The following is a 202,301-nucleotide window of genomic DNA, read 5'->3' on the forward strand; positions in this document are numbered from 1 at the left end:
CTGGTGGGGGGCAGTGGTGGTGATGTGGCAGGCAGTGGTTTCCTGGTGGGGGTGGTGGTGTGGCAGGCAGTGGTTTCCTGGTGGGGGTGGTGGTGTGGCAGGCAGTGGTTTCCTGGTGGGAGGTGGGGGTGGTGATGTGGCAGGCAGTGGTTTCCTGGTGGGAGGTGGGGGTGGTGATGTGGCAGGCAGTGGTTTCCTGGTGGGGGGCAGTGGTGGTGATGTGGCAGGCAGTGGTTTCCTGGTGGGAGGTGGGGGTGGTGATGTGGCAGGCAGTGGTTTCCTGGTGGGGGGCAGTGGTGGTGATGTGGCAGGCAGTGGTTTCCTGGTGGGGGGCAGTGGTGGTGATGTGGCAGGCAGTGGTCTCCTGGTGGGGGGCAGTGGTGGTGATGTGGCAGGCAGTGGATTCCTGGTGGGGGTGGTGATGTGGCAGGCAGTGGATTCCTGGTGGGAGGTGGGGGTGGTGATGTGGCAGGCAGTGGTTTCCTGGTGGGGGGCGGTGGTGGTGATGTGGCAGGCAGTGGATTCCTGGTGGGAGGTGGGGGTGGTGATGTGGCAGGCAGTGGTCTCCTGGTGGGGGGCAGTGGTGGTGATGTGGCAGGCAGTGGTCTCCTGGTGGGGGGCAGTGGTGGTGATGTGGCAGGCAGTGGATTCCTGGTGGGGGCAGTGGTGGTGATGTGGCAGGCAGTGGTTTCCTGGTGGGGGTGGTGATGTGGCAGGCAGTGGTTTCCTGGTGGGGGGCAGTGGTGGTGATGTGGCAGGTGGTGGTTTCCTGGTGGGGGGCAGTGGTGGTGATGTGGCAGGCAGTGGTTACGTGGCGGAGGGTGGTTATGTGGTGGTTGGTCTGTGAGTGTGAGGGCAGCGTTGAGAAGGATGGTTCCCCTGCCTCTCCTGGCCATGAGTGTGTTCCTGGCGCTTGGCTGGCTTTGCAGTGGAGGGCACCCAACTGCAGACCCTTGCCCCACTGTGTTTCCTCCTTTGAGAGCCCACCAGGACTCAGGGAGGACTCCACCCTTCAGCACCTCGCCCCCGGCACAGATGCTTGGCAGATGCAGGGTCCAGCTGCATCCCACCAAGTGCAGCTCCCTGTAGAGTTCCATCAGTGCCATGTCTGGTGCCCTGGCACAAAACCCATGTCTTCCCATGCTGAGCAGATGGTCCAGCCCTGCCCAGAGACCATCCATGCTGTGTGACCCCAGGTCTTGGCTTGTTCTCCACCATGGTAGTGTGAGCATGGAACCATCCTGTTTGCTCTGTGGTAAAGGACTGAATCCTTCCTGGGAGCTCCTGCCCTTGGTTACTGGGAGCTCTTCAGCTGCCACCAGTGCCCACAAGCACCAAGTCCCCTGGCCAAGCTCCAGTTTCCATATGTGCTCTAAAGCCAGGAGAAGCTGGGCTGGCTACCACTGGTCCCTGTGTCACAGGGAGCGAAGACCCAGCGTGGGCATCTGCAGACAGGGTCCGAGGCACACTTTGGGACAGGTGGGCATGTGGATGCTCACATCAGACCCACATGAGTGGCACAGTGTGGTGGAGATGCTGGGGGAGGTAAGAAGGTCAGGCAGTATGGTGGCCCAAGATGGGCTGGTGCTGGAGCTTTGGTCCATGGTTTGGAAAAGCTCTTTTGCTGTCAGATGCCTCAGTGGCATCGCCTGGGGACCGCCAGCCTCTGCCAGCCTTTTCCTTTCTGTTCTGGACCTTGCTGATTGGGAACTACCTCAGTGCCCAGCCTTGGAGGGGGAGGTGACAGCACTTCAAGCCTTGTCCCACAGAGGCTGCAGGAGAGGCTGGTGGAACTTGACAGGAGCCAGTTGGCCTTGTCCAAGGGTGGGTGTTCCCCACCAGAGACCTGGGGACACTGGGCATTCAGTCTGGTGGTGACAGCAGCCAGGAGATTGCTTTGCCCAGAGAGAGTGTGGTCAGAAGAGCCTGTTCCTCAGCCCAGTGACCCTCAGCTTTACCTGGGTGACATCTGTGGGGACTGGCTGCCTGGTGCTGGGGTGTCACCTGCAGGGAAGGGTCCTGCCACCTGAGCTGCTCAGCTGAGGCTGGATTTCCCTCTGGTGCAGGCTGCTTCCCCACAGGACCTGACAGGGCTTGGGTGGGCACTGTGTCCCTCCTTGGCAGTTCTGTTTGCTTCTCATGTCCCCAGCAGCAGGTGGGTGCAGCAAGGTCCCACTGGCCCTTCCCCATGGCCAGGCACACCAGCACAGGTGCTCTGGGAGGAGAAGCTGCCCTTTTCAGCTGGGGACTTCCAGAGCCATGTGGGACTGGCCAAAGCCCCTTCCCTGTGTGCTGGCCCTCAGGGGCTGCCCCCAGACAGACACCCAAGCACTGGAGATGACCCTGGGTGCCCAGCTCCCTGCTGGCACCAGCACCACGTTGGTGGTATGTGGACAGAGGACTCAGCCCCCCACAGGAGCCATTCCCATGCCCTTTGCACCTGATTAAATTGCACTAATTATAGTGGGACCCCCAGGGACGCCCCCGGGGACCCCCCAGCCCCCCACACATGCCTCATCCCAGGGCCGAGCAGGAGGATGCAGGGAGGAGCTCACATGGCCACATCCCCAGGGTACCCCTGAGCTGGCAGTCCTGGGGGGTGGCAGCCCCCCCCAGCCACCCACCTTTTCCTCTCCTGGTTTTGCAAAAGCAAAGCTCCCCTGAGTGTGGGCAGGAGGTTGGAGAAGCAGCCCCCACCCTGCTCCCCTGTGCCCCCTGCCCAGGGGGGAGCAATCCCCCCCCACCCCGCTGTGACACACAGCAGCAGCTTCACCCTGTCCAAGCCCCCACAGGGTCACGAATGAGCACATTCCCCACAGGGGCCAGGACAGGGGTCGGGGGTGCGCCGTGGGGCTGGGTGCTGCTGCTGGCTGCCCTGCCCTGGGTGACTCCATTGTACAGACTTGGGATGCGACGGGTCCTGGTCCCCGCGGGCCCCCTCTCCCCGCTGTGACATGCCCCTCTGGGGAGGGTTGGGACCTTCCTGCTCCGGTTTGTCCCTTCTTTTGGTGGGTTGTTTTGGGTTTCTTTTGCAACTCCTTTGTTAATGTGTACATATATATATATATATATATATATAAAAATATAATATAATATAATATACCTGCTGGCCCTGGCTCTGCGTGGCACTGCGACTCGGGACACCCCTGCTCCTGGGGGGGGCGCTCTTCCGGGCAATCACAGCTCACCAGAGCTCCAGAACACAGCCCGTGGACCTCAGCACCTTCCTAAGCACCGGGTGTAGCAGTAGATCAGCAAAACGCAGAAGAAAAGGCCTTCAGACCTTGTAGCTCAGGATGGGGACCTGAAGCTGAGCCAAGCGCCTGGGGCACAGCAGGCTCTGGGGGGCAGCTCAGCAGGGGGTGCTGGGAGGGTTTGCTCACCCCGGGGATGATGCTCCATGTCACAGCTGCTCAGGAGGACCTCAGGTGTGTCCATGCAGCTGCAGGAGCTGGGAGCACAGCGTCCCATCCATCTCGTCCTGGGTGCAGCCCAGGTTTGAGAGCCTGGGTGGGTGGCAGGTCACTCAGAATGCCACAGCCCCATCAAAAGCAGTCTCTATGTGCACTCTGCACCCTGGGGAAGAGGCAGCAGCAGCAGAGGCTGGGGAGCCCAGGACCTGCCTTGCCAAGGGGAAGCAAGGACACAGAAGCCCACAGAGCATGGAGCCCATCTTGGTGAGCATAGGTGCCTGAAACGGTGACTGAGCAGCAAGCAGCGGTGCAGCCCTGCAGCTCCCACATCCTGTGCTCTGGCCCTTGGCACAGGGCTTTGCCCATGAAGCACTGCCCAACACATGGAACCTGCCCACATGGGACAAGTTGGTGGTGTTGGCATCACTGTCGAGCTCTGACAATCTGGAACAGGCTACTGACTGGGGCTGGAGGCTAATGCTCCTGCTTCTGCCAGGCAGCACCATCAGTGGGAAGACTCTGCTGAGGCAGAGCCCCACAACAAGCTCTTGCTGCAGCCCCAAGGGCTCACAGCCTGTGTCTGCCATTCCCTGACCCAGAGCTGGCAAGGCAGGACAGCCCCAGACTGTCTGCACCCCAACCCCTTTGCCCACCCTCTTGCTGCCCTGCTCCACCAGCTTCACCACCTTTGCAGGGTTTGGGCAAAGACTTCCTGCTCAGTCTCCTTTGCCAGCACCATGACAACTTCCAAATGACGGACAGGAGAAGTTCTTCAGGCTGTGACTGCTTTGTGGGCTTCGGTGCATGAAGCAACAGAGAGGCCAAGAGGTTCCAGAGGGATCCTGCGATGGAGGGAAGCCAGGGACCCTCTCAAGCGTGGATGTGGCCTGCCCCAGGGTGAGCTGCTGACGGAGGTGAGAGCTCTGGTGGGTCGGGGGGCTGGGGCTTTGCTGTGGATGAGCAGGGCATTGCCCTTTAGCCCCAGCATGAGTGCTAACCCAGATGGCTGGAGAGCTGGCAGGGCTGGGAGCTGCTGGGAAGTGCTGGTCTCAGGGGTGCTGTGAATCACACCCTCCCTGTCCTGCCGCTGCAGCCGTGAGGGGAAGCTCCACACCTCCCTCCGGAGATTGCTTGATTGTCCATGTAATGAGTGCCTTAATCAGGGAAATGAGACATGGCCAAGGCTGGAGGCAGGCTCGGGGGACTCTTGGAGGCTGTTGGCAGCTGAGCTTCCTTAGCCCAGGCCTGAACCCACCTCCCCAGGATAAACCTGAGCCTAAGGTGTGGTCCCAGGGGCATGAGGAGCAGCAGGGCATGGGGACAGCAGAGCAGGAGGCTCCTTGCTGGGGCTGAACTGTGTGCCCTGGATGACAGCTCACCTGGGGCCAGGCAGGTAATGGGAGAGACTGGGGAGGGGGATATGGGGCAGAGTAGAAGGTGAGGGCTTAGCCTGTAATGAGATGGACAGAAACATGGCTATGCCTCCCCTTGTGTCCTATGGCTGTGCACAGAGCCTCTGGAGATCTCCTGGCTTTGCTGAGTCGGCCAGGACAGCTGGCTGGGGTTGGCTCCAGGTGTGTCCCAGACCAGGAACCTCACTCAGTATAAAGGGGGAAGTTTGAAGAGAGGGGAGCCTCCTGCTTGGGCTTTTCCTCACCCTGCTCCTCCTCCTCCTTCTGCAGGCTGCCTGACCGCTGTAGGTGCTGCACCTGCTGGGCTGAGTATAAATTTGTCTCTCTGGGGTTGAGGCTAAGAGTCATTTGGCTGTTCATTAAATCCATTTTCCTTTCAACCCGTGGGTCTCCTCTCCTCTTCCTGCTCCCCCTTCTCTGCTGGGGAGGGGTCATCAGGTGACAGAGCAACTGCTGGAATCCAGCCCCAGACGTGGGCTGAACATAGGAGACCAATCATCATCACCATGGGACCTTCCTTCCTCCTGCTTTGTCCTTCATGCAGCGTCCCAGAGCAACCCCTGGGTGGGTGTGATCTGGCCCAGGATGCCCCTTTCATCCTCTTGCCCAGCTGTGCATGGGCCAGAGCTGCGTGGAAGATCAAGGCAGCTCTGCCCCATTCAAAGGATGCAGTTGGTGGCCAGAGCACCAAAGAGCTCTTTGCTCTTTCTTCTGGCTGTGCTTTGATGCCTCTCTGCACTAACCTCTGGTTTCTAGGAAACAGCAGCTCCGGGTGATGGGCACCTGTGACAGGCAATCTAAGCCTGGTGCTGACATGGCAGCTTGCTGCTTGGGGAGGAAAAGATGAGAAGATGAAATGAGCTTTGCTGCTGCTTTCCAGGAACACCTTTTTAAACACGGGAGGCTTCAATGTCACAAGTGCCACAAATCAAACAGAAATTGCTTCCTCGAGTCAGCCAGAGGGAGAAAGCAGCCAGCAGCCAGCGCGGGGAGGTGGCCACGGTCCTGTCGTCAGGGGACTCTGCCTGCCCGAGGTGTGTGCACAGCACAGAGGGTCTGGGGGTGGCAGGAGCCTGGGGCTGCAGTGGTGAGCTGCTCCTGCCTCAGGGGCCAACTGGGCTGGAGGTGAAAGCCTCCATGCTCCAGGGCTGGGGGCTCCTCTTGAGACCCTCCCAGGCTTGTGGGGTGCAGCAGAAGGATGGCTTCTGAGCCTGCTGCCTGGCTCGGGAGGGCTGGCAGCACAGTTTGGGGTGGGCTGAGGGGGAGGTTGATGTTGACTTCAGTTTTTGTATTTCCTCTGGTGTTCATGAAAGAGGAAAATCAAAAACCCTCCCTCACCAAAGCTCATCCCCCCACCCCCCACCCCACCCTGACTCCACAGGAGCCCCAGGGCTTCACCCCATCCCTGGGAAGCTGCAGATCAGAGAGAGAGAGGACAAATTGCTATTTTTGTACAGCAAGTGACATCCAGAGCCTGCCTCATCTGCTCCTGCTGCTGACAGCATTGCCTTGTGCTGAGCAGGGATAATCCTGGCCAGGGACACAGAGCTGCAGCCCCTCCATCCACCACTGCAATCCTTTAACTGCTGAATTAACTCCAGGTTGGGGGGGAGGAAAAAAGGCTAAATAACAAACTAGCAGCTTAATAAGTGGAGAGAGGACACCCTGAGAGGGGGTTAAATCATTTATCCTGCCTTTGCTCCAGTGTCTGAACTGGCCCCAAATTAGTCCTCTTTAATAGACCTCTAATTGAGATTTTAAATACTCCTCTGAAGTGGCAGCCCCTAAAATTGACTGCTCTTGATCATTAGAGACATCAAAGAGCCGCTTAGCATGCTGCAGAGAGAGGCTCAGGGTCTGCCTGTGGGATGATGGACGAGCCCTGAAATGAGAGCAGAAAGCTTTCAGTGCTGCTGGCTTTCAAAAGCAGGGGTTTGAAGCTGTCTTTGGGCGACAGCACTGCTGCCTCTCCAGGCCAGCATGACCCAGCCACTGCCAGTGGGTACCAGTGACACAGGGCTGGTGGTGATGCCACCTGGCCCCTGCTTGGGAAGGAGATCACAAGCCCCAGCTAAGCATCCAGCAAAAGGAGCCACTGTATACATATATATGGCTTTTTACCTCTTGAGGCCTCAGGGGAGTGCAAGCAGAGCATGAAGTCCCCCCAGAAGCAGCATCCTGAGAGCCAGCAGACACGGACAGGCCATGCAGGTGGCAGGAGCTGTGTGACAGGAGGGCTGGAAGCAGTCACTGGTGTGACAGAGCTGTTGAGACATGCATTGACCTCCCTGGAGAAGGGCAGCCAGGACCTGTCTTCAGTGGTGTTTGCAGACAGAGCTCCCCTGGCCTCTCTCCCAGGAGCACCATGCAGGGCCCCTCACAGCTTTCTGTAGCTCCAGAGTTGGTCCTGCAGGAGCAGCAGGAAGCCTGTGAGATGGAAACTAGTCCAGTTCTCCATGGCAACCAGGAGGAACTGGGTCAGCCACGGGATGCGAGGAGCCAAGTGCTCCCAGGAGCTTTGGGGGAACAGCCAGGGAGGCTCCCAGAGACACAGGGGCCACGGGGACCCCAAGCTCTGGGTACCTTGCACCCCCAGAGCCTGAGCCATGGCTCCCACCAAGTGTCACAGCTCAGCCCTGGCCAGGTTCTGGGGAAGGGCAGTGCCCAGAGCAGGGTGGGGGGAAGCCAGGAGACACTTCAGTGCTATCCCTCTACGGCCATGGTCTTCTGCCTGGCTGTGCCCACAGTGACATCCCTCCCTCTGCACTCAAGCACGCTCAGCCAACTGCCCTCTCCTCACGTGGCCCCCACTTCCCTGTCTCTCCTGGCTGGGATGTGGCCCTTGTTCATTCACAGAGGCAGGCAGGCTGGCACTGCCAGGGCCTGCATGTGGCAATCCTCCTTACAGCTTGGTGACAGGGACCATCCTGCCCCTGCTTGCTGCTGTCACTCAGCGTGGTGCAGCCCCTGCCCCCAGCACCTCGTGGCAGAGGCATCAGCGTTATCCATCTTCTGCCATCCTGGTGCCTTTGCCACCAGAAGCCTTCATTAATTACCTGTAATTAAGGGCCAGCTCTAAGCTGTCAGGGCAGATGGAATCAGGGAAGTGCTCTGAAGGGAGAAAGTGCTTGGATAGTGGGATGGGCAGAATGGTGTGAGGCTCTGAGCTGCCCCCTGGCCCCACCACAGGTAGGAACACTGACTGGGAACACTGGGAGCAGCATCTGGGAGCATGGAGTGGGTGCATGGAGTGGGAGCACTGACTGGGAACACTGGGAGCATTAGCTGGGAGCATGGAGTGGGTGCATGGAGTGGGAGCACTGACTGGGAATACTGGGAGCATTAGCTGGGAGCATGGAGTGGGTGCATGGAGTGGGAGCACTGACTGGGAATACTGGGAGCATTAGCTGGGAGCATAGAGTGGGTGCATGGAGTGGGAGCACTGACTGGGAACACTGGGAGCAGCATCTGGGAGCATGGAGTGGGAGCACTGACTGGGAACACTGGGAGCAGCATCTAGGAGCATGGAGTGGGAGCACTGACTGGGAACACTGGGAGCAGCATCTGGGAGCATGGAGTGGGAGCACTGACTGGGAACACTGGGAGCATTAGCTGGGAGCATGGAGTGGGAGCACTGACTGGGAACACTGGGAGCATTAGCTGGGAGCATGGAGTGGGAGCACTGAGAGCATTAGCTGGGAGCATGGAGTGGGAGCACTGACTGGGAGCATTAGCTGGGAGCATGGAGTGGGGGCACAGGCTGAGAGCACTAACTGGAAGCACCAAGGGGACTCAGTGATCTCTGAGGTCTTTTCCAACCAAAGCACTTCTATGATTCTATGAACTGGGAGCATGGAGTGGTAGCACAGGCTGGGACCACCAGCTGGGAGCACTGACTGGGCTGCACAGTGGACACCAGCTCACTCTGCAGCTTTGGTATGGTTTAATGTGTACCTGGCCAAATTCAACCTCTCCTTTGGAGCTGAGGGAGACAGCTCCTGCAGGAGCCCTCAATGCTGTCACTCAGCTGTCACTCATCACCACTTCTGGACAGTGCAGTGGTTTAGGTGACCCCTGGGGCTCTGATGGCTTGTGCACCAAAACCAGGGCAGTCCTCTGTTGATTCTTTGCCCTTCAGTCGTCATTCAGAGCTCTCTGCTCTCCTCCCAGCAGGTGACCTTGATGTGAGTAACTTCTCCTGAGTAACATCTTCATTTGCAAAATGAGCTTCTTCCTCCTGCTCCACCTGCTAATGAGCTGAACAGGCTCTTAACGAGAGAGAGCGGAGGGGGAGAGCTGCTGAGGATGAAACCACGCTGTCATTTCAGCTCAACAGTGCACAGCCACCCAGCACAGCTGCCCCTGCTCGTTCTGGCCCAGGTTTGGCCTGACACACACACACCCCTGAAAATGGGAGCTCCTTCTTGCCCATGCTGTCATCACTGGAGGTCTTTAAGAAAAGCTTGGATGTGGCACTTGGTGGCATGGTTTAGCTGATGTGGTGATGTTAGGTCACAGGCTGGACTTGATGATCTCAGAGGTCTTTTCCAGCCGCAATAATTCCGTGGTTCTGTGTCCTGGCTTTCTCCTCCATGACCTCTCGCTGCCAGTTAAATGGGAGCTGCTGCTTCAAGAGAGGCTTTGAGGAGCAGGAGATGTTTTTTCTTCTCTGAAGTCAGTGCCAGGATACCAGCAGGGCAGGGTCAGCTCTCAGGGTTGGTAGCTGTGGCCCCAGATGGAGCACAGCCCAGAGCAGACCTGGATGAAGGTCTTTGCTATCCCTTGCAGCCCCTTGCTCAGGGCTGTCACTTTGGGCTGTAAGTGGACTTGGTGGGACAGCCTGGGAGCTCCTGAGAGCTGGCTCAGCAATTCTGTGACTCCAAAACACCACCTCAGTTCAGCTGGGGCTTTATGTGGTAAGAAGACAACTGTTCATCTGAGAGCAAGCAAGGTTTGGTCTTCAGAGTAAAGCCCTGGGAGCAAAAGGTGTTCAGGAGCTAAAAGGGGTCACAGGACAGAAGCTGTGTTTGATCAGCAAGCACAAGCCCTGGAGGCTGGCAAGAGGGAGGGCTCCTCTGGGACTTGAGCACAGTGTGAGGCACTCACAAGCTGCAGGGTCAGAGGCCAGGTAACTGTTTGAAATGAAGAAGAAATGGAGCCTTCCCTGGAAGCTTTTGGAGCCAGAGGCAGAGTCTGTGAGGCACCTACATACAATTCTGCCACTGCTTCTTTGAAGCACCTCCACCTTGATGCCAGGCCAGACAAGATGTCCTCCAGAAGTGGTTCCCATGGGGAACCTTCAAGCAGCATTATTGTGACAGGTCCCTGTCCCTCTGGCCAAGCTCAGCAGCAGCCAGGCAGGAGGGAACAGCTCCTTGGACCTCCTTTCCCAAAAGCCCTCTGCTTAACCTAAGTTCCTCCATGCACAGCTCCAGCCCAAGGGTGCTAGGAAGCACTGCACTTGAACCCAGGAGGTGCCTCATCATGCCACGGACCTGAGCAAGAGGAGACAAAGGTAGTGGAGGAATTTGTGCCTCAGTTGCCATGAGATGGGTAGCAGATTGCCAGGCAGCTGACAGTGAGTGAGAACGCTCCTCCTGTCATGTTTTATCAGCATGAAAACCATTTGCAAGTGCTCTAATTACATTGCTAATTGCCAAAGTGATTAGGGACCTGCAGCTGTTCATTAAACATGTGTCACCCTCAGCCAACAATCTGCAGGAGAGAATATTTAATTAATTGGATAGCACTGGCTGAGGAGATGGACAGCCCTGGAAGCTGCGTGAGGAGCAGGGGAGCCTTGCACCGAGAGGAGCTGGGGGGTGGCCATCGCCTTCTTCCAGCTCTCAGCACTCTCCTGCCACTTCCTTCAGGAACTTAATTAGCACTGTCATAAAAAAAAAATCAGGTTCCTGTCCAGGCTGCTCCCACAGGAGCCCTTCTGGCCTGATGGGCAAGAACCAAGCCCCTCACTTCCAACGGCATTTTCAGCTCCTGGCAGGTGGGAAACTCTCCAGACCATGACACTCATCCAACAGCTGTGGTGCTGGACCTCTGCTTCTTGACAGCTCCCATCCCACACAGCAGCCACGTGGCTCCTTGAGCTGGTGGCTGTTAAGCTCCCTGCCCTTTGCCCGTGCTAAGGGGTGAGGGTGAGCAGCATCTCTAGCCAGCTGCTGATACAACCACACCAGCAGAGCTGCTGCTGTGCAGATGTGCCCTGAGGAAGCAGAAGGCAGTGCTACAGGTCTGCAGTGAAGGTTTTTCTTCCAATTCCCCTTCTAGTTTGGGGTACTGGTGTGTCACTCCAAGGATACCTTCCTCCCTTTCTGCAGGTGTGAGGCCTTTAACAGCTCCATCTCCATCACCACCAACCCTGGGTCAGAGATGGACACTTCTGGCTCATTCCCCAGAGGGTGGAAGGGGACTTCCCAAGGACAGGCAAGAAGAAATGTGGGGACTCACAGGGGAAATGTCCTTCCTCAGTGTATCCAGGGCTTCTCTTCCCATTGTAGTTCTGCTTTCCTCCCATTTCAGGTGGTGCTTGAAACACAGATGGGACACCAGGGCTCAGAGGGGGCACACATCCCAAAGGCATCTCTGCACATCCAGCTCCCTCTGCTCGCCTGAGCAGCAGGACAGAGGGAGGGGAAAGCCAGGAATGCATCCAGACCATCTCCTTTCTTCACATTTAACACAACTGAAGCCTTGAAAGATTCTTGGTCACAACAGGCAGAGTCTTGGGAGGCTTCACCTTAATCTCTGTTTAATTTCCACTTAAGAAAATGTCACTGTGGATGTTTAAAAAGAATTAATTCTGGTTCCATACAGTTACTTTCAATTAACAGTTCCCCCTGTCTCCTGACTCTCAAGCAGACACTGAAGTATGCTGGGGCCTGCTTCCCATTCACTGACTCCAGCCTCTGCTCCCCACCCCCTCGGAGGTTCCTGCAGCTGGGACGTGCCAGCATCACATCCTCACTGAACTGCTGGAGGTGACAAGCAGCCCTGGCTCCTGTCCAGGCTCTGCTCTTACTGGGGCTGGCACCTGGCTCCCCCTCAGACTAGGGATGGCTTTAGTCACCCCATCTGAGTGGGCATGAAGGGCAGGGGCATCCCCACCATGGGGTGGATGCACAAAGGAGCCTGGAAGCCTCCACCTCTGCCCAGCCCCAGCTTCTTCAGCTCTGGGACCCCATTAGAGCTGAGTGCTGTGGGCGTCTGTCCAGCAGCAGCCAATCCAACGTGACATGAGAGTGAGTGAAGCAGCAATTCCTTCCTCTAATTAGTGGCCAGATAGGAACAGGGCTGGGTTGTACCCAGTAATGGGCAAATGAGTGACTCCACGAGCATCCCCCAGCACAGGAGTGAGTCATCACCCTCCGAAGAGCTTTTGATGGAGATCTTTGAGCAAGGAGGCAATGAATTATGTGCTGGGTGTGAGACAGACACGTTCTTTACCAGACCTGCAGAAGGAAGCCTTTCCAGCCAGCTGGGGGATGAATCCCAGCAGCTGTGATTTAGATGCCAATTGCTCCTGGCACGCAGCGAGCTGCCGGCCCTGCCACCACCCAGGTGATTTACAGCTCTTTGTGGCTAGAGGGTGATGCATTATTAATCAGCCAGATTTTAGGAGACCCAGATTTCCCTTGGCTTTAATTGAACTGGTCTCTTTCTAATCTCCCAGCGTGCCCAGGACTGCTGGCAAACAGGGACATAACGCTGAAGGGTGTGCTCTGGAGCACCATCACCTTCATCTGCCTCAGAGCCACCTGAAGGGTTGGAGGTTGCCATTAAGATTCACGCCCACGATGGCACTGCCATGCAGCATCCCTCAAACCTCCCAAGCCATCAACAAGATCTCCTGGAGCTGCTTTGCAAAGGTAAAACCGAGGCTGTTAGAGAGAAGATTCTGAGCTGATTGCATTTGGAAGCAGGAGCAGCCTGCTTGGTATGCAGCAGAAGAGGGAGTGTTCCTCTGCAGGAAAATGAGTCCTGAAGGAGAAGGAGGCATTTGGAATATGTGATCAGTCCTCATCTCCACTCATGAGGAGGACTGGTCCTTACACTGTTGAGGCAGCTGGGGCTGGCATAGATAGAGGCTGCAGGAGCCTGTGTCTAGAGGAGAACAGGAGATCCACAAGCAGCTGAGCCAAGAGCACTCTGCAGAGACAGCTCCTTCCGAAACAATGATCTTCTCAGGCAGCTTCTTACCACTGGTGACTTCCTCTCTTCTCACCTTAACTCTGCCTTCAGCACCCTGAGCTGTGGCCCTGGCTGAACCCAGAGCAGGGTCATCAAGAGGGGCTGGCTGGAGTGAGGGAACAAAGAGCACTCCAAGGCCAAGGGGGTCCAAAACCAGTTCAATCCACCTCCAACACCTGCTGTCTGAGAATGTAAATGGAGTGATGCAGAAGATGACAGACAAAGGTAAAGGCCTGTAGCAGAGAATTAGGAGGGTAAATAGAGCAGGACTGGGCAAGTGGAGGCAGCCAGGGACAGTCTGTAGTACATTTTTATCTCCTTCCCTATTTAAAACCTAATGTGAGGTTCTAGCAGCACAGCACAGGGAGAAGAATCACAGAATTGTTTGGTTGGAAAAGACCTCTGAGATCAAGTCCAAGTATCAGTTTAATACCATCAGGGCCATTAAACCATCATCCCAAGTGCCATGGCCACACACTCCTTGAACACCTCCAGGGATGGAGACTCCACCACCTCCTTCAGCAGCCTGTTCCAATGCCTGACCACCCTTGCAGGAGAGAAATTTGACCTAATAGCAAACCCAAATCTCCCCTGGTGCAATTTCAGGTCATTTGCTCTCCTTCTGTCACCTGATAGTCGGGAGCTGAGACCAGCCCCTACCTCACTGCAACCTCCTTTCAGGGAGCAATGAGGTCTCCCCTCAGCTTCCTTTTCTCCAGGCTGAACAACCCCAGGTCCCCAGCTGCTCTTCACCAGCCCTGTCCTCCAGACCCTTCAGCAGCTTTGCTGCCCTTCTCTGGACACACTCCAGGAACTTGACATCTTCCCTGAGTTGGTGCCGCAGAGGAGCTGTGCAGAGGGTGGGGTGCGGGTGAGAGGAGTAGCTGCTAGTTCCTTACACCGAACCCCAGGCTTGCCACCTCTGGTTCTGTGATCACTACGTGGGAGCAGCTTCAGAGGATACTTGTGAAGAGCCAGAGCTTTGAAAACGAAGCAGCAGCAGCTGCTCTCCGGCCAGACATTAACTCCTCGCTCCAGCCCCCCAGGATGCAGCTTGGTTAATGATTTTCTGCCTGGTGAGACTCAGTGGAGCAGCACAAACCATGGTGAGCAGCAGGGAAAAAGCCAAGGCTGCTCAGTAAACAACAGGGCTCAGCCAGAGCTGCCCATGAATCATTTATCAGGGTGTATGTGTGTGTGTGTTGGGGGGGGATAATCAGAGTTAGGGTGGTGAGAAAACTCTGCTGGGATTAATGACTCGAGGAATTAGCCAGGAAGGAAATCAGGTGGCAGCTGAAATTCCTCCAGCCCTATGCTGCCAAACACATCCTCAGGGGCACAGGTTAGGGGGGTGGCAGGAGCTGTGATGTGGCACTGGGTTTATTTTACAGAAGGCAAGGAAACCTCCTTGCAGCACAAAGGTTTTCTTGCCTTCTGTAAAAATAAATCTTAGCACAGGCACTTCCCAGCGTTCCCAGCTTCGGGGCACCTCAGGATTCTTGTGCCCGCTTCCTGCTGCTGATAAAAAGGGGAGGAAGCTGCATCCTGACCCCGGGAACACCTTCCCCCATAAATAAATAAAGAAAGGGACCCAGCACAGGAGTGAAAGCCTTATTACCAAAAGCAGATGAAAAGCTGAAATCAAATGACTGCACCCAAGGCAAAAGGAGAGAAATCACATCAGGATTGTCTCTGTCTCCCTTTCCCCCCTCTCTCCCAGCTTCACAGAACTTCAAACAATTTTCCCCTCACTTGCAGCTGATTCTTGGGCTCATTTTCAAGCACTTTGCAAAATGAAAAGAAGAGGGGAACTCCTCCTCCTCCTCCTGCCACTGCCCAGCCCCAGCTCTTGCAGCAACCATCACAAACCATTTATCCACTCAGCAGCTTTTCAGAGCAGAAGGCACTGGAGCTGCACTCGAATCTGTGCTTTTAAAGCATAAAGAAGAAGTAGGGGGGGTGGGGGAACTTAATCCAGAGCTGGGAAGGGGCAGACTGGCCTTACAGGCTCTGGTAGGGCAGTTCCTTCTTCTCCTGCATCCTGAGAGGGGATCTGATCAATGCCTATCAATATCTGATGGGTGGGTGTCAAGTGGAGGGGGCCAAGCTCTTTTGGGTGGTGCACAGTAATAAGACAAGAAACAATGGGTTCAAACCTGAACAGAGAAGATTTCACCTCAACATGAGGAGAGGCTTCTCTACAGTGAGGCTGACAGAGCCCTGGAGGAGGCTGCCTAGAGGGGTTGTGGAGCCTCCTTCACTGGAAACATTCAAAACCCACCTGGCTGAGTTCCTGTGTGGACTACCCTAAGTGATCCTGCTTTGGCAGGGAAGTTGGACCCAATGATCTCTGGAGGTCTCTTCCAACCTCTGACATTCTGTGGTCCCTCCCATGTCTCTGGTGTCCTGGTGACTCCAGCCTGGAGCCTGCATCACCCCTGATTCTTGGCTCTGACACCCCTGCCCCCTTGTCCTGATTTAATCCCATGCTCTAGCTGCTGCCCAAGCCCAGTTCTGTGCAGCCTCCCCTGGCCTTCACAGGCAATGGTCCCAGATGAACCAGTTCAGTCTCAGCTTCCAGAAGCTTGGGCTTGTCTGATCTTCCCCAGTTTGCAGACTCAGGCTGGTCTCTGATGTGGGTGGGTCCTGATGCATCAAAGGATGTTGAGGCCAGGCTTTAAACATGCACCAAGATCTCTCTTCAAAGCTGAAGGTGACGTCAAAAGCAGCCCTGCTCTGCGCGAGGGGATGCAGCAGAGACTTCTCCCATCCCTCCTTGACTGTTGTGTGCCTGGGGGAGATGGATGGAAGCTGGAGGCTCCTCTGTGGAGCAGGTCCTGCTCTTGGGGCAGGTGGCTTGGCAGCAGTGTTTAGTCACCCAACAGGACATGTCTTCAAAAGGAGGTTGGTCTGTAATTAAATAAATCAGGAGATAATGAAAGGGATTTCTGATCAGTGGGGGGAAAAAAAATAACAACCCCACCAAAGACCTGATGCTCTTGAAGAGCTTCTCCAAACTATAAGATTCGACATCCCAGGACAGCCAGGCCACCACCCTTCTGTCAACAGCAGAGCCACCTCAACTGAACACAGGCCAGGAAAGCTCTGAGAAGCCTTCAAAGGGACAGGCAGGAGCACTGCCCATGCCTTACAGCTGCTGCTCCATCTCCATCCCCTCACTGCCTTCCCAGCTGGTCCCTCCAACATGTGCTTTGCCCCCAGTTCTCCTGCCTCACAGACCCCATCTAAGGGCACAGTCACTCCAAACCCCTTGGCACTCACTTTGAAGCTTGCTGCTCATTGCTGAGCTGCACCACTGTGACCCAAAGCAGGTGACACTGCTGCAACATCTGGATCCATTCACTACCCTCAAGCCTGGCAGCAGCCAGCAAGTGGCCTGAAAGAGAAGCTCACTGATGACTCCTGGAGACAAGGGAACCCTTCTGCTGGGCTCCTCCTGAACCACCACAGTTTGGGGGGGTTGCAGCCCATGAGACCATGCCATAGGCAGCCCAAACACAGCAGCAGCAGCTGCTGGGCTCCTCAGTTTAAGAAGGACATTGAGACACTTGAATGTATCCAGAGAAGGGCAATGAGGCTGGAGAGAGGTCTGGAGCACAGCCCTGTGAGGAGAGGCTGAGGGAGCTGGGGTTGGTCAGCCTGGAGAAGAGGAGGCTCAGGGGAGACCTTCTTGCTGTCTACAACTACCTGAAGGGAGGTTGTAGCCAGGAGGAGGTTGGTCTCTTCTCCAAGGCAACCAACACCAGAACAAGAGGACACAGTCTTAAGCTGCATCAGGGGAGGTTTAGGCTGGAGGTGAGGAGAAAGTTCTTCACAGAAGGAGAGACTGGCCATTGGAATGTGCTGCCCAGGGAGGTGGTGGAGTCACCATCCCTGCAGATGTTCAAGAGGGGATTGGACGTGGCACTTGGTGCCATGGTTTAGCAGTCATGAGGTCTTGGGTGACAGGTTGGACTTGATGATCTCTGAGGTCTTTTCCAACCTTATTGGTTCTTGATTTTAAGGTGCCCCTGCTCCCTGAGAGTCCTTTTGTTCTTCTAAGTGAAACCCTGGTGGGTGGTCCAGGGAGCACAGGCGATGTCAAACATACAGCATCCCTGGCACCACTGCAGGTCAGGTTGTTTGGGGCTCTGAGCAACCTGCTCTAGTTGCAGAAGTCCCTGCTGGCTGCAGGGGATTGGACTGGATGAGCTTTAAAGGTCCCTTCCCACCCACACCAGCCTGGGACTCTCTGACCCAGGTACAGCACAGCAGCCACAATGCCTGGCTCTTGGCATGGGCTCAGGTTTGGCCCTGGAGCTGGGCTGGGAGCCATATCCAGGGAGCACCATCTGCCACCACATCCAGCAGGAGGGTGTTTCTCCTCCTGTTTGCCAAAACCCATCAGGACACACAGTGAGCCTTCACAGAGCAGGAGGGATGTGTCCCATGTCCCTTGTCCCTTCCCCGGCACCGCCTCTGCGGGCTGAGGTTAATTAGTTAATTACTGACAGGCTGCCAGTGTGTTAGGCACCAGCAGCACAGAGCTGCCAACTGGGACAGCTTCAGCTGCTGGTAGCTCATGTCTGACGTGCTGTGGGAATATTTTCCTGACAGTCATGGAATTCCTGAAGCCCAGCATGGTGGGGGCTGGAAAGGACCTCTGGAGATCCTCCAGGCCAACCCCTCTGCTCATGCAGGGGCACCCACAGCAGCTTGCCCAGGGTCACAATAGCCAGGTGGGTTTGGAAGCTCTCCAGAGAAGGATAAAGAACAAAGTGGCTGCAAAATGCTGTGTTACCTCTGTTTCCAAACCAGGGCCATTCAGCACCATTCACTCCTGTGGGGCAAGTCTTCAGTGAACCAACACCCCCACAATAATTCTGTGGGTCCCACCTTACTCTCAATAAAACACAAAGTGCCATAATGAAGGTGTCCTGACCACTGTGGAGTTCTTGGGATATCCTACACAATTCCATGGGCTCTGTGGGAGAGCTCCTGGAGAGGCAGTGGATGCCAAACAGGACACTCCAGGTCACGTCAAACACACCAGAACTGCGTGTTCTGGTCCCCAGCTCCCACCATGGGTGTCTGCAGAGGCTGATGGGCTCTGGAAGGACCATCTATCCAAGACACCCATTTGAAGGCTTCAGTGAAGGTCAGGGCAAGCTGTAGTACACTGAAAAAGGACTGGGAGGCAGCACATGGCCTTTGCTGTGAAGGTTTGCATGTTCCCTGACTCCCCAACCATGGCTTAAGCGGAGTGTTTTGGCAGCCTTGTCAGGGTTGGAAGGGATCTCAAGGCTCAGCCAGTTCCAACCCCCCTGCCATGGGCAGGGACACCTCACACCGCAGCAGGTTGCTCACAGCCACATCCAGCCTGGCCTTAAAAACCTCCAGGGATGAGGCTTCCACCACCTCCCTGGGCACCCTGTGCCAGTGTCTCACTACCCTCATGGGGAAGAATTTCTTCCTAACATCCAGTCTCAATCTACCCACTTCTTGTTTTGGTCCATTCCCCCCCCCACCACCACCCAGTCCTATCACTCCCTAAAAAGCTCCTCCCCAGCTTTCTTGTAGCCCCCTTCAGATACTGGAAGGCTACAAGAAGGTCTCCTCAGAGCCTTCTCTTCTCCAGACTGAACAGCCCCAGCTCTCTCAGTCTGTCCCCATAGGAGTGGAGCTGCAGCCTTTTGATCATCCTCGTGGACACGCTCCAGCACCTCTAGATCCTTCCTGTAATCCTTCCTCATCCATGGAGACACGAGCAAGCCACTGCACAGAACGGTTCTCCACCACTGCACACCAGCAGCAGCTTCTGAAACGTCACCCCTGAGACGTCTGTGAAGCTGGGAGTGGTGCAGGAAGGACCGGCTGCGTCTGGAAGATGCTGCCCTGGAGAACAGCTCCCTGCTTGGCTGGTTTGCTGGGTCTCTCAGGCAGGGGGCGTGCACGGAGAGGGAGGGCCGGGGCTTGAAATGCAAGGCAAGGAGAGCCGTGCCCGTTGCCATGCGGCTGCGGACAGCAGCGAGCCCAGCAGGCAGTGGTGGAGTCCCCACTCCTAGAGGGGTTTCAGTGCCACAGAGATGTGGTGCTGAGGGACATGGTTTGATGGTGACCTGGCAGTGTGGGGTAACAGTTGGACTTGGATGATGGGTTGGACAGGATGATCTCAAAGGTCTCTTCCAACCTGGTCTATTCTACTCTATTCTACTCTCTGAAAGGCCTTTTCCACCCAAGACGATTCTGATTCTCACCACAAAGGAGCTGCCTGCGAAGCCATTCATTTGTCACGGCCACGCTGCACCCACCAGTGAAGGAGCTGAATGCAGAGAGAGCTCCTGCCCCAGCAGCACCAGCCAGCACAGACCAAGTAAAGGACAGGCTTCCCACTTTGTGTGAGGAAGGGACCCAAGCAGATAAAGCTCCCAAGTGCATCCCAAACCCCCACCCAAGCTCCATGCTTTGTCTGGGGGGCCTGGCGTGCGGTCCCACCCCGAGTGCTCCCTGAGATCAGCAAGGTCAGTGGCTGCACTCCTGTTCCAAGGGCTTTTTGCCGAGCAGGGCCCCTCCCTCCACCTCTCTCAGCCGTTTCCAAGGTGGTTGCTGAGCGGCAGGAGCTGCTGAGGCTTCCCCACCGTCCTGCAGCGCGAATGTGGTTTGATTGTGTTCGCGCACGTTGCTCAGCGCATCAAACAGGGACCTGATGTTCCACTGGCAGCACCACACAAACCCCCTCCTCGGCAGGAAGGTTCCCTTCCCAGGGTGTTTGTGAAGCAAGTGTCACTGCCACATGAAGACAAGAGGATGGTGACAGCTTCCTGGGGGCTGCAGAGACAACATCTGCTGCGAGGGTTTCAATCAGCAGCCCTTAATTGTCACAGCTCCAGTGCAAACATATTTATGGTAAATAACCCGCCTCAGATGGAGCCAAACCAGGTAACCTTCTCCATCTGTGCAAACAAACATTTGTTCCTGGCAGAAACTTGGCAGCTCCTTCCCTCTGCGTAGCTGAGAGCAGCCAAGGAGCCGCTCAGAGCAGCTCCATTCAGGCTCCAGGCTCATCAAAGCCCATCCCAGCCCTGGGCAGGAGACTCAGGGGTCAGGGGCTGTGGGTACTTTGTCAAAAGGTCACTCGTGTCCAGCAGTAACCCCCAGGCTACTTACAACCATCTGCTTTCAAGATGAGGAGACAAGAGACCTCTTTACTCACCCCACATCCTGCTGCTCAGCAGCTGGAGCTGCTGGCCTGAGTGTCCTGGGACAATCTGAAAGCCATCCTGGACTCAGAGGCACTCCAGAGGCAAGAAGAGATCCCACACTGCTGCCCAGACTCCAGGCTTGGGGCAGTCTGGTTTGGCCTCCTCCTCAGCTGCTGGGTTCCTCTGCCATGATCTCCCCAAGGAAGGGAGAACTCTGGGGGTGGGGAGGAGCCCCAGCAGATTCCTGCTGCCTGCTGGTGTCAAGCGGCAGCAGAGGAATTGTCTTGAGCCCCGGGGTGGTGCAGGATGATTTCATCTGTGAGCCCAAGGCAGCTCAGCCCAACCTGGAGCGCCAAAGCCCTGCACTACCTCTCCCCTGCCTCCAACCTCCCCAGAAACCAACCAAACCAGACATCACCCTGAGACACCAACCTTGCCACCAGGCCAGGGCTTGCAGGTCCTGAGCAGATTCCCACTGAAGGAGTAGCAGGAGATGATGGCTGCTGTTGCCCTGAGGAGCTCAGCAGTGCCTGAGCACGGCAGTTAAAAGGGAGAAGGGAAGGAGCAGGTGAAGAGCATCAGGGAGGAATGCAGGCTTGCTTTAGAGGGTAGCAGCTGCTTCTTGAGGTACCTAGACCACTTTCTCAGAGTCTTCTCCTCTGTGCAGCACAGAAGTCCTCTGGGTTTGATTGGCACAGGTGATTTCTTGGTTGCTGGCAAACAGCTTGTGAGGGCAGGAGCCAAATCTAAGTGGTTTCCAGGATCTGCTCACAGGTCTCCATGGACTGACCAAGTTGGGCCAAGCTCCTGTGGTCCCTCAGGCATGTGGAGTTCCCTGATACACAGCCTGAATCAGCTTCTCAGCTCAGGCAACACAGAAAATCTGCATCAGATGGGCATTTCCTGAGGTCCCCCTGCCTGTGGGCTCTTCCATCTGCTGCACCTCACATGGGTCCAGCCTTCTGCTCAGCCACCTCTTGGCAAGACCCCAGCTGAGCTCTTACCCTACACATTGAAGCTGCTGAGCCCAGGTCGTGCTGCCAGCTCCCCTTTCCAAGGTGAAGGTGCAGGATGGGGTGCTGGTCTCAGCACTGCTGTTCTGGGTGCTGAGGCAGGAGCTGCACACAATGGCCAACCCCACACACTGTGACCATCAGTGCTGTGACACTGGGCAAGGCTCCTCTGGGGCAGAATCCGGGGGTTGGGAGCATGGCAGGAGCCCTGGCAGGCATGCTAGCTGGAGGGGAGGACAGGCACATTGAGCTTTCCAACCTTCTCCAACCACCTGCACAGGATTTAGCAGCCTCCACTTGTCACCAAGGAAGCACCAGGAAGCTGAGAAGAGAATGTTTGAAGTGTCCCATCAAAACCCCACATCTTTTTGCTGCAGAACGCCCACCTTTTCACACTGCAAATGAGGTGGGAAAAGCACTAGAAGAAAGAAGATAATGCACAGCTTGAGTCCCACTGCAGAGCTGGGATTAGCCTGGTGTGGGACACCCGGTCCTAGAGGAGCTGGCAGCAGGGTGAGGTGGTGCTGGCTTGGCTCTTGGCGTTCTCTGGATGCTGCTGGAGGTGGGCTGGTCACAGGGGGATAAGCCATGGGGAGGAAAAACACCCCTGGGCTCCCCTCCCTGGGCTGGGCGTTCCTGAGCTGTGGAGCCACAGCCAGGGAGGTTCACAGGTCCAAGCACATGGGCAAGCCCGGGGTCATGTCTCTGCCAGCTCCACATGGACAGAGCAGCTCCTGTCCAGCTTTCCCTGACCCCAAAGGATTCAGCACCATTTCTTGGACAGGAATGATCCCTTTTTGAGGCTGGACCTTGAGTACTGGATTCAGATTCAGGTCCCTCACTCCAAGAAGGACATTGAGGTGCTGCAGCAGGTCCAGAGAAGAGCAACAAAGCTGGTGAAGGTTCTGAAGAGCAGAGCTGGTGAGGAGCACCTGAGGGACCTGGGGTTATTCTGCCTGGAGAAAAAGAGGCTGTGGAGAACCATTCTGGCTCCCTACAACTCCCTGAAAGGAGGCTGGAGCCAGGTGGATCTTGGTTTCTTTTGGTAGCAAATGACAGGACAAGAGGAAATGGCCTCAAGTTGCACCAGGGGAGGTTCAAGTTGGACATAAGGAACATGATTCTCCCCAGAGGTAGACCCCAGGGCAGTGACTTGCCCATAGCAGGGGCATGCAGGAGTCTGCTGCCCATGGAGGGTGAGCTGGGGCATCACTGGTGTTTGGTGGGCCAGCCCATCCTGGGCAGTGCTGAGCTGAGGGGAGGGTGGGCTTGGAGCTTGTCCTGTCAGCCACCCTTGGCCCTTTGGTTGTTGCTGCAGGTGGGTGCTGGGTTAGAAACTCTCAGGTAGGATTTGTAGGAGCCCTCAGTGAAGCCCAGTATGAAACTGGGAATGGATCAGAGCATGATGGGCCAGGCTATCTTGGTCTGTGCAGAGGGAAAGGGGGCACAAAGTAGTAAAGGGGGGGGACACAAAGTAGTAAAGGGGGGGGACACAAAGTAGTAAAGGGGGGGGGGAAACAAAGTAGTAAAGGGGGGGGACACAGCATGCAAGAGAGAGACATGTTCTTGAGACACAGAGTCTCCAGCTCCCCAGCCAAAGAGCAGAGCCCTTCAGAGCAGCCTCCCATCTCTGTAAATGCCTTGAGGGTGGCCCTTCTTGCCTTCCAAAGTCCACTCACTCCCCTCAGAGGAAGGTACCTCCATGGTGTGAGTCTGGGGATAGACACTTTGCCCAGGGGATGAGCAGCCTGTGCCCAGCTTGGACATGATGGTCTCAAAGGTCTTTTCCAACCTAACCAATCCTGTGCTTCTCAGCTAAGCTGACCCCAGTGGGTTTGCCACCACCTTACAGAAGGGTGTGGAAGCATCCAGGAGCAGCCCTCAGGTTGTGTTAACCACCCTGGAAAGTAGCCATGGAGGCTGCATGTGAGGACAGGCCCGTTGGAAAGGGCAGCTTGGGAAAGGAGTGGGAAGGAAACAAAAGCCCAGAGAGTGACTCTGCCATGTGCATCCAAGGCTCCATCCTACCCAATCTGACCTGTCTGGAGCTGTGCCCTGGCACTCAGCCTGTGCCAGGCTTCACCCCATTGTTCCTGCGATGGTTTGGTGCAGTACCAAGCTTCTCACCTTGTCTCACAGCAACTTCTCAGGTCCTAGGGAGAAGTTTCCTGCCACCTTTTGCCAATCCTTGCTTGAGCCATGCCTAGGAAATACTGCCCTCGAAGTTCTTGGGCTTGGCCAGATTGCCTGGGTGTCCAGGAGAGACAGGAGGCTGCCCCAGCCCAGGTGCCTTCAGAGTGAAGAGGACGTGTTCCTCACTGCTCCATGACACAGCATCCAGCTGCCTTTGGAGCTTGGTGTGTTTGCCTTGGCCAGAACCATCAGCACATGGAATGCTTTGGCTGTGTCTGATTGAGCAGATGCTTCTCGTCCTGCCTGCCAGTGCCAGGTTCCTGCCAAAAGACAAACTCCTCTCATCTGCAAGAAGCAGCTGCTCTGAAGGCAGCATGGTGGGGAGCAGCTCCTGGCCACAGCTCTTGCTCCTGTCTGTGAAGCCCTTTGGGCTCCCATGGGGCAGGAATGGCCATGGGCATCTCTGGGGCAGCCCCATGTGACACAGAGGGACAAGGTGCCCCAGGCTTGAGGTCAGAGCAGGACTTGGAGAGCCCTGTGGTGTTCCTGCTGCCAGGCAGGAGGCTTAGATGAGGAGAGCTGAGCTGCTGGAGGTGTGGTGAGCATGGATGGAGGTTTAAGCAAAGGGCTGAGTTTCAGAGGGGCAGGAGAGTCTCTGGAGCACTCACCTTGCTCCAGCATCTCAGAAGCTTTCTCCAGGCCCCAGGTGGGAGAGAGCTGGGCTGCAAGAGATCCTGAAGAGAATGATCCCACCACCCTGTGCATCCCTTAGGCTGCTGTTGAGGAACAATTCAGCAATATGTTTTTGGAGGCCAAGCTGGGACAGCTGAAGCCCCAGGAGAGGACTTCTTCTCCAGGGAATGAAGGACAGCCCAGGGAGCCAGCTCAGATAGGGATGCTGCCTGCATAGTACATGATGTGAGGGTGAAACCCTGCCCCCCAAGTCCCCACAGGCCCTCACCCAACATCTCAGATGGGCAGCAGGGGAGGCAGGAGGGACAAGGATGACTCAGGGCCAGACCACCAGTGTTGGGGACTCTGCATGTCCTCCCTGGAGCAGGCAGGCCACAGTGGGAGGGGAATCTGAGTGATGCTCAGCCTCTTGCCCCCGAGTTAGACTTACTCTGAAGGTCTGGGACAGTCATTGCTGCTGTGGTTCTGTGTGAGGAGGCATCACCAGGCACACGGGGAGCTGGCAGCAGACGCAGCAGCAGAGCCACATGGTGGGGAGCAACGTGCAGGTTGGAGACTCCAGCACCCTCACCTGCCTTTGGTTGTCCTTGCAGCTCCCCAGAGCCCTGCTCTTTGCCAGGAGCTTTCTGCTGGCTGCTCAGCTCTGGAAAGCTCGGCGGTTCCAGCGCCGGAGGGGACGAGGTCCAGCCGCACACTCCACAGGAGCTCTCATTTCCCTGGCGAGGCTGCAGCAGAAGCTCTGAAGGGAGAGCAGCTCATGCTCAATTTAGCTTCACATGACCTCATTTGCCACCACTTAGCCATCAAGGGTGAAGCCAGCAACGAGAAATCCTCACACGTGGACCTTGAGAGCTGCTCAGCTCCTGGGAGCTCACAGCAAGGGACGGTTCTGCTGGAGGGCTGATGCTTGCTGGTGACAAGGGGGAGACAGAGCCATGTGCCCTCAGGCAGCTGCAGGGGATGCCTGGTCCAGGCCTCTCCAAAGCTGGGCTCTGGTGCTTGAAGTCGTCACAGAATCACAGAATTGCTGTGGCTGGAAGAGATCTTTAAGATCATCAGGTTCGACCACCTACCCAACACCACCCTGGGCCACAGGATCCCAGGATGTGAGGGGTTGGAAAGGGCCTTCAAAGATCATCCAGTCCAACCCCCCTGCCAGAGCAGGACCATAGAATCCAGCACAGGGCACACAGGAACACATCCAGATGGGTCTTGAAAGTCTCCAGAGAAGGAGACTCCACAGCCTCTCTGTGCAGCCTGCTCCAGGGCTCTGTGACCCTCCCAGTGAAGAAGTTCCTCCTGATGTTGAGGTGGAACCTCCTGTGCTGGAGTTTATATCCATTACCCCTTGTCCTTAATGTCCCCTGGGCCATTAAACCATGCCTCCAAGTGCCATGTCCACACATTTCTTGAACACCTCCAGGGATGGTGACTCCACCACCTCCTTGGGCAGCCTGTGCCAATGCTCTGCTCCACACCTCCATCCATCCATCCATCCATCCATTCATCCATCCATCCATCCATCCATCCATCCATCCATCCATCCTTCACTCCCTCTTCCACACTTTCCCCCTGACAATTGGGGTACCCATGTTTCAGACCAGAGAAGAGTCTTTCTGCAGCAGGAGGTCACATTAGAATAGAATAGAATAGAATAGAATAGAATAGAATAGAATAGAATAGAATAGAATAGAATAGAATAGAATAGAATAGAATAGAATAGAATAGAATAGAATAGAATAGAATAGAATAGAATAGAACAGACCAGACCAGACCAGACCAGGTTGGAAGAGACCTTTGAGATCAAGTCCAACTTATCACCCAACACCATCTAATCAACTAACCCATGGCACCAAGCACCCCATCCAGTCTCTTCCTAAACACCTCCAGGGATGGTGACTCCACCACCTCCCTGGGCAGCACATTCCAATGGCCAATCTCTCTCTCTGTGTAGAATTTCTCCCTAACCTCCAGCCTAAACCTCCCCTGGCACAGCTTGAGACTGCATCGTCTTGTTCTGGTGCTGGTTGCCTGGGAGAAAAGACCAACCTCTGCCTGTCTACAACCTCCCTTCAGGTAGTTGTAGAGAGAACAAGGTCTCCCCTGAGCCTCCTCTTCTCCATTGCCCCATCTCCCTTCCAAAGGGCTGTTTCCAGCCCAGTGTCACTCCAATACCCAGACACAATGTTTGCACAGAAGAAGACAGGGCTGCCTGTTTGCTGGTAAACACTGCAGGGCTGGGAGCCAAGGCACAGCTCCTCCTGCTCCTCACAGGCATCACAACATCCTCCTGCTGCCAGCCCTGGTGCTGCCAAGCCCTCACCAATCCCCCCCTCTGCCATATGCCAGGCACCCCTTGAGGTGCCAGAGAAGACATGGAGAAGATTGCTCCTGCTCTGGGAACTCTCTGGCACCATGGCCTCCAGGAGCCAGGTCATGAGCAAGCCTCCACAGCTCATCCCCTGCTTTTCCAGCCCTCAGCTCTGACCACCCATCGGTCATGGCAGGGGCACTCAGCAGTCCAATGGCTCCTGCCTGCCCACAGAGCCTGGGAACTGCTTCATATGCCTGAGGAGCAGCTAACTGCTGCTGCCAACAGCAGAACTCCTCCGGGGGACTGCCCTTGGTGATGCAAAGAGGTGTCCAACAACGGCTGCTGCCGCCTCCGGGCTTCACGGCACAGAGGGCACAGGTCACATCTTCCAGGAAGCTGGGAGGGAGGTGAGACATGCCTGCAGGTTTTGACATCACAGACACAAGCTTGTCTCCAGAACAAATCCCAGATTCCTGCTGGTCTGGACAAATGCCCTGAAGTAAGAAGTGGCTAAAGCAACCCAAAGCTGCAGTTGCAGGAGAAGCCATTGCTTTCCCCAGGGCCTCAGTCTGCTGAGGAGCAGCTCTGCTGAAGCCCATTCTGATCTTCTGTTTCCTTCAAGATACAGACAAGTGAGCTGTTGCTCCTCCAGAGGATACATCTCCTGCTTCTCAACAGCTGTGACAAGGAGCAGCTCCAGAGATGCCTCCAGAAGAGCAGGAGGAGCAGAGCAGCTCCACACCTCCTCCTCCTTGGTGGCCTCCAATGGTTCTGGGCTTAGCCAAGAGGAACAACCCTGTCCCATGTCAAATTGGTCCTATAATGTCCCACCCCACAGCAGCATCGTTGCTTCTTGCCTTACCCAGAGCTTGGTTAAGCTCAGCCTGGTGACTTCCATCCCTGGTAGGCTTGGGGTGGGCAGCTGGGTTTCCAGCAGACAGGCTGGAAATGTGTCCCGGTTCTAATGGCCAGCTAAGAACACCCCCAGATGGGCTACCAGAGAGCCAGGACCAGATGGGTGAGGGTTGAGCAATGCTCTCCTTGTGCTGGGGACCCCAGGAACCAGCCCCAAGAGCAAATGAGCAGCCTGTCAACAGAGCATGAGAATGAGCAGTGATGTCTCCAGGCTCTGGAGGAGGAGGCCAGGAGGCTGGAGGAGAAGCCAAAAGGAAGAGGCTGAACTGTGCTGATGCTACTGCCTGTCAGATACTGTGCAGTCCAAGTGCTGCACTGTCATCTGCAGGAATGAAACCCACAAGTGACACATCTCTTTGCACAGCCCTGAATGGCCTCTGACACTCTGAGCTGGAGATGACATCCCTGCCCAGAGCCAGGGGAAGCTCTCACAGACAAACCCATTGCATGGAAATGTCCCCCTTGGATATGGAGCTTGTGAGATGTCTCAGAGCCCAGCGTGGGCTGGTGGACACCAGAGAGGCCTGGGGCTGAGAGTGCATCTGCAGAAAGACAGCTTGGCAAGTTCTTGCTCTGAGGCTGCAGCTTCTGAATCCAAGAGGTGAGGGCATCTGGCAGCCCCAGGATTTGAAAGGGTGTCCAGTGCAGGTGGGCACAGCTGGGGGCAAGGTCCCTGTCACCTTTAACAGGTCAAACATCTGCAAGTCGGAAAGATCTTCATCTCAAAAGTCAAACCAGCTCCAAATCCAGCCTCAGGAAAGGGTTGCCCAGTGATATCTGAAGAGCAAGAAAGTGTGGGGGGGGCCACACTGATCCAAGAGTGTTGCCCACAGCAGTTAGTGCCACCCCAGAATCTCAGACACTCACCCTGTGTTCCGCACACCACAGGAAGGGCAGCAAGCCACCACAGCACACACCCTAAGGGCTGCTGTGCCAGAAGGACCTGGCACAGCCACATGTGGCCCCTGGGGGAAGGGCAATCCAGGAGCTTTCTGAGCCTCTCTCCGTCTGAGATGCCCAGAGAGAGGTGAGCTTCTCACCCACAGGGCTGTGCAATGTGCCTGGAGATCTCCTCCCACCCCAGCCACCTGCTGCAGATGGTGCTGGAGCAGGTCATGGTGGGTGTGACATCCCCAAACAGCCTGCTTCCCACCCTGGGGGGCAGGCCCTGAGGGTGCTGCTGGAGAATAAGGACCTTGCAGAGCTTTCTTCTTTGTTGCAGCCACAAAGAGCAGCTGCACCACGGCCCGGCTGCTGTGCTGGAAAGAGCATCCCAAACAGATCGTTAATAGGCAGCAAGCTGGCAGCTGATTAATGTTAATATTAGCACAAATGCCCTCGGATGGCTTTATTACCAGCCTGACCTTCAGGAGGGAACGTCAGTGGCATCATTTCAAGAACATCTTCAGGATCAGCTGCAGCCAGGAGATGTGTCTGGGAGCCCAAGGCTGAGCTGAGACCGTCAGGGTTGTCCAAACACCTCACAGACATCGGTGCAAAGGTTTGTGTGGCCTCTGTGGAGCCCTTGGTGCTCTGAGAAGGCACCAGCTGGGCTTCCCTGCGGGATGGGGTTGTGTCTGCACCCTTCACACTCCTGGGACACGGCAGACAGAAGCCTGGTGACACCCAGGTCCCCTGGGAGGCCAGGTCCGATGCTGCTCAGCGCTGGGGGAACAATCCCTTCCCTACAGACAAAATCGCCTCTCTTTGTTTAATTGAGAGGGCACCACAAAACAAGAGAAAGAAAGGGCAAAAGCCCCCAGGCCCGGGGGCAGCCTGCAGAAGTCCTTTGTGTGTGCTGATTAACTCTGCAGAGAAGGCGCTTGGGCACACTCCGAGGGGCAGGGAGCCTGCACACACCTGCGCTGGAGGTGGCTAAGTGCTGCCCCCACGCTGAGGAACACAATGCCCGGCGGGGAGAAGGACAGAAGAGCCTTTTCTCTGCTGCTGGGCTCTGTGCTGACCGTGGCGAGCATGCTCTTGGGGACACTCCTGCTGAGCCACCGGGCGCGGCGCCTGTCCCCCCACCTGCCCTGGCTGGAGATGGAAACACAGCATGTGAGAGAACAGGGAGAGGAAAACGGGAGATGCCAGTAAGGTCTCCAGCCCATTAAATCCTGCTCATGATGAAGAGCCATGGGGCTCAGAAGCTCAAGTTCCCCAAGCCAGGCTCCAGGTCACATCTCCCAAGGGTCTCCCAGGGGCTGGTGCTGACAGAAGAACCTGCTCACGTGGAAAACCAGACTGCCCCCGCTGCCAACATGCCAGAGTGCTTTCTGCATCCCTCCTTGCTCATGGTCCCACTGGGTAAGAGCAGACCTTCAGCTGGAGTCCAGGCTGGTCTCCTCAGCACTGCTGGGGAGAAAGCTGCCCAGTGGGGTCAGGGCAGGACATCCCATTGCTATTTTCAGGTGTTTTCCAACTTCAGCAAGCCAGGCTGTGTTGCTGTCTGGCTGCAGAGCCACCAGCTCCCTCACTTCCCACCTCCTCTCAGCAGGATAACATGCCAGGAGAAGCATAAGAGCTGCTGATGGATTCATTTCTTGACAAAAAGGAAGCCCAGCTCCATCCATTCCCTGCTGTTGCCTTCAGCCCTCGCTGGCCTCTGCTGCTCCCTCCCTTCAGGAGCTGCTGCCGACAGCCTTGGGCTCCATGGGAGCATCTCCTGCCCATTTCCACCCCACTGTGGAGGCAGAGGGAGGCTTTGGAGGGTGTGCCCCATGCAGAGTACTGCCTGAGCAACACAGCATGGTCCTGTCCTGCAGGAGCTGTCACTGCAGAAACCAGGGGCTGAAGCTGTCCATGCCCAGCTTCTCCGGCCTCAGGCCCCACAGTGAGCTCCTGGAGCTCCCCTGGGAGCGTTGATCCATAAGAGAAGGTGGAAGCACTGCTGCCTGTCTGCTAGCAGTTGGAGAAGCAACCCAGCACAGCATGAAGGTCAGGAAGCTGCCCATGGCTGTGAGCAGGCTCCTCTGGCCCAGATGGCCAGCTGGAAGGCAGGGCTGGCAGCTAGCATGGCAACCCAGCAGTGACAAGATGCAAGGTCCTCCCTCCTTTCCCTCCCACCGTCCTGTGCTGGGTTTGTCACCTCCCTTGGGAGTGCAAAGCTTCTGTGATCCCTCTCCATGGCTCTGTAGTTCCTGTCCTACATGGAGCAGCCACACCTGGGCTGACTTGCCTCTGAGATCTGCAGGGCTGGATGGGGCAGCTCCAGGCTCATTCCAGGTTCTCCTCCACACACACCATCTGCACTGCCTGGCTCTGACCACTGATGGTGCCAGACACAAAACCAGAGCCTCAAACCACTGTGTTGCCAGCTGGTGATGAGGTCTGGAGCCAGCACAAACTCCAGGCCAGGAGATCTTTGGAAAGTGTGATAGGAACACTGTAAATCTGCTGAAGGGACGTGTCCTGCCAAGCTCAGTTTGCACCAGGGTGAGGAAAGTAATTCTTCACAGTCTTCTACCATCTTGGCTCTTCCTCTCCCCAGAGCCAACAGGCTCCAAGCAGAAAGCCCTGGGAAAGTCTCAGCAGGGCAATTCAGAGACAGGAAGGGTGGGAACTCACCCATCCCCACACCCTGCCATGTGGGAAGCAGTGGATGGTAGCTCTGCCCACCGTGGGGGTCTCACTGCTCTCCCAGCCCCTGGTCATTTCACAGTATCAGTCAGGGTTGGAAGGGACCACAAGGATCATCCAGCTCCAACCCCCCTGCCATGGGCAGGGACACCCCACACTAGATCAGGCTGCCCAGAGCCTCATCCAGCCTGGGCTTAAACACCTCCAGGGATGGGGCCTCAACCACCCCCCTGGACAACCCATTCCAGGGCTTCACCACTCTCATGGGGAAGAACTTCCTCCTCACATCCAGCCTGAATCTCCCCACCTGCAGCTTCATTCCATCCCCCCTAGTCCTATCACTACCTGAGATCCTGAGAAGTCCCTCCCCAGCCTTCCTGTAGGCCCCCTTCAGATAGGTCCCTGCTCTCCAAAGATGGATGCTCCACAACCAGGTCCTGGCCACCTTTCAGAGGCCTCAAAGGGATCTGTGCCAGCTGGCAGGGAAACCTCAGGGGTGTGTCAGGCTCTTTCATGACAAAGGGTGCTGTGGGCACCCATCCCACAGCTGTGAAGAGCCCCCTGGGGCCAACACTCAGCACTTCTTCCTATCTCTTCACCACTGTCCTGGGACATCTAGAGGGTCAGCCTCTGCTTGCACAGAGCAGCTCCTCCTCCAGGAATTCTCAACCTCCAGCAAACATTTTCTGGGTCACTTAACCCATGTTACATTTGAAGCCTTCTCTGCACGACCATGAGGGTTAGGGATGCCACAGAAGGGTTGGCTCCACCATAAATCCATGGTGCCAGCAGCCCACGGTGCCCACCACCCTCATCACTGCTACAGTGCAAGGAGCTGCTGATTTCAGGGTAAAAATGGACAGAGAGAAGGGAGTGGGCAAGTGCCAGGGTGTGCCAGGTACAGGGTCAGGGGCTTGGCCCCTGAGCAGTGAGAGGTTCAAGGTGGGCTTCCTGATGTCCTCTATACAATAAGCCTCCAAAGAGAGCTCTGAAGTCAGAAGTGAGATTTTCACCTGAACTGAAAGTGGAACAAGCTGCCTTTGAAGGTTGGTGAAGCTCAGAAGCAGCTGAGAGTCAGAACAAAAATGAGAAGTGGCCAGAAATAGACCTGCCCCTGCCCTGTGCTCTCTCAGCAGCAGGTCCTGACCTCCACTTCTGCTTCCCACCCCATCTCTGGGACCTTTAGGAGTTCCAGCAGCTCCTGAAAGCCCCTCCAAGGCCTGTCCTTGTGGCCTCTTGCCCTCCCTCACCCCATCCTACCCGCCCCCCCCCCCATGCTCTCTGCTGTGGAAACCTCAGCTCCTCACAGCCCAGTGTCCCAGGGAAGATGCTGGGCAGAAGCTCTTTCTCCAGGACAGAGGTACCTGGGGCACCAAGTGGGCACTGCCAGGGCAATGCTGTAAGCACCTTCTATCAGAGCAGCTCCTGGGCTGGCTTCTTCTCCCCCAGCTGCTCCTTTTCTCCAGAGGACAATGTGTTAGGGGAGAGGCAGAGGAAGGTGAAGGAACAGGACCTGTGCTCCCTTCCAAGCTCATCACAACCATCACACAGAGCAGGCACTGCTCAGAGGGGTTGGAGCAACCATGAGTGCCAAGAATAAGGAGGCATTCACAGCCTTGACTGGGACCTTCACACCAGCAAGCCATCAACTTCCACTTGGCAGCCAGTTCCCATGGACAGGGAAGCCCCAGGCTCCTGCACTCATCTCATTGATCTTTCTGCTGAAGAGAAAACTCCTCTGGGGCCAGAAGACTTCTGCAGGTTTTGTCACCTGCTGTCCCCTTCATCCCTATGAGCTATCAAAGCCCAATTCCCTCTCCCCTCCCATCTCAGTGCTGTTTGTGTGTCCCCACACATCACCAACAGAAGATCAAACTTTTCAGGACAAGCCCCAGCACAAAGCAAGAGCAGCAGAACCATTTCCATCACAATGGGACCAAAGCATCAGCTCTTCCCACCCCAGGGTCTTCCTCCTGTGTCCCAATGTCCCCAGTACTCCTCACCTGGCACAGATCAATCAGGATGGGCTGGGATGTGCCAGGGAAGGGCAATTCCCTGCACAGAGATGCCAGGAGAGCTTCACCAAGAGCAGAAGCAGCTGAAGGTCACACCAAGCACAAGCTCTTGCTCCTTAGAGGGTCCCTGGGCCCTGCTATGGTTTGGGAATGGGATCTTCTCCTCCCCACTCTTTGTGGCTGAGCTCCTCGTGTGTACAGCCTGGGCTGTCCAGCATCACCTACCTCTTACCCCATGGCTGGCTAAAGGGCCCAGCAGCCCCCATCTCCTCACTCCCCAGAGCTAAGAATGCTCCCCAGGGATCTCACTGCTGATGTGTAGCCAAAGTAACAGGCTTAATGCAGGCAGGCATCTCCACCTGCCAAGATTGGCATCTGCTGCTGGGGCTCTGCCACTCAACCAGTCTCCTCCTCCTCCCTCCCCAGGAGAACCTCATTAGATCCTATCACTGCTGACCTGTGTGCAGAGGAGAGGGCTGGGTGTCTGTGGCAGGATGCAGAGCTGGTGAGAGGACACCCTGGGGGCTCTGCTCATCTCACTGTCACTGTAATTGGGTCTGCAGTTCAAATCTCCACACTCCCTGCAGAAAACTCTCCAGAGCTGCCCACACACAAGTCCTGAGGCTGGCTGCTGGGCTGCCCAGGCCATGCTGTCCTTGGCTTGGCACTGAGGAGAAAGGGGGCAGCCAGAGATGGGGAGGACTTTTCCATCTGCATAGCACTCCTGGGCTTCCCAGCTCTGGGACCTCTGCCCACAGAGCAGCATCCATGGGGCACCAGCCATCCTCATCACTGGAGGGGACTCCAGGGCTTCTGTGGGAGCAGCATCCATGGGGCACCAGCCATCCTCATCACTGGAGGGGACTCCAGGGCTTCTGTGGGAGCAGCATCCATGGGGCACCAACCATCCTCATCACTGGAGGGGACTCCAGGGCTTCTGTGGGAGCAGCTTCCATGGGGCACCAACCATCCTCATCACTGAAGGAGACTCCAGGGCTTCTGTGGGAGCAGCATCCATGGGGCACCAGCCATCCTCATCACTGGAGGGGACTCCAGGGCTTCTGTGGGAGCAGCATCCATGGGGCACCAGCCATCCTCATCACTGGAGGGGACTCCAGGGCTTCTGTGGGAGCAGCATCCATGGGGCACCAACCATCCTCATCACTGGAGGGGACTCCAGGGCTTCTGTGGGAGCAGCATCCATGGGGCACCAACCATCCTCATCACTGAAGGAGACTCCAGGGCTTCTGTGGGAGCAGCATCCCTGGGAAGTGCATTGGGAGGAGGAGAGCAGCGCATGAGGAGTCCAGGACTCGGGCAGGAGGAGCAGGGGCATGGGGAAGAGCCCAGCAGAAAGCAATGAGCTTGGCCAGCAGCAGCGCTGGGGTCTTCGCAGGCCATGAGAAACACTCTCCTTCCCTCTCCTGAGCCAAAGCCCTTGCCAGGCAGCGATGCTCAGCCTCTCCAGAGCGGTTGCACAGTGACACCCAGAGGACAGGACCCGCCAGCTGCCACCATCCCACCCGGCCGCCACCACGGGACCGCACACCAGCGCCCTGCAGAGCCACCCAGAGGAGAAGGCTCCCTGCCTGCAGCCTGGTTTGATGCTGGACACATCTCGCTGGAGGACAATAAATAATTCATTTCTGCTCTAGAAATGTGGATTTCGGCATGGGAAAGGAGCAGGATTCACCTCCGGGGGAGGGGAAGTGTCCGTCCCCCCTCCCCCAGGCCCCACCGATGTTTATACACAGCCAGGGATAAATCTGTTGGTAGGTAGTTCCTTGTGTCCTTCAGAGATACAAAGCAGCCCCTGTTCCATTTGAGCTACTCCTGCACCATCCCAGTGCTCAGCCACAGACACCCTTAGGAGCTGGGTTAAGAGAGGACAAAAGCCACGGAATGGAGTTGGATAATGGTTGGACTTAATGATCTTAAAGGGTCTTCTCCCCCCAAAATGATTCTGTCATCCCATGACTCTGTGACTAGGAATGAAAAGCCACCCTCTGGCTGCCTTTCTGCTGAGGCACCAAGTGTCTCCTACTGTCAAGAGGCTGGCACCCAACATGCCTCTGTTCTCCCTGTGCCTCCCTCCCAGGGGACGCAGCAGGATGACCACCGGCAGCAGTCCCTCAAGACAGAGGGCTCCAGGCTTGGTGCTCATTCCTTCACCACAGGCTGAGCTCTGCTGGGGGTTTGCCAGAGGGTTGTTGTCTTGTGCTGGTTTGTTTAAGCTCTTGTTCATCAAACCATGAAGTTCTTCCCCATGAGGGTGGTGAGGCACTGGCACAGGTTGCCCAGGGAGGTGGTGGAAGCCTCATCCCTGGAGGTTTTCAAGGCCAGGCTGGATGTGGCTGTGAGCAACCTGCTGTGGTGTGAGGTGTCCCTGCCCATGGCAGGAGAGTTGGAACTGAATCATCCTTGAGGTCCCTTCCAACCCTAACAATTCTATGACTCCATGAGGTCTGTGTCCCTGGAACTCACAGAGCCACACGAGGGGCAGGGGAGGAAATAAAGCCACACTGGGAGAGGTTCTCCTTAACATCTCAGCAAGGAGAGTGGGACATTTCCCAGGCACAGCTGGTGGCACAAGGTGATTTTCACTCTTAAGGGCAACTTCATGCCTCCTTGTTAAGATCCATGAGAAATTCCTTGCATTGGAGCCACACAATATCCCATTCCTGCTGGGAACAGGAGAGGCTGGACACCCTGGGGGCTGTGCAGCAGGTACAGAACAGCCCAGCACAGGGGAAGATGGCTTCCCCTGCCTTGAGAGAGTGGCCCCAGCTTGGAGAAGGGTTTGAAGCACTGCCCTTGCTTCACACCTGGATACAGCCAGTGCTCTGCTCTCCCCTTGCTCACAGGCTGGCAGCCTCAGTGCCCCCAGCACTGAAGGAGACCTGGAGCTGCAGCTCAAGCTGCACTCTGAACAGCCTTTGCAACCCACAGGAGTCCTTCACTGAAGCAGAGTCCTTCACTGAAGCAGAGTCCTTCACCCCAGCCAGGCAGGAAGGACAGAACATCAGAGAATCACGCAGTCATGGAGGCTGGAAATCACCTCCAAGACCACTGAGTCCAGCCAGAGTCTGAGCTCGACCTTGACACGATGCCAAGAGCGTGCACACGCGTGAGGGTGCCTGCAGGAGCTGGAGTCAGGGATGTCACCAGCCTCGAGTTCAAGGACACTGGTTAGGTGGTGACAGTGACTCAAGCAGGTGTCATGAAGGGAGGAGAAAGGTTAAAAAGGAGAGATTTTGGTTGTTGAGCTGCTTTCAAAAATCCCCAGCCCTGAAGGCAGCCCCTGCTCCACCTGGCAGCAAATCCTGTACCTGGCCCCAGACACCACCCCCACAAGGGCTGGAGGGGTGACAGGGGGAGAGTGTTCTGTTTGTTCCTGGAAAAATGGCCTTAAATTGGGATTAAAAATAGTCTAATGGAGCACAGATGGGATGAGATGGATCCCATGAAGGAAAATGTGTCAGTCCCTCCAAAACGTCCCTGCTGCTGCTTCCAGTGGGAGGCTTGGCTCAACCAGGCCAGCCCACAGGATGGGTAAGGTGCAGTAGTTAGGGCAAGGAGGAGGCCAGAAGGAGGATGTTGTTGTGGAAGGAAAACAGCTCAGACAGAAAGCTAAGGGGGCAGAGTCTCCAGTTTCTGCTGCACGCTTCCACATGGAATAGCTGCATCCATTAATGCTTTCTGCAGTGATCTGGAAAGGAGACAGGGCTGGGGAGCAGAAACAGCTCCTGGATGACACAGGGGGAAGTTAATTGAATCCAGAAACACCCAAAAGCACCTCTGAGAAGCCCAAGCCAGGGAGGTGGGTGGTGGGTCTGCAGCTGAACATCCGCTCCGGTGAGCACACGCCGCAGCGCTCAGGCTTCGGCGGGGGCAGAGCTCCACGGTCCTGCAGGGAAGGGTGAGCTCATCCAAGGGGAAAAGGAGCTGCTGAATCAACTGGGGCCATGGATCCTCCTGCAATGACAAGGACCATGTGTGAGCAAGGGGATGCTGTGTCCAGGTTTGGAAGTGAATAGCAGCAATGAGAAGGTCTGGTTGCAGGAGATGGTTTTGGAGTATCTGGCTTGCCAGTTACCCCTCCAGGGACAGGAAGAGTGGTCCCTCTGCCTGGGTGGGGACATTTCATGCTGCTCTGATCTTCTGGAGACCTTGCACATAAGCAAAGGAGACTTCATGGAGGAAAATCTGACTCCAGGTGCTGTCCTCAGTGCCTGGGCTGTGGGACCACGTCTGGCCAGACTCATGGTCCCTGCAGCCTGTGTGCCTGTGCTGGGACTGCTCCAGAAATTCCATGGGGTGATTGGAGAGTGCTAGGAGGAGGTGCAGGGCGAGGAGGAGGATGCAGAAAACGCTGGATTTTGGAGCAGGAGTGGTGGCTTGGGAAGTGCAAGAGATGGCCTGGTGCCCCAGGGCCGTGGTGAGCAGCACAGCCATGCAGCATGGGCTGACAGTCTTTGCCCACAGCTGGGGCACGTGGAGTGGGCATGATCCATGGAACCAGCCACACAGAAAAGGGCTGGGAGGGCAAATCAACATGGGGTGGTGGGGAAGGGGCAAACACAGGGCAGGAGCTCGCTCTGGGGACTGCGGCTCCAGTGGGGTCCTGCCCTGTGCCCAGTGCATCCAGCACCACCTCCTCACTGGGAAGGAAGGGACTTTACCTGCAGACCTCAGTAGAACCCTCCAGCCATGTCTGATCTGCCCAGCTGTGGCACCAAGGGCTGCCTGGGAGCTCCTACAGCACAAAGCTTGGCAAAGAGCACCCTCCAGTGGGCACTGGGAGGGCAGTGGGAGCCCCGTGCCTGCTGCTGGATGCACACTGGGCACAGGAGGGACCCCAGCGTGGCAGGGACCTGGAGTGTGGGGGGGGGCTGCGAGTAGCTGGAGTGCAGCAGCTCCTGCACCAAACACATCTTGCACACTCTTGGCATCGTGTCAAGGTCGAGCTCAGACCCTGGCTGGACTCAGTGGTCTTGGAGATGTTTTCCAGCCTCCATGGGGAGCACGATTTTGAATCACCCCCATGGCCACAGGCTGTAGGTGAGTGGTCAGGGTGGAGGTTTGGTGTAGTAAGAGATCCCTGTGAAAACACAAGTTTGGGTGGTGAACCCACCCACAGATTTGGGTGCTGTTGGATGGTGAACTCCCAGGCATTGGTCCCAGCTGGTGCCCCTGCTCTGGCTTTACAGCTTCAGAGAAGGCATCTGGGGTGGGCAACTCTGTGCAGAGCTGCTGGATCCTTACTCAGATCACCAGATGAGGTGAGAAGACACAAGGCAAAGGCTCTGAGCAGCCTGCTCTAGTTGCAGATGTCCCTGCTCTCTGTGGTGGGATTGGACTGGATGACCTTCGAAGGTCCCTCCCAGCCTGAACCAGTCTGGGATTCTGTGATTCCATCACCTACTCACCTGCCCTTGTAGCATGTGCATCACTTACTGTCAAGCCCTGGCAGTCATCCCCATGAGTTACTGAGGGGGTTGGCCATGCCAGGGCAGGACCAGGCACCCCAGGGTGCCCAGCCCCGCAGGGTCTGCAGCAGGACCCAGGGCTGGGTGGCTGTACAACGCTTGCAGGAGTCCCCAGCAAGCCCAAGAGCAAAGGAAATCTGACCAGGGAGGTAGGAGACCTCTGATAAACGTGTCCCACTCTCTCCAGCTCGTCGTTATGTCAGCTCGGGGCTGGGCTCCTGGATGCGGCTCCTGCTCCCTCCCCGCTGATCCCCTAGACTGGGAGCGGAGCCCAGCACTGACCCAGCCCCTGCCCCTGGAAGGGTTTCAGAGCTGAGAGCCGCTGCCCAGTGCTCGCTGCGGTGGGAGGCCCCGGGACAAGCAGGGGAGAAGGAGGAAGGTCCTCCGCTAACCCCCGCCGAGCATCCTGCCATCCCCATCCCTGCCCCCTCACCAGCAAGTAAGGCTCAGGCAAAACCCAGCCACCCGAAACAGCCCACCCGAGGCACGACCCCCAGGACGAGCCGTGCCCCCTGCCCCAGAGGCGACGCCTGCTGGGGGGCGGAGCGAAGCCAGGGCAGAAGAATCATCTCCTGCAGCATCTGGTTGCAATCACTGTTTGCAGAACTGGCGACGCTCCTGCCCGGCCGGCAGCCAAGGGAGCTGTTTCCCACGGGATCCCGAGCTCATCGCTCCCTGTGCCGGGGTTCTACACGTCCCTTCCAGAGAGATGCATCCCTGGGTCCATCCCTGGAGTATCCCTGGAGCATCCCTGGCTCCCGGATCTGCCTACACCGAGGGCTCCAGACCTGGCACAGAGCTGAGCCCCTGTGCCAAGGGGATATATCCCAGCACGGGCACGGGGCCACGCTGCTCCCACGCTGCTGTCCCGTGGGATTGCTCCCAAGGCTCTTGTCCAGCAGGTCCAGAGCCGTGGCTGCGCATTCACAGCTTCCTGCCCTGGCCAGCCCTGCTCTTAATGCATTGATCATCACCATCATAACATGGTGACCTCATGATGGCTTACTTAACAGCTACAGGGTAGGTTTGGGTTTCTCATGCTAAATATTTGGAGAAGGCTTCAGGGAAACACCCTCCTTTAGAAAGGACAGAAAACCCAACCAAAACCAACAGGCCAACAGTTTGCAAGCAGCCAGTTTGTGACTTATTGAGGCTCTTGCACTGGGTGATGGGTTCATGAATCCCCTGGCTCCTGGAGCTGGGGGATCACCCAAGGATCTCTGCTTGCACCCAAAGAGAGGTGCTCAGTGCTCTCCCATTGCTGAGAAAGACTTGAAAATGGGGCCAAAAGCACAAAGAAAGTGGAAGAAAAAGGCACTTTCTGGGCTCACTAGGCCAGGTCCAGGACCTGGGAGTGAGCTGGGGCAAACACCCTGCACCTCACTGTGGCTGCTGTCACAAGGCAGAGCAGAAGGCAACCAGAGGAACCAGATGAAAAGGGGATGGATTCCTGTTGGGCTGGGATTCCTGAGAACCAGCAGGATGGTGCCTGGAGGTGCCCTGCAGTGGTTAGGAGGGCCAGTGCCAGCCTAGCTCCAGTCTACACCTGGCTCTTGAGCTCTCTTCTCCAAGGAAATCTTGAAATAAGCAGATCTTGGTGGGACAAGCCACAAAAATAGGCCCATTGTCCATGTTCTTTCTTCTGGCAGTGGGGGAGGTCAGAGAAGCAGAGTAGCACTCTTCTTCCCCATCAGACCTGCACCACGGATCCAGGTGGGCTCCAGATGCTCTTGTGACCCAGACAATGATCCCTGAGCAGGGCCTGACCAGGACAATCAGGCTGCCTTCACCTTCCTCACCTCTAAGTGGGATGTCAACCTTGCCTCCGTTTCCCCACCTGCCACACACAGGTCTGGCAGTAGAGATGTCTCACCAAATGCTGTGTGGTGTCATGAGTGGTACCCAGAAGGTGGCCTGTCGTGGGGGTGGTGGGGATACCCTCATCTGCCTGGGGCTAAACCAGTTCAGCCTCGTGACTTCAACAAGGATGCAGTAAATTTGCCCTCTCCAGCTTGACCCCTCATGCTGGGAGAGCCCAGGTGACAGCCCAGGTCCATGCAGGACACAGCCAACCCTCCCCTCTCCACCTCTCTGACAGCTGCTCTGCTCATCCTCAAACATCTGGGATGACCACCCTATGCCCTGCTCAACCTGGCATAGCCTCACCCCCCAGCTCTGTGTAGAGGGGGTGTGAGGAATAGGTTGGTGCCTCTTCAGTCCTCCCTATGGGCTCTGAGGGCTCCCCTGTCTCTCCTGCCCTGGCTCTGGACTCCAGACCCAGGGTACACCCCCATGGCCACAGGAAATTGCCACCAACACACATTTTTTTCTTGCAGAGGAGGAAAGAACAGATCAAAGCAGAAGATGTTAAATTTAGCCTGGCTGGGGAAGGGTAAGAGGCTGGTGGGGATCCTGCCCTCACCCCTGCCCTCATGCTGCTCTTGCCCAGGATATCAAGTTCCTGTGCTCAACTGGGGCCTCGTTGGGATCAGCCTGGCCAAAGGACTGGGAAGCCCTCTCATTGCCCTGTACCTGGCACTCTGACCCTTGCCAGGCTCATTCCTTGGGCTAAGGACACACAGCAGGGCCATGTACCCACAGCAGTGCAGCCCCAGGGGCACACACAGACTCACTGTCACCCTAAAGGCTTAGGGAGCTGGGGACATGAGGGAAGAGGGTGCCCATCTGGCAGCCACACACCTCTGCTGGACACTGCTGCAGCTGTGCCCAACTGGACGGGCACCAGGAGGGAACAGCTGGGTGCCCGTGCTCTCCCGAGTGAACACCGGGAATGCAGAGCTGGCACCGGCAGCTGTCCGTGCTCTCACGAGTGGGCACCGGGAATGCAGAGCTGGCACCGGGGGATAACCGTGCTCTCACGAATGGGCACTGGGAGTACAAAGCTGGCAGCGGGGGATGCCAGTGCCTTCTCGACGGGAGTCCCGACGGGGGCCATCCCGGGATGTTCCCGTGGCTGCTCCCCGCGCACCGCGCCGGGTCCGGTCTGTCCCTCCCGGCTGCCGAGACACGGCCCCAGGACCTGCCGCCGGCCCGAGCACCCCCGAGCGGGGCCGCTCCTCCCTCCCATTCCTCCTCCTCCTCCTCCCACCGGCCGGCCCCGAACCCCGGCGCCGCGGCCACACCAGAGCCCGAGCCGCCGCGGGGCTGGCCGGGCGGAACCGAGCCGGGCCGACCCCGAGCCCAGCCCAGCCGAGCCGGGCCTGAACGAGCCGAGTCCAGCCGAACCGAACCGAGCCGTGCCGAGCCAAGCCCAGCCGAGCCAAGCCCAGCCGAACTCAGACGAGCCGTGCCAAGCCCAGCCAAGGCCAGTGGAGCCGTGCCGAGCCCAGCCGGACCCAGCTGAGCGGTGCTGACCCGACCCATGCCGTTCTACAAGCGGAGCGTGGAGGCGCGGCGGGGCTCGGCGGTGCCCTTGGCCGAGCTGCGGGACGTCTGCAGCCGGGCGGCTCTCACCCTTCTCCGACAGCTCGCCGACCTCTGCGGACACTCGCTCGCCCTCCTGGGAGACATCGAGTGTCACGTCGTGGCCCTGGGCCGCCGCACCGGGCGGCTACACCGCCGGACCGCCCGGCTCCAGGCCCTGCTGCGGGGCCGACCGCTGCGTGGGGCCGTAGCCGGGACAGGTAAGGGGAGTCCGGACCGGGCCCGGGGTGAGTCGGGCTGCACCCTCTCCGAGGGTCCCGGCTCAGGGAGGTCCCTGCCTCTGGTCCCTCGCCGAGGTCCTGCCTGTGTGCCTCATAGCCCCTAGCTGGGATGGGTCACCCACGGTGGGCTAAGGTTTCTGCTTGGGAGTCCGGCATGGCCAGGAAACAGGCAGTATTGCCACTGGGTGGTGAGAATGGGTGGTGATGCCACTGGGATGCCCAGGGAGTGGGTGGTGACGCCACCACACCTGAGGAACAGGTGGTATGTCACCACGATGCCCAGAGAACGGGCAGCAATGTCACTGGGATGCCCAGGGAACAGGTGGTGATGCCACCATGATGCCCTGTTGGTCACAGGAGCCATGGCAGCATGTACTGGCTGTTGCATCGGGGTGACCCAGGGACAGCTCAGCGGCCGCTGGTGCCCTGTCCCGCCCGTCCTCTCTGGCACACAGCCATACTTCCCAGCCTGCCAGCCAAGCACAGGGCTCACGCTGCCTCCCCACTTACCAGGGCTGTTCCATTCCAGGCTCCCCGGGGATGCCAAGCTGGCTCCTCGGCTCCGCTCCGTGGGTGCTTCACCCTGTGCCGGGGCGGGGACCGAGGTGGCCCTCCCTCCCCTCGCCGGTCGCTGCAGGGCAGCGCGGAGCAGCTTCCCCCGGGTTTGTGTGGCTGGGGCCAGCAGCAGCAGCCGCCTGGGCATTGCGCTGCTCGGCTCTCTCCTGGTAGCCAGCGCAGTTTGTTTTTGCCAGGATGATTCCAGCATTTCGGTTTGGCGCAGGGTCCTGTGCCGGGTCAGCAGCGGGCAGCCTGTTCCGGAGGAGGTCATAACAAGCTGGCCTGGGAATTGTTTGTGGGCAGTTTGTGTGAAGGCCTGGCGGGGCAGGAGGGGGTGCTGGTGGTGCACGCATTCTCCAGCAGCGTTTCCCAGGCCCTGGCAAAGCGCTGCGTCCTGTGCTGGCTGCACAGCCCCTGCCAGCGCTGTCCCGGCTGCAGGAGCCGTGGGAAAGCCCTGCCGGGGCCTCGCAGACGGATTCCCGGAGCCGGGCGTTCAGCCTCTGTCTCCAGACCCCTGCACTGCGCATGCTGCTCCTGTAAATCAAGGTAGAGAGAGGCTGCTGCTGTCCCCTGCATCGACCAGTGGACGGTAGAAGGGACAAGGAGGTGCCAGCGTCGCTCAGGCACACAGCACCGGTGGCAGTGCCAAGCCATTCAGTGTCATTCGGCACCGTACGTGCTGGACCTGTGTCTCCCGCAGGAGGAGCTGGCTGTCACAGTGACCAGATGGTCCCTGGCCGGCAGCCTGGCAATGCTCTCGGTGGCCGTGATGGCTGTGGGAGGCAAGGGGATAGCATGGGGATGGCAGAGACGACAGGTGAGGGGCACAGGGAGGGTGGGGAAGGTGGGAAGGCACAGTGATAGCAGCATGGGGAAGGAGGAGATGGCAGGGATGATGTCAGTGTGGGGAAGGAGGAGATGGCAGGGATGGTGGCAGTGTGGGGAAGGAGGAGATGGCAGGGATGGTGGCAGTGTGGGGAAGGAAGGGATGGCAGGGATGATGGCAGCTTGGGGAAGGAGGAGATGGCAGGGATGATGGCAGTGTGGGGAAGGAGGAGATGGCAAGGATGATGGTAGTGTGGGGAAGGAGGAGATGGCAGGGATGGTGGTAGTGTGGGGAAGGAAGGGATGGCGGCACTGTGGGGAAGGAAGGGATGGCAGGGATGATGGCAGTGTGGGGAAGGAGGAGATGGCAGGGAGGATGGCAGTGTGGGAAAGGAGGGGGTGGCAGGGAGGATGGCTTGGTGGGGAGGCAGCTGCCACTGCAGACAGGTGGGGCTGGCAGCCCCTGGGTTGTGTTTTGTACTGCAGGTCAGTGCCATGCTTCAGCTTGTCCTGGAGCAACATCTCATCTGGCTGCAAATGATGTGTGACATGCAGTGGGCAAATCGTCCTCACCCCCTCCTCAGAGCTCCGTGGATGTGCATGCATGCAGATGTTGGGGGTGGCTCTGAGCTGGCAGGAGTTCAGAGACGTGGGGCTTGGCACCAAGCTGCAGGGTCTCAGGGGTGAGGAGCAATGCCCCACTCAGAGGCTGGGGGGTTTCCTCTTCATTTACATGTCTTGAAGAGGATCCCATGGCAAAAATCACTTTGCTGCTTTTAAACTGGAATTAAACCCCAATGCCTTGTCCCTGCGAGATGCAGAAGAAAGTCACCCAGGGCCAGGCATGCTCTGGGTGCTGTGTCACAGCTGACCTGAGCAGCTTGTAGGAACAGGGATGGATCAGACCTGGAGTGAGCAGGTGCCCTCCTGGAGCCAGCACCAGCCCTGCTCACTGCAATCTCTGCTGGGCCAGGCTAGTCCCTTCCTTGCTGGCACCTCACAATGGGATTTTCATTAGGGAGGGTCCCCATGCTGCTTCAGCTCACAGGTTTTGGTCAGGAGCCAGTGCCTGGCTTTGGTTGAGCAGGATGCAAAGCCGTGTGTGTCCTTTCTGGTGAGGGAAGCCCCACAGCTGGGGAGCTCAGGTCACTGCCGTGCAGCAGGACGTGTCCATCCCTCTGTCTGGAGGCTGCTGGGAGCTTCCTTGTTTTCCTCATCAGGAGGAGGAGATCCTGGTGCTGAGCCATCTGAACTAGACTGTGCTTCTCTTCTGCCAAGAAAGGTTGGACCAGATGATCCTTGAGGTTTGTTCCAACCTGGGGTCCTGTGATTCCATGATGGAGACCACAACCGATTCTGTGATTCTGTGATTGATTCCATGATTCCACAACTGATTCTCTGGCTAGCAGTGTGGCTGCAGCCAGAGGACCATCACAGCAAGGGGCCAGGAGTGGTTGTGTGGCTGATCCCAGCATGAGAGCAGAGCCAGGGCTGGCAGATTCCTCTGCTCTTATTCATTGGCTGTTGTGTGACAGCGGGGATCTGGACACATCCTGGGGCATGGAGACAAAGGGACCTGGGGTGGCACTGAACCCCTCTCTCCTGCCAGTGCTTGAGGTCCTCTTGCAGCCCAGGAAAGCCCCCAGTGTTCCCTGACTGTCAGGCTGAGCCAGGGCATAGCTCCTCGGGCACTGGCTGGGTGGCAGGAGCCAGCGCTCCCAGCTCATCCTGGTCCCACTGGGACCCAGCAGCTCTGGAAACAAATCCCAGCAAGGAAAAGGAGGATGGGGCCTGGCGCCGGGAGCTATTTCAGCTCATCCCCAAAGAGCCGTGGGGGCTGGAGCTCTGGAAGGAACCCTGAGCTCTGCTGGCAGGAGGAACTGTTGGCTGCTCTCATGATCAGCAGGCTCTGACCTTCAGCCTTGTCTCTGGAACAGGCCGTGGAATGGCATCAGCCAGCCCTCAGCTGTGTCCCTGTGGTCCTCACCCAGCTCTCTCCTCATGGCTGGGAAGGGGCTGGCACAGATATTTCCCCAGGATCCTGTCACTGGTTTCAAAGAAAGAACAAAGCCCTTGCTGGCCTGCTCAAGTGTCCTGCCAGGCTGGAGTGGCTGGGCTGACCCTCAGCTCCAGGCTAAAACCACCTCTCCCAGTCATGACTCCCCTAGCAGTGCACACATGGGAGCCTTCTGCATCCCATGGCTCCATCCTGGGGGCCCTTCTCCTTCTGGCCCTGCAGCCACCCTCACCAGCTGCTCTCCATGGGGTCAGGGTCCTTCAGGTGAGGGCAGAGGTGCCAGGAGCCAGAGCCATGGGGAAGGGGATGCCCCAAACCCAGGGGAGGAGAAGGGAGGGAGATGTGCCTTTGGTCCCTGTCTGGCTGGAAGGGATGCTTGCCACGGAGCAACTTGGCCATCAGGACAGGCTGTGGCCAGCATGGGGTGAAGACTGCTTGCCCCCATGGCAACGCTGAAGCAGTTTGTGGAGGTGCCCACCCTGCAAACCCAGCAACGTGGTGGGTTGTCAGGCTGAGCAGCCCCCCAGGAACCTCCCAGATCTCTGAGGTTCTTTCTCGGCTGCTTTCTCCTGCCAGCAGTGACCTCAGCGTGGGAGGGGAGGCCGAGCTCCCCGAAAGCCCCGGGAAGCAGGCGGGAAGCGGGAAGCCAACCAAGGCTGGCTGGCTCCAGGGCCAGAGGAGGGGGAGCGGCAGCCGCACCCTCGCTCTTAACGGGATCCGTCTGCGAGAGCGCCGGTGGGTGGCGGCGATGCGCTTTGGCGGCTGGCCGGCGGCGGTGGCGGTGGCGGCCAAGAGCTGCTCTCGAAGACACCGTCCCCACCTTGCAGCAGCGTCCCTGTGCCGCTGAAGCTGCTGCAAACGAGCATCAGCCCCGGCTGGGCTTTTGCCACCCTGCATGACGGCAGTGCCCGCTGGCACACCCTGCCCACGCGGTTCCTGGGGTGCCTGGCCCTGCTCGGGGGGACATGATGGGGTCAGCTTAGAAGCCGATGTTGAGGGTGGGATCTCCAGTTTGTTGTCACAACCCCTCCCTCCTTGCTGGGGTTTTGCTAGGGTTGGGATTCCTGCTGAGATGGACCCAAATCCTGCTTCTGCTTGGAAGGGTTTCCATCCTTGGGTCACCTTTGGGAGAGTTTTGTGTGAGAGCTGAGGCTGTGGCCTTTCCTTGGGAGCTGGGCTGTGGCCCTTGGGACAGCAGGTCCTTCAAGGCAGCAGATCTCTTGGTGCAGCAGGTATCTGGGGACAGCAGGTCCTCAGACTCCCATCACCCAGCGAGAAGTGCACAGAGCCCTAGGAGAAGGTGGCCACCAAGGGCTCCTGTGCCAGCCTTGTGCACGCTGGGAACCTGCTGCTTCACTCCTGATGGGCAGTGAGGGGACACTGGGACCCACCAGAGACCTCTCCCAACTACTCAGAGTCCAGCAGTCCCTTATCACATTGTGCTCCCTGGGTAGTCAGTGCCCAGCACCCCACAGCCATTGACATGGGCCTGGGCAGCACACTAGGGGCACAAAGCCTGAACTGAGTGAGAGCTGGCACGGTGCTGAATGGACAGAGTGCACTGGTGGGGAGAATCAGCTCTTCTGCTGCTCCCCATGCCAGCAGCTCTGCCACCTTCCTCCTGCACTCATGTCTGGCAGTGAAGACAGCTGCCCAGGAAGATGCCACTGGCAGGGGAGCAGGCTGGTGCTGTGGGTGCTGGCAGTGGTGTGCATGAGGCTCTGGGTGAGTACCCAGTGGCACGGTGGGATGGTGGATCTCAGCATGGCAGCCTGGCATGGTGCCATGGCTGGCAGGTGGGCACAGCTCTGGGAGCCTCAGTGGAGGCAGTGGGGAGAGGCTGAGTATGGTGGGCTGCCGCGATTAAGAGACAGGACTCAGCCTGATGCAGGCCTGGTGTCCACTTTGTTATGCAAAATCCTTCTTCATAAAAGCCAACACAAGACAGAAGCAGTTTACAACTGGAACCAGGGACTCTCTTATCTCAATCTGCTCTATGTGAAGTCATACACTCTCAGGTCATAATAACCATTCGTAATCAGGTGTCTGCCCTCCTCCAACTACACTGCTGCACCGTGTTCCCACAGCTGACAAGCCATCAAGGCCAACACTGTCTCCTCTTATCAGTCCAGCAGTGCTTGGAGCTCGGCTCTCCAAGATTTAACCCTTCAGTGGGCCGTGCAGGGAGCAGGAGCAGGTCGTTAGGTCCTTGAGTAAATGAGGGCAGCGCAGAGCAGCCCGGGGAAGGAGCTGATTCCCAGCAACAGCTGGCGGTGGAAATTTGCCATCTCCAGCCTGGGCCCCGCCTCAGTGTCCCCATGGCCAAGGAGGAGGGTGGGGACAGCAGGACACCCCACGCCCCTGGCACAGGGCCCACACCTTCCTCACATGTGTGCTCTGTGCTGGAGCAGGGCCAGCCACAGGGTCTGAGAGTTGGAATACCCCTGCTGGGAGACCAGGCTGAGAGAGTTGGGGTTGTCCAGCCTGAAGAAGAGAAGGCTTCAGGGAGACCTTCTAGTGGCCTTTCAGGACTTCAAGGGGCTGATCAGAAAGCTGGGGACAGACTTGAGCAGGGTCTGTTGTGACAAGACAAGGAGTGATGGTTTGAACTCAAAGAGGGAGGTTCAGACAGGAGAGAGGGGAAAAGTGTTTGACACTGAGGGTGGTGAGAGCCTGGATCAGGCTGCCCAGAGAGATGGGAGATGTCCCATCCCCAGCACCACTGCAGGTCAGGTTGTTTGTGGCTCTGAGCAACCTGCTGTAGTTGCAGATGTCCCTGCTGGCTGCAGGGGGTTGGGCTGGATGAACCAATCTGGGATCCCATGGCAGTGTCTGAGGGTGCCCACATAGGCCTGTTGCAGACAAGGGGCTCCTAGGCATATGGTGGGTGCTGGTATCTGTGCCACCAGTGCCCCACACTGGCTGCCCTGAGGACCCTCAGCTGGTCCATGGCTTCCGTGGTCTGAAATCCCAAAGGCAAGGGTTTCCTGCTCATCTCCCTGGGCAGGGCTTGCCCATCGCCACCCCAGGGATTCCCACATGGCCAGGCAGAGGGAGCAGGTCTCCCTGTGCAGATCCAGGTCCTGGTGCACCCTGGGCTGGTGCTGGGGAGGCTTCTCAGGGTGTTTCCCCTCACACAGCTGCAGCTGGCAGCCAGCAGCCTCCTAGGTGGTCTCAGCTGTCTCCGGCAGTGTGTGGGCTGCTGGGGCCACCCATGAGGGGCTGCCTGCATGGGACCAAGCCAGGTGCCCTGTCAAGGGTCTGAATGGCTGTCTCCCCCAAGGCCTTGGGGTGCCACCAGCCTCTGGGGGGCTGAGTGGCTGCTCCTCAGCAAGCCTGGGGCTGATGGCTTTGGGAAACGGCTATTGGGAGGTGGGGATCAGAACATCTGGGTTGTAAGAGACCTTTCAGATCATGAAGTTCAACAATGAACCCAGCACTGCCAGGTCACCACCAAACCATGTCCCTCAGCACCACTTCTCCATGGCTTTGAAAGCCCTCGAGGGATAGAAACTACACTACTGCCCTGGGCAGCCTGAGCCAGGCTGGACAAGTCTTATGAGGAAGAAATTGCTTCTTGTGTCCAACCTAAACCTCCCCTGGGACAGCTGGAGGCCATTGCCTCTTGTCCTGTTACTTGTTCCTTGGGAGAAGGGACTCACAGACACACCCTGGTTCAAACCACCTTTTGGGGAGCTGTAGAGAGCCAGGTGGTCTCCCCTCAGCCTCTTTTTCTCCATGCTGAACAACCCCAGTTCCCTCAGCTGCTCCTCACCAGGCCTGCTCTCCAGACCCTTCAGCAGCTTTGCTGCCCTTCTCTGGACTCACTGCAGCTCATCCCTTTAAATCTCCTTCTTTGGTGATGCTCCAGCTCATTCCATTGCCAGGAGAGAAACCTGCTGGCTGTGGGCAGCAGTGGGATGAGGCCACAAGCTGAGCTGATCAGTGGGTACCCAACAGGGCTCAGGTAGAGGGATGTCTGAGCGTCTCTGAAGCAGCTGGGATGTTGCTGCTTCAAGAGGTTGATGGGTTGTGTTCATCTGGGGAGCTTGGTGGAGGGTTAGGGTCAGAGATGATGGTGTCTGGCTGCAGGAAGTCGAGTGGTGGTGGTGGGACAGAGCTGCCTTCGCTCCCTAAGGACCTCCAGACCCTCCTGCACCATCAGGGCTGGGGGTGGCAGCTGCACCTCGTGCCACACACAGCCCCACAGACAGGCTGTTGGTGGGAGCACATCAGCTCTTTGACGCAGGGCTGCCACATGTCTCGGCTGTGGCGGGCTTGCCACGGGGCACCTTCACCCTCTGCTGCCTCACAGGCAGCTGGGCAGCATCCTGGGCACGGCAGATCCGCTCGTGCCTCGTGAGCATGCTCAGCCTTCCCAAACGTGCCCAGCTCGCTGCCCAAGCGACAGGGCTGCGTGCCCAGGAATTGTTTGGCAGAGCTGGCAGACGGGCAGGAGCTGCCAGAGCATCTCCTGAAGTGGCAGGAAAAGGCTGGCAGGGATTTTCTGCTGCAGCAAGCAGAGCGGGCACCGAGCGGGGCCAGCACACGCATGAGCTGGCAGCGGGTGCCTGGGGACAAGAGCTGGCTGTGGTGACATCTGCCTGCTGGCCCCAGGGCTCTGCACACCCCATAGCAGGCGTGGTGGGAGGTAGGGACAGGGTGGCAGGAGGCAGGGGCAGGGGGGCAGGACACCTCAGCTGCCCCACACGTCACCCTGCCACCTCGGGGGCCTCTGTGGGCTGGAGCAGGCAGGCAGGGGTGGTCTGGGCTGAGCTGCCCATCTCTGCCTCGATGATGGTCTCCTAAAGCCCCTCCTCCCCCGTGCCCATGCCTGAGCCTGGTGCTCTTGCTGCCGGTGGGGGAGTGCTGTGGGGCTCTCCCCACAGATGGGCATGGAAGGCTGCTCCAGCCTGGAGTCCAGAGCAATGCCCTTCGCTCTGCTGCCCAACCCCTGGCTGTAGCGGGAGAGGGGAGGCTGGTACTGCCCGTGGCACGGACCCAGCAGCAAGGGTGGTGGGGTGGCATCTCCTCTGCGGGGGGCACACCCTTCATGATGGCTCGCAGCCGTGCCCTGCGGGCGGGCTGGCAGAACGCTGCTCTCTGTGGCTCGCAGCGGGCCCGTCCGTGTAGCTGCGACTTTAAGAAGGGCCTGGGCTGGGTGGGAGAAGCGTTTCCATCCAGCCCTTCTCCAGCAAACCTGGAGCCAGTTAGCGGCAGCCAGCAGCGGAGTTGGCGCCGCGGCCGTTTCCCTGCTGCCTCCCGCCAGCGCGCCCCATGGGTGCCCGTGGGGGCTTGGAGAGGCTGCTGGGCACGGGGCAGCCTCCGGTCCCGGCCAGGGCAGGAAGAGGAGGAGGCAGAGCTGGGTATGTAGAAGTTTTATCCTTCTCGCCCCCGCTGGACTGCCAGCCCTGCTCTGGGGCAGGGGCTGGGAGCTTGATGGGTGCATGGCATGGGGCGAGCAGCTGTCTCCAAAGGGGGTGGGTGCTGGCTGTGGGCATCCCCAGGGTGCCCACACAGCCAGGGCTGGCTGAGCCACGATCTCAGCTCCTCCTGTGCTGGGCGATGGGGGTGGTGGGATGGGGCTGGCTGGGCACCTCGTCGCATGCCATCTGAGTGCTTATCGATGGTGGCAGCAGGTAGAGCCCGACGGGGGCATGCAGTGCCCTCTGTTCCCTGGGCAGTGCCCATGCCCAGTTCTAGGGCTGGCTGTGTCCCTTCTCTTCCCACCGCTCAGGCTGGGACAGGAGGCAGCCCCAGGGAGCCCAGCAGGGTGGGCAGAGGTGCTGGGGGACCTGATGGCCGTGTAGAGGGTGATGCCAGTGCCACGCCTGGCACCCCATGTCTCACCTGGGGGGCTCTTTAATGACACAGACTGGTGATGGTATCACACCACCTGTTGGCACAGGCGTTTTGGGGTGCAGTCAGCTTTCTTGAGCCAGGGGAAGCTCTTGGGCAGCTGGGGGTGCAGATTGTTGGGGTGACTGTGGACAGGATCCCCATGTCCCCTCGGGCTCAATCTCTGTATGGGCATCAGAGGCCTCACAGATTGTCCTGTGCTGGTGGCATGATGGCCATCAGAGGACCCCATGCTGATCCCACCCTCTGTTTTCCCTCCCCTGAGGAGCTGGGGGAAAGGGGGGGAGGGCGGGCAGAACAACCCTCTTGAGCCTGGGAAAGAACCTGGCTGTGGCACAGCCATAAGCCAGCTGGACACCATGATGCTGGGCACCGTGATGCCGAGCTCTGGGACTTGGGCACACTGATGCAGCCCCTTGCAGGGCTTACTCCCCCGGTATGCCCACCCCAAAGCTGCGGGGACACGGCTGCTTGGCGGGTGCCAGGCTGCTGGTCCCTGCAGCCGTGGGCACACCCGGAGCACGGGGGGCACTGCGGGCGATACCCTATCCTGAAGAGCACGGGTCACCCCGCTGGCACTCCCGGCACACGGGGCAAGGAAATTTGCTGCTGCGCTGAAGGAATCCGAGGAATGCAGAACCCGGAGGGGACGCGAGGTGGCATGGCAGCTCCAGCCCAGCTTTGGCAGCACTAGCCCAGCCCTGCAGGGGCTGCTGGCAGCTCGGGGGGGCAGGAGGTCACTCTCGGTGGGGCATCAGAGGGGCTGCCAGACACAGAGTTTGAGAGTCTTTCAGCTCATCTGGGACCATGTTCATGGTTGTACCCCATCTGGCTCCCCCTCACTGGGATGTGGGACTTCCTGGTCATGACAAGAGACCCCCTGGCTGGGACGTGGGACCCCCGGGAGGGATGGGGTGCTGCTGGCTCTGAGCAGTGCCTGTGTGGGGCTGACAGCCCTGGCCCCACTCTCCAGCCTTGGCCCAGCCCGGGCCGTTGTTCTCCAGTGAGCTCATCAGCCTCACTGTGCTGTGGAACGTGGTCTCTTGGCCAGAAAGTAACCAGCTGGTCCCTGCAGCGAGTGCTTGTGGTGCTCTGAAGGAGCTGCTGCCTTCTCTGCTCCTCTGGGAAGGGGGAGCTGAGCTGCCCTGCATGCTTTCAACCAGTCAGAGCTACCAGCATGGGCTTCTCCCCAGCTCTATGCTCACAGTGGATGGCCAGGACATCTTGGGGTGCTCCTGGCCACTTGTGTGCTCCTGTCTTCCCAGGCTTCATCAGTGTGGACCCTGCTGCTCAGGGTGAGGAGCCTGGGGTGATGAGTAGCTCACTGAGCTCCCCGAGACAAGGTGTGGAAAGAACCATGGTGTTGAATTGTGGACCCCACAACCCATAGCAGGGATGATGGCAGAGGTGCCACTGTGCCTGGTTGAAAAGGACCTGAGGGTGTAGGTCAACAGCAGCTGAAGATGAGTTAGAGGGTGCCCAAGTGGCCAGGAAGGCCACCAGCATCTGGGCTTGGACAGGCAGTTGTGTGGCCAGCAGGATTGTCCCCCTGTACTCAGCAGTGGTGAGACCACACTTCGAATCCTGGGTTCAGTTTTGGGCCCCTCACTCCAAGGATGTTGAAGGGTTGGAGATGGTCCAGAGGAGGGCAGCAAAGCTGGGGAAGGGTCTGGAGAACAGGGCTGGTGAGGAGCAGCTGAGGGACCTGGGGTTGTTCAGCCTGGAGAAAAGGAGGCTGAGGGGAGACCTTCTGGCTCTCTACAGCTCCCTGAAAGGAAGCTGGAGCCAGGGGGGGTTGGTCTCTTCTGCCAAGGAACAAGTGACAGAACAAGAGGAAATGGCCTCAAGTTGCCCCAGGGGAGGTTTAGATTGGACATGAAGAACAACTTCTTCCTTTTCAGGGTAGTCCAGGCCTGGCCCAGGCTTCCCAGGGCAGTGGTGGAGTCCCCATCCTTGGGGGCGTTTCAAAGCCGTGGAGATGTGGTGCTGAGGGATGTGGTTTGGTGGTGCCCTGGCAGTGCTGGGGTAACAGCTGGACTCCATGGTCTGAAAGGTCTCTTACAACCCACATGCTCTGTGGTTGCATGGCTCTGTGACACCACGTGCCTTGGCTTGGCGGGGGGCGCCTCGGAGGCAGCATTGTCTCAGTGGTGTTCCTGCAGAACCCCCCAGGCTCGCCTCCATCCCTCATCTTCCCCCAGAACATGTGGAGCCCCAGGGCGAGGTGGGCGCACGCCCACGCTGCCCACAGCCCGGGCACAGCCTGTCCCCACGAGCCCAGCCGCTGCTGCAGCCCTGCCCAGCACGGGGGCACAGCACGGGGGCACGGCACGGAGCCGGGGGCGCCAGCACGGTGCCCCCGCAGCGCTGCGGCTGTCACACCCACCCACTGCCACATCAGTCACACACCCGCTCCGAGTACTGATCCAATTTGTGGCTGTTTCCATAACAACCTCCCGGCGCTTTCTGGGCCTTTCTGTGGCTGCCTGGATCTGCTCCGGCCTGGCAGGGCTGGCTCAGGCCAGGCTGAGTGCTGCTGGGCACAGCTGGCACGGGGGGCAGGGGGCTGCTCCCTTGCTCCAGCCCAGGGCATGCTGAGCACAGTTTCTCCCATCCTGGGAGTGGTTCCTTCCCCATCAGGGGGTTATGGGGCTGGGGTAGAAGGACCCCAAGGGCAGTGGTTGACCCAAGTGTGTGGCCTTCTCTTGGGGGTCCCCCTAGGGCTACTCAGCTTTGTGTGGATGTGGCACTGCCCATGATGCACAGTGCCAGGGATGGGGTCTGGAGGTGCTGGCAGCCAGAGACCCCTCCTGTTTGTCCTGCCAGACACCTCAGCACCCCCAGGCCTGGCTCCTGCAGTGTCTCGTGGCTGTCACACAGGCTTCCCATGGGATGCCAGCCCCAAGAGCTCACCCCCCACCTCCTGTCTCCCAGCTGCTCCCTGCCTCCACCCATCCCCTGCCCACCCTCCTACCCCACAGGGCCCACCCAGGACCCCCCCCCAGCACCCATTTCCAACCTCAGAATGCTGCTTAGTCTTGGTGGCCCACAGCCCCATCACCCTGTGGGGGGTGCTCAGCCCCAGGACCCCGCATCCATCCCTGCGCCACTGCGGCTGCCCAGTCCTGGTGCCTCCCACCCCATCACTCACGCCCAGTCCCAGTGTCCCTCTCATGCACCTCCAACCCCAGTGCTCCCCACCCAGCCCCATCACCCTGGAACTTCCCGGTCTCAATGGCTCCCTCCATCCACCCACCCACAGCCCCAGGACCTCCAACCCAGTCCCGGCCCCATCACCCCACGAGGGCCGCCCAATTTCAGTGCTCCCACATTCACCTTCAGCCCCAGAGCCCCCCACCCAGCCCCATTGCCCTGGGGGGCTGCCCCGTCCCAACGCCCCCACCCCCACACCCCCGGTCACGGTGCCCCCCGATCCGATCCCCGTGCCCCGTCATCCATCCCCATTCCCGGCATCCCCCCATTCATTCCCGGTTCCCCCCATCCAGTCCCAGTGCCCCTACATCCACCTCCATTCCCAGTACCCTCCATCCACCCCCGGCCCCAGGGATTGCCCAGCCCCTCACCGCCCCCAACCCGGTTCCCTCCCCGCCGCCGCCATTGGGCTCGGGCTCGTTGGCTCCGGCGCGGCGGGCGGGCGGCTCCGAGGGGGCGGTCGGGGGCCGGTGCGGCGGGGCGGGGGCCGCCCGGTGCGGTGCGATGCGATGCGGCCCGGCTGGGCTCGGCCCGGCCCGGCCCGGCGGCTCCTCCTCCTCCCGGCTCGGCGCGGCGGGCCCGGTGGCGGGGCCGGGATGGAGCCGGCGGGGAGCGGCCCGGGGGCGGCGGCGCGGTGACCACCGGGGCCGGGCGAGCGGCGGAGGATGGGCAACGCGCAGCGGAAGGGGCCGCGCAGCCAGCGGCGGGGCAGGATGCGCTCAGCAACAGGTACCGGGCACCGGCACGGGGCGGGACGGGACCGGACCCGCTCCCGGCGCTTCCCCCGCGCCGCCCCCGCCGAGGCTCTGCCGCGGTTCCCCTCCTCCCCATCCCCCGGGCTACCCGGCCCCGTTGTTGGGTCGCTTGGAGGACACTGGAAGAGGTCACCTCCGGCAGGGGCTTGGCGGGGACGGGCGGGAATGGGGCTGGCGATGGGGGCTGGTGCGATCCTCTGGTGCGTGGGATGGCTGCTTACCCCCACCTGGGCTGCGGGGGGGCAGCCCCGACCGTGGGGAACCACCCCTGGGCTGTGGGGAGCTAGCTGCAAGCTGTGGGGGACCAGATTCTGCTATAGGGAACCAGCTCTAGCCAGTAGGGAGCCAGCCTCAAAGTGTGGGCAGGCAGCTCTGAGCACTGGGGAGCCAGCAGCAACCATGGGGAGCCAGTCCTTGGCTGTGGGGAGCCAGCTTCAACCGTGAAGAACCAGGCTCAAAGTGTGGAGAGGCAGCTCCAGCCATGGGGAGTCATCTCCAGGTAGTGGGGAGCCAGTCCCAAGGTGTGGAGATCGAGCTCCAGCCATGGGGAGCCAGTCCTGGGCTGTGGGGAGCCAGCTCCAGTCATGGGGAGCCAGTCCTGGGCTGTGGGGAGCCAGCTCCAACCATGGGGAACCATCCCTGGGCAATCCTGGCACTGGCTGGCCTGCAGCAGGTCCTGCCCTGGCAGAGACCCATGTGTTTGCAGACCCCAAGCTCCCTTCTCCCACTTGGGGGGAGAGTGGTGGGCGTCTGAGGGCCCTTGTACCATGAACGGCCCAGGGCAGGCAGGGAGCCCTGCAGACCTGTGGGGCATTTGTGGGCAGCAGGACAGACAGAGGGCTCGCTCTGAGCTGGGAGTGGGCAGCCCAGGGCAGGTGCCCTCTGCAAAGACCAGGTGGAACAAGCAGGACCTGTCTGGTCACTCCTTTGTCCCCTGGCTCACCTGGGCAGTTCAGCAACCCTTTTCCAGACACCCAGGGCTCCGGCTCTGCTCCCAGACCCAGGAGTTGCCAGCCCTGGGAGAGACCTCAGGAAAAGCACTTGGAAGCTGCAAGAAAATGGGGAGTGATTGTCAGAGCCCAAGTGACTGTCAGAGCTCGGCAGTGAGCGGGCAGAGGGGGTGGGAGTGCAGCCTGTCGCTGTGAATAGTGCTGCCTCCGCCACAGCGACCGCTGTGATGGGGCAGAGGAGCTTCGGGGTGCTCAGGGACTGGGGAGGACATGGGTCTTGGTGGATCCATAAGGATGGGTTCCCTCTCTCTGGGGCTGTTCAGGGCTGGCCAGGATGGATGGGGCCTTGAGCAACCTGGTATAATGGAAGGTGTCCCTGCCCATGGCAGGGGGGTTGGAACTAGATGGTCTTGAAGGTCCCTTTCAACCCAAATCAGTCTGTGATGTGCAGGATGGTGTGCTGGTCAGTACCCAGCACATCACCCTTGGCTCCTGTCTCGTGGGGTATGGGAGGTGGCAGTGTCTGTACTCTGAGGCAGCCATGGGATGTTGGCCTGCTCCTGCCTGCCTTTTCCACCCCTGCAGCTGTGTCTGGTGCAGCTCAGAGAGGGACAGGAGCTCATCATTATTCTGCATCGCCAAAGGGAGCTGCAGGTCACCTCCCTAGCACTGCTGGTTCAGCTCTGGCTTCTGGTTCCTCTCTGTTCTGGGGCACTGGAGATCTCCAGCAGATCTTCTGCTAGTGCCTGGCCTTCCCCAGGGAGACACAGTGCTGCACCTAGCAGCTGGGATTGGGCAGGAGCAGGGTCTGGCGCTAGACAGCCCAAAGCTCATCTTGGGCACGAAGCTGGGGCAAGCATTTGGGTGCTCCGAGGCTGTTTGGCCTTGGAGCTGCTGGGACCTCAGAGGCTTGGGCATTCCTGAGCAGCCCCACGCAGGCGTTCTTGTGGAGAGGCTCTGGCAGGTCCAGGCTGGAGCTTATCTGCGAGGGGAGGGAGCTGAAACTTGATAAGCAGCAGCCCTGCGGTGGGGCTGGGAGAGGAGAGCGGGGACCTGCAGTACCAGCTCCCTGCTCATCTCAGCCAGGATCATTCTTCCCCAGGCACATGGAGGCACATGGAGGAGGGGTCTTTGTGTGACATCTCTGATGGGTAAACTCCAGCCTTCCATGGGTCCTCACGGCTTGAAAGGCTGTGTGATTCTGGGGGGAGGTGAAACTTTGCTCTGCCCACTCAGCCAGCAGCAGCTTTGGTGGTCCTCTGAGGCTCATGGGTGTTTGGAGCCCCCCCACATTCTGTGTGTCAGAATTGCTGAGCAGGCTGCTCCCAAGCCCAGGATGGGACCTTGTGAGTGTGGTGGCTTCCCAGAGGGTCTTGCTGGAGAAGGCAGCATGCTCACAGGCTGCTGGAACCGATGCAAAGAGCTCTCAATGTGTGTGCCTCATGTGTGTCTCATCTGTGCCCAATGCTCTGGTGGGGCTGGGAGGCAGGTCCTCAGTTACTGTGTCAGGGCTGTAAGCACAGGATGGGGTCCCAGAAGCAGCAAACAGGCAAGGTGTCCTTGTCCCTGCCCCTGTCCTTTGGGACAGGTCTACTTGTCCCCCAGTCTGTGGGCCCCACCTGCAAGTGCTGCCTGGGCAGATGAGCTCTGCTGGTGTCTGCCAGCTTTTCCCACCCCACTGTGTTGGTCTGTGGTGGTGCTGGGTGCCTGGCACGGGGGTGGGTGGTACCAGCCCTGGCGAGGCACGTGCTCCCAGAGCCTCTTCCCAAAGGAAGCCAGGACTCCAGGCTGTGTTCCCATCTCTGCTGCCAGCTCCCAGGAGCCTGCATCCTCTGAGAGAAGCAGCTCAGCTCTACAGAGCCCCGGGGCACTGGGAAAGTGGTCCCTGAGGAGCTGCTGCTGGTGGCTTTTGGAAGGCGCCAAAGCAAGAGCCTCTGGGGGCTTTTGCAGCTTCCAGGGCAGGGTCAGGTGAGTCCCCAAAGAGCCCTTCGGCTGCTTTTAACCAGTAAGTGCTGGGGGGCTGAGGGAAGGGTGACTTGGTCCAGCCGGGAGCAGCGTCAGGCTCTGGGGTACTGGCTTCCCGGTGAGGACACCGCCAGCTGGGACACTCGGGGACAGCAACACCTTGCTGGCAGAGACAAGCCACCACCTGCTGGAGTCCCCCTGTATAACCTGGGGCGTTCGGGTGGTGCCGGTCGCTGCTCCAGCCATGGCTGGGGGACGTTTTAGTCCCATGGCAGCTGGGGGCAGCCCAGCCTGCCCTTGCCTCCAGGACCCCTTTCCCTTTTGGGGCGCTGCAGGAGGGGTGTCCAGTGGGAGGGACGAGCCCCCTTGGACCCATCGCCTTTGCAGGACCCTGGGTGAATACCTGCAGGGTGGGCGGGCAGAGGTTGGGCCATGCAGATTATGTCCCCTCCGCCACGTCCCCTCCAGCACGCCGGGCCGGTGGCGGGGAAGGAAGAGGGGCCGTGGCCGGACAATGGGCTGTGGCGCTGGCTCCAGCAGCCAGTTCCTGATCGCTTCCTCTTCCCGCGGGCTGGAGCTGGGAGCTCTCTGCTCTCCGCCTGGTCTGGAAGCAAACAGCGAGCTCCTGCCCCTGCGCCTGTCGCCATGGCCAAGGTGGAGTGGCTGCTGGCACCCTGGCAGCGGGGAGGTAAGGTGGGCAGTGGGCAACGTGGGCAGGGATTGGCAGCGGGCAGCAAGGGTGGTGAGGGCTGCAGGTACTGCTCACTCTGCAGGGCAAGCCCTCGGGTTGGGGTGAGCTGCGGCGACAGGCTCTCATCTCTGTAGGCTGTGCAAGAGCTGCAGGGTTGGTGCTACCTGGCAGCAAAGGTCTTGTCCTGCCTGGCCCCAGCTGTGGGGCGTCCCCATTCCTTCAAATCCTCGCTGCCATTCCCCATTCTCTTGGGGCGTCCTTGCACTGCCAGGAAAGCAGAGACCCCCACCCACGTGTCCCACTGGCCACTCCTGGGGCTGGGGCTGAGCCCTGCTGTGACAGATCCTGCCTGGCCCCATGGTGTACCCTCCTGGCAGCCCCAGCTCACTGGTGGTGGCAGTAGTGGGGACACATGGCAGCCAGCCGTGGCCCTTGCTGGGGCTGATTTCACATCTCGGGCCCCTTTGTACCGGGGCCTGGCCGCGTTCCCCTCTCAGGCCACTTCCTCGCATTGTCCCAGCTCCACAGAGTGTAAAACCAGCCGGGCACAGGGGAAATGGCCCCTTCCTGCAAGCACCCCTGCCCACAGTGAGGGGCTTCAGCCTCTGCCACGGACAGCCCATGCACCAGGGAGAGCCATGAGGCTGGCCCTGAGTGCCTGTGCCCCACTGTGCAATCCTGGCCAGGCTGGGGACAGTGCCAGGGCAAGGTTGGTAGGCAGCTGGCCTTGGCCACCTTGTCCCAGGGGTGCCCTTGGCCGTGGTGTGTGGTGATGTCGTGCCAGGGTGCTAGGGACCGGCTGGGGCTGGGGCTGGCAGGGTGCCATGCTGGGTTTCCTCAGGCTTTCGGGGAAAGGTTTTGGCTGGGAAGCACATGGGAGTGAGGGCTGTGACCTGAGGGGCAAGCTGACCTGCTGGGGAGAAGGGCTCTGAGGGTCCTATCCTGCCAGCTGTGGCTGGTGCCTGCAGGGACCCAGCTCTGGCCAGGTGCCAGGATGGCAGAAGCAGGGTAATGGGAGCACCAGGGCCAAGCCCCATGCTCATGCCCCATCTCCAGGGCAGTGTCTCTAAGACCCTCGTCAGGGAGCAGCCTGAGTTCCTCTTGGCTTGGCCAGGCCCCACGGTGAGCGTGGCTGCAGGCAGTTCCTGTCCCCGTGGCACAGGTGGATGCTGTGCCAGGCTCCTCTTGTGCCAGGCTTGCTGGCCAAGTCCTCCTCACGGCACACGCAGCAGCTCTGCCTGCCAGAGCTGCTGACAGGGTCCCAGCTTGTGTTGCCAGAGCCAAATGTCCCTGGCTCCCCCAGCCTGCCTGCGCGGGGTCTCGGCTGTCACCCTCCGTGGGCAGCACACGTGTGCCCTCTGCCCCTACCCTGCGCGGGGCACGAGGCAGAGGTGACAGATCTCTTGGCATCTGAGTGGAGGAAGGAATTTTGTCTGGTTTGTGGATCTGCCACAGGGACAGGCAGGCAGACTTCCCAGCACACAGTTAACTCTGAGCCCTGCTGAAGGGCAGTGATGCTATCAACTGTGCAGCTGCTGGTGGCTTTGACAGGAGCCTATCACATAACCCAGGGGTTCTGCTCTGGGGCTGAGAGACCCTCACAGCTGCCAAACCCACCCCTGCCAGCAGCTTCTGCAGTGCCTTTATCTCCTGTCAGTACAAAAGTCAGCTGACTGGGTGTGAAATGAAGAGTGAGGAGAGCTGGGAGCCTCCAGCAGGCTCAGTGTTAGCAGGGAGGTTCTTCTGCAGTGCCCTGTGGGCCTGCTGGGCACCTGCATGGGAGCACACAGACTTGCTGTGCAGAGCAGCATTGGGGTCCTGGTGTGGGCACCCCCTTAAAAGCCTCAGAGTCTTCCAGGCTCAGCTGCCAGCAGGTCAAATGGCTGAAGGCAGTGGTGGTGCCTTGCTGAGGACTTGGAGATGGAGATATGCCCACAAGGCAGCTCACAGGGGATGGTGCCCTGGGAGGGTCCGGATTCTGCCAGGGCACAGTGTCTGTCCCAGTGAGACTTCACCTTGGGCACACTTCAGCCTGCACACAAGCACATGCATCACGACGGGCAGCTCTGCCCGCTGAGCAAGGCTCCCCATGGCACTGGGGAGGGGAGGATGAGGGGGTGCTTGGTAGGGTGTCACGCTGGGACATCCTTCAGACCTCGGTGGGCATTCGGCACCATGCCAAGTCCCGGTGGGCAGCCAGACCGGTCGTGCCTGAGCTCAGCAGGAGCAAGCCTGGGACAGGAGGCGCGTTCCTTGGCCATGCCAGCTCCTGCTGGGTGCTCTTCTCTCTTCCTCTCCACGCCTCGCAGAGCAGCGTGCGCCTTGGCTCCGTCCCACCGGGGCCGGCACCGAGCCGCAGTGGCGGTGCCGGCAGCGGGCCGGGCGCCGCTCGCATCCGTCCGCGCACGGTACCGGGAGCGCGGCGCGCTGGCGGCGGTGGGGTCGCAGTCGTGATCCGTCTCGGGCTCCAAGCCCTCCAGTGTGCAGGGGCAGGCAGCTGGGCTGCCGCTGTGTCGGTTGCCATGGCTGCTCCGCTGCCGTTGCATCGCTCCGGTGGCACCTCTGCAGCGGCGGCGGCGAGGGCCCGGTTGGCACAATCTGCGTCTTCAGCGCTTGCCTGAGCTCGGGGTGAGCTTGAGAGAAGAAAGTTTGGCGGTGAGCTGGAGCTCAAGGCGTCGTTCCACCGAGCCGCGGCCTGAGCTGGCAGGAGCTGCAATGGCTCTGTCCAACCTCTCCCTGTGGATCCGGGATGCCTGGGCTGGAGGTAACAGGGGGTGCCGGCGCGGAGCGGGATCGCTTGGGATGCCCGTGGAGGGCAGCTGGAGGTCCTGCAGGGATGCTCTTCCACCAGGAGAGTGGGAAGCTCAGCTCCCCCGGGAGCAAACCTGCCCTGCTTCTCACCCCACGGCATCCTGGGGCTGCCCACTCACTTGCAGGCAGTGAGACCCCAAAGACTTGTCACCAGGGCAGTGGCACCCACTGTGCCTGAGGGTGCTGGCACCCACCCCTGTCTGGGTACCCTGCTGCTGTGACCCTGTCCAGGGCAAGGAGCAGAGCTCATTGTGCCAGCCGGCACCTCTGAAGGGGTACAGAGTCCCTGGGAGACACAGGCAGAGAGCAGCCTCCAGCAGCCCTGGTCTGTTGTTGGTACCTATGCCCATGCTTGCAGGCAGAGTTGGGGCTGCTGCCAGTTCCCCTGGATGCCAGCTGTGTGTGGGGTGAGACTCCTGCAGCTGTGCTTCAGTTTTCTCCCCTCAGCTAGGCTGTGTGTGTGGGATGTAGCCAGCCCTCCAGCCCTGCCATCCCCCATCACCCTCCACCTCCCTCAGGCGTATGCCACTGGGCAGGGGTCCCTCATGGGCACACTGTATTTTGAGCCTGTCCCTGATAAGTGTGGCAGGAGGGTCAGGGCTAAGGGCAGCAGGCTCTGCTCCGCTCACCCCACTCCTCCAGCTGCTGTACCCTTCTGCTGCAGCCTGCTGGGGCATCCTAAGTCCCATGGGTATGGGTGGCAGCTGTGGCTTGCATGGACATCCCAAACCTGCCCTTGTGCCACTCCAGCTGGGGCTGCTTCCCAGCACAGCCTGTGCCTGGGCAGCTGGCAGCAGCTCTGCCCTCTCACCCCTGCTGCGGGCTAGGCTCCGTCTCCTTGCACCATGTTGAGAGTTGCTGCGTGATGCCAGGCCACCAGCAGCTGGCAGGGGTGTTCCAAACCCTCTCAGCAGCTGCATAGCCAAACCCTTGGTGGCATCCTGGCACTTGTGTGCATGGTGCAACCCCAAGAGACACCAGTTTGGGGTGCCTGGGCTGCCAAAGGGGTGCTTGGTGGTTCCACCCTTTCCCAGCCCATCTGCTCCTCAGGTCCTGCTTCTGCTGGGATGATGAAACCAACCCCACCAGCACCTCAGCGATGCCCACACCAGTGCGGGCATCACTCAGGATGGTGCCAGCTTGCAGGCTTGTAAGGCAGGGACCCATTTCCTTGTGTGCCCAGCCATGCCACACTCCTCTTTGCCAGCAGCTTAGGCAAGGAAGGCTGCTGGGCTCCCCTCACCCGCTGCCAGGGCAGCTTCCGCCGCGCCCCAGGGAGGCTCCACTTTCGGTGCTGCGGTTTGCCCACGTGGTTGGAGCCCACAGGGTGGATGCCTGAGGGTGCCCCAGCAGCTGAGGCACGGAGGTGAGCTGTGCTTGGGGAGGTGGGGGGGGTGGGGGGGGTCTGCTTTAGGAGGCCCCAAATACTGGGGGGCACAGTGAGGGGTCTGTAGGGGGTGGCTGCCAAGGAATGTGTGGGCAGAAAGCAAGGAGCATGGGCACCATGAGGTTGAAGGCTGGGTCTGTGCCAGCTGGGCGGAGGGTTGCAGTGAGCTGGGGTGCAGGGTGTGCTTGGGAGTGGAGGGGGCCACAGTGGGCCACCCACCTCACCAGCTAAGGGGCTGGGGGCTGAAGAAATGAATGTTACCCCTGGGCCCCCTGGGTCCCTAACTCTTGTAGGTCAAGATACATACCCTGTTCCCGGGGGCAACCGGGCACATGGGGTGAGTCAGAGGCCAGGGCATGTGGCTCCTTCTGCCGGGACCCCCCAGTCATTGCCAGCTGGGAGGCGACAAGAGGAAGAGCCACATGCCCAAGTGGGCGAAGGGGCTGCGTTCACCCACCACAGGTGGAGCTGCGTCGCCAGGCTGCCTGGCAGCGCCCGCGGGCAGGGGCTCGGCAGCCCGGCGAAGCCTCAGCGTGGTTCACACACACGCCCGCCCCGACACCTCTGGGTTGGTATGGAAACCAGGCAAATTAGTGAAGGGAGAAAGGCAAAGGCAGAAAGCAGGCTGGCGTTGAGGCACGTCGCCATGGCAACCCACATTAGAAAAGTAACTAGGCTGGGGACCTGGCACCGCGCGCTGGGTGCTGGGCGGTGTGTGGGCTCCGGGGGAAGGCGGGCGGCATGGCACCCATGGGCAGCCTGGCACCAGCGGGTAGCAGGGGTGATGCTTGTGCTGCAGCGCCAGGTTAGCTGGGCACAGATGACCAAACATCACTGGCAGAGGCTGATGTGTCTTGTGCCAGGGAGCCCAGCTCTGTTTTGGGGCTGTTACTCCTCACCCAGGTGAGGGGGTGGCAGTGGCTCCCCTGGCTAGGGTCTGGCACCAAGCAGGGTGCCATGGCAAAGGCGGCTGCCTTTTGGCAGCTGGTGTGTTCTCCGGGGATGGGCACTTTGCAGGTGGCACAGGGGAGGTGTTTGTCACACTGGTAACAAGCACCAGGGATGGTCCCATCCATGCCCACAGCCTGCCCACCCCCCACTGCCATCTGGAAGCCTCCTGCTCCTCACTCTTCCCTGTGGAACGTGGGCCCAGCTGGGGCTGTGCCTGGCACTGGTGCTGGCTGATGAGTGGGGAAAGACCCACTGCCAGATAGGGCACAGGGATGTCACACCCTGGTCCCCAGGGGTGACGCCCACCCCAGTGGGTTTCACAGGGCATTGTACAGTGCCCAGCGCTGGCAGCAGCCATCTCTGTCCACAGTGGGGCAGCTGGAGGCTGATTAGCCCCAGCTCCCCAGGGATGAACCCAGGGCCACCCTTGACCCTCTGAAGCTTCCAAATCCACTTTGTGCCTTCACCCCCAGGTTGGGGCTCAGTGGGCAGTGTGTGTGGGAGCGGCACTGCCTGGGCACTGGCACAGCCATGCTGGGTGGCAAACCACATCTGCTGGGGACAGCTTTGGAATGTGGCGCTGGGGGCTCCCATGGCTGCTGCAGCAAAGAGAGACCCAAAACTTCTCCCAGGGACGTTTCCACCCATCTGAGGCTTTCAGAGGGTCTGGGCGAGTGCCTGGCCTGACTCCACTGTGGTTCCCTTCCCAGGAGAGCTTTTTTGAGGTGTTCATGGCCAGGGTAGGGTGAGTTAACCTCCCTGAGCAGGGTGAAACCAGCGTGGAGCAAGGCCTCACATCCCTTTCTCTCCTTCCTTTTTGGTTGCAACTTCTGCTCCTGTGCACCAGGAGGTTTCTTCACCAGCGTGTGAGGGCGTTTCCTGCGGGCAGTCACCCAGGGCAACAGGGCTCCCTGGCTTCCTTCCTTCCCCAATTTCACCCCCTGCCTCCCCGTCCTGTCCTCACAGTGCCTGGAGCAGCAGTGGTGGTGGTGACAGTCTCAGGGCTGGGTGGCTCTGCTGGAGTGGGACAGTGACACATCCCCACCACTGTGTTCCTGGAGAGACCTCAGTGTGAGCTGTGTTGTCTTCATGGAATCACACAACGTTTGGGTTGGAGGAGGCCTTTAAGCTCACCAAGTCCCACCACGAACCCAGCACTGCCAGGGCACCATTAAACCGTGGCCCTCAGTATCACATCTCCAGGGATTTGAAACCCCTTTATGGATGGGGACTCCACCACTGCCCTGGGCAGCCTGGGCCAGGCCTGGACAACCCTTATGGGGAAGAAATTGTTCCTCATGTCCAACCTAAACTTTCCCTGGGGCAACTTGAGGCTGCTTCCTCTTGTCCTGTCTCTTACTTCTTGGGAGAAGAGACCAACCTCTACCAGCACCTCATGGAGTAGGGCCCCAAAACTCAACCCCATAGTCAAGGTATGGCCTCAGCAATACCCAAGAGCATGATTCCAGCTCTGGCCACAACATCCTCTCACTCTTCTCTCTCCACTTGCAGCCACCTCTAACCTGGACCTGGAGAGCAAGAAGCCCACCCATGCCAAGCTGTCATGGCAGCAGCCAGTGAATGTCTTCCTCACGGCCGGGCGCCCGCCGGGCATGGAGCAACTGCACCAGGAGGCTCAGCACAACCTCCAGAGCTTGCTGCAAGGTAACAGGGCAAGGAGGGGCTGGGTGAGGGTGGCAGGCATAGGTGCTGCCCTGGGTGCATGATCACCATGGCAACAGCAGAGTTGTGTCCCATGTGCATGTGGCCAAGCTGCTTCTCAGACCTCTCCAAGCTCTAGAAGTCCCTGGAGGTTCCAAGCCTCCAGCAGCCCCTCTCAGCTCTGCTCCCACATCCCTGCTGCAAGTGGCAAAGCAACAGGGGCCAAGCCTGGTTGCCAGCACCACAGTGGCACAGTTCTGCCCACAAGATGCCATGGGGCCATGGCTGCAGCTCTGTCCAACCCACCTGGCCTTGCTGTGGATGTGGTTTCCTTCCAGGCTGTGGCCCAGGCTGTCACATAGCCACGGCTGGGGCACATTGCAGGCATCACGAGCTCGGTCCCCCCCCCTGCCTTGGGACCTCAATAAATCAGACCCAGCCCCCCCAGCTTCTGCCATGGCCACAGCACCAATGAGCTCAACAATCACAGGACAGGGAGACACCGCGTTCCCTCCTGGCTGTCCCGGCAGGACCCAAAGTGTCCCCAGGAATATGGGAGCAGGAGGTGTTGCTGAGTTCTCAATGCTGCCTCAACCCACACCTCACACCCCCCAGCCCTGGCATTCCTTCCTTGGGGTTTCCTTTCCCACCTGTGTGGAGCAGGGATGGTGAACCAGCCTGGGGACAGCAGCCTATGCCATTGTGTTCCTACCGCCCAGGAGCAGAGCTGCTGCCCCTGGGCACAGCTGGAGCAGGGTGCCAGCTCTGTTTCCCTTGCAGAGGAGTATGAGGAGCAGTACACAGAGAGCAGAGTCACCGGGCAGACCTTCCGTGCCTCCGGTCACCCGTCCCCAGACACCCCCCCCGAGCCATCGCCCCGACCCCCTCCTGCCAAGCGCCTCGAGTTTGTGCTTATGGTGAGTGCTGGGGGGCAGGGCAGGGTGGCACAGACCTGGCATTGCCTAGGGGAGAGGGGCTGGCATGGCTGGCTAGGCAGCAGCGCCAGGAGAGGGAGTTTGTGTCCCAGCCTTGTCCCCATGGTGGGTGACAAACCTTTTCCCCTGCAGCCCCCGAGCCGGCGAGACACCGAAGAGGAGATCACAGGCACGGCCGCGCTGGGTCCGGGGTCACCAGACACCCCCCTCAGCCTTCCCACCAGCCCGGACAAGCAGCCAGCCTGGCCCAGAGCCTTCCCCCTGCCCACAGTGGAAGAGAAGCAGTGGCACCAGTCCTGCTCCATCCAAACCAACATCGTCCCCATCAATGTCTCGGGTAGGGTGGCACCCCTGGGTACCAGGGGCAGGCCCGGCACTGGGGAGGATGCAGGGAGTGGGTGAGGAGGTGCCCCAGCAGCAGGGTGGGGGTAGGGGGCCTGGGACAGGGAATTTGTGTCCCCACAGGCCAGATGGGTGAGGGGGCAGAGCAGGGGACAGCTGGGCCATGCTGGCACCTATCTCCATCTCCTGCTATCCTCAGCTTTGTGTGTCTGACCCACCAGCCTTGCTGCCAGCCGGGCTCTTGTTTTGGTTGTGCTTCTGTTGTCACCTTGGCTCTCTCTGTGCTCCATGGCCAGTCTGTCCCACCTGTCCATCTGTCCATCCATCCACCTACCCTCTCAGGGCTGCAGCTCCCAGGTCATGCCCAGCCCTTGCAGACATGAGTGCCATGCTCTACACCAGATTGAAGTCCAGTGCCAGTGGCACCTTATGAAGGCCAAAGATGTCCTCCTGCCCTTTCCCTCCACAATGGAGAGACGTGTCAGGCCCACACTGGTCCTTCTTGCTGCCCTCATGATCCTATTGTCCATGTCCCCAGTGTGGCTCAGGACCTCTGGCCCCATTAATGCCCCAGTTGTGACAGGACAAGGGGTGATGGTGTGGACCAAAAGAGGAAGATTCAGACTGGAGAGAAGGAAGAAATATTTGACACTGGGGGTGGTGAGAGCCTGTCCCAGGTTGCCCAGAGTGGTGGGAGATACCTGGCACCATTGCAGGTCAGGTTGTTTGGGGCTCTGAGCAACCTGCTCTAGTTGGAGATGTCCCTGCTGACTGTAAGGGGGTTGGACTGGATGAGCTTCAAAGGTCTCTTCAACCCAAACCATTCCATGATTCTGTGGTTAACAACAAAGCCCAGAGGCATGTGCCTGGCTTGCCCGGCACAGACTGGAGCCTGAGCACAGAGCTGGGGTGGTCTCCACGGCTTTTCCTCCATCCCACCTCCATCCCCAGCACCTCCATTTCCATGGCCCCATCTCCCCAGGGCTCACACCATACGTCTCACCTCCCTGCTGCCATCAGCCACCATCCCAGGCTAGGGGGCACCCCAGGGATGTGCGGCGACGGCGGGCACCGAGCACCCACCCAGGCAGCCCCTGGCACTGCCTGTCTGTTTTGGCTACAGGGCAGCACTTTGCCAGGCTGGCGAGTGGCCGTCACTCCCTCTTTAACACTGAGAGCGCCATCAACCCCAAGGCCACCCTGCGCCGCAGACGGACCGTGATCGGCTTCCCCAACCTGGCCCTGCGAGACCCAGGTGACAGCAAGAACCACGCAGCCACTTCCCTGCCTTGGCAGGGCTGCCACCCACCAGAGCTCCCATGAACGTGGGCAGAGCCACCCCAGCGGCTGGCAGCCAGCCCAGGCACAGATGAGCTCCTTTCTGGGGAGGTCAAAGACACCAAGCCAGCGTGGACAGGGACAGTCCCTTCACCCTCAGGTGGGGCCTGGCACACTGACGGGGTGTGAAGGCCACCAGTATTTCTCCCAGTGACACTAATCACCCAACCTCAGCTCTGCCACCTCTTGCCCTGAGCCCACCCTGCTTTTGCTGGGGCTGGTGACCTGGCCCATGCCAAGAGCTGGGGGTGCCTGCAGCTTTCCTGGCATGGCCACAGACTGGTGCTGGACCCCATGGGGGTGGAAACCATTCCCTGTGGAAGGTCACCATGGGGACAGTACTCCCGTGGATAAAGATTCCTGCCATGGCTGCTAAGTTGCCCATGGCACATCCCAGCCACAGATGCTAGACTGGAGGGTTAACACTGACCAGGGACTGTCCTGACTTGGGTTGTGGCCCTGTAAACAGGAGGAGTAGGAGAGCATCTGGTAAGGGGGTGCCAACCTGTCCCCTCCAGTCTGCCTGGCACATTTCATGCCTGGGCAGTGGAGCAGGCCCAGAGATGGGCCACAGGGCTGGGACCTGTACTGGCTCTATGGCACATGGGGCAGGACCATGCCACAGACCCTCCAGCAGAGGAAGCAGGGTGGTGCTCACCAGGCTTTTTCTCTCCTCACAGGCAGTGCCAACGGCCCCACAGTCACCTCACACACGCCCATCTCTGAGTCCCTCTCCTGCAGCTTCATGCCCGAGACCACAAGCGGGGTGAAAGCTCCCCAGGAGGTCAGCCCCCGCCCGCCCCTCTCTGCCCCGCTGAGGAAGACTTTCAGCGACCTCGGTGCCCACTGCTGCCAGCCACCCACCACCATGGACAGTGCAGCCACCCCCTGCGCTGGCACCTGCAACGGCCCACAGGGCACCTCGTTCCCCCCACCATGGAGCGCTCTGGGCTACGTGAGCCCCCCCAGCCCTGCCACCAGCGAGGGCAAAGGGCCCATCTGCACCTCCCCAGGTGGCTCCAGCCCATCGCCCGGCCCGGGCTCCCCTACCACCACCTCCTTCTACATCTCTATGGAGGAGCGTGGGGGCAGCAATGGGCCCAGCTCCTTCTCAGGCACGGCGCCCGAGTCCCCCTCCAGCTCCGGGGGTGGCCAGAGGTGCGAGGGCCATGAAGCCAAGGGGAGCTTCTCGCCAGGAAGCCCAGAGGAGCCGGAGCCGCCGGAGCCGGCGCGGCTGGGGGTGGAGCGGGCAGGGTGCCGGTTCCGCGAGCGCTCCCTTTCAGTGCCCACCGACTCGGGGTCCCTCTGCTCCGTGGACATCGCCTACACTGAAACCCGGCGGGGCAGCGCCAACTACGCCCTGGGCTACCCCAGCGCCAGCTCCGAGGGCAGCACCAGCACCGACAACATCTCGCTCGGGCTGGAGCCGGAGGGGCAGCGCCGGCGGCGCTCCAAGAGCATCTCCCTCAAGAAGGCGAAGAAGAAGCCCTCGCCGCCCACACGCAGCGTCTCCCTCATCAAAGAAGGGCCGGACGCCCCCGTGGGGCCCAACTTGGTGCTGCCCAAGGATCAGCGCCCCAAGAGCCTGTGCATCTCGCCGGAGCTGCAGGGCCACCGCCTGGTGCACTCTGACCCACAGGGCAGCGTGGACAGGGAGCCCGAGGGCACGGCTACCCCACACCAGTGGCACCTGGCAGACTGGAAGGCCACTGATCCCTACCGGTCCCTCTCCAGCTCGAGCACAGCCACAGGCACCACAGCCATCGAGTGCGCCAAGGCTCGAGGCAGCTCGGAGTCCCTCACATCCCCCTCCACCTCCAGGACCACAACGCCCTCCCAGCTCTCCACCGAGGCAGACCTCAAGACCTCATCCCCCGGCAGGCCCACAGGGCTGATGTCCCCCTCCAGTGGCTACTCCAGCCAGTCAGAGACCCCCACCCCTACCGTCCCCACCTCTGCCATCCTTGGGCACTCACCACACCAGGTGCGGGTGAGGCCGCTGGTGCCCGAGAGGAAGTCTTCGCTGCCACCCACGTCCCCCATGGAGAGGAGCCCCAAGTCCAGGCTGTCCTTCGACCTGCCACTCACACCCCCAGCCCACCTCGACCTCTCAGGGCTGAAGATCTCCCTGAAGGGGAAGACCAAGGTGAGCCGGCACCACTCTGACTCCACTTTTGGCACCAAGTTGGGGCAGAAGCCCAGCCCCATCACGCCCATCATGCCAGTGGTCACCCAGTCCGACCTGCGCTCCGTCCGCCTGCGCTCCATCAGCCGCTCGGAGACGGAGGACACCACGGATGGCCCAGAGCACGCCGAGGAGCCACCGCCAGCTCCCTGCCCAGGGCCAGAGAGGAAAGTGAAACCACCCGTGGCCGAGAAGCCACCGCTGGCCAAGCGGCCCCCAAGCATCCTGCCCAAGCCCACGGTGCTGAGGGAGGAGGGTCCCCTGTCCCCCACGTCCCCACCAGGTGCCATAACCAAGGAGAAGGGGCTGCCACACGAAGGCTTTGTGGTGCTGCGGAAAGGGGAGCTGAGGAGAGGTCTGGGGGAGCCCCGGGCCCCGCTGGGATACCGCCGGCTCTCTCAGGGCAGCCTGGAGGATGAGCTGCAGATGGAGCGGAGCGGCGCCAGCAGGGGGGAGCGGAGGAAGGCCAAGGTGCCACCACCCGTGCCCAAAAAGCCCAGCGTGCTCTACCTGCCTCTTGCCCTGGCCCCAGCGCAGATGGGAGCCGGCCTGGGGGATCAGCCACCCACTCCCAGCCCTATCATCACGCTGGATGCCGACCCCAGCTGCTGCAACCCCGACGCCGAGGAGCCATCGTCCCCTGAGGCCCTGGGCACAGCACAAGCTGCTGACCCCACCTCAGAGCAAGGTGAGGGTCTCCCCAGTCCTGCAGTGGGCTTTACCCTGGGGCTGTTGAGTTGCTGTAGTGTCCAGAGAAGGGCAACCAAGCTGGTGAAGGGTCTAGAGAATGGGGCTGGTGAGGAGCAGCTGAAGGGACTGGGGTCATTTAGTCGGGAGAAAAGGAGGCTGAGGGGAGACCTTGTTGCTCTCTACAGCTCCCTGAAGGGAGATTGGAGTGAGTTGGGGGTCAGTCTCTTCTCCTTAGTATGAAGGTGACAGGACAAGAGGAAACAACCTGAAATTGCACCAGGGGAGGTTCAGGTTAGAGATGAGGAAACGTTTCTTTGCTGCAAGAATGGTCAGGCACTGGAACAGGCTGCCCAGGGAGGTGGTGGAGTCACCATCCGGAAGGTGTTCAAGAAACGCATGGCCACGGCACCTGGGGACACGGTTTAATGGCAGTGTTGGGTTGACAGTTGGCCTCAATGATCTTTTCTAACCAAAACAATTCTGGGGTCTCCCCTGTGCCCACCACAGATGCTTGCTCCTCCCTGCCAGCAGGCAGCTCCACGGAGGCTGGCACAGAGGAGAAGAGCTTTGCCAGTGCCAAGACAGCTGACTCCATCGTGGAGGAGGAGGATGATGTGTTTGTGACGTCCCGCACCACTGAAGACCTCTTCACCGTGATCCACAGGTAGGGCTGGGCTGTGACAGGGGTCACAGGGTTGGGCACAGTGTCCTCCCTGCCACCACACCTTGAACGTGCTACACTGGGGCCAGTGCTCACACCTGGCAACAATCTGGCTGTGGCTTCCTCAAGCACTTTGGGGTTCAGCACCCTAGGGTCTGCAGCCAGGATGGGCCACCACCAGCTTGCAGGGGTTGGGCCACAGCTCCTTCAGCTGTGGGGCAAGTTGGACCTTGCTGCCAGGAAAGTCTTTGCCAGTAGCTAGGCCCATGCTTGGATAGTCTTGCTCTTGGCACAGCAGGCACAGCCCCAGATGGGCTGGCACCATGCCCCTTGCTGTAGGATCTTGCCCCGTCCAGGCTCCTGCTGCTCTCACCACACATCTCTTTGATGCCCAGGTCAAAGAGGAAGGTCTTGGGGAGGAAGGAGCCTGCTGACACCTTTAGCAGCCGACCCAACTCCCACTCGCCTGTGAAGACCTCGGGGTCCCCGACCAGCGAGTCCCCGGCCACAGCGGGCAGCACGGGGAAGTCTTCCAGCAGGAACGAAGACTTCAAAGCCCTGCTCCAGAAGAAGGGCAGCAAAGCCAGCCCCGGGACCCGGCCGTCTGCCGCCGAACTGCTCAAGACCACAAACCCCCTGGCTCGGAGGGTGATCACCGAGTTTGCTCCCGAGCTGGACAGTGCCAACAGCCCCAAAAGCCAGCCCTGACCTCACGGTCCCTGCCAGCCACGAAGGGCTGGAGAAGGCTGCAGAGGGAGTGCTGCTGCAGAAGGGGTGTCCTGGCTGGGTCCCCATGTCCTGCTGGGCCTTTTCTTCTGCTCTTGTTTCTTCCTTGGAGACGCCAGCAGAGAGGCAGCGTTCGGAGCCCAAGGCCTCGTGTCTGCAGTAGGAGTTGGGCCCTTCCTGGGATGGGAGGAGTGGTCCTGTGGCTGGGATCACCCCCAGCTGAGCCGGCTCCCAGGACCGATGGTGCCTGCTGGGGAAGCAGAGCAGGGGGGGCGGCAGCTCCCGGCCGGCTCAGCACCCACAGCTGCGCTCGCTTGAACCTGTCTGGTCCCTCGGCATGTGGTGCTGTAAACGGCTTTCCTGACGCGCAGTGGTGATGCTCTTCTCTTCCCTCTCCTCTGACCTTGTACCTTGAGTTGCCCAGGCAGAGCCCCCAGGATTGAGCTTGGCTGGATGCACTTTGGGAAGGCCTTAAGGGGTCAGCTGGCATTGAGGTTGCATTTGGAAGAGCCACACAAGTGGTGCCCCCTCATCGTCCTGAGCGCCCTCCCCACCGCGTGGGGAGCAGGCACCCCAGCATCCACACCCAGGGCCGTGGCCTCAAGCCAAAACCCAGCCCCTTGAAAGCCCCCAAAATGCTGCATTTCAGAGCTCCTCAGCTCTTGCTCCAAAAGCATACCCCAGGGTCACCTCCACTGCCGGCCCCAGGGAGCCTCGTCCTGCCAGCTGCACCACGCACGGGGGTCCACCAGACCCCTGCTCTCTGCAGCCCCCCAGGCTGTTGACTGTGAGTGACGTGGGGTGTGGGACGAGGGCTGTGCTCAGGGCAGCACTTCCCTAGCTCTGCACAACTGCCCTGCAACAGCATCTATCAACATCTGCCACATCACCCGCTGGAGGTCCTGAGTTACTGCCAAGCTGCTGGCCAAACCTAGTCAGATGTCACCTGAGCCACCTCCTGGTGACTCCAGGGTCCCTCCAGGGTTGCTCACCACCCGCTTGTGTCTGCTGGCTGCCAGGGAGCTGTCTGAGGTGGAGGAGGATGAGTGACAGCACAATCAGGAAAGCTGCACCACACTGCTGCCAGAGTGCTGTTGGCAGTGCCACCATCCCCTGGCACAGACAAGGTCCCTGTTACACTGAGCATCTCATGGGCTGAGACATACTGCCAAGGTGCATCCCATGGTATGTGCCTGCCCATGAGGCTGCCTGGGTGGGTGCCACAAGGAGGTGGCATGTGCCACAGTTGCACTGGGGATGCAGTGCTAGCACAACTGCCTTGCCCAGGCCCGCTACAGTGGGGGTTTGCATGTCCCCACCTGCCTGCCTTTTGGGGGGCACAACAGTGGAATTTGTCCCCTTCACCTCTGGCTGCTTCTTGCTGGCTTGGCATGTTGGTGACAGAGGCCACGATGAGGGGCAGTGAGGCAGAGGCAGCTGCCAGGACCATCACAGAGCTGGGACAGGACTGGGAGGAAGTAGCAGTCCCAGCCTGTAGCCAGAGAGAATGAGCCAGCCCACAGCTGAGGAAGAAATGCAGCGTTTAGGACAAGTTCCACCTCATTTCTGTGAGCTCCAGCACGCTCCAGCCCTGCTGTGCACGGGGCAGAGAGATGTGGCTGGGTCTGGGCATCACAGCAGCCTCTGCAAGGGGCCAGAGCTGGGCTGGGTACTCCCTGCACCCCCAGGAGCTCTGCCCAGGGAGCACAGCTCTTGTGAACACACCCCCCACACACCCACCCCCATCCTCACACCCATGGGGGACTTGCCCCTAAAGGAGGCTCCATGGCTGGTTCCCTCTTTCCTCCTCCCCATTACTTGCACATTGCTCCCTTCCCTCTCCCAGGGCTGCAGATTTAAGCCTGTAATTAAGATCCAGGTTGAGAAACTCAGGAACAAAACCAAACCACACAAAAGCCCTAAGGAATTTCCATGCTTCACCCCCATCCCCTGGCATTCCTGCTGCACCAGGGCCTGACCGCTGGGCGCTGGTGGGGCAGGACAGGGCCTGGCAACAAGCTCTGGGGACAGGTACATTTTGCACATGACTGCTCAGGAAACTGGTGGTGGTTGAAGAAGTGGGCACCAGTGGGCAACTGGGGACAAGCACGGGGTGGGGACACCGGATGGGCAGTCTCTGGGGGTTCGGGTGGATCCTGGCTGCCCTGGCGGGGTTGAGATGAGGGACTGAGACCCTGGCCGGAGGAATGCGCTTTTTGCGGGCCGAGAGCTCGCCCCCGGCCCTTTGCTTTCCCCTCCCTCCTGCCGTGGATGCAGAACCGCTCCCGCGGCTGTGGGGCAGCAGCTCTCGGTCCCTGGGCAGCGCCCGGCCGGTGCCAGCCCTGGCCCTGCGGAGCTGCTGAGTCTTGTACTTGCTGATCTCGCCGGCTTGGTAAAAACTGCTCCTTGCTGACGCTGTCTCCGCATCCTGCTTCTTGCGGCTTCCCTGGGGGGCGAGGATGGGGATGGGGGGAAGAGCACACCCTGACAGCCCCCGGGTGGCTCGAGGGGACCCACCGCCGCATTGACTGGGGCCTCGTGGCGCCGGCTACCTGCTCGTGTGTCCCCCAGTGGCTCTAGGTGAGCGCACGGACACTGCAGGGTGTAGGGGGCAGGCCAGGGTGGGTGCTGGGGATGGCATGGTGGCATGGGGCGGGGCGGCTGTGGTTGGATTTGTGGCAGGGGGCAGGTGGGATGGCTGCTGGGGCAGCCCAGGGTGCCAAGAACAGGACATGGTGGGCGCTGGGGATAGCCGTGTGTGCCGGCTGGGCGCTCGACACAGCCGGGGCGGATCTCTGGGACAGGCTGCGCCGGCAGCCGAGCCCTAGGCCGCGGAAGATCGCAGCTAGTACCGAACCCGGGGAGGTGGCCGCAGGAGCAGCCGGCCTCTGTTCCGGGCCGCGGGGTCCTGAGCAGCGGGTGGGGCTGGGGTGCCCATGAGAGTGCCGGACGGAAGGGTGGAGGCAGCGCCCGTCGCAGCCCAAGCCCGGCGTGCCGCGGGCAGCCCGGGGACCTCGGCGGGACCTGCCGGCGGCAAGATGGCGCCCAAAAAGAAAGGCGGCGGAAAAGGGGGAAAGAGTGAGTGGGGCTGGGGGGAAAGGGTGCGGGGGGGGGCAGGCAACAGGGTCTGGGGAGACCTGGCCCGGTGCAGCCGGGTGGTCTGGGGGTGGCGAGGGCCGGGCTGGTCTCAGGGCGCTGCGTTCACAGGCGGCGGCGATGACAGCGGCGGCAGCGAGGGCAAAGCCCAGGGCCCGAAGGGAGGTGGCAACGCTGTAAAGGTGAGCTCAGGGGGCGGGCAGGGTCCCTGGGGGCAGTCCCCGTTCTTTCATCGGTACACGGCCAGCGAGCGGCCAGCCTGGCCCGGCCCGGCCAGTTAGCCACGGCTCCGCTTCGCTTCCCGCTCCTAGGTGCGGCACATCTTGTGTGAAAAGCACGGCAAGGCCATGGAGGCCATGGAGAAGCTGAAGTCCGGGCAGCGCTTCAGTGAGGTTGCCTCGCAGTACAGCGAGGACAAAGCCAGGCAAGGGGTACGTGCTGCACCCACCACCCCCAGGGGTCTTCGCAGGGAGGGGAGCACGGGGGTGCAGTGCTCTTCAGGAGAAGTTGGTCCCACGCTGGAAGGATGCTGCTCTTGGGGAGTCCTTCCCGTGAGCCTTTAAAACGCCTCCTGTCCATGGTTTCAAGAACAGTGTGGGGTAAAGGCACAAGGAGCACCAGCAGGAATACATAAATCACAGAATGTTTTGGTTAGGATTGAGTCAGGCTGGCATTGCCAAGCTCTGTACAGCAGGGTTGAGGCACACAAGCCCCACACAGCTGTGGGCAGCACTCAGGCAGAGCAGAACCCACTGTTGGTGTGGCTTCAGCTCAGTGCTTGCTGAGGGAAGCCCAGTGTGAGGGGCTCTTCCCTGCACTCTCCTGGGTTTGCTGTCCCACAACCACTTTGCCCATTCTCTCTTGCTGATGAAGCTGCATTGCAGTGAGATTCTCACAGCTTAACCCTGGTGGTGCCTCTTTCCAGGGAGACTTGGGCTGGATGACCAGAGGCTCCATGGTTGGACCTTTCCAGGAAGCAGCATTTGCCTTGCCTGTGAGCAGCATGGACAAGCCAGTGTACACAGACCCTCCTGTCAAAACAAAGTTTGGGTACCACATTATCATGGTGGAAGGCAGAAAATAAAGTGAGTGACTTGTTGAATGCTTGAATCACAAGAGTTTCCCAGACACCTTGGCCTAGAGAGGTAAAAGGTCCCCTAGAGAGGTGAAGTGTGCCCTGAGAAGGTGAAATGAGCCTCTCACTGTTGTTAGCAGGTTGGCCTCCTGCTTTGCCTAGTGGAGGCACTGCTCTGGCCACATAAATAAAGCATTTATCTGTGGGTGTAAATGGTCTGGTAAGGAAAGGAGACATTCACTGGTTTTAATCTTTATCCCTCTGTTCAGCAAGAGCATGCAGACAGCTCCTAGGTGACAGTTTGTGCTCCAGAGCTCAGCCTGGGGCTGGCAGGACAGTCCCTTTGCTGGAAGGTGGGTGACAGTACAACAAAGGGCTTGTCAGTGAGGGACTAAGCTTGTGGGCCTGACTGGTGGTCAGGGTGGTGCTAGGGGGACCAGGCTGGGCAGTGGTGAGGACTGGGGAGCTGGAGAAGGAGCCCTGCATACAGAAGTACCTGAAGCTGCATCTTACCCATTTGAAGCTGAGGCATAAAATTGTGTGACTTGGGCCTGAAAGAAAGACCCCCAACAACTGGGGCTTCCTGTGTGCCCTGCTGCTCAGAGCTCTGTGTGTGGCTGCACCCCAGCAGGATGTGCTGAAGGACAGCATGATGGATGGGATGAGACAGCATCTCCCCTCTCCTGCCTCTTGGAGCCTCAGCTCCTGGCAGCAAACTCCCCAGTGCAGCCAGCCCCTTCCTGCTGAAACCAGGCACTTCTCTAGCACAGGCCCTGAGAGCTGCCAGAGGGCTCAAGAATGAGGAGAAAGCACCAGCTAAAGAACAAACAGCCTTTCCTAAGAGATTCCCCAAGGAAGAGGAGACACCAAAACCAGGGCAGGTGTTTCTCTTCCCTCTCTTGCAGGGGTGTTTGGTTTGGTAAGCTCAGAGGCAAAGGATTGCAAAGCTCTAGCTCCTTCCAATCTTGTTAGGAAAGGCAGCCAGGCCCTACCCCTCTCCCAGAGCAGATGTGGCCTTGTTTAAGGGATGCTCTATTAATAAACTTCTTGTTTCCAGGCTACCAGAGCTTTGTTCTGCCTATTAGCAGAAGCACACTGGCACATCTCCAGTACCCACAGGCCTGTTGTTTGTCACATCCCCTGGTACAAAGGATTCAGATGCAGCAGACTGGTTTCCTCCCCCAGGTGTGGAAGTGTCCCTTGTGATCATGTTGTGATACAAGGAGGCAAACTTGCTGGGCACTAAATGTGCCCAAGGCAGGGGGAAGCAGCAAAATTCAGTGCCCTGATGCTGCAAGGAGAGACCATGCAGAAGATGGCCAGTGATGCCCAGAGTTTGCATGGAGCCCTGATCAACCTGCTTCTCAGAGATACTTCTACCTACTCACCAGACTGCAGTTCAGCATCACCAGTGGACTACTCCTGAGAGGACTCTTCCTCCTCTTTTCCAGGCTGCTCAGAGGCCAGGATGTCCAGGTGGAAGGACTCTTCTGCTCTCAAACATTTCTCCAGCATGTTCTTAGTCTCATTCCTCTCCATCTGCAGGGCAGCATGTGGGTCAAGCACCTGACATGACATGACCTTTCTGGGTCTCTTTGGGGTTCCTCAGCCATGCCTGAGGCATCAAAGGACCACTAGTGGTGACCTTCTTCCAGCCTGGCTTTCCTCCAAGATCATAACAGAATCATCTTCCTCCTCACTATCTGAAGCAATTCTTTGTGCACACTTCCTTCTACCAGAAGCAAAGTTAACACCGCTCGCCTCTGATGCCTCACTCCCTTCTGGGGAGCTTGGCTCTTCAGCTGGGTGATGGAGCTTTCCAGAGTCACCAGTCTCACTTGGCCAGGCTTTGGATGGAGATGTTTTGGCTGGAGAGTCAACAAAGCTTTCTGGTTTTAGGAGACCTCCTTTTCTGGGTGCTCTGGTGATCTTTCCCTCCTTGAGCCATCTTGACATTCATCTTCGGAATCTTCCAAGAACAGATTGAAGTCCACTTGATCCTGGAGAGAAAGCATGGACATACCCTCCTCCAAGCCAGCTTCTGACACTTGAGACTTCTGGAGCCCAGTGTGGATTTCTGGTGTAACATTTGATAAACTTGGCCCTGCAGGAGATAGAGCCAGCTCAGGAGCTACAGCCAGCTCAGCACCATCATCCTTCTCCACCCCCAAGGCAGCATGTGGGTCAGGCACCTCACATGACCTTTCTACATCTCTTTGGGGATCATCAGCCATACCTGACTCATCAAAGGACTGCTGGTGGTGCCCAGACAGGCTGTGGCTTGCTTCAGCCAGGCTGTCTGAATGCAGAGGGGAACACTGCTTCTGTTGCAGGTTCTGACTCTCTTGGTAAAGGGGTTGAAGGCCAGGTGATGCTGGTGTAATGCTTGAGTCAAGAATTTCCTCAGGTTCTTGGATGCTGGGTTGTTTCACTGTCCTGCTGGTGTTAACTGGCTGCGTGTCCATGCCAGACTCATCTGGTGCTGGATTCTCTTCATCCAAGTCATTGACAGTCAGATTTATCATCTCAGAAGTCACCTCCTGCTCTGTGAGGTCAATAACTCGGTTGTTTTCATCATCCCCCGGGGGGGACACAAAGCGGTTCGTGTTGCTCAGCCCTGGGGGCAGCTTCTTTGGCTCAGGTGCCGGCTTTGAGGCTCTCTGCCACATCTCCTCACACTCGCTCCTGATGGTCCCCAGCCGCTGGTCTCTCAGCTGGGACTCCATCTGGACCAGCTCGTGGGCTTTCTGCACCCGCTGCTGGATGTAGTGGTGGTGCTCCTCGTTCTCAGGCTGCTCCTTGGGAGCCGTTTCCCCGGTGTAGACGAGGTCGTGATCGGAGATGCCGAACATCTGCAGCGAGTGCAGGTAGGCGATGTGCTCGTCCAGCTGCACGTCGCTCTGTCTCTGCATGGCGTGCAGAGCCTGCAGCTGCACCTGAGTGGCAGAGGCTCGGGTGTCCTCCAGAGTGAAGAGCTCCCGCAGCTCCTGCTTGGAGAAGTACCTGAAGGGGTTCTTTTTGTCGCCGGTGCTCTGTTTGATCAGCGAGTCCTTAAACACTTGCCGCCTGTAGATCTTCTCCTCCACGGTACCGCAGGTGATCAGCCGGTAGATCACCACGTTCTCCTTCTGCCCGATCCTGTAGGCTCTGTCCACGGCCTGGGCGTCTGTGGCCGGATTCCAGCTGGGGTCAAAGATGACCACTCTGCTGGCCGCGGTCAGGGTGATGCCGACGCCGCCCACCTGGGTGGTGAGCAGGAAGACGGCGTAGTCGTGGCTGCTCTGGAAGGTGTGGATGCGCTTCTCCCGCTCGGTCAGGTGGGTCACCGTCCCGTCGATGCGCAGCAGCTTGAACTGCCGGCGGGCCAGGACGTGCTCGATGATGTCCAGCATCTTCCTCGACTGCGAGAACACCAGCGTGCGGTGCCCCTCCTCGCGCAGCCTCTCCAGCAGCCCCACCAGGAACAGCATTTTCCCGGACTCCTGAACCAGGGTCTCGTCCGAGAGGTGATCGATTTTATTGGTGGTTGAAGGCATCCCCTCGTTGCTCCCGGGCTCCTGCTCCAAGTGTTCCTGCTCTTCCAGGCCCAGCTGGATGCAGGCTCTCACCGGCAGAAGCCTGGGGTGGTCGCATAGCTTCTTCAGGACGGTCAGCTCAGCCAGAGGCGATCGTGTTGTCATCAACACTTCTTTCACGTGGTCCAGCGAGAGGAAGTTCCTGTAGATTTCTTCCTGCACCGGTGACAAGTACACCCACACCACAAGGTCGTTCTTCCTGGTGAGGGATGGCATGACAGGAGTGCTGCTGTCGCCAGGCTCCTCGGGAAGCGAAGCATCTGGCTTGTCAGCAAGATTGGTTTTGATATCTTCTTTGGTTCTCCTGAGGAAATACGGCTTTATGATGGTCATTAGGTTCTCTGACATCTTTAGCCCCAGTGCTTTCTCACCCAGTGTTGCGTCCTTCTCCCTTGCCCTGGTGATAGGATTCTCATACTCCATTTTAAAGGTCTTGGCTGTCCCCAGGAGGGATCCTTGGCAGGCAAAGTCGAACAGGGACCACATCTCTCGCAGGTTGTTCTGCACGGGGGTGCCCGTGAGGAGCAGGCGGTGCCTGGCGGGGATGGCATACGCACACTTGGTCGTCTTGTTGGACGGGCACTTGATTTTGTGGGCCTCGTCCAGGATGATGTAGTCCCACACAAACTCCTGCTCCTTGCTACTGGCCAGCTGCTTCCAGTTGTTAATGAGCATCTGGTAGCTGGTGATGACAATGCCGTTCCTCCGCTGGACCTTCTCCAGATTCCTGTTGCGCTCCGTCTTGCTGGTGCCATGAAACTCCTTGACGCGCAGGCCGGGGGTCCAGCGGGCAAACTCGGCCAGCCAGCTGCTGATCAGGGTGGTGGGCATGATGAGCAGGACGTGTCGGATGAGCTCAGCATCAAACATGCCTGAGAGGAAAGCGATCACCTGGATAGTCTTGCCCAGGCCCATGTCGTCGGCCAGGATGCCGCCGGGCCGGCCCTCCCGGTGCAGGCGGAACAGGAAGGCGACTCCTTCGCGCTGATGCTGGAAGAGCTTCTTGTGCATCTCCCCATAGACCAGCAGCCCGCTGCCGCACACATCCACGAAGCCATCCTCCTCCTCATTCTCCTCCTCCTGCTGCTGCTCCTGCTCCACTGCTGCCAGCACCTCGTCCACCCACTGTATACCCTCCTCCAAGCCAGCTTCTGACACTTGAGACTTCTGGAGCCCAGTGTGGATTTCTGGTGTAACATTTGATAAACTTGGCCCTGCAGGAGATAGAGCCAGCTCAAGAGCTACAGCCAGCTCAGGAGCTACAGCCAGCTCAGCACCATCATCCTTCTCCACCCCCAAGGCAGCATGTGGGTCAGGCACCTCACATGACCTTTCTACATCTCTTTGGGGATCATCAGCCATATCTGACTCATCAAAGGACTGCTGGTGGTGCCCAGACAGGCTGTGGCTTGCCTCATCCAGGCTGTCTGAATGCAGAGGGGAGCACTGATTCTGTTGCAGGTTCTGTCTCTCTTGGTCAAGGGGTTGAAGGCCAGGTGATGGTGGTGTAATGGTTGAGTAAAGAACTTGCTCAGATTCTTGGATGTTGGGTTGTTTTACTGCCTTGCTGCCCTCCATCAGCTCTGTGTCCATCCTGGACATACCTGGTGCCATGTTGTCAGAATCACAGAATGTTAGGTGTCTGAAGGGACCTCTAGAGATTGATCCCACCCCCCCTGCCAGAGCAGGATCACCCAGGGCAGGCCACACAGGAATGCATCCAGGCAGATTTTGAAAGTCTCCAGAGAAGTAAACTCCACAACTTCTGTGGGCAGCCCATTCCACTGCTCTGTCACCCTCACCATAAAGTGTTTCCTGGTGTGGTGGTTTCTCTTCATCCAAGTCATCAACAGTCAGAGTGGTCAGTTTGGAAGTGACCTCCTCTTCTGTGAGGTCAATAACTGTCATTTTCATCATCTTCTGTAGATGTCTTTCTGCTCTCCTGCCAAGTACACCCACACCACAGTCTTCATGGTGAGGGATGACAGGACTGGGGCACTGCTGTCACTGGGTCCTCAGGAAGAGGAACATCTGGCTTCCTCCACCAAGGCCACTCTCTCAGGCTTACAGCCATATGCTCCTCTCTTATCTGTGTTTAACTTCCATGCTAAGACAAGAGCTTTTCCAGTGTCCCTTCTTGCAGAGTGTGTGCTGGCTGTGCGCCAAGGGCTTGTTTCAGAGCTCTGGGGCCTGACCCTTCTTTTTGAAGTTAATTTTAACCCTGCACACTCTGCTTTGGGGCCTGGCTGAGTGTAGCTGAAGGTCCGATCCCTCTCTAAGTAAGTTCATTTTGCCCTTGCTCCTGGTTCCTAAAGACATGCCATGTCACCTCCAGCAATTTGCTTGGATTCCTAGAATCCTCCCCCTGCAGCTTGTGTAACTCCTGCTGGATATCTGATGCTGATTGCTCCATGAACCTCAATGCCACCAGTGCTCTATTTTCTGGCCAGTCTGTGTCAAGCCTGCTATACTGCCAGACAGCTGCCTTGAGCCTCTCCAAAAAGATTTGCAGGGGGGGACTCCTGAAGCTCTTGGCATGTCTCAGATTTCAAAAGGATCCAGTGCCTCAGGCACAGTGTACCTGAGCCCTGTATATAACCCACTTCTAGTATCTCCTTAAAGCTTCTCACTGGTTTTGATTATTTGGGTCCCACTGAGGCTCTGCCAGAGGGAATTTGGTGTCTAATGTTCCCTGTAGTGCCCTGATGCTAACAAGGCCTCCACCCCCTGCCAGGACTTCATCATTGTGTGTTTCCCCCTATTTCTCCCATCAGGCATCCCTTTCATATTATACTCTCAGTAATCCTATCCATTGCCTCGGGATTTACCCTGTAACATCCTGACACCTCCTTCCAAGCATAAGTTCAGTCACAGATAAAGGAACTTTGCCCACCCTGGGCCTGTGCAGCTTCCCTCAGCAGAGCAAGCAGCTGCTGCTGGCATGTGCATGAGTGAGCCAAGCCTCTGGTGAGACTCTGCTGCTCTTTACAACACTCTCTGCTTCTCCTCCCTCTGTTCCTTCCCTTTCACTCCCAGCCTCACATTCCCCTGCTGCTGCTTCCCCATGTGTTTCTGCCATTTCATAGATGGGGTTAGGTTGGAAGGGATCTTAAAGATCATCTAGTTCCAACCCCGCTGCTGTGGGCAGGGAACACTTTCCACTAGAGCAGGTTGCTCAAGGCCTCATCCAACCTGACCTGGAACACCTCCAGAGAGGGGGCACCCACCACCTCCCTGGGCAGTCTGTTCCAGTCTCACCACCCTCACTGGAAAGAATTTCTCCCTCATCTCCAGCCTAAATCTCCCCTCTTACAACTCAAAGCCATTGCCCCTCTGCCTAGCACTCCCAAGCCCTACAAGATGCTGGAGTTCAGTTCACCCCCTGGATGGGCTTTGTTCCCAGGTGACAGCTCCAGTTGGGTCACTCATTGATTTAATGGGGACTTCCAAGAGAAGTCCACAATTCCTCCCTGAAGGGACAGGAATAAACCTCCCTGCCCTTCTCCCAAGTGCCTACCATGTTCAGCACTGGGCTCACCAGACATTTAACTCTTTAGGCAGGGTGCCTCTGGTGGGACTCAGATCCACACTCCCCAGCCTCTGGCAGGACTCAAAGCCATGCTCCTCAGCTTCCTTCAGGCTAGCATTCACATGTAATCAAGCCTCCTTCTGATACCTTGGCTGGGACTCAGGGCCAGCCTCTTTTGGGCATTCCCAAAACACCTTTCCTTTAAGCAATTTCAGATGCAGAATTTGACACCAACTTGCTGAACAGACCTGGGCCCCACCTCCAGGTACATACCAATCCCTCTCCACACACTTCATGAGCAGAAATCCCTTGACCTTGCTTCAGCTCCTGGTCCTCTGGGGATCAAAATTTCTCCCTGAGAACTCTTAGTGCTGCAGCTGCTTGAAGGCCCTTTGATCCTGCAGATCTAGTGAGGTTCTGAAGCAGGTTCCCATCTGGGACATCAAAACTGATGCCAGAATCTAAAAGCTTCTTAGACAAGAAGCTGGAGAAGGAATCCTGCATAGAGAGGTGCCTGAAGCTGCATCTTACTCACTTAAAGCTGAGGCATAAAATTGTGTAACTTGGGCCTGAAAGAAAGACCCCCAACAACTGGGGCTTCCTGTGTGCCCTGCTGCTCAGAGCTCTGTGTGTGGCTGCACCCCAGCAGGCTGTGCTGAAGGACAGCATGATGGATGGGATGAGACAGCATCTCCCCTCTCCTGCCTCTTGGAGCCTTGGCTCCTGGCAGCAAACTCCCCAGTGCAGCCAGCCCCTTCCTGCTGAAACCAGGCACTTCTCTAGCACAGGCCCTGAGAGCTGCCAGAGGGCTCAGGAATGAGAAGCACCAACTAAAGAACAAACAGCCTTTCCTAAGAGATTCCCAGGGAAGAGGAGACACCAAAACCAGGGCAGGTGTTTCTCTTCCCTCTCTTGCAGGGGTGTTTGGTTTGGTAAGCTCAGAGGCAAAGGATTGCAAAGCTCTAGCTCCTTCCAACCTTGTTAGGAAAGGCAGCCAGGCCCTACCCCTCTCCCAGAGCAGATGTGGCCTTGTTTAAGGGATGCTCTATTAATAAACTTCTTGTTTCCAGGCTACCAGAGCTTTGTTCTGCCTATTAGCAGAAGCACACTGGCACATCTCCAGTACCCACAGGCCTGTTGTTTGTCACATCCCCTGGTACAAAGGATTCAGATGCAGCAGACTGGTTTCCTCCCCCAGGTGTGGAAGTGTCCCTTGTGATCATGTTGTGATACAAGGAGGCAAACTTGCTGGGCACTAAATGTGCCCAAGGCAGGGGGAAGCAGCAAAATTCAGTGCCCTTTCCTGGGTTTAAGCTTGTGTGTGGTTCTGAGCTACAAGTCCAGCTCATGGTGCCTGCAGCAGCAGAGGGAGACATTCAATCACTACAGCTAAAACGGGGGTGGGAAGAGGGACAGAGAACTTCTCCCCCACCAGAGGAAATGCAGCTTTAAGCTGCATTTTCTCCCTCCAGCTGCCTTTGGGCTACAGCAGGCCCCCTACTGCCTTTGTGCTGGGAAGGGAATAAATGGAGGTGAGCTCAGAATAAAGCCTTCCTTGACCCTAACAACAACACCAGAAGGCCTGGGTGCTCAGCACCTTGCAGCACTCGGGGGCTCATTTCTCTTCCAGGCCTTCCCAGCAAAAACTGGAACAGAGGAGCTTCTGCAGTGCCCCTTACACCAGGTTAGGCCAGGCAGTTGGGGTGCTGGCCTCCAGTGCTTGGAGGATTTTGAGCAGCAACCATCATCTTTTTTTCTCCTCCCCCGCAAACCCATTCTCAGCCCAGCTCCAAATCTGGTTGTGGCAGCTCAGCCACATGGAGGACGATGTTCAGGCAGAGAAATTGGCTTCCTTTGAGTCAGGGAGGGAGGAAATACAGCATGCAGAGGTCAGACTGTGTGAAGCTGTTGTGGAACTACACCTTCAGTGTCCTCCCATCAGAGAGGCAGGGATGGAAGCTGAAGGGCAGGAAGGTGACACCAGGGCCACAAGCTCAGAGACAAAAAGATGATTTTTATTAATTAAATAGTCAGAGAAGAGCATGAACTGTTTCAGCTTTGTGACCTGAGCCCACCATGAACCCCTTTGCCAACCATTACATCATTAAACTGTTCCCTCATGTGGGAGATGCTGCATCTGTTGTCCTCACCACCGATCTGTGCACTGCAACCACCACACTTTGCTAGCTCAGAAGGACCATGGTGATGTAGCTCCAACACTTCACAAGGCCAGGACAGCCTGTCAGTAACAAGAGCACCCCCACTTCATTTTGGGGCAAGCCTGTACAGGTTTAGGGTCAGAAGCATCATGTCAGGATCTCCACTTTTGATGTCCAGAGCTTGCAGGAAGCGGTTCAATGGAAAGCTGCAGCTTTCCATCACCCTGAAGTTCTTCCCACTGGCTACCAAGGAGTTTTAATCACCTACAGGAGAGGAACTCCAACCAGTCTCCTTCTCAGAGATATTTTCCTGGGTGGAGACATGTACCTAGTGACCAGACTACAGCTCATCATCACCACTGGAACCCTCCTGATAGGACTCTGCCTCCTCTTCTCCAGACTGCTCAGAGGGCAGGGTGTCCAGGTGGAAGGACTCTCCAGCTGTGTCAAGCGTTTCTCCAGCAGGTTCTTCCTCAGTCTCAGCAGATTCCCCACTACACTCCTCAGCTTCCTCTTCCACAATGTGCTCTTGCTCCTCACCACTGTCACCATCATCATCATCTTCTTCTTCATCAGTGGTTTCCATTTCTCCAATATCCTCAACCTCATCTGCCACCCTGTAGATGAGGGATCTCCTGGAAGCAGTGGATCTGCTCCCACTGTTGGTTAGTCCAGGAGAAAAGATGGCTTTTGGTGTGCTGCCATCACATTTAGGAGTGGAGGCATTGATTCTCTCTGGGAACCGGAGTGGAGGACTGCTCTGGGGAGGGTACCTTCTTCCAGCCTGGCTTTCCTCCAAGATCATAACAGAATCATCTTCCTCCTCACTATCTGAAGCAATTCTTTGTGCACGCCTCCTTCTACCAGAAGCAAAGTTAACACCGCTCGCCTCTGATGCCTCACTCCCTTCTGGGGAGCTTGGCTCTTCAGCTGGGTGATGGAGCTTTCCAGAGTCACCAGCCTCACTTGGCCAGGCTTTGGATGGAGATGTTTTGGTTGGAGAGTCAACAAAGCTTTCTGGTTTTAGTTGGGAGACCTCCTTTTCTGGGTGCTCTGGTGATCTTTCCCTCCTTGAGCCATCTTGACATTCATCTTCGGAATCTTCCAAGAACAGATTGAAGTCCACTTGATCCTGGAGAGAAAGCATGGACATACCCTCCTCCAAGCCAGCTTCTGACACTTGAGACTTCTGGAGCCCAGTGTGGATTTCTGGCCTAACATTTGATAAACTTGGCCCCGCAGGAGATAGAGCCAGCTCAGCACCATCATCCTTCTTCACCCCCAAGGCAGCATGTGGGTCAAGCTCCTCACATGACATTTCTACATCTCTTTGGGGATCATCAGCCATACCTGACTCATCAAAGGACTGCTGGTGGTGCCCAGACAGGCTGTGGCTTGCTTCAGCCAGGCTGTCTGAATGCAGAGGGGAACACTGCTTCTGTTGCAGGTTCTGACTCTCTTGGTCAAGGGGTTGAAGGCCAGGTGATGCTGGTGTAATGCTTGAGTCAAGAATTTCCTCAGATTCTTGGATGCTGGGTTGTTTCACTGTCCTGCTGGTGTTAACTGGCTGCGTGTCCATGCCAGACTCATCTGGTGCTGGATTCTCTTCATCCAAGTCATTGACAGTCAGATTTATCATCTCAGAAGTCACCTCCTGCTCTGTGAGGTCAATAACTCGGTTGTTTTCATCATCCCCCGGGGGGGACACAAAGCGGTTCGTGTTGCTCAGCCCTGGGGGCAGCTTCTTTGGCTCAGGTGCCGGCTTTGAGGCTCTCTGCCACATCTCCTCACACTCGCTCCTGATGGTCCCCAGCCGCTGGTCTCTCAGCTGGGACTCCATCTGGACCAGCTCGTGGGCTTTCTGCACCCGCTGCTGGATGTAGTGGTGGTGCTCCTCGTTCTCAGGCTGCTCCTCGGGAGCCGTTTCCCCGGTGTAGACGAGGTCGTGATCGGAGATGCCGAACATCTGCAGCGAGTGCAGGTAGGCGATGTGCTCGTCCAGCTGCACGTCGCTCTGTCTCTGCATGGCATGCAGAGCCTGCAGCTGCACCTGAGTAGCAGAGGCTCGGGTGTCCTCCAGAGTGAAGAGCTCCCGCAGCTCCTGCTTGGAGAAGTACCTGAAGGGGTTCTTTTTGTCACCGGTGCTCTGTTTGATCAGCGAGTCCTTAAACACTTGCCGCCTGTAGATCTTCTCCTCCACGGTACCGCAGGTGATCAGCCGGTAGATCACCACGTTCTCCTTCTGCCCGATCCTGTAGGCTCTGTCCACGGCCTGGGCGTCTGTGGCCGGATTCCAGCTGGGGTCAAAGATGACCACTCTGCTGGCCGCGGTCAGGGTGATGCCGACGCCGCCCACCTGGGTGGTGAGCAGGAAGACGGCGTAGTCGTGGCTGCTCTGGAAGGTGTGGATGCGCTTCTCCCGCTCGGTCAGGTGGGTCACCGTCCCGTCGATGCGCAGCAGCTTGAACTGCCGGCGGGCCAGGACGTGCTCGATGATGTCCAGCATCTTCCTCGACTGCGAGAACACCAGTGTGCGGTGCCCCTCCTCGCGCAGCCTCTCCAGCAGCCCCACCAGGAACAGCATTTTCCCGGACTCCTGAACCAGGGTCTCGTCCGAGAGGTGATCGATTTTATTGGCGGTTGAAGGCATCCCCTCGTTGCTCCCGGGCTCCTGCTCCAAGTGTTCCTGCTCTTCCAGGCCCAGCTGGATGCAGGCTCTCACCGGCAGAAGCCTGGGGTGGTCGCATAGCTTCTTCAGGACGGTCAGCTCAGCCAGAGGCGATCGTGTTGTCATCAACACTTCTTTCACGTGGTCCAGCGAGAGGAAGTTCCTGTAGATTTCTTCCTGCACCGGTGACAAGTACACCCACACCACAAGGTCGTTCTTCCTGGTGAGGGATGGCATGACAGGAGTGCTGCTGTCGCCAGGCTCCTCGGGAAGCGAAGCATCTGGCTTGTCAGCAAGATTGGTTTTGATATCTTCTTTGGTTCTCCTGAGGAAATACGGCTTTATGATGGTCATTAGGTTCTCTGACATCTTTAGCCCCAGTGCTTTCTCACCCAGTGTTGCGTCCTTCTCCCTTGCCCTGGTGATAGGATTCTCATACTCCATTTTAAAGGTCTTGGCTGTCCCCAGGAGGGATCCTTGGCAGGCAAAGTCGAACAGGGACCACATCTCTCGCAGGTTGTTCTGCACGGGGGTGCCCGTGAGGAGCAGGCGGTGCCTGGCGGGGATGGCATACGCACACTTGGTCGTCTTGTTGGACGGGCACTTGATTTTGTGGGCCTCGTCCAGGATGATGTAGTCCCACACAAACTCCTGCTCCTTGCTACTGGCCAGCTGCTTCCAGTTGTTAATGAGCATCTGGTAGCTGGTGATGACAATGCCGTTCCTCCGCTGGACCTTCTCCAGATTCCTGTTGCGCTCCGTCTTGCTGGTGCCATGAAACTCCTTGACGCGCAGGCCGGGGGTCCAGCGGGCAAACTCGGCCAGCCAGCTGCTGATCAGGGTGGTGGGCATGATGAGCAGGACGTGTCGGATGAGCTCAGCATCAAACATGCCTGAGAGGAAAGCGATCACCTGGATAGTCTTGCCCAGGCCCATGTCGTCGGCCAGGATGCCGCCGGGCCGGCCCTCCCGGTGCAGGCGGAACAGGAAGGCGACTCCTTCGCGCTGATGCTGGAAGAGCTTCTTGTGCATCTCCCCATAGACCAGCAGCCCGCTGCCGCACACATCCACGAAGCCATCCTCCTCCTCATTCTCCTCCTCCTGCTGCTGCTCCTGCTCCACTGCTGCCAGCACCTCTTCCACCCGCTGTATACGGCCCAGCAGCTTCTTGCTGGGGAGGATGGCAGCTGCCAGCCGGAACAGTCGCAGGGCCTCCTCCAGATCTCCGTTCCCCGCTGCAGCCTTTGCGTCCTTCACTAGCCTGCGGAAACCACCGTCAGCACCGGCGTCGCCCAGCCCGATCGCCTAATCCCCCGTCCCCAAGGCTTCTGTCCCCTCCTTCCCGGAGACCTTCGCCGCTTCAGTCCACCCTCAGATTCCCGCCAGGCTCCCCCCGGACCGTCTCTCTGCTTACCCCCGGTACCGCTCCGCCACCACCGGTCCGTCCTTAGTCCTCTTGAGTGGATCGTTCCCGTCCCACCTAGCCCTCAGCACCGCACCCTGTCCGGCTGCTTACCCTCGGTCCCGCTCCACCAGCCCCAGAGCCGTCTCCACCACCAGTTCGCCCTCGGTCCCTCCGTGTGGATCGTCCCCCTCAGCCCTCCGCACGGCACCCCGTCCTGCCGCTTACCCGCGGTACTGGCTCTCATCCTCCTCCGCCAGCCCCAGGGCCGCCATGGCGCCACACTTCAAACGCCGGCACTTCCCGTCATGCCCCGCGCCCCCGACTAACCAGCGCCCACTGCCGCCGGCGCCAGCCCCCGATGGAGCCCCGCCTTTTGCTGTGCTCTACCCAGTCCCTACGCCCTGCCCCCGATGGAGCCCCGCCTTTTGCTGTGCCCCGCCCCCGATGGAGCCCCGCCTTTTGTTGCGCTCTACCCAATCCCTACGCCCCGCTCTCTCGATGAGCTTTGCCCTTTCCGGTGCGTCCCCGGGGCATGGCTCTCCGGTTCAGTTCCGCCCCTCCCGGTGGCTGCCTGGAGCACCGCCCCTTCCGATGCCTTCCCAGAGCTCCGGAGCCCCCTACCTCCCGGAGCAGGCCCGCCCCCGCCCCGCCCCCTCGGTTCTCAAGCGGAGGGTGATGTAGTCCGCCCTCCGGCAGGGGGCGGTGTGATAGGGGGTAGGCTCGTCTCTGTGCCGTGTCCGTAATCAGCGCGAAGTCGCCAGGAGACACAGGCGCCGCCATGGAGCGACCCGCCGCGGCCTGCGGCCTGCTCGTATCCACCGGGACCTGCCCCGGGGAGCTGCGGAGGGAGGGGCGGGGCCGGCGGGGGGTGTGGGGGTGAAGGGCTAGGCGGTGGCGGTGCTTTCCTTAGCGGCAGTGCAGAGCGTGGCCGGCGCGGAGGTGCGGGCTGGGCGGCGGGAGCCGTGCGTGCTGAGCCTGAGCTGGCGGGGCGGCCGTTACGGGTGAGTGCCGGGACGCGCCGGCGGAAGCCCGTTTCGGTAGGGCTGGTCTGGCTCCGCTTGTCTGCCGGGACAGCCAAGTTGCTCCGGCCGCTGTGCCGGTGAGTCCGGTTGGTTGTGCCGCTGCCGGGGCTCGGGCCGTGCGGGCGCCTGGTTCCGGGGCGGTTCGTTCCTCTTCCACCGCCGCTGGGCTCCTAGTTGGCTAAGGGTGTACCACAGCTGCCGTAACTGCCCCAGGGAGCTGAGAGTCTTGAGCCGCTGCGTTGCGAGCAGGGCCGGGGCAGTGCGGGAGCGGGCGGCCGCCTCTTCCCCGCTGCTCTCCCCGCAGCGCGGGCGCCGTGTCCGGCGGGCAGAGCGGTAAGATGCGGGCTCTGGAGCTCTGCTCCTTCCCTCCGGTTCCCTGCTCCTCCGGGTTTCTCCGAGGAGCGGGAGCCGCTGCACCCTGAGGCTGAACCCGCCCCGCAGCAGGGAGAGCTGAGTGGCACTTAGTCTGGCCCCGGGCAGCCCTGTCCCGCAGGACTCGGAGCCTCTCCTCGCTTCTCCGCTCCCAGCAGCACGGTGATAGAAATCAGCGCTGCTGCGTTTCACTGTCGGCGAAACTGCACTGACGGGTGTCGGTGCACGGGTAGGGCATTGTTTGGGGGCTCTCCTCTCTCTCCAGGATAGTTATCCAGCGGCAGGAGAAGGGAAGCTCCGACCCCGATTACATCCCCATCAACAGCCGCTTCAAGTGTGTGCAAGGTACCGAGCTGAGGGGGGGGCTTTCTGCTGGAGGTGGGGACCTGCTGCTGTTTACTGGGGGAACTTAGATTTGGAGAAGTTCCTTGACCTGCCCTGTAGGTTGAATCTATCTCCATGGAACTACACCTCCTGGTCTGTGGAGCCCTGCCTCTTCCCCACCCTAGGGGCAGAAGCTGGGATGGGGCTGATGAGTTGTGGGCTCATGTAGAGCCAGCATCTTCAGCACTTGTCTGCAGCAGCTTATATTTGGTGTCTGCTGCTGTCTGTCTGCTCCATAAGATCAGGAGTTGGGAGCTTTACTCCAATTCCATCTTCAGATCTAAACTTCTTTAAGGTCTGACAAGCTGTCAAGTCCCAGCAGCTATGGAATGGGAAAAAGCTTCAGTCCTTGTCTTGGGGTAACCCAAACAGCAGCCTGTGTTCCTGGGGCAAGGGTTGGTTGGGGACTGAAAGCACCTTTCTCTGGACCAACTCATCCCCTTCTGTGCAGTTCAGGGTGGTTTTGCTGTGTGGAAAACTCTTTAGTTCATTGTCAGCTTGGTCCTTCCTAGAGACTGATGTGGGGCAAACCATTCAGGTGTAGGAAAACTCTGGATATTGGGAATCTCCCAAGTCAGACATGGGTTGTGGGAAGTGGCCACCCAGGCTGTCCAGGCATGACCCTTCTTTCTCCTGGCACTGTTATTGGCAGGTCAGGTGTAAATTGAAGCTATTTCTTCCTTTGCTAGGACTCTCTTTTGCAGGCAGGATGCTTTTTGGAGTTCTCAATTCCTGCAGCACTCAGTGTGAGCTCTCCTGATCCTGTTTTTCTCCTTTGCAGAGGCAGAAGAGACTCTGCTGATTGATATCGCCACCAACAGTAAGTTCTGCCCCTGCAGCCACGTGGCCAAAGCTTCTCCACGCTTGGGGGCTGATACTTCCCCTGATGGTGTTGTCTGGCTCTTCTACACAGTCAGTTGCCATGACAAACATGGTCTGAAATGCCCAGGTTGGGTTACTGGCCATTGGTCAATCTTGAGCTTCTTGAATCTGTCCTGTAGGCGCTGCCCTGTAGACCCTGCCCTGTGCCCCACACCGTCATTGGCCTTCTGCTTCTCTGTCCCCTGCTCAAGCTGAGGGGACAGTTGGCCTTTTTCAGTGCTGACAACACTCAGTCTCATCCCCAGTTCTGCTGTCCCTCTCAGGAAACATTTCTTACTGCTTTCAGAGCTCTTCTCTGAGGTTGCAGTAGGGAGAGACATTCCTAAAGGCAGGAAAACGTGGCTGATGCCACCCTAGGTGGGGTGGGGGATCTCGGGAGCAGAGGAGGGGTAGCTTAGGTTCAGATTTGTGTTGGAAACAGCAGCTGGACCTTGGCTGTCATTGATGAGCTGGGAGCACAGCCAGAAAGCTTGGTCTCAGCTGCATGAAGCAGCCCTGTCTGACCCTGTGTCTGTGCCTGAAGCAGGCTGCAAGGTCCGCATCCAAGGGGACAAGACAGCAGAGCGCCTCTTTGAGATCCCTGATGAGGAGCAGTGCCTCAGGTTCCTCTCGGAAGTGCAGAGCATCCAGGATGGTGAGCAGAGCTGTCAGTGAGTTTGTGACACCTCCTGACCACCAGCAGTTACTGATGGGGCTGATCTCTTTCCAGCCCACATGAAAACTTCTGTTCCCGAACCTAAGGACTCAGCCAGCTGGCATCAGGTGGAGAAGAACCTCCCGACTCTGTCACACACCTCCTCTTCAGGTGCTGGACTATCACCTTGGTGTACTCTCTGCAGTGGTGGGGCCTCTGGGTAGGGACCTGTGTCCAACCCTGCACTCATTTCCCTGTGCAAAAGAAAACATCTCAGGCCTCAGGTCCTGTTGCCCTGGACTGTTGATTCCCTCTTGCTTGCTGCCTTCTGCCTCCTGCCTTGGTTTGGGTCTTCACCACCCTGTGCCCCTCTCTCACATTCCCCTGTCACCAGCATCGATATATTGTTGTCAGATTAGCTTTGTCCCTTGCTGTGGAGTTATTTTTGTCCCTTGGAGCTGTTTGATGCCATTTCTCAGGGCACATTGCTCTTTTTTGTTTGTTTTTTCCCCATGACAGGAGCCCTGGGGTTTGAGGATGACTTCAACACTCTAAGCCTGGAAGAGAAGAGGAACATGCAGAACCAGCCAGGGTCTCGCCGGGAACCCCCACGGCCGCCTCCTGTGCCTCAGAACAGGCAGTAAGGGAGGGAGTGAAGCTGTTCACTGTTGTCCTTCTCTGCCTAGGCAGCAGAGCCAGTTTCACTCTGCTCTGGCTTCCTTCCTAGAGTGCACCGAGAGAGGGAAGGTGCCTCCAGAGACCAGCCCGAGGTGACCAACACCATGCGCAAGATGTTCCTGCCCAGCACGCAGCTGGGGCAGAGGGAAGGGCTGATCAAGCACGTGCTTGCCAAGAGGGAGAAGGACTATGTCAACCTTCACAACTTCAGGTGAGGGACAGGCAGAGCTGCTTGGTTCCTTCTGGGAGCTCACATCTTGCCTGGGTTTGAAAGCTGGCTGCTCTGAGGTGTGGCCAGGTGTGGGTGGCTGAAGGAGGATCAGTGCAGCCTGCAAGTCAGCAAGTGCCTGTGGTGCAGCTTCTCCTTCTGCATCTGTGCCTCTCACATCTCTTGGCCCTGAAGTGAGGCTGAAACCATTGTGCAGAGAGGCCCAAGGCAGCTGCAGTGCTGCCTCATGTGACAGGGTGTTAAAGGAGCCAGATGTTTGCTGCTCCCACTGAAATGTCATAGAACCATAGAACAGACTCAGGATAATTTGGCTTGGGAGGGACCTTCAAGATCATTTCTCTCCTGTCCAGCCTGGACACTGCTGTGGCTGTGCTGTTGTGCTTGTTGCTGCATTCTCTCTAACAGTTCAGCTGCTTCTCTGCTGTAGGTTTTTTGTGGGGACATGGAATGTGAATGGGCAGTCTCCAGACAGCAGCCTGCAGCCCTGGCTGGTGTGTGACACGGAGCCTCCAGACTTCTACTGCATTGGGTGAGTGGCAGTGGCCTCATGTTGACTCCTTGTAGCTCTGGCTTGGATACTGGTGGGCTGTGCTTGGTTTGAGTTCTTGGTGTGCTCTCAGAGGTGCCACAGGCCTGAGCTGTCTCAGAAGAGCTGTGTGAGGGCACAGAGCTGTTTGGATGGTCAGTGGTGGCCTCGGGGAGGATGGGGTGACAGAACAAAGTGGATGTCCCCCCTGAGGCATGGCCAGAGCTCCCTGTCCATTACCCAAGGCAGAGCTCCAGGGGTGGTTGCTGAGGGGCATTGGAGGAGGGTCCCAGGGGAGCTGTGGTGGAATTCTGCTGCTGTATGCAAGTGGGAGTAAGGAGCTGCTCTTCCAAGAAAAGCTGTTGCTAGAGGCTTCCTGTGGCCCTTACTGAGACCTGAGACTTCAGGGGGGTCATCAGAAAGCTGGGGACAGATTTTCATCATGGCCTGTTGTGAGAGGACAAGGGCTGATGGCTTGAGAGAGGGAGATTCAGACTGGAGAGCAGGAAGAAATCTTTGACACTGAGGGTGGTGAGAGCCTGGCCCAGGGAGGTGGGAGATGTCCCATCCCTGGCACCACTGCAGGTCAGGTTGCTTGGGGCTCTGAGCAACCTGCTCTGGTTGCAGAGGTCCCTGCTGGCTGCAGGGGGGTTGGACTGGATGACCTGTGGAGATCCTTTCAATCCAAACCACTCAGTGATTCTGTGACCTTCCTGTAGCAGGAGGGTGATCTGTGGGGAGATGGGTGTCCTAATTCAGCTGGTTTTTCAGGTTCCAGGAGCTGGACCTCAGCACAGAAGCTTTTTTCTACTTTGATTCTTCAAAGGAGCAGGAATGGCTGTTGGCTGTGGAGAAGTCCCTGCACCCTAGGGCCAAATATAAGAAAGTGAGTTCTGCTTGGTGGTGTGGGGTCTTGGAAGGAGAAATCTGGGCCAGGTTACATCTGGAGAGTCTCTGTGCCCACAGCTGTAGAGGACCTTGTACTTGGAAGTGGAAATTTACAAAGTTAGGGATCAAAATGATTGTGTAAAGCACAGGGCTGGGGCTCAGGGAAGTGGAGTGGGTTTGGATTCTTTATCTCTGTCACCATCTCAGCCTTGCAGTGGAGAAGCAAGGTGTGTCTTGAGCTGGTGAGTGGAATCAATAGCTTTTCCTGGAAGGAAAGGGTTAATTCGTGGGGTGGACTCTTCCAGAGGCTTCTGCCTTGAATTGCTTCAGTTGTGGCAGCAGGACTTTATTTGTTCTGGCTGGTTTAAAGCCAGCTGCTGTTTTCTGCCTGAGCTACAGCAAACCTTTCTGCTGTGGGTTCCAGCCCAGAGCAGGTTAAGCAGCTTCACCTTCCTCCTCAGCCTGTGTCCCTTGTCACTGGGTGACCTGTTACAGGTTGTCACAGCAGGGAAATGGCATCTCACTGACCAGAGATGCCTCAAGAAGGGAGCCCAGGGTCATGACCTGAGCTGCCAGGAGGCTTCATTGCTGTGCTTGAGTTTGGGGTGAAGTTCTCCCTCCCTGGTGGAAGGGAGAGGGCAGGGTATGGCTGTGAGCAGGGGGAAGTGACTGAAGCTTGTAGATAAGCCTTGTGGTTTCATGTGGGTTCCACTGCTGCTAAGTGGGATGGGGGCTCAGGCTCTTCCTGCTGCACAAGAAGGACAGGGACCTGCTGGAGTGGGTCCAGAGGAGGCCACCAAGATGATTGGAAGGATGCAGCACCTTCCCTGTGGGGATATGCAGTGTGCCCAGGTGGCCAAGAAGGCCAATGGCATCCTGGCCTGCATCAGGAACAGTGTGGCCAGCAGGAGCAGGGAGGTCATTCTGCCCTGTACTCAGCACTGGTTAGGCCACACCTTGAGTCCTGTGTCCAGTTCTGGGCCCCTCAGTTTAAGAAGGACATTGAGACACTTGAAGGTGTCCAGAGAAGGGCAATGAGGCTGGGTAGAGGTCTGGAGCACAGCCCTGTGAGGAGAGGCTGAGGGAGCTGGGGTTGCTTAGCCTGGAGAAGAGGAGGCTCAGGGCAGACCTCATTGCTCTCTATAACTCCCTGAAGGGAGGTTGTAGCCAGGAGGGGATTGGTCTCTTCTCCCAGGCAGTCAGCACCAGAACAAGAGGACACAGTCTCAAGCTGTGCCAGGGGAGGTTTAGGCTGGAGGTGAGGAGAAAATTCTACACAGAGAAATTGGCCACTGGAATGGGCTGCCCAGGGAGGTGGTGGAGTCCCCATCCCTGGAGGTGTTCAAGAGGGGATTGGATGTGGCACTTGGTGCCATGGTTTAGTCCTCAGGTGTTGGGTGACAGGTTGGACTTGATGATCTCTGAGGTCTTTTGCAACCTTACTTGCTCTATGATTCTATGCTAAGAGACATGCAGTTCAACCTGGAAAAGAAAAGGCTCCAGGGAGAGCTTTAAAGCATCCTTCCAGTACCTGAAGGAGAGCTGGGGAGAGAGTTTTCACAAGGGCTTGTAGTGGTAGGACAAGGGGCGGCGGCTTTGAGCTGGAATAGAGGAGATGTGGGCTGGAGATTAGGAAGAAGTTATTGACAGTGAGGGTGGAGACACTGGAACAGGTTGTTCATGGAAGGTTGTGGTTGCCCCCTGCTTGGAGGTGTTCAGGACCAGGCTAGATGAGGCCTTGAGCAACCTGCTCCAGTGGGAGGTGTCCCTGCTGACGGCAGGGGGTTGGAACTAGCTGAGCTTTAAGGTCTCTTCCAACCCAGACCATTCTATGAATCTATGAATGAATTCTGCAATTCCAGCCTCCCCCCTCACTTGATCCCAACACATCCAATACCTCTGCAGCCAGCATGCAGCCCAGTGCTTGAGATCAGGCCTTGTTGCCCCTCTTTTGGAGGCACAGGAAGGTGGTGGGCTGGGAGTTGTGTTGGCTTGGCAGATGTAGGAGAAGATCAGATCCCTGCTGGGACAGCCCATGGCAGTGCTGTGCTAGCACCCACAGGCTGGGCTCTGCAGCTGAGAACCTCTGAGCTCCAGAGACTCCTGGCCTTGGAGGACAAATGTGTTCTGAGGACCAAGTAGGTTGTGAGGCTCAGGGACAGCTGCCTTTGAAATCCCACGGGTTGGGCACGTTTGCCTCAGGAGATAAGAGCTGCTCTGCCTGGTCCCCTCTAGCACAGCTCCCAGCCAGAGGCTCTCCATGATGTGCCTCACCAGAGCCCTCAGAGTCTTCTCTGCTGGTTTTGCTGGTTAGAGCACAAGGCTGAGGCTTCCCAAACAGGTCTGTTGTGTGCTTGGCAAGTTTCTGTGCCCTCCCAGGACAGCCCTGTTTGCAGGGGACCCCCAGTGTGGGGAATGCTGCAGGCTCAGCACAGCTACTAAGGAGTGAGGGATTCTCTTCCAGAGCCTTGCACTGGGCCTGGAGGTCGTTTGGGTGGTTGCAAGCAGGGGTAGATTCCAAAACATGGTGAGGAACAGCAGAACATCAGGCAGAGCAGAGCTGCCTTCCCACTGCCTGCCTGGGAACTCAGGAGCCCTTTTGGTGCTGCAGGTGCAGATGGTCAGGCTGGTGGGGATGATGCTGCTCATATATGCTAAGAAGGATCACCTGAGCCACATCCAGAAGATTGTGACAGAGACTGTGGGCACAGGGATCATGGGAAAGATGGTGAGTCACCAACCACTGTTTCCCTGTGTCCCTGCAAGGCACAGCACAGCCTGGTTTTGTCCACTGGCCCATCCCTGGTGCCTCCCTATTACTTTCTCCAGCCAACCGCCTTCTCCTTCAGCCAACCACCTCCCTTCTGCAGCCAACCAACCCACCCACCCCCTCTCTTCTCCAGCCAACCATTTCCCTTCTCCTGCCCACCACCTCCCTTCTCCAGCCACCCAACCTGCCCACTACCTCCTTTCTCCAGGCAACCATTTCCCTTCTCCAGCTCACTACCTCCCTGCTCCAGCCACCCAACCTGCCCACTACCTCCTTTCTCCAGTCAACCATTTCCTTTCTCCTGCCCACCACCTCCCTTCTCCAGCCATCCAACCAGCCATTTCCCTTCTCCAGCCACCCAACCTGCCCACTACCTCCTTTCTCCAGCCAACCATTTCCCTTCTCCAGCTCACTACCTCCCTGCTCCAGCCACCCAACCTGCCCACCGCCTCCCTGCTCCAGCCCTCCACCCACCACCTCCTCCTCCCCCTTCTCCAAGCCCCCATGCCCCTTCTCCAGCCAACCCACCACCTTCTCTCTCCAGGGCAACAAGGGTGGGGTGGCAGTGAGGTTTGTGTTCCACAACACCACCTTCTGCATTGTCAACTCGCACCTGGCGGCTCACGTGGAGGACTTTGAGCGGCGGAACCAGGACTATAAGGACATCTGTGCTCGGATGAGTTTTGAGATCCCTGCTGATGGGCTGCCTCAGCTCAACATCATGAAACATGAGTGAGTTTGGTTTGCTCTCCTCCCTTTTTGGAAGTGCTGCTGAATGATCCAACTCACATGTGGAGAGCAGCACAGAGGTGAAGGTTGTTTCAAACCTGGTGCAAAGGATTCAGGATCCTGTAGCAAATGGAATAGAATTAACCAGGTTGGAAGAGACCTTGGAGATCATTGAGTCCAACCTATCACCCAGCACCATCTAATCAACTCAACCATGGCACCAAGCACCCATCCAGGCTCCTCCTAAACACCTCCAGGGATGGTGACTCCACCACCTCCCCAGGCAGCACATTCCAATGGCCAGTTACTCTCTCTATGAAGAATTTCTTCCTCACCTCCAGCCTAAACCTCCCCTGGCACAGCTTGAGACTGTCCTCTTGTTCTGGTGCTGCTTGCCTGGGAGAAGAGACCAATCCCCACCTGGCTACAACCTCCCTTCAGGTAGTTGTAGAGAGCAATAAGGTCTCCCCTGAGCCTCCACATTGAAACCATTTAAAAACTGAGAAGAAAATGTAGAGTGGATTAGTGCAGGGAAAAAAGCTTCAGAAGGGAGATGATCCTTCATAATCCACTCATGGGAATGTTGAGGCTTGACTGTAAACAGGAAGAGCTTTGATAGCAGAGAGGGGGTTAGATTTTAATCTTTAAATGAAACCTTTATGGAGTAAAGAGTGGAAAAAGCACAAGGGTGTCTTTCTCTGGGGCCTGAGGGGCTGTGGGAGAGCCCAGTGAGGAGCAGGGGAAGAGAGGATGCTGATAGGGAATGCCTGGTGGGTGAGATAGGACAGGAATGTTCTGGAGACCACAGCCTCCCCAGGAACGTTCTGGAGACCAGAGGAATCTTACTCTGCTTCTACCAGTTCAGCACCAGTCAGTCTTTGCAGTGGAGCTGGCACAGTGGTGGTCTGATCTGGTTGAAGGAAAGGCAGTGAAAAACAAAAGAGGCAAACCCCATGGTCTCACAGGAGGTGTGAGCACAGACCAGCCTGCCTGGCTGACAAAACCTGCTCTGCTTCAGCAGCTCTCTCATTGCCATCTTCTGTGCATGAGAAGCCCCTGAATGCTAGATGGACTCTGCAGCTAGAGAGCTTGTGAAGGTTGGTGAGGCCCACTGCTCTCACTTCGTTAGAGAGTTGGGGCAGGGGTTGGGCTCTTCTCCCAAGGAGCAAGTGCCAGGACAAAGGGAAATAGCCTCAGGTTGCCCCAGAGGAGGTCTAGGTTGGACAAGGGGAACAATGTCTTCCTCTCAAAGGTTGTCAAGGCCTGGCCCAGGCTGCCCAGGGCAGTGGTGGAGTCCTCAGCCCTGGGTTAGGGTTTCAAAGCCATGGAGATGTGGTGCTGAGGGCCATGGTTTAGTGGTGCCCTGGCAGTGCTGGGTTCATCGTTGGACTCCATGGGCTTAAAGGTCTTTTCCAACCTAACCCATTCTATCTTCCTGTGAGTCTGTGGTGTTCTTGGTCTTTTTCCAGACTGAGGCAAGCTCAGGTATGTCCATTAATCTAAGTCTTCACTCCCCTGTGAGATTCAAAGGAGGAAGTCTTGGTAGTACAGTATCTGCTGCCCTCGGAGAGTTCTGCTGTTGGGCTCAATCTTTTGCGTCTCCTTTTGCCTTCCACATGCCTCGGCCTTACTCACCACCAACCACCCAGCTCTTCCCCTTTGCCAGCTCTTGCTCTGTGTGTGCCACACAGCACTAACTCCTGGCTCTCCTCTCCCACGCTTGTGTTTGGTTTCAGTGTTGTCATCTGGCTCGGGGACTTGAACTACCGGCTCTGTCTGCCCGATGCCAGCGAGGTGAAAAGTCTCATCAGCAGGAACGAGCTGCAGAAGCTGCTGACGTACGACCAGGTCAGTCACCTCCACTCGCCCCTGCCCCAGACATCTCAAGTCACCTTGGTTTGAGATGTGCCTGTGCTTGGGAGGGGCTGGCAGGCACTCTGACTTAGACCCTGGGCAGAGCTCTGATGTCCTGGCACCAAAAGTAGATGGTATCTTGTACTGGGGTTAACTGCTAGCAGTGCAGGCAGTGACTGCAGAGGTGTCTGCATCTCACTGAGGTTCTCTCTTACATGCAACCCACGAGCTGGAGCATGGGGATTTGTGCCAGCCACCAAAGCTGCTGTGATCAGTGTTTTGCAGGAGGTATTGATCTGGAACCAGCACTTCCCTGCTGTTTGACCTCGATTCTATGCTCTGCTCTTCCCTGCTCAGCATCTCATTGAGTGCTGCAAACTGAGGCAGCACCACATGTGCCTTCAGGATGAGCACAGGTCGGGTGAGGAGCAGCTGAGGGAACTGGGGCTGTTTAATCTGGAGAAAAGGAGACTAAGGGGAGACCTCATTGTTCTCTTCAGCTCCCTGAAAGGAGGTTGGAGTGAGGTGGGGGTTGGTCTCTTCTCCCTAGTATCAGGTGACAGACTGAGAGAAAATTGCCTGGAATTGTGCCCGGGGAGGTTTAGGTTGGAGATTAGGAACAATTTCTTCCCTGCAGGCGTGGTCAGGCACTGGAACAGGCTGCCCAGGGAGTTGGTGGAGTCCCCATCCCTGGAGGTGTTCAAGGAACCTGTGGAAATGGCCCTCTGGGACATGGTTTAATGGCCATGGTGGTGTTGGGCTGGTGCTTGGACTGGGTGACCTTAGAGGGTTTTCCCAACCCAAACAATTCTTTGATTCTGTGAAGGGTTGTGCCTGTGAGACAGGGATGGGAATGGTGCCACATCACCTGACAGGCAGCTGAGCAGCGAGGGGGAGAGATCCTGTCCTAGAGCTCATGCCTGCAGTGAGCAGATGTGTGTCAGGAGAGCAGCTCAGGTGTTTCTCAGACTAAGAAATGAGCAAAGGGGAGGCTGTGTCAGGTGTCAGCCAAGAGCAACCCTGCAGGCTGCTGCTACAGGGGATTGGCAGTGAAATATTGATGATGAGCCCGGGAGCTAAGGAGGGCTTTTAGCACCCCTGCAGCAATTCAGATTTCCCCTAACTGCTCTTCTGTGCTGCCTGCAGGGCCTGGTGAGCAGCGCTGGGCCAGCTGCTGTTCAGCCTGTCCAGGAAACATTCCTCTGCTCTTGAATTTCTACCTCTGTTGAAAGCTGCAGGTGTGAGGAGCAGTTTGGAGGGTGTCTGCTGAGTCCCTTGGCTGCAGGTGGCAGTGGCCTCTGGCTGTAGCTCTGCTCCCTGGTGCTCTGCTGTGTGTGGGGGGGGGGTGGTTTGCTGGGTTTTGGGGTGTTTTCAAGTGCTCTCTTTCTGCTGCAGCTGAACATCCAGCGCACCCAGAAGAAAGCCTTTGCAGATTTCATCGAGGGAGAGATTAAATTCATCCCCACCTACAAATATGACTCCAAAACAGACCGCTGGGACTCCAGGTGAGGCAAGCTGCCAAGCCATGGCCTCACCTATGACACACAAGCCATTTTCTCCCAGAGCTTGATTTCCTGCTTCCTAGAGCTGGAAACACCTCTCATTGTTACAGCGAGGCAGGTTTGGACTCCCTGTCCCCTCCTCTTTGAAACAGACAGAGACTTTACAATCAGATCCTGGGCTGCATCAGGAGAAGTGTGGCTAGCAGGTCGAGGGAGGTGATCCTCCCCCTCTGCTCAGCCCTGGTGAGACCCCACCTGGAGTACTGTGTCCAGTTCTGGAGCCCCTATTACAAGAGGGATGTGGAGGTGCTGGAACGTGTCCAGAGAAGGGCCACAAGGATGATCAGAGGGCTGGAGCACCTCTCCTGTGAGGACAGACTGAAGGAGTTGGGGCTGTTCAGTCTGCAGAAGAGAAGGCTCTGAGGTGACCTAATTGTGGCCTTCCAGTATCTGAAGGGGGCCTACAGGAAGGCTGGGGAAGGACTTCTCAGGATCTCAGGTAGTGATAGGACTAGGGGGAATGGAATGAAGCTGGAGGTGGGGAGATTCAGGCTAGATGTGAGGAGGAGGTTCTTCACCATGAGAGTGGTGAGACCCTGGAATGGGTTGTCCAGGGAGGTGGTTGAGGCCCCAGCCCTGGGGGTGTTTAAGCCCAGGCTGGATGAGGCTCTGGGCAGCCTGATCTAGTGTGGGGTGTCCCTGCCCATGGCAGGGGGGTTGGAACTAGATGATCATTGTGGTCCCTTCCAACCCTGAATGAAACTATGAAACTGTATGCATTGACCAGGCCCTAAGCCTCCTTTGCTGCTGCTTGCAGGAGAAGGAAGGTGAAGAGGGAGCTCACAGGTAGCCCTGCACAGGAAGGAGTTGCTGCTGCCAGGGGCAGAGATTCATAGGTTCATAGAATAGTTTGAGTTGGAAGAAACATTCAACACCATCTAGTTCCAACCCCCCTGCCATGGGCAGGGACACCTCCCACTAGACCAGGTTGCTCAAGGCCCCATCCAGCCTGGCCTTGAACACCTCCAGGGAGGGATCATAATTGCAGAGAAGAAAACTCTCTCTCTGCCTGGATAATAGGAAGAAATTCTTTACAAGTGAGGGTGGTGAAACAGTGGGACAGGTTGCCATGGGTGGTTGTGGGTGCCCCCACCCTAAAGGCATTCAAGGCCAAGGTGGATGAGGCCTTGAGTAACCTGGTCTAGTGGAAGGTGCCCCTACCCATGGTAGGGAGCTGGAACTAGGTGATCTTTAAGGTCCCTTCCAACCCAAACCATTCAGTGATTCTCTGACTCATCCTGCCCCCTGACTAGCTCACCCCCTGGGGTGGCTGCACTGTGGCAGCAGCAGCAGCAGCTCCTGTCTGCAGCTGCCCTCTACCTCCCACAGCCCTGTGTGCATCTGCTGCAGAAGTTTACTCTAAATGGACACACTCCTAAGTGGGAGCTTCCAGCCAGAGAGCAGTTGGCTCTTCCTCTGCCCATGTTTATGAATCAGCACAGTAGTTCATCTGGAGAAGGACAAGCTGGGATTCAGACTTCATAACATCATAGTAATCTCTGAGTAGACTTTCCACTGTGGAAACAGCAAGTGAAGAAAGATCTGGCAGCAGGAGCAAGCAGTGCAGCTTGGGTCACAGCACACATGGCTTCAGGCCATGGCAACAGCCTTGTCTGGGGTTATTTTGTTTCCTGATGCTGGAAAGGATGGGAATTTTAGCTCCTCTATAGGGCAAGGTGGAGAAGAGGAGGCTGAGGGGCAACTTCATTGCTCTCTACAGCTCCCTGAAAGGAGGTTGGAGTGAGGTGGGTGTCAGTCTCTTCCCCCTAGTATCAGGTGATAGAGTGAGAGGGAATGGCCTGAAACTGTGCCAGGGGAGGGTTAGGTTGGAGATTAGGAACAATTTCTTTGCTGCAAGAGCAGTCAGGCACTGGAACAGGCTGCCCAGGGAGGTGGTGGAGTCCCCATCCCTGGAGATGTTCAAGAAAGGTGTGGCCATGGCACTTGGGTCCATGGTTTAATGGCCATGGTGGTGTTGGGCTCGATGGTCTTGGAGGTCTATTCCAACTCAAACTGTTCTGTGCAGTATTCGAGCGGAGGGAGGTGGCAGGAGCTGATCCCTAATGCAGCTGGTGGGGTGGGGGTGGAGGGAGCTGGCTGGCTGGCTGGGGAGAGGAACAGCTTGGGTGGCTTTGTGGGGCTGCTGGGTCACCCTGGCAAGCTGCTCTCGGCAGTGGGAAGTGCCGCGTGCCGGCCTGGTGCGACCGGATCCTGTGGAGAGGGAGCAACATCGCCCAGATGCGCTACTGCAGCCACATGGACCTCAAGACCAGCGACCACAAGCCTGTCAGTGCCCTCTTCCGCATCGGGGTGAGCTGCCTGCTGGGCTGGGCTGGGCTGGGGGCTTGGCCACACCCCCCTCTGGGACGTGGTGTGGTCACAGCACCTCTGCAGAGGCTGTTGAAAGAGCACAGAGTAAAGAACTGTGAGGTGTGTCCTGTGTGTGGGTGTGCTGCTGCTTGGCACTCAGCACCTCTGCTGTGAGCACAGGCTGAGAGAGCCTGCACCGGAGGACTCTCCAGGGAGACCTTAGAACAGCCTTCCAGGATTTGAAGGGGGCAGGAGGAGAGCTGGAGAGGGACTTCTGACAAAGGCATGGAGTGACAGGACAAGGGGTGATGGCATCTGGCTGGAAGAAGCTGGATGGAGATGGGACTTTGGGGATAAACTCTTCCCCAGGAGGGCAGTGAGGCACTGGAACAGGTTGCCCAGAGAGGTTGTGGAGGCTCCAAGCCTGGTAGTGTTCAAAACCAAGCTGGATGGGGCTTGAGCAGCTTGGTCATGGGGAAGCTGTCTTTTCCCATGGCAAGAGAGCACTGGAACCAGATGACCTGTAAGGTCCCTTCCAACCCAAACCATTCTATGAGTGTCCTGCTGTTTTCTGTCCTCCACAAGCAGACACAATCTGTGAGTGGCTGTACCTGCTGTTGCAGTCTTCCTCTGATGTGTTCAGAGTGTGTCCCCAGGTTCACAGCTGAATCCCTTCAGAAGTGATTGCCTGGTGGCAGATTTGGGTTTCCTGGGTTGGCAGAGACAGTCCACATCCATTTCTACTACCTCCTGCTCCTTGGGTAGCTCAAGCCTTAAAGGAGAGCTGCTCTCCTCTTTCTCTGGAGAATCATGAATAGTGTTCAGATGCCAGTTCTGTCCCACAGGTCACCCCCAGTATCTCCCAGCAGGGGGATCAGTGACCACAGGGACCCCGGTAACCTCTGGCGGGGTGTGTGAGGTTGTACGTGCAGCTCGGAGGTGCACCACACCTGCAGGTTCCCTCAGCCTTCTGGCTGCACAGAGCAAGTGCTTAGGGAAGGATCCCCCTTCTGCCCTTGCCTTAGGATCAGCAGGTGCTGTGAAGCTGCTCAGAAGCTGTGCTGAGTGTTTCCTGGTCTGCCCCAGGTCAAGGTTGTGGATGAGCAGAAGTGTCGGAAGACGTTCGAAGACATCGTTCGTATGATGGACAGGATGGAGAACGACTTTCTGCCCTCGCTGGAGCTGAGCAGGAGAGAAGTGAGCAGGAAACCCCAGGCCCTGTCCACCTCCCAAACACTGCAGTGCTACAACTGCTTCTAAAGCCCTGGGTTCAGTGAAGTGCATGATAGGAAGCTGCACTTCCCCCATAATCATGGGATCAGGGGCTGGATCAGAAGGGCCGCTCGCCTTGGCCCCTTGGCAGGTCTTCTGCGGGGAGCCGTGTGGCTGCTCCTCTGAACTGGGTCACCACAGCGGGGTCTGGGTGTCCCATGGTGGCCAGGAAGGTGATCTGTCTTTTCTCTTTGCTTGCAGTTTGAGTTTGAGAACGTGAAGTTCCGTCAGCTGCAGAAGCAGAAGTTCCAGATCACCAATGATGGGCAGGTCACCTGTCACTTCTCCTTCATCCCAAAGCTCAACGACACCCACTACTGCAAGCCATGGCTTCGGGCAGAGCCCTGTGAGGGCTACTTGGAGCCAGGTGAGTGCTCCCCCAGCTCCCCCTTCATGTGCTGGTGCAGACTGCCAGCCATCTCCTCAGTCCTTCCTGCCCCTCACGTGCCACCTCTCTCGCTGTCGTCCTTGTGTCTCTGCTCAGTGTTGTGACCTTTGTCCCTGCCGCTGCCTGTTTGTCTTGCTCCCCCCTTTTGGGTGTCTCTGTGTTCTTGAGAGCTCCTGTCTGTTGCAGATGAGAGCACAGAGATCTCCCTGGACGTGTATGTCAGTAAGGACTCGGTCACCCTGCTCAACTCTGGCGAGGACAAGATCGAGGACATTCTTGTCCTTCACCTGGACCGGGGCAAGGACTATTTCCTCACCATCAGTGGCACCTACCTGCCCAGCTGCTTTGGCACCTCCCTGGAGGCCTTGTGCCGAATGAAGCGACCCATCCGAGAGGTTCCAGTCACCAAGCTCATTGACCTGGTGAGTAGCAGCCTCCTGGAGCAGCTCTGGTAGTGGGGAGAGGGCACTGTCCCCCCTGCTGCCCCCTGGGAGCAGGAGCAGTGCTTTACACCTGGGCCTGCTCTGCTGGCCTGGACCCAGTTTACTTCCTGCAGAGCTTTAGGTGCTGTTATTTCCCTCCATCACACCCAGTGGCTCTTGACAGCCTGTGCTTGTCCCCTGTTGCACTGTCCCCTTGTGCACTGTCCCTCCTGCTGCCCCTGGGAGCAGGAGCGGTGCTTTACACCTGGGCCTCCTCTGCCTGCTTGGACCCAGTTTACTTCCTGCAGAGCTTTAGGTGCTGTTATTTCCCTCTGTCATACCCAGTAGCTCTTGACAGCCTGTGCTTGTCCCCTGTTTCTGAAGAGGCTCTAAATGTTGTCTGGCGGGACACAAAAGTGATCCTAGCACCCTGTGTTTTCTGTTGGGTTGGTGCTGGCAGCTCAGCTGGGTGGCACTGGTGTGTTGTAAGGGGGGATGACAAAACACTTCCTGAGCTGCCTGGGCTGCTTCTGCAGGCATGAGGGCTCCAGAGTCCATTTGCTTCTGGATCCTTGTGTCATTCACTCTGCTCAGGGGAAGAAGAAACAAGCAGAAACAGGAGGACTGAGGAAAGGGCTTTGGTGCTGTTAGGTGCACTGATGAGCAGAGCACAGCAGAGGACCAGCCTTGCAGCCTCTCTGTCCACTTCCTCTCTTGCCAGCCACAGTGAGCAAGCTGCTGTGCAGAGCAGAGATAACTGCTCCTCTCCCCAAGCTCCACCAGCCCCCACATCAATATTTATCCTTCTGAGGGCACTTTTGCATGCAAGGCAGGGGAACTGTGCCCTGGTCACCTCTTATCTGGTGGTGTCTCATGGCTGGTTCTGAAACTAAGCCCCAGTTTGGGGATCTTCATTCTTGTTTCCAGCCTGGGTTTGTTCCTCTCCTCTGGCTTTTCCTGGCCTTGCCTCGGTGGGGTCCAGCAGTTGATGAGGTTTAGTCCATTCTGGTTCAGCCAGGAAAGCTCTTCCCTTTTTGCTCATCTCAGCCCAGTTCTTTTAGTCTCTCTGACATGTGACACCTCTCCTCTCTCCTCATCTGTTGTACCTCATCCTTCCATGCAGTTTTTTTTTGTCCAGGAGCTGCTGCCTTTTCACATCTGTAGATTGGCAGCTTCCACTCCATCTGATTACCCTTCTCTCTTTTCCCTCTGGCAGCTGCACCATGCCTCTTCCAGTCCTTTTGTTGTAGGTGACAGCTTTTCTCACAGCCCCAGCACTCAGGCAGGCATTTTTCATACCAGAATTCTGATTTTGTAACTACAGGATCAGGCTCTGCAGAATCCAGGTGGGAAGATCCAACACTTGCCTCCTCACTTCAAGGAACTGCTCCAGGCCTCAGGCTCCTCATGCTTTCCAGGCTTTGACTGAAAGCATGTTCTGGAAGTGTGCTGAGCTTGGGCTGGAGGATTTCATCCATCTTGGAGGCTTTTCCAGCTGCTTTCTCCAGCTCACTGCTCAGCACTTTGTGCTCCACAGACAGGACCTGAGGCCTGGACTCAGCTTCAGCCCTCACTGATGCACACTGTTGCTTTGCTAGAAGTTCCTCTGCTTCCTTCACCTCTGTCTGCTTCCTCCTGCTGTTCAGTGAAACACACAGAAATACAGAGGGCCAAACAGTGGGAGGAGAACACCCTGTCCCAGTATGCCCAGCAAAGGAGCAGGCTCTGGTGGGCTTGGTGTCACTGCAGTGTTTCACTCAGAACATGCTGAGCCACCTCAAGGAACACAATGTGCAGCAGCCCAAAGCAAAATGCAGTCACTTGGATTTTAAAGCTGCTGTCACCTTGGAGCTATTTTAGGCCCTTTGGGCTTGATCCTACCTCTTGAGTGGGGAAATTCTTAGAGACAAGACAAGCTGAGCTCTTCCTGCCACATGTGCTCACCACTCTGCAGCCCAGATGTGTTCTGGGACAGTGAGGTGTGTGTAGAGGATGCTCAGAATGTGAGGAAGGTGCTGGGTTTGTGTGTGAAGAACCTTTTCTTTATTCTCCAGTACCTGAAGGGGGCTACAAGAAACTAGGAAGGGACTTTTTACAAGGGTCTGTAGTGCTAGGATGGGGGGCAGTGGCTTTGAGCTGGAAGGGGGAGATTGAGACTGGAGATTAGGAAGAAATTCTTTACAGTGAGGGTGGGGAGACACTGGAGCAGGTTGCCCAGGGAGGTTGTGGATGCCTTCTCCTTGGAGGTGTTCAGGGCCAGGTTGGATGAGGCCTTGAGCAGCCTGCTCCAGTGGAAGGTGTCCCTGCTGATGGTGGAGGGTTGGCATTGGATAATCTTTAAGGTTCCTTCCAAGCCAAACCATTCTGGGATTCTATGACTTTTCCCTCCTGCAGTGATGCTGTGCTGGGGCTTGTCACTCCCTGCCCTGAGCATTCCTGCCAGCCTGGCTAAGCCAGGCTTGTCTGCAGCAGCAGCAGACCTTGGGGAGCACAGGTCCCCATGGGTCTGAGAATCCAGCTTGATGTGGAATGGCACAGGGGAGGGGTGCTGGGAGCAGCTCTGCTGGTTCTGCTGGGAGCAGCTGCTGACACCTGAACACCACACCTCTGGGATTTCAGTCCTAGTGTGTCTCATCCTGGTCAAGAGGCTTTGAGGAGCCTCTTGAGGACTCCTTGTCAGGAGGGGGCTGGCCTGGCGGAGCTGCTGGCGCTGGGGGCTGCAGGAGCAGAGGAAGAGCAGGGCAGGCCCGGGGAGGTGCAGTGAGGCTGGAGATGACTCACCCCGTTACGAAACAGCCTCTCTCTGCCATCCCCAACCTGCCACTGCCGTCCCTGCGCCGGGGAAGGGCGACCTGTGCCAGCTCCTGCTGGGAGCAAGCTGTTGTGGGCAAGAGGCCGGGCCCCCGGGGCTGTCTTCTCAGTGAGCCTCCAGAGGAAGCTGAGGTCACCACGGAGCTGAGACGCTGCTCCCCGCAGCGTGCTCCGTGCCGTGGTGGCTGCGGTTCTTCAGCCTTTGGATGAGCTTTGGCTGCTCTCAGCCAGAAAAGTCAATCTGCTTGACCACCCTGCTCCTCTCCCCTCCTGTGGGCACCACTGCAGAGTGTCTTCTGCTGGTGCTGTGTTTGAGGGTGGCCGGAGGGCTCAGGCTGGCAGCCCCCGGTGGGGGTGGGGGCTTTGCCGTGCCCCTCCTGCAGTGGGTTAATGCTCTTAGGTGGGGCCAGAGGAGCAGCCCGGGGCACAAACGCTCATTTCCCTGACTGCACACAAAGCTGCTTAGGGGGCCCGTTGGCTCCACAGCTGCCACTCGCTCAGGGACACAGATTTAGCCTGGGGAATGCTTTATCTCTGGCCTGTTCACCAGGGCAGATGGCTGGAGTCACACTGGGATGTTTATTCCCAACCAGGGAGATCCAAGGAGGGCAAGCTTCTTCCCGGTGGCCACCTCGCGTCTGCCCGCGGCCTGGCTGCTCGCTGGGCACCCACGGTGCCGCTGGAGGCCCCTGCGAGGAGCTTGTGGGGATCCCGAGCAGGTTGTGCATCATGTGAGCAGGATTTTTGCTAATGGGCAGGCAAATCTCTCCCTTGCAGGTTTAGCTCCGTGGCCGTGTCAGCAAAATGTGCGAAGGGCCTGGCAGTCGTTGGGGTCTTGTCATGCAAATGAGGTTGCTGCGGGATCTGGAGGCGCGTTTCCCTCTCTTAACCACGCTTTTCCCTCTTCTCTCTTTCCCACTGCTCTCAGGGAGAAGACAGCTTCTCAGAAAAGGTAACACAAGCAACCCCTCTGCTTCTCAGTGCCTTGTTTGTAAAGGAAAGAAAGGAAGAAAACCAGCCAGAGTTTTCCCTTGCTCTGTGCTGCAGAGGGGGAGGGGGTGGGTGCAGAGGGAGCCTTGCTCCAGCAAAGCCTCTTAGTGCAGCTGTGGGTTGGATGGGAACAGGCTGGAGCACACGGTGACCCCGCAGCCAAGGTGGGGCCAGCCCCACTGAGCTGTTTAAAGCTCACCACATTTGCTCTAGGTGGGAGGGGGCAGGGGGGAAACCTCCTGATCTTGGCAGCAGTGGTAGGGACTTCCAGAAGGGATTGGAGACCTTTGATACATCAGCTTTAGCTCCAGCCGTGCTCGTGGTGTGGGGTTCACCACAGCACCCTCTGCAGACGTGTGTGGAGAGAGAGGAATGAGTTGGAAAACTGAAGTCTTTTGCCTCTGCTGGGCTTTTTGTGTCCTTGTGGAGGCCAAGGAAGGCTTTGCACAGCAGACAGATGTTCCTCTGCCTCCTGGAGCAGCAGAGCCTGGGCTGCCAGCTCATGCAGCCACCGGTGCCAGAGCAGGGTCCCTGCTTGGCTTCACATTGGAGACCAAGCAAGTCACATCTGTCACTGGAAGAGCAACTGGGAGATCCTGGGAGGGTAGCAGTGTTGTTCCTGCTGTCTGCAGCTTCCTGGACTGGTGTACATGTCCCATCTCCAGGCTGTCAAGGTTTAAACAGGAGAGGGGATGGCTGTCTCCTCCCCAGGAACCCGGAGGCTGAAGCAGATAAGGCTCCCAGCCCCCTTCCTAGCAGAAGGGAAGGGAGGAGGTTGGTGCCTGCCTCAGGGAACACCCTTCTGCAGATCTCCGGGGAGGACACGGACCTTCCCTTCCCCGCTCCCGGCAGCAGAGGGCGCTCCGGGCCCGGCTCAAGGGAAACCCAGGGACCAGCTCCTCCTCCTCCTTCTCCTCCTCCCCCTCCTCCTCCCCCTTCTCCTTCTCCTCTCCTAAGCAGCTGAACGCTCCTGCCTTGGGGCTCTCCTGCCTTGGGGTCTCTGCAGCTCTGCCAAGCAGCCTGGCAGAGCCGGGCACGGCCCTGCCCTGGTCTCTGTGCTGCCCCGATGTGGGGATTCCCTGCTGAGAGCTCTGAGCCTTCAGGGGGTCACCAGGTCTTGGCTTTTCCTTCTTGGTGGAAGCTCTAACACACTGCTTCTGAGCCTGCCCTGTGTGCTTGTGTGACTGAGGCAGATGTGTGGCCACAGCTCAGCCTCTGCTATCTGGGGAAACCATGGAATTGTGGAATACTTCGGGTTGGAAGAGCCCTTTCAGCTCATGGAGTTCAACCAGTAACCCAACACTGCCAGGTCACCACCAAACCACAGCCCTCAGCACCACATCTCCATGGCTTTGAAACCCCTACAGGGATGGGGGCTCCACCACTGCTCTGGGCAGCCTGGGCCAGGTCTTGACAACCCTCAAAGGGGGAAAAGTAGTTCCTCATGTCCAACTGAACCCTCCCCTGTGGCAATTTGAGGCCCTTTCCTCTGGTTCTATCAAGAAAATTCATCAGTGTGTGGGGCAAAGCTGTGCTGTGTGGCTGGTGTGGCTACTGCCTGTGCTGGTGGGGCTCATGCCAGGCAGAGGTGTCTCTGGGTGCACTGGGAGAAGCAGGACCCAGCCCCAGCTGCTGAGGGTGGTTGTGTGCGCTGCAGAGGGACAGTGACCGCAGCTGGCACCGTGCTCATGGCTGAAACAAAGCTCTGCATTGGGTTGTGGTGCTCCTCTGCTGGTGTCTTGGGTTGTGTTCCTGCTGGTGCTCTCCTTGGCTGGGTGCTTCTGCTGGGGGTGCTTCAGGAGAGCTGGGCATGGCTCCCTCCTTGGGAGCAGGAGGGGTGGTACAATCGAGCTAACCACTCATCCCGTCAAACGATGTGACGGAGGTGTCCGAGCAGCTGGGCTCCTTGGCTGCTTTGAGAAAGGGGGAGAGTGTGACAGTGGTGTCAGGGTAGCTGTGTTCAGACCTCAGCCTTGGAGAGGAGGAGGGAAGCTTCACCCAGCTGGGCTGACTTAGCCCCAGAGAGCAGCCAGGGTGAGAGCTCACAGGGGTGAGGACAGGCAGGTCCTGCACTCTGCATCCAGAGAGCAGCTGGAGGAGCTTGGGCTGGGGCTGGAGGAGCTTCACAGGTGGAAGCTGATGCAGCAGGGCTTGTTGGGCTCCTCCAGTGTCAGCAGCAGGGTGGGAGCTGTGATTGGGCCAGCAAGGGCCCCATCCTGTGGGAAATGGTGTGGCTGGGCTCGTGCCTTGGAGCTGTGGCTGAGACTCTTGGGCAGCTCCAGGAAGGAGCAGGGAGGTTCTGGGGGGCAGCAGGAGGAGCGATGGCTCTGTGCTGGAAGGTCCAGGAAAGGGCCAGAGGAGTCCTGGGTCCTGCTGCTTCCCTTCTCCAGGATGTCTCTGCTGGGAGCCTTCCAGTGGAGCTGATGTTTCCCTGAACCCTCATCTGCTCTTTGCCACCAGGAGAAATCCATTCTGCAGATGGACTCCCTGGAGAGCGAGGAGGCTGGGGAGACACCACTGCAGGTGCCAAAGGAGATCTGGCTCTTGGTGGACCACTTGTTCAAGAATGCCTGCCACCAGGTGAGGCCTCTGGAGAGCCTGGGGACCAGCTTCAGCACTAGCTCCTGGAGATCAGCTCCAGGCTTGAGGCCCTGGCTGGGAGTACCAGCCTCTCCCTCCATCACTGCATGCTTCAGCCATTGTGAGGAAGCTGACCCTCTGTCCCTGTGCTGTCTTTGGCAGGAGGACCTCTTCCAGACCCCCGGCATGCAGGAGGAGTTGGAGCAGATCATCGACTGCCTGGACACCAGCATCCCCGAGACAATCCGTATCCTTGCTGTGCCTGAGGTCCCAGGAGCTCTGCTGGGAGAGCTTCCTCTCAGGAGAGCTTGATATGACCTTTAGCTGGCCAGGTCCCTCCTAGGCTGCCTCCCCTCTGTGCCCACCAAGGTAACCTCTCTTGGAGCTGAACCTGTGCTGGTAACAGGGCAGAGCCGTGGGAGCTTCTGCCAGGCTGAGCCAAGCAGTAGAGCTGATGAGGGGGACGTGGGGGAGCATGATCTGGGGAAGGGACTAATGGAGCAGAGGGCTTCTGTGGGGCTGGAAGGTGGGGGAAGGCAGCACAGAGCGGGTGAAGCAGCACCTTCCATGGGTGGGGGACCACAGAGGAGGAGGAGAAGAGAGGCTTTGGTGTCAGGGACTTTGCTTCCTCCTCGTAGGCCTTGCAGAGATGAGGCAGCTGGGGGGGAGGAGAGGCAGGGGGCAGGCTGGAGGAGCAGTGCCCATCTGCCAAGCGTTGTGCCTTGATTCCTGCTGCCACAGCAGGCAGCAACCACTCGGTGGCTGAAGCTCTCCTGATCTTCCTGGAGGCCCTGCCAGAGCCAGTGATCTGCTATGAGCTGTATCAGCGCTGCCTCGACTGGTCCCACAGCAGCAGGCTCTGCCGACAGGTACTGCCCCCGGGCCACAGCTGGCCCTCTGTCCCTGCTGCCCCCAGGCCACAGCTGCCCCTCCACCCCTGTGTCCATCTGTGTGCTGCTGCTGCAGGGCTGCCAGCTCTGCCCTGGCCCTGGCACCTGCTCCCTTCCCTGAGCTGGTGAGGACCTTTGGGAGCAGACCAAAGGGGTGGGCAGGGTGATCTGGGATGCTCGGACAGTGCTCTTCTGCCCCAAGGTAGGTACTCTAGTGTCTCCTAGCAGTGCTGGTGGCTTCCAAAGGGACCCCAAGTGTGCCTTGACCCTGGATGCAATGGGGGACAACAGCCCTGGGGAGGGGAAGAGCCTCAGCTGGTCCCAAGGGCTCAAGCTCCTGCTCAGAGCTGCAGTTCCTCTGCTTGCCCTAAGGGCTGAGGGGCTCTGGTGGGCAGCAGGTGAGGCCCAACACATCCTTGGGCAGAGGAGGTGGTTTTGGAACGTGTTTTCAGCCCTGGCATCAGGAAGTCTCTCACTCAGGTCCTCACACTGCTGCTGTGCATCCCGAGGGGATGCTGGGAGCGAGCAGGAAGCAGCCCCAGGGCAGTGGTGGTGTTTGGCTGGTGCCAGGGCTGTCCTGGGGCGCAGGTACCAGAGCCGAACCCCACGAGTCCCACCGGCACTGGGCTGCAGCCGGGGGCTCGCTGCTGTCTCCCTGGGCCTGCAGCTCACACCAGTGGTCACACAGCAGCCTCGAGGCCACAGAATGGTCCAGGCCAGAAGGGACCTCCAAAGGTCATCTCGTCCAACCTCCCTGCAGTCAGCAGGGACATCCCCAGCTAGACCAGGCTGCCCAGGGCCTCCTGGGGCGGGAAGGCAGCCCATCAAAGCCAGCGTGCTGCAGCCATGTGAGCTGGGAGAGCTTCCTGTCCCTGTTGCTCCCACAGGTGATCTTCCAGCTGCCGCGCTGCCACCGCAGCGTCTTCCGGTACCTGATGTCCTTCCTCCGCGAGCTGCTCCGCTACTCGGAAGACAACAACGTCACCGCCCCCATGATCGGTACGGCCTTCCCCCCTGCTGCTGCCCCCTCCAGCAGGCCCTGACACCTTTCACACCCTGTTCCTGGCACGGTGGGGGGGTTGGAAGGGACCCCTGGAGATCATCCAGTCCAATCCCCCTAGTTAAAGCAGAGCCCCCACAGCAGCTTGCCCAGGATCACAATGGCCAGCTGGCTTTGGAAGCTCTGCAGACAGGGAGACTCCACAACCTCTCTGGGCAGCCTGCTCCAGGGCTCCAGCAGCCTCACACCAAAGAAGTTTCTCCTCCTGCTCAGGTGGAACCTCCTGGGCTCCAGTTTGTGCCCATTGCCTCTTGTTCTGTTGCTGGGCACCACTGACAAGAGTCTGGCCCCATCCCCTTGCCCCTCACCCTCCAGGTCTTGCTGAGCATAGATCAGATCCCCTCTGGGGCTGCTCTTCTCCAGGCTCAACACCCCCAGGGCTCTCAGCCTTTGCTCTTCACAGAGATACTCCAAGCCCCCTCCACATCTTTGGAGCCTCCCCTGAACTCTCTCCAATACTTCCCTGTCTCCCTTGACCTGGGGAGCACAGTAGTGCAGTTGTGCAGCTGTGTCCTCACCAGAGCAGGGTGGAGGAGGAGATCCTCCCTCCTCCAGTGAGCCCTGAGCAGACCCCCTCTCAGCTGCTCTGCAGGCTGCACAGCCCCAGGTCCCGCAGCCTTTCCTGACTCTTTGCCCTCCCCTCCACAGCCGCCCTGTTCTCCAGCCTGCTGCTGCGCCCCCCGCCCAACCTGCAGGCCAAGCAAGCTCCGCAGGAGCGCCAGCGAGCCATCAACTTCCTCTACAGCTTCCTGCTGGCCGGGGACGAGGAGTGACAGCTGCCGAGTGCCAAAGCCGGGCGCCCAGCTCTCCCCGGGGGCGCCCAGCCCTCCCGGGGGCGCCCAGCCCTCCCGGGGCCGTGTTTACAGATGGAAGGGAGCGTCCTGCCCGCCCCTGCGCCCCCGCAGGACCCACGCTCGCCGCACTGCCATCCGCCACAGAAGCCTCCTGCCGCCTCCCGCCGGCTGGGTGCGCCCCTGGGTACCCACCCAAGCGCCGTGCCGTGGCCCGCTCCTCCCACAGCAGTGTCACCGGCTCCCTGCGTCACGCTCCTCCCTCCTCCTCACCCCCATCTCCCCGGAGCTTGGCCGGGATGGGTGGAGGCTGCCGATGCTCCCGGAGGGCCCTGGCATGCCCGGTGCCCAGCCGTGCCTCTGGTGTTCACTGTCTGTACTGGTGAGAGCCCCGTGCTGGTGGGCGGCATGTGCCACCCTCTGCCACCCATCACACCCCATCACTGTGCCATGAAAGCTGGACTGTGGCTGTCCCGGGAGGGTTCCTCTGGACGTGTGGCCCCTTCCCCTTGGCAGCCTGCTACCCTCTCCCCTCCTTCCTGGGCTCTGTCCCTGCACTTTCACCCTTCTGCTGCTGTCACCTGGGCCTTGCTCTGTTCTTCCCTCTTCCCTGTGTCCCACTTTTCTTCTGGGACATGAGATGGTAGGTACCATTGGGGCAGGGCTGTCCCTGTGTGTGGTATGGAGCAGGACACAGCTCCTGTCCCCCTGAGCCACAGGGGCTAGAACTGGAGCTGAGTGACCAAGGGTGACAGTGGATGCTGTCCTTCCAGGACAGCTAGGTGTAGAGGGGGAGTTGAGGAAGGACCTGTAGTGGCAGGGTGGCACTCAGCTTGGGAGAGGACACCCCTGGGGCCCAGCACTGATGGGTCCCACTGCAACACTAAGCAGGGTCCTGCCTGCTGGGGCTGTGTGGCTTCACCTCCAGAGACAGGAAAAGGGGGAGGGGGGAGAGGTCTGCAGTCCCAGAGCTCTCCCAACCCTGGGTGCCTGTGGGGCTCCATGGTCCCCCTGTATGATGGGGGGGGGGAGAGAGGTTTGCCCCCTACCCTGTGGCTCTTTTTTTTTTGGTTACAATTTTTAAATTACATAATTTATTGGAAATGGTTCGTTACAAATAAACCTCCACTCCACAAGGGCCTCTTGCTCCCATGCTGCTGGCCCCCACGGAGCTGCTGGGCCAGGGCTGGAGCCTTCCTGGGGGCTGGAGCCTTCCAGCTTCAGCCCAGTCCTGCCTGGGGCCTTCCAGCTTCAGCCCAGTCCTTCCTGGGGGCTGGAGCCTTCCAGCTGCATCCCAGTCCTTCCTGGGGGCTGGAGCCTTCCAGCTTCAGCCCAGTCCTTCCTGGGGGCTGGGGCCTTCCAGCTTCAGCCCAGTCCTTCCTGGGGGCTGGAGCCTTCCAGCTTCAGCCCAGTCCTTCCTGGGGGCTGGAGCCTTCCAGCTTCAGCCCAGTCCTTCCTGGGGGCTGGAGCCTTCCAGCAGCAACCCAGTCCTTCCTGGGGGCTGGGGCCTTCCAGCACCAACCCAGTCCTTCCTGGGGGCTGGAGCCTTCCAGCTTCAGCCCAGTCCTTCCTGGGGGCTGGAGCCTTCCAGTCCCACCACTGCCAGGCAGAGCCATGGGACCATGGCAGGGTTTCCAGTTGTCCCAGTGCATGCTTGTCTTGCTCCTGGGCAGCAGCTTGCAGCCCCCCGGCACAGCAGCACCATGCAGCCCAGCGCTAGCTGCCCCATCCACAGTGTCCTGGCACGTGTCATGCCAAGGAGGGAGCTGGCACAGGGCAGGGCCCGGGGCAGGTGGGCAGAGCAGGGGGCCAGTGCTGTGTGGCACGGGGCTTTTGCAGGCCCCGGAGCAAGGGTCCCTCCTTCCTGCGCCTTGGCAGGCTGAGCAGCTCTGCAGCAAAGCCCCACGTCCTGCGGCAGGAAGCGGCCGCCGGTGTCATCTCCATCTGCTTCCTGCCGGCTCCTTGAGAGCAGGGCCGTGCCCGGGCAGCTGCTGCGGCTCCGTCACGCAGGGGACCGGCGCAAGGTGCCGGCATTGTTCCCGCGGCCACCGCATTCCTGCCACTGCCGGCGGAAATGCCGCAGCCAGCGCCAAGCCCTGATGCTCCTCAGGGATGAGGATGGAGGCTGCCCGGGCTCCCCCAGGGGCGTGAGGGTGTAGGGGGAGCTTTGGGGGCTGTTGGCACACGATGCTTTGTGCCCCGTGTGGAAGTGAGAGGCTGGTGGTTGCCCGTCAGCCCACCCTGGGCATTGGGGTCTGAGGGGTGGTGGTGGTGCCTGGAGGGTAGGGCTGGTGTAACTGGTGCCATCCCATGCGTGGGCACTTGGGCTCTGCCTGTGGCTTTGGCACAGCTGGTGTCCCATGCTCACCCTGCATGTCCATGGGGCTGGTCCCCAGACTGCAAAGAGAGGTTCCCCAGGGCCAGCCCATTCCCATCCACTCTCCCATCACACCCAGCATCTTTCTTACCCCACTCAGCAGGTGGGTACCCAGCAGAGCTCCCCCATCCTCACTAGGCCAGGACCAGCACCTGCATGACACCCTGGCACAGCAGCCAGCCAGCTGCCTGGGGTGAGGGCTGCCTGTGTGCCCTCCCCATCTGCCCCTGGCTCTGGACACCTCACTGCCCTTTGCCTCCAACCCCCCTGGCAGCTCTTGCAGCAGCCACCACGATGGAGATGTGGCTCCAGCAGCCACCTCTTCCTGCCTGCCCACCTCTGCCCCCTTCTCTGTGAGCAGCTCTGTCCTTGCATCCCACCCCTGGCTGTGCTGGGGCACTGGCAGGGGGGAGCTGCCCTGGCACACGGTGCATGGGGAAGACAGCAGAGCCCAGCAGCCTCCCACCTGCCCGTGGGCAGCCGGCCAGGCCAGGAAGAGCCAGAGATTCCTCAGGGCTCCCGGCCCAGGAGCCTTTTCCTCCAGCACTCACTGGCCACGGCCCAACCGGGGGGGTCCTCCCTGGCCTCCTCCTTCCAGGCTGGTGCAGGAGCAATGGGGTCAGGGCTCATCTGTGCGCCCCCTGGCCACAGCCCAAGCTCACCCGCTCTGGGATAGGACAGGGGGCATCGCCGCTTTGCCTGGCACCGGGTACAGTGAGCTGCTCCAGGAAGGCTGCCAGGACACACCCTGCTGCCAGCCCCTGTGCCAGGGCTCTGGGTGGGGTGCTGCTGCCTGTGGGTGGTGGGTTGGAGGGTGAACCGTCGGTGCTGAGGGGGTGGTTGCAGTCTTCTGAGCCTGGAGAAGAACAGCCTGAGAGATCTTAAAGCTCAGCAAGAGCTAAAGTGTGTGGGGCAAGGGGATGGGACCAGCTTCCTGGCTGAAGGGCCAGGGTGGTGCTGGGTTGGTGGTTGGAGTCGATGACCTTGAAGGGCTTTCCCAACCAAAACAATGCTACAGTTCTCTGATTCTTTTAAGTGGTGCCCAGTGACAGGGCAAGGGGCAGTGGGCACAAACTGGAACCCAGGAGGTTCCACCTGAACAGGAGGAGAAGCTTTTTCAGTGTGAGGGTGCTGGAGCCCTGGAGCAGGCTGCCCAAGAGGTTGTGGATTCTCCTTCTCTGTAGATCTTCCAACCCCAGCTGGCCATTGTGATCCTGGGCAAGCTTCTGTGGGTTCCCTCCTTGAGCAGGGGGGGAGGATTGGATGATCTCCAGAGGCCACTTCCAACCTCCACCATGCTGACATTCTGTGGGAGAGCCCTCCCAGTTCAAACAGCAGCAGCTCTGTAGGGTGGCACTGGCCCAGGCTGCCCAGAGAGGTGGGAGATGCCCCATCCCTGGCACCACTGCAGGTCAGGTTGGTTGTGGCTCTGTTGCAGATGTCCCTGCTGACTGCAGGGGGCTTGGACTGGACGAGCTTGAAAGATCCCTTCCCCCCCATTCCGTGATTTACTCAAGCACTACTACCCCTCCAGGACCACCCCAGGCTGCCCAGAGCTAGGGGTCAGCCACATGGCTCTGTGGCCCTGGCACCACATCCTGCCCCCACCACAGCGCTGGTGGCCACCAGTCCCGGGAGGCTGATGGGGGGGGAACCACAACACAAGGACAGGGACGAGGCTGGCACCCCCGGCAGGACCGCGGCCGCGGCTCGGGGTGTCCGTCCCTGCCGCGTGGCCGGGAGCACATCCCTGCCGATCCCGCAGGATGAGCTCATGGAGGCCAGCTGGGCCCAGCCCCGAAGCTTCCCTCGGGCTCGGGCTCGGGCTCCGCTCCCAGCCCCGCAGCTGCAGCTTTCCCGCTCCTGGGGGCCCCCTTAACCCCGTCCCCGCCAGTGCTGCAACCCCCAGCTTGTGTCCCCCTGCCCCAGTCACTGAACCCCTTGCCCGCAGCCCGGGATGCTGCTCCAGGGAGGCTCCTGCGGACAGCATGGGGCTGGGGGAGGATCCACATGGGCACTACCTGGCTTGGCCATCCGGGCACAGGGAGGGTCCCATCCCCTTGCAGAGCTCAGCCCCCAGCTGCCTGCAAGGTTCCTGCTGGGACCTTCAGTCTACTGCATCCTGACCCACTGCCCCCCTGCAAGGGTTCTGTGGGGACAGGCACATCAGGGAGGGGGATGCCAGGAGCAATGACACCGGGCATGGCAGGGACATCAAAGAAGGGAATAACAGAGACAATTTCACCAGGGTGGGGACACTAAGGATGGGGAAGCACCAGGGAGGTGCCAGGTACCAAGCATCCAGAGCAGCTCCTGTGTGGAACTGTGGGTACAGCTGCCCAGGGCTGGTGGAGACACGCTGGAGGAAAAGGCAGCCTCTGGCAGCCACTGAAAGCAGCAGAGTGAAACAGAACCACAAAGAGCCATGTCTGGGTCTGGGCCACCACCCCTCAGCACTGGGGCACAGCTGTCAGCCCTTCACTGGGCACCAGAGCTTCCAGTGGGGTGCTGGCCAGAGTGCAGAGACAGCTTCAGCAGCTGCCATGCCAATCCTGACAGCCACAAACCCTCCTCCCTGTCCTGGCACCACACTGCCAGACAGGTGCTGCACCCTTAGCTTCACTCAGCATCCAGGGGTGCTGCTGGGCACCAGTAACCATGACCACAGCAGCATGGTGGTCATTGGGGAGGTGCCCCCACATGCCCTTGCACAAACCATTACCCCAGCAAAGACTTTGGCTGATGAGCTGCTGGAGCACCCAAGGCAGGGCACCCTGGGTGCTCAGGGGGACAACAGGCAGGGTTAGCCCATCCGTGTCCCCTTCTCTGGGCACGATGGGTCCCTGCATGCCCCCCTCCCCGTGGTTATGCCTACTCAGCCCTTCATCCTGCAGCTGGTGCCCATCTTGGGGTGGATTCAGGTGAGCAGAAAAACAAACCCCAGGCAGGGCTAACGGTGGGAGGCTCAGGACAGCATTTCCAGCCAGGGCTTTGCTCCACAGCCCGAGGGTCCACCAGTTCCTTGCCTCCTGCTGCCCCAGCACTCCTGTGCCCTCCCCCCCCCCAGTGCCCCCTCCTTCAGCCCCTAGCCCCTGTGCAAGCACTGCCTTCCTGGCTTTTCCCTCTTCTCCCGAGTTTTCCAGGCTGCAGCTCTTCTTGCTGGACATCTTTCTCTGCCAGGAATAGGCAGGGGAAGGGGCTGCCTTGACCCCCCGGGGCCCTTCCCAGCGCCCACACCCCCAAAAGAAGGGCTGCTGTCACCAGAACTCTTTGTTATAAAGTTATATTTACATGGAATAAATCTCTACAGACACAAAAGGCACAGGACCCGGTGGCACTCGGAGTAAGAGCCCCCACTTTGGGATGTGCAAGTGTTTGACATCGACATCCCAGTGCCCCCCCCACAGCCTCCCACTGCCCCACAGTGTGGAGTGGGCAGAGGGGCCCCACGCTGTGCCCTGGGTTGGGCATCTCATGCCTCAGGGGTCCCCAGAAAGTGAATTTGCAGCTGGGGAGGGCTGCGCCATGGATTAGCACCAAGGGAATAAATAGACCCCTCAGGACAAGCTGCGTGCCCACCCTGGCATGGGGGTGACTGGCAGAGACGGGGCAGGAGGCCCAGCGAGCTTGCAGACCCCTGCAGAGAAGGTCCTCTGCCTGACAAAGTGCTTTGGAAAAAACCCATGGGTCCTGGCAAGCTGATGCCCAGGGCACCCACGGGGACAGGCACCACGGCAGCGCCTGGCCCCACCACGAGCTACATGGGTGACCCACTCCCAGCCAGCCCCAGGAGGTGATGAGGGAGGTGGGAGGAACCCACAGCGCCAGGCATGGCGCCAGGGCCACCAGAGACGGGTGCAGAGGCGAGGAGGTGATGCCAGCTGCGGACTCACAGGTGGGGCACCACGCTCGAGTCCAGTGGAGCGGAGCAGGCTAAGGCACGGCGCAGGCGGTGGCAGCTGCATCGCTACACGGCTGGTGCCAACCCTGCAACAAGAGCAGAACCGGTTTGAGATCCCTCCTGCCAACCTCCCCCGAGTCCCAGCGTCCCACGTCCCGCTGCTCCTCACCTGCCTCAGAAGGGCATCGGGCCCTTGTGCGAGAGCCGGGGCCGGGGCCGGGGTCGGGGCCGGGGCCGCCGGAACCGCCGTGTGGCCGTCGGCCGCTGCAGAGCCCCGCGCCGCGCACCCCGCGGCCGCACCAGGGTCCGGATGAGGCCATTCTGGGCATCGCTGCCGTCTGGCGCCTGGCACACTGGCCCTGGGGGTACAGTAAGAGCGTTAGCTAGGTCTCTCCCATCCTGGATGAGGGCTGGGGATGTCATGGGGGTTGCCCACCCCTCCCACCGCCCGGCCCAAGGCGGGCACCCTGCCCGCTTCCTGAATTGCTCCCAACAGGAGCCATTCGCGGCTGAGTGCTTCCTGCGCCGAGGCGGCCAGGCCACCTGCACCGACTGTGGCCACCCCAGGCTGAGCGTGACCACCCGGTACTGAGCGGGGCCAGCAGCCTCACCGAGGGGCACAGAGCAGCCCAGCAACAACCTTTGGGCCCCAGCCTTTCCCAAAGTCCTTCTCCTTTGGGACACTCCATGCCAGTGATGGGCAATGTCCCCCAGGCCCCTTGCCCCTCTCCCTGGACAGTGCCCTTGCCCTGCCAGCCATCTCCTGTCCGGTCCCCTTGGTCTCCTGGTAGAGATGCTCCGGTGCCAGCACTGCTCCCAGGACGACCAGCACTGCTCCCAGCAGCGATGTGTCGAGCCGGACCTGGGGCAAGGACCGAGCCCGGCCATGGGCAGCATGTCGTGCCCGTGGCATGCCAGCGCTGCCCTGGGCTGTCACCCCTAGAGCCAGGTGGGTTGTGCCCGGCTGCCAGTGGCAGTGACTGCTCCCCGATCCCCGGTCTCGATGGGGACGGGGGGGTTGTTGGCGCCATAAAAAGCGCTTTGTCCTTCCCAGCCCCGCGGCAGAAGCTCCGGGTGCCGGTCCCCCTGCAGCCCTACTCAGCACCCCCGGGCAGGGTCCCCTCCACGGTACCCGCTGCCAGCCAAGCACCAGGAGGTGCGGGGCCAAAGACAGGGCACCAGGAAAAGGAGAGGAACGGTGTGGGCTCGGGCGGGGGGATCCCCAGCACGGTCTTCCCCGTCCAGGGGTCCCGACACTCACCGGCGGCGGCTAGGGCGAGCCAGAGCAGCAGCAGCAGGGCCAGGAGCCAGCGCGTCGCAGCCATACCGGGGGCGGCGGGGGGGCGGCAGCGGTGGCCCCGCGCCGGGGAAGCCTCATTTGTAGGCGGTGAGAGCCCGGCCCGGCCCCCGCCCGCCCCGTCATGTGGCTGCCGGGCCCCTGGGGGGGATCCGCCCCCGCCCCGCCCCGGGCCACCTCCCCAGAAGGACCCCTCAGCTGGCATCCCTTCTCCCGGGCATCCCCCATCTCCCTCCATGCACGGACCCAGCACCACGGCTCTGGGACCCCCCACCCAGATGGTGATCCTGGGACCCTCTACCCAGCCTGGATCCAGGCTCTACTCCCAGCGTGGATCCTGGATACTCCCCTTCGCAGCCTGGCCCAAGGGCCCCCCCATCTAGGCTGGCTCTGGGATCCCCACACCCAGCCTGGCCCCCAGATCCCAGCACTGCAGCCAGCCTGGCCCTGGAACCCCCCTCCCAGCCAGGACCCCCGTTCCCATCCTGGCACTGGAATCCCTCCATCCTAGCCTGACTCTGGGACTTCACTCTTATTCAAGCTCCAATGCCTCCTCCCAGCCCAGCTCCAAGACCCTGGGACCCTCCACCCTGCTTGGCCCAGGCTCCCCACTTCCAGCCCACCCCTCCTTTCCCTGGCACCAAAGGGGGCAGGAGGCTCTCCTGGCACCCCCCCTTGCCCACTGCCTGTGGCAGCCTCTTCCCCTCCACCCCCCCCCAAGCCAGGTAGTGCCTGCAGAAGGGTTGCCCACCCACCCTGCTGCCCCCTAGGTCATCCAGCCATTGCGGGGGGGTGGGGGCACAAAAGCCCCTTTGTCCCTCACAGCCTGGGGATCTCTGTGCTGGGGAGGCCACAGGGCCCCTGAACTTTGCCAGGACATCACCCTTCAGCCTCTGCAGATGTCAGGGTGGGGAGGGGGGTGGGTTGGGGATTGAACCATGTTTATAACATTCCCCCATCGTGGGAGGTGCCAGGACCCCCACCAGTCCTCCATATCCAGCACAGGTGTCCCCTGTGTGGGCAGACAAGGTGGGGGGGGTGTAGGTGCAGGTGCAGGTCTGCTTGGGGTTTGTGTGGCCAGGTTTTGGTAGTGGGGGGTGCTGCAGGAGTGGCTTCTGTGAGAAGCTGCCAGAAGCTTCCCCCCATGTCCATCAAGCAAATGCCACCAGCTCCAAGACAGACCCCCCTACACACACTGGTCAAGGACGAGCCTGTCAGTGATGGTGGCAGCTCCTCTGGGATGATATTGTGGGAGAAAGAGAAAAAAAACAGCAAGCTGAGCAACTGCAGCTGGAAAGAGGAGTGGGAGTGTGAGAGGAACAGCTCTTCAAGCACCAAAACAGTGATGGAAGGGAGGAGGTGCTCCAGGCACTGGAGCAGAGATTCCTATGCAGCCAGTCGTGAAGACCATGGTGAGGCAGGCTGCCCCCGTGGAGGTCTGTGGTGGAGCAGATACTCACCTGCAGCCCATTGGGGTCCGTGGTGGAGCAGATACTCACCTGCAGCCCATTGGGGTCCGTGGTGGAGCAGATACTCACCTGCAGCCCATTGGGGTCCGTGGTGGAGCAGATGCTCCCCTGCAGCCCATTGGGGTCCGTGGTGGAGCAGATGCTCCCCTGCAGCCCATTGGGGTCCGTGGTGGAGCAGATGCTCCCCTGCAGCCCATTGGGGTCCGTGGTGGAGCAGATGCTCCCCTGCAGCCCATTGGGGTCCGTGGTGGAGCAGATGCTCACCTGCAGCCCATTGGGGTCCGTGGTGGAGCAGATGCTCTCCTGCAGCCCATTGGGGTCCACGGTGGAGCAGATGCTCCCCTGCAGCCCATTGGGGTCCGTGGTGGAGCAGATGCTCCCCTGCAGCCCATTGGGGTCCACGGTGGAGCAGATGCTCCCCTGCAGCCCATTGGGGTCTGTGGTGGAGCAGATGCTCCCCTGCAGCCCATTGGGGTCCGTGGTGGAGCAGATGCTCCCCTGCAGCCCATTGGGGTCCGTGGTGGAGCAGATGCTCCCCTGCAGCCCATTGGGGTCCACGGTGGAGCAGATGCTCCCCTGCAGCCCATTGGGGTCCGTGGTGGAGCAGATGCTCCCCTGCAGCCCATTGGGGTCCACGGTGGAGCAGATGCTCCCCTGCAGCCCATTGGGGTCTGTGGTGGAGCAGATGCTCCCCTGCAGCCCATTGGGGTCCGTGGTGGAGCAGATGCTCCCCTGCAGCCCATTGGGGTCCACGGTGGAGCAGATGCTCCCCTGCAGCCCATTGGGGTCTGTGGTGGAGCAGATGCTCACCTGCAGCCCATTGGGGTCTGTGGTGGAGCAGATGCTCTCCTGCAGCCCATTGGGGTCCACGGTGGAGCAGATGCTCACCTGCAGCCCACTGGGGTCCACGGTGGGGCAGGTGGATAAGTCCAAAGGAGGCCGTGGTTCCATGGGAAGGTTATACTGCAGCAGGTTCCTGGCAGGACCTGTGGCTCCATGGAGAAAGGAGCCCCTGCTGGAGCAGGTTTGCTGGCAGGACTTGTGGTCCCACAGGGGACCCATGCTGGAGCAGCTGGAGAAGAGCTGGAGCCCACGGGGAGGACTCTCTGGAGAAGGCCATGGAGCAGTGTCTGCCATGGGAGTGACCCCAATATGGAGCAGGGGAAGAGGAGGTGAGGAGCTGCAGAGACAGCATGTGATGGAGGAACCACAGCTCAGAGGGGGTGATGGTGTCTTGGGCCATGAGGATGAGCTCTGGGGTCCATCAGGGGGCTCCAGGGTTGAGATGGGGTGCAGGGTGTGTGAGATGAGGCTGTTAGGGGGGTGGGGGGAGTGAGTTTGGGCTGTACTGGGGATGAGGACTATGAGTTGGGGCTACAGGCAACGTGTGGGGGCCGTGTCACAACGTTGCACATGAGTGTGGGCACTATGGTGGGAGGACACCCTGTGCCCATGTGCCAGCCCTCCTGTCTGTGCCCCCTTGGCACAGTGCAGCATAACCCCACCAGTTCTGTGCACCCCGAAGTGGGGTGCTCCTTTTGGGGAGGGTCCAGGAGCTTGAGAAACACACACCCCCCCATCCCTGCAGGCAGCTGGCAGGTTCTGGGGAGCTCTGAGCTGCCCACCCCTCCAGGGCACCCCCCACCTGCTGGGCACCGAGGCTTTGCCTTGGCACAGGACGGCAGCCACGTCCCCGTGTCACGGCTCCCTTCCGCATTCCTGCGGCCGCGTCACCCCCGGCCTGAGTCACCCTGCAGCCCTCGCAGGTGACGGAAGGCCAACAATAGCCCACAAAAGGAGGATGTCCCCCGCCAGAGCCTTCCTCCCCCCCGTCTTCGAGGAAACCTCCCGCGGGAGGGCCGGGCCCCACCGGACGCGCCGGTGGCCGATGAGCTTCGTCCTGTTGATGCTGGCCCGAGCGGCACGCGGCCCCGCGGGCCCCCGGGGACGGCTGCTGTCACCCCCCCACCGCTGCCGGGCGAGGAGGAGCAGCAGCAGCAGCCAGGACGGTGCGGGACCCGCAGAAGGAGGGAGGCAGCCCCGTGGCGCGGGGGGGTGGCATTGAAGATGGCCCCGCAGCGCTGAGCTCAGAGCTGGGGATAAGGGAGCGTGGGGGCAGCCTTGTCACTGTGTGGTGTGGGGGAACCAGGGGACAGGGCTGTCCTGGGCACTGCCGGGGCACATTCCCTGCACTGGCATCAGGAAGGTGTCTGACTAAAGTGCAGGATGGCAGCAAAGTGCCACCGCAGCGACCGCATCGCACAGCCCTGGGCTGCCACAGCAGTGCCAGGCAGCTGCGGTGTCACTCAGTGTGTGCCCTGCCTCCTGTCACCTGCTGGAGCAGGGGTTCCCCCACTGCCCCCTTCGAGCAGATGACCAGGAGGTGACGCCAGGCACAGGCAGCTTAAGGAGCATCCGTGACGCGAGTGTGCCAGGCCTCAGCTTGCCCGCTGGCAGGAACGGGGTGGTGGAAGTGCCACCAATTATTGCTGCTGCTGCTGCGTGTGGGCAGGGGACAGGGACCAGAACAGAGGGACAGAGGGGTGCGTGCGGCTGCAGAGCGTGGCCCTGGTGCCACCTCGTGGTGAGCAGGATCCTGGTGACAGCCAACAGCTGGACAGTCACAGCTGGACGGCGCTGCGCTGGCACTGCGGCTGCTCACGGCAGCCCAGGCAGGGGCTGGCGGGGGCGGGGACGCAGTGGGGACAAGAGGGTGGCCAAGGGGCTGCAGCAGATGCCCAGGTGCCAGCTACAGGCCTATAGCTGGTCTTTGCTGTGATGGCACACCGACTTCTCCAGGCTCAGGAACAAGACCAAGAGCAGCCAGCCTGAAACCCGGCGCCAGTGCCATGAGCTGGGACGGGATGGAGGAGTCAGGGGCTGGCCGTGGGCAGGGGCTGCAGGAGCCGAAGGTGGGGTCGGGGGGATTGTGGGGGCACATCAGGGCCCCAGCCAAGGGCCACGTCCCAGCTGGCTCCTGCAGGTGAGGTCCCATGGAAGGTAGGAGATTTCCCCAGGGGAATGAAGGACGTTTGCCTACAGGAAGGAAGGACACTTCCTTGTGGAAGGAAGGACACTTCCTCATGGGAAGGAGGAATATTTCCCAATGGAAGGAAGGATATTTCTGCCTCCCTGTGACAGCTGTGAACTCCAGCAGTCCCTATGGGGTCCCTCCTTTCCCTACCACTGCTCTCTGCCAGCCCTGGCCTCAGGGTGCCCCTGGGCACTGGTTGGGGACCACCCCAGCCGTGCCCAGGAGGATGCTCTGCATGGCTTTTTGTCCCCGTGGGGGAGGGTGGTTGGGTGGCCCCAGCAGTGTAACCCACTGGGCACCCTCACTCCGGGGACCCCACATCGGGTCAGCCCTCAGTGGCTCCGGGGGGACACCCCACACCCCTAGGAGCTGGCAGACACCAGGCTGAGCTGGCACGGCCCCACCTCGGCTCCGGGGGAGGATCTTTGGACTTTGTGCTGGCTTTGCTGTTTGATCTCATGGAGGACAACAACCCCGTCCCTGCTGGGAACAACACCCCTATCATCCCTCTGCCCCTGGGGCAAAGGCACAGGAGCAGGGATCTGTCACCCCGGTGCTGGGGAGCTGTCCCCTCAGCTCCTGCAGGCACACCCAGCGCAGCCATGTCCCCCCTCCAGTGGGTCACAGCCTGGCTGCTCCTGTTCCACGGTATGTCGGAGGGGGTTGGGATGTGGGTGGGCTTGCTGGGGACCTGCTGGGATGCCCCAGAACCAGGCTGGCCTGCACAGGGCATTTGGGCACAGTCTGAGCCCCAGCATTGGGTGAAGCAAGGGTGGGTTTGCTCACTGGGTGCCAGCCCTGCTATTCTTAGTGGTGGGAGATAATCCTCAACCCCAGGATGAGCTCTAGGGGTGTGGCAGGTGAGGAGCATCTCCCAGGGGCACAGGGACCAAGTGCCCAAGGCCACACCGTGCCAAGGGTGACCCATTGCCATGCAGACCCCAGCCTGGTGTGCTTGGCCCCAGCTGAAGAACCATGTCCCAGCCCACAGGCTGGTGATGGGGAGCTTGAGGGCAGGTGCTGCTGGCAATGGAGAGCTCAGGGAAAGGCAGTGCCTGCGGTGGCACCAGATGCAGCCCTGGGAAGAGGCCAAGTCCCTCTGGGGTGCATCTCTGCCTGCCAGCCAGGTCCTCCCACAGCCCCAGGGATGCTCAGGGCTGCCTTTTGCCAACCCTGCAGGCACTGGCTGCACCTTGTGGCGATGCCACCAGAGCCCTGGAACCCATCCCTCACCATGCCATGGGCGCTGGCTCTGCCCAAGTGCCTTTACTTCCTCCTGAGCTGGGTGATGGGTTGGGCTCCACTCACTGCTCCTGGGGCTAGAAGCAGTGGTTTTGGTGAAAAGGCCCAAAGGTGGGCTGACTCCGTGGCTGGAGATGAGAGTCACAGCTGCCCCTACACCTGGCTGGAGCGAGGAGCCAGCAGGACCCCAACATCACGGTGTCCCCATGTCCCCAGGCTTTGCCATGGGCCAGCCATCCCAGGCTGCCTCTGCCAGGACCGACATCAGGGACTGCTCCACGGACCCACCGGTGAGCCTGCCCGTGCCACCCTCCCTGCTCCTGGCACATCCTGCCTGGGATCAGCTCTCAGCCCCACTGCCGCGGCCGGTACCCCCCTAACCCACGTCCCCCTGTGCCACCAGTACCTGCCCCCTACGGCCACCAACACCACGGCACGGCTGGCTGCTCTGCGTGCCACCATGGGAGCCCACAGAGTTGATGCCTACATCGTGCCCTCCACAGATGCCCACATGGTAAGGCAGCAGCCTGCCGGTGGTCCCAGGGACCAGCTCCAGCAGTCGGTGCCCGTGGCCACCTCTCAGGGCTCTGTCCCCGCTGCAGAGTGAGTACATCGCCGAGCGGGACGCGCGGCTGGGCTGGCTCACCGGCTTCACCGGCTCGGCAGGTGGGGCCATCCTCATCACCCTGCGGGCCCTGCTCGGGGGCACAGCTCCTGGCTGCCCACTGCTCCTCACCACCGGGGATCCTCGGGACAGGGCACAGTCCTGCTTCACATAGCTCGGGCTGGGGGTCCCTTCTAGTGGGAGGTGTCCCTGCCCATGGCAGGGATTGGAGACAGATGATCTTTAAGGTCCCTCCCAACCCATGAATCTCTGGGGATCCCCATCGCTGCTTGCAGAGTGGGTGAGGTGACGGCTGGGCCCCAATCTTGTCCCAGGCACCGTGGTGGTGACACAGGACAAGGCTGCGCTGTGGACTGACAGCCGCTACTGGACCCAGGCAGAGAGGCAGCTGGACTGCAACTGGGAGCTGCAGAGGACAAGTCAGTGGGCGGGGGGGGGGAGGAGGAATGGGGGGCTGCCGTGTCCCCCCAGGACTCCCCAGCCTCAGCTTGGGTTGGGATGTGGCTTGTCCCTGTGGTGTCACACAGATCTCTCCTGCAGCCTGGATTGAGTCCATCGGGCTGTGGATCGTGGAGGCAATTCCCGAGGGGGGCATCGTCAGCCTGGACCCCTTCCTCTTCTCCATCGGTAGGGTTGGTCAGCAGGTGGGCAGCTCCCGGGGTGCTGGATTTACCAGGTGCCCCTACTCATGGGCTGCTTCCCCCTGCAGACACCTGGGACAGCTACAGCCAGGCTCTGCAGGGCTCAGGCAGGACTCTGATGGCCCTGGAGACCAACCTCGTGGACGAGGTGTGGGGTGACCAGAGACCCCCCGTAGCCTCCAGCGAGATTTACAGCCTGCCGGCAGCCTTCACAGGTACGACCACCCTCCTGCCCCTCGGCAGCCCCCAGCCCTGGGGCCGTGGGGGAGCCCGAGCTGAGCTGGCCACTCGTTGCCCTCCCAGGGAGCAGCTGGCAGGAGAAGGTGGCAGGGATCAGGCAGCAGATGGAGCAGCACAGTCGGCGCCCCACGGCCGTGCTGCTGTCGGGGCTGGAGGAAACGGCCTGTGAGTAGCCGTGGTACCAGGATGGGTGCTTTGGTGGGTGCTGTGGTGGGTGCCATGGGCTGTGAGCCCTGGAGGTGGGAGGGCAGCCGGTGGGCACAGGCTCGGAGGTCTCATTCCTGACAGGGCTCTTCAACCTCCGTGGAGATGACATCCCCTACAACCCTGTCTTCTACTCCTACACCCTGCTGACCCACACCAACATAAGGTGGGGAGCATCTCCCTGTGGCCCCGGGGCATGGATGTGGTTCAGCACCCACCTGCCCTTCCAGCACCCATGAGACCCTCCCCTGGCCCAGCTGCCCCCTTACCCTGAGCTCACCACATCCTGCAGTGCCCAGTCCCCCAGTCTGTGTCCTCCAAGCCCTACATCTTTCTCAGGTCCAGCATCCCCTCCCCCAGCCCACCATGGGGTGCAGCCCCCTCCCTCCAGCACTACCTGAGGCTGACTCCCATTCCCAGCCCAGTCTCCACACTGCCAGCCACCAGCACCCTCCTCTGCACAGCAGGGCTGGGGGGGGGGGGGGGTACTATGCCGATGCCACGGCTGTGCCCACCCAATGCCACCCCCTCCCACAGCCTGTTCGTGGACGAGGCACGGCTGTCAGCGTCGGCAAGGGAGTCCCTGCAGGCAGAGTGCCCGGGGAGCCTCTGTGTGGAGCTGCTGGGGTACGGGCAGGCGCGTGCCCACCTCCACCGCTATGCCCAGGGCACCGTCACCATCTGGCTGGGCACCGAATACACCAACTATGGCCTCTATGGTGTCATCCCTGAGGTTGGGCACCCGCTGGCACCCCTGTTGCTGAGCCTGGCTGTGGGTGACGTGGGTCCTGCCAGGTTCGGGGGTGGCCCCACGCCGCCGAGCTGTGGAGGTACGAGGGGTGGGTGGCCATGCCCAGCCATGCCACCCACCTTGTGCCCTTGCAGGAGAAGCTGCTGGAAGAGAGCTACTCGCCTGTCATGCTGGCTAAGGCTGTGAAGAACACCAAGGAGCAGGACCTGCTGCGAGCTGCCCACGTAAGGGCTGGCCCCACCCCCACAGTCCTGAGCCGGAGCGGGGGGCAGGCAGAGGAAGTGGAGCGGCGCTGATGTCCTCTCCTTGGTGCCACCAGGTTCGGGACGCGGTGGCTGTCATCCAGTACCTGCTGTGGCTGGAGAAGATGGTCCCACAGGGGCTGGTGGACGAGTTTTCAGGGGCACAGCACGTCGATGCGCTCCGCGGGTCAGTGCTGCCACTGTGCCCCCCCAGCTCTGCCTGGCACCGGGCGGCTGGGCCCCTCCCTAGCATCTCTCTCCCTGCTGCCTTGCAGGGCACAGCAGCACAGCCGTGGACCCAGCTTCCAGTCCATCTCTGCCAGCGGGCTCAACGCAGCACTGGCACACTACAGGTATGCCCAGGACAGGTCTGGGGGTGATAGAGGGGTAGGGAGTGGACAGCTCTGACCTCCCCATGCCCTTGCAGCCCCTCCAACGGGAGCAGCAGGAAGCTGTCTGTGGATGAGATGTACCTGGCAGACACAGGGGGACAATATCTGTGAGTAGCCCTTAACGTGCCCCTGCCTTGTCCCCCTTGGCACTGTGCAGCCCCCTTCAGCACTGTGCAGCCTCCTAGTCCTTCCTCATGCCCCCAGTAAAGGAGGTGCCCAAAGGCGGTGCCAGGGTTGCATCATGCCTCCTCACATCCCCTTTGTAGGGACGGAACAACCGACATCACCCGGACAGTGCACTGGGGTGTGCCCACCCCGCTCCAGAAGGTACCAGCCCACCCCACACCGTGCCAGCCAGGACCCCACTGTGGTGCCTAAAACCCTTCTGTAGTGCCCAGCACCAAGGGCGCAGCCAGGGCTGGATGTGCTGGGGAGGGGATGCACAGGGCACCACTACACTCAGCTCTGCCATGCCCCCGGGCAGGAAGCCTACACCCGTGTGCTGATGGGCAACATCGACCTGTACCGCCTGGTCTTCCCACCCAGCACGGCAGGTGGGTGCAGAGCCTGGCACGGGGTAGCTCAGCCCTTCCCACGGCAAGGAGGATGGCAGGAGGCTTTCACTGGCTCACCAGCCCACCCCATCTGCTCGCTCCCCAGGGAGAAACGTGGAGTCCTTTGCCCGCCGGGCGCTCTGGGAGGTGGGGCTCAACTACGGGCACGGGACCGGCCACGGCATCGGCAACTTCCTCTCTGTCCATGAGTGTAGGTGCTGGGCACCAGCGCTGGGGACATGGCTGAGCCACGGGGCACAGAGACAAGGACAGGGGCTCGTCTGGGGCTTCTCACAGCCCAGAGAAGCCTCTTGCTACCTGCAGGGTGCTGTGGTCCTTGCTGGGGTGGCCCCGCAGTCCTTGCTAGGATAATCCAACGGCCCTTGCCAGGGTGACACCTCAGTCCTTACTGGGGTGCCCACCTGGCCCACGCTGTCCCCAGGAGCTGTAAACCACTTCGTGTCTCTCACAGGGCCTGTGGGCTTCCAGTCCAACAACGTGCCACTGACCGCTGGCATGTTCACCTCCATTGGTAGGTGCCCACTGCTGCAGCATTCAGCACTCAGCCCCACCCAGGGGCCAGATCCAGCCCCTCTGGGGTGGGGTGGGATGGTCTGGTCTGGGGGGTTGCTGGGGCTTGGGGCTCACCAGACACTCTCCTGTCCCCCAGAGCCCGGGTACTACCAGGATGGCGAGTTTGGGATCCGCATTGAGGACATTGCCCTCGTGGTGGAAGCGCAAACCAAGGTAGCACCATGGGGTTGGGCTGAGGGTGGCACAGGGCTGGGGTGGGGAGCATCCCCTGGGCAGAGCTGGGGCACTCAAGGCCACCTCTCTGTGGCAGCACCAGACCGGGGAGAAGCCCTTCCTGACCTTTGAGGTGGTGTCCCTGGTGCCCTATGACCGCAACCTCATCGACCTCAGCCTCCTGTCACCGGAGCAGGTACTGGGTGGGTGCTTGGGACAGGGTGGCAGAGCAGGGGCATGGGGCCAGGACGTGTGGCTGGGATACAGGGAGAGAACAGGGGGCTGGGGAGGTGGAAATGGGGTGGTAGCAGGAAACCAGGGCTGTGGCATGAGGTCAGGGTGGGTAAATGAGGCTGGAGCAGGGTTGGATGTGTGGATGGAGAGGGTCTGCAGATGGGGCCAGTCCTGAGGCCAGACCCATCTGAGTCTGCAGATGAGGACAGTGATGGGGGTGTGGGGTAGCTGGATGGGGAGGGCCAACAGGGGCAATGGGGATGCAGGCAGTGATGGGGGCAGGTGTCAGGGCAGCCCCCCACAGCTCCCCACGGTGCCTGGCTGCAGATCCAGTACCTAAATGCCTACTATGAGACCATCCGGGCACGAGTGGGGCTGGAGCTGCTGCGGCAGCAGCTGGACGAGGAGCACGAGTGGCTGTGGAGGAACACTGAGCCCTTCCCCCTGGGCACTGGCACCACCAATGCTGCCACCACCACGGCGGGCACGCTGGCCCTGGCCTCCCTGCTTGGGGTGCTGCTGCCCGCGCTGCAGGCCTGAGCCCGCGCCAGCCCCCGCCCTGCCACCGCCATCTCTGCTCCCCGCTGCTTGCTTCCTCTTTCTTGGTTTCTCTTTGCTCCTTTGTGATTAAACATCAACAGCATAGGCAGGTGCCTGTGGTATGCTCTGTCCAGTGTCACCAGTCTGCCCACAGATGGTGTGGGGCTGGGATCCAGCCTCATGTGGCCCCCACCACCACAACTGTCACCACATTATGTCCTTGGGCAGGCAAGTCAACACAAAGGCTGGGGGAGGATCTCAGTTCCTAGAATCATGGAGTTGTTTGGGTTAGATCATCAAGTCCAAACATTGGACCTGTTTGCCTTCAGACAAGAGCTGTCCAGCCAGGAGGACCTGTAGGGGACATGAGACATCCTGGACCAAGGGGCAGGGCGAAGAAGCAGGCACAGAGAGCAGGCAGGGCAGAAGGATGGGGGTGTATGAAGAAGAGCAGCCAGCAAGTCTGGGGATGCTCTCCTCCCCCTCTACTCTGTCTGGTGAGGCCACAGATGGAGCACTGGCTCCAAGCCTGGGCTTTCCAGTTCCAGAGAGACAGGGAACTGCTGGGGAAAGTCCAGGGGAGGCTCCAAAGATGCTGAGGGGCCTGCAGCACCTCTGTGAAGAGCAAAGGCTGAGAGCCCTGGGGCTGTTGAGCCTGGAGAAGGGCAGCCCCAGAGGGGATCTGAGCAACGCTCAGCAACTGTTGGGGAGCAAGAGGATGGGGCTGGACTCTTAGTGGTGCCCAGTGACAGGAGCAGGGGCAATAGGTACAAACTGGAATCCAGCTATCACTTGATCATGAGGAGAAACTTTTGTGGGATGGTGCTGGAGCCCTGGAGCAGGCTGTCCAGAGAGGTTGTGGGGTCTTCCCTGGAGAGCTTCCAACCCCAGCTGGTCATTGTGATCCTGGGCAAGCTGCTGTGGGTGCCCTGCTTGAACAGGTTTGGACTGGATGATCTCCAGAGGCGGCTCCTAATCCCACCATGCTGGGGTTGGGTGACCATCAGCCTTGGCATGGTCAAGACACGATGCCCACTGGCATCATGGCCAGGCAGGGGTGGCAGGGCAGGGGCAGCCATGGCCATGCCGGGGGCCCTGCTTCGCAGCGGGTTTCCTTCCTCCCGGCGGAGCCCCTGCCCCCGGTCGCCCCAAGCCGAGCCGCTGCCACCTCCCCTCATGTGACCCACGGCTTCCTGTGCGCCTCCCGGCCTCCGTGCCGGTGCTTCTCTTCGTGCCTTGCCAGCCTCTGCCCCGACACCGTACCCGTGGCACCATGCTGCGCCGCAAGCCCTCCAACGCCGGGGACAAGGAGCCGGGACACAGGAAGGTGAGCGCTGCTGGCACCTGGCTGCCCTTGGCACCCGCTCCGCTCATCTACCACAGGCTGCCCGCAGGATGCTGAGCAGGGAGCGCTGGTATCAGGGGGCTGGGGTGGTCGTGGGGCAGAGCCAAAGGGCGGCTGGGGGCGGCTCTGCTGCCTGCCGGTCTCTGTCGCCACCGGCCGCCGTGGCCTCGCCGTGGCGTGGTGCTGGCCGTGTCCCGCTGTGCCCTGCTTGCCACCCTGGTTTGTAGCCAGGCGGGTGGGTGGCCGGGATGCACGACCCTGGGGTCACCGCGGCCGTGAGGCTCTGCTGGGGGGTGACCCCGGCCCAAGGGGCTCCCTGCAGCACGGGCGGCCGCTCGCTGTTTCCTGCCCGGGAGTGGGGACGGGCACGGCTGCGGTTCACACCCCCAGCCCCGCCGAGCTGCCGGGAGCCTGCGGTCGAGGCTGTGCGAGGCTCCGCTACCTGCTTTGGCCACTTCCTCTGGCAGCACCGCGCTGGGTGCTGAGAACCACCGGCAGCACCGGTTACCAGCACCGGGGCCGATCTAGAGCCACCGGTTACCAGCACCGGGGTGTTTCCAGAGCCCACCAGAACCGTGGGCCACCCCACTGGAGGCACCAGTGAGAGCCACTACTGGCCACTCGGTGGGCTGGCTTTGGCGACAAGGAGCCAGCATGGGGACATTTGGTGCTGTAGGACGTCCTGGCACAGAGGTGCCCCCTCCATGCTGGGAATTTGGGTGAAGCTCTCCCATCCCTGTGATAGTGGTGGCCCTGTAAGCCTGGCAGTGCCCAGTGGGCATCCCCTGCTCCTGCCCAGCCGCAGCTTTCACTTCTCTCTGGCTGCTCCCCTGGGGCTGCCCTGGCTGCACAGTCCCGGCTGCCAGGCTTCCTTGCACCCCATGCTCTTACATCCCCGGGGAGGGCACAAGGGAAGCAGGGGAGGACCTGAGGGGTTCGTGCCAGCCAGGGTTCAGGGGTGCTGGGGTGGGAGTGGGGCAAAACACTGGCACCTCCACACCAGCTGGGCTGGTCCTGCACAGACGGAGCTGGGTGTCTCTCATCCCAGCCAGATATGGAGGATGCTCAGGAGAGAGGATGAAGAGGAGGAGGGGAAGGCTCAGGGCTGCGCCAGAGCAGGGCCCCAGGCAGCAGCAGCAGAAGCCCGGGGGCGGGCTGAGAAGAAAGGAAATCGCTGCGTTTGTGGTCGAGCAGAAGTGAGCAGCACGGTGGGAGCTCCGGGGAGCCATCAGCCCAGAGCTGAGCTCAGCTACTGCGGCGTGGGAACCAGGGCCCACAGCAGCACTGGCACTGGGCAGCAGCACTGTGTGCCCGTGCAGGGATCCCAGCTGGCACCGAGGGTGCTCCTGGCATGGGGAACCCCCTTCTCATGCAGGACAGGAACCCACAGACACAGAGAGGAGGAAGCAGAGCCAGGGAGGAAGGCAGAGGCAGCGACGAAGGTGCCACCAGCACTGAGGCCCAAGAGTCCTTGGTGGCTTTGGCACAAAGGCAGGGCCCAGCTGGTAATGCTTGCAGGGGAGGAGCTCTCCAGGCTGCAGGGTGAAGCTGGCAGGAGGAAATGTGGGCAATGTATGACTCTGGAGCTGAAAGTGAGGGCAGCACATGGGCACAGCAGCACAGGGGCACAGCAGCACCAGGCTGTGAAAGCAGCCTTTGGCTGCCAGCCATGGAGGGGAGGGAGGGAGTGACTCATGGCATGGCCACCACCAGAGCAGTACCATGGGGTGTAGCCCCTCCCTGGGCACATGGTAACAAGGGGCTGGATACAGCCAGAGCAATGCCAGCTCTCTGCACTCCAGGTGCCAAGGGGCTCACAGCACAGTGGCTCTCAGCAGGGGCAGGACAAGGCAAAGGTGCACCAGTCAGAGAGCTCCAAGCACCAGCAATACCCAGGGGCTGCGCAGGCTTGGTGCCAGCTGCTGGAGGGGAGGGTGGGAGCCGGCATGAGGGCCTGGGCAGAAGCACCTCACACCTTTCCACCTCCCCCAGCTCTCCCTTCAGCGCTCCAGCAGCTTCAAGGACTTTGCCAAGGCCAAGGTCAGCTCCCCTGTGCCAAGTGAGAAGGAGTTCAACCTGGAGGAGAACGTGAGTGCCATGTCCCCCTAATCCTGGGACCACCTTCCTGGCAGGCACAGCCCCCACCAGAGCCTGGTCCCCCAAACTCCTGACCATACCAGCGGCCCAAATGCCACGGGGCAGCCCCAGGACTTCCAGAACTGGGGGGGGATCTGGGGGAGTCTTGGCCACCACAGAGTCTTGCAGAGGTTTGCCCTGAGTGTGTGTGTGGGGGCTCTGCCTTCACTCTCCACCCCTCTGCCAGATCCCCGAGGATGCGTCCAGCAGTGCCCTCCCCGAGGACACCACACGGAGCAGCGGGATGAAGCTGAGCAAGAAGTGGCGAGCGGTCATCTCCCGCACCATGAACCGCAGGATGGGCAGGGCGGCCGTGAAGGCCCTGGCTGAGGGGAAGGTGAGTGAGAGGCTTGGGCAGCTGGGGAGCAGCACCCCCCCCTACACCCTCCCTTGGCCTGACCCTGGTCTCCCCAGCAGGGAGAAGTGGAGGAGGAGGAGCTGCCATGCCCCCCATCCCCGCTGGGCAGCGTGGAGGAGCCGAGCCACGAGAAGCTGCCTCTGTCTTACCTGGAGATGGAGGAAGATGGACACCCAGCCCCCATCAGCCGCCAGCTGTCCGACGGTGAGCGGTGCCTGGGGACGCCGAGCTTGGTGACACCATCCCCTCTCCCCCCATAGCTGCCTGCTTCCTGACCTCCCTCCCCTCCGCAGGCAGCGAGGCGCCTAGCCCCGGCCCGGGGAGCAGCCCAGGGCTGGAGGGGAGCAGCCCAGCCTACAGCGGCCCCTTCTGCGGCCGCGCCCGCGTCCACACCGACTTCACCCCCAGCCCCTACGACAGGGACTCGCTGAAGCTGCGGGTGAGCCGCGGCCACGGGGAGAAGGGCAGGAGCGGGAGGGAGGAGGGAGGGTGGCTGGGGACCCTCTCACACCGAGGGCTTACACCCACCTCCACCCCTCCCCCCTCGCTTGGGCCAGAAAGGGGACATCATCGGCATCATCGAGAAGCCACCCGTGGGCACCTGGACCGGGCTGCTCCACAACAGGGTGGGCTCCTTCAAGTTCATCTACGTGGACGTCCTCCCCGAGGAGACAGCCCCTGCCCGCCGGAGCCGGGGCTCTGGCAAGAGCAAGAGGCTCAAGCCCAAGACCCTCCATGAGCTGCTGGAGCGCATCAACCTGCAGGTGAGGATGGGCACCCCCGGGGGCACAAGCCCACAGTGCCAGACGCAGTACAGCCTTCACCTCAGCAGCCTGCTGCTGCCCCGCCTCCCCGTGGGCTCCCCCACCTCCCACTGGGGGAATGCAGAGGACACACAAGGCTTTTCCAGAGGCATACCTAATTACATGGAAGTGTTGATCTGCTGGAAGGTTGGAGGCTCTACAGAGGGACCTGGCCAGGCTCGATTGATGGGCTAAGGCCAGTGGGATGAGCTTCAACAAGGCCAAGTGTCTGCTCCTGCACTTGGACCACAACAAACCCATGAACACTTCAGGCTTGGGGCAGAGTGAGTGGCTGGAAACTGCCCAGTGGAAAAGGAACCGGGGGGGTTGACAGCAACTGCAAATGAGCCAGAGTGTGCCCAGGTGGGAAAGAAAGCCACCAGCATCCTGGCTTAGCTCAACAATAGTGACAGCAGGAGCAGGGCAGGGATTGTCCTCCTGCACTCAGCATGGGTGAGGCCACATCTTGAGTCCTAGGTTCTGTTTTCGGCCACTCACTCCAAGAAGGACATTGAGGGGAGGGGGCAGGTCCAGAGAAGGGCAATGAAGTTGGTGAAGGGTCTGGAGAACAGGTGAGGAGCAGCCAAGAGACCTGGGGTTGTTGAGCCTGGAGAAAAAGAGGCTGAGGGGAGACCTTCTGGGTCTCTCTAGCTCCCTGCAAGGAGGCTGGAGCCAGGTGGGGGTTGGTCTTTTCTCACAAGGAACAAGTGACAGGACAAGAGGAAACAGCCTCCAGTGGCCCCAGCAGAAGCTGAGGTTGGACATGAGGAACAATTTCTTCCCAGAAAGGGTTGTCAAGGCCTGGCTCAGGCCTCCCAGGTGTTTCAAAGCTGTGGGGCTGTGGTGCTGTGGATGTGGGTGAGTGGTGACCTGGCAGTGCTGGGTTCACAGTTGGACTCCGTGAGCTCATAGGTCTCTCCCAACCACAACGATTCTGGGGGCGAGTGTCTGCCATGGGCCTGTGCCCAGGCAGTAGCCAGAGGGGCAGCACCACGGGAAGGCAGGAGGCCAGGGCAGCCACGCCACGCTGCTGTCACATTGCCTCCAGGAGCACACCTCCACCCTGCTGCTCAACGGCTACCAGACCCTGGAGGACTTCAAGGAGCTGCGGGAGACGCACCTCAGCGAGCTGAACATCACAGACCCCCAGCACCGCGCCAAGCTGCTCACGGCCGCCGAGCTGCTCCTGGACTACGACAGTAAGTGCTGCCCCCGTGCTGCCCCTGTGCCTCAGGGGAGCCCCCTGCCCACTCATGCCCCGTCCCTTCTCTCCCAGCCGCCAGCGAGCCGGAGGAAGGCGCCAGCTCCGACGCGCAGCCCTCGCCCTCGGCGCCCAGAGGGGACATCCCCCGGGACTCAGGCTGCTTCGAGGGGGCCGAGAGCCTCGACGGCAGCCGCGATGAGGCCGAGCTGCCGGCTCCTGAGGGGCAGCTGCAGGCTCTCTCCCTGGCAGAGTCCTCCTGAGCCCACCCTGGCAGCAGCTCTGGCCTGAAGGGGACAACTGTTTGTGGGGTGAGCAGATGAGCCCCAGGCCCCTGTGTCCCCAGCACCCCTGGCTGCAGCAAGTCAGGCCTCAGCCCCCCTAGGCTGCCCTCTTGGCTGCTCCCAGGATACCCTGCACTGTTCCACCCTGACTCGGGGTGCCACCTTCCCCACTGAGGTGCCACAGGTCTGGGCTGTGTCTCCTGGGCTCACCCCACTTCGTCCACAGCTATAGGAGCTCCTCCTGGAGCTCTGGGCTGAGGAGAGTGAGGTCCATGGCAGGGTGGGATGGGGCAAGCCCAGTGCTGAGCAGGCAGGTGCAAGAATGAAGAGGTGCCACCAAGCTCAGAGGGCCCATCAAGCCCAGCTCATGACCATCTAGCAACCTGCCTTCCTCCAGCAACTTCCTCACAGCCAAGGAAAGGTTTGCTGGACAGATTGGGTGGTGGGGGAAGAGGTTCAGCTGAGCTGAACAGCCCAGCAAGGGCACCATGAGCCACCTCCATTACTCAAGGGGGGGTCCCAAATGTTGCCCCCAACTCGCCACCAAGCCTGGTCCAGGGAGGGCTACAAGAACCTGGAGTGACCATCCTGATGATGGACTTGGTGAGGTGAGAAGAACCGCCCCCCAGACACCCCTAAGGAAGGGGTAGGGGTGTGCAGCCCAGCCAGACCATCCCTGGTGGGGCAGGAGCAGGGAAGGGATCCAGGGGGGAGTAGGGGCAGCCATGAACACATACAGCAGCTGGTGCCCAGTTGGGGCTACCTGCCCCAGCCTCCTCCTGCCCAGCCTCACCAGCTCCAGCCCCAATGCTGCCATAGCATCAACCTCCAGGCACCCATGTGGGTCCCTCCTGCTCCACCCCAATAAAAGTTTGTGATGCCATCTGGCTCCAGCCTCCATCCTGCTGCCAAGGGCTCCTGGAGGGGGCTGAGGAGAGGAGCAGGGGCTGCAGGTGCCACAATGGTGCCATTGGTGACAGGGTCATACCCAGGGTGCAAGTGACACAATCCTGCCCAGGATGCTGCAACCATCATGGGTGGACAGTGACTCCCTGCAAGGGGGAGATGTTGAGGCCCAGGGAAGGGGGAAGGCAAGCAAGCTGGGGAGGCACAGAGAGAGGCAGGGGCACAGCTCAGCCATTTTTCAAACCAATTTGAGTTTCCTTCATTGTTTGAAAATTAAAAAAGGGGAAAAAAAAGAAAGAAAAAAACAAACCCAAAACAACAAACCAAACCCAGAACTGCAGAAAGCCCAACCCTTGCCCTGCCCCCACTTCCTCCACAGCCCAACCTGAGCCCAGCTGAGAGGAACCGCAGGCAGCAGCCAGCCCTTGACGCTCACCCGAGGACCCCAACCCCAACTCCTCACCCGGGCTGGGGGCAGCTGGTACTGGGGGGGCAGCTCTCACTACCTGGGGGGGGAAGGGGTGTCCATGTGGGGCCAGACACAGCACAACCCCAGGGCTTGTGGTCCCAGGATCCTCCCAGTCCTGGGCTGAGCTGGCTGCAGGGTGGCAGCGGGAGGCCAGGGCAGCCAGAGCCCAGGGTGGCAGCAGTGCCCTCTCACCTAGGAGCAGAGAGCCTGGTGCTACAGGAGAGGGGGCAGCACCAGCCACCACATTAATGCCACATTAGTGCCATGTCATCTGCTGCCAGGCACAGGCCAGGTGACCACTTTGAGGGGCCAGGGAAGAGGAGGGTGGTGGTGGGCACACATCAGACCCCCCCACTCTGCCCCATGCTGAAAGGAGAGGGGCACAGGAGGCCAGGGAAGGAGCAGCAGCAACTTCCCCCTGCCAGGCAGGAGCATTGTGGAGAAACAAGCAGGATGCCCCTAGTGGGTCACCATCCACCTGCCACCCACTCAGGGAGGCACAGGGGTGCCCAGCAGTGGTGGCACAGGCTGTTGCTGCCAGGCACCCCCTGGCCCTCCCTCCCTCGCTGCCCTGCGGACACCCAGAGCTCTTCCCAGCCGCTGCCAGGTGTGGGGCAGGGAGCATGGCAGGGCAGAGCAGCCTGGCCATTGCCTCTCCTCCCTCCTGTGGCAGGGCTAGCCAACACCACGCAGCCAGTGCCAGGAGAGCTGGCAAAGCCCGGGGAGAAGAGCAGAGGCTCCAAAAGCCAGTGGAGAATGGCTGAGAAGCGCAGGGCAAGGCAGGGGGCACACGGGGACACGACGACACGACACAGAACTGGGGGGAGAGGGTCTGCAGAGCAGCAGCTGAGCAGTGCCATAGCCTGGGGGGGCACGGGGAGGGCATGCCTGTGCTCGGTGCCTGTGCCCAGAGCAAAGACAGCGCCAGCATGAGCCAGAGAGCCAGCGGCACAGGCAGGACCCCCCCGGCTCAAACACCCCTTGCACAACCGCTCTGCGGCCAGCCTGGGGTGGAGAGAGGCAGCAGGAGGTGGGTTGGGGCCCCTGCTCCTTCCCTGAGCCCCCCCAGTTTGGTGAGCCCCGGGAAGGGGCCAGAAGGAGCCCGTGTCCCCACCTCCTGCCACCCCTGCGCTGGCACTGCCCGTGCCACGTGAGGAGCAGGAGCGCTGCTTCAAAGACCTACTGCCAGCAGAACACCCCCCCAGTGGGTTTGGCCCTTTTGGATCCCAAAACGTCTCCTGCCACCCCCTGCTGCCACCTTACCCCACAAAACAACAGCACAGGGGAGGGGAAGGAGGGAGGAGGGGAGAGGGGACACTGCTGCCACCGACTGCTGTGTCCCATCCCACCAGGATTCCTCAGCAGGAGGGAGCAGGGCCAGCCCTAACCTCATGTCTGAGCTGCTCCACCATGAGTTTTCTCATCAAGAAAGCCAGGACCAGAGGGAGGGAGGGAGGGAGGGACACCCCTGGCCACTAAGCCCCTGCTGAGCACCTGGGACAGTGAGGGACATCCCCGGCCACCCAGCTGGTGCCGAGGACCCAGGACAACGAGGGTGGAGCCCGGTCACCGAGCCCGTGCCGAGGTCCCGGGGCAGAGCGAGAGGTCCTGCCTCGGCCCGCAGGCAGAGTGGCCTCGGTGGCAGCAGGTGGCCCCCGGGGACCAGGGCAGGCCACCGCCCGCTCCCAATCCGTCCTACCGGGCCCGCGCCCAGCCCGCGCCCCGCCGAACAAAGACTAAAGCAAAACGGCCGTGAGGAATCCTTTGCCTGCCATCCAGCCCTTCTCCTCCTCTCCTCCATCTCCTCCAGCTTCCATCAGACAACACGAGAAAGTTCTCCCTTCCGAGCAGCTGCTACTGCTCTGCTTGCCCAGCGTCCCGGGGCGGGACCAGGAGCTCCCCAGGCGTCTGCTGCTTCTCCTCCGACATCTCCGCGGCGCTCAGGGGTGGTGCAGGGACCTGGGGGGAGAAGGCAGCAGTGACCTGCCTGAAGACACCCCAAGGCACCCGGCCCTGCCACCCTCCTCCTTTCTCCAGCTCACCCAGGGCAGAGCTGGTGGCTGTGCTTGAGCAAACCAGGGGCCACCAAACAGGCAAACCTGCAGCCTCGTGAGGAGCTGAGGCACTGCGCCGCTCCAGCAGACCCAGGCTGGGCTGTTCCCACCAGGGAAGCAGCAGCTTGTGCCCAAGCAGGGGCAGGCCCAACCACTTCCCACCACGCTCACAGGGTCATGTAAGTGGGAAGGGCACTCTGGAGGTCTGCTGTCCAACCACATCCTCAGAGCAGAGCTGATTGCAGAGGCAGGGCAGGCTGCTTGGGGTCATGGCGAGGGGACCAGTGGCTGTCTCCAAAGACGGAGATCCCACAGCTGCCCTGCCACAGGAGATTCATCAGCTGGCACTCACTGCCCAAACAAGATGTCTGCCACCACCCACCCTTTCCAGCCTCCACAGTGCCAGGTCCTGGGTGTCTCACAGCAGGACCAGCATCTCCACCACCACAGCCAGTTCCTCCAAGGGAACCAAAGGAGAGCAGCAGCTTTGCGCTACCAGAGCACCCCAGGCTCTCCAGCAGCAGCCCCTCAGCGAGGGCCCCAGCTCTGCTTTGCTCCTGCTCACCCACACCATCAGCTTCCTCTCAGCTGGCCCAAAGCACCAGCAGCTCCCAGCAGCCCTCACCCTGAGGGCACCACTCACAGCAGTAGGGTGAGGAGGGCTGGCACCCTTCTGCTGCGCCCGGCTCTCCTCCGCCTGCCCCGCGGCGGGCTCCGCAGCGCTGGGCCCCCGTGGGCAGGGCTCCTGAGCTGTGCTCTCCTCCTGCTGCAGGATGCCCCTGCGGTCCAGGACGCTGTGAGGGCAGAAAGGCACCATCAGAGAGCCACACCTCACAGAAACACCCCCAGTCCCAGCATGGTGGGAGGTGGAAGGGACCTCTGGAGGTCATCCATTCCAACCCTCCAGCTCAAGCAGGGCACCCACGGCAGCTTGCCCAGGACCACAATAGCCAGAGACCGGATGAGGCACTTGGTGCCATGGTTTAGTTGATTAGATGGTGCTGGGTGATAGGTTGGACTTGATGATCTCAAAGGTCTTTCCCAACTTGATTAATTCTGTATACAGCTGGGTGTGGAAGCTCTCCAGAGGAGACTCCACAACCTCTCTGGGCAGCCTGCTCCAGGGCTCCAGCACCCTCACACCAAAGGAGTTTCTCCTCATCTCCAGATGGAACCTCCTGGGTTCCAGTTTGTGCCCACTGCCCCTTGTCCTGTCACTGGGCACCACTGAGAGATGCCTGGCACCATCCTCTTGCCCCCAATCCTTTAGCTCTTGCTGAGTACTGATCAGATCCCCTCTGGGACTGCTCTTCTCCAGGCTCAACAGCCCCAGGGCTCTCAGCCTTTGTTCCTCACAGAGATGCTCCAGGCCCCTCAGCATCTTTGGAGCCTCCCCTGGACACTCTCCAGTAGTCCCTTGTCTGCCTCCCCTGAATCCAACTTCTTTTCCTGGCAGGAAAAGTGCTGGTGGAAGACAAAGCTGCTAGGAAGGGGGTTCTCTCCAAAACAGGCCATGCACCATCCAAACCTCATTTACAGGGTCTGTGCAACTCCTGTGAAAGCCAAGCCCCTTGGAGAAGAGCCCAGTTCAGAGGGTGGGAACCCACTGGAATGAGCCTCTGCTCACATGCAGCCCCAGGGAAGGGGAGCTCTCCTCAAACCAGCCTGAATCACTGAAGATATGCAAGGAAGGTAACACAAGAAGACCTTCCTCCCTCCTCTAGCCCTGTCCCAGTGACCTCCAGACACCCTCAACACACGCAGTGCTGACAGAAGAGCAGCCAGGCCTTGTACCCAAGCAAGGAAAGCTCCTCAGGGTCCTTCTCTGGAGGCAAAAAGAGCAGAGCTGCCCCTCAAGAGCTTACCTGGGGGGCAGAGGCCCACAGAGCACCTCGCAGCAGTTCTTCACTATGTTGCCATGGCTGTAGGGGTTCTGCACGCGGTTCTTCCCAGTCCAGGACCCCTTAATCTGCAACAGGCAGGGCACAAGCTCAGGTCTGCTCCACCAACAGCCACCTCCAGCCCACGGGGCCCCGAGGGGCACATTGGCAAGGTGGACACAGCAAGGGAGCAATGGGAAACAGGAGATGGCTCAGAGGAACAGGCTCTACTTACGTCTTCGTTGGTTGTCTGGTTCAGTGCCACCAGGAAGGTGTGGAACCCAGTTAACCCCACCACTGACCACAGGGTGAAGAAGCAGATGAGCACCTCCAGTACAGTGAGAAGAGTTAAGGAGTGGGAGCAGCCTGGGAACGGTCCCAGCCCAGCTGTGTCACCACCCCAGGCAGGCTGACTTCTTCTCTCAAGACATGGTTTTCTGTTTTACCCTTCTCCCAACAGCCACCAAATTGCTCCTCACCTCGGAGTCATGGGGGAAGAGGCCCTGAAAACTCACAGAATGGTGGGGGTTGGAAGGGACCTCTGAAGACCATCGAGTCCAACCCCCCTGCCAAGGAAGGATCCCCTAGGGTAGGTCACACAGGAACATGTCCAGATGGGCCTTGAAAGTCTCCAGAGAAGGAGACTCCACAACCTCTCTGGACAGCCTGCTCCAGTGCTCTGCCACTCTCAAAGCAAAAAGCTCCTCCTCATGTTTAGATGGAACTTTCAATGTTCAAGTTTGTGCCCATCACCCCCTGTCCTGTCACTGGGGACCACTGAGAAGAGCCTGGCCCCATCCTCCCGACACTCACCCCTTAGAGTTTTGTAGCATGAGAAGACCCTCCCTCAGCCTCCTCTTCCCCAAACCCCCTAGAGAAGCCTGGGCATCAAGACTCCAGTCCCTCCATAACACAGCTCCCACTGACCACCTGCTTTGGAGAAGCACCATGGAAGGATATGTCCCTGGGGTTTCCTTCAACGTGTTCAGAAACCCGATCTTCAGAGATTCTGGTGATACCAAGAGAGAGAAGTTTTGCCTCAGGATCATCAGGGCAAGCCCAGGTCACTTCCCCCGGCCACCGCTTCTGCGCTCACACCACCGCCTGCCCGCCCTCTGCTCCCTTCCCCAGCCCAGCCACCACCCAGGTCTCCACAGCCAGACTCACTCAGTGCTACGTAGACTATGTTGAAGGTGAAGATGTAGATGGTGAGGAGTGAGAGCGAGAGGATGAAGAGGTAGAAGTAGCGATAGTTCCTCTTCCCCACGCAGTTGCCCACCCAGGGGCAGTGATGGTCGAAGCGCTCTGTGAAAGCCAAGGTGGAGATCAGTGCTGCTCTAGCGTGGTCCTGCCTGCAGAAGCTTGCACCTGGGCCTCACATTCAAACATGGCCAAGCTGTGGTGTCCCATCCTCTGCTAACTCAGGGTCCCACATCTCAGCCCCTTGCCCAGAGGAGGTGAGAAAGTGCAAAACCATTTTACTGAGGAGCTGCTCTTGCACGTTAAGGTGGAGATGGAGAGCTCCTGCTAAAGCCCCACACAGGTTGGGTAAGGTCAGGAGGGTTCTCCAGAAGAAGAACCTGCTCCTGTCTAACCCATGTGCCACTTCACTCCCACAGCAATATTTTGGAGAGGGTCCAAGGCACTGCACAACCACTCAGAGGGCTGGGAACCTGCAGAGGAAAGGGATCCAGAAGGATGGGATGTCTGCCATGAGGAGGGATGCTGGGCAGGAGCCAGGTGGGCACCCAGACAGCTAGAGGAGGGGACAAAACCCAGGGGCTCAAGGCAACAGAAGGACCTCCATAGATTCATAGAATGGTTTGGGTTGGAAGGCACCTCAAAGGTCATTCAGTTCCAACCCCCCTGCCATGGTCAGGGCCCCCTCCCACTAGCCCAGGTTGCTCAAGGCCTAATCCAACCTGGCCTGGAACACCTCCAGAGAGGGGGTACCCACAGCCTCCCTGGGAAACCTGTTCCAGTGGTGCAAGGAGCTGCCTTCACACAAGCTCTCTGCTGGAAGCCTCCAGCCCAGCAGGGCCAGCACTTCAGCAAAGCTGAACCATGGGCCGTGCACTCACATGGACACTTAGGCTCGGGCGAGACTAGTGACTGCCAGACAAGCACTGGCAGAGATGAGCCGCCTGGCTACGGCTTCCCAGCCCAGCTCCAGCTCCCTGAGCTTAAGCTGAGGCCACCCGTCCCGGTTTGCCCACACCTCACCCCTCTGGACTCGCTTGGCAGGCGAGAGCCGGCAGGGAGCGGGCCCAGGCACGGCGCCTGGAGCCCCGCCGTGGCCCGGAGCGGCAGGAGCAGCAGCAGGCCCCCACTCACCCACGCAGTTGTCACAGATGCTGCAGTGGGAGGCGCGGGGCGGGCGGAAGATCTTGCAGGTGTAGCAGTACTTGAGCTTCACGATCTGGTTGTTGATCTGGAAGTTCTTGATGCGTGGCGGCGGGCGCTGGCCCTGCGGCACCGTCCCGTTGGTGGCCTCTGCAGGAGGGAGCCCAGCAGCGGTCACAGGACGCGTCGGGTTGGAAGGGACCCGAGAGGCCATCTCGTTCGCAGCCCCGTGCCACGGGCAGGGACACCTTCCGCTAGACCAGGCTGCTCAAGGCCCCATCCGGCCTGGCCTTCAACTCCCCTGCTGTGACACCACAGGCCTAGGACAGTCACTCATCTCCCTGCTTTGCCTCCGACCCAGTGGGATCAGGGCTGTCTGGGCCTGGAGTCAGCGGCTGCAGCTCTGCTGATATGGGCCAGAGCCAACCTGGCAGCTTGGAGGCAGGAAAAGGGATGCCAGGAGGCAGGAAAAGGGATGCCAGCGCTTTCATGGGCATGGTGAGAGGGGCCAGGGCAGTGTCACTGTTCAGACCCACATCCACCAAGCCTCCTCTGTACCTGAAGGCTCGGGGTGCCCACACCAAGCCCCTGCGCCCCCTCCCCAGAGCCAGCTGGGTTTGCACCTGCGCAGCCACAGGAGAAACCAGCACGTCAAAGGAGCCTGGAGGGGGAAGCAGGAACATCACAGCATCTTTTTGAGCCCCAGCCAAGCAGAACCGGGCAGGAGGTGGCAAGATGCCCCATTCGGGACAGCTCTCGGAGGGCCAGCAGGAAGCGAGGCTCTGCAGCCCGGGCAGGAGGCTCGGCAGCCCGGGCAGGGGGCTCGGCAGATCCAGCAGGGGGCTCGGCAGCCCGGGCAGGGGGCTCGGCAGCCCGGGCCGGCCCCGCACTCACCGATCTCCATCTCGATGAAGGCAGCCTCGTCGGGCAGGGCCCGGGGGATGACGCCGGGGTCGCTGAAGCTGGTGCGCAGCAGCGTGGCCATGGCAAAGAGGAAGAGGACTGCGGCAAACACCGGGATGGCCGGGGACAGCTGCACCGCCAGGTACCGGCACCTGCCGAGAGACCGCCCGAGGCCACGGCTCAGAGCCCGCCCGGCCCCGCAGCCCGGCACAGCCTGGCACGGCACGGAGCCCTCTGGGGGGCATCTGGAGAAGAGAAGCTGTTCAGCACTTCCTCCTGATGCCACCGCCGCCACCGAGAAACCCCTCTGAGGAGCAGCCACGATCAAAGCACCGCTGCGTTTCCCACCAGCCAGGCACAGGATGTGTTCCAGCACTCGTGTGTGGCCTGCCCGAGGGGACCCTGGAGTCACGCACAGAATCCTGGAGCGGTTTGGGTCGGAAGGGACTTTAGAGATCGTCTGGTTCTAACCCCTCTGCCGTGGGGCAGGGACATCTTCCACTAGCCCAGGTTGCTCGAGGCCCCATCCAAGCTGGCCTTGAATCCACCATCTCCCTGGGCAACCTGTTCCAGAGCCTCACCACCCTCACTGTAAAGAATTTCTTCCTCATCTCCAGTCTAAATCTCCCCACCTCAAGCTTCAATCCATCCCCCCTATCACAACAAGCCTTTGTAAAAAGCCCCTCCCCAGCTTTCTTGGAGGCACCTTCAGGTACAGGATAATCTTCAGGGGTCCCTTCTAACCCCTACCACTCTGTGATTTTGTTTGGTTTCCCACTCCTGTTTTGCTCAGTCATGAGCAACACCAGAAACAGAACTAGGCAGGGAGAAGGACTTTGCCCAGAGGACGTCTGCTGCTGCAGCCATCTGCTGAGGGATGGACTGTGCCTCCTGCAGAAGCACCCAAGGGGGCTGGTCTGAGAGCCCACAACAGGAAGGAGCTGGGAAGCATGGGGCTGGATTGGAACGATGGGAATCTCTGGTTGTGCCCTAAATGGTGCCACAGAGATGAGTTTCCAGGGATTAACTGTGTGCTGTGCTTCTCAGGAAGGGGTTCAGGGGGAAGTGCCACAGTGCCCTGCTACAGCACATCTCCTTCCTTCAACTTCTCTGAGGCAAGGACCTGGAAGCTCCAAGCCAAGTGGGAAGTCTCCCACTCCAGGACAGCCCCAGCTCAAGAGAAGAAACCCAGCACAAGGGCTGTTTGCTTTCCAAGCACTGGCAGGTCCAGCGAGGAATTCAGTTGCTAATCCTGCTGATGGAGGCAAAAGCAGCAAGGAGATCAATCAGCTGTGGCCATGTCACTTCTGGACACCCAAAGACAGCTCCACAGGCACTGCAGCACAGGCCCTGCAGAAGGCTGGGCAGAAGTTGTGGATTAGAGACGAGGTGGTCTGAAAGAAAAACCTGTTTTAACCCAAATTCCTTCAGAACCCCTCCAGTGGCATGGGGGTGAAGCTCCCTTGGAGCTTTCCCATGGATTAAGGGAAACCTCACCCAAATCCCAATGCTCATGCAAGATTTCACCTCTCCTGGCATGCCCTGCTCCCCCCTGCCCCCAGCTCTCCCAGTGAAACTGGGCAACCCCTTACCAGCCTGACTGAGCCCTGACTCCACACTGCTGCAGCCAAGCCAGATGCCTGCTCTCTGGAAAAGCCTAAGGCTCCTGTGGTGACAGGTGTGGGATGATCCTCCACCACCCTAAGCAAGGTGACATCCACAGCCTTAACACTTTCATTCTGGAGCCTTCCCACCCAGAGCTCCTCTGAACACAAAGCAGCTCCCAGCTCCAGCTGGTTCCCTCCCAGCACCCAATTCTGCCAGCCCACCACCCGCTGCAGGAAGCCTCACTGGGCCTTCAGTTGCCACCACTTGGCCCCAGCAAGTGTCCCCTGCGTGTGACAGGGTACAGAGAGGGCTCTACACTGAAGCTACAGCTTGCTTTGGCCACAGCCACGAGACACAGTGTCCACACAGCCCCCAGACCATCCTTAACTTGAGGCACCACACACTGCAGTAACTCAAAGAAAACACAGCCCTGGGAGCGGTCCATCTGCAGGGTCCTGCCTGCACCTGAAGAGCCAGGCTGAGCAGCCAGAGCTCACCATCCTTGGGCAGCCCAAGGTACCTTTGCTTTCCCTTTGCAAGGGCAAAGTCTAGGAAGAGCTGAAAGCCAGCCAGAGATTAACCAGCAACCTTGGCTCCCATCTTGGGCAGGAATCTGGCTTTCTTCTTCCAAAAGCTGGGCATGCTCTGCTGCAGTGACCCTTGCCCAGCTGCCCTGACAGCTTCTGTAGCTGTCATATGATGGACTTCAAACACTGCTCTGTGCCCTGTGTTAAAGCTGAACCTGTGCCAGAGCCCCCAGCCTGGGCACACCCCAGCGGCTCGAAGGTTTGTCAGGGCACTGCCAGCAGAGTCATTACCTGCAAGCACATGGCCAGGCCTGGCAGCAGGACACAGCAGTGCTCAGAACACACAGGATCAGTCCCAAGCCCTGCTCAGCCCATGGAGCAGCAGGAGCAGGAGTGTAGGCTGTGACTCACTCCCTGCTGACCATTTCCTAGGCAGCTTTGTGTGGCTGGAAACCTGCCCTTGGGGGCTGCAGCGAGTCCTGCCCACCCCCAGCACTGCCAGAGACAGAAGCTCAGGGCTGAGGTTAGCACAGCACAGAGCCTGGCACAAGGATGGGAAGCAGCCTGTGATTCCAGGAGATGAAAGGGATGAGTGTGAGACTATCCTCCCTGCTGTGGTGGCGAAGGAAGCTCCAGCCAGCCGGCAACAAACCCTTCCAGCCAGCTCCCAGCGTGGGAGGGTCAAGAGAGAAGTGACCCCAGCCAGACTGCACATCTGCCCAGAGGTGGGCAGAGGGGAGGACAGGGACAAGGCCCCAGGAAACATCATCTGCCTGCTCTCTGACACCTAGAAACTGACCCCAGGAGACAGCACCACCACTTCCTTCAGCCACCACTCACTGAAGCACAAGATGTCTGCTCAGCAAAGCAGCTGTCCTGCCAACACCGTCCCTCTGCCACAGAACACACACCCAGGTGCTGTGATGGACACTCAATCCCATCACCTGGGCATGCCCTGGCAGCACAGGGGCTGAGCAGAACCCTCCAGGAGGTGTGTCCCCTTGCTGCTGCTGCATCCACTCAGCATGAAGGGGAGGTCAGAGGTGCCTGACAAACCCCCACCACATGGCCACTGCCCCCCAGGACCTGACACTGAGCCCACTGTGTGCCTCCCACCACATTCCTTGCTTCCAGGAAGGTGTGCTTCAGGGCACATGCCCAGTGCAGCTGTCCAGGATGGCTAAGCCACCAGGGAGGTCTTGACTGATGGTCACTGGGCAGTCTCCAGGGTGATCCTGCTCAGCCAGTGGTTCCCAGAGCTGCACAAGAGACATCTTAAAGATCTTTTGTTTGGGAAAGCTGAGAGCCAACAGAGCCACAGTGTTGGCATGCAGGGATGTGGCTCCTCCTCCACTCCTGCTCCTGAGCATGTTGTCACCCAGCAGTGGACAATAACAGCACTATCACAACTCATCACCACGGGAGGGTGAGGAAGGCTTCAACAAAGAGATCATTGCAATGTGGGGGCGTGGGGGGAGCAGGGAGAAGCAGCAGCTGGGAGGTGCCACGACTTGAGGGCTCAACTGGTTATTTTGCAACCACTTGGGAAGGTCTGCTGTGAGGAGCAGGTTAAGCAGAGCTCTGGAGGAAGGGGAGAAGAAACACACCAGCCCTGATGGAAGTGGCCTGCAGCCAGGGCCCTCAGGCAGCACATCTCGTGGTCAGGCTCTCCAGGGCTGGATCATTCATCACCATCTCACTTGCAAATCCTCCCTTTAGCTCCCCTAAACCAGCCCATGACCACAACATGGCCCTGTCCCAAGCTCCAGCCAAGCAGAGTCCTCACCAAGGGTCTGCCTCTCAGCAGAGCTCCTGCAGTCCTCTGCATCTCCCAGCCCTGGGACCATTTCCAGGAGCTGATGCACTTGCGGGAAGGGTGGAAGCAGCTGCTCCAAGGAGCTGGGCACTACCATGCTGCAATGCCACAGCCCAGAGCCTGCTCCTGGAGGTGCCCAGGCACAGCTGGGGCTGCTCACAGCAGCTCTGCCTGCCCCAGTGACGCCAAAATGCTCCTGAGGGACCTGCTCCACACAGCACAGCTTTGCTGCATAGAGCAAGAGGAAACAGCCTCAAGTTGCCCCAGGGGAGGTTTAGCTTGGACATGAGGAACAATTTCCATCCCTTGAGGGTTGTCAAGGCCTGGCCCAGGCTGCCCAGGGTAGTGGTGGAGTCCCCATCCCTGGAGGGGTTTCAAAGCTGTGGAGATGTGGGGCTGAGGGCTGTGGTTTCATGGTGACCTGGCAGTGATGGGTTAATGGTTGGACTCCATCAGCTTAAAGGTCTCCTCCAGCCTCAATGATTCTAGGAGAGTGAAGGTGTCTGCTGAACAGGAGTCCACACACAAGGAAAAGGGCAGGAAAACAAACCCCAAGAGCAGCAGAAACATCTCCACAAGCAAGATGAACTGAGCTCTGGACACCAAGCTCAGCTCTCCTGAGAGAAGCTACAACTACCCAAAACGACCAGCTGAGTGGTCTGCAAGCTCTGGCAGTGCCTGACACAGACCCAGCCAGAGCTAGAAGCCACTTCAGTGCACAGCTTGGGATCTTTGGGGCTTGGAAAAATACAATGAAGTCCCAGGCAGGGTCAGTGCAGGGTTTCTCAGCTTGTCAGAAAACAAGGACATTTTAGTCTCTGCTGAGCTAAGAGAACAGCCAAAACCAAAGTGACAAAACTCAGAGCTGGAAAAGCAAAGAGCAGCCCCACTGCATGCCCAGAGCCTGGCATCGCTGGCACCACCATGCCCAGAACGTTTATGGAAGTCCAGCACCCACGCTGCAAAGCTGGGGACAAAAGAGACCCAGTTCCCTCCCAGCTGCTCTGGAGAGCTGCAGGCAGAGTCCTGGCTCTGGAAGGCAGTGAGGAACTACCAGCAGCCAGGCACAGGGTGCTCCATCCCATCACTTCAGTTCCCGAGGGATCGCACTCGAGTGCTTTACCTGGGCTTCTCCTCCTGCTCTGAGTACCACAAGCACAGGCAGACAACTGCAGGCCCTCCCTCAGAGGCTGACAGAGCCATTAAGCCTCTGAGATAAGGCCAAGAGGACATCAACCAGATTTTCTGTGACACCTTATGGTCAGAGCAGACCCGGTTAATACAGCTCCGGGACCCTGCAGGGCCCAGCCTGGGCCCCGGAGCAGCCGGAGCTGTTGCCTGCCAAGGTGGTGCTGAGAGGTGCCCTTGGTGAGTCGCTGCAGAGCTCTGCCCCAGCAGCCAGGCCAGCTCCACAGCCCTCTGCTTTATCTGGGGGGGGAGGAGCTGCAGCTCCAGGTACGGCACCGACAGCTCTGCTCGCTCCTCCGCGAAAAGAACTTCTCCAGCTCTGAGCTCTAGGGGGATAAAAACACAGCAACGCCCAGCCAGGGGGCTGGGGGGGCTCAGACTGCACAGCTGGGGACACCACGGAGGAGCTGCTGGCATCACAGCTACTTGACAAGGAAGAGAAAAGGAGCCTCAGCAGCAGCCCGAGCAGGGCTGGCATTTCCTGGCTGGGAAGGACTCTCCTGGGCAAGGAGCGCGGCAGCAGCTTATCTCTGACGTGTGATGCCAGTCAGCACCCGCTCACCAGCACCAGGGCTGTGGGCAGAGCCAAGTCCCAGCAGCATGGAGGGCGAGGAGTGAGCCTGGGCTGGCTCCCAGCAAGGTGTTTCTGGCTCCTCCAGACCAGGGGTGACTGCGCAAGAGCCTCAGCTGTGCCGGCCCTCCCGGCACTGTCCTGCAGTCAGCTGAGGACTCCTCCACCCACCCTGCTGCTGCTCCTGTCCAAAACCAGAGCCCAGCAGCCCCAGGTGCTCCTCTGCAGCACAAACTTCAAGAGGGAAAGAGCGAATTTTTCTGCACAAACACCAAAGAATCTGCCAGCAGCTACAAGGAAGGGACAACACAGCAACCAGACCAAGGCGAGGCCCTGACACCAAAGCACCCCGGTGCCCACAGGAGGCACTCAGGGCAAGAAGGGCTCTTGGGCAGCCCAGCTGCTGGGCTTGGCCAGGGAAACAGAGACACAGGGGAGTGCTCCTGGCTGGGAAGGTGACATCTCATCGCTGTCTCACACTCAGAAATCCCCAGCCAGCCTGAAAACAACCCCCCCTCCTCCCAACAGAGCACACCAAGGTGCTGTGCAGCCAGAGAATCACATGGAGAGCTTGGATTCTCCCAAACATTTCCTCATCTCCACAGCCCAAGCCCACCAAATGATTTCATTACAGTTCAGAGATGATTCTGCACCCAACAAAACTTCCCCCCCCCCCCCCCCCCCGAGCTACCCTCCAGCCCAACAGCAAGGACATGTCCTGGGCACCTCCTGGAGGTCTCAGCACAAGCAACCCCTCCCCGGGCCTCCACCTCCCAGAGGATGGGAGAGGGCTTCTCCAGGAATTTCCAGTCATGTACCTGCTTGTGCCCACAGCCAACCACTGCAGCACCAGCTCTGCCAACACAGCCTGGGCTGGGCTGGGCAGCCTTGGGTGGCTCTGCCCCATGCAGCCATAGCAGAGGGGGATGTGGCTTCACTCCTCTGCTGAGGACGGACTCTGCAGGGAGCCAGAGCAATTATCCCATGGGATACATGTTTCTGGAGCAGGAATAGCTGTTTCTGGAGCACTAGCATTAGTCCTTCCTGCAAGACAGGAACTCCTAGCCCCATTTTTCAGATGGCAGCAAAACCAAACAGCCAAACAAGCAGTGGTGTCATCTCCTATCTCTGATTTCTGAGTCAGGGATAATTTGGCCTTTCCTCACCCATGAACCCCACCAACAGCTCCTTGCACAGCACAGCCTCCAAAGCTACATGACAACTAAGCAGGAAAACCAGTCCCATACCAGCCCAAGCCCAACATCAGCCCTTCCATGGCTGCAGCCCTGGCAGACTGTTCCAGAAAGCCCTTTCCAAGGCAGCCAGTGATGTCCAGCAGTGAAGAAGAGCAAAGTCAGGATAAGGGGAGGTTGAGATAAGCTCTCCAGGCTGGGGAAGACGTCCAGGAGGCTAGCATCTGGGCCAAGAGCTTTATGGATGTGGGGTAACAGCCAGGGCTTAAGCAGTGAGCAGTTTCTTCCGCTTGCTTTCCTGCCCTAAAGAGCTTTTGTGTTACCCAACAGCCTGCAGGACCTCGCCTCCCTCCCAGCAACGTCAACACGCGGACGGAGGCAGCGGGAGGAAAGTTTCGTGGCTGTTTGCTGACCCAAACTCATTCTCAGAGCAGCAAGAGGGGCAGCTCTGCCCCCTCCCCATGCCCCCTGGGCAAATTCTGTCTTTTTTTCTCCCTTCTGGGCAAAGAGCTGCGGGGAAGGGGCAGGTCCTGCTCTGCTGGCAGTGCTTCAGCTGCAGCTCAGGCAGCTGAGATGGACTCAAAGGGTGGCTAGATCCTCTCCAAAGACCAAGGTTTTAGCCTGTTAATTCTCCAGCTGGGTCACCCCCACTATCTGGCCAGAGCTGGTGGCTGCAGAGATGCAGGCTTGGCCAATGCTGGCCTCGGCTGCTGCAGAAGCAGTGCCCTTGGGTAAGGAGGATGCACCCCAAAATCCCATGTGTCCCCAGACTGCAGGGCCCAACCAGGCAGCAGCACAGCCACGGAGCTGGGGAAAAGCCCCAGAAAGTGAATCCTCCCCCCGAAGCTCCAGGGTCAGTCTGCTGGGGGTGAACAGGCAGATCGCAAAGAGCCGCACCGCACCACACCGGGCCCTCGGCCACCACGCTCCCCTCCCACTCCCGGGGACACCGGGCGGCCAAGCCCCGAACAAGCCCCGACCCCGGGGTCACTCACTCAAAGGCGAAGAAGAGGGCGCAGGTGCCAAGGATGAGGAAGAGCGTCAGGTAAAAGATGCCCTTCTGCCGGGCCATCATGATGCGGCCGTCGCAGCAGAAGGTGTTCCTGCCCGGCAGCTTCTCCCATTTCCGAACCACCTTCTTCCTCGCCACCATAACCGACATGGCGGGGCCGTCACTGGGGCGGCAACGGCCGCCACACGTCCAAGCGCTGCTCCTCCGCCGCCCGCGCCCCCGGCATCATCGGGGGCCCCGCTGGGCTCGGCTGGGCTGCGGGCAAGAGGAAAGGCAAGAGGCGCTTCAGCACCGGGGCGGCGGCTGGGACCGGCGGGGCCACGGCGGGGCTCGGAGCGCGGGAGGGGCGGCGGCTGTCGCTATGGAAACCCCCGCGCCCCGGGAGGGGGGTCGCCATGGAAACCCACCGAGAAGGGGAGAGGCGGGTAGGGCGCGGCTAGGGGAACCAGAGGATTAAGGGGGTAGGGTCTTGAGGACCGGTGGGCGGCGGGATAGCCCCGCTGAGGCCTCACCGGGATGGGATGGGAGGGAACGGGGCGGGGCAGGGCAGGGCAGTCCCCACCTCGCCGTCGTGCCGGGAACGGGACCCGTGGGAAGGAATGGGAGGGAGAGGGGAAAGAAGGGCAGGGCAGGGCCCGCGCTGCCGCCCGCCACAGCGGCTCACCCGGTGCCGGTGCCGGTGCAGCAGAGCCGGGCGGGCCGGGCCAGGCCCTCGCTCCCTCCCTTAGCGCCGCGGGAGGGGCCGCCACACCCCCCGCGCCACGGGAGAGGCGGAGACACGCTGACCATTGGTCCGGCCGAACCCTTCTCCCCGCCTCTCCGCTCTCTGCTATCCCATTGGTTCTGCGCGACGTCATTCTGTGGAGGTTCCACCCCCCCCACTGTGAGGACAAGGGGCTGCGGGCCGCGGGGCGGAGCTCGGCACGTGGCCGGGGGCGGGGCGCGGTTCCCTTTCTCCCCTCCCTTCGCCCGCATTTGGGGTCCGCACACCCGTGTCCGCTCAGTTTTGCACTCCGGGAGCCCGGCTGCGGGTGCAGGGACTCCACTCCGCTGCACGGCCCGTTCGGGCAGCCCCGACGCTCTCCTGCTGCTGGGCCGGGGCGCCGCCCATCCTCCGCCCTCCCGGCCCCGCTGCCACGGCAACCGTGACGTCATGCGGGGCGGGCGGAAGCGCGGCGGCAGGCAGGGCGGAAGCGACGCGCTTTACGGCACGCTGCGCGAGGGGGGCGGCGCCGATTGGTGCTCTTCGCGCACCCAGCGTGTGCGGCGCGATGGCGGAGGACTGGTTGGGCGTGGAGGCGGCCGTGAGTGCCAGTGAGGGCGAGGATGAGGTGAGCTGAGCTAGGCAGGGCTTCCCTGGCTGTCCCCGCCGCTGCAGGCAGAGCTCTGGGCGCTCTCCCGGCCCGTGCGTCCCGGACCGGCAGCGGTGGAAGGCGGTCGGTCTGCCCGGGGGATACTGGGGCCTGGCCGGCGGACGCCTGAGCAGGTGTGGGCCATGGCTCGGTGCGAGGCCAGGCGGTGCCGGAGAACTGAGGAGCAAGCACCGGTTCTGATATTCGTTGGTGGATGTACCCGCGCCCGTGCGTTTCACCTGCTCGGCTTCTCAGTCCCATCCGAGCCGCACTCAGTAACCGTGTATTCGTGTGCCAGGGGCAGGAGGACGATGAGCGGAGGCATCAGCGGCTCCTGGAGGCGGTCAGCTCCCTCTCGGGACGGCGGCGGTAAGTGTGGGGGGGGTGACTGAGGGGCTTCTGTGGCTCATTCCTGGAGCTCCTGCAGCAGCCACGCTGCGATTCCTCCCCGTTCCCCGGGAGTCCTTTGAAAAGGGGTGGGTGGGAGGCTGCTCGGTTCTCTGCCCAGGAGCTCCAGCTTTTCTTCCTCTGTTGTGGCAGAGGCAGGTTGGGAGAGAAGCAAACTAGGGAAGACACGAGAACCCTTTTGGTTTGTTTTCTTCTTTCTCAGGCGGAAGCTGGCAGAGCGCACAGAGGCGAGCGTGCAGGTGTCCGAGTTCAATGTCAGCTGCAAAGGTGAGGTCCTGGGCAGACCCTCTGCTCTCTGACAGATCAGGATATGCAGTGCCTGTGGGCTGAATGGGGCTGTTCTGATGTGTGGCACCTTGCTTAGGTGCTGGTGAGAAGCTGGTTCTGTCTGAGCTCCTGAAGCCCATCAAACCCAAATCCGCCCTGGGCAGTGTGAAGAAAGAGCTGAGCAGAGTAAAGCAGAAGAAGGCAGTGGAGCTGCCCCTCAGTAAAGAGGAGGCGAAAAGGGTGAGTGGCTATGAGCAAGCCACAGAGCTGAGTCTCTGGGTGCCCCTTGACTCTTCTTTGAGCCTTTCTCTGCTCATCCCTCTCCTGTCTCGCTCCTGCCTGCAGGTTGTGAGGGAAGCTGCCTACGTCACGACCTCGAAAGACGTGGGCAAGTGGCAGGAGGTGGTTCTGCAGAACCGGCGGGCAGAGCAGCTGGTGTTCCCCCTGAAGCAGGAGATTGCTACCGTCATGCCCCTGGAGCAGGTGGCATCAGCGTGGAAGGTGCGTGTGCCAGGGGCATTGGAACGTTCTGGGGGAGCAGCTCGTACCCTAGTCCTCGCAGCTCTCATGCTCATCATGCTCTTGCCGTGTTCCTCCTCTCCCACCAGGCCCGCACTCCCCTGGAGCAGGAGATCTTTGGCTTGCTCCACAGGACGAAGCAGCCCATCACAGACCCGCTCCTGACGCCAGAAGAGACTGCCTCGCTGCAGGCAATGAGCCTGGAGGAGGTGAGCTCTTCCCCCTGGCCGTGCCCTGCCCCTGGTGGCCTCTTCCTTAGCAGCTGCCCTCACCCAGCTCTCCCTGGCAGGCTCGGCAGCGGCGGGCGGAGCTGCAGAAGGCTCGGGCTTTGCAGTCCTACTATGAAGCCAAGGCTCGTCGGGAGAAGAGGATCAAGAGCAAGAAGTAAGGCTGTGCTGTGGTGGTGGGAAGGGCTGAGTCCCATCTTTGGCATCCCCAAAGGCCTCCCCAGCACCACAAGGTCCCCCTCACTGACTCTGCCCTGTGGCTGTAGGTACCATCGTGTGCTGAAGAAAAGCAAGAGGCGCAAAGCCTTGAAGGAGTTTGAGCAGCTGCACAAGTCAGACCCCAAGGCTGCCTTGGCCAAGCTGGAGGAGCTGGAGCAGCTTAGGATGCAGGTGCTCCTCTTGTGCCTCTCCTCCTCCCTGGGAAGGCCCCACGGGTGAAGGTGTCTTTCCTGATGCTTCTCTTCCTTTCACCCCCAGGAGCGGATGAGTCTCAAGCACCAAAACAAGGGGAAATGGGCACGTTCCAGGGCCATCATCGCCAAGTATGACATGGAGGTGAGATCCCAGGGTCACAGCAGGGTCTGGGTGGGGAGGGACCTCTAACAGTCATCTAGTCCATCCCCTCTGCAGTCAGCAGCAACATCTGCAACTTGAGCAGGTTGCTCAGAGCCTTTGCCTTGTGTCTTCTCACTTCTCTGGGCAACCTGGGCCAGTCTCTCAGCACCCTCAGTGTCAAGCATTTTTCCCTTCTCTCCAGTCTGAATCTCCCTCTGAGTGCAAACCATCACACCTTGTCCTGTCACAGTAGGTCTGGGTACAGAGACCCCAGCTATCTCAGGAACCCCACTGATAGATGGAAAGGCCACTAGAGGGTCTCCAGTCTGGGTTGTGGAAGCTGAGGTGGGGCAGGGAAGATGGAAGTGTTGTTTCTGACATCTGGATTCCCCCAGGCCCGTAAGGCCATGCAGGAGCAGCTGGCCAAGAACAAGGAGCTGATGCAGAAGGTGCAGGTGGAGCTGCCTGAGGAGGAGCCAGCAGATGTCCCTGAGGACCTCCCATCCCTGCCCATTCCCACTAGTACCAGCGGAGCCAATCCTTGGATGCTGGGTAAGCCCAGCAACCCAGCCCAGGAGCCTGAGGTGCAGGAGGGGCCTGGAGACATGGAGGTGTCTGGTGCTGTGGAGCACAAGGAGGAGATGGAGGAAGAGGAGGAGGAGGAGATGTCAGAGGAAGAAGCTCTGCTGCAGGACTTCGAGCAGAAGCGGCAGGCACGGCAGCAGCGGGCAGGGAGCCCTGAGGAGCAAGGTGAGGAGGCTGCTGCCTGGTTTCATGCAGCTCTGCTCTGTCCCTGCTCCTGGGTGACTTTATTGCTTTTTCTCTCAACACGTAGGTGCTGATGAGACAGAGGCAGTTCTTGAACAGCCAGGGGCCAGCCCTGTCCACCCTGTCTGTGCTGAGGGGGAGCAGGTGAGCACTGCAGGAGGTGAGGAGCAGGCCCAGGAGGAGGAGATCTTGCTGTCAGAGCAGCTAGAACGGGTGCAGACCCTGGAGGATGTGGAGGCTTTGGCCTCCAAGGAGCATGTGGAAGAGCAGGAGATGCTGGTGGCCCCAAGGATGGAGAAGCCAGCAGCCACCAGAGCAAAGAAGCGAGTGCAGCAGCAGGAGGACAGCCGAGCTGGGGACAAACATGCCAAGAACCCACCAGCCAAGAAGAAGAAGAAGAAGAAGAAGATGATCAGCCTGCAGGCTGTGCTGTCAGGGAAGGCCCAGGACGTCCAGTGCCCCACTATGCCGGTGGTCGTGGAGGAGGAGGTGAGCAGGACAGGCCTGTCCTTGGTCCTGGGGTGGGCTTCAGGACAGGGTGATGACTCACTTTCCCTTCCAGGATGGTGGCACAGACCAAAGAAGGGTGATCACAGAGGCCTTTGCCGGGGACGATGTGGTCGCCGACTTCCGTCGGGAGAAGCGCAAGGCAGAGGAGGAGGCGAAGCCGCAGCCGCTCAGCCTGGTGCTGCCGGGCTGGGGCGAGTGGGGAGGCACCGGGCTGAGGCCCAGCGCCAAGAAAACCAAGAAGTGAGTGCAGGAAAGCTGTGGCAGTGCCCCTCAGTCTGGCTGTGGTAGGTTGAAATTTCCCCCCCCCCCCGACTGCCCCCTGAGCACCCATCTGTCCCGCAGGTTCCTGCTGAAGCCACCGCCAGCACCTCCCAGGAAGGACCAGCACTTGCCCCACGTCATCCTGAGTGAGAAGCGCAACATCCATGCAGCAGCACATCAGGTGGGTGCCCTGTGGGCTCTGCCAGCGCTCCAGCGCCCAGGCTGGCCTACACCCTGCCCCAGATTCCTGCCCCTGCTGCCTGCCTGTTACCCCTACCCAAAGCGTCCCCCTTGGGCAGCCCAGAGGCCAGCAGAGAGGAGGAGGAGGACTTGGCAGGGGTGCTCCCCTCATGGCTGATGCCACTGTGCCAGGCTCGGGCTCTGCCAGGAGCAGGGATGGAGTGAGGTGCTGGGCAGGGGCTGGAATCAGTGGGAGTGTGGGATGAGGGCAGGGCCTCACCACCAGGCTGCTGTGTGCCCCCAGGTGAGCGAGCTGCCCTTCCCCTTCGAGAGGCACCAGCAGTTCGAGCAGAGCATCCGCACGCCGCTGGGCTCCACCTGGAACACCCAGCGAGCCTTCCAGAAGCTGACAGCCCCCCGGGTCATCACCCGGGCAGGACACATCATCCAGCCCATCTCTGCTGAGGATCTGCCCAGCACACCCACCACAGCGGGCACCGGGGCCAAGCCAGGGCTGGAGGCGGTGCCCAGGGAGCCACAGCAGCCTTTCAACCACCTGCGCAAGTGAGCGCAGGAGCTCTGTGTCCCAGGGCATTGGACTGGAGGAACTGGGAGGAGCTTCTGGTTCTGGCTCCTACCTTCCACTACTTCCTTCCCCCAATAAAACTCCAGGGCTGCCCTGTCTCCATGGCTGCCCAGGGACGAGGCAGGCCTAGGAGGGTGGCACTGGGCTGGAGCAGCTGCTGGTGCTCCCTCAGGGCTGTTTCACCTGCCTCAGGGCTTTCACTTTCACCTTCCCTTTTTGATGTGCAACACTCGGGAACATTGGGCGCTGGTGAGGCCACACCTTGGGTACTGGGGTTGGTTCTGCGCCAGTCACTCCAAGGAGGATGTTGAGGGGCTGGAGAGGGCCCAGAGAAGGGCAGGGAAGCTGGTGAAGGGGCGGGAGAGCAGGGCTGGTGAGGAGCAGCTGAAGGAACTGGGGTTGTTCAGCCTGGAGAAAAGGAGGCTCAGGGGAGACCTTCTGACTCTCTACAACTCTCTGAAAGGACAAGGAATGGCGTCCAGTTGCTCCAGAGGAGGTTTAGGTTGGGCAGGAGGAACACTTTCTTCCTCTTGAGGAGTGTCAAGGCCTGGCCCAGGCTGCCCAGGGAAGTGGTGGAGCCTCCATTCCTGGAGGGATTTCAAAGCCATGGAGCTGTGGTACTGAGGGACATGGTTTGGTGGTGACCTGGCACTGCTGGGTCAGTGGTCAGACTCCATGATCTCAGAGGTCTCTTCCACTCCCACCTATTCCATGATTCTATACCTTACCTAAATACCTTTGATCTTGGCTGAAGGAGTTTTCTCATAGCTTCACCATGGGGTGTTGCTTCTCAGGTCCACCACCAGCTCCCACTAACTTCTGCCCTAACTCTCATACCCCCTAGGAGCTGGAAAAGGGCTCTGAGGGTGCCAGGTCTGCAGTGGGTGCTGCTGTTCTCCCCACAGTGGGAGCTGGCTCTGCCCCTTTGCACCCTCACTGCCCTCTTCCTGCTGCTACCCCCTGCCCCCAGTCCCTGAAGTGGGTGAGGTGCCAGAGCCTGAGGAGAAGCAGGAGTGGGCACTGCCTCTCGCCCCCTGGGTACTCTGTTCCTGCCAGACAGAGGGAAGGAGCTGGAGCCAGATCCCTTGGGCCAGGGCTGCCTCCTCCCACATTGGCACCGCACCCACTCTCACCCCAAACCCAGATAGGGCCCTTCTGCTCAGGGTGCTGGCACCTTTCCCAGGGAGGTGGGAGCTGTGTGCCCTGCCCATGCCAGGGCCCCGCCTGGGGGTGTCGCAGGCTCTTCATCTGCTCCCCGGGCACCCCAAGCTGTGCTCACTCCCAGCCTAGGGGTTACGGGGGGGGAGGGGCTGCGGGCGGGGCCGTGGGGGCTTTGAGAGAAACAACAACGAAAAAGCAGAGGAAGCGGCAGCGTTTCCGAGCCGAGACCAGCCCCTCGCTGGGCTGGTGGCCCCCGCTCATGGCCCAGCCTCCGACCGCCCCTGCCTGCCCTGGAGCCGTGGGAAACCTTCGCCCCCGGCCCCCGGCGCTGTCCCGGGAGGGGTCTTGTTTGTTTTGGTCTCAGCCCTAGTGCCCCCGGCGCTGGGGATATGCGCAGCCCCTCTGCCCACACCTCCACCTGCCCTCTGACGGCCCTGGGCACAGCCGGTTCCCCACGGCACCGCTGTCCTTGTCCCTCTCTGAGCGGGGGGGCCTCCCTCGTCTGCCAAACCCTGGGCTCTGCCTGTCTGCTTCAGCCCTGGGGCGGTGCCTGACTGGGTGCAATGGGGCGTCCTGGCACCCAGACCAGCTCGCCCAGCTCCCAGCCCTGGGCTGGGAAGGGTGTTGGGCTGAAGACCCACCATAAGTCAGAGCAGAGCTGGCCTCGGGCTGTTTGTCTGCAAGAAGGGGGAGCCCCGCGCACCCCTGTGCTCTCTCTTCCTATGTTTGACTCACCCCGCGGCAAAGAATTGTCTTACGCTGCCCCAGATGCTCCCTACCAAGGCTGGGGTGATGATGGCACCAGGGCAGATCGTTCACGGGGTGCAGATCCTGCAGAGGACCGAGGCCACCAGATCCTGAAGCAGCTGAGGTCTCGCTGGAGCCAGTGGGTTTGCAGCTGTCACAGGCGGGGACCACCTGAAGCAGTGGGTGTGACCTGCTGTATTGTGTCCCCTCGGTCTGCAGGCTGCCCCACGCTAAGTTTGGGCTGGTGGGTGGCATTGCATGCAGCTGATGCTCGCCAGCTGGGAGAACTGGATGTGCCTCATCCTGTGAGCAAGGGCAGTGCTGGGCTGGGCTTGAACTGGGGCTCCCAGTAGCTAGAGATGCTTCAAAAATAAACACAAAAAGCATCGGTGTGGGCTGCTAAGGGCGAGCTGGGCGGGGGGCAGACCCAGGGGGGTCACTGGTGGTGCTGGGCTGGCCCCTCCAGGCTGCCGGACCAGCTGCTCTAGAGCTGCTGTTGTCCCTCGGAGTTGCCTGCAGGACCAAAATTGCTGGGCGTGGGGACGTCAGCGCTCGGAGGTTTCATTAAAAACCAGTTCCAGGTCTGCGAAGCCCTGCAGGAATGGGGTATGCTGCCCGGGGTGGGGGGGAAACGAGGAGCTGTGGCTGGGGGGGGGCCCTGGCAGAAGGGTTTGTTGCTGTTTAGTGGAGCAGGAATGGTCTGGGGATACCCTGGCGCGGAGCGAGCATCGCCTCGGGCTGGAGACCAGCTCCCCATGGGGACTGATCCGAGCCTGATCCGTGCCCTCCCCGTGGCATGCTCCAGCCTGGCAGCGCAGCAGCTTGGCCGCACAAGGTGTGAGTCGGTGGGCAGCGGGTGCTGCAGTGCCAGGAGAAGACCCCCCCCCCCGCCCCCCAGGCAAGCAGCGGTGGGAGCGCGCACGGCTTCCCACGGCCGCGCCAGCCACGCGTCCCTGGAGAGAGCGGCGAGCGGCTGCAGTTTGCTCTTACTGGCCTACTTTCCGGGCTACGTCAAAGCCCGGCTTACAGAGCCGGCAGCCGCGGCGAGGGCGGCCGAGCTGCTCCCGGTGCCAGCAGGGAACGATGGTTAATCCCAGCCCAGAGCTCCCACCGTCAGCAGAGCCCAGCCTGGGCAGCACCCACGAGTGGCACACCCCGGAGGAGCTGGCAGCGGTTGTGGCGGGGCTGTGCCTCTCCCCATGCGGTGTGGCTGGGCTTGGTGCTGTTCCAAGAAGGTGGCACAGCCATTGGTGGTGTCCCTTAGAGCCACCCCAGAGCGGGGACCTGGCTGAGGAGAGCTGATGGCTGAGCCCACGGAGCTGCTGGTGCGGCAGGAGTCCTGCACCCACTGTCCTGGAGAGCAGCAGGAGCTGAATGAAGGAAAAAGGCAGATTTAAAACCAACAAACAAAGCCTTTTGCTGTTGAGGTTGGGGCGGGGGGGTGGGGAGAAGCTGCTTGGAGTTTTTTTTTGTTTGTTTGTCTGTTGTGGGGTTGTTGGTTTTTTTCCTATGCAGGCTATAAATAACCTGTGAAATATTTCGTCTGGGCTTTTTCTGAGGGTGAGACCTCAGCCCTCCAGCTTCCCATGCTGCAGGACCTGAGTGTGGACACCAGGGACATCCTAGGGCCCCCCAGCTGTCAGCGGGGTCCTGCACCCTCGGTCAGTGGCACTGGAGGTTGTTGGTAACCCTAAATACCTCTGGCCCCTACGGCACAGGAAATGCACGCCCTAGAATGGACCGGGCTGAGTCCTCGGTTGGGAGAGGGGGTGAGCCCCGCAGACCCACCCGTGGCACCGTGCAGAGAGGATGGGGCAGGGGAGGCAAGCTTTGTGATGGTATTTTGGGCACAGAACTGTCCCCAGTTCCCTGTCCTTCCTGTGCCTGTGCCAGGGATAGAGGTGGCTACGCTCTGTCCCTTGTTCCTCTGGCAGCCTTTGGCCTCGGGGTGGATCCATCTCCCTTCCATCACCCCGCAGCCAGGGGTGCCCCAGGCACACCCAACCCTCCCGCCGTGGGCAGCCGGTGCCCGGCCGGCGCATCCCGGCCTGCCCAGCCGCGTTTCCGTGGAGATGGCATCTCCCGAGCCCGCACAGCCTGAGCGGGAGGGTTTCCATGGAGATGCCGGATCCAGCACGGCACAACCTGAGCAGATCTCCGCCGAGATGCCGTAGCCGGGACCCTCGCACCCGCAGTGGGGCTATTCCCCGGGTATTGGGTGGTCAGGGCCCATGGTGGCTCCCAGGGTGGCAGATGGTGGCACTCAACTGTTTCCCACTCCGAGCAGGGTGGTGGGTGCTGAGATATGAGCAGCTGCCAGCTTTGAAGAGTTGCTGGAGCTGGAACAGATGCCAGCCTTGTCACCCGTCTGGGGTGGGCACCCGTTTGGGTCATGCTGTTATATTCTGGGTCTCCTGGAGGTGACAGGTCGCTGTCTGTCCCCAGCTGCCTGAGGAGAAGAGGAAGAACCCATGGCCCTCTGACGACTTTGTCCTAGCTGCCACCTTGCAGCTGCTGGGCACATTTGGGCCACGGAAAGATGCCAGGGTCATCAGGCAGGGAGGGGGCACAGGCAGGGAGGGGGCACAGGGAAGGATTCCAGAGGCACCAGGCAGGGAGTGGGGCACAGAGAAGGGTGCCAAGGACACCAGGCAGGGAGGGGGGCACTGCACCGGATCCCTACACTGGGACAAACACCTCAGCCAAGCCCCAAACCAGCAGTACCCCAGGGCAGAGAGCCCCTGGCAGGACTGTCAGATTCGCAGCACCGAAAGCTCCCGGGGGGCCCCAGAGGGGCAGGTCTGGGGCGGTGCCGGAGGTGAACGGAGGTAGGACAGACAAACAGGCACGGGCAGGGTGCGTGTTCCCGGGCCGCTGCTCAGGAGCAGTCCCGACCGTTGGCAGCGGCGGCGGAGCTCGCAGCGGATACTCACCGGGGGCCGGCGGACGCGGATCGGGAAGCGCCGCTGGGATACGCTCGGTGCCCGCGGGGGACACGGGGACGACCCAGCCCCCGCCGTCCTTCCCCGCCTCCGCCCCCTCTGTGCCCCGCAACCCCGCCGCCTCCGCTCCCGGCCCGACCTTCCCCCGCTGCCCCGAGCCAAGGCCGGCCCCGAGCTGCCGCCGCTTGTCCCCGCGTCCACCTCGGCCCGGCGTGGAAGGGGTTGCGACTGGAGGCCGGGGGCGATGCCCGCGGCTGGACACCAGTGGCCGCTTCAGCCTTCTGCTCCCGGGGGCTGCAGGGGCCCCCCCGCCCCCAGCTCGGTCGCCCCCAGCTCTGTCGCCCCCGGGGCTTTCAGCGTCTCCCAGCTCGGGCCGGCAGCGGCGGCGGACGCCGCGCTGACACCGTCTCTTTGTCTCCGGTCACAACCGGGAGCCCTCGGCGGCTCCGACACCGGACCTGGGGGTCGGGCCTGCAGATGGACAGGAGTGGAGCCGGGGGGGGGTGGGGTGGGATGAGGACGGACAGTAACGGAGGCGGAGGTGGGGGTGAGGATGGACAGTAATAGAGCCGGGGGAGCTGGAGACGGACGGTAACGGAGCCGGAGGGTAGCAGGCAGAGGCAGGCCCGGTTCTGCATGCCTCGAGCCGCTCCCCGGAGCCTCGGGAAAGGGCTGGAACTGAGCCAGGGCTCCCTGCGGGGACCCCTCCGACCCTGCTAGACTCCCGCTTCTTGCTCCCCTGGCACTCCAGCTCAGCTCATCCTCCTCCCCTCTATCACTGCCCGAGCTGCCAGCTTTGCCCCCAGGCACAGCAGGGTTTCCCCTCCTACTCCCTGTTCCAGTCATCCCAGCGTTCTCCCAGCCCAGGGCTTCTGCTGGAGACACTAAGGGGGAGAGCAGCAGAGCCCAAGCTGCACCCCTCACCTAGGCAATGTGTCATTTCTCCACACCTCCATCCAGTTCCAAGAACCCCTCCATGGGGAGGAAGATGCCAGCTCCCTGTGGTGCCCATGGGAGGTCCAAGGTGAAGCAGCCCAAAGCCTCAATCATGAAACCCCCTTTCCAACATAGAAGCAGCATCAGTTTTGCCCCAGTGGGCCAAAATTCAACCTCTGAGGAGGTGGGACTCCATCACATGTCCTTCCATAGTCCCTGCTGTAAGCCCCTTTGGGGAGCTGAGGGAAGAGGGGTGACACAGCAAAACGATGGGCAGCAGCCTGCCACACTGTGTCCCCAGCAGGATTTGTGGCCTTCCTCTTGTGCAGGCAGAGGAAGGCAGCTGCCTCAGCAACGTTGGCACCTTTTATCTGCACCTTTAAACATGCTGCAGAAGTGTTTGTTGTCAGGCTGTGGAGAACCCATGGAAAGTGGGGAGACAAGTTCTGCAGTTAGAGCTGACACCTCTCATCACCAGTTAAATCCCAGGGGAGGTGTTTGCCCACCATGGATGGAGTAGCACAGAGGCTCCTTCTTCAGAGCAAAAGGAAAAGCCCCAAGAAACCCAGCAAGAGTCCACCAGAGTCTGTGCCAGTGAACACCTGTCCTAAAAGGAAACCCCCTCCTTAGCCTCAGGGCCGGTTTCATGGCCACAACCCCATCTTCCCAGTGCTGGCCAAGCTCTGAAGCTGGTAAGTCCAGTGCAGGACCCCCCTGGTTCATGGTGTGGACAGTTAATCATGGCAGAGAATCAGGGAATAGTTTAGGTTGAAGGGATCTTTAAAGACCAGCTAGTCCAACTCCCCTGCAGTCAGCAGGGACATCTGCAAGCAGTGCAGGTTGCTCAGAGCCACAAACGTCCTGACCTGCATGGGTGCCAGGGATGGGGCACCTCCCACCTTTCTGAGCAACTTGGGCCAGGCTCTTACCACTCAGTGCCAACCACTTCTTCCTTCTCTTCAGCCTGAATCTCCCTCTTTTAGTTTAAGACATCACCCCTTGTCCTGTCACAAAAGGCCCTGCTCAAAACATTGTCCCCATCATCACATCAGGCATGAGATGTCACCTCCGTCACTCTTCTCATGGCTTCAGGAGCTACAGCTCTTACTGCCAACAGCTTCTACCATGCTTGTAAAGGAAGAAGGCTCTTGAAAAATCCTGCTGAACCAGAGACATCTGTTTGCATCTCCTGGCCCATCAGTGCATCTGGAGAGGGATGGGCAGAGAGACCAAAATGGTACCCAGAGGAGGTTGAGGTCTCCCCGTGGGTGAGCAGGTGGTGAGCAGAGCATGCTGTGTACCAAACCCAGCAGCAACATCAGCTGCAGGCCAGGTCAGACATGACACCTCCAGCATCAATGACCCAGGGGACCACAGCAGGCAGGGATCACACAGCCCTTTCATCCAGTGACTTCCCTGAGCACTTGGAGGGCACTTGGGTGCCGTCAGACCTGTGGAAGTTGGCAGAGTCCTGCTGCCCAGGCAAGCAGTGAGGAGCGGAACACCAAGGCAGGGCAGCAACCAGGGGCAGCCAGGTTCCCAGGAGATGTGTCCTTGGGATGGAGCCTTCAGCTCCACCCATGGCCAAGCCCTTTTCTGTTGGGAGGTCACTGGCCAGTGTCCCTAGTTGTGCTTTCACGGTGCCCGTCAATGGATGACCCATGTTGGCCTCACTGCAGGTGAGTCAATGGCTGGTGAGGTTTAATCATGCTCCTCCTTCCCCAGACTTCCCCAGAGCTGGAAGCTCAGCACCCCAGGATGTTTCAGCACCACGTTGTACACCTCTGGAAGCAAGCTGTGCTCCTGTGAAGGTGCCCAACCCTTGCTGGGGTCTGGTTAACCCAGGCGGAAGCAGAGCATGGTTGCAGGGGGTGACGGTGGGATGGAGCATTCCCAGGTGCCATTCCTGCAGGGATGGGGTGAGGCTGGCTGCAGGGTGAGGCTGGCACTCAAATTGCCTGGTTTTAATTGCACCAGGATGCAAATAAGGCAGGTCCTGATGCAGCCAGGGCAGGATATGGGCTGCTGGAGGGCCATGTCAGCCTGGCTTCCATTGCCCCAAACAGCTCTGAGCCCCGGCTGTGCCATGGGTGGGCTGCAGGCAATGGGCAGAAGGCAATTGTGGAGAAGAGTTCCCTTCTCCCAGCATGCCTGGGCTCAGTCCTTGCCCTCTGCTTTCCCCTGGCTTTTACCCTGGCATTTCACCTCTGCAGGGACCAAACATTGCTAAATCCACACATCCAGCATCATCCTGCTGCATCCCCATGCCCTGAACTGCTCCTGGAGGCCACCCCAAAGGGACAAGGAGCTGTATCCTGCCCAAGGCTGCTGCGGCCTTCTGAACAAATTCCAGAGCTTGGCCCTTTGGGAAGTGTAAGGGTTGGACCTGATGATCCCAATGGGCACCTCCAAGCCAAACCATGATTCCATGATGCCATGACTCCATGGTTCTTCATCTTTTCCCCTTCCTGGGCAGAGGGAAGGTTTGCTGCTGAGGCTGCAGAGGGTACTCCTGGCACCAGCAGGTGACACCAGGGTGCAGGTGTCACCCGGCATGTGGCAGCTGTAGGGACATCATGGTCCCACCGCTGCAGACTCCTGGACATGGCACACACTGTGCTGGGACACAGCAGGAGGGACTTTGGTATCGCATGGGCCAAGTGCAGGGGAAGAAACAGGCACCGGTCCCAGAACCACTCCCTGGGGTGGGGGTCCAGGGGCTCACGTGGCACTCACAACGGGCTTGGGGGTGGTCGTTTTGCAGCACCCACCGTGCACCCGATCCCCCGCAGCTCTCCCAGGGGTCCTGCCCCCGTGGTGGTCCCGCATTTACAGCGCAGCCCCTGGCGCCTCGCCCACCGCCAGTGCCAGTGCCAGTCCCCCTCCCGGTTGGCCCCGGGGCCTCCCTCCCGTCCCCGTTCGGTGGCACTATGACCCCTGTGCCAGCTCGGCTCGGGCAGGACGGGCCCTGCCTCGCCCCGCTGACGGGACAAGCCCATGCTGCCCGTCCTCCCCCGCGGACCCCCGGAACGGAGCGGGCAAGAGGCCGGGGCGAGAGACCGGAGCGGAGGCGGGGGCCGTGCCGGGGGCAGCGGCCGTGCCGGGGGCAGCGGCCGTGCCGGGCAGCGGGGCAGAGGCGAGGGCAGCGGGGCGGTGCCTGCGCCGGGATCGGGCAGGGCCGGGCAGCCCTGGGTGGCGTGGCAGGGCCGGGGCACCGGGAAACGGCCGCGAGGACAGGCCGGGCCGGGGACAGGCGGCGGGGCCGGCGGTCCCGAGGCCCGGTGCGGAGCCCGCTGTCGGTGCAGCACCGAGCCGGGCGAGGCTGTCAGTCGCCGGGGCGGTGCGGGGCGGGCCCGGCGAGGCGGCCGGGCCGGAGCAGGCCGGGGGCGAGGCCGGGCAACCACCGGGGCCGCCCCGCTCCGGGCATGGCGGAGGAGGGGGTGCAGCGGCCGCCGGGCCTGTGGGGCCCGGTGCCGCGGGCGGGGGCCGGTGAGAAACTTCCAGCCACCGTGCCGAGCCGTGCCGTATCGTGCCGAGGCGAGCCGTGCCCCGCATGGCGCGGAGGAAGCGCATCGACCCCCGCCCGGGGCTGCCCCCGCCCCGCAGCGCTGCCCACCCGGCGGGGCATCGGGCACCGTGTCCGGGGCTGCGGGGGGATGGTTTGTACACCCAGCGCCATCGCGGCCCCGCGTCCACCTCGACCGGGCAAGCGGTACCGTGCCCGCTCCACCGGCCTGACCCGGCCCGGCGGGGCTGTGAGCCCGGGGGTACACCGGGGCTGCGGGCACGGGGGGCTGCGGTCTCCGCGCTCGCCGCCCGTCCAGCGCTGCCCGCTGCCCAGCCGCTGTGTCCGGGCGTGGAGAGAGCGAACGAGCGCCCGCCCCCGCCTTCCTCCTCCATCCTCCTCCCCCCGGTGCGGAGCCAGCGCCTCTCCCCGGTGCGGGCTCTGGTGCCCCGGCGCGGGGTCGGTGTATATGTGTGTATGTGCGTGGGGCTCCCCCCGCTTCGCTTCGCTCCGCTCCGCTCCACGCCGAGCCGAGCCGAGCCGAGCCAAGCCAAGCCGTGCCGTCCGCCAGAGCCGTGCGGCCCCTCCCCAGGCGGGAGCGGCCTCCCCCCCGCGCCCCCTCCCGCGGGCTGTGCCGGGCGCGGAGCCCCCTCCCTCCCGTTCCCTCCCCGTTCGCTCGTTCCCTCTCCGGACTCGGCTGGCTCCGCACGGCCCCCCCGCGCGGGCAGGGCCCCCGCACGGCACGCCGGGAGCCGCAGTCCCCGGGGCCGGTCGCCGAACGGCCGGTCTGTCGTTACCGGACTACAGCTCCCGTCAGCCGCCGCGGCGGCGGCTCGCTCTCGCCCTCACACTCCGGCTGCCGCTGCCAGTGTCTCCGCCGCCGCCGCCGCCGCCGAACCGCCGCTCGCAGCGCCCAGGGTCCGACCCGCCACCCCGGGCAGGGGGGCCCGCCTCGGCCCGCCGCCCCCGCCGCCGCCCGTACGGCTCGGGAAGCAGGTGCGTGTCCGCCGGGTCTCCCCGTGATCCTCACACACACACACAACCTCCCGTCCTCCGCCCCACCGACCCGCAACCGGACGCCCGGCCCCCGCTGCCCGGACACCCCGGGCCCGCGCGGTCCCGCACTCACCGGCGGGGCGGGGGGGTTAGAGGAGAAGGCGGAGGGGAACGGGTGGCTCGACACCCCCCCACCCCTCACCCCCCCGCCTGGACGGGGTCTCCATGGAAACGGTCCCGGGACACCCCCGGGGATGGCGTCGCGGGGGGGGCGTCGGGAGAGCAGCGTCCTGCGGCGGGACAGCGGCGGGGCCGGCGGGCACTGACAGCGTCGGGTCGGCGGAACGGGCGGGCGGACGGCGGGCTCCGTTCCCTGCCCCGCGACGGCGCGGCGTGCCTGCTGCCCTGCCTGGCGCGGCGGCGGCCCCGGCACCGGCACTGGTGGCACCTGCCGCTCCCCGGGGCGGTGCGGGGGGTCCCGCGGCGGCGGGGCGAGGCGGGGCGGGGCGGCGGCCGACAGCACCGGGACTCCCCGGGACTCGCGGAGTTTAGCGGTGTGGCTCGAGCCTTGCCCCTGCGGGGCCGGCCGTCCCCGGCCGCACCGGCAGCGGCAGCAGCAGCAGCAGCAGCGCCGGGCGATGGCGGAAGAGCCCTCCCCGGGGGCAGCGCGGCCGCCGTCGTCGCCACCTCCATGTTCGAGGCTGTCCCGGTGTGGCAGCGTGGGGGCCATGGGACGAGCGGCGGCAGCAGCTCCGTTGGGGAGCGGCCCCGGGGGCAACTGTTGAGCTGGGGGTGGGTACCGGGACCGGTGGGGGTGCTGCGGGAACCGGCACCGCGGGGCCTGGCCCCGGGAGGGCTACGGAGCGCCAGGGTGAGGCACCGGAGCGGCGTGTCCCGGCGTGGTGGGGGTAGCCCGGCCCTGCCCTGCCCGGGCCGGCCGCGGTGGCCGGAGATCGGGTAGCTGGACGTGCGGTTGGGAGGGGGTTCTGGCGAGGGAACTCCCCCATCCCCCAGCGGTCCCAGCCTCACGATCGGGCCGGGCCGTTCCGAGCCCGTGGCGGGGTCGGTGGGGGCCGCCGGAACCCCCCACCCCGGTAGTGCCCAAGGTGGTGGTCGGGAAGCTGCGGGACCGGACGGGAGGCGGAGGAGGAGGCGGATCCTGCTGCCCGCACCGGGGAGGAAACCAAAACTCCTTCGGTGCAGCCTCGATGCTCGGAGGGTTCCTCGCTGGCTCCCGGCGAGCAGCCTACATCCCGGCGAGGGCATAGCTAGCCGGGAACGGCACCGGGAGAAGGGCTGCCAGGCTCTAAGGAACGGGACACGAGTTCCTCCTGCTCCTGGCCGAGGACCGCTCACTGCCCTCCCCCCGCCCCCTCCCCTCCCCCCCCCCTCCCCCTCCCAGCCCTGCCGATGTTGGGGGATCATGGCAAGGGCCGAGCCGGTGTCCTCCGTGCCCCCTGCAGCCCGGGTGGGTGTTTTGGCTGTGCCCTCCCCGCTCTGACTTGCGCATCGCCTGGTTCTGGCGGATCCTGGGGTCAGCTGCCGTTTGCCTGGCGCCTGTCGAGGGCCTGCCGCTGTCACCGGCGTCTAGGGAAGTGCTTGGGGAGGGTTTCAGGGACCAGGCTCCACCGTGGCTTGGCCTTCAGGGCGAAACTGTCCTTGGGGTCCTGGACTGTGCCCTGCCAGCGGTGCTCTGGGGCAGGGGGTGCCATATGCTTGTCGCAGGGTTGTGGGCAATGGGCACTTTCCCAGATACAGATTTTTTTACCTTATCCACCTTTAGTGGCTCCTTTTTCACCTCTTACAGATAGGTGACAGTGGCTTCCGTGGGGATTTCCTGCTTGACTGGGTGAGCAGGAGTTCAGGAACACCCAGCACCTGCCCCCTCCATCTGATTATTAAATTATGGGTACCCGTTCTGCACCAAACTTCTTTATTCCCCCCCGAAACGGGGCTGGATTTCCCCTGACTCCCTGCCAGCCCACCGAGCACTGCGGTGTTACTGTGGCTTTAAATCAGCTTAAGCAAATGCGCGGAGGCAAAGCCAGGCTCGGCTCGGCAGCGGCGGGGCTGCGGTGCCGGCAGCGGGGCACCCAGACCGAGCTCGGGTGGCATCACCCTCTGTAGGGCTCTGCTGCTGGCCTGGCATGGCCCTGCTGGGTTTTCAGCCAGCCTGCCTCGATCCTGGCCAGTTCTGCTAGTTTCTGACCTCTGCCTGAGCAGTAACACAGGATAAAACTGTTTCCTTGCCCCCCCCCTCCCGTTTTCTACTCGAATTTTCCCCCCTCCCTGCTCATCATGCCCGCTACGAGTCCTCCACGAGGGCCAGGGTGATATTCTAAGATGAGTTTTTACATCCATTTCTAATTATTTCTTTTTTTTGGGGGGAGCTTTTTTTTTTATTTATTTTTAATTTTTCTTTTTTTTTTTTTTTAAGCCTCAAAGGGGTTTTGTGGAGCAGTGCTCAGAGCCCAACCTCTACTTAGGGCACCCCCGGGCGACTCAGCCTTGGCACCCACTCTGGACCTCTGCACCTCAAATGGATGCCCGACAGCCACAGAGAGCAACAAATATAATTTCTTGCCTGTGTTACTAATGGCAACGAAGATTAAAGTGAACAAACTCTCACAGGCAAAGGAGCCCACTCCTCCCGGTGCAAGCTGTGTCCTCCTGGCCCAGCCCTGCCCTGCTGGGGTGCCACAGGGCACGTGGCGCCGCGTTCCACTGCCGTGGATGTCACCGGGGTGCGGGATGCGCTCCGAGGCCCGCTTGGCTTCCCGGCACCCGACCTAGATTTAGATTTCGTGGCCGTCCAGGAGGAACCCCACCCTGCCTTCGAGGTCTGGCTGCTCCCTGGCAGTGGTGGTTACAGGGGTGTCTGTGGCAGGGGTGTTTCCAGGGTCAAAGTGCGTCGCCCCGGCCTGCTGCAGTGCTCCTGGTTCAAGGAGCCATGTGGCACCTCGGAGGCAAGCAGCCACCTCCTCCATACCTTCTGCCACACAGGGATGCCCTGGGCTGTCTCCTTCCTGATGCCCTAAGGCTGGGAAGTCTCCCTGTCCTTCCTCCCTGCCATGGGCCCACTCCAGGTGGCAGCTGGGAATGGAAGGAGGCAGTGTTTTGCTGTGTCCCTCTGCAGCCCAGCTGAGTCCATTGGTTTGTGACCTATGGTGGGATCTCTGGAGCTGGCCACCAATGAGATCCATGCTGGGATCTCTGGAGCTGGTCAGGGCTGCTGTTTGCCACATCTGAACCCTGGTGCTGGTGCATGATGCTGCTTGTTGGGCCTTTGGTCAGTGTTCTCCTGCCTGTGTCAGGGGTGGGAACCTGGAGCCCAGGCAGAAGGAAGCCCCTCATCAGGGGGTTTCAGGATGGTGGCTGCTGGTGTTTTGGTACCCATCACCTTGTGTCTGCTCAGGCAGGGTGTGCTGGTGCAGTGGTGGTCTGTTGGTGTGTAGCTGTGGTGCTGGGATGAGGGAGAGGAATGGTGAGCATCTTGAGAGCTAAGCTGGTTTAGGACTTGGGGGTGTACAGAGCAGGAAAACACCTGAGAAGCTTCTTGTGGGGTGAGGACAGCATGATCCTAATGTGGAATGCATTTGCTTTGTGAAGAAGTGGCTGGCACAGGTGGTGTCTTTCTGTACCCCTTCCAAGCCTCCCTGCTGTACCTGTGGATCTGGGTCTCCCCAGCAGTTCCATGGGGGCGGCCAGCTGTAGAAGGTCGTGGCTCTGGACCAAAGCAGGGCAGACCAGGTGGCAACAGAAACGTGACATCTCTTAGGGCAAACACCCACAGTCCTGAACCCTCTGCTAGTAAACACTTTCCTTACCTGTGGCTGGAAATTTGGTGGCAGCCCAGAGAAGATGCATGATGTATTTTGCCAGAAGAAGAGGGAGCTGAGCATCAGGTAGAGTCAGGGAGCTCTTATTGGACTCTTAACTTGGAAGCGAGAGTGGGTTTTAGTGGGATAGCTTCCAAATCTTTATAGCTCCTGTGCCCCTCTGCTGCATCAGTGCTGGGATGGGAAGTGTGAAAGGTAGAGTTGCAGTGGAAAACTGCAGCTGAAGTAGGAAGCCTCACCTTGAGCAAGTTGACCTAGGATCCCATTGAGTTAGGATCCTGTTAAGATCCCGAGAGCCAGGGAGCAGGAGGGGATTTAACAGGGGTCAGTGTGGAGAGGACTCAAGCTTGATGCTGTTGTGCTGTGAGGGAGCAGTGGGTAAAGGTAGCAGCAGCCTTTCCTGCCACCCTCCGCTTGGCCCACGTGGAAGGAATGGTTGCTGTTGGAGTTTCTGTGCACAGAGGGATTTGTCTGGAGAGAATTATTAGAGAATATCCACTCCTGAAGAGCTCCATCTCAGGATGGAGCTGCTTTGGCAGGGGGGTCGGTCTCGATGACCTCTGGAGGTCCCTTCCAACCTCTTAATGTTCTATGACTCTATGAAACTTGTTTCCATCAGCTGTATTTCGGCAGAGTCAGTAATTTCTTGACTGAATGCAAGGGAACTTCCACGTGTAGCTACGTCATTGCTTACCTGAGTGAAAGCCTGCTTGTACTGCAGGGAAAACATCTTCTGCTTGGCTTTTCCGAGCCTGCTTTGCACAGCAGCATCCCTCCCTTGTGCAGACGATGGGAGGATTTGCCTTTATCAAGAGAAAAAAACAAAAGAGCCCTTTCTTTTAACTCTCCACATTGGCTTCCTTGCAACTCTCTCTTTCTTCTGGAGGTGAGCATGTTTGGCACCTCGCCCGTTCGCAGCTCTTGGAGCTTGAGAGGTGAGGGAGCTTTGCTACCACCCGATGAGCTTCTCCACGCCGAAGGCTGTGGCGGTGATGTTCTCCTTTCCTTCTAAAGGAGTTTTCCTTGGGAGTTAATTGGAATTGGCTGGGCACCTAGTTAGCTAAATCAAAAGAAGGCTGTGGTTTCGTACACACTTCCTTTGGCAGACGTGGTGGATTAAGCCGATTCTGTGCCAGGCTGTGCCCTCTCTCCCTCTTGGTGAACCTGCTTGAGGAGCCAGGATGGGTTAAAACTCAGCCAGCCAGGAGGGAAAAACAACCTCCCCCCCAAAAATGGGGATCAGCTCCCTGGTGAAGCTTACTCAGACACCACACAGTTGAAGAGGTGAGGGGGGGAGAAGGGCTTCAACATCTTCTACTGGAAGCAAGGCATGAAACCATGCCCTAGTTGTGTTCTCCAAGGGGCTCCTACAAGTTTAATTACATCCCTGTAAAGTGGCTTCCTGCTGCACCAGTGGAGATGGGAGATGTGCTCGGCCTCCTCGCGCCAGCCTTGCTGCAGGTGGGCTTGGAGCTGGGGGGCTATGGGTGCGCTCTCTACCTCCGCGTTGCAGCAAGAGCCTGCTCATCCTTGCAGAGCTCCATAAGCTTTCTGGGCCACTTCTTTCTAAGGATGCTGCTCCTTCACTGGTCCCTCATGTCTATTGTCTTTCCCCCCTTCTCTAAGTTGAAGTTGTGCTTCTTTTCCTCGCCTCTCCTTCGCTCCCTGTGGACTGCCTGTCTTTGGCATGTGTCCCATGTTGTCCGTGGAGGAGAGAGGCCAAGAACTGGTGAAACAGTGTCTGTTGCTGTGGCCTTCTGGCTCTCTCCTCATGGCTGCTGTGCCTCCTCTCTTGACCAGCTTTTGCCTGGGTATTAAACTGTGCCGCTTCTCCCAGCTTCTCCTGCACCCTGCTATCACTTGTCCCTTGCTAGCCCCATTCTGGGGTCATGATGGCTGTGCTGCTTTGAGGCTCCAGCTCATCTCCAGCTCCTGTGCCACATCGTGCAGCCTTACGTGTCTCCCGTCCCCTGGGGCACAGAAGGGCCCTTGTGATTCCTTCCCGACACATCTGTCCTGCCACTGTGCTCGGGGGCAGAACCTTTCTCCTCCCCTTCTTTCAGTTTGGCCTAAGATGGTGAAATCCCCGCAGATTGTTTGTTCCCCTATTTCCTTTATGTTGCATTTCACTCCAAGCATCGAAAGACTCCTCCCCTTCCTGCTCCAAGCCACCTCTCGTTCTCTTTGGGTCCGACCCTGCTCTCTGCTTTGGCATCTGCCTGGCTCACCCCCAGCACCATGCCACGTTTCTGCCATCTTCTGTGCCTTGCAGCAGGTTTCCCCCCCTTGCCCTGCCCTCTGTTTCCGTGTTCTGTTTGCTCACTCATGCCCTCGTCTGTACAGTGGCTCTGTCACTTCTCTTTTGAGAGCAAGCCACCTTGCCCTGCTTCTCCCACGTGCTTGGCCCTTCTCCTCTGCCTGGAGGATTCACAGAATTACAGAATGGTTTGGGCTGGAAGGGACTTTAAAGATCTGCTCCCACCCCACCCCACCCCCCCCCCCCCGCCATGGGCAGGGACAGCTTCTGCTAGATGAGGTTGCTCAAGGCCTCTTCCAAGTTGGCCTTGGACATCTCCAGGGATGGGGCATCCACGACCTCTCTGGATGACCTGCTCCAGTGTCTCACCACTGGCACCTTTGGGCTGAGGCTGTGCAACAGCAGCCTCTCTGCAAGCAGTCGCTCGATACCACACCTTGGCCCCTCGAGCTGCCGGCCAGCAAATCCCGGTGCGGCTCCTTGCAGCCCACACGGGCGGTGCAAGCTGCTTCTTGTCCCACTCAGAGCTTGTGTCACCAGGAGTTTGTCAGGGAGAGGAAAACCGAGGCAGATTTGGGATCACGTGTGGCTCTCAGCTCCTTCCCACTTTAGCCCGCTGCACCGCTGCCGTGGCTCTGCGCCTGCTTTCCCTCCGGGTGCTCGGCGTTCCTCTGAGCCAGGAACCTCTTTTGGTGACACCTCTCTGCCTCATGCAGTCAGTCCTGCTTAGTTCGAGTCCACTTGTTGGCAGGGTAGATCCTCTCTCCCTTCCTTGCTTGCTTTTTTTCCCTGACACGGCTGGAGCAGCAAAGCTGCCTTAATGCTCCAACAGCCAGCGCTGCACGATTGGCTGCAACCTTCTCCCTCGAAAGCTCCACCCAGCCGACGGTGCATCTTGGATGCTCACGAATCCCTGGATTCCCTCATGTTTTCCACCCGCAACTCCGCTCCATACCAGCACCTTCCTGGCAGAGGGAGGGGGTAATCACTTGATGGCATTGTCAGCAAAGCTCTGCTCCCCTCCAGCATCCCCCAGCTGCCTCCTTGTTTGAAGCTTTTCCCCCTGAACCTGCAGTGTGCTGATCGAGGAGCCTAGAGGATGTCAGCACTTTAACAGACCATCATCTGGAGATGGTCTAAAGAGTCTCCTTCTCTGGAGACTTTCAAGACCCGTCTGGATGCGTTCCTGTGTGACCTGCTCTGGCAGGGGGTCGGACTCTGATCTCTGGAGATCCCTTCCAACCCCCCATCATTCTATGATTCTGTGGTCTGGCATGAAGCTTTGGCTGGTGGCTTGCTGCCTGGTGCTAGAGGTTCTTCTGGAGGCAGAAAAGCAGAGGCATCTTTCAAAGGATGAGCTTGTGTGTGAAGACACCCATGTGAAACTCAGGGGGTAGCCCAAGAGAGGCTCTCTGGCAATAAGGTTGTGTCATAGGAGAATGAGCAGACAGAGACTTCTGTCCCAGGGTTCTGCTGATTTTCTCTAGCCCTCTTAGACCCAACCTGTGGCATCTCAGGCACTGTACCTCGCTGGCCTGGCAGGGAGGTCTCTGAAGTGTGCCAGGGAGGGTTCCTGACCCTGTTTTTCTGTTGCAGGCAGAGTGGCCCCTCGAGCCCCAGCAGGTTGGTGAGGAGCAGCTGTCATGATCTCTACAGCACCTCTCTACAGCGGGGTGCACAACTGGACCAGCACAGAGCGGATTCGCATGTGCGGCCTCAACGAGGAGAGGTGAGGTGCGTGGGCGGCGTGCGGGGCAGGAGCAAGGGAGGTCGGGGTTGGGGAGGCCATGGGCAGGAGCTGTTCCTGTCAGACTGAGGTGCGAGAGCTGCTGCAAGGGGATGGGTGTGTGGTCAAACAGTGGCATTCTGTGATGTTCCTCGCTTTGCAAGCTCCAGTGAGGGGGTCCCACATGCAAAGCAAGCTGGAGATCTCTGCAGAGGAACCATGCGAGCTGTGTTGTCCCCACGAGTGAGACAGGCTGAGGTGTCTGCACCTGCCGTGAGCTTCCCCAGACCTGTACTCTTAACTGCCAGGGGAGCAAAGGAGTGAGCCAAGCCACTATGGAGAGCTTTGGCTGACCCGGGAGGGTTAGTGCAGACCAAATGATTAGACAGGAGAGTTGTGACATGCCACCAAATAGGAGCTTAGGGAGGATTAGTGGCTGGGAGGCAGAATCGATCTGGATGAGTCCCTGGCCTGCTTCGCTTGGCCCTTTCATTCCAGCAGCTCTGGGCTCTGCTTTATGAAACTGATCAGTTGGTGGCTTCCTTGAGGTTGCTGTGTTGTTGTAGCTGGAACCAGAAGAGTTTTATGGGCAGTGCATGGCTGTCATTCCTGGCTGTGGGTCTCGCGGCTGTTGGTGCTTGTCCTCTGAGAGCCTGTCGGCAGAGTGGTGGGACAGAAAGGAGCTGGGGCTCTGGATCTGTCATTCCTGACTGTGGGTGTCAAGGCTGCTGCTGGTGGGACCTCTGAGGACCGGTCAAGAGAATGGTGGGACAGGAAAGAGCTGGGACTCTGTCATTCCTGGCTGCGGGTGCGGAGGCTGTCGGCAGAGAGCTCCGAGGACCCGCCAGGAGAGCAGGGACAGCGAAGCGCCTGTGCTCTGGCTCGGGGCAGAGGCGGGCAGAGCTCATCTGCAGCCCTCAGCAGCCTCTCGCCCGCCGTGTGTCCCTCAGATAAGGGCTGGGGATGGCGCTGCCCTCCGCCTCTCCGCAGCCGCTCGCAGCTGCTCCTGCCCAACAGACGCCGGAGTTTGGGCCGGCTGAGCAAGGCGAGCAAACCGGGCGGGCTGCGGCCGAGGGGGGCGGCTGGCGCGGGGCTGTCCCCGTCCCCTGCACGGGCTGCGTGTCGCCGGCGGGGTGCCACGGGCTGCGGAGGAGCTCCGGTCCCCGGGGCCCGCCTCGCAGGCGGACAGGCCGCACGGCCGCCGCCGGGGCTGGCCCGGGGGTTGTCCCGGCAGCTGACAGGGCCTGGGCTTGGCCGCGGCGGCGACGAGGCAGGTCCGGTAGTGGGGCCGGGGAATGGCCGGGGCTGGGCTGGGCCGGGGCGGGGCCGGGGAAGGATCGGGGTCGGGGCGGGGCTGGGGAAGGACCGGGGCAGGACGAGGACCGAGGCCGGGGCGGGGCCGTGGCAGGACCGGGACAGAACCAGGCCTGTGGCCGTGGCAGGACCGGGGCCGGGCAGTTCCGTTCCCCGCTGTCCGGATCCCGAGCGTCGCTCGCCGCGGTGCCGCCGGCAGCCGCCTGCGTTTTGGCGCCTCCTGGCGTCCCGCCGCGGCGCCGCCCGGCGGCGTGCACCGGAGCCCCGGCCCCGCAGTACGGCCCCGCGGGGACCGGGCTGCCTGGCTCCGCCACCCGCGCTGCCCTCCTCCCCTTCGTCACCTTTCGTCCCCGCAGGGCTCTGCCGTCCCCGCAGGGCTGGGCACCGGGTGCTTGCGGCGCCAGGGGACCGGGGCGCTGCACCCCAAGTCCCGGCGGCCGCGGCTCGCTCCGCAGCCGCCTCCCGTACCCCCGCTCCCTGCCCTGCGCGTCCTGCTCTGCCCGGGCTGGTTTGGAGGGCTCCTGCCAAAGTGCCACCGGGGGACCGGAGGGCTGGAGGCTCCGGAAGGGACTGGGTGGCTCCCGGGGCTCAGCGATGTGAGCTGGGCTGGGCCGTGGGACAGCCCGGGGTGAGGTCCCGGTGCTGCGGACACGGAACTCGAGTTGGAGCCTGGCTGGCACGGCGGGTGTCGGGCTGTGGGGGAGACCCGGGAGGTGGGGAGCAGGTCCTGAAGAATCGTGTCAGCAGCTGGAGCTAAACTCGAGCTTTTCTATCCTGGCACCAGCAGCTGGTCTGGATGAGCTATAAACAGCAGAGAGCCTCCACCGGGCAAATCCCATGGGCAGGAGGGTCTGGGTGAGGGCATTGGATGCACAGGCGCTGTATGGTCCCATCTTCTAGTAGATCATCCTGTGTCCTATTTCCATGCAGTTCAAACTCCTGTTCCTCAGTTCAGGCTTCCTGCTCCTTGTCTTCCAAGGAGAAAGGGTCACAAGGGTGCAGATTATTGCAGGCACCCACTGCTTCCAGCATGGACAGCTGGAGCCTGAGGAGCTCTGGTGTTGAAGGGATATCTCCACCTGAGGCTGGGGGAGAGCAGGGCTGGGAAGTCAGGAGCGAGGAATGAGCATGGATGGAAGAACAAGAATGCCTGATTGGTTTGGGTGGGAAGGGACTTTGAAAGCTCATCCAGTCCAAACCCCTGCAGTCAGCAGGGACATCTGCAACTAGAGTAGGTTGCTCAGAGCCCCAAACAACCTGGCCTGCAATGGTGCCAGGGATGGGACATCTCCCACCTCTCTGGGCAGCCTGGGCCAGGCTCTCACTACCATCAGTGTCAAACATTTCTCCCTTCTTTCCAGTCTGAATCTCAGCACATCTTGCTGCTGTCCCTAGATTTCTGATCAGCCCTTCAAGCATCACCAAAAGGTCTCTCTGGAGCCTTTTCTTCTACAGCTTGAACAACCCCAATTCTCTCAGCCTGTCCTTGCAGCTGGGGGCTTTCACCTTCTGATCATTTTTGTGGCCACCTCTGGAGGAGGTGCCTGTGGAAGAAGAGGGTGGGCAGAATGGGACTGGAAGCCTGGTGTGGGGCCAAACGGGCAGCAGAGGGGAGAGGAGCAGCAGTGTGGAGCCAGGCTGTGACACAGCATGGTGAAGGAGGGCATGGCTGGCCTGTGGATGGCATGGAGGGGGTCAAAATCTCAGTGGGTAAGGAAGGTCCAGAGAGCTGCTGGGCCTTGGAGAAGGTCTTTAGGAGCCACAGAGTTTTTGAGTGAGGAGGTGCTGTGACCTGAGCAGAACCCCTGGATGGGGTGACTGCAGTGGAGAGCAGTGCTCCTCACTCCTTATTCTGCAGTGGCCAGTACCCAGCCTGTGACATGGCGATGAGGTGCAGACACAGATTCCTCAGCCTGCTGGCTGCTCCACTGCCCCTCTTGAGGACAGGAAGGGGTGGGGTGCTGGAAGGAGAGTACCTTGGGGTTTCTTAATGCTGTGTCTTATTCCTTGCCAGGAGAGCCCCCCTTTCTGATGAGGAGTCTAAAACAAGCAGCTCCCAGCACTTGGGGTCTCAAGAGTTTTGCGTCAGCAGCAGTCTTTCCGAGGTGAGCTCCTTGCATGCATGTCCAGGTCCAAGAAAGCCTTTCCCTGATGGAACAAGCCAAGCAAGAACATCTTCCCTAGTAGATCCCATGGCCTTCTTCTTGAGACACATGCCCCTGGGTGCAGTAAAGCAAAACCACACTCTAGTTTGGCAAGAGCTCTTTGCCACCTCTGTGTCCTGGCAGGGCTCAAGAGAAAGTCCTGCACGCTGGCACAGCTCTGAGGAACACCTTCTCCCTTTTCATTGCAGGTGGAGCTCACAGCAGTCAGCAGTGGTGGTGGCAGTGCCCAGGGGCTGGATGCTGATGGCAAGGTGGAGGAGAAGCTTGGGCCCAAACTGGAAGAGCAGCCACCCAATCCCAGCCCAAACTCGGAGTGCGCAGGAAAGACTGTGACAGATGATGGCCTGGGCCCTCTGGCAGGCCAGGGGGATGGCAGAGGGCAGGAGGCCACAGTCCCCAGAGCTGCCAAGCAGGAGAGTGGCAGCGCCGATGCTGCCTGGCCAGCCACGGATGCTCCCAGCAACAAGCAGGGTGATGCCCCCCCAGCCTGCCCAGTGGCCTCAGAGGGCGAGCCTGCTGGGACAGAGAAAGCTGCCCTGAGCACCGTGGCACAAGGGCCAGGCGTGCTAGCCGAGGGGACTTTGTCTGTGGTTGTCTCCAGCTGCAGCACCTCTGCCTCCACCCCTGCCACCTTCACCCTGAACAGGGTGTGCTTCCCCTCCTCTCAGGCCCCTGCTATGCAAAAGCTGCCCCTGTCCTTCCAGACCGGAGCAGTGCTGAGCCCCAGCCAGCCGCTGGTGTACATCCCACCGCCCAGCTGCGGGCAGCCACTCAGCGTGGCCACGCTGCCAGCCGCCCTGGGGGTCTCCTCCACCCTCACCCTCCCTGTCCTGCCCTCCTACCTGCACGAGCGCTGCCTGCCGGGCATCATCGCCTCCCCAGAGCTGCGCTCCTACCCCTACACCTTCTCCGTCACCAGGCCCTTAGCTTCCGACGCCAAAGTGGTGCCTGTGGAGGTGAACCAGCTCAGCTGCCCTTCTCCCTCGGGGGCAAGCGGTGCCCAGGCTGCCGCCGAGGGCCCTGCTGTCCCCTCCACCGCCGGCCCTTCGCTTTCCTCCGGCCAGCCCCCACCAGCGGTGGCATCGTGCGGGTCCGCTGCTCCCTCTGCAGGCACCGGGGCACAGGCCAGAGCCCCGGGAGCTCCCGAGCCCCACGCCCCAGGGGCTGCCACTTCGCTCTCTCCTCTGAAGTCCCCCCCACAGCTGGAGCGTGAGATGGTCTCCTCTCCAGAGTGCAGCGAGATGCCCCTGGATCTCTCCTCCAAGTCCAACCGTCAGAAGCTGCCTCCACCCAGCCAGCGCAAGACGCCCCCGATGCCCATCCTCACGCCCGTGCACACCAGCGGCAAAGCTCTTCTCACCACGGTCCTGTCCAAGTCCCAGCGCACAGCCCAGACCACGGGCAGCAGCGTCACCTCCTGCCTCGGCACCACCTCTCCCTTGGTCATCTTCCCCGAGTTCCTGCGCAACGGCGAGCAGGGCTCCTGGGTGAAGAACACCACCCTCATCAGCACCATTCCGGGCACCTATGTGGGCGTTGCCAACCCCGTGCCTGCCTCGCTGCTGCTCAGCAAGGACCCCGGTGTCAGCTTCAGCAGGGACCCACGCCACCTCCCCAAGCAGGAGCCCATCTCCATCATTGACCAGGGAGAGCCACGCGGCTCCGGGCTTCCCTGTGGGAAGAAAGCAAATCAGGCCAGCACAGAAGGGCAGCAGGATCCTGCCAGGAGAGTTCTTCACGGCAGAGTTGCTCCTGGAGCTACTTTGTGTCAGTCCAAGGACATCTCCACCTGGAATCCTGGCCAGGGAAGTGTGTACCCACGATGCCCAGTGAATGGAAAGCCTTCCAGTCCTCAGCTGCTGCCTCTGGGCTGGTCTCCCTATCACCAAACCCCGCTGCTTTCCATTGGCATCTCCACAGCAGGGCAGCTGCCCCCGAGCCAGAACAGCTCCTGCAAGCCAGCAGGTGCTGGAGAGCTCCCAGCATTCCCCAACATCCAGCCCACAGAGTCCAGCACAGCTGCCCAGAGCCTGCCTGAGGGGCTGCCCAGGCTGCCACCTCCAGAACGGGAGCGGGAAGCTGCAGCCAAGAGCAAGAGCTGCAGGGCCCTGCCCAAGCTCTACGAGGAGCTGGCCAGCGCCGTCCCGTCGGATGGAGGCCCACCCCTGCAGACCAGCGCTTTGGATGGGAAAGGGGGGAAGGGGAAGCTGGACAACCCTCAGAAGAGTCCAGAGTGCGATCAACCTGGGGCTGACTCCAGCAAGGAGGGCAAGGGACAGACTGAGGCTCCCCAGGGGAGCTGCAGCCTCAAGCAGCTGGAGGCCAAGCCCAAGAACCAAGTTCTGGCAGCCTACTTGTCGCATGAGCTGCCGGCGGGTGGGCAGCAGAGCCTGCAGGGGGGTTCAGAGGTGGCCCCGGAGGGTCAGCACAAGGAGCCGGACTGTGAGGGTCCCCAGGAGCCACCAGCCACGGACCCCCTGCCCTGTGTGCGGCAGGTGGATCTCTGCAGGGTCAAGAAGGAGCGAGCAGAGTGTGAGGTGCCGTTCAGCTCCATGAGCTGCCCGCGAGCCGGGGCTGCTGCCCAGGCCGAGGGCAAGCTGAAAGGAGCAGGGCAGGTGAAGCAAGAGGGCAGCGTGCGCTGCAAGGCCAAGCGGCAGCACGACGGCGACGCCAGGCAGAGCCACAAGAGACTCAAGTGCCAAGCCCAGGGCAGCGAGGAGTCCCCAAGCAAGTCAGGGAGCCGGGGTGTGCACAGCAGGAAGGTGGGTCAGATGGGCTGGGGACCTTGGCTTGGGGCAAAGGTTTGGGGGTGAGGAGGGAGGGCAGCCGGGCACAGCAGGGCTTTGACCATGGGTTAACGTGCCTGTGTCAGCAGGAGTCTGGAGCAAAAACCATAGAGTCACAGAGCACTTTGGGTGGGGATGGACCTTTAAAGGTCACCTAGTTCCACCCTGCTGCAGTCATCTAGAGCAGGTTGCTCAGAGCCCCAGGCAACCTGGCCTGCAATGGTGCCAGGGATGGGGCATCTCCCACCTCTCTGGGCAGCCTGGGCCAGGCTCTCACCACCCTCAGTGCCAGACATTTCTCCCTTCTCTCCATTCTGAATCTCCCTCTTGGAGTTCAAACCATCACCCCTTGTCCTGACACCACAGGCCCTGCTCAAAAGTCTGTCCCCAGCTTTCTGACCTCCCTCTTTAAGCACAGAAGGACCACCAGAAGGTTTACCTGGAGCCTTCTCTTCTCCAGGCTAAGCTACACTCACAGCTGAGGGCTTGCAGCCCTTCCATCATTGCTGTGACCTCCAAATTGACCTGGGGTGTCAAAACCACTGGAGGCCACCAGCGTGATGAGCCGGGGACAGCGCTTTGTCCCCTCTTCCTGGCTACTCCAGCTGGGTCAGGCTTGGCTCTGTGTCCTGTGTTGGCAGTGGCGGAAGCACCATGAGAAGCCCCACGAGCTCTCCAGGCGGGACGGGCGGGCAGGGCTGGTGCTGGGCAAGGACCACAACAGCCTCAGGGTGAAGCGCAAGCGCAGGAGGCCAGCCAAGGCAGAGCTCCCGTCCTCGGCTCACCGCGGGGACAGCCACGAGGAAGGTACTGCGGGGCTGCCAGAGGGTGTTCCTGGGGGGTCACGGAATCATAGCATGGGGTGGGTTGGAAGGGACCCCCAAAGATCATCTAGTTCCAGCCCCCTGCCGCTGGAGCAGGTTGCTGAAGGCCTTGAACGCCTCCAGGGAGGGGGAGTTCGCAGCCTCCCTGGGCAGCCTGTGCCACTGTCTCACCACCCTCTCTGTAAATTACTGCTTTCCAGTCAGGCTGTGCCCCTTTGTGGAGACAAACCACCGCTTCCCTGGGGCTGAATGGCCTCTGCAGATGGGGGCATCCCACAGTGGGGTGGGATCAAGAGCAGAACTCCACATGATCCCAGGCTACCCTTCCCAGAGCACGGATCCCTGGGGGCCATTCTCAAGGCTCAGTTTTCCCCACAGGTTACCTGGAGAAGAAGCCCAAGAACAACTTTAGAGATTTCATCCCAGTGGTGCTGAGCAGCCGCACGCGTAGTCAGTCAGGTGAGTGGGTGACAGGCACCCATTGGGTGGGTTGGGCACAAGGGACAGCCCTGGGTGGGCTCTGAGCCTTTCCCTTTCCACGTGGCCTTGTCCCTAACCCCTGTCCTGCCTGGCAGGGGGTCTGCTTGTAGACCCTTGGCTTTTGTCAGCCTGGAATCCTGCTTTATTGCAGGAAGCGTCGCTGGCTCTTCTGCTGGTGTGACAGGAGACTGTGATGTGACCGGTCAGGAGATTTTACCCTTGCTGGAGGAGGATCAGGAGGACGAGGAGGAGGAAGAGGAGGAGGAGGAGGAGACATCCCTGAAACGCCGCAAGCTGCGCAAGTCCCACAGGACGTCGCAGTGCCACAGCCGCAGGGCCAGGGACAGGTCCCTGTCCGAGAGGAGCAGCTGTTACACCAGGAGGACCCGGGAGCTGCCCTGGAGGGTGGAATCACCCAGGCAGCTGTGGGAGCCCACCGAGGAGGAGGAGGAGGATGGCAGCCACACCAGGAGGAAGAAGAGGAGACGACAGAAAAGTCGAAAGTACCAGACAGGGGAGTACCTGACTGAGCGGGAGGAGGAGCGAGTGGGCTACCCCCACAGGAGGAGGAAATCCAAAGCAGGTACCACGGGGGAAGGGCTTCTGGGGCCAGCCTGGGGATCCAGCAGGTTGGGGTTGGTTAGGCTGGTTGCTTTTTTTGTGTTGTGGGGAGGATCTGGGGTTTTGTTGTTCGGGTTTTTGTTGCTTTCATGATGAATCTCCATCATCACCAGTGACTCAATGTCCACGGGCTGCTCCCATCAGCTCTTTGTGCAGAAAGATCTTCTGCAGGTTGTGGAGTAGGAGCAGCAGCTGATGGGGCTCATTAAGCACTGATCTCACCCTTGGTCTGGGGCAGGGGGTGTGGGAAATCAGCACAGGGTGAGGCAGGACAGTGACATGTTTCAGGGTGAGCGCAGGCTCTGGGGCGTGTCACTGAGCAGCCCTGGCTGAAGCAGGGGGACATGGAGCTGTCACAATTCAGTTGGGCTTCTTTGCTTGCTAAAGGCAGCTTGCACAGGGGGAGAGAGGGTTAACAAAGCCAGAGGGTCTGCAAGTGACAGAGAGACGCCTTTCTGTGGTTCCTATTTGCTAGGAGGAGAAGGTTGTTCCTCCTGCCCATGTCCTGCTCACTGCTCTATCTCTACCTCTCCTGTAACTGCCCAGACTGTATGGGCAACACCAAATCTGTGATCAGTGTCTCCCTGGGGGCTTCTTAGCAATCCTGCATGGAAGACATAAGGGCTGGAGGTTCTGTGTGCTGCTTGCCTTTGGGAGTCTAGAGTCTGGCCATCACGTGGAACCTGGAGGTGCTGCTCCTGGAGATCCACAAAACCTGCCTTGGCTCTAGGGGCAGCAGGAACATTTTGTTCCTGGAGTTTGTCCTCTTGCTCTGTTGAACTAACCCTTGGGGCATTTCCTCACACTTCACCTAGGAGTGAAGCAACATCTTTGTTCCCAAAGCCTCAGAGAGAGCCAGGCTCAGGCTCTGCAGATGCCTCCTAAGGGCTGTGCTGGGCCCTTGGTCACCTGTGTCACTCCAGCACTGATTATCTGGCAGAGAGAGGTGCACAGGGCCTGGCAGTTCTTTGCTCACAGGGCTTTGCTTTCTCCTTCCACACTTTGTTTTCCCCTTGGTGCAGTGTCCTGGGGCTGGGATGTTGGTTCAGGGAAGCAGAGGCTTCATCTCTGCATGATAAGCAACCTGCAGCTTGGGATTATGTGGGGAAAACTGGGGTTCCCTCAAGGACCCTCGATCCTTTCTCCTTGTGTGCCTGGAACTGAGACTTCAAGGTACTAGGTGACTCAAGGGGAGATGTGAGAGGGCAGGGCTGGGACTGCAGGCAGCAGAACAGGGACTGGTGACAGGGATGGCTCCTGTGTTTTCTGTCTCTCCATGGGGTGTGCAGGTGAGTCCTGCTCAGCCTTGCAGGGAGTGCAGCAGGTGAACTTGCAAAGGACAGGGTTGACAGGCTGGGTTGTGTCCTGCTGGGATCCCTGTCAGACCTGAGGAAAAGCCTTAGTCAAAGAATCATGGTATCACAGAATGGTTTGGGTTGGAAGAGACCTTTCAGCTTACGGAGTCCAACCATGAACCCAGCACTGCCGAATCACCACTAAGCCTTGTTCCTCAGCACCACATCTCCACGGCTTTGAAACCCTCCAGGGGTGGGGACTCCAGCACTGCCCTGGGCAGCCTGGGTCAGGCCTTGACAACTCTCAAGGGCAAGAAATTGTTCCTCATGTCCAAACTAAACCTCCCCTGGGGCAACTTGGGGTCCCTTCCTCCTGTGCAGTCTCTTGTTCCTTGTGAGACAAGCCCAACCCCAACCTGGCTCCAACCTCCTTTCAGGGAGCTGTAGAGAGCCAGAAAGTTTCCCCTCAGCCTCCTTTCCTCCAGGCTGAGCAACCCCAGGTCCCTAAGCTGCTCCTCATAAGCCAGTTGTGTGCAAGCCTCAGCTCTTGTAGACTTGGCCAGGGCTAGGACCTCTGCTTGTCCTTGGGTTTCTTGCGTCCATGCTGAGTCCATCCCAGACAGGAACAATCTGTGAGTCACTCTGCTTCTGCTTCCTGCAGAGACCCCGCTGTGGGTCTGGGTTTCTGGCCGTGCAGCCATCAGAGGTGAGCAGTTTGCCTTGCCTGGTGGCAGAGATGGGGTTGCTGCTCTCCAGGGCTGTACCCACCAAAGCCGCTGGTTCCTCTCTCCCCTGTAGACTTTCGGTACCGGAAGCAGAAGGAGTCGGGGAAGGGCAAGGGCACGGAGCTGCGGCTGCGGAGCAGGCTGTCCCCGTCCCCCAGGAAATCCCAAGGGCGCCCAGACTTTCGGAATGGCTTCTACCTGGAGCACTCTGACAGCTCTCCTGCACAAGAAGAGCTGGAGAAACCATCAGGAAAACGCAAATGCAAAACCAAACACCTGGCAGGGATCTGTGACGAGGGGAAGGTACAGCTCGGGCTGGGGAGCGGGGCAGTCGTGGGGAGGAGAGGGAGAAGGAGGGAGGGGGAGACCACACTTAGTGTGGTCACTTGCTTTCACTTTTCAGCTTCTGCTTTGTATCCTGAGGCCTGGGGTCATCTTGTTCTCTCCTCAATGCAGGTCCCCTTCTTGCAAATTAGACACTGGATCAGGTTCCCCAGGGAGGTTGTGGATGTCCCCTCCCTGGAGGTTCCAGGCTAGGTGGGATGAGTCCTTGAGCAACCTGGGCTAGTGGGAGGTGTCCCTGACAGGGGAGTTTGGACTAGATGATCTGAAGGTTCCTTCCAACCCAAACCATTCTGTGAACCTCTGAATAGAGTCATGGAATGGTTTGGGCTGGAAGTGGCCTTTAAAGGTCATCTAGTCCAACCCCCTCTGCCATCAACAGGGACATCTTCAGGTGATGCTGGGAGAAGGGGACTCCTCTTGCTCAGCCACACGTGCCAAGGAGCTGTATCCTTCTTCTCTTTCTCAGGGCAAAGGCTGCTGGAACCAGCCCAAGGTGCGCTCTCCGAAGAAGCCCCAGGACCTGTGGACACTTTGCAAGTCCCATCGGGTCAGCCCGGGGAGTTCCCCCGAGGTGCCCCCAGCCCAGAGCGTTCCTCCTGGAGCTCGGCGGCTGATCGTCAACAAGAACGCTGGGGAGACCCTTCTGCAGCGAGCTGCTCGCCTGGGCTACAAGGTGGGCTGGGGACCCTTCTCTGCTTTCTCTCCTCTGTTGCCTTGTCCTTCATCACAGAATGGCAGGGGTTGGGAGAGACCTCTGGAGAGCATCTAGTCCAGTCCCCTCGCCAAAGCAGGACCATCTAAGGGCAGGCTGCACAAGAACACATCCAGATGGGTCTTGGAAGCCTCCATGGAAGGAGACTCCACAGCCTCTCTGGGCAGCCTGCTCCAGAGCTCCAGCACCCTCACAACAAAGATGTTCCTCCTCATGTTGAGGTGGAACTTGATGTGTTCCAGCTTATACCTGTTGCTCCTTGTCCTGTTGCTGGGCACCACTGAAAAGAGCCTGGCACCTTCATATACATACACCTACCCCTCATGTGTTTGTAGGCGTTAATAAGGTCCCCTCTTAGCCTTCCCCTCTCAAGACTAAACAGCCCCAGCTCTCTCAGTCAGTCTTCACAGCAGAGATGTTCAAGTCCCCCAGTACAGGCATCCCTGTAGCCTCTGTTGGACTCTCTCCAGCAGATCCCTGCCTCTCTTGAATTGAGGGAGCCCCAAAACCGGGCAACAGCGTTCCAGGTGTGGCCTCACCCGGGCAGGGCAGAGCAGGGCAGGGCGGGGGCGGAACCTCCCCGGACCTGCTTTGCGCGTGCCCGGCTGGCCACGCTCCTCTCCCCGCAGGACGTGGTGCTGTACTGCCTGCAGAAGAAGAGCAGCGACGTCAACCACCGGGACAACGCCGGGTACACGGCCCTGCACGAGGCCTGCGCGCGGGGCTGGATCGACATCCTCCACATCCTGCTGCAGCACGGCGCCAACGTCAACTGCAGCGCCCAGGACGGCACCAGGCAAGGCTCCGGCAGGCAACCCCCCGGGCAGCGAGGGGAGCGGCCGGGGGGCGCTGAGAAACCGAGAGCGGGGGAGCGAGGGTCTTGCTGTCAGAGCTGTCGGTCGCCACTGGGTTGGTCGTCACCTGAAAGAGGGCTGTGGGAGCTCTTCCAGTTCCCTCCTTTGCGTGGAGCGTCAGGATGGTTGTGGCTGGGAGAGGCCTTTAAGGTCGTGGAGCCCAACCCTGAACCCAGCACTGCCGAATCGCCACCAAACTGTGTGTCTTGGCACTGCATCTCCACGGCTCTGAAACCCCTGGGGACTCCATCACTGCCCTGGGAAGCACGGGCCAGGCCTGGACAATCTGCAAGGGCAAGAAATTGTTCCTCATGTCCAACATAAACCTCCCTTGGGGCAATTTGAGGACATTTCCTCTTGGCCTGTCACTTGTTCCTTGGGAGAAGAGACCAACCCCACCTGGCTCCAGCCTCCCTTCAGGGAGCTGTAGAGAGCCAGAAGGTCTCCCCTCAGCCTCCTTTTCTCCAGGCTGAACAACACCAGTTCCCTCAGCTGCTCCTCACCAGCCCTGCTCTCCAGACCCTTCCCCAGATTCGCTTCCCTCCTCTGGACCTGCTCCAGCTCCTCAATGTCCTTTTTGAAGTGAGGGCCCCAAAACTGAACCCAGGATTTCAGATGGGCCTCACCAGTGCACGGTCCAGGCAAACAATCCCTGCCCTGGCCTTGCTGGCCACACACCATTGCTGATACTATTCTGGTATCAGCTTGCTCCTCTAATGCTCTGCTCTCTCTGCCCACCCTCCTGTCCCTGCAGGCCTGTCCATGATGCAGTAGCAAATGACAACCTGGAAACCATGTGGCTTCTACTCTCCTATGGTGCTGACCCCACTCTGGCCACTTACTCGGGGCAGACCGCAGTGAAGCTCGCCACCAGCGACGTGATGAAGCGCTTCCTCTGCGGTGGGTGCCAAGCTGGATGGTGCCAGGGCTCCCACCCTTCCTCTCAGGCAGCGTGCAGACCAGTTCTGGGTGTCAGGGGGTTTGGCAGGGCTTGAGCAGCAGGTGGCTGAGTCATTTTTAGCTCTAATAAAGCAGAGATGGCAACGCTGCGGTCACGCAGCTAGGCAGTGCTGTGCGGGGGGCTTGGAGACACTGTTCCACCTTTCCTGCCTCTGCTGCATAACCCAAGTGAATGTGTTTTTGCTGCTAAGTAATGATGCCTTCTACCCAAACCCAGCTCTGCCTGGCTTCTGCCCATTTGCCCATGTTAAAAAGGACCTGTGGCCCAGAGTGAAGCCACAAACCACTTTTGATGCTGTTCCTGTGGAGGCAAGATGAGTGTGATGGCTTCTCCTCAAGAGCAAGGAAGAGACAGCTGGAGTCTGGTGGTTCCCAGACAGATACAAGGCAGAAAGTCTCCTGTTGAAATAACCTTGTTTGGCAGCTGCCTGCCTGGCTCAGCTGTTCCTCCAGGTGTTGGAGATACAGTTTTGAACTCAACACAGCCCCAAGAACCTCTTCCCAACCCACTTAGTGTGGACACTTGCTCTCCCTTTTCACCTTCTATTTCCTGTCCTCAGGCCTGGGGCCATGCTGTCCTCTCACAGAATCATTGAGGTTGGAAAAGACCTCTAAGATTGTGAAGTTCAACTCCTCCATGACCTCTAACTTGCAAGCTAGGGACCTTTCAAGGTTATCTAGTCCATGCCCCCCCTGCAGTCAGCAGGGATATCTGCCACTAGAGCACGTTGCTCAGAATTGGCTCAGGTTATTCAGTGTTGGCCCCTGTGTCCGATGGCAGCACAGGGAAAGCAGCAGAGGTGACGTGGCTTAGGCAGGACCAGTGGATGTCTGTGCCAGCTGGGGTGGTGCTGTGACCAGCAGATGAGATTTAACCCTCCCCATTGTCTCTGCAGATTACCTGTCAGATCTCCAGGGCCGCTCGGATGGAGACCCCAGGACCGCGTGGGACTTCTACAGCAGCTCCGTGCTAGGTGAGTTCAGGCAAGGTCATTGCAGCTGCAGCAGCAGAGCAGAGGGCAGCAGCACTGCTTGATGACACCACTCACCCAACTCTGTCCATGGCTCATGTCTTGGAGGTCTTACCATAAAGTTCCAGATTGGGAGTTGCTCCTGAAAGGGACTTCTCCTTTGGGAAGCTGCAGAGCGGTTCTGTCCTGGTTTTCTTTGTGGGTCCCTCCCAGCAGGCTGGACATGATGTGCAAGATGAGGCTCTTGAGTGCTGCTGAGCCTCTGAGGGTCTTTGGATGTCAATCCTGGAGCATGTTGTTCTTGGAACACTTGTAGTAACCAGCCAGCAAGGCAGGCAGAGGACTTCCTTATTCCTTCGAGGTGTAGAAGTCTGGAAATTCCAGAGCTTCCTGTCCCTCTCTTCTTTGGAAGGGAGCTCATTGTCTGGGGAGGTCTTCTTAGAGTGCCAGGCATTTCTTAGTGAAAGCATCACCTGGACCTTTCACTGTCACTTCCTGAAAGTTATGGTTCCCAACTCAGAAGCCTGAGACAAGCTGCTGGCTTCTTCTCAGTGACGTTTGCTGAGGGCTTGGAAATGGACTCTTTTGTCTCAGTTGCCCTCAGCAGCCACCTGAGGTCACCCAGAGCAGCTCCTCCCCCTGGCAGGGCAGTGCCTGCTTCTGTGCTGGAGCCATTTGAGCTGCTCCAGCTGCCATGGGCAGCTCAGGAGGCAACATCTCTGCTGCTGCAGGGCTTCAGTCCTCCAGGGTTTCCACCAGACCCACCAGCTGAAGCACAAAACGCTGTATGTCCCTCAGGGTGGAGGAGAAATCCCAGCCCCCTGCTCCAGCTGTTCCTACTCTTTGCAGCAGGAACCTTGTCCAGGTCTTACTTTGGGTCTGCAAATCCCTGGGGGCCAGGAGATAAGGAGGGAGGCTGGGGTGTGGGAAAGTCATCAGCGTCCCCATGCTCCCGCAGCTCCAAAGGCCCACTCCAGGGCTTTGTTCCACACTGGGACCAGCATTGTTGTGCTTGATTGTCCCCTGTCCCTCTGCTGGTACAGGATGTCCCTGTTCCTGTCGCAGCCTGCCCTGGGCTGAGGGACAGAAGGGAGCCAGGAGGGTTTCCAGGACAGGCCCTGTGGTGCCACTTTAAAGGGGGCTGGTTCTTTTTTCCTGGGTTGCTCAGGAGATTTGTAGGGGGTTTGGTGGTGGCAGCTGAGCTTGTCCCAGCTGTGGCACCAGGCCTGTACCGCTGTCACTTTTGCTCTGTTCCACAGGAGGCTTTGAAGATTCAAGCACTGGTGGTTGGGTTTTTTTAGCTTCTCAGGGGTTTCTTTCCCTTGGCAGAACTGATTTAATTTCTGTCCTGAGCCCCTGTTTGAGCTGCTCTCTCCTCTCTCCTCTGCTGTGGCTTCTCTCTTAAAGGACATCCTTCTGGGCACTGTGCTGCTTTGGAGAGCACAGCGTGGTGGGGGGACCTTTCTTCTGCAGCACACAAGAGTCTTCTGCAGCCTTTTCTGTCATGTGTGCTGTTGAACCTTGGGGTGGTGGGTTTGGTTTGTCTCCTCACCACCACCTTGGGGCTGGCATCTCCCTGTAGAATCTAAACAGGACAAAACAAGACCCTCAATAACAAAACACTCCAGGCAGGAAGCCATTTTTCAGCAGATGCTTTTCAGGTTGAGCCCTGAGTTTATGGTGTCTTTAAATGGCTTCTCAGCTCTGCTCTTCTCCATCTCCTCTGGAAGTGAATCCTGCTGGAGCTCAGATACCTCCTGAAGGAGCCAGGAATGCATGGGGACAATCCTAGGAAGTCAAGTTGCTGTTGGTTGTTGGTGTGAGCCTCCAGCTGTGTGGTGCAGCATGGTGGCACAGCCTTGCTGGCCTTGGTGTGAGGCTGTTGGTGGCAGGCACCTCTGGAGAACCTGCTGGCAGCTGTCAGGGGCAGGAGCTGCAGGGAGAAGCAGAGCATGGTGCCTTTCTTTGGAGGGTTTGGGTGAACAAAGCATCTGGTGCCTCTACCTCCTGCTTCTGGTGCAGGTTCTCCCTGGCTTTGGCAGAGGGGAGGGGGCTGAGGCTTTGGAGGGTCCACATGTGGTCTATCCATGGAAGGGGCTTCTCTTGCAGGGGACATGGCTGTTTCACAACCACCTGCTCTGGTGTGGGTCAGTGTGAGCCTGATGGCCCCGTGATGACACGAGATGTTCCTTCTGGCTACCCCAGCCACCAAGTGGGGGCTGGCTGTGCAGAGCAGCCAGAGCTCACTCAGGGTTTCTCCAAGGAGGAGAACTTGGTTCTGGCAGCTGCTGTGACACCGTGGGCAGCACACAGGAGTTCATGGTGGTGACCAGGGAGTGAGGAGCACTGGCTGGTGTGCAGCTGTGAATGATGCCAACAGCATCTGTTTGGTTGTTGCAGAGGGGAAGGACAGCATCGGATGTGATCTTCTGCTCAACCCCCCAGGAAGTTCAGACCAGGAGGAAGAGGAGCAAGAAGCAGACAACTTCATGTTTGAGTTCTCAGACAAGCCCCTGCTCCCCAGCTACAACCTCCAAGTGTCTGTCTCTCGGGGGTGAGTGTCCTGGCGCAGAGGTGTTTGGGTGACAGCAGTGTGGGGTGGAGGGGAGCTCACAGAAGGTGGAAACTTCACACTTGTTCCTGCTTTGAGTGTTTTCTAATGATCTGACCTGCAAAGCAGTGATCAAAGCCAGGTGTGTCTTTGAGCCCCAGTCCTGTCTGTGGGGTCTGGACAGACCCTGTGGAGAAGAAGAGAAGGCTCCAGGAAGACCTCCTGGTGGCCTTTCAGTACTTAAAGGGGGGGATCAGAAAGGTGGGGACAGACTTTTGAGCACAGCCTGTAGTGACAGGACAAGGAGTGATGGTTTGAACTCAAAGAGGGAGGTTCAGACAGGAGAGAGGGGAAAAATGTTTGACCCTAAGGGTGGTGAGAGCCTGGCCCAGGTTGCCTAGAGAGGGGGGAGGTGCTCCATCCCTGGCACCATTGCAGGTCAAGTTGTTTATGGCTCTGAGCAGCCTGCTCTAGTTGCAGATGTCCCTGCTGGCTGCAGGGAGGTTGGACTGGATGACCTTTAAGGTCTGTTCCCACCCAAACCATTCCATGACTCCATGAGGAGAGTTCCTGGAGCTCTCTGGCGAGGACAGGTGGTGAGGTGGGCAGCATGCCTGTGCCACTCCACCGCTATAACCCAGCCTCCTCTTGCCATCCCCACAGACCCTGCAACTGGTTCCTCTTCTCAGACGTGCTGAAGCGACTGAAGCTGTCCTCACGCATCTTCCAGGCCCGCTTCCCGCACCTGGAGGTGGCCACGCTGCCCAGGGCCGAGTTCCAGCGCCAGGTGGCCCTCAGCCAGCTGCTGGCACAGGAGGAGGTTCCGGAGAGCCCCGAGCCGCCGGCGCCGGGCGCGGCAGAGACAGTGGAGCTGGTGCACTACGAGCCCGAGCTGCTGCAGCTGCTGGGCTCGGCGCTGGAGTATGAGGCCTGGAGCAGCTGACGGGGACGGGTGGCTCCCCGCATCACGAGGCAATAATAAGGACCAAGCAGCCCCCCACCTCTCAGCGCCAGCAGCAGGGACGCCCCCAGTCTTTGGCCAGCTCAGCCTCCCCTCGTCAGGGTCACCCCTCCAGCCGTGGGGGGAGGAGAGGACCCTGGTCTCCAAGGACTTCCCATGGCCCCGAGCAGTTGGCCCCATCCAGCTCCGGCGGGCGAGGGAGCCCCTTCCATGGCCGAACCGAGGACTGGGGGGGTTCTGCCGCCCCTCCCTGCCTGACCCCATGAAACTGCACCTCTCTGTTTGCCCCCCCGACGTCTTCCATAGTATTTATTTAATTAGTATTTAATTTGTAACCTTTCCTTTGTTTCTGCCGAGTCTGGATCACTGTGACGCTGAGCCCCGGGGCGGTGGGACCAGGTCTTCTTCCTCCGGCCCCTCTCCGGCACCCCTGAGGCTCAGTGCCGCAGCCGCCCCGGGCTTCGGGGGTGTCACGGCCTCCTCGAGGGCCCCCCCGTGGCCCCGAGCCTGGGGACAGCGGTGTCTCCTGGCTTTGGAGCTGCCAGCCCCTCTGTGCCATCCCCTCACCGGGCCCCTTCCCCCATCTCATTCGTGGCCCCAGGCACACCCCCAGGCTTCCCAGCAGCTTGTCCCCTAACTCCCTGGCCCCGGGGTCTCTCTTCTGGCAGAAGCCCCCTCCTCACCCGGCGCCGCTCAGCCTGGCCCCACCCTCCTTGGTCTCACCAGGAGCAGTGCCCCGGGGGAGCAGCGGGCAGGGTGCCACCGCCCGGGCGCAGGGCATGGTACAGTTTTATTGTACAGGTGCTAACAGGACTGAGGAGGGGACAATCGTGGGGCTCTCTCTGGCTCCCCCTGGCTCCCCCCCTGCGCCGCAGCGGGAGCCGTGGGTGGGGATCTCTCTCTCGTTTTTCGTTGGTTCGTTTTTTCCTTTGTGTTGTGTTTTCTTCCCAGCCAGGGCAGGTGTTAACCCTTCCCCTCGGGCTCCCGGCCGCCAGCCTCCCCTCCTTGGCGGGGGTGGGGGGGGTCCAGCAGTGCCCTGGTGCTGCCCAGGGGTGTTTTGCCTTTGGGTGTGTATTCTGGTTGCTCTTTCTGATTTCTGTTTGATTCTAAAGCAGCAACAAGGCTGTGGTGTCAAAAACACTGATGTACAGAAAAAACCTGCATCAGGCCCCCCGTCTCTGCCTCTTCTTCCTTCTGCCGTGGCTGAGGGCTCCTGTGGGCAGCTTTCCTTCTCCCACGCCTCAAGGCTGTGGGTTGGCAAAGTGGGGACGGGAAGAGGGGACAGCCACATCGTGGAGTCATCACAGGGGCACATGGGCAACTCACTCTGCCCTGAGCTGCCCACAAGAGTGCCAGGAATGGGCCTGAAGACAGCCGTGCCCCCAGCAGCAGGCATGGGGCAGGGGGACATCATGGAGCCTGAAAAGCTGTTGGGGGGACTCAGCTGTGCTCCTCCCATCACAGGGACACCCGTGGCTGAGCTCAGTGCTGGTGAGAGGAGAACTCTGCAGCTGTGCCCAGCTGTGTGTGGTTGGTGGTACTCATGGAGTACCCTGGCACTGAGGAAGTTCAGAATGAAGTGATGAAGCTCTGGGCAAAAGAAAGCAGATGTACTTAAATCTAAATATTAACAAGAACCTGAAGCAGAGACGGGAGGCTGGGGAATGAGCTTGAAGGGGCCCAGCCAGGCTGCTGCAGGGACAGCCCAAGGGCAGAGCCTGGCACAGTGCACGGTCACTGGGGAGCGATGCCAGTGGAGGTCTCAGCCAGGTGAGCGCTGGAGTGCAGGAGGTGTGGGCACAGCCCAAGGGAGCAGAGGGGCTCCCCAGCTCTGCATGCTGGCACGGGATGTGCCTGCAGCCGCCTTTGTCCTGAGATGGAGCAGGTAGAACTGGGCACTGGGGAAAAATGTGTCTGAGAAAGTGCCCAGGGCCGAGGGGCGCAGTGCCCGCAGGCACCGTCCCTGCCCCAGCCATCCCTCGGGGGTGTGTCCCCCTCCCCGTGCCGCTGCCTCTGGAAGCTGCAGGCTCAGGGCCTGGTGGTGCCATCTGCGAGGACCTGCCTGGCACCAACAGTGAGTGCTGCCCCTCTGGCTGTGCCCTGGTGCAGCTGAAAGCACGGAAAGCCCTGCACAGGGCCCTCGGGGCCCTCCTGAAGCGGGAGGGGCGGCGCTGCCCAGCCGGGGCTAGCTGGGCTCTGCCAGCCTCTCTCAGTAGCTTGGGAGGAGGAGCAAGAGAAGCTGTGCTGGGCTCTGGCTGAGGCTCCTGGCCAATGAGCTCAGCCAAGCCCACGATCTTCTTGTCGACGCCCAGTAAAAGCGTAGGTCGTGAGGTTGTGAAGAGCAGGTCCTTGGCTCTCCATTAGGTCCCGAGAGGCTGCTGGAGTCATCGCTGCCCTTGGCACACGAGAACTTTGTGCCAGGTCTAGCTGTTCATCCTTCTGCTGCTGCTGGACAGCAAGCACAGCCTGGCATAAAACCTTCTGCACTATGGACTTGGCTGTGTCCGTAAGAAGGTCATCAGAGGCTTCCAGACTTTGGGCAACATCTTAATGCTCCAAGCCCTTCCCTGGCACGTCCAGCTCTTTACTGACAACCTGAAAAGCATCTTTCCCGCTCCTGCTTGTGCAAAGCTGTACATTCTGCCCTGGGAAAAAAACAACAGGGGAAGGGAAGGTCTAAAAAAGAAGGACTGAAGGGACAAGAAAGGAAAACAAGCCCTTGGCCCTCAAGGACAAAGGCAATCAGTGATACTAAGTCCTTTATTTAAGGGTTGAAAGGGAAAGTGCTTCAACAGGCAGAACGCAGAACCAAGGATGCATTGAAAGGCAAATGGATGCATTTCTCCAACACTGCTGAACAGAAACCTGCGCTGCCTTCTGTGCAGAGCCACCTTTCCCTGGGCAGGTGTCCTAAGAGACTTTTCCCAGCAGGGACTGAAAAGAAAAAGAGAGAAACAGTCACTTTCTTCCCTCTCAGAGTTTTGGGTTAGATTTTTTTTCCAGTGGCCTCCCCACCATACGCATCATGTACAACTCGGATCTAAACCTTTACCTGTGGTCTTTGCTCTCCACACAGTAAACTGGAGCTCAGGAAGATTTTGCTCCGCATCCTGTCGCCAAAGCAAGGATGCAGAGGTTGTAAGGAAAAGAACACCAGCAGCACCCCCACCCCCAGATACCTGGGTAGCAATGAGGAGCATCAGAAAACTACTAGAGGGGAGACGAAGAACAGGCACAGTTAGGTCTCGGAACGACTAGAGGCATTTCCACAGCCCAATGCTACTGCAAGCAAAAGAAATTTCGGAGATGAAGAATCATCCCAAGCCCCTCACCACACGCCGGCTTCGGAAAGAAGCTGTCGTTTAGAGGGAGCCCAGCCAGCGAGCCGGGAAACGCGAAACTCCTTCTCACTTTCCCCTCACTAGGAAGCCAGCGCAGTACGTGTAGCATAGAGCAGCTTCGGATGCTCCTTGCCCCGCTGTGCCGGGGCCAGCAGAAGGTTTCTCGGAGCCAGCGTTACTCGGGGCGGCAGCCAGTGCTGAGACCGCGGGGGCGCAGGAATCGAAGCAGCCCGGGCGGCCCCGGTGCCCATTGGGCTCCTCATGGCGGTCCGCGGCTTGTTCAGGTAGGTACCGAAGCACGGCCGCTCCGGAGAGCATCATGGAGTTCCTGCTTAAAATCAGACCGTCCCCCTGTGACGCCCGCGGACTGCCCTTGCCGAGCCCAGGGCCCCGAGTCGCCAACCCTCAGCCTGCCTTTCGGAGGGGCCGCGGCTCGGACACGCCGAG

General features: G+C 60.0%; 12 protein-coding genes across 17 annotated transcripts; 8 read left to right on the forward strand and 4 right to left on the reverse strand.

The window, feature by feature from the left end:
• The first annotated feature begins 41,765 nt into the window (after positions 1–41,765).
• On the forward strand, positions 41,766–74,982 carry NHSL2 (NHS like 2). The gene is made up of 8 exons (XM_068152256.1): positions 41,766–42,027; positions 65,543–65,695; positions 66,473–66,609; positions 66,760–66,964; positions 68,093–68,224; positions 68,988–71,180; positions 71,690–71,846; positions 72,239–74,982. Exons 1-8 carry the CDS (start codon positions 41,766–41,768, stop codon positions 72,549–72,551), a joined length of 3,552 nt encoding a protein of 1,183 aa, XP_068008357.1. The 3' UTR covers positions 72,552–74,982.
• A 569-nt stretch (positions 74,983–75,551) lies between these two features.
• Positions 75,552–78,179, forward strand: PIN4 (peptidylprolyl cis/trans isomerase, NIMA-interacting 4). 2 transcript variants are annotated; one of them, XM_068151870.1, is made up of 5 exons: positions 75,552–75,647; positions 75,777–75,847; positions 75,977–76,096; positions 76,591–76,750; positions 77,798–78,179. In XM_068151870.1, exons 1-4 carry the CDS (start codon positions 75,608–75,610, stop codon positions 76,747–76,749), a joined length of 390 nt encoding a protein of 129 aa, XP_068007971.1. In that variant the 5' UTR covers positions 75,552–75,607; the 3' UTR covers position 76,750; positions 77,798–78,179. The 2 variants fall into 2 exon arrangements, with proteins under 2 accessions (XP_068007971.1, XP_068007970.1); XM_068151869.1 differs by lacking the exon at positions 77,798–78,179 and having other exon boundaries at positions 76,591–76,953.
• A 184-nt stretch (positions 78,180–78,363) lies between these two features.
• LOC137448093 (DNA excision repair protein ERCC-6-like) lies at positions 78,364–81,440 on the reverse strand. The gene is given in 2 exon segments (XM_068152257.1): positions 78,364–78,644; positions 78,647–81,440. Coding segments are annotated over 2 exon segments (2,961 nt in total). The 5' UTR covers positions 81,327–81,440.
• Positions 81,441–85,845: 4,405 nt separating this feature from the next.
• Positions 85,846–90,378, reverse strand: LOC137447898 (DNA excision repair protein ERCC-6-like). The gene is made up of 2 exons (XM_068151871.1): positions 90,302–90,378; positions 85,846–89,932 (listed from the first exon to the last, which is right to left on the reverse strand). Exons 1-2 carry the CDS (start codon positions 90,346–90,348, stop codon positions 86,344–86,346), a joined length of 3,636 nt encoding a protein of 1,211 aa, XP_068007972.1. The 5' UTR covers positions 90,349–90,378; the 3' UTR covers positions 85,846–86,343.
• Positions 90,379–90,818: 440 nt separating this feature from the next.
• On the forward strand, positions 90,819–117,259 carry OCRL (OCRL inositol polyphosphate-5-phosphatase). 3 transcript variants are annotated; one of them, XM_068151872.1, is made up of 24 exons: positions 90,819–90,887; positions 90,998–91,077; positions 91,736–91,815; positions 92,636–92,674; positions 93,260–93,370; positions 93,446–93,541; positions 93,890–94,010; positions 94,098–94,259; positions 94,705–94,806; positions 95,575–95,689; positions 98,303–98,419; positions 99,006–99,193; positions 100,927–101,038; positions 102,440–102,549; positions 104,781–104,916; positions 106,003–106,113; positions 106,390–106,555; positions 106,763–106,998; positions 110,738–110,761; positions 113,260–113,379; positions 113,542–113,626; positions 114,121–114,248; positions 115,157–115,268; positions 115,978–117,259. In XM_068151872.1, exons 1-24 carry the CDS (start codon positions 90,855–90,857, stop codon positions 116,100–116,102), a joined length of 2,709 nt encoding a protein of 902 aa, XP_068007973.1. In that variant the 5' UTR covers positions 90,819–90,854; the 3' UTR covers positions 116,103–117,259. The 3 variants fall into 3 exon arrangements, with proteins under 3 accessions (XP_068007973.1, XP_068007974.1, XP_068007975.1); XM_068151873.1 differs by having other exon boundaries at positions 93,263–93,370; XM_068151874.1 differs by lacking the exon at positions 110,738–110,761.
• Positions 117,260–121,614: 4,355 nt separating this feature from the next.
• Positions 121,615–123,734, reverse strand: APLN (apelin). Its single transcript, XM_068152222.1, has 3 exons — positions 123,660–123,734; positions 122,568–122,757; positions 121,615–122,484 (listed from the first exon to the last, which is right to left on the reverse strand). The coding sequence occupies exons 1-2, from the start codon at positions 123,721–123,723 to the stop codon at positions 122,573–122,575; spliced, it is 249 nt and encodes an 82-aa protein (XP_068008323.1). The 5' UTR covers positions 123,724–123,734; the 3' UTR covers positions 121,615–122,484; positions 122,568–122,572.
• A 4,883-nt stretch (positions 123,735–128,617) lies between these two features.
• Positions 128,618–134,732, forward strand: XPNPEP2 (X-prolyl aminopeptidase 2). The gene is made up of 21 exons (XM_068151875.1): positions 128,618–128,846; positions 129,657–129,730; positions 129,844–129,954; positions 130,043–130,106; positions 130,380–130,484; positions 130,606–130,692; positions 130,775–130,921; positions 131,010–131,111; positions 131,235–131,316; positions 131,688–131,883; positions 132,036–132,125; positions 132,221–132,330; positions 132,419–132,496; positions 132,571–132,642; positions 132,802–132,862; positions 133,020–133,089; positions 133,196–133,300; positions 133,562–133,621; positions 133,760–133,836; positions 133,934–134,032; positions 134,398–134,732. Exons 1-21 carry the CDS (start codon positions 128,657–128,659, stop codon positions 134,608–134,610), a joined length of 2,193 nt encoding a protein of 730 aa, XP_068007976.1. The 5' UTR covers positions 128,618–128,656; the 3' UTR covers positions 134,611–134,732.
• A 961-nt stretch (positions 134,733–135,693) lies between these two features.
• On the forward strand, positions 135,694–141,620 carry SASH3 (SAM and SH3 domain containing 3). Of its 3 annotated transcripts, XM_068151877.1 has the most exons (8): positions 135,712–135,937; positions 137,948–138,043; positions 138,279–138,428; positions 138,506–138,653; positions 138,743–138,888; positions 139,007–139,213; positions 140,301–140,451; positions 140,529–141,620. In XM_068151877.1, the coding sequence occupies exons 1-8, from the start codon at positions 135,884–135,886 to the stop codon at positions 140,714–140,716; spliced, it is 1,140 nt and encodes a 379-aa protein (XP_068007978.1). In that variant the 5' UTR covers positions 135,712–135,883; the 3' UTR covers positions 140,717–141,620. The 3 variants fall into 3 exon arrangements, with proteins under 3 accessions (XP_068007979.1, XP_068007977.1, XP_068007978.1); XM_068151878.1 differs by having other exon boundaries at positions 135,694–135,937; positions 140,301–141,620; XM_068151876.1 differs by having other exon boundaries at positions 135,709–135,937; positions 138,509–138,653; positions 140,301–141,620.
• A 255-nt stretch (positions 141,621–141,875) lies between these two features.
• ZDHHC9 (zinc finger DHHC-type palmitoyltransferase 9) lies at positions 141,876–157,960 on the reverse strand. Its single transcript, XM_068151879.1, has 10 exons — positions 157,872–157,960; positions 157,191–157,462; positions 149,284–149,444; positions 148,381–148,539; positions 147,214–147,351; positions 147,007–147,055; positions 146,282–146,384; positions 146,032–146,135; positions 144,810–144,960; positions 141,876–144,071 (listed from the first exon to the last, which is right to left on the reverse strand). Exons 2-10 carry the CDS (start codon positions 157,355–157,357, stop codon positions 143,967–143,969), a joined length of 1,137 nt encoding a protein of 378 aa, XP_068007980.1. The 5' UTR covers positions 157,358–157,462; positions 157,872–157,960; the 3' UTR covers positions 141,876–143,966.
• Positions 157,961–158,429: 469 nt separating this feature from the next.
• Positions 158,430–162,995, forward strand: UTP14A (UTP14A small subunit processome component). Its single transcript, XM_068151880.1, has 14 exons — positions 158,430–158,538; positions 158,858–158,928; positions 159,170–159,234; positions 159,332–159,474; positions 159,580–159,735; positions 159,843–159,962; positions 160,043–160,137; positions 160,247–160,370; positions 160,458–160,535; positions 160,931–161,285; positions 161,371–161,792; positions 161,866–162,053; positions 162,156–162,255; positions 162,559–162,995. The coding sequence occupies exons 1-14, from the start codon at positions 158,479–158,481 to the stop codon at positions 162,820–162,822; spliced, it is 2,241 nt and encodes a 746-aa protein (XP_068007981.1). The 5' UTR covers positions 158,430–158,478; the 3' UTR covers positions 162,823–162,995.
• Positions 162,996–171,556: 8,561 nt separating this feature from the next.
• LOC137448094 (collagen alpha-1(I) chain-like) lies at positions 171,557–174,088 on the forward strand. Its single transcript, XM_068152258.1, has one exon. The coding sequence runs from the start codon at positions 171,557–171,559 to the stop codon at positions 174,086–174,088; it is 2,532 nt and encodes an 843-aa protein (XP_068008359.1).
• On the forward strand, positions 173,053–198,854 carry BCORL1 (BCL6 corepressor like 1). Its single transcript, XM_068151882.1, has 14 exons — positions 173,053–173,127; positions 180,820–180,952; positions 184,278–184,368; positions 184,617–187,190; positions 187,856–188,021; positions 188,417–188,497; positions 188,670–189,101; positions 191,233–191,462; positions 191,971–192,177; positions 192,846–193,012; positions 193,825–193,970; positions 194,927–195,004; positions 197,402–197,555; positions 198,216–198,854. Exons 2-14 carry the CDS (start codon positions 180,867–180,869, stop codon positions 198,493–198,495), a joined length of 4,692 nt encoding a protein of 1,563 aa, XP_068007983.1. The 5' UTR covers positions 173,053–173,127; positions 180,820–180,866; the 3' UTR covers positions 198,496–198,854.
• Positions 198,855–202,301: the final 3,447 nt, after the last annotated feature.

The sequence above is a fragment of the Melanerpes formicivorus genome, unplaced genomic scaffold, assembly GCF_026170545.1.
Source record: "Melanerpes formicivorus ecotype bairdi unplaced genomic scaffold, bMelFor1.0.p_v2 SCAF_22, whole genome shotgun sequence".
In the NCBI taxonomy this organism is placed as follows: Eukaryota; Metazoa; Chordata; class Aves; order Piciformes; family Picidae; genus Melanerpes; species Melanerpes formicivorus.

Coding starts and splice junctions, on each gene's coding strand:
- APLN (XM_068152222.1), bottom strand. CDS start 123,723: ATGGCTGCGACGCGCTGGCTCCTGGCCCTGCTGCTGCTGCTCTGGCTC. Junction 122,758..123,659: donor GCTCGCCCTAGCCGCCGCCG/GTGAGTGTCGGG, acceptor CTGTACCCCCAG/GGCCAGTGTGCCAGGCGCCA.
- UTP14A (XM_068151880.1), top strand. CDS start 158,479: ATGGCGGAGGACTGGTTGGGCGTGGAGGCGGCCGTGAGTGCCAGTGAG. Junction 159,475..159,579: donor GTAAAGAGGAGGCGAAAAGG/GTGAGTGGCTAT, acceptor TCCTGCCTGCAG/GTTGTGAGGGAAGCTGCCTA. Junction 161,286..161,370: donor AGGGAGCCCTGAGGAGCAAG/GTGAGGAGGCTG, acceptor CTCAACACGTAG/GTGCTGATGAGACAGAGGCA.
- NHSL2 (XM_068152256.1), top strand. CDS start 41,766: ATGCCGTTCTACAAGCGGAGCGTGGAGGCGCGGCGGGGCTCGGCGGTG. Junction 66,965..68,092: donor CGTCCCCATCAATGTCTCGG/GTAGGGTGGCAC, acceptor TTTTGGCTACAG/GGCAGCACTTTGCCAGGCTG. Junction 71,181..71,689: donor TGACCCCACCTCAGAGCAAG/GTGAGGGTCTCC, acceptor TGCCCACCACAG/ATGCTTGCTCCTCCCTGCCA.
- BCORL1 (XM_068151882.1), top strand. CDS start 180,867: ATGATCTCTACAGCACCTCTCTACAGCGGGGTGCACAACTGGACCAGC. Junction 180,953..184,277: donor TGCGGCCTCAACGAGGAGAG/GTGAGGTGCGTG, acceptor ATTCCTTGCCAG/GAGAGCCCCCCTTTCTGATG. Junction 189,102..191,232: donor GAGGAGGAAATCCAAAGCAG/GTACCACGGGGG, acceptor TCTCCCCTGTAG/ACTTTCGGTACCGGAAGCAG.
- XPNPEP2 (XM_068151875.1), top strand. CDS start 128,657: ATGGAGGACAACAACCCCGTCCCTGCTGGGAACAACACCCCTATCATC. Junction 130,922..131,009: donor CCTGCCGGCAGCCTTCACAG/GTACGACCACCC, acceptor TTGCCCTCCCAG/GGAGCAGCTGGCAGGAGAAG. Junction 133,837..133,933: donor TGGTGGAAGCGCAAACCAAG/GTAGCACCATGG, acceptor TCTCTGTGGCAG/CACCAGACCGGGGAGAAGCC.
- SASH3 (XM_068151878.1), top strand. CDS start 135,884: ATGCTGCGCCGCAAGCCCTCCAACGCCGGGGACAAGGAGCCGGGACAC. Junction 135,938..137,947: donor AGGAGCCGGGACACAGGAAG/GTGAGCGCTGCT, acceptor CACCTCCCCCAG/CTCTCCCTTCAGCGCTCCAG. Junction 138,889..139,006: donor GGGACTCGCTGAAGCTGCGG/GTGAGCCGCGGC, acceptor CGCTTGGGCCAG/AAAGGGGACATCATCGGCAT.
- LOC137447898 (XM_068151871.1), bottom strand. CDS start 90,348: ATGGCGGCCCTGGGGCTGGCGGAGGAGGATGAGAGCCAGTACCGCGG. Junction 89,933..90,301: donor GATGAGAGCCAGTACCGCGG/GTAAGCGGCAGG, acceptor TGGTTTCCGCAG/GCTAGTGAAGGACGCAAAGG.
- ZDHHC9 (XM_068151879.1), bottom strand. CDS start 157,357: ATGTCGGTTATGGTGGCGAGGAAGAAGGTGGTTCGGAAATGGGAGAAG. Junction 147,352..148,380: donor CATCTGTGACAACTGCGTGG/GTGAGTGGGGGC, acceptor TGGCTTTCACAG/AGCGCTTCGACCATCACTGC. Junction 144,072..144,809: donor GCCCTCCTCACCCTACTGCT/GTGAGTGGTGCC, acceptor TTCTCCCCCCAG/GTCCCTGCACCACCCCTGAG.
- LOC137448094 (XM_068152258.1), top strand. CDS start 171,557: ATGACCCCTGTGCCAGCTCGGCTCGGGCAGGACGGGCCCTGCCTCGCC.
- OCRL (XM_068151872.1), top strand. CDS start 90,855: ATGGAGCGACCCGCCGCGGCCTGCGGCCTGCTC. Junction 95,690..98,302: donor CTAGGGCCAAATATAAGAAA/GTGAGTTCTGCT, acceptor TTGGTGCTGCAG/GTGCAGATGGTCAGGCTGGT. Junction 115,269..115,977: donor CGTCACCGCCCCCATGATCG/GTACGGCCTTCC, acceptor TCCCCTCCACAG/CCGCCCTGTTCTCCAGCCTG.
- PIN4 (XM_068151870.1), top strand. CDS start 75,608: ATGGCGCCCAAAAAGAAAGGCGGCGGAAAAGGGGGAAAGA. Junction 75,648..75,776: donor CGGCGGAAAAGGGGGAAAGA/GTGAGTGGGGCT, acceptor CTGCGTTCACAG/GCGGCGGCGATGACAGCGGC. Junction 76,097..76,590: donor AGGACAAAGCCAGGCAAGGG/GTACGTGCTGCA, acceptor GCCTCTTTCCAG/GGAGACTTGGGCTGGATGAC.